At 37.3% G+C, this 281,689-nt stretch overlaps 1 protein-coding gene across 3 annotated transcripts; it reads left to right on the top strand.

Moving 5' to 3' along the window:
* Positions 1-38,285: 38,285 nt before the first annotated feature.
* On the top strand, positions 38,286-233,357 carry CFTR (CF transmembrane conductance regulator). 3 transcript variants are annotated; one of them, XM_036864462.1, is made up of 27 exons: positions 38,286-38,417; positions 66,261-66,371; positions 70,373-70,481; positions 86,263-86,478; positions 89,748-89,837; positions 90,699-90,862; positions 91,679-91,804; positions 101,276-101,522; positions 103,465-103,557; positions 109,727-109,909; positions 116,178-116,369; positions 150,214-150,308; positions 152,809-152,895; positions 154,409-155,135; positions 157,182-157,310; positions 164,939-164,976; positions 165,434-165,678; positions 168,932-169,011; positions 174,889-175,039; positions 176,125-176,352; positions 179,144-179,244; positions 193,014-193,265; positions 208,058-208,213; positions 218,012-218,101; positions 229,564-229,736; positions 230,373-230,478; positions 231,638-233,357. In XM_036864462.1, exons 1-27 carry the CDS (start codon positions 38,365-38,367, stop codon positions 231,836-231,838), a joined length of 4,443 nt encoding a protein of 1,480 aa, XP_036720357.1. In that variant the 5' UTR covers positions 38,286-38,364; the 3' UTR covers positions 231,839-233,357. The 3 variants fall into 3 exon arrangements, with proteins under 3 accessions (XP_036720357.1, XP_036720358.1, XP_036720359.1); XM_036864463.1 differs by lacking the exon at positions 91,679-91,804; XM_036864464.1 differs by lacking the exons at positions 174,889-175,039; positions 176,125-176,352; positions 179,144-179,244.
* The last annotated feature ends 48,332 nt before the right edge of the window (positions 233,358-281,689 follow it).

The raw sequence follows: 281,689 nt of genomic DNA, 5'->3' as shown, positions 1-281,689 counted from the left end.
TTTCTTTCCAGATTTTTAATGTATATCCATAAATCTACTGCATTTCAGATAGGCATGGTGGAAGAAAGTGCCTTAAGAGTAGTTAGCCCTTACTTCCAACAGAACATTATAGTTGTATACTGCTAGGAAATAGTAGAAGCTCATAAGTGCCTCAACATTTTTATGTTGAAAATGTTGCAAAAAAATAGAAGTTCTAAAACAATGGATAAAAGGTAGCAAATGATGAAATTCCAGAGCATCTTTTCCAAAACTTTTAAATTAGTGACATATTAATGAATAACAAGAAAAGCTCAACAGATATAATGGGCTCTTGAATTAAAGAAGATAGCAAAAAAATGGGCATTTAGACAGATTAATTGCTCCAAGAAATGACCACATTTATCATGTATTTAAACTACTGTGAATTTTAAATAATATTTAAATAATATTACAACTCTATGTTGAAACTATCAGACAAGATACATAAACCACAAAAATACATATCACACATTAATGAATATAAAATTGATGACATACAACACATGATCAACTAGAAAATAATACTTATAGCTAAAATTTATTAAGCATTAATCATGGCTAAGAACTATTCCAAGCATTCCACATGTATTAACTCTGAATCAGTTAGGAATAGTTATAGCTGCAAGTAAAAATATTCAGTATCAGTCAGTTAAAAAATTACAGTTCACTTTTTCATATTAAAAGGCTTCTGGCAAATGGCATTGGTTCAGTGACATAGTGGTTTCTGACAGCATCCCATTCCCTTGACCTTGTTCTCCTATTTGTAAGATGTCTCTCCCAACACCAAGCAGCATGTTTGTGTTGAAGGAAAAAAGAAGGAAGGAAAGGATGGTCTCAGCTACATCTCTCCCCTTTTATCCCAGCTAAATCTGTCTCCTTTTATCAGGGAAGGCAAAGCTTTCCTAGAAGCTCCAACAGTATTCTGCTTTTGTCTCCTTTGCTTGCACTGTCACCTAGCACCCCAATTTGCAAGGGAGATTGGGAAATCAAGTTTTACACTTTTTCAGACTTTATAGTGGAGCAGGAGAAGAGAAAAGAAGGTTGAGAATGGGTGTTGCATTAGACAGTCAAGAATGACTGCTGCAAATCCGTGTCATCCTTATGAAAACCCTACCAAATTGGTACTGTTGTTTATCCGCATTTTGCAAATAAGGAACTCAGACAGAGAAGTTACAAAACTTGACCAAGGTCAAACAACTAAAAGATAACAGAATCAGGAGTCAACTCAGGTGGTCAGTCCTCAGAGTTCACCCTCTTCTCAGCCACTCCACTACGATATGGAAACTAAGCCTTAGACGGGTTTCACATTCTGCCTTCTTGTAAGAGTGATCTTTCATATAACTTCCTAACATTCTCATGATGACACATTGTTTATCATAATAGGCAAAGTATTACCTAAAAATCAAATAAATGTTTGCTATTGATATTATATTTTCTTATTTAACTACTAATAATAAATAGTTAATTTGAATTTGTCAAGTCATTTCAAAGAATTCTAAGTGTTTTCATACCTGTGATTTGTTCATAAATCCTGTGCAAAATAGGCAAAGGTAAATGTGATCATTTGCATGACAGTTCGGAGTACTAGGTCCAGGTTGTGTCAAAGAGATCTGAGACCTAAACTCAGATTTACATGGTCTGTCCATTCTTACTCCTTTTTTTTTTTTTTAATTTTTATTACAGTATAGTTGATTTATAATGTTGTGTTAGTTTCAGGTACACAGCAAAGTCATTCTTACTTCTTTAGGCACCAGCAAATATAGATGTTTTTACTTAAGGATAAATTTTAATTAAATTTACAGAAGAATCAAAACCAGTATTACATTACAAATTTTCCCACCTAGGCAAAGGTTTAAAACTTTAAAACCGAACATTTTAATATATCTTAATTTATTTTCTTAACAATGGACTTGGAGGTACCATATTTTATGAAAGTTATTTCCATTGGTTACTTGAAATTTTGACACGTTTTTTGGCTCTATTTTATAAACTGTATTACCCTGAGTAATTGTATACTCTATGCAGGAAATAAATTGTACACTTTGTTATTATTTGAAAGAAACTAAAATCTCACTGTCATTTATATCAAGTATTTTTTCTATTGGAACTAATCTTTTATTTTGTTTCTTTTAATCAAATTAAATTGTTTTCTTCCTTACTAATTTTTTTCATGTTCTAATAGGCAACACGGATTTTTAAATTTCCACAATTTTTTTATTGAAGTATGGTTGATTTACAATACTTTATTCGTTTCAGGTGTATAACAGTGATTCAATATTTTAATAGATTATATTCCATTTAAAGTTATTACAAAATGTTGGCTCTATTTCCCTGTGCTGTGCAATGTATCCTTGTTGCTTATTTATTTTATGCTTAGTAGTTTGTACCTCTTAATCCCATACTCCTATCTCTCCCTTCCTGCCTCCCCTCTCCCCACTGGTAACCACTAGTTTGTTCTCTATACCTGTGAGTCTGTTTCTGTTTTGTTATATACATTCATTTGTTTTATTTTTTTAAATTTCACACATAAGTGATAATATAGAGCAGAGAGTATTTGTCTTTCTCTGTCTGACTTATTTCGCTAAGTATAATATTCTCTAGGTCCATCCATAATATTGCAAATGGCAGAATTTCATTCTTTTTATGTCTGAGTAATACTCCATTATATATATAATATATATATATATCACATTATATATGTGTGTGTGAGTGTGTGTGTGTATATATATATATATATATATCACTAATTCTTTATCCATTCATCAGTTGATGGGCATTTAGGTTGCTTCCTTATCTTGGCTATTATAAATAAAGCTGCTATGAACATTGGGGTGCATGTATCTTTTTGAATTCTTTTTGAATTTGGTTTTTATTTTCTTCAGATATATACCTAGAAGTGGAATTGCTGGATCATGTGGTAGTTCTGTGTTTAGTGTTTTGAGGCCCTTCCCTACTGTTTTCCATAGTGGCAACAACAATTTACATTCCCACCAGCAGTGTACTAGGGTTCCCTTTTTTCCCACATCCTCTCCACCATTTGTTATTTGTAGACTTTTTTTTTTTTTTTGACTTAAAAGTTTCTTTCTTTCTGGTCCTTGTTTCTTCCCCTCTGAGTAGGATACAGTGACATTTTATGTTTACAAAGAAAACTTTATACAACTACAAAATGTTAGGTGCTTTATTCTTTTTCAGATTTGAAAATCCATAGACTACTAAATAGGAAATGTGGATTACATGTATAATTTTTTTTTGAATTTTTGAATTTTATTTTATTTATTTTTTTATACAACAGGTTCTTATTAGTTATCCATTTTATACATATTACTGTATATATGTCAATCCCAATCTCCGAATTCATCCCACATACCGCCCCCCCACCACTTTCCCCCCTTGGTGTCCATACATTTGTTCTCTACATCTGTGTCTCAATTTCTGCCCTGAAAACGGGTTCATCTGTACCATTTTTCTAGGTTCCACATATATGCATTAATATATGATATTTGTTTTTCTCTTTCTGACTTACTTCACTCTGTATGACAGTCTCTAGATTCATCCATGTCTCTACAAATGACCCAATTTCATTCCTTTTTATGGCTGAGTAATATTCCATTGTATATATGTACCACATCTTTATCCATTCATGTGTTGATGGGCATTTAGGTTGCTTCCATGACCTGGCTATTGTAAATAGTGCTGCAATGAACATTGGGGTGCATGTATCTTTTTGAATTATGGTTTTCTCTGGGTATATGCCCAGTAGTGGGATTGCTGGGTCATGTGGTAATTCTATTTTTTGTTTTTTAAGGAACCTCCATACTGATCTCCATAGTGGCTGCATCAATTTACATTCCCACCAACAGTGCAAGAGGGTTCCCTTTTCTCCGCACCCTCTCCAGTATTTGTTGTTTGTACATTTTCTGATGATGCCCATTCTAACTGGGGTGAGGTGATACCTCATTGTAGTTTTGATTTGCATTTCTCTAATAATTAGTGATGTTGAGCAGCTTTTCATGTGCTTCTTGGCCATCTGTATGTCTTCTTTAGAGAAAGGTCTATTTAGGTCTTCGGCCCATTTTTGGATTAGGTTGTGTGTTTTTTTAATATTGAGCTGCATGAGCTGTTTATATATTTTGGAGATTAATCCTTTGTCCTTTGATTCGTTTGCAAATAATTTCTCCCATTTTGAGGGTTGTCTTTTCATCTTGTTTGTAGTTTCCTTTACTTTGCAAAAGATTTTAAGTTTCATTAGGTCCCGTGTGTTAATTTTTGTTTTTCTTTCCATTACTCTAGGAGGTGGATCAAAAAAGACCTTGCTGTGATTTATGTCAAAGAGTGTTCTCCCTATGTGTTCCTCTAAGAGTTTTATAGTGTCCAGTCTTACATTTAGGTCTCTAATCCATTTTGAGTTTATTTTTGTGTATGGTGTCAGGGAGTGTTCTAATTTCATTCTTTTACACGTAGGTGTCCAATTTTCCCAGCATCACTTATTGAAGAGAATGTCTTTTCTCCATTGTATATCCTTGCCTCCTTTGTCATAGATTAGTTGACCATAGGTGTGTGGGTTTATCTCTGGGCTTTCTATCCTGTTCCATTGAGCTATATTTCTGTTTTTGTGCCAGTACCATATTGTCTTGATTACTGTAGCTTTGTAGTATAGTCTGAAGTCAAGGAGTCTGATTCCTCCAGCTCCGTTTTTTTCCCTCAAGACTGCTTTGGCTATTTGGGGTCTTTTGTGTCTCCATACAAATTTTAAGATGTTTTGTTCTAGTTCTGTAAAAAATGCCATTGGTAATTTGATAGGGATTGCACTGAATCTGTAGATTGCTTTGGGTAGTATAGTCATTTTCACAATATTGATTCTTCCAATCTGAGAACATGGTATATCTCTCCATCTGTTGGTATCATCTTTAATTTCTTTCATCAGTGTCTTATAGTTTTCTGCATACAGGTCTTTTGTCTCCCGAGGTAGGTTTATTCCTGGGTGTTTCATTCTTTTTGTTGCAATGATAATGGGATTGTTTGCTTAATTTCTCTTTCACATTTTTCATCATTAGTGTATAGAAATGCAAGAGATTTCTGTGCATTAATTTTGTATCCTGCTATTTTACTGAATTCGTTGATTAGCTCTAGTAGTTTTCTGGTAGCGTCTTTAGGATTCTCTATGTATAGTATCATGTCATCTGCAAACAGTGACAGCTTTACTTCTTCTTTTCCGATTTGGATTCCTTTTATTTCTTTTTCTTTTCTGATTGCTGTGGCAAAAACTTCCAAAACTATGATGAATAATAGTGGTGAGTGTGGGCAACCTTGTCTTGTTCCTGATCTTAGTGGAAATGGTTTCAGTTTTTCACCATTGAGAATAATGTTGGCTATGGGTTTGTCATATATGGCCTTTATTATGTTGAGGTAAGTTCCCTCTATGCCTAGTTTCTGGAGGGTTTTTATCATAAATGGGTATTGAATTTTGTCAAAAGCTTTTTCTCCATCTATTGAGATGATCATATGGTTTTTATCCTTCAATTTGTTAATATGGTGTATCACATTGATTGTTTTGCGTATATTGAAGAATCCTTGCATTCCTGGGATAAATCCCACTTGATCATGGTCTATGATCCATTTAATGTGCTGTTGGATTCTGTTTGCTGGTATTCTGTTGAGGAGTTTTACATCTATGTTCATCAGTGATATAGGCCTGTAGTCTTCTTTCTTTGTGACATCTTTGTCTGGTTTTGGTATCAGGGTGATGGTGGCCTCATAGAATGAGTTTGGGAGTGTTCCTCCCTCTGCTATATTTTGGAACAGTTTGAGAAGGATAGGTGTTAGCTCTTCTCTAAATGTTTGATAAAATTCCCCTGTGAAGCCATCTGGTTCTAGGCTTTTGTTTGTTGGAAGATTTTTAATCACAGTCTCAATTTCAGTGCTTGTGATTGGTCTGTTTATATTTTCTATTTCTTCCTGGTTCAGTCTCTGAAAGTTGTGCATTTCTAAGAATTTGTCCATTTCTTCCAGGTTGTCCATTTTATTGGCATATAGTTGCTTGTAGTAATCTCTCATTATCCTTTGTATTTCTGCAGTGTCAGTTGTTACTTCTCCTTTTTCATTTCTAATTCCATTGATTTGAGTCTTCTCCCTTTTTCTCTTGATGAGTCTGGCTAATGGTTTATCAATTTTGTTTATCTTCTCAAAGAACCAGCTTTTAGTTTTATTGATCTTTGCTACTGTTTTCTCCATTTCTTTTTCATTTATTTCTGATCTGATCTTTATGATTTCTTTCCTTCTGCTAACTTTGGGGGTTTTTTGTTCTTCTTTCTCTGATTACTTTAGGTGTTAGGTTAGGTTGTTTATTTGAGATGTTTCTGTTTTCTTGAGGTAGGATTGTATTGCTATAAACTTCCCTCTTAGAACTCCTTTTGCTGGATCCCATAGGTTTTGGGTTATCGTGTTTTCATTGTCATTTGTTTCTAGGTATTTTTTGAGTTCCTGTTTGATTTCTTCAGTGATCTCTTGGTTATTAAGTAGTGTATTGTTTAGCCTCCACGTGTTTGTATTTTTTACAGATTTTTTCCTGTAATTGATATCTAGTCTCATAGGGTTGTGGTTGGAAAAGATACTTGATACGATTTCAGTTTTCTTAAAATTACCAAGGCTTGATTTGTGACCTAAGGTATGATCTATCCTGGAGAATGTTCCATGAGCACTTGAGAAGAAAGTGTATTCTGTTGTTTTTGGATGGAATGTCCTATAAATATCAATTAAGTCCATCTTGTCTAATGTGTCATTTAAAACTTGTGTTTCCTTATTTATTTTCATTTTGGATGATCTGTCCATTGTTGAAAGTGGGGTAATGAAGTCCCCTACTATGGTTGTGCTACTGTTGATTTCCCTTTTTATGGCTGTTAGCATTTGCCTTATGTATTGAGTTGCTCCTATGTTGGGTGCATAAATATTTATAATTGTTGTATCTTCTTCTTGGATTGATCCCTTGATCATTATGTAGTGTCCTTCTTTGTCTCTTGTAATAGTCTTTGTTTTAAAGTCTATTTTGTCTGATATGAGAATTGCTACTCCAGCTTTCTTTTGATTTCCATTTGCATGGAATATCTTTTTCCATCCCCTCACTTTCAGTCTGTATGTGTCCCTAGGTCTGAAGTGGGTCTCTTGTAGACAGCATATATATGGGTCTTGCTTTTATATCCATTCAGCCAGTCTATGTCTTTTGATTGGAGCATTTAATCCATTTGCATTTAAGGTAATTATTGATATCGATATTCCTATTACCATTTACTTGTTTTGGGTTTGTTATTGTAGATCTTATCCTTGTCTTGTGTTTCCTGCCTAGAGAAGTTCCTTTAGCATTTGTTGTAAAGCTGGTTTGATGGTGCTGAATTCTCTTAGCTTTTGCTTGTCTGTAAACCTTTAAATTTCTCCGTCGAATCTGAATGAGATCCTTGCTGGGTAGAGTAATCTTGGTTGTAGGTTTTTCCCTTTCATCACTTTAAATATGTCCTGCCACTGCCTTCTGGCTTGCAGAGTTTCTGCTGAAAGATCAGCTGTTAACCTTATGGGGATTCCCTTGTATGTTATTTGTTGCTTTTCCCTTGCTGGTTTTAATATTTTTTCTTTGTATTTAATTTTTGATAGTTTGATTAATATGTGTCTCGGTGTTTTTCTCCTTGATTTTATCCTGTATGGGACTCTCTGCACTTCCTGGACTTGATTAACTATTTCCTTTCCCATGTTAGGGAAGTTTTCAACTATAATCTCTTCAAATATTTTCTCAGTCCCTTTCTTTTTCTCTTCTTCTTCTGGGATCCCTGTAATTCAAATGTTGGTGCATTTAATGTTGTCCCAGAGGTCTCTGAGACTGTCTGCAATTATTTTCATTCTTTTTTCTTTATTCTCCTCTGTGGTAGTTATTTCCACTATTTTACCTTCCAAGTCACTTATCCGTTCTTCTGCCTCTATTATTCTGCTATTGATTCCTTCTAGAGAATTTTTAATTTCATTTATTGTGTTGTTCATGATTGTTTGTTTGCTCTTTAGTTCTTCTCGGTCCTTGTTAAACGTTTCTTGTATTTTCTCCATTCTATCTCCAAGATTTTGGATCATGTTTACTATTATTACTCTGAATTCTTTTTCAGGTAGACTTCCTATTTCCTAGATTTGTTTGGTCTGGTGGGTTTTTACCTTGCTCATTCATCTGCTCTGTGTTTCTCTGTCTTCTCATTTTGCTTAACTTACTGTGTTTGGGGTCTCCTTTTCACAGGGTGCAGGTTCTTAGTTCCCGTTGTTTTTGGTGTGTGCCCCCAGTGGCTAAGGTTGGTTCAATGGGTTGTGTAGGCTTCTTGCTGGAGGGGACTAGTGCCTGTGTTCTGGTGGATGAGGCTGGATCTTGTCTTTGTGGTGGGCAGTACCACGTCTGGTGGTGTGTTTTGGGGTGTCTGTGACCTTATTATTATTTTAGGCATCCTCTCTGCTAATGGGTGGGGTTGTGTTCCTGTCTTGCTAGTTGTTTGCCATAGGGTGTCCAGCACTGTAGCTTGCTGGTCTTTGAGTGGAGCTGGGTCTTAGCGTTGTAATGGAGGTCTCTGGTTAGCTTTCACCGTTTGATATTACGTGGAGCTGGGAGGTCTCTGGTGGCCGAATGTCCTGAACTCGGCTCGTCCACCTTAGAGGCACAGGCCTGACACCTGGCCACTGTACCAAGACTGTGTCAGCCACATGGCTCAGAAGAAAAGGGAAGAAAACAGAAAGAAAGAAAGAAAAAAAGAAAATAAAGTTATTAAAATAAAAAATAAAATATAATTATTAAAAATAAAAATATTACAAAGTAATTTAAAAACAAGAAAAAAAATAGAAAGAAAGAAAGAAGTGAGCAACCAAACCAAGAAACAAATCCACCAATTATAACAAGCACTAAAAACTATACTAAAAAACAAAACAGACAAAAAAAAAAAAAAAAACAAAAACGGACAGTCAGAACCCTAGGACAAATGGTAAAAGCAAAGCTATACAGAAAAAAATCACACAAAAAACTATACACATACACACTCACAAAAAGAGAAAAAGGAAAAATATATATATATCATTGCTCCCAAAGTCCACTGCCTCAATTTTGGTATGACCTGTTTTCTATTCAGGTATTCCACAGATGCAGGGTACATCAAGTTGATTTTGGACGTTTAATCCACTGCTCCTGAGGCTGCTGGGAGAGATTTCCCTTTCTCTTCTTTGTTCACACAGCTCCTGGGGTTCAGCTTTGGATTTGGCCCCGCTTCTGAGTGTACGTTGCCTGAGGGCATCTGTTTTTTGCTCAGGATGGGGTTAAAGGAACAGCTGATTAGGGGGCTCTGGCTCACTCAAGCCCACGGGAGGGAGTGGTACGGAATGCGGGGTGAGCCTGCAGCGGCAGAGCCCGGCATGATGTTGCACCAGCCTGCAGCGCACCGTGTGTTCTCTTGGGGAAGTTGTCCCTGGATCACCGGACCCTGGCAGTGGTGGGCTGCACAGAGTCCCAGGAGGGGAGCTGTGGATAGTGACCTGTGCTTGCACACAGGCTTCTTGGTGGCTGCAGCAGCAGCCTTAGCATCTCATGCCTGCCTCTGGTGTCCACGCTGGTAGCTGCGTCTTGTGCATATCTCTGGAGCTCATTTGGGCCGTGCTCTGAATCCCCTTTCCTCGTGCACCCCAAAACAATGGTCTCTTGCCTCTTAGGCAGCTCCAGACTTTTTCCCAGACCTCTTCCCAGCTAGCTGTGGTGCACTAGCCCCCCTCAGGCTGTGTTCACGCAGCCAACCCCAGTCCTCTCCCTGGGATCTGACCTCCGAAGCCCCCAAGCCTCAGCTCCCAGCCCCTGCCCGCCCCAGCGGGTCAGCAGACAAGCCTCTCGGGCTGGTGAGTGCTGGTCGGCACCGATCCTCTGTGCGGGAATCTCTTCACTTTGCCCTCCGCACCCCTGTTGCTGTGCTCTCCTCCATGGCTCTGAAGCTTCACCCTTCCGCCACCTGCCGTCTCCGCTCGCGAAGGGGCTTCCTAGTGTGTGGAAACCTTTCCTCCTTCACAGCTCCCTCCCAGAGGTGCAGGTCCCATCCCTATTCTTTTGTCTCTGTTTTTCCTTTTTTCTTTTGCCCTACCCAGGTACGTGGGGCAGTTTCTTGGCTTTTGGGAAGTCTGAGGTCTTCTGCCAGTGTTCAGTAGGTGTCCTGTAGGAGCTGTTCCACACGTAGATGTATTTCTGGTGTATTTGTGGGGAGGAAGGTGATCTCCACGTCTTACTCTTCCTCCATCTTGAAGGTTTCCCCCGATCTGTCCCTCCACTTTGAATCCCTTGCTGCACATGTTGCTTCTTCCTCTTACCCTTGTGACCTCATTTCATATCACTCTCCTCCTTGCTTATTCCTCTCGTGTTTTTCCGTAAACACACTAGTCTCTTCTGACTTAAAGTTCTTTGCTGCGGCTGTTTCTTCTGTCTGAAATGCTCTCCCAAGATATCTACTAAACTAATATTTTCACTTCCTTTATGTCTTTGCTCAAGTTTTACCGTCTCCCTAAGGCCTATTATGACCACCCTATATTTTTTAAATTGAGGTATAATTGACATATAACATTGAATTAGTTTTAGATGTATAACATATGACATATATATATTAAGAAATGATTACTGCAATAAGTTTTGTTCACATCCCTCACAACACATATGTAGTTACAATTTTTTTCTTGTGATGGGAAATTTTGATCTACTCTCTTAGCAACTTTCAAATATACAGTACAGTATTGTTAACTGTATTCCATGCTGTACATTACATGATCACTCTGTTCAGTACCCCAACCTGCTCCTTCACCCTCTGACATGCCTTGCCCTACTCCATGTTTTTTTTTTATTCCATAGCAGTTACCACCTTCTAACATACTACAGTATATATTATTTGCTTATTTATTATGTTTATTCCCTGCCAGAGTATAAGCTCCTATAGCAGGCATCTGTGTTTTATTCCCTGATGTATCTTAAGACCCTAGAATAGTGCTGAAGGCAAGCCTACTGAAGTTGTTGCCAATCACAGATGTTTTCGCTGACCTGGTAGCTGTAAGCTAGTCAACCATGTCCTACATCAATAAATATGACAGAGCAGTGCCCCCTAGGGACCTAGTGCTATTCTTCTTTGGTTGACTTTTACCATCATCACCCTTGCTACTGAGCCTTGTGCTAGGCATCCCCCTCCACCCTGTATCTCTTATGTCCTGACAAATTTGGTCAGCTATGGCATAGGTTCAACCATTTTTTCTTCCTATTCTATTTCCTTTCTGCTGGATGCTGCGACTTCAGCCTTTTGGGCAAGGCTGTTGCTCTCATGAGAATCACACCATTCACCGCACCACTTTGTCTCTTTCACTGCGTGCTACCGCTGAGTCACTGGAGACTTGGTGATTACACAGACATTTGTAAAAACAGGCAAGAATACTTTTATTGTGCAATGCTCTGTTGGAAGGGCACCCCAAAATATTTTCTTACTTGTAGAGCTTTGCCAAGCACCATATTCATTTGAAAGAAACCATGCTATTCTTTCAATCACTCTTGCCTTCTAGCTACTTAGCATTTTTAAAAGCATTTATTTATTGAGCACTTTGATCAGTACCAGCCCAAGTACTATATATACATTTTTTTTTTTATTTTTATTTTTTATTTTTTTTTATTTTTTGAACTTTTTTTTTTTTTATTCACACACACACACACTGTATTTTATTTTTACAAGACATAAATAGACTGACACCAAGCATTGTACATGGATGACCACAACAAAAGCAACAATGATTGCAATTACCAAACATGAAACACACTCATACTATGTCATAATATTGACATTCAGTCCAGTAATCCTCCACTGTAACAGCTCCTTTACTATATATACATTTTTAAAGTTTTCAAAACAACCTTGAGAGGTAAGTGTTATTCTCCCCAGTTTTATAGGTAAAGAGCCCAAGTTCAGAAAGCCTAAATAGTTTCCAAGTGTTGTATAGCTAATAGCTATGTGGTAAGCCTGATTATTTGGACCCTGCAGTAGATGTTGATGCTGCAACTGGATCCACTTTACCCTGCTGGCCATCCCATCCTCAGCTGATATGACTGTGGGTTGCTAACTCAGCAAGTTACTCTCTCCTGGAAGACTGATTCCTTCTATCCCTACCAGTAGCTCTTGACCAATGACTAGATTATAAGGGTTACAAAGGTCTGACCACTTGCCTCAAGGTAAGGATAATTCTGTGGTGCAATTTGTGCTCTGGAGCTTTCCTGTTGGGTCAAACTGAAACTAGTCTCTATCTGGGCCCCTCTCTTGCTTCTCCTGACCTATACTATCCTTCACTTTTGAGAGTACACCCTAATAAAACTCATCTCAGGCCCTTCTAGGGAACCTGACCTAAGACCACCACAATACACTGCCTTTTTTTTTTTTTTTTTTTGGTACCAAGAGAGTTTACTCAGTTCTCTCTTTCCTTAGTATAAATTCTCTCCCAGAAGGTTCCTTGATTGCTCATGTAAATAGATAGGACAATAGATTGAATCCCCGTGATGAACACATCTTGTGATAAGGCTCAGTAGCTCTTATACTGTGTTCTTTTTATTGAGAGTATTTTAAAGCTGAACATAGATAAATTTTTGTAATCACTGCTTGGGCTGCTGCCAGCCTAAGGATGTCCAGTAGAAATTTGAGAATGTAATCCTCTGGCTAAAATTAGATTTACTATTTTGCATTTTTTCTGTTAATGAAAGTTACATCAGTAAAAGCAAAGTTGGAACACTTTTTGATAACAGAAAACTAGGATTAGTGGAAGAGCATATTTTTTTTTTCTATTCCAGAGTATTACAAGTTTTTGCCTCTAGTTTTTCAGGTACCTATTAAGTATTAGTAGTAATATATAGTTTTTGTGGAGCAAATTCCATGTCCATCCAGGATTTTTAAATGTATATATAATAATAAGGATATATTATAAAATATCTGACTAGGAATAGGAAATAATACAAAGATTAAGAAATGAAATAATTTGGCTAGGTGGTGCTCATGAAGGACTTCATTTTTCCAAGCACATATTAATCTACTACTATTAGCTGACTAAGTGTATATCTTATCATTACAAATAACTTCTGTGTAATCGATCTACACAAAGCATTCCAGTGGAGGTCCTTTTTGATTACAGATTGCTTACTTTTACTTCAAGGGCAGGGAAGCTGGTAGAATTTGTAATGAATGGTATAATTGTTGAACATTTAAGCAAACACAGTCTGTTTGCAGATGAACTGTATGATTTACGTAATGGGAAATCATGCCACCCAATCAAGTTGAGTTGAGTGGAATGATTAAATATAGGAACAAATAGATATAACTTACTAACGTTAGAAAAAATACCTTTGACAAAGTCTTCCTTCTCCTTGCTGTGCTCCCCCCATTCCCCTCACACATTCCAACACACACACACACACACACACACACACACACACACACACACACATACACATACACAAACACCCCAGAAACTATTTCTTAAGACACACACTATAGGGTTGCTATAGGGTTGGAGGGAAAGATTTGCTTTGTTTAGGAACTGATTTAGAGACCAGTAACAAAGAGTCAGGGCAGTTACTTATTTAAAAAGTAAAGTTTGGTAGTTGGCTCTCCCCGTAAGAAGTGCTGATGTTAGTTTAAAAATTTTATAGATGAGGCACTTATATTAAGTGTCTAAGTTCACAATCACATAATAAATGCTTTATAGATGTGGAAAAACTTAAGAAAGAGATTTTTAAAGTCTGGAATTATGGGAGGGAGGACAGAAAGAAGAGAGTTAAACTTTGGTATGGCTAAGTATAAGATATAATCTAAGCCTAGAAAGAATCCAAATTATCATTGTAGGGACATGATCTTATAAGAGTCACTGTAGACCTTCCTTAGAGATTTTGGGAAGTTAAAAATGATGGCTCATTAAAAATTTTTATATTAATTAATTTGTTTTATTCTGGTAAAATATACATACCATAAAATGTACCATTTAAACCATTTTTAATGGTATAATTCAGTGGCACTAAGTACATTCACAATGTGCAACCATCCCCATCATCCATTTCCATAAATTTTTTATCATCCCAAATAGAAGTGCTGTATCCATTAAACAATAACTCCCTATTTCCTTCTCCCTCCAGACCCTGGTAACCTGTATTCTACTTTCTGTTTCTATGAATTTCCCTATTCCAGATATCTTGTATAAGTGGAATCATACAATACCTATGATTTTGTGTCTGACTTATTTCACTTAGCATAATGTTTTCAAGCTTCATCCAAGTTGTATCAGAATGTCATTCTTTTTATGGCTGAATAATATTCCATTGCATATACTTTTTTTAAAGGAAAGAGTATGCTGTCATTCACGCACTATGTTAAATTTTATGGGCAATATCTCATTTAATCCTCACAACAACCAATGGGTAGGTAATATTATTATCTCCAGTTTATGGATGATATATGGTTTAGAATATGTTAGGGATAGAATCTGAACTAGGTCTGTCTATCTCTAGGGTCCAATCACTTAAGCAAGACAGTACAGTGCTATCTTAGTAGTATGTTCTCTCTTGTAATATTTATATATTTTTGATACTGAACTTCAAGGAATACATAGAGCTATAGGAGAATGTATGGAGAATATGCTGGAGAATGCATTTTAGAATAAACAAAGAACTGAAGGACATTTACTGCCATGTTATCAGTTAACAGAAAATTTTTTTCTTCTGTATAGATGAAGGTAGAAAGGGAAAAGGACTGGAGTTAAATTCTGAAGCCTATGCTTAGGATAAATAGAATCTTATTTGACAAATCCTGGAATATTAGAGGTAGAGAGTTTCCCTTAAAAACTTTCAAAATGAAAATTTAAGGTGAAGGGAATTGCTATACTATTTTAAAAAGTGGAGGTCATAGAGACTGAAAATATAGTTGCAAGTAAGAATTTATAAAGATTTGTGAATTCTATTAGGAGTTAAATAAGGATATTATGGAAGTTCAACCCTAATTTCTTTAAGCTGGTGGCATATAGGGCAACTATTCTGTTCTACATCACATGCTATAACCACACTCTTAAAGTCACATGGATTGGCTTAAAGGTTATCTATTAGAATGTATGTTTCCAGAAAACTATGCATCAGCTTGTACTTCAACACGTCCAGTGACAGGGAGAAAATACAATCTGTTTTCATTACTGGGCTAGTCAGATAAACAATTTTATGTTGTTACTTTCCAACCTAAGTTCTTATTTCTTTCAGGGCACTATGCAGGGCAAACCTAATGTTTTCATCCCTATGATAGCTTTTCAAATATTTGAAGACAATATTGTGTATTTCCTACCCCTTCCCTTCCCTTCCCTGCTTAATATGATTAGCAGCCAGGACTTGAGAGGCCAAAATGCTTGGAGAAGTAAACCTGGATTTTGCCCAAAAGACACTTGTATATTTCTAGCAGAATACAAAAGTACTCAACTATAAAGGAAAAGATTAATGAAGGACTTCATTAAAATTAGGTACTTCTTGGGACTTCCCTGGTGGTGCAATGGTTAAGAATCTGCCTGCCAATGCAGGGGACACAGGTTCGATCCCTGGCCCGGGAAGATCCCACATGCCGCAGAGCAACTAAGCCCGTGTGCCACAACTACTGAAGCCCGTGAGCCTAGAGCCTCTGCTCCGTAACAAGAGAAGCCACCCTAATGAGAAGCCCGCGCACTGCAACGAAGTGTAGCCCCTGCTCGCTGCAACTAGAGAAAACCCACGCTCAGCAACGAAGACTCAATGTAGCCATAAATAAATAAATAAAATAAATAAATTTATTTAAAAAAAATTAGGTACTTCTTTCCTCAGATGATATCATTAAGAGAGTGAAAAGTAAACCCACCAAAGGGAAAAGGATATTTGCAATATGTTATATCAGATGAAGAACTTATATCTAGATATATGAAGAATTTCCAACAATCAATAACAGAAAGAGAACACATAATCTAGTGGAAAAATGAGCAGATGTGTTGAACAAGTGTTTCACAAGTGAACACATTCAGTTGGCCAATAAACATATAAAAATGGACTAAAAATTATTAATAATCAAAACCCACAATGAGATACCACTACTCACCAAAATGACTAAAATTAAAAAAGGAAAAAAACCCTGGTTATGCCAAGTGTTATCTTAGAGGTAGAACAACTAGATCTTCCAACAACTAGATCTGCTGTTGGTAGAGCGTAAATTATGAAATGATATAACATTTGGAAAACTATGGAGATTTCTACTAAAATTGAGCATATGTAAAACTCATGACACAGATTTTCTACTCCTAGATATCCTAAAAGAAGTGCAAAAACTGTAAAATCCAAACATTCATTAAGAATAGAATGGATAAACATATCAGGTATATACATATGATGGGATACTATATAGCAATGAAAATGAGTGCACTACTTTTACATACAACAGTATGAATGAATCCCACAAACATAATTTGAGAGAAAGAAGCCAGACTCTAAAGAGAACAGACTGTAGAGTTCCACTTAGGTGAAATTCAAAACAGGCAAAACAAATCTATGGTGACAGAAGTTAGAATAGTAGTTTCTTTGGGGAGGAGGTAAGATTGAGAGGTGACCAGAGGGGACGTTCTGTTTTGCTGGTATATTCTATTTCTTGATCTGGTAATAATTACTTGGGTTTATTCACTTTGTAAAAAATCATCAAACTGTACATATTGAATTATGCACTTTTCTGTATGTATATTAAATTTCAAAAAGTTAACTTTAAAGGGAAAAAATGGCCATAAACAGGTCTAAAAATTCCAGTTACCTAAAATGCAGGGCTGTCTTACTGTGCAATTAATGAGTCAGAATTTTCATAGTAAGCACAATAGTAAAGATGGAATTTTCTGCTGCACACAACAAACTTAATTTTGTGTTGAGAAAGTCTGAAAATATCGAGAGACTGTCATTTCCTGATCCTCCTCCCCCAGAAAAAGAATTCTAGCTCCTTTTTTTTTTTTTTTTTTTTTTTTGAGAATGAGAGCTGGGCAATAAATAAGCCAATCACAAACCCAAATTTGCATTATTACTCTGGGGTTTTATGAAATATGTGACAAGCTTAATGTAGTTCTGGCACACCGTAAGCACTCAGTGAAAACACATTGTTAACTTTTGGGGGAAAACTTGTATCACACTGTAGACTTATTTTAACTTTGCTAATATCTAAAATGCGCAAGTCTCTTTCACAAATGGTACCACTATGAACCTCATGCTTGTGCAACTTGTGGACAATGTAGTAATTCCTGTTTTATTTTACTGTGGTAGAATTGGTTCAATGTCCAGTTAGTTGAGATCTTTATAGATTGGGGTTCACTATTCTTCATTCTCAACATTAATGGGAATGCTACTTAGGGAGGACCGGAGAAAAAGCCCTGCAGGACCACCCTCTGTCCTGGCTCACAGTGATCCAGTAATCAGACCCTTTTGCATAAGTTCATTCAAACAGTTATGAGTGCTGCTAATGAAACTCACCTAGTCCAAGTTTAATTTGTCAGTAAGGATGTAAGGATGTAAATGACATAAAGTATCTCTCACTCTGACACGTTTTTATGCTTATATTCTTATTTTAACACGGTCATTTATCTGAACTATGTTAAATAGTGAAATATTTCCAAGTTCCAAACATTATTTTTTTATTCCAATATTAACTCACATATGAGTGGTGAGATAATATGATGGCAAATTAATCTTATGGAAAATTATATATATAACTCTATAGTACATTTCTTGTTTAAAAATAATACTTTTTCAGTATGTTGTGTGAGGCTTCTTTACTTTTCACTTTTCTCTTTTTTGCCAGCAGAGGGCAGGCGAGGAAGAGAGAAGAAAATATAGGTATCTCTTCCTGGTCTTGATTCAAACTATTTAAACATTTTCTGAAATGTTTACAAAGCAGGTTATTTTGCTTTCTCTTTGGTTATTCTATTTTGAAAGATATTTAAGTATAAATTTTACTCTTTATAGATATATTTGGCTTAATTAATGAATTTCAAATGAAATTATTTGAATTTTTAAGTTTATAAATCAGTGATTATATTGAAAAATAGGAATTAATTTGCATTTTGAGGTTATAGGTCTACAGTGCTCCTTATTTTGGCTAATGCTGATTAGTTAAACCTCTTTATTTTAATTTTCTAATTCAATTATGGATATGTTTATGTGTATATTTTACATATGTATCTTAATACAGTTATTTGGTCATTACTTCAATATGCAGAGTTGTTAAGCATAGTTTGCAGTTTTTTCAATCAACTAATGTGTCTTTTAAAACAAAATTGAAGAAAAAAATGGTTCTGAAGAACCTAGGGGCAGGACAGGAATAAAGACGCAGATGTAGAGAATGGGCTTGAGGACATGGGGAGGGGGAAGTGTAAGCTGGGACGAAGTGAGAGAGTGGCATGGACATATATACACTACCAAATGTAAAATAGATAGCTAGTGGGAAGCAGCCACATAGCACAGGGAGATCAGCTCAGTGCCTTGTGACCACCTAGATGGGTGGGATAGGGAGGGTGGGAGGGAGACGCAAGAGGGAGGAGATATGGGGATATATGTATAGCTATAGCTGATTCACTTTGTTATAAAGCAGAAACTAACACACCATTGTAAAGCAATTATACTCCAATAAAGACGTTTAAAAAATAAAATAAAATAAAACAAAATTGAAGGAAACTCAAGCACAATGCAGTAGAGGTTTCTTTTTTTCTCTTTCTTGTAGTAGAGTACCTCATGGGAATGTTTAAATATAGTTTTTGTAGGTATATTAAGATGTTTTCTCTTGCAACTTTAAATTTGTTTAATCAATAATAAAACATCCTTTTCAAAACATTAGATGGTATGATAAACTATGTAATTCAACAGCTCAGGACAGTTTCCATGTAACCTTTGTTAAATCAGAAGTCAAGTGGCAGCTTGGAGTTGGAGTTTTGCTTTCTCTGTTTGAATTATACCATTGTTCTGGAAGTACAGGAGCAGGAAGAAACTGAATAAGTTCTACCATTGGGAAGAGAAATCTCCATACTACTTATTCCAAGTGCTAGGAATTCCTTCTTTCCTCCTCTGTGAACCTCATCTGTAAGAATCTTTTTCCTTTTTTTTTTTTTTTTGAACTGTCAAGCGAAGTTATATATAGTGCTTAGAACACTACCGGCACATAGTGAGTGCTTTATAAGTGTTAGCGATAACTACAAAGTCATAGACTTATCCTAAGTTTAATCCATTTATTGAACTAGGCTAGGGGATCATGTACAGTTGAAAAAAGTTGATTCTTCAGTAAAAGGAAAAACTAGAAAAATAATCTCATTCTTGGAAAGGCCAGTTCTATTCTTCATTTATTCAATGGAAAAAAAAAAACAACTTTGACTTGAGTGACTCTTAACACTAACTTTATTGAGCAGTAATGTTTGTCACTTAGTTGTCTTGGACTAAATGCTTCCTGGTATTGTGAATTGGTATTGAATTTCCTGACTATGCACAATAAATATATAACAGGATAAGATCTACTCCTTTTAAAGGAACCAGGCTGGGTGAGGAAGGAAATCTTACCTTTTATGAGAAGTCCCCCTGGTCTTAATAAAGAGTGTCTCAAAACACTGAACAAAAGAGAACTTCTTCTGATCACCCCCTGTACGTAAGCTTATAGCTTAGGTGGAGGGAGAATATAAGAAAGGGTCTTCAAGACTGAGGAAAAAGGAAGTTCTTCGGGTTAGGCAAAGAGTGATGAATCTTCAGGCTGAGGGTTGCGTGCCAGCCTCCACACTGATTTCCCATACCATCTTTTCCTGATTCACTAGGCCACTGTGTGTATTTATTCCAGTTTTATCTTCCTAAAAGGCAGCATGATGATGTTACTTCCTTGTTGAAAACCCCATACTCACTTTCTTTTGCCAATGAGAGTAGGAGTGGGACTCCTTACCCTGCCATTTGTGACTCTGAACTACCTGGTCCCAATCTGATATTCCATGTTCACTTCCTCCTCTACTTTTTACACACCAACCAAACGGTGCTGTTCTAAAGATGTCCCTCTCCATTCATGTCTTTCTCACTCATCTGTGACTGTCAATAGCGCCTTGTTTTTCAAGATCCATCTTCAATGACACCTCCTCTTAAAGATATTCTAATTCTTTTTTTTTTTTTTTTTTTTTAGAAATTCACGTTCTTTTATTTATTTATTTATGACTGTGTTGAATCTTCGTTTCTGTGCGAGGGCTTTCTCTAGTTGCGGCAAGTGGGGACCACTCTTCATCGCAGTGCGCGGGCCTCTCACCATCGCCGCCTCTCTTGTTGCGGAGCACAGGCTCCAGACGCGCAGGCTCAGTAATTGTGGCTCACGGGCCCAGTTGCTCCGTGGCATGTGGGATCTTCCCAGACCAGGGCTCGAGCCCGTGTCCCCTGCATTGGCAGGCAGATTCTCAACCACTGCGCCACCAGGGAAGCCCGATATTCTAATTCTTAACTGGAAATGGACATTGGTGCCATTGAATCTCACGGCTGTTTGCATCTCTAGAACGGCCCTTATCTTATTCTATTAACTATAATAGGTATTTTTGTATTTGATTCTTTTTTTCTGCTGACAGTAAGCTTGTTGAGAGCAGGGACTATGTCTTCTTGTTCCCAGAGAACAGCATGGTGCCTTGCAGCTGGCAGAACCTGTCAGATATTCAGAGAGGCTAGGGCCATTTGCATTTTTGAGGCCATCAGTATATTAAAAATGCCAGGGTTACAAAATTGTGGTGTATTTAAAATGTTATATTGATAAATGGATGCAATTAAAACATATGAATGCCCACAATAATCCCCAAAGTAATTGTGATGTTCATGAGATAATCATAGGATTTTTAAAACATTTAACTCATAGTACACTTCAGCTGATGTGGTCTAGTAACTGGACTCAAGTTTAACCTTGTATAGCAACTATCTTCTTTCAGTCTTGCCAGGGTATCCCTGGGACTGTGCATCATCTGAGGCCTGCGCTAAAGGACCCTCCGGCTTTCTGTGTGAGGGGCCCTGATAAATATTCACTGAAATGAGTTAAATTTAATTATATGCCAAAAAAGGTGCTGTATATAAATATACTGCGTTAATTCCTATTTTTAATTTGATCAGAATATTATTCAGAAATAAAATTGAAAGTTAATATTAACTTCAAATTTAATGCCTATAATTTAACTTCTACTTGTTTTACACTTGTCAGATCAAAGAACTAGACACTGGGAAGCTTAAAAATTACTCATTCTTACTGATTGAGTGACTAAATGCATATTTCCCTGTACTATGAGGCACACAAAGAGAACTGTGTTCTCCGTGACTCTCCTTAGTATCAAAAATGAACACCTGATGAGAATTAGCATAATTTATTTCTTGAAACTAGGCTAGGGATGAAAAATAATGAGAATCTCTGTGATTTTCCTTCTAATACAGTGCATAGAAATCAGGCACAATTGGAAGCATGGACTCATTATTAGAATTACCATTGTTTATTTTTTGAAATGTATGCATTTAGGTATTCTTTTCTGATATAATCTCTCTTAGACTAATTAGTAGAATGATGTGTTTCAAGCCCTACTTTGCTAAATTAATATGAACCCAACCTTTTCTAGAAAATTATTTTATAATGAAAAGGAAAAGAAGAAATGAAGAGGACCCAGTTGCTTGTGATAATTCAGTAGTAAGAAAGAAAATTTGGTTATTTAAGCAATAGGTATAAACCTTTTATCCTACTCCTATATACCTGAGGGATTTGACATATGCCCATAAATATCAGGGGTTCAAGAAGTAGGAGTGGAGAAGGATTGGGAACCAAGGAGTGGTGAAGTTAGAATCAAATAAGTTTTATTAAATGCAAGTGGTTCTGATATGTCCACCACAAGAATCATTCCTAAGAGATAGATAATTAAATATATGAAAACTTGAAAGTTAAACTTGCCAAGTTTATTGATAAATTCATTTTAAATACATTAACTTACACTTATTTAAACTTTATTGTGCATTAAAAACATTTAAAAATCTATAAGAACACTAAAGGTTTTTTAATGACTCGAAGTAAATTGCAATATGAATAACCCATATCCATATATGTCTCATATTCTCATTTTTTACCTATAAATTTTTTAATTTACCAAAAGTTAAAAGCATTTTGCTAACCTACAATTTGTTTTTAAGTATAGCACATGAAGGCATTTAAGATAATTCCCAATATAACTTAAACTTAGGAAAACTATTAGTATGCAAATGCTATCAATGTAGAATTTTATGGAAAAAAGTGAAGATAGTTTTTTAACGACTAAGGACAAATATCAAGAGGACAGTTTGCACATACAAAAATATATCTGAAGGATAGCTCTCATGATGACCTAATGACCAGCACTTTCCAGTTGAGTAAGCATATATATGGCCAACAGGTATCTGAAAATAAACATTTATTTGTGTGCAAAACTCTGTTAATTATGTAGTTGTGAAACACTCAGTGTAGTCCCAACCATTTCAAAGGTTCCAACAAGAATTTAAAATTTGTCTCATCTTAAAAAACTGTAAGTTTAAATATTTCTGTGCAGTGTTACAAAACAAAACTCAGTATGTGTCTTTATTTACAGATAACCACATGGAATTCCATGTTCAAATGCAACAAAACTTATATTACTCTCCAGACACATAATTTAACCTTAACCTCTTCTGCCAACCACAGGCCCTGGACATTGGTTTGAGCTCTGGCTTGAACTGTTGAATGAGAGGTGTCCCATCAACTGACTTCTTCTGAGTGTGGGAAGGGTAAAAAGAGAGTATTGCTTTGTAATTCTCTCCTTCCTTGCCCTTTGCTCTGTAAAGTGGACCTCTTGAGACTCAAGGGAACAACCATAGTGTCCCCTCTTCCAAATGCCAAAAATCTGTGTGATGTTAAGATGCCAGATGAAGTTTCCAGAACAAATTATTTTGCTGATATTACACGGTAAAAACTTAAAATTTTTTTTTTTTTTTTAAACATCTTTATTGAAGTATAATTGCCTTACAATGGTGTGTTAGCTTCTGCTTTATAACAAAGTGAATCAGTTATACATATACAATATGTTCCCATATCTCTTCCCTCTTGCATCTCCCTCCCTCCCACCCTCCCCATCCCACCCCTCTAGGTGGTCACAAAGCACTGAGCTGATCTCCCTCTGCTATGCGGCTGCTTCCCACTAGCTATCTATTTTACATTTGGTAGTGTATATATGTCCATGACACTCTCTCACCCTGTCACATCTCACCCCACCCCCTCCCCATATCCTCAAGTCCATTCTCTAGTAGGTCTGTGTCTTTATTCCCGTCTTGCCACTAGGTTCTTCATGGCTTTTTTTTTTTTCCTTAGATTCCGTATATATGTGTTAGCATACTGTATTTGTTTTTCTCTTTCTGACTTACTTCACTCTGTATGACAGACTCTAACTCCATCCACCTCCTTACAAATACCTCCATTTCATTTCTTTTTATGGCTGAGTAATATTCCATTGTATATATGTGCCACATCTTCTTTATCCATTCATCTGTCGATGGACATTTAGGTTGCTTCCATGTCCTGGCTATTGTAAATAGAGCTGCAATGAACATTTTGGTACATGACTCTTTTTGAACTATGGTTTTCTCAGGGTATATGCCCAGTAGTGGGATTGCTGGATCGTATGGTAATTCTATTTGTAGTTTTTTAAGGAACCTCCATACTGTTCTCCATAGTGGCTGTATCAATTTACATTCCCACCAACAGTGCAAGAGAGTTCCCTTTCCTCCACACCCTCTCCAGCATTTATTGTTTCTAGATTTTTTGATGATGGCCATTCTGACCGGTGTGAGATGATATCTCATTGTAGTTTTGATTTGCATTTCTCTAATGATTAATGATGTTGAGCATTCTTTCATGTGTCTGTAGGCCATCTGTATATCTTCTTTGGAGAAATGACTATTTAGGTCTTCTGCCCATTTTTGGATTCGGTTGTTAGTTTTTTTGTTATTGAGCTGCATGAGCTGCTTGTAAATCTTGGAGATTAATCCTTTGTCAGTTGCTTCATTTGCAAATATTTTCTCCCATTCTGATGGTTGTCTTTTGGGATTAAAATTTTTATTCGTGAAGATCTCTTGTTAAAAACGTATTGGGCATTACTTCAACAATTTCCTATTCTCAATGATTTTAGTTCACTGAGTGACATTTTACCCCACAACAGTGTAGTCAGAGAGTGGTCTTGGGATATAATCCAGGGCTACCTCTACTAGATAGAAGGCTCTAGATACGTATGGTAAGGATTCTTTTGAATTGTATTTTCCTCACGAGTAAAACGGTATAATAGTAATCATCTCATAAGGATACTGAGAGAGTTAAATGGGGGGAAAACAAATGAAAGGCTTAGTACATTAGAAACTCAATACTAATTAATTTCCTGCATTTCATTTATCCTGGATACACAGTGGGTTTGATTCAGATTTGAAAATGAGACAGGATCAAGTGAGGAACAAAGATGCATATTTTATGCCACAATGTCTTAAAACATTAGTTGTTCCCCAAAGAAAAATATTTTATTTTCAAAGCATGTTTTACTACACATTTTCCAACAGAGATGTAAAAACTATGGCTGGACAACTTCAACTACTTCCAAAATACTTTTTCTTTTTTTTTTTCTTTTTGAGTGAAATGTGACAACTCTGTTAATTCATAGCAATGTCACATAAAATTTAAAGCTGAAAGTCAGTAATGTTAACTACAGAAGAGAGAACAGAGTGCGTGGACAGATGGAATCACACAGATACAATATAATTATTTCTGTGAAGTATTTTCCTAGAGAACATAAACAATAGCACCTTAAAGTTGAATCCAGTATTCTTCTAGAATCCAAATGTTTTTTACATAATACAATGTGAGTAGAAATTTGTCACCACTGTGGCCAAAGTCACCTTTATTTTTAAGTCATATGAACTTCATAGTGAGTAGTTAATATTACCTTGAAACTTTGGCATGAGAGATGACTTCCATTTTCTTAATAATTTCTTAAAAATAGCTACAGATTATGGAATAATTGCAGGTCAATTTGATGGTCCCGAGTTGATATTAGAACATGAAGACTTTATTTTTCTTGTGAGTTTTTTGGAATCAATAAATTTATTAGATTTTTAAAATTAGTTTTTAAGAAATACTCGTTGACTATTGTTTTTTACATGATTTATTTCCCACTGGGACTAGAAAGGCTTTTTTAAGGTCATTGAGTAACCCAATTTGAAGCCAATTTTCCAGACTTACGTGGTTCATGCTCTAAGTCCTAGATCCTATGCTCACCCTTGCAAGAGAAATAATTAATAAAAGTAAGTACAAAAGTATTAATTTTGAAAATGCTAAATATGAGATAAAAGGATCTGACTGGGCTTGAGATATTGTTATTAAATATCAAAGATTATTAAAAGTCTAAATTGTTAGTAATTTGTGGTTGCATGGAAATGTGCCAAAAATCAATAAAATTTTTTTCCTTAGTTTCTAAATAAAAATTTTATTTTAAAATAGTTTTAGATTTACAGAAATATTGTGAAGGTACTACAGAGAGGTCCCATACATCCCACACTCAGTTTCCCCTATTGATAACATCATAACATTAGTAGGGTACATTTGTCACAATTAATGAACCAATATTGATACATTATTAACTGAAGTCCATACCTTAGTCAGAATTCCCCAGAATTCTTCTTCTGTTCCGAGATCTCATCCAGGTTAACACATTATATTTAACCCTCGTGTTTTATTAGGCTCCTCTTGGCTGTGACAACGTCTCAGATTTTCCTTATTTTTGATGACCTTGACAGTTTGGGCTTTGTCTGATGTTTTTTCAAAGTAAGACTAGGGTTATGAGTTTTACGGAGAAGGACCACAGAGGTAAAGTGCCATCTTCATCACATAATATCAAGGGTACATACTGTCAACATGACCTGTCACTGTTGATGTTGACCTTGATCACCTGGCTGAAATAGTGTTTGTCAGGTTCCTTCTCTATAAAGTTACCCTTTTCTCCCCTTGATACTGTACTCTTTGGAAGGAAGTCATCATGCACAGCCCACACTGGAGTGGGGAGTTGAGCTCTACATCCTTGAGAGTGAAATATCTACATAATCTAAGTGAAATTCTTCTGTGCTGCAAATTTGTCTATTCTCTACCATTAATTTATTAAATCATTTATTTTTGCCACTATGGACTTGTAGATATTTATTTTAGACCTGGGTTATAATTGAACTGGGTTATGATTATTTTATTGCTCAAATTTTTCCAGCTTTGACCACTGGTGTGCTCTTTTCCCTTTAAAATACCCCAAATTTTATTTTTGTTTTGTTTTAGCACTTCTTTACTTTCTGGCACTGTAAGATTTTCTAGGCTCCTTTTGTATATTTTCTGCCCCAGTCCTAAAAGGAATCCTGGTTCTTTATATTGAGGAACAGTATTTAATACCAAGATCTGGGTGTTAGGGTGTATGGCTGCTATTGAGGTGTCATAGTTTCTAGGCTATCTCAGCTGACAGAGCAAGAAAATATACGTGTGTATGTAGTGTATACACGTCTATAAATAATTCAAAATATAACCATCTATATCTGTATTAAACTAATAGTGAGTTAATACTGGTGTCTCTAATTCTAATTCTTTACAGTATGGATCATTCTAATCTCTTCCTCTTCCTTATCTGTAGCTTCCCACTCGAATAGTGAGAAACCTGACTTCCAGTATCCACTATCTATTTACTTACTCGTTTGTTTCCAGTATACATGTATAGTGGTTTCGGAATTGTTAACCTGTTCCCCCGTGGGATAAAACTTTATAATCTAGAGGAGTGCTTATGTAGACTTTTACCTTTAGTTTTATAGACTCCACTATTTCCAAGTTACTTAGACCAGAAGCTTCTCCCACAACACTTCTCCCCCAATTCCTTTCAGTGAGGTTGTTTCATATATTTGTAATACAGTGAGATTCTTTTGTCATATTCTGTGTTCCAACCTGGAGATCCCCCCATTCCTGATCACCTAAATGATTTTTAAAAAATTCACAGACATTAAGGTTCACTCTTTGTGCTGTAAAGTTCTATGGGTTTTGAGAAATGCATAGTATCATGTATCCACCATTGCAGTATTATAATGAATAGTTTCACTGCCCTAAAAGTATTCCTTGTGCCCCATTAATGTAACCCTCTCCTTACCCCAAAGTCCTGGCAACCAGTGGTCCATGTAACATCTCTGAATAGTTGTACCTTTTCCAGAATGCATATAGTTGAAATCATACCATATGTAGACTTTCCCCACTGGCTTCTTTCACTAACAATACACAATTAAGATTCATCCATGTCTTTTCGTGGCTTGATAGTTCATTCCTTTTTATTACTGAGTAGTATTCCGCTGTTGAGATGGACCACAGTTTGTTTATACATTTGTCGACTGAAATATATCTTGTTTACTTCAGGTTTTGGCAATTATGAATAAAACGACTATAAACATTGGCATGCAGATTTCTGTGTGGATGTAAGTTTTCAAACCAGTTGGATAAATACCTAGAAGTGTGATTGCTAGATTGTCTAGTAAGACTATACTTAGCTTTGCAAGAAACTGCCAAATTGTATTCCAAAGTGGTTGTACTATTTTGCAATCCCACAATCAATCCTCATCAGGATATGGTATTGTCAGTTTTTTGGATTTTAGCCACTCTGAAGGGTGAGCAGTGGTGTCTCATTGTTGTTTTCATTTGCAATTCCCTAATGACAAATGATGATGAGCATCTTTTCATATGCTTATTTGCCATCTGTATATCTTTTTTGGTGCAGTGTCTGTTCAGATGTTTGGCTTGTTTTTTAAATAGGGTTGTTTGTTTTCTTATTGTTGAGTTTTATTTTCCCTTATTTTTGAAGGAAGTAAATGAACAAAAAGTAAAACTTGGTGAGAAGATGTGCATTAAAAGAACTATCCCATGCTCATTTCATTCTTCCGTGTAAAAAAAAAAAAAACGTGGAAGAACCACTTCAGCCTTCAGTGAATCACTAATGTAAGGATGTGAAATTTGAAACACACACACGCACACACACACACGCTATTTATTGAGTGCTTATCCTATGTCAGATAATCTGTTACATTTTTTACTTATATCAACTCATTTAATCCTCACAACAACCCCTATGTAATGAAAGCTCTTGTTTCGCCCGTTTTACAAATGAGGAAATCTCAGTTCCCAGTGAAGAAGCTCTGAACTTTAAAAGGAGATGATCTAAAGTTTATTTTATTACACAGCCAAATGAAAGTATATTTTAAATTTAATTATCAGTGAACATAGAAACAGATTCCAGAAGAAAGTCCATTTTTCTTGAATTATTCAGATTGTTACAAGCCTCAAATTTGTTTGGGTTGAGAACAAAAAGAATTCCTAAAGACAATTAGACTCATGACCAAATTGGGCCTTGAAAAACATAGCAGTGCAATCTCAGCTGGCGGCTGGCTCTGAGCTGGCCAGGAGCCCGCAGCGTGGGACTGAGTGTCCCACTCGGCCTGGCTCCCCTCCAGGGAGCTGTCAGTTGCTGGGTTCCCACAGTGCCAAGCGCTCGGCAGGTGCAGAAAGGTTCAAGGTTTCTGTTCCCCCTAGGGCCCTGAGGGGCATGGGGAGTGGAGCTTCTGCTGTGTCTCGGGGGAGAGCTCTGTGTTGACAGGGGTGTGAGAACTGCTGAGCCTTCAGTGCCTTCCTTAGCCTGGCCTCTGAGAGGAGTGGCGAGTTTGCAGGGTCCTCCGCAGAAACAGGACTGAGACACTTTCATTTTGGAGGCTTCTAGTGTTTTTTGGGGGTTTTTTTAAGAAAAAAATTGCCAAATTAGAGTTCTCAAAATTGTGTCTTATCTTGCATTTCTACATTAAAAAAAATATTGCTCTTAACCTGCACAAAATGAAATGCTGTATAACTGTGGCACTTACATAAGACACGTAACACTCATAGGATTTATTTAAGAATATTAACTTCTGATGAACTAGTAGAGGAAGCTGGTTATGGGTCATATGTTTAAAGTTACTCGATGGAAGTATTTTTCTGCTACTCTTGACAGGGCATCTTTGTAACTGTATCCTAAAACCAGGAATGGGGAAACAATGCAGCCCTGGGGTGGGGCAAAAGAAAGGTTGCTGAAGAAGACTTAGGGAGTTGCTGTAGATTTTGCGGAATCCAGAATGAATGAAAGAGACATGGACCCTGGTAATTTCCTTTGGGCTCAGGCAACTAATGCTTTGTTTTGTCAGTTTAAGTAACAAATTAGATCTATGAAGCCCTTTGAAGGTTGTAGCAGAATTCCATCTTTTCCCCCTTCCTGGCATAGAGCTGCAGCGCTATAGGCTTTCCAGAAACATTTGTGGAATGGAATCAGAAAGTCACTTTACTTCACAGGATGCATTTCTTCCTCCATCCCCCAGCTGTCCAGGAACCCCAGCGTTTTCATCATCCAAAGGGGTTATTTCTGTTTCCAAACACAGAGAGATGGAGAATATGGAGGACCTGACCAGGCTGCTGTCGCATGCCCCACCTCATTTTCTGCTGCAGGAGCCTCTGTCACCACAACATTGCGTTACTGGTGAAAAAAGGTCCTCCCACAGAGTCTGATGCACCCTGGCACACTGCTATGATCATCATCCTGTTGGAACAGATCTCTGCACAGGTCATAGCAGTTCCTAGAGGAAGATGAAGCTCACTCCCCCACCTTAGTCTCAGCCAGTAGTACATTATAATTGGACTTTTAACATTTCTCCAGTAGTTGGCAAGGCCCGCCCAGCATCCCATGATGGGTAGGAAAAGGCCACCTTCCAGTTTCAGCTGCAAAGTGGCCCATCTCCCACCAAACTGAAGACATTGACATTAAACTTTTCCTCTCATGGTATATCTGGCTCTCCATGGGGACCCTTGGTGTCCATATTTGAGCATTTCAGTTGGGGTCATCTCAATTCATCAAATAGATTCTATGTTGAACCTCAAAAGAAAAAGAAGGGCCTCCCTGGTGGCGCAGTGGTTAAGAATCTGCCTGCCAATGCAGGAGACATGGGTTTGAGCCCTGGCCTGGGAAGATCCCACATGCTGCGGAGCAACAAATAAGCAGGTGCGCCACAACTACTGAGCCTGTGCTCTAGAGCCCGCAAGCCACAACTACTGAGCCCACGTGCCACAACTGCTGAAGCCCACACGCCTAGAGCCCATGCTCCGCAACAAGAGAAGCCACCGCAATGAGAAGCCCACGCACCACAACAAAGAGTAGCCCCCGCTCGACACAACTAGAGAAAGCCCGTCTGCAGCAATGGAGAACTAATGCAGCCAAAAATAAATAAATAAATAGATAAATTTATTAAAAAAAAAAAGAAAAAGAAAAAAGATTTTGTTTCCCCCTTTCTCCCCTTGGATACCTACCTACTTTGTAATCCTATAATGAAGAGACCAGTCAGTGGATTCTGAAGAAATGAAGAAAAAGAAGAAAGAAACATCTCCTTTGTAATAAGCCCCTGTTTTCACCTAAACAGAGAAGCAAGTGGATAAATTGTAAAAAGCAGCTCCTTTTCGTTAAACAAACAAAACCATTCTATATGGTCCAGTTACACACAGGGCACCATGATTAAATGCTCAGCTCCAGAACCAAACCAATAGGTTTGTTCAAATTCTAGCTCTATTTCTTGAATTTGGACATGGTCTTTAACCTTCTGTACCTCAGTTTCTTCATTTGTAAAATGGAACAACGATGAAAATAAAATATACCAACTTTATAGGGTTTTTCTGAGGTGTGTAATATTATTTATGCAGCAAATAAATATATACAACATATAATTTTTTCCTTGTAAAACAGGATCATGCTAAACTTAATTTGTTATAAAAAATTTCAATTAGTTTTAGGTAAAACTTTATGACTGTCTAATTTGTTTAGATGAAAACTCTGATACGTATTTGTCAGTTTGATTTTCTTTAGTTAGCATGATTCACTTTATTCTAGAAAGGATTTAGACGATTTTCATACATATTGCTAAACATAATTCTTGCACAAGTAAATAAGAATTCCAAAGTGTTTTGCCATCCTTTCATCAGTGCTGCCTCTCAGCAGTCTTTGAAGTAAGGAGGTTTCAGTCACACTGGGAGACACTGGGATGCAGGCTGCGGAGGCCAATGAGCCAGAGTCCCTGAACCAGGAATTGGTTGTCCTTTTGACCATACAGATTAATCACCATAGTTTCACCAATCACATTGAACTTGTAGATCAGTAAGTAGCCAGCACAGTGTCTAAAACAACAAGATCTCATAGACTTTGTCTATATAGGGTAAGTTAAAGCAAAACAGAAAGGAAACTCTGAACCTGGGAATTCTTCTATTCTAGTTTCCCAGGCTGAACAGCCTTCCTTGAGTAACTGACTTCATGTTGTGTCCTTGGCTTTAATTATGAATTGGTATAAGAAATGACCATCAAATAGATGTTTCTGAAAAAATTATTGCTGAAAATAATGACCATGATGTCATTCAGTAATAATTCTATAAGTCTTTGAATGACAAACACTTCCAGGATTGGGGTGGAGGGAGGATTTTTTTTTTCCCCAGGTGAACTTGCATATCGACTTCTGTCAGGTATCAGACTATGAGAATAATACAACCTTTTGGACTTTGACAACCAAGATATTCAGAATTACTTTTAGTTCCCAGATACAATAACAATTTCCCACCTAGTCTCTCTTATTTTTTATTTCAAACATTCTCCTGATTTATAGGTTTTTATTATAAATTATCTATTTGGGGGGAAATAGTTACAAATAAGTAAATAACCTACTATTCTACTTACTGCACTCTACTTTCTTTTTTTTTTTTTTAAAGATTTATTTATTTAGGATGTTCCAGGTCTTAGTTGCAGCACGCAGGATCTTCGCTGTGGCATGTTGAATGTGGTATGCGGGATTTCTGTTTCTGCATGCATGCAGGATCTAGTTTCCCAATCAGGGATCAAATCCAGGTCCCCTGCGTTGGGAGCATGGAGTCCTACCCACTGGGCCACCAGGGAAATCTCTCTACTGCCTTTCTAAATGTAACTCTTCTATGAAGCACATAGATTAGTATAGAATTCACCTGAGGAAAATTTTTCTTAGGGTTTAAATATATTAAACCACAATTTTAATTCCATAGAGAACATCTGGCTTTCAAGATGATATCATCAATGAAAATTTAATCTGGTGTTATACATTCTCTTGTTTCTAAAAAAGCATCAGTAGGAAAAATGAAAAAGCACCAATGTAAACAATGAAACATTTTATAAAAAGGAGTTTTAGAAAATCCCAGATTTATTAGCTTTTACATTCATGAAAAAGTTGTATTTTATTTTTTTTACTTTTTATTTATTTTATTTTTGGCTGTGTTGGGTCTTCGTTGCTGCGCGCGGGCTTTCTCTAGTTGTGGAGAGTGGGGGCTACTCTTCATTGTGATGCACGGGCCTCTCATTGCGGTGGCTTCTCTTATTGCGGAGCACAGGCTCTAGGCGCACGGGCCTCAGTAGTTGTGGCACGTGGGCTCAGTAGTTGTGGCTCACGGACTTAGTTGCTCCGTGGCATGTGGGATTTTCCTGGACCAGGGCTCGAACCCGTGTCCCCTGCATTAGCAGGCGGATTCTTAACCACTGCGCCACCAGGGAAGCCCCAAAGTTGTATTTTAAATATTGTTCACAATCGTTCCAGTTCATTAGTAGCATTAATAAGCTCCTGTTTTGTACAGATTGAGGATCCTTAAGGCTTCCCTTACAAGGAAGTACTTTTAAGTTACAGAAGACCCTCAGGGTGCCAGATTCCATCTGGATACAGTTGTTAAGAATATACCACTGGTGATGAGCTGAAAATGAGAGGAACTGAAAAATAGAGCTTTCAAATGTCATTTCAATGCAAAAGTAGTAAGAATGTTTCCACAGTATAAAAACATAGTTCTGCCTCTAAATCAAAATTAGCTTACAGTTGGAAGGATACCTGAATTTCCGCCTTTTATCTAATCTGAATACAAGCAAATAACTTCAGAGGGGATGAGAGAACCCAGTGTTCCTGAGAATTCTGATAGCTGTTAGGGAGTTCCGTTTTCTGTAGCCATCCATTTTGCAATGCTACACTGATTTCTGATTTATCACTAGTGATACGTAACAATAAATTCTAAAGTTTGTGGAGTCCTTATTAGGTTCTAAGCCCTTTATGGCTGTTGTATGCATCACCTTTAAATAATTTCATCCAGTGATTCATAACGGGAGCAATTTTGCCACCCAGAGGGTATTTGCCAATCTCTGGAGACAGTTTTGGTTGTCACATCTAGGGGGAGGGGGTAGTTCTACTGGCATCCAAGGGGTAGAAGCTAGAGATGCCGCTAAACCTCCTACAAAGCACAGGACAGTCCGCCCACATCAAAGAGTTATTCAGCCCCAAACGTCAATAGTGCTGAGGTAGAAAGACCAGGACTAAATACATTCAACAACACTTGGAAGTGGCTATTATTAACCTCATTTTCAGAAAAGGGAACTGAGACACAGAAAGGTTAAGTAACTTACCCAAGACCACACAGCTAAGTAAGTAGTGGTACCAAGATTGAAAAACCAGCTCTTTATTGCCTCAAAGCCCAAGCTCTTTCCACTACACTCTGCTACCCTCTTCAGGGAATTTTGATGACCATGGGTAGATTCTGAGTTTTGGAGTGTGGAGATCCTCTTTTATTCCATACTCCTGCCTTAGCACTGAGCTCTTGCTTGCTGAGAGATTAATGGCAATGATTCATCTCTTGAGCATCTTCAGATTCCCCCTTTAGGATGACATTTCAACTGTTAGGTCAGTAAGCCCGAGAGAAAATTGTTTGATTGTACACAGTATTACTAAATAAGAGATGAGTTGAAAGGAAAACAGAAGACACAATTCTTGTCTCCAAGGAGGTTGTGGGGAAGAAAGGTTATGTATGTATATAAACAGAAGTATGTGTGCATGTGTGTTTATAAACAGAATTTTCAGACCAAACAGAATGTTGGAAGTGGTAAAAATAAATGATAATCTGGCTTAGTCATGTACCAGGACACCTCTCTCTGGGTCTGAAACATCTTTGTAAGACTATGATGTGTACTCGCATCCTTGGCCAACACTGTGGCACACTGTGGGAGAGCCTCAGCTGCTCTTACGCTTCTGGCTTAGATACATTTATATGCAGAGCCAGCCTATGCACATGAAGCTGACAAGAATTTGCCCTTCTCTTGTTTTGTGACTTTTTCCTTTTTCCTTCTGCTTTTCCAGGTTTTAGTGCACTCATGGTCATGGCCTACTTATCACTATTAAGGCCTGTTCTCAGGAGAGAATCTGAGGAACACAATCATATTAAATTGAACATAATGGATAAGTAAAGTATAGTGCAGTTGCACTCTGGTGATATGTAATGATGAAACTTCAGCCATCACCTGATGGCGGAGTGAGTAATGTATGACAGGAACATATGAGAGAAAGGTTATCTCAAGCTTTCATATATTGAGATCATTTGAGGAAGCACATGGCACATTGCTGAACACATAGTAGGTACTAAATAAACATTGACTTTCTTTCCTTCTCCTTCTCTTCTTCTTGCTTCTTTTTAATATACCTTTAAAATGATGCCACACCATTACACCCATGTTCACAGCAGCATTATTCACAATAGCTGAAACCCAAGTGCCCACCAAAAAATGAGTGGATAAGCCAAATGTGATATATATGTACAATGCAATATTATTCAGCCTTAAAAAGGAAAGAAATCCTGCACTATGCTACAACATGGATAAAACTTGAGGACATTATGCTAAGTGAAATAAGCCAGTCACAAAAAGACAAATACTGTGTGATTCCCCGTATGTGAGGTAGAGTCAAAATCATAAAAAACAAGAAAGAATTGATACAATGGTGGTTGCCAGGGGCTGGGGGGAAGGGAGAATGGGGAGTTATTGTGTAATGTGTATAGAGTTTCAGCTTTACAAGATAGAAGGGTTACTGTGATGGTGGTGATTGCACAACAATGTGAATGTGTTACTGGACTGTACACTCAAAAAAGGCGTAAGTTAGCAAATTTTATATGTATTCTACAATTTAAAAAACCCATACAAATGGCCATCTAATCTTCTATATTGAAGGTCAGTTCTGCTTAAAATGTTAGGAAATTCTGTGGGGGAAGTATGAGTAGTGGTTAAACGCTTGTGCTCAGGCAATAGACTGTTTAGGTTCAAATCTCAGTTTTCTCTGTTACTTTTTACTACGAAACTTGCTTGGGAAAATTACTAAACTTTTTATACCTCAGTTTCTTCACCTATAATATATAGACAATGAAGAAGGTAATATCTCATGAAGGTGTCATAAAGATTAAAAAAAGGCAAAGCATTCTGTGTATTTAGCATGGCATCTTACATACATGGTAAGTGCTTAACATATATAAGCTATTATTATAAAATTTTGTGAGCTGATATTTGAGCAGCTTGGAGAGAAGAGTTTCATTGTTTCTTACTACCACCTTTTATTTTCATCCTGGCCCTTTAATCTCTTTCCTATTCCTGACATCTCAAAGACACATTTAGGATTTCAGTCATGACCTTCAGCCATATTTGAACATTTTCCTGGTGCATAAATCTACATTCCCACATTACGTTTGTACCTAGATGCAAGCCTTGAATATCACGTCTCAATTAGTTCATTTGTTTATGTCAGCTAACCGTGTTAATGTTCTGAGTAATGGTGAAGTCTTACTTATGCCAAGAACAAATTTGGGATGTAACCTTTCATGATAAAAATCTAGGGTCTTCCTAGGTATGTGTGCGTGTACACACACTTAAAATGGAATATTATAGTTAGATGTCATCTTTTAAAAGTGTGAACTCCAGTAGCTACTTGGTTTGCAGATTTCTGCTTTCTTGCCTCATTCTTGAACAGGCCTAGCAGTTACAATTGCATGAAACTAATATGAGAAGAAAGACTGGTTATACCAGTGTAAGTGATAGTACATAAATGCATGAGGGATGATTTGATTAGAAGCAATATTACACACTGATAGGAGTGATGCTTTGAAATCAGACATGAGTTTAAATGTTAGCTCTATCATTACAGGCATTTACTTCTCTTTTCTGTTTCCTCTACTGAAAACTGGGGAGAATAACACCTATTTACATGGTTGTTGTTAGATTCCCATGAGATGGTGCCTGGCAAATAGCAAGAAATCAAGAACTAGTCACTATTTTATCTATTCTTTCCAGAGGAAAGAGATTGATTGACAAATATTTGGGGTCTCTGAGGCATATCACTTGGTCAGCTTCTGTGATCTTCTTTGGAACTCAATTCTTAATCTCTTTATTGTCACCTGCTCTTTGAGAACAAAGAGGAACTGATTACCGCTTCCTTTCGAAATGTGTGTATTACATTTGATGGGTTACATTAGCAGTTATAAAGCAAACAATAGAGTGGGGGGTGGGAAAGTGGATGAAGTGAGTTCAATCACATACCTGGGAAAAGTCAATAATGAAGGCAGAGCCTAGATTTGCATGCCATACGGGAGAGAGGAAAACACAGGTACAGGATTTGAAGCAAGAGATCATGAGTTAGAAATTAAGTTTTCTCCTGGTATCTAACTTTATGCAATTTGCCTATCTCTTTGGTGTTATTTTCTCTACTGTTAAAATTTAGGATAATAAAATTTAAATGTTTATAAAACCCACTTTAAGATTTAAAAAAAAGGTGGCATGGAAATGCAAAGGGGAGCTATAAAGACCTGATTTGAACTCATTTATTAATTTAAATACGTGTTCCTTTCTTTCTATTATTATGAAGTGCAGTTTCATTTGTACTATATCTGGGTGACCACAAATCAACAACAAGCAATTCACAAGTAAACGCCCTTCCTTTAGGTGTAGAGGCATTAACGTAATCAGACCAAACTTTTTACTTCCATTTGAATTTTTCAATTTAAACTCAATGTGCCCTTGCTTTTACACAACAGGATTCAGGAACGAAAGCTTTGGTTCTTTAAAAACCATCAAACAGGCACACAATACACGCAGCAAAAACTCGGGGAAGCTAGGGCGCCCACACCTGGGAAAGCTTAGATGCCCTTCAAGAGTTGAAGATGGCGTTTCTCTGAGGCAGGTCAGCGTTAGCATGCTACCTTCGCTTCAAAGATTGTTTGGATTCCTTTCAGTGTTATTAGTCAAGATGTTTTGCTGACCGAGACTAGGAACTATAGGATGGCGGGTGAGTCTACATACTGTCCGCTTGTCGTCATCGTAGTCGCTAACACACACAAAAGCCTTCTTGAAAAATGCAAGCCGGACTGAAAAACTTAGGACAGACAATGAACAAATCCTGGGCGGGTAATGGACAAAGCGGCAATTCCTCTTACGTCCTGATAGGGATTCCCTCCACCTGAAGTACATCTCCTAAGGGGCCACACTTGCAGCTCACCTAAGCCTGAAACAAACAAGCTTGGTTTTTCCCTCTGACACTCAAGGGAAGCGTTAAGGCGAACACATCAGACGCTGCCGCGGAACTTTGCAGCTCTCCGAGGCTGCAGTCTGATACAGGAGAGACATCTTTTCGTTTCCCTTTCAAAAGGCACCGTACAAACGTAACGCGAACCCGGCTAGGATCTCGGAAAAAGGGAGGAGGAAGAAGGCTCGGGGAAGTTGGCCGCGTCGTGCCCTGGGTCTCGCGGAGCCTGGCGCGCAGGAAGGTCCAGGAGGCTCCCGGCTGACTGACCGGCTCTGCTCGCGCTGGTGGCTCCTTCTGTCTTCGAGCGTCGGAGACTGGACCTGGAGAGCGGCCGCGACGGTCCCCCGCCTGCGGGCTGGGCTGGGGCCGGAAGGTAGGTAGGGACGCGCACCTGGAAGGAGCGCGCGCGAGGGAGGGAAGGCTGGGAGTCAGAACCGGGAAAGGGTGGCGCGGAGCAGCGAGGGAGGGAAGGAGGCGAGAACGAAGGAGCGGGCGCGGTGCGGGCGCTGGGGGCGGACGGGGTGGGGAAAGCCGCTAAAGCAAATTTGGGGCCGGACCAGGCAGCGTCCAGCTTTTAACCTGGGCAGTGGAGGCGGGGGAAGGAGCGAAAGGAGAGGGGAGGTGTGTGGGGCAGGGGTGGGTGGGGGGAGTTGGAAGCAAATGACATCACAGCAGGTCAGAGAAAAAGGGGCGAGCGGCAGTCACCGAGAAGAGTAGGGCATTTGGCACTAGGAGCTCGTGCCCGGTCTGCCCCAGCAGGGACCCCGGTGCTCCCAGAGACCATGCAGAGGTCGCCTCTGGAAAAGGCCAGCGTCGTCTCCAAACTTTTTTTCAGGTGAGAGGGTGTCCAGCTGAGCTTTGGAAGCACACGTGCCCAGGAAAGAGGAGGACGCGTGTATGGGCTGGATTTTGGGGAAAGTGGAAGAGTTTTTTTAAAAAGATGCGCTGTCATTCATTGTTATGGAGGAGAACGAGGATTTTGTGGAATAAGATAGAAAGCATTAGGAAGAGATAAAAGAATAAACTGAAGCCGATTGTGTGAATAAAGAGCCTTAGCTTAACCCTGAAATTTTAACTACTTGCAACTGAAAATCACTCTCAAGACCCAGATGTGCTACTGTGCAATTGTCTTCTTAGATTCTTCTAAGAAACTTGTGAATTATAAACTTGTTAATAACAAATACTTACGTTTGGCCCTTATTTTTCCCCCCTTCATGCCTTGGAAACTTAGAAGTCTTCTTGGCTCATGTACTACAAGTGCCATGCCTGCATGTAGTAGGTGCTCAGAAAACACTTGTTGACTGAATTTTGAACGTTTATAGGGGAGAAGTATAAAGTGGGTAATATGTGCTTAAAGTTTTTATTGTTATGATACTGAGTATATCTAACAAGTATTTGCCGCAATTCCATTATTCTTTCTTTTAAGAATGAAAGCAAATCCTTCGAAATATCCGTTTTAAAAAAAGCCAATTCTACAAGCTATACATTTTAAACGAGGGGTCAGAATTACCATGGAAATGTGAAACCATGGGAATAGATGCTGAAGTTAAACCAACTGACATTTAATAAATTGTACTCTTATCCTACTTTACGTGTGATGAGCCATAAAAGCTTGTGAACTTCATCTAATGAGATTTTAAAAAATAGAGTCTAAGTTCAGAGTCTTAGGCAAAGTGTAGTTAGATGTAGCATTTCATATTTGAAGTGTTCTTTGGATACTGTATCTACTTTATTTCTGTTATACTTGTATGAATGAATGAATAGGTTCAGCTCTCTCATGGGATATTACTTATCCCATTCATAATTATCTAATGAATCAGCATACTTAGGTATCAGAAAAGCCAAATACATTATAAATATGCTCATATGTGTGTGGGGGGAAGGAGCTTGGCTTTCACAGCTTTCTAATGTTTTATTCTCTGAATGTGCAGCAAACCTGGAACTCAGGTGCTAAGGAGAGGGCATAGGCCATAGAAGGAGAGCTCCTCCCTGTGGATGGGAGAGAAGGACTTTACTGTTTGGAATTGCCTCTTGGGTGGGTGTTTTCAGCACCTTTTGTTACTCCATCTGTACAAATGGGATTGTCTGTTGATCTGTTTTCCTGTTATTTACAAAATCAGAATGCTAATTGGCATAAATTGTAGCCTTTCTACTAGAGCACTTGGAGGAACCTAAATGCCATTCTGTCTAAAAATGCAGTTTTAAAAAAAATGCAGTTTTCAGAAGAATACATATCCCATGGCTACGTCTAAGTATAATACTGAGGAACTTTAAATGAGCTCATTGTTGATTTAAATTATATCATTGTTGGTCTATCAAAGTATTTTTTTCTTTTTTTAAAACAGATCACCTTATACATTTTAGTATAGTTTTAAAAATGCTCTCAGGTGGATTTGTTAAAAAATAAATATTATAATGGCTACTAAATGTGTGAAGAGCATACTCAGTCCTGCTCTTCAAACTACTTTATAATAAGTTGCTCTAAGAATAGGTATATTTTTAAAAGTTAAGTCCCTACTATTTATAGGAACTGACAATCACCTAAAGTACCAGTGATTATAAACTTCCTTCTGGGTTGTAATTCTGAAAGGGTAAGAAACGTATTTTCTGTCTTCGGATTAGACAGTAGTCCTGCTTAGTGGTCCAGGGTTTTAGGCTTTGGGTTCAGATTGTTTTGATTCAGATCCTGGATCTGCTACTTAGTAGCTCTGTGACCTGAGGCAAGTCCCTTAACATCTCTGTTTGTATGACTTCACCTTTAAAACTTGGACACTAGTAGGACCGATGTTTTAGGGGTTAATCTGTTGAGAAAATGCATGTAAAGTCGTTAACCTAGTAAATGTTAGCTGCCACTATTATTATTATTAATTACCATATTTTTACTTTCTTTACAATACCACATACCTTGTTTATATAAAATATTCAATTCATCTTTGTTGAATATAATTTTGTGACTATCCATCTGTATGTGCAATGGATGGGCCTAGATGAGAATTTAATTTAGGAAAAATCTTGTCCAACATGGCATTACCAGATATACAGGAAAAAAGTCATATGCTTGTATCATATGTTGTTAAATGCCTTAGAATTTAACTTTCTGAGTATGATCCATTCAGTTTCAGAGTCATAAAAGAGTAAAGTTGTTTGGTCTGGTTTATAGATTATATTAAATATCTCTTTTATTGTCTAGATTTTGTTACTGGGAAAACTGATAATGTTTAGGAAAAATTTAAGTACTTTCTTAATTTTGCATGAGTTTCACATCAAGTATGAAATTTGAAAGATATCTGAGGTGTCATAATGCATAAAATAATAATAATGTCAATATTATAAACATAACCTAAAAGAGAATTTCACCACAAAAATTCAAATAGTGTGCATCATGGAGACCAAGTTACATTAACTTAAAGCTTTTATGAAATACAAAGATGTTTTTAAACTAGAGGTGATATATTTGCATAGAATTTATAATTTATATACCAGTGCAATTGATTTACAAATGTTTACCAAGAGAGATTATGTTTTTCATTTTTGAGCAATTTGTCAAGTTTACATTTTCTAACTTTTCAAGGTGGTTATTCAGTTTGTTCTCTGTCTTCTCTCATGCCCTGAATTTCCCATATTCTCTTTAGATGTTAGATTGTGTACCAAACCATGTGTCAGATGACACAGCTTGAATTTTGGTCATGGTTTTCATACCAGAAGTCTAGATCTATACTTGAGGAATTGTCAGAGCCCCACAGAATCCATGTGTACAATGCCACAGGTTTCTTACAAGACTGGATATAGGGGCCCCCAATAAGTTCCACAGGTAAGTCTCAAGTAAGACCAAAAAGTAAACAAGGTTAGGCTCTAAAGTGGAAATTCAGCAAGGAGTCGCATATTGTAAGTCTCAGGTTAATAATAAGATAATTTAAGTTACTTTTGTAATCATTAAATACGAAGTAATGAGAGATTTTTAAATAAAGAGACTAGAATTTCTACATCAGGATGGGTGTGGTGGATCAAAGTAGCTACCAGTGAAATTCTGCCTCTGATCAGAATATTTTTGGATTCTTTTAATGGAATTAACTTTAAAACAGTATATAAATTTATTCTCATAAGTAGCTTCATTACCTTTTAGCCATTATTTTATAGTCATAGCTTGCTTTGGATTAAAAGTTATATTACTCAGACCGATCACTTGGACTTGCTTCTAAATGACTTTTGATTGTAGCTCAAGAAAGTATAAAGATTTTTCATCATAATTTGCTTTGTTAACAGCCAAGTGCTACTTAAGTTTAGGTATTATCATTCCAAAAATGTATTGCAAACTTTAAAGACATTTCTTAATGAAGAGAAACATAAGTGCTTTGAGCAACAGAAGATGATTACAACAAGTATGTAATGAAAGACCCATAAAGATGACAATTTTGAAGAGGACCACACTAATTTGGTTATATAAATTACAGTATATGTAAACAAAAAAATCCATCACAATGACTTTATATTTACATTTTATTTACTTTTGGCAAGGTGTGAGGAAATCTAAAGTTATGGCAGAGCCATAAGTATTTTTGCAGTTTGTCGGGGGTATTTATAGAAATGTTGCCAAGGGAGACCAGATGACCACTCAAACAAGGGCCTGTTCCTATCTTGATCAATACACATATTGTATCTCAGGTTCGTCTCTCAGACAAGGCTTAGACGATCCAAATCAAAAGAAATAGATGCATAAAACAAAATGCCAATGTGAGTTGCACAATTCGTTTTGAGATGTACAGCTGCCAAGGGTCCCTCAATAGCATGAGTTCATTTAGTCAGTCAGTGGGCAGATGCCATCCAGTGAGGACAGCCCAGGGTTCCCATACATTCCCTTGGCTTTGTCTCTTGTAGGAATTGGAGGAGGCCACTTTTGGGACAGGGGCCCCTCTGGAACAGTGTTGCCTGAACACTGACAAATGTTGACTCCCTACACCAGTCCCTTAAAATTCCTTTCTACCCATCTGTCTTTTGCTAATCATGATTTTTATGATACAGTTCAGATTTTCAACTTGGGATATGTGCCAATTTTGATTGATTTAACTCTCAGAGTTCTAAAAGTACCTCCTCTGCATGATATTACTAAAATTGTAATTATATATATTTTATTATATAAAATATATGTGTATATATAATTAAGTTTCTTTTAGTTCATTTTGCAAGTTTAAAAACTTCCTCCTTGGTTATGAAGTGTATTCCAATAGTTTTTATATGCTGGTTCAAATTATTACTCACTTAACTCTCTGGGAAGATTCTTATATACTTATAACACATACCATACAGTGTAACTGTAATATTCCATCCCTTGCTAAAGAGAGAAGTGGAATCAGTTTTCTTAACTGGTTCATTAATATTTTATGTTTGATGTGACAGTCAAAATACCCTCTAGAGCCAACTGATACACTAGGGAAATCATGGTTTTTCAGTTTTCCATTTATGTTTCATGGGAAGAAGTAGGAGTTAGTGTGATAATATTCAATGCATAAATGTTAAAACTTGTTTAAAAGGCCCTTGAATGATCCCCAGTATAAAATGTATTATTATTGTCAGTGTTGCTTCACAGGAACCTATAATTTCAGTGATAGAGCTACAATATAAGTATAGGATTGTAAAACCATCAGGGAAGGGTGTTAACCGTTTAGCGTGCAGCTATATGTTGTTTATCAAAACTTTAAAAACAGCTCTGACTCAGCAGCAATTTTGGCAATTTTGATTCCAGTGATTCCTGACGCATCTGTGTAGGGCTCTTCCCTGGAGCAAAATCCCTGTGATGCAATGATGTCAAGAGGAGAAAACAGATTATGATAGAGGTCTGATTGTTTGGGAACCCTGACTGAAGGCTTACTTTATAAATATGTTAACATTACTATTTCAGGTGCTTCTCTTCAGCTTCTAAGATTTTACCTTGTGGTCGTTTGAAAGTAAAATTAGCATTACAAAGTGGCTTTGCTATTGAGCCTAAGAGTTTAGGCTTCTTTTTGCAAGAAACCTGTAAAAATTCAATTAGGTTGCTTGATGTAGAGAACGAATATATTCTTACAGAGCTCTGAATGATCTGTTTTCACAGCTGTATCCAAGTCGCAAGACTTGTCAAGTTTGCTATTCTTTGTGCAGCTCTGTTAGCTTATTACTATCTTTTGACATCAATGACTCTTTCAAATTGTAAAGCCCTGGATGTCAGGGCCTTCTGTGACTTGTTTAGTATTCAGACCATTTCAAGACTCCTGCATGTAACAGTTTACTAAATATTTCTTTGTGATGATGATAATTCCATGGTGATCCATGGAGATTTATGGATATTGTAGATTGCTGACATTCAACAGTCCTGTAATACAGCATTATTCTGATAGAGAGAGGTCAAAGCGAGCAGGACCCTGGACAGATTTTCTAATACTTAGAGTAATTATTCCATGAAATATTTCTTATCTTCCTTTATAGCCAGGCCTTTGCCTTGCGGGAAGGCCTGCTTGCTAATTCCTTGCTCGTGGGGTCAAGAAGTGATTTGAAGATTTCTGCTAAGTCCTTATGGTTAGGATTCTTAGCTCTGAAACTGGACAACTGGGCTTTACTCTGATATAATCAGAGAATTCTCCCATAGGTTGCTTCAGAGAACTGAATCAGAGCAATACTGACTTTGTAGGTTATGATTCAGGGCAGCTTGGAGGATACCTTAATTCATTAATTTACCACCTTCTGTATTCTATGAAAGGCATTTTGAAGGTTGAGGTGGACAAGGAAGAAATTGGTGCTGCCTTCATGGAATGAGTTCTCTGAAACCCAGATTTTCAAGGGCTTATAGTAACCCTCCCTGGGCATCTAATCCAGTCTTAGACCGGTTAAGGAAGGCTTGCTGCAGGAGTGACTCTTGAGTTGGCACCTATCCAGACAAAAAGGGTAGGGCTGGGTTAGGAAAAATTTAAACACAGAAGCGGCAGACTGTGTGTAGGACTGACAGCAAAAGCGAGCATAGCACCTTCAAAAGAGTCAAAGAAGTTCCCTGTAACTGGAGCATAAGATGTGTGACAAAGATTTGTGGGAGCTGGGTCTGGAACTCTAGCGAGGACCAGATCATAAGGGGCTTGGTGAACTTTGTCTGGGCTTTATCATACTGGAAGTGAAAAGCCTTGGCTTTCTAGCAGGGGAGCAATGTGTCCAGTTCAAAGCTGTTGCAGTTTTGCAAAAAACGGATGAACTGAAAGAGTAGCAGTTGGGATAGAGAGAAAGATGGATTTGAAAGACATTAGGAGGTAAAATCAACAGGTTTGGTAATTGATTAGATGTGGAAAGTGAAGAAGAGAGAAGAATCAAGGATGCTGTCTAGATTTGCTGACATGGGTAACAGTGGGTGATGGTGACGCTTGCTGAGGGCAGAGGTTTCAGTTGGAGGAGGCATCTTGGGGGGGAGGTGGAGGCTTATGCAGACTCTCAACTTCTTTTTTTTTTTTTTAAGAAATTCACGTTATTTATTTATTTATTTATTTATGACTGTGTTGAGTCTTCGTTTCTGTGCGAGGGCTTTCCCCAGTCGCGGCAAGTGGGGACCACTCCTCATCGCGGTGCGCGGGCCTCTCACCATCGCGGCCTCTCTTGTTGCGGAGCACAGGCTCCAGACGCGCAGGCTCAGTAATTGTGGCTCACGGGCCCAGCTGCTCCGTGGCATGTGGGATCTTCCCAGACCAGGGCTCAAACCCATGTCCCCTGCATTGGCAGGCAGATTCTCAACCACTGCGCCACCAGGGAAGCCCTCAACTTCTTTTTAAAATGAAAACGGAAATGATGCATATGGCTCAAGGCCAGGTAATATGATTATTTGAAAACACATTGAAGTGATTTAGAGCTTTAGGTGAGAGAGATTTAGATGTCAGAGGTGACAGTCAGAATTGTAAATACATCCCTCACACTGTTCAGTAAAGTCCGGGGTGGTATCTAGGTGATAATTTAAAGTGCTGACTTTTTGGGCTTTATTGTGATATGGAGTCACCTGAGAGTGTGTCAGAAAAAAAGCAGCGGTATACTAGGGACAGCACTGGTTAAATTCTACCTAGAAATTCTACTTAGCACCCTCCCAATACCCTCCCCTGCAAACCCACCAACTGATATATGAAGGGTCCCCACCCCACCATAACTTCACACATTTAAACAGCAGTTTTTACACAGCTGATTTCTATGATCATAGACGTTTAAGAAGGACATATGAAAATTCACTGGGGCTTCAAGTATTGTCTGCAGTGATTGAAAAAAAAGATTTTCTGCAATACAATCTGAAAAAAATATAACTGAAAAAGGTAATGCATGATCATTAGCAAAAAGGTATTTCAAAGTTACAGAAATATATAATGTAGAATGTGTAAGCCCATGGGTAACACTGTGGTTTCAATATATATTTTAAACTCTAATTTAATACCTAATACCACTATTAAATTTTGTTAATCTGAAAAAAAAAAGATTCTCCTACTCTTGAAAAGATTACGTATCATTGTTTTATGTTAAAACCTTGAACCTGTTAAAACACACAGAGCTTTCTTAGCATTGCCTACATAGGTGCAGCTACCTTCTACCCAACTTCACACCCACCCCCAATACCTAGTGAAATTCTTAACTGAAGTTCTTAACTTCAAAAAGGGACCCAGGAGTTTCATCTGTTACCAGTCAGACCATTGTGTGAAAATTAAGCTTAATAGGCAGAATCCTAGAGGATTCACAGCTGACAGCTGTGTTTCGAGGAGATTCAAGGCCAGACCTTGGAGCCCAGTATTGGCTATGGGAGCAACAAGAAAATGAAGCCACTGCTGGCCAGGATTAGCAGTCCTCATAGAGGCGGCATACTGGAGAAACTTTATAAGAAGCTCTCTTTGCACATTTTATTTATTTTAAATATCTCTACGAACTCTGGAAAATAGAGCAACAACAACAAAGCTGTACTTTTTTCAGCCAAAATCCATTGCTATCCTTTAGATCAGGGGTCGGCAAACTTTTTCTGTAAAGGGCCAGATAGTAAATATTTTCAATGTGTGGGCCACGTAGTCTCTGGCATTGTAGGAAAGCAGCCATAGACAGGACGCAAACAAATGGGCATGGCTGTGTTCCAATAAAACTTTATTTATGGGCACTGAAAATTGAATTTCATATAATATTTTTTTTAAAAAGTCTATTGCAATAAGCTTCAGAATTTGCAGCTTTAAAATTACTTAGTTTTAAATAAAGATCTAGGAAAAATTTCAGGGCTCATTTGTAATTAACATTAGTGTATTCAATAATTGAGTAATTTTAAAAGTAACTGAAACACTTAGACATGCAAAGTGGACTTTTCAGAAGAGGGAACAGTAGTTTAACATTAGATTAGATATTAACTTCTCAGAATAGTTTTGTCTTATAGGAACCTACTGACCATTTCTTCTTTGCTTCTTTTTTGCATATACTTTTTTTTTTGATGCGTCCTTTAAGGTATAGGCTCTATCTTATCCATCTTTTGGTTCCAGCACCTGTCTGACTCCCTGGTGAATAGTAGGCCTTTAAAATATACTTGTTGAATGAATAAAACTTGACTAATTCAGTTTATGTTTATGCTTCTAAAATTTAATTTTTGATGGAAATGTAAAAATTTACTTATAAATATGAGATTTTAAAAACTTTCCATTTGACTTTTCTGAAGATAAAATATCAATTTTGAATAAAAATATTAGTTGCTTTACCAAATCCATGAATTCTAAAGTATAACAAAATAGGAAAATTGGTTTCTATGGTTTGCTTTCTTGTGTGGGTTACAGGACTTTCTAGGAAAATACCAGGTTAAGTTAGTACACTATTATTTTTCTTCAGAAGATCAATGCTTTGCTAAAGATGAGCTTTCCACCTGAAATGTTTTTTCTCTTCAAATATCATGTGAGTATTCTGGGTGCCTGACAGTTTAATTTTAAAACAGATTATTTAAATGATTATTTCCAGAATTTCTTCCTAAATGTATATACCACAATCTAGTCTTAAAAAAAAAAAAAGACCTTAAACTCATTTTTGTCTTGGACCTCTGAATACATTTTTCAAAATAATAAATAAGCTGATGAAATATTTATTACCAAAAGAACGTCTCCTTTCAATCAAAGATAGGGTTGGCTTCTGAAACTCACGTTAGCCTCTTTTCCACCGCTTTTCATCTGAGATCTATTAGAGTTAATCTCTCCTATCCATAAAAGTGAATGTATATCTTGTATATATGGACTGTGAACAAAAGTGCACAAATAAATCCCCTACAGATTAATTTGATTATGGAGCAAACTTGGCTCAACATCATTAATGTAATTAAACAATAGGTATTTTCATAAATCAGTTTCATAAATCAGAGCATAAAATATACAACGACAATGAGATCCAAAATTTTATTCACTATATTAAGAGTTTATAAGACTGATGAAACTAAAGCTCCAATTTAGCCATCCCAATAACATCAGAGCTAAGTTTTTTTTTAAATTAATTTATTTTTTATTTATTTATGGCTGTGTTGGGTCTTCGTTTCTGCGCGAGGGCTTTCTCTAGTTGCGGCAAGTGGGGGCCACTCTTCATCGCGGTGCGCGGGCCTCTCACTATCGCGGCCTCGCTTGTTGTGGAGCACAGGCTCCAGACGCGCAGGCTCAGTAGTTGTGGCTCACGGGCCCAGTTGCTCCGCGGCATGTGGGATCTTCCCGGACCAGGGCTCGAAACCGTGTCCCCTGCATTGGCAGGCAGATTCTCAACCTCTGCGCCACCAGGGAAGCCCCAGAGCTAAGTTTTTATGCAATTTTATTAGCTAGAAAGACAACCACTGTAAAATGAACTCATTAATGTAAAAGTAATTTTTGAAATACTAATGTGATTTTTATTCATTCATTTATTCATGCATGCATGCCTTTATTCAGTATAAATGTTGAATCTCTGATATATTCCAGGATATAGCAGTTTGAAGGCTTAGGCCACATATCAAAATGTATTATACATTCTAATTATTCTTTTACTGGAATTTTCAGATTGATATTTTTAATGAGGCAATGTTATATTCTCTTTGGAGCAAAGGCCATCGTATATATCTATAGATTTTCCCTTACTCCATTTAATGAAGGGGGCCTAAATTTTTTTATTGATTTACCAAATGACTGTATAAAGGTCATCTCACATAATAAACTTTTCTAAAGTCAACAGTATAATTCCTTGACAGCAAATATTGTTTGATGTATTTAAAATTTTTAAAAATACTTCCTATGAAATGTAAAGATAAGATCATTACATTTAGAAATGTATATTGGATTTAGTCCTTGAACACAGTCTTTGGATCCACTGAGGTGTTAACTTGTAACTTGGCAGCCTTTTTGAACTCTCATACAAGGTTTTGCTGATTCAATTGTTTCTGTTTCTGCCAAGGGTAGCCACACAACTCTTGTCTTTCTTGAGTCACGGTCTGTCACTCCAGCCACTATTACTGCAAAGTAGAGTCAGGTTCTGGGGTTAGTAGACATGTATGTTATTATTAAAAAACAATGAGTTGCCAAATTTCCTATCAATGAAAATTTGATCAAAGTTTAGTTATTCTGTTGGAAAAGAAATCTAGCTAGAAACAGGATTAAGAAATTCTTTTTTTTTTCTTTTGGCTGCTTTGGGTCTTTGTTACTGCGCGTGGGCTTTCTCTAGTTGCGGCTACTCTTCATTGCGGTGTGCAGGCTTCTCACTGCGTTGGCTTCTCTTGTTGTGGAGCACAGGCGTGCGGACTTCAGTAGTTGTGGCACACAGGCTCAGTAGTTGTGGCTCGCGGGCTCTAGAGCGCAGGCTCCGTAGTTGTGGCGCACCGGCTAAGTTGCTCTGCGTCATGTGGGATCTTCCCAGACCAGGGCTCGAACCCGTGTCCCCTGCACTGGGAGGCGGATTCTTAACCACTGCGCCACCAGGGAAGTCCCAAGAAATTCTTTAGGTAAATACTTATGCTCTTAAAATTAGAAGCCCTTCACAAATATCAGTATTTTCTATAGCTTTAGATAAGTGCTTCTCAAATTGCCAGTCACCTGCTCAAAAAATATATTAAGATAGATCTATCTATCTATAATATATCTTACGTTAAATATGCAGATTCCTAGGTCCCACTCCATATCAACTAAATCCAGAATCTCTGGGAGAGTGCAACTATAATCTTGATTTTTTGTTTTCTGTTTGTTTGTTTGTTTTTTACATTTCAGGTGTTTCTTTTTGCATACTGAAGTCTAAGAGCCATTAAGTTAATCTTAAGAAAGTGGGTTTAAATGGCCCAACTAGTGCTTTTCAACCTTAATGAAAGATTGGGAAACTGCAGATTTGAGGACAAAAAACAGGATTCTACCACATAATCATAAAATGTGGGATATGGAGGTGATTCCATCTTTTCCCAGCTCCACTAAACTTGTCTTTCCTAACATTCTTCTTTAAAAAAAAAAAAATTTTTTTTATTGCAGTATAGTTGATTTACAATGTTTTGCCAGTCTCTGCTGTACAGCAAAGTGACTCAGTTATACACATACAGACATTCTTTTTTTATATTCTTTTCCATTGTGGCTTATCACAGGATATTGAATACATTTCCCTGTGCTATACATTAGGACCTTGTTGTTTATCCATTCTAAACGTAATAGTTTGCATCTACTAACCCCAATCTCCCAGTGCATCCCTCTCCCTTGGCAACCATAAGTCTGTTCTCTATGTCTATGAGTCTGTTTCTGTTTTGTAGATAGGTTCATTTGTGCCATATTTTAGATTCCACGTATAAGTGATATTATATGGTATTTGTCCTTCTCTTTCTGACTTACTTCACTTAGTATGATAATCTCTAGTTGCATCCTAACATTCTTCTTTTTTAATCTTAGGATCCAAGGAAGAGAATTTTGAAAGTTCACATTTTTTTTTTTTTAGAAAATTAACAATAGAAATATAGATATTGTTCAACTTGCCACAGAATTCAAAATTTCCTCTTAAATAGTTCTTGACATCTGCAGTTTTGCCTCCAGTATCTCCTAACATTTACTAAGCACTTTCTATGTACCAGGGATTATACGTATTATCTCAGTGAATTCTTCAAATAATTTTAGATAGAGTCTACATGTAAGAAATATGTAGTTTAGAAAGATTAAAGAGCTTATGCAAGGCCACCCAGCTAATTACTGTGAAGTCAAGACATGAACTTACATTGATCTCTAGAACTCTTAACCAGTGTATCACACTATCCAACAATCTAGAATGGAATTGGTAAATTATATAATTTCACTTAATTTTGTATATAGGTTTTCTTAATTTTCTTGTCTCTGAAATTTATTTTTGATACATGTATTATCAATAATATTATTTAAATAAGGCATTAGACTCTGTTCTTCTTGCAAGTGCCAGGAGCATGCCCTCTTACAGTGTTTTGCATGGATCCATATGACAAACTACTTGAGGTGGAGAGAGGTGAAGAGGGAAGGATGGGGAGGGGAAGGGAAGGGTCTTGTCTTAGGTTAATGAGGTCTTTAAAATTCTAAATGTCCAGTTAAAGAGTGAGAGATGTGATCGGCCAAAGGCATGCCATTAGCCAACCATTGTTACATGGACACAGCTCAGTTTCACAAAACGTGACCCAGACGGCACTTCTTATCCTTATTTGTTCCATCCAGGTACTAATAATCTCCCTTCATCTTTTTCATTTTCTAAATCTAGCTTCCTGCCTTCTTCCACTTTGTCAAACCTACTGAGCTAGGCTTTCTGTTGCGTTTTTGTATCCATTCTTCTTACCTTACCAACTTAATCCCCTCCGTTGAGTTCCAGGTTCAGTCACTTCAGTGTTCCTCTCACCACCACCCACCCTCTTTGGTGTCCTGTTCTGATCACCAGTCCCTGGTTGTTCATCACTCATGTCATTTGTTTCTTTATGTTTACTCTTACTGTATTTCTTGGGGCTGAAGGAAGAGGCAGTCACCTCGCAGATGGTTCTTCAACTTGATGTTTGACACTTTGTATGTATAAATCTTGGATTTTCCTAGTGCAGTGGTTTTTACAATTTTTTAAAAACAATATTTTTATCAGTGAATCCAGAATCCAAAGGAAATCTTCCATGGAACTGCAACATATGCAAATAAAAGTGACAATAAAAGACAGTAAGTCCTCCGTAAATACAAAGATATAGGTAATCTCCTGCCCCCAGATAAGGGCTGAAATGACTATATAACATTTACGTGCTCTTTTCTTGGTCCTACATGCTTACATTTTTCACATTATGCTTCTGAAATTGAGATGACTCTTATAATTGATGTCAAAAGAAACCTGTCAGCCATCAGGCACAGGAATAACTTGAAATATGGGAGCTTAGCAGTTCATAGAAGGTATATCTTCCCGTAACTTCAGTTGAATTATTTGCATTGGTTGTACCCCACAAGGTTGACTTTTAACTTAAATTTAGTTTCTTGCTTGAAATTTCTTGAGAAAGATTATTCTGTGATCTAGTTTTGAAAGAACAGTAATTATTTAGTCTGAAGTTTGTCTGGCATACCAAGCACTGTAATTAAGGTAGAAGTTGCCCAAGCTCAGCACTTTGCTTTACTTTGAAATTATACTGCCTGTCCTACAGGTGAAGGTGGTGTGAATGCAACTTGTCACTTGTAACCCTATTCATAACTGTGAATACCAAGAATAATCCAAAAGTATATTTTTGACCTGAATGTTAAGAAGGCTTAGAAGAAAACTTTAATTATGGCACTGAAGGAGGAAGTGGTGTGTAATTGTGTGAATTAAGTATATAATACTGAAAAAAAATTTTTTTTAACTGTGTATATTTAATTTAGAGGGGCTTTTTAGGAAAGGCCATTATTACACTGATGATGCATCTTGTAATCAATGTCACCTTACTGTTGAGTAAGCATGGTAAAATATTGTAAAACCAAGATAATATCATATGCTTCTTGTTATCATTCCCTGGGGATTGCACAACTCTCTGTTAGGCTGGAATGAAACCTTGTATAAGCAGGTATGCCAGAGATATGATGGGCTGTTAATTGAGCTTGGTGCACGTCTATATATGCATGTCTTGGTGCATGTTCACTATAGACTGTGTTCACTTGGTTTATAGTGAATATGCTCATTTATGCAGTGTGGATATAACCAATGACAGATTGCAATATGTTTAAATAGGTTCAAAGAGATGTCAGGGGAAGCTTTCCTACACAGTGGACACTAAATGAGTTAGCCTTAAAGTCCAGGATAATGTTTAGATGGATCCAGTGTGTTAAAATTTTCATATAACAGTTTTGCGAATGTGTGATGTTTTTTATTCTTATTTTTAGAATAGCAAAACATACTTTAAAATATTGACATTTCAGATCAAAAGTTGTTGAACTCTAGGAAGTATCTCAGGGGAACACTAGGTGTTGGGGTCCATAGTTTGAAAGCCACTGAACTAGTTTTTCCCCCATATTCGTTGGTCTCGACCTTCCCTTGAGTCCTCATTTCATCCATCCTATACTCTTAGAAAATAATCTCACATTTGACTTTGTCTCTATCCTTATTGTCAACTCTTAAGTAGCAATATATAGGGGAAGAAACATGTACTTTGGAATCAGACAGACCTGGCTTGAATCCTTGCTCTGTGACTTAACAACAATATGATCTTGGGTAATTTACTTAACTTTGATGATGATGTCATGCTCATCAGTGCAGTGAGTTCTCCTCCTCTTAACACAGCTCAGCATTATTATGAGACCTAATATTGATTGAGTGTTTAATATGTGTATTAGTGTTCTCCAGAGAAATGAAACCAATAGGAGATATATATATATATATATATATATATATATATGTGTATATATATATATATATGTATATACATATATATGTATATAAAAGGATTTATTACAAGGAATTGGCTTACATGATTATGAAGGCTGGCAAGTCCCAAATCTGCAGCATAGGCTGGTAGGCTGGAGACCCAGGAGAGCTGATGTTCCAGTTTTATTCTGAAGGCAGTCTCCTGGAGAATTCTCTCTTGTTTGGTCAGGCCTGCATTTTTGTTCTATTCAGGCGTTCATTTGATTGGATGAGACCCACCCACGTTATGGAGGGCAATCTGTTTTGTCCAACGTCCACCAATTTAAATGTAAGTCTCATCCCAAAACACCCTCTTACCATCATGCTCTTATAAGACAGTGCATTAGTTTGCTAGGGCTGCTGTAACAAAGTACCAAAATCTGGGCGGCTTAGACAACAGAAATGTAATGTCTCACAGTTCTGAAGGCTAGATGTGTCTGAGACCAAGGTGTCAGCCGGTTTGGTTTCCGCTGAGGCTCTGAGAGACAATCTGTTCCATGTTCTCCTCCAGCTTCTGGTGATTTGCTGGCACTCTTTGACTTATAGACACCTCACTTTGGCCTCTGCCTTCATCTTCACGTGGGATTTTCCCTGTGTGCCTGTCTCTGTGTCCACATTTCCTTTTTTTTCTAAGGAGACCAGTCATATAGGTGTAGGGCCCACTCTAATGAACTCATTTTAACTTGGTCACCTCCATAAAGATCACGTTCTGAGGTACTTGGTGTTGGAATTAAAATATATCTTTTTTGAGAGGAGCACAATTCAACCGAGAATAGTAATAGTTTTCAGGAGCAGAATGAGCTATGGAAGCAATTTGAAACTCTAAAGTATAATACATACAGAGGGTTACACTAATTTATGAAATTTTTTAAAAAGCTGCGTTTACCTCATCTGTAATGGTACACAGGTAACATGGAGACAATGTCAAGTACGTCAGGTGACATGACATGGGAACGGTCAAGAAGGGTCAAAATAAAAGGGTCCAGTTGTTCTTGAGAAGACTGAAGAACAACTTTCCATTTATGAAATTTTGGTACATCTCCACTGAGAGTAAATAGCTTGAAGGCCAGACATTAGAATGTTTTGGTAATGAAGAGTGTTAAAAATGAAAACATTTTATTGAGGAGAATTAAATAATTTTGGCTGGAAGTTTTAGAATTATTGGCTTTAACTTATGACTCAGAAAAGGGGCATAACTGTTAATAAAGAGTGGTCCCTGGAAAAGTATAGGCACCCTCACATTTGCATTGCATTTACCATTGACTTGGACAATATTTTCACTTTTTTTTTTTTTTTTGCTTTTAATACATTTGATCAAGAGTAATGGCTGGGCAACACCTATTTGCCATCATATCAGTGTTCTCACATGGGCTATAAACATATCAGGTTTGAGTAATAAATTAGTTAACACTTTAATTCATTCAGCTTTTACACTGCCTCAGACACTGGACCAGACAATGGAGATATAAAGATATATATTACAACTACATTGTCCTCAGGAAGTTAATCTTATGAGGGAAATAAACTAGCAAAGTATAATGTGGTAACATATATTTAACCGTTTAAAAAATAATTGAGTGACAGTTATGTGCTATGCTCTGTGGTAGGCAGGGAATACAGCAGTAAAAAAAATCTCTAAGGTATTTGCCCTTGGGGAGTTTATAGTCTGGCATGTTTGGAAACACGGGGGTTTGGCAGACAAGCAAATAGACAGTAGTGACACCTCAGGTGGAGGAAGTACAGGAGAGAATGGAGCGCATGGGAGGAAAATTAAACCTAGATTGTAGAGAGACACACATAAGTCATATGAAACTATTTCAATGCATTTGAGATTTTTGGGAAATAGAGGTCAGGTTTTATTTTGAGGAAGTTATTACTTTTTCTTCAGTGTGACCTGGCATTTGGCTGGTGTTGGAACAAAACCAAAAAAATGCTGTATCAACTGATACGAATAGGAGAATCCTTTAAAAAATTAAGAGCCATCTTATTATCAATGGTTTCATCCAGTGAGAGCTCCTGCAGAGTTTAAAAGGAAGAGAATCTGGCTTGATGTTTCCTTTAAAGTTCTTTTTCCTAACGTGTATATGCAAGCAAGAGATTATGACATTCTGAAGTAAAAATAATTCTTAAATGCCTGTAAAAATGATTTGCACTAAACTATCATCATTTGTGTTAATGATTTCTGTTTTTAAGGACCTGATTGCAAAGGTGACTGTTCTGAACTTTTAAATTGCTTGTTAGGATCTAATGATTCAGTCATCCATTATTGCGTGTTTTGCTATTGGGGGAAAAAGTAACTTAGGTTATTTTGTGGATCTTTATTTACTTATATGTTGCCTATATGAAAAAAAGATGTAGAGATTAAGTGAAGAGGATTTAAAGTAAGGCTCTTGCAGTGAAGTCTTATTTCCATGATAAACCTTGAACCAATGGCTGTCTCCATTCTCTGCTTCTGTCAGGCACCTTTTTTTCCTGGGATTCACACTGGGGATGAGTGAGGGTTCAGCCACTACTGTTCTCCTCCCCTTACATCTCATAGGAGTTTTACTGTCAGTGTCCCTCTTAGTGATATCAAGGCTCCAAGAAAATGAAAAATAGCATTAACATTGCTCCAGAACCTCAGGAACAGGATCTGATACTTAAATCCTGAGTCATACAATGTGTCTACAAGCACTCCCCACCTTGCCAAAGCAGGGAGAAATAAAGAAGATGCTAAATTTACCTTTTAATGCTATAATTTGTGATGTGTTTTCTAGAGGGTGAACTAATAAAATGGAAGATAAAAATGGGTTAAAATGCAACCAATGACCAAATTCCATATATAGTTTGAAGATGGGGAATTATCTGCAGCTGAGAAGTCTGAATACAATGCCATAAGGCTCTTTGAATCCTGAGAAATTATCATGAGTAACAGCAGGATAACAGTATAACAGAACATACAGCATATACAAGTTAAAGAGAAAGTTAAGATAAATGAGAAAAATTCTAGAATTTGACTGATCGTTTATCTGGCTAGAGGATTCCAAGCAGAACCCTAGAGACTAGATTTATCATGCCTAAATTTAAAAAATCATCAGCTTTGTCTTCCTGATGCGTCGTGTTTGTATGTTACCCTTGGAAGATTCATTCTTAACCATCTTCATCTTAAAACATTTCTGAGGTTGTCTCCAACCTCCATTTTACCATTCCACCTATCAAGCAAAATAAACAAGTAAACATCCTCAAATAAACTATGTTAGGTGGACTTAGACTGCTTTTTTTTTTTTTTTTTTTTAATTTTGGGAAAAGTTGCTTTGAGGCAGTAACTGGAAAGCAGGTGTCACAGAGGATTTAATAAGTAGTGATTTTTTTTGTACACATGGTGAGGGGTCATTAAGTCATTTGGAGGTTGAAGGTCATGAGAGTCTAGCATGTGATTTGCCTATTACAGCTCATACAAAACAGATCACTGACTCCACAGCCCAGAGCTTCTCAGAGGATTTCTGTCCCCAAGAGGGGAGAGTTATCTCCATATTGCGAGAAAGACTTTAGCAGAGAAATATCAAGTGGCCTTGACTCCAGATGTTGAGTTAATTCTAGAACGGCAACCCTGACTCCGAAGGACATGGGGATTTCATTGCCGAAGGATGAAGAAGCCTGTTAGAGAGTGTTTACTTTGGGTCCTAGTGATGGTGTCTGAACAAACTAGGTGAACAAAGAGCTTCAATAAGGGATTCAGAGTTCTATAAAAAAGTGAGGGAATAAATGGGTTAATTATAAAACAAATACCAGTTAAATCAATATATCATGTGGGAGATATCCTTACATCACTCATGTGAAGTATGTTTTGTTCCTACCTTAAAAGATAACGTAGAACTTGTTTCCCTTCTTTTCCTTTCAGCTACCACTGGGCATGCTTGAAACTGCTTCTCTGCTCTGTTGCTAGTATGGAATTGTCTAAAATAATAGTAATAGTGGTGATTTTCTGATAGTCACACAAGTTTCTCTCTGTAAGCTTTTACAAATGCCAGCCAGTAACCCAGTGGCATTTCTACCATAAAATCAGAAGGCCAATCCATTTCCCCTCTTCCTTATTTTCTTGGTTTCAGATATATTTCTTATTGCTAATGGAAATAAAAATCAGAAGTTAGACAGCAATGTTATCACTTGTCTTTCTTGGTTAGTAAAGAGCTCCTAAAAGTGAACTCATACAAGATGCAGCAATTTTATTGGTAGTTAATCATCCTATCTTTCTAGCCAGTTGTTCCAGCTATAATCAATTTCGTGTCTCTTATTTGTGGCTTCATGCCCAGATAGAATAAAAATCAAACTAAAACCATGAAACAATGCTCTGAGGCTGCTTTTCTAAAGTACACGGACTTGGGCTATTTTTTGTAGCATTGCTTATTGTCTCTCAATTGCTTGAGTCCCTGAAATCCAATACATGTGAATGGCTTAAGTATAGCTGTTAGAAGTGGTCTTTTTATGCCAATGCTACTCCCTCACCATTCTTATTTTTTCTGTATTCATAGTAGTTCCAGCAATTAAGTGCTTTGCTTGTGGGGGCCAGGAATAAACGATTTATATGACTCATGTTTCATGTCCTCAACCCTTGGAGCCTTTCGTGGGCTTTGCACAGAGTCTTAATCACTTGTAGCAGCTACCCAGGCACTGACATATATGAAAGGGTTTAGAGTGTCAAAGTCACCATAATAAAAATGTGCATTTCACCAACTCTAGGAGGGAAAATCAAACATTTGGGAAAAGTTTCTAAAATCCATGCTAACAATTGATTTCTTTATGCTGTTTGTCGTAATACCAGCTTTTTTGAGATATAATTCACATACCAAAAAATTTACCTACTTAAAGTATACAAGAGGTGTGTAACTATCACTACAACCAATTTTAGAACACTTGCATCACCCCAAAAAGAAACTCCATACCCATAAGCAATCATTCCCCATTCCCTCCTTCACCTCCACCCTGGACAACTACTAATCCACTTTCTCCATAGGTGTGCCAGTTCTGGACATTTCATATAAATGAAACAATGTGGTCTTTTGCGACTAGCTTCTTTCACTTAGCATAATGTTTTCAAGATTCATCCAAGTGGTAGCATGTATCAGTATGTCATTCTTTTTTATCGCTAAATAATATTCAAGTTGTAGGATTATACATTTATCCATTCAGCAGTTGGTAGATATTTGGATTGTTTCTATTTTTTGCTTATTATAAAAAATGCTGTTATAAACACTTGTGTACAAGTTTTCATGTGGACATATATTTTCATTTCTCTTGGGCATACACCGAGGAGTGGAATTGCTAGGTCATATGGTGACTTTCTGTTTAATATTTTGAGTACCTTTCAGATTGTCTTCCAAAGTGGCTGCATCATTTTACATCCCCACCAGCAGGGTATAAGGACTCTAATATTATTTTCCACATCTATGTCAACACTTATCGTTACGTGTCTTTTTGATTATGGCCTTTCTAGTGGGTGTGTAGTAGAATCTCACTGTGGTTTTGATTTGCATTTCTCTAATGGCTAATGAGGTTGAACATCTTTTCATATGTTTTGGGGTGTTTGTATATCTTCTTTGGAGAAATGTCTGTTCAAATCCTTTGCCAATTTCTAAATTGGGTTGTCTTTTTATTACTGAGTTGTAAGAGTCCCTTGTATGTTCCAGATACAGGTCTCTTATCAGATATATGATTTGCAAAAATTTTCTCCCATTCTCTGGGTTATTTTTCTACTTTATTGATGGTCTGCTTTGAGGCATAAAAGTTTTATAATTTGATGATGTCTAATTTATCTATTTTTTCTATTGTTGCTTATGCTTTTCGTATTATACTTACCTGTGTGCTGTTTTTTTTTTTTCCTTCTAAAATTAGTCCTAATATGGCAAATTTGGTACAAGTGTAGGCTTTGGTATCACAGTCCTGTTTTGAAATTCTAACTCTATCTTGGATAAATTATTTAAGCTCCCTCAGCCTCAGTTACTCATCTGTAAGATGGAGATAATATTAGGGCTTATCTCTTGAATTGTAGTAGGGATCAGATGAAATAACGTATGTGAAATACTTAGAATTTTAGAGAGTTATAGGAATAGTCTATTAAGGTTAGCTAGTACTTTTGTTATAATCCCAATAATAATAAACTCTAGTGCTCTGAAAATTAAACTAAAGCAAAGTAGTTTCTATGAAGAAGCAATGCAATAATGTACAGCTGTAATATTTTATATACAACATTGAATTTGGCCCCCATGAAAACCAGGTAGTCATAGTAGTTATTATTTCCAGCAGGAGCCACAGCTGAGAGAGCTTAAGAAGAGCTATTTCCAAGGTCACATGACTGGAAAATGACAGAGACAGAGTTAAAACCTAGAGCTTTCTTAAAATCACTAATTCAGTTTTTTCAGTAACAGATTCGTAGTAGAAGTCAGGTAACTGGAGTTTTGTAGTCTTCATGATAAAGTTTTACCTCAGACAATCATATCAGGAAAGAAAAGAAAGCAATTTTATGGGAAATGAAAATTAATAGTGAGCATTATATGAAAATCATGGAGTTAAAACATATTTGACTAGAAAGTTTATGTGCATAGCTAGCCATAGCAAGTACTAATTATAATATGTAACTTCTTTTTTAATTAAAAAGAACTTCCTCCTTATTTCCAAAGTTATACATGCTCATAGTTAAACAGTAGTGAATATAGATAAGCAAAAAAAGAAAATATCTTTCCTGAAGTTTTCTTAATATGCTTACATTCCAAATACATTTATATTTGGGAGCATCTTTTAAAATGGGCAGATTGATTTCCTATTTAATGTTTAGGTTCATTAAGCATGAAGTTAATTTATGTTATGGTTTTAAATTCTGGGCCTCTGGAAGGTTTTTCAGAATTGGTTTGTAGTGTTTTGTTGAGCAGCAAATAATTATCTTTCCAAATCTTCTAAAATTCATTGACTACATTTACTGTTTACTCATGTACAGAAAGAAAAAGAACTTCTACAGTTCTCTTGGTAAACTAGGAGCCTCATGAGAAATTAACTCTCAAACACAAAAATAGCTCATCTTTAGCAAGCAAAAAGGTGATTGAGCTGACTAAAGTGGTTATTTATTATAAATTTACCATTTTATGGGTAAGCAGCAAACACTGTTTAATTACCTTGTGGGATGAGAGGACAGAGACTCACCGACTTGACCCTCACCCCAATGCTGTGACTTTGGGGTGCATTCTTGAAGCCTACAAGTTTTATACAGGACTTTTGAGAGCTAGATGCCACTACTTTCTCCAGTTTTATTTTTACTAAAATTCATTGAGAAAAAACATATCCAACTATAAGATAACACCAGATCTAAGTTGATAAAATAACTGTGACATTTGAAGTGTTATTTATATGAATTAGAAAAGAAACATCCTTTTAGAGATGAAATGACTTCTGGTCTCAACTCAATTCTTCCCATCATAGCCATTTATCAAAAAACCTAAAGCAAACTGGCAGAATATGCTGCAGGAATTTGAGATTTGTTGTCACAGTCTGTTCAAATGATTCCCCCTCTTTCCTCAGCCTGAACTTCAACATTTTCTTTAGTTAGGACTATCCAGCTTATTTGGGCTATTTCAAACTCATGGTAAACATATTGGATGATGAGAAAACCTCTAGCATATTTAAATTTTTCCATACTAAGCAGTTTAGAGTAATTTCTACTTAGTTCCTCAAGTATTATTTCATGCAAAAAGGAAAAAGACTTAGTCATTTGAGTGTATCAATTTGTCAGTATTTGGGAGATGTGTCATGCAACCATGGGTTTGAATTTGCTATTCCATTTCATTTTATCTGGCTAGTTAAATCAAAAGTAATGTTAAATAATGTGGAGGCATGATTGTTTTATACAAACAAAATCATCTGAAACTGAAAAGATCTGATACCTGACCTTTATCTTAAATTCTAGCAGATGAAAATGTCAGATGCCTCTGTTGGATTAATAAAAGCCAAATGTCAAATGGAAAAATGATTATAAGCTTTAATTATGTGGTTTTATGGGGATAGGTTTCATGAAAATCAAGGCTTTAATAGTGTCTATAATTGGAAAATTCTTTTCATCATGAGGAATTACAAGTCACTCTAAATTTATGTAAAAATCGGAAACTTTGTCCTAAGAAAAGAAACTAAATACAGTTTCGTTGTGTGTATGTGTGTGTATATATTAAAAAAAATCAAGTGATAGCATTTTTCCTTAATAAAACCTGAAGACTCTTATCGTTAAGTGCACAGTGTGTCTGGGTACTAGACTTTTTTAAAGTTTGTTGAAAACTTTAGGAAATATATATATATTTTAAATAAATTTATTTATTTATTATTATTATTATTATTTTTGGCTGCATTGGGTCTTCGTTGCTGCACACGGGCTTTCTCTAGTTGCTGTGAGCGGTGGCTTCTCTTGTTGCGGAGCATGGGCTCTAGGCACGTGGGCTTCAGTAGTTGTGGCTCACGGGCTCAGTAGTTGTGGCACACGGGCTTAGCTGCTCCGTGGCATGTGGGATCTTCCCGGACCAGGGCTCGAACCCGTGTCCCCTGCATTGGCAGGCGGATTCTTAACCACTGCGCTACCAGGGAAGTCCCAAAATTTTAGGTTATAAAGAACTATATATCTTAAGGATTTCTGTCTGCTACCTTGTAATTAATGATTAGCTAGTTTCTGTTAGAAATAACGAGAACTTTGGAAACTGTCACAGTTTCTAAGTAGATCAATTTATAAGTCCATTTTCAATATACACTGACAGGTTACGGATGAAGGAGAAGGGTAAGGTCAGTTAGAGGTTAGAGGAAGGGTGGGTGGGAGCAAATTTGAGGATAAGGAGGAAGAATAGTGTTTATTGCTTTTGGTTATCCCAGGTGTACCTGCCTTGCTAATGAAACACCTGGGTACTCATTAATATTTAATGGAAGAAATACTGAAGTACAAATCCTGAGTTGGCATTTCTAAATTCTATCCAAGTATGTTTAACATACTCAAGCTCATTCAAAAAAAGCGGTGGCTGGAGTTTTACAGTAACTAATATTTCATTGAATGTCTAAGTGTAGATACCTGGGGAGTCTTTTGTTTGTTTTGTTTTGTTTTTTGTATTTCTGCGACTGGCTTGAGGTAGTCATGGAGACCTCCTTGATGGGGCAGAAATTTCATTCAATTGTCTTTTTGGTTTAATCTCACAAAATAAATTCTTTCAGATAACTCTGGTGATTGCCAGGCAGCCTAAGGTTAATTGATTTTAGTTCTCAAAATTTACCTTAAGTTGTTTCTATTTCAGGTTACAAATATAGGTTTACTGTAGTGAATCTGTCAGAAACACTAAATTATATTAATAATTATAAATGGCTAACTTTTAATACTACTGAATATGTTTGATTTGATGATGCTGGGCTATGGAACTCTTGATAATAAAAACTAGATGTCTTGGTATAACATATATATTAAAATGGGCATGGATAACGCAGGAAGCTTTTTATAAATGTAGGTGTTACTTAAAGTATTTTAAAAATGAGCTAGAAACTCATTAATGGAAACGGTGATCAGGTCTTAGATATGGACCAAAAGATGTATGTTTATTTAGTTTTTAAAAGAAAGAAAAGATTTGCTTTTAAATTTCCTGCAAATGTCTTTTGTATTGTAATATTTACAGATAGTGAACTTCTCTTTATTTGTAAATTTAGTTTCATATTTTAACAATTTCAAACATATTGAAAATGAAAGGTTTATTAATAGATAGAGTATATTTTTCTCTTCTAAATTTTCCATAGGCCCCTTCCTTTCCATTCTCAATGCTATTACCCTTGTTCTGAGTCTTTCAACCATCTGGCAGTCAGTGATCTATTGCAGTTGGCCCTTTCTGGCTGAGCTGATTGTTAAATTTTCAGGAACTTTGTGAGCTGGTTGTTAAGAACAACTAGTATTAAAAATTAATTGATTTATACTTACAATTAAATAAATTATGTTAAAACAAAGATAGTAATTGAAAAGTTATCACTACATAATTATTATCTATGTATTGAGGTTATGTTGATTGTATCTGAATGGTAATCACACTATCTTATAATATGCAGCTGTGTATCTCTTCCCAACTCTGTGTTCAGTGACTTCACATTTGGTGACTTGAAACTGGTCATGGTGGGAGTATTTACACCACAGAAATTGGCAAATACCATAAGTCACTTTTTGTTTTTTGTTTTCCTGGAGAAGGCATGGTTAAAGATTTGTCAGTACACCACACCACACCACTGCCTGCAGTCTGCTAGCTTCTGGTCTCCCTGCTTCCAGACCCGCATTCCAGCACTATGTCTAGAATAACCCACCAAGCTTAATTTTCCTAAATATAAGAGCTGAACATGGTAAAGGAAGGCATGACATCAGAAGAATGTGGTAAAAATCTAGTTTTTGGCATTTAGTAACAGACAAATTTAGCATCTTTGAGCCTCCATTTCTTTATCCTTAAAGTAGGGCAATGATCTCTTCTTGTTCTACCTACCTATCAAGATTTTCAAATTAAAATCACAATATGCTAGTGTTTGTGAAAGTGCTATATACACATAATTTTTTTATTAGTAGTAAACACTTGCTTCACCTTTTCACTTCTTAAGTTTACAAAGGCTTATAACCAACAGAATGGAGTTTGTATCCTAAATTGCTGTCCCAGATTTTTCACACCCTTACTGCCCCCTATATTGGCAAATGTGCTTCCAAAGTGCTTATGTTGGCTAGTGGATTGTGAGTGCCAGGCGGGTGTGCCAGCACTCTCTCAGACGATGCCCAATGCAGATGCTGCATGATCACTGCACTTCTTTAACTGCTGTGTTCAGACTGTCCTTAACTATTTTCATTCTTGTTCTCCAGGAGAAATTGCCAATGGATCACACTGGGCAATAAAGATAAAACAATTATCACCCTTTGCTGAGGTTTGAAGGCTCTTGTTAAGATGCAAATATTGCAAGTTAATGGAAGAAACTGACATATTAAGCCATTGTCACTCGTTGATATCTTGGTCAGAAATGGTTGGTGAAACTACTGAGCCTTTGAGCAGGGTCTTTTTTTTTTTTTAAATATTTATTTATTTATTTATTTGGCTGTGCCGGGTCTTGGTTGTGGCACGCTGGATCTTTAGTTGCAGCATGTGGGGTCTTTAGTTGTGGCGTGTGGGGTCTAGTTCCCTGACCAGAGATCGAACCCGGGCCCCCTGCATTGGGAGCGTGGAGTCTTAACTGCTGGACCGCCAGCGAAGTCCTTGAGCTGGGTCTTAATTCAGTTAAATTTTAAGGAAGGACAAGTTGCAGAGACATCAGGAACACAGGGCAGTGGCTGACTGAAGAAGGTGGAGACAAGGGAAGTGAAACGAGAATCTGGACTCTTGGGGTGGGAGTGGTGAAGGTGGACATGAGAGCCTTCTCCAAAGTTTTGCCCTGAAACAATGTCAAAATGTTTGCATTTGGCATAGCATTTCCTCTTTTTATTCTGAATGGCTTTGCTAGAATACTTTTCCTAGTATAAGTTTATTTTGCTTCTCAGATATTGCTAAAACACTCCCTATTGATTTTTGGTGGGTAACATGAATTTTGATGTATTACCAAAGTCTCGATGACACCAAATTTTAGGACTCTCTGGAGAAAAGAAAGATGGTAAGGGTAAAAGCATATGTTGGGAATCACTGATTCCAAGTTCAATTCCTTTCTTTAATAAATATATGACACATAGCACAGGGAGATTAGCTCGGTGCTTTGTGACCACCTAGAGAGGTGGGGTAGGGAGGGTGGGAGGGAGACGCAAGAGGGAGGAGATATGGGGATATATGTATATGTATAGCTGATTCACTTTGTTATAAAGCAGAAACTAACACACCATTGTAAAGCAATTATACTCCAATAAAGATGTTAAAAAATAAATAAATATATGAAATTTCACAAGAGAAAGGTCTCATTTGCTCAAATTTCATTTAGAAGTTTCTCTTTGTACGTGATTTCTTTGTTTTACAATTCTCCTGCCCCTCCCTCCTTCCTCTTTGTTTTCCCTTGTCTTTGACTTCTTTTTAGATTTTCTTATCTCTGTGAAGATTATTTTGCCTTATTCACAGTAGTTACAAACAATGTATTTGAAAATAACTAGAGTATCCTGCATAAGTATTTACTATGCCAGCTTCCCTAGCTTCCATCATAAATTGTTATTTATTAGATGCGTAGTGGGCAGATGTGCATAACTGCTATGGGGTGAGGAGACAAAACATAAGAAAATAATGATCCCCACTCTCATTCAGGGGTGATGATTAAGTCAACAAATTGATACTCCAGCTACAGTCAGTTCATTCAACAAATAGCTCATTGCTGAGTACTGTGAGCTATGGTTAACAAAATTATATAAGGGTGTTGTTTGAGGGTCTGTCTTCTTATTCAGAGATCATTTTGTATTTGAAGTGGTAGAGACTGGACTTCAGCAAACTATAAACTCCTAGTATCTGGTTATTTTGGGGAATTTTCTTCTTTTTTTTTTTTTTCTTGAAGAATACTTTTAGTCTAGAATGTTTAACAGTTTGTTTTTTCCCTCTGGGAAAGATGATGATTCTACCGTCATCCCCGATCCTTTTAGACAAAGCTATAGTCACATCAGTTCAGAGGTGATGCTGTTTTATAGAGTTGTGTTCTGTAAGATATGACTCCCTGGCATTCCTATAAGTTGGCTTATTTTATTCTCGTATTTATGCACTACCACCATTTTCCACATGCTAGAAAATTTGAAACTGTATCTGATTCCAAGTCTACAATGGAGATCAAATCAAGTTAACATTTGTATCTGTCTCTCCTCTCTTTATTTTAGCTGGACCAGACCAATTTTGAGGAAAGGGTACAGACAGCGCCTGGAATTGTCAGACATATACCACATCTCTTCTTCTGATTCTGCTGACAATCTATCTGAAAAATTGGAAAGGTATGTTCATGCACATTGTTTACTGAAGAGAGAAATTAATATTATTATTTAGAGACTAGAGAACAGACATGAGAGGGTTTAATTCTTAAAATGGCGTATTTATAATAGGAACATCCTATTTTCTTGATGAAGTCTTGATTAGTCAAGAATTAAACAATGAAAGGATGAAAGAAAAAAAACCATTTTCCTGAGATAGGACCTTTTTTTGAAAAACACATATTTGAATTCTGAGAAGCTACCTGCCTTTAAAGACTATTACGTGGATTTTGTGAAGACTGCAATCACATCTTTATGAAGCAAGTTGTGTACATTTGCCTCCATAATCTTAATGTGTGAATACAAATGTACATACTTGGAAATTTTAGGGTAAAGGCTGTTGGATGTCAAAGAAATGTAAAAATTTCATATTTTTGAGTATACGTTGAATGCCAAGTGTAGTATCTCCTCTCAGCCACTCTGGAAGGAAAGCATCATTATCTCTGTCTTACAGAAGAGCAAACTGACGCTCAGAGAGATGATTTAATTTTCCAGCTAATAATTGATTGAGCTGTGGTTCAAACCCAGGTCTATACTCCTGGCCTCCCCAGGAACAGTGTTTCCCGTTGTAAAGAAGTCTCCCTTTCTAAGGGTATTGGTTATAATCCTTTTGGTTGCCAGTGAATTTATTTAAGAGGGAATTTATTGGCTCATGTAGTCAACCTGTGTGAAGGCCTAGGTAGAGAATTGGTCTTAGGGACTCAGTGGAACCAGGAACTGGTTTTATTCTCTCAGACCAGCTTCCTCCATTCAGTGGGTCCTCAGAACTCTTTGCTCATATTTTTATAGACCACAGAGGAAAGAGTCCTTTCTCTGTGGCCAAATGTGAAAAATCCCAGAAACTTTTGAGTCACAAGCTCACTCCTTGGACCAACAGCAATCTATGAATGAGCTAGACTGGGTCTTGTGCCAGCAGTACAGGGTCTGATACCAGATGAAGGGGAAAGGGGAGAGGGAGTTGACAGAAAAAAGAAAAAGAAAAAGAAGTAGCTACTTTTTACTGCACCAAGATAAAATAGTTGAGTAGATTTGTAATTTGTTTACCTTATTTTCATGAAATTCATTGAATTTCTTTTGAAATTTTAAGGCAAATAAGATATTCAACCTTACTTTTTCTTGATTTATTTAAAGAATTAGGCTAGTGGGAGTAGCAGGTTCACATTTCCAAGTTCAAGGTCCAGCTCCTAATATTGAGTACTTAGTGTGTGTACGTGCCATGAGGGCAGGGATATATTTTTTTGTTTTGTTTTGTTTTTGTTTGATATGTTCAGCTTATGATGTGCCTGGAATAGGGTCTAGAATAGGGTCTGGTATATACAGTTGTCCCTTGCTAGATTCCCCCTGGATATAATAAACTATGGATGCTCAAGTCCCTTATACAAAATGCATATAACCTACACATATCCTCTTGTATAGTTTAAATCATCTCTAGATTACTTATGGTACATAATACAATGTAAATGCTATGTAAATTGTTGCCGGCACATGACAAATCCAAGTTTTGCTGTTTGGAACTTTCTGGAATTTTTTTTGGTGAGTATTTTCCATCCCCAGTTGGTTGAATCTGAGGATGAGGAACCCGCAGACATGAAGGGCTGACTGTAGTAGGTGCTCAGTAAATATTTGTTGAATGAATGAATGATGATTGAATGTGAAATGGCTAGCATTATGTAAAAACCTGTAACACTTCTGCAGAGATAAAATATATAAACATAGTATATTGTAGGTATATCAGCAAGTTCAAAATAATATAGTAGATGATGAATATCTAAGTTCTAAATGGATGCTGAGGGAAAGATTAATCAGAGTAGGACTAGGTTAATCAAAACCTGCGTACTCCAGATTTATTTTTACTTATGGCCAAATAGAGGACATAACCTGAATTTGTAGGATTATCTGGCCTAACATTTTTTTCTCCTCAGTTTTCATTGTGTCTCCATATCAATTCAGTGTTTAAAATGTACCTATTTTGTTTCAATCCAACAACACTGTGCCAGCATAAGTCCATAGACTTTATTATTTTTGTCTTTTTTGGGGTATCTCTTCTTCACTCTGTTATTTCTTTTTTATAAAAATTGTTATTTAGAATTTACTGAAATATTTTGAAAGAGTGAAATACCACTTATAGTACTTTGTATCTCTGCACCCTTGGAAAGTGACCCTGGCCACAGATTTCAAAGATGACATGTGACAAAGGCCCTAGGTGGTTACCATGTGGTTGAGGTACCTTGGCCCATCTGGCTCAGTTTGTGGCCGTGGATTTGAACCCTGTGCATTACTCCTGTATGCAGACCGCACATCCATTCCATGATTGTAGCTAAGCTACAAACTTGATAAGTATAAAATTTCTTCCATTATGATTCAAGTCTTGGTGTTTGGAATGCTTACTGGGTCTGTCGTGGTGTTGCGGGAACCACCCCATCTACTCTCGCTGCTGATTCCTTCCCTCAGGGTCCAGTAGTTCAAGTCCCATCCACTGAAAAATTCCCCAGCTTTGCCTTCCCCTCAGATCGCTACCTCATTCATTTTTTTTTCCCCACAGCTAATATCTCTGTGCTCTCCTCGTCTCTCTACTTCTCCTTTCCTTTACATCTCAGCTCCCTGAAATATGGTTTCTGTGTCTACCATATTCCTAAAATGACACTGACTAGGGTCATCAGAGGTCTCTTAATGTCAAATATAATGACATCTTCCTACCATGACTTAAGAGTGGACCACTTCTTCCCAACTTGAAACCATTTCTTTGGTTTATGTACCACCTCTCTTCCTGGCTTTCTCATCTGACTCATTCTTCCTTTGAAAGAGAGGCAGAATCTGTCTCCATATTTAGCTTCTTACCCCGTTGTGAATCACCAAATGACATGGATGGGAGGCAAGTCTTGTGTGTGAGTGAAAGAGTGGGAAGAGTGTGAGCAGGTAGATGGATGGCATAGCGTAATTAGGCATGATAGATAGTAAGCTTTTCAGGGAAGCCAGTGTCCATGCACAATGCCCATGACTGCCAAACCTGCCCTCAAATCTCAGTTGTGTGGTCTTCCTTTGGAGTAACTTAGAACCACCTCTAATAATGGTAGATGGATAGTAATGAAAATAGCTGTTGATAAAATATAAAGTCTTTATATAGTTCTTTCCTGTGAAACTTTTCATCTCTGTACAGTTTAACAATGAAGATGAGGGTAACATTTAGGGATATATTTTATCCACTTGGGAAGAGAAAGAAGGTTTTTATGAACAGAAAGTAGTGGCAAAAATGTAAATATAATCGGCTGATGAATGTATAGTATTTAAAAGAAAACAAAAACATTTATTTGACACCAACCATTTTTCAGACTTATTTAATTTCTATTCCTGCCAGAAAATATAGAATTTGACTCTGTTCTAATTTTCCAAAGATTTTTATTGTAAAGAATGACTTTAGTATTTGAAAATCAAAGTTGATGATACTTGTTTCATACCCCTACATTTAAAAACAACAAGTTTTTCTAATGTTAAATCACAGAAAAATCCACCTGACTTTTAATCTTGTTTTCGGTTTGACAGTTAGATTTTGTAAAATCCACTACAATTCTAAACAGGTAAAGATCAAGAGGTGAAGGGAAAAAAATTAAATATTTATTTTTCACCTTGTTCTAAGCACGGCAATGTGTATTCATAAGAGTCATATTTTATTTGTCCACCTCTTGCATTCATTGCTTTTTAGAAGCCCAGAACCTTTCTTTAACACATATAGAGTGGCCTTTTCATGAAGTCAACTCCTCAAAAATTGATATATGGCGGAGCATTGAATTCTGCCAAACATCTGCCTTAGCGTTGGTGTTGGAAGGTCCCCCCAAGGTTTTGTCTCTTTAGTCACTTGGGTTAATCTCCTTGAATGTACTTGTGTGAATAAAACTATGTTAAGGGAAATAGAGAACTCAGATATTTGCACATGCAACTTACTGGTCCCATTTTGTGTTCTTTTGCAGAGAATGGGATAGAGAATTGGCCTCAAAGAAAAATCCCAAACTGATTAATGCCCTTCGGCGATGCTTTTTCTGGAGATTTATGTTCTATGGAATCATATTATATTTAGGGGTAAGGATCTCATTTGTAAATTCATTATGGATAAAATAATTATATTCATTTTTATTTATTTATTTATTTTTGGCTTTGTTGGGTCTTCATTGCTGCGTGTGGGCTTTCTCTAGTTGCGGTGAGCAGGGGCCACTCTTTGTTGCAGTGCATGGGCTCTAGGTGCACAGGCTTCAGTAGCTGTGGCACGTGGGCTCAATAGTTGTGGCTCGCGGGCTCTGGAGCGCAGGCTCAGTAGTTGTGGCACACGGGCTTAGTTGCTCCGCGGCATATGGGATCTTCCTGGACCAGGGCTCGAACCCGTGTCCCCTGCCTTGGGAGGCAGATTCTTAACCACTGTGTCACCAGGGAAGTCCCTATATTCATTTTTATGATTATAGGAGGACTAGGGTAATCTGGTACACAGGTAAAAGGCTAACTCTGAATACAAAGAAACCACTAAAACTCTAGTGGAGACAAGTAAAAAATGCATTGGAACTAGGATGTCCTGGAACACAGGTGGCCATTTATAATTTCAAATGGGTTCAGTAAAATAAATTTCTTTTAAAAAGTTATTTTCTCTTATGACCCCAAATCACATTATATTACTGTTATATGAGATTGCCGATGATTTTATTTTCCTGTATTCAACAGGAGAAAGTCAGGAGACAATGTCAGGAGGAGAATTAGGTAAAATTCAGCCAATTACATATATGAGTGTTTGTAATATTTTGAAATCATATCTGCATGCTGAATGGTTTCAAGAAAAAATAGCAAAAATTTAAAATATGGCAGTGAGGTACTCCTGCAGTATGTTTTCTCAGTCTCCTATGTCTTCCTCATTGTGGAGAGAGCTCAATGCGTGAAGATCCCAGGCTTTATGGTGTTTAAGTGCAGTCTGGGATGTTCCCCAGCTGTTGTCAAATATGACTCTGATCTATTATTTTTTACCTCACCAGAGCATCATTTGGAATCCTTGACTGTAACCTGTAAGACTGATGGCAAGTTGAAAACTTATTTAGTCTTCAAGTAAAGGCTGTGCACAGTATTTGCTTTGGGAGGTTAGGTACCGGTTGGATGGATTTGTGTTGTAATTATATTGGTCTTCATGCCTTTGGGAGTGAGGGTTGCCATAGTGTCTCTCGAAGAGATGCTATGCAAGTTGCATTGCTTTAGGAACTTGTACTTAATACACAGCAAATAAATACATTTACACATTTATTTTGACAAAGATGACCACATTTAGGTCCCCAATGTTTTGTAATGCTCTTGATTACCTCCTGGGAGAAATGCTCTGGCTTTTGAAGTTATCTGTCTATTGATGTCCGTCTATCTGTCTGTCTATCTATCTGTCTATCTATCTATCTATTTATCTATCTATCTCTATAGAAACCTGCAGCAGTTTGGGGGTGAAAATATTTTATCTGTAAATATGAATAAGGTAGCTGAAGAATTAACTACCTTTTAAGATATCTTTGAGGTGATTTTTCTTAATGAGAGCAGCCAGAGCTTTGGGAAACAATTTTTTTAAAAAATTTTATTTATTTATTTTTTAAATTTTATTTATTTTTTGGCTGCGTTGGGTCTTCGTTGCTGTGCACGGGCTTTCTCTAGCTGCGGTGAGCAGGGACTACTCTTCGTTGCAGTGCGTGGGCTTCTCATTGTGGTGGCTTCTCTTGTTGCAGAGCACGGGCTCTAGGCGCGCGGGCTTCAGTAGTTGTGGCACACGCGCTTAGTTGCTCCGTGGCATGTGGGATCTTCCCAGACCAGGGATTGAACCCGTGTCCCCTGCATTTGCAGGCGGATTCTTAACCACTGCACCAACCAGGTAAGTCCCAGTTTGGGGGAACAATTTTATCCATAGCTCTGGCTCCATTTGACTTAATGTTTTAAAATGTTTTGTTGTTTGCCTTAATGACTGTACTCTCTGCATTTGAATCAGTGTATAGAAGTACAGTTTACTCTGCTCATAGCATATAAGAATACAACATTCTTTTTTTTTAAATATATGTTCAGCACTGAGTTATTTTTCTAGTATTGTACTAATATAGCCACTAATCTATGTCACCCATTTTCTTTCTTTCTTTCTTTCTTTCTTTCTTTCTTTCTTTCTTTCTTTCTTTCTTTCTTTCTTTCTTTTCTTCCTTTCTTTCTCTTTCTCTCTTTCTCTCTTTCTTTCTTTCTCTCTTCCTTTCTTCCTTCCTTCCTTTCTTTCTTTCTTTCTTCCTTTTTTTCCTTCCTTTCTTTCTTTCTTTTCTTCCTTTCTTTCTCTCTTCCTTTCTTTCTCTTTCTCTCTTTCTTTCTTTCTTTCTTTCTTTCTTTCTTTCTTTCTTTCTTTCTTTATCTGGCTGTGTTGGGTCTTCGTTGCTGCACGTGGGCTTTCTCTAGTCGCGGTGAGTGGGGGCTACGCATCGTTGCGATGTGTGGGCTTCTCATTGCGGTGGCTTCTCTTGTTGCAGAGCATGGGCTCTAGGCACGCGGGCTTCAGTAGTTGTGGCTCACGGGCCGTAGAGCACAGGCTCAGTAGTTGTGGTGCATGGGCTTAGTTGCTCCCCGGCATGTGGGAAATTCCCGGTCCAGGGATAGAACCCGTGTCCCCTGCATTGGCAGGTGGATTCTTAACCACTGTGCCACCAGGGAAGTCCCAAGAATGCAACATTCTTAATAAGTCATCCTTGGATTGAAGTGAATGATATTTCAAATAATTGTTATGTCATAACTAAGATTGTATAGAAACTCAAAATTTTCTCTTCGTGTTCTCCATCACATGCTGCTTCCATCAATTAACATAAGCACAACTGAGTAGAAGCTGGGAGAGAGGCTGAATTATTAAGTCCCTTTTATGCTCTGCCTGACTTGTGAGATAATTTATTCCTCTAGATTCCACCAGCATAGAAGTTTCATGTGAACCAAAGCAGTCACCTAAACATGAAAATTTAGATGATACATGAACATATTTATAAAATTTATTTTTGGTGTGGTACACACAGATCAAAAAATAAACAAAATATAGTTTAATATTTATTGAGTACTTACTCTGTTCCAGGTTCAGCATTAAGCCCTTTATACAGATTATTTTAGGTAATTCTCCTAGCGACTCCATGGAGCAGACATTAGTATCTCAAATATATAGAAAAGGAAATTGAGATGCAGGAAACTAAGTAACTTTTCCAACGTTATGCATGTGGTAAATTTGAGTGATAGCCAGGTCTCTTTGGTTCCAAAACCTATGACCCTTGCATTAGGTCAGATTATAATTGCTATGTAACTATATTTGTAATGATTGTATGTAGGTACTCAATAGAATTGTGACTGTAGTAATCAGTCTTGGGTCTGCTGAGCTTCTTTGCATCTGCTCAGGAGACATAGGTTAAAAACTTGAATGTTGAGGATTCTTCCAGGGTCACCTCAGGGGCAAATCTGAAGAAAGTTCAGAGCAGGTGGCAGGATAGGAGAACCAACTGGAATCTTTCCACTTATACTTGGGAAGGAACTGTGTGAAATCCACCCAAGAGACAGCAGTGCTAAGAGTCAAACATATAGAAAAAATTAAGGGTAGAAGAATGGAGTGGATGTGGAGAAGGACTAACTTATTCTTAAACTTCTCGAGCTTAAAAATATCCCAGCAAAAGGAATCTTAAAGCCTTTCTTGGTGTATTAATTAATTACCCAGGGGTGGGATTGAGGGGAGTGAGTGGTGCCACTGATCTAAGCTGAGCCCAAGGCCACTGGTCTGGAACTGACAGCATGTTTAAAGGGCAAAGGTGATTTCCATCAGCTCAACTTCTACTGATAACCAGTAGAAAATGGGCGAGGAAAAGAACCGATGGGGAAAGCAGCTGAAATGTGTATGGTGAGAAGGCATGGGGAGGAAATTTACATTGGCAATGGCACAGGTGTGGTGAGGCTGTGGGTTTCTCACCCTTGTCACAGAGTAAAGGCTTCACGGCCTCACCGTGCAGTTTTAAGTAGTAAAAATGTTAAAAACTGTTAAGTCTTTAAGAACTTATGGTGGTCATTAAGATGAGTGTAGCTTTTCAGAGCATCTGATCTCTCTACTCCATCCTTTCTGTCTGTTACAGGAAGAAAAGAAGGCGAGAAAATTTCGCTGTTATTATAATAAGACCTCTATCCTTTTAAACAACTTATACCAATGCCTTAGTATTTATCGTATTCTTTCTGGGGATTCCTTCTTTCTTCTGTGTGTGTCATCTTGATAATGTTTTAATTTCCATTAAATGAGCAGGGATTCTTGAAGTTGCTTTACACTACTCTTGGTAAAAGGTGGACGTACTTTCAAGATATCCTGTGTGTTCTTAATCCCTCTAAACCAGGATAATTGTGGTATGAAGAATATTTGATTGGTTTCAGGACTGATAGAAAAAGTACTATAAAATTTGCTGTTGGGACTTTCCTGGCATTCCAGTGGTTAAAACTCCAAGCTTCCACTGCAGGGGGCACGGGTTTGATCCCTGGTCAGGGAACTAAGATCCCACATGCCATGCTGGTGTGGCCAAAAAAAAAAAAAAAAAAAAAAGCTGTTGACTGTGAAAGGTTAAAAAAAAAAGGAAATGCCATCATGAAAGAGTTTGTCTCTCTGCAATACTGATGTAATTTTAAATCATATTAGCTATGGCCTCTCATGATTAACTATGTACTTGTTTTTTCTCCATTTGACTCAGCAGCCAGATATAACATTGCCTTTAACATTTAAGACTCCCAGCATAAAGGAAAAACTGGCCATTGAAGAATTGAGTGTGCAAGTCAATTAAGGACAGTCAGAGGGAAGCCAAGGGAAGGGAGTCCTGTAAGCAGGTTACTGAGAGAATATGGTTATCACAATACCTTTATTATGATAAGAAATTTACAAGCATTCACTCAAATATATTCTTGACTCCTAGGCAGCTCTGGGCATATTTCCATCATCAAATTGAGACAAATGTCAGTACAACTTGAGTCAAACTACTTTTATTATTTACATTTCTTAAACCCCAAGAAGTTTAAGGTCATAAAGAAGTCTTAGGACTTAGGCTGTTAGAGTTTTCAAGTCCCACAGTCTACCTTGCAAAAGATCTTTGTCCCTTATGTTTTGACAGAGACATTGGGTAGGTGTTGAATTCAAGCAAACTGCTAACTAAGAGAGTGTTTTGGGGAATTCTGCACACAGGTAGTCTCTGGCTTAGGCACTTTGACTTACTTATGTACCTTTCACCTAAGGTCACCTACCTCCAGCAAATTTTCTAGATGCCTGTCATGGAGAACTCTTTTCTCAGCTTCCTCTCCCATCCCCCCATATCTAGCTGCTTCTCTAACCCCAGCAGGGACTTGAATGCTACATTGCCTACACTCACCCTACATCCTGAATATTTCTACCCTCTACTAGAACCCCCATCCGTAACACACATGCTGTACTTCCTGTGCTACCCACAGTGTACTACCCAGTTCCTGTGTCAAGGTTTGGAAAATCATGGGGTTTAGATTTCTTTGAAACAGAGAATTTTTACTTTAGAGTAACCAGCAGCCCAACCCCAGATAATGTGACTTAATTGGTTTGGGATGAGCTCGCGGCTAAAGTTCCCCAGGTGATTCTGATTGAGGTAGACAAGCAGGAACGTTATCACTGAAGGCATCTGACTTTCGCTAGAATCTAAGGTGAGGGTATTGGGGGGTGGTACACATGGAATTTTTTAGTTTGATTTTTTAAAAATGATAATATCAAAAAAATTTAGACAAAAAATAAATATTAAGTCCTTTAATGACAGAAGGACAGTGTTTCTCAAACTTTTATATGCATACCAACCACTGCCCCCTCCCATCTGGCTAAAATGCAGATATTGGGTGGAACCTGAGATTCTGCATTTCTAAAAGCTCCTAGGTGAAGATCCTGTTTGCCCTAGCACCATGCTTTGAGTAGCAAGGATTTACAGGGTCATGAAAGAAGAGAAAGCCTAGTTAGAAGTTACAGTTATTGTGAAAAGAGAAGTAGGTGGACTAATCATGGCCAAGGAGCCCCTGAATAGAAGTGACAAGAATCCCACTGAGATTAAATGTGGCTGAGGGTTTACTGCAGTATCCCAACGTTAACTGTTAACTTTCTGCATCTTCCTCCGGCACTCTCTCTCAGGACTCTGCTGGAGAGAAGTAGATGACTGTGTGCGTGGAGAGGGCAAAGGTATAGCTAGGAGGGACTATGTTTCTCTTCCAAGACTGCACGGAGGAGATGATCCATCTCTTTCTGTAAAAACATTGTTATGCAGGTTGGTTAGGCTTTTACAGTACTATTGAACTCAGAGGTGCTCCAAGAGCATTTACCATTATATGTGCTTTTGAAGGCGAACCTAGGAATCCAACACCATGTCTGGTAGGATATTGTATCTAGGGCAAAATGCGTCTGTTCTCACGTGTGAAATTTGAGAACAAAATCAATTTGTAAATTAGGAATTGTCTGTGATCTTGTACTTTCAACTTAAACTAGATATGAGGTGGCCCAGTTTCCTCATTCTTGGTGTGAACATGGTGCCTCTTTACTTCTTGTAGTTAACCAGTATCCTATGGTGACTAATGAGTGTGATGTGGTGAAAGTGTACAGTTTCTATGATCCCTTCTACCTTTTAAATTATGTGTCTATGATACGGGGCCTAGAGAAATGGCTTTATCTTAAATTACAGTGATATTAAGTTGTAACTTTATTTGGTAGGTTGATACTGAACTAGTCACAATGCTTGAATTGATCAACTGCCAGGTCATATTATAACATTGTCTTTTCTATTTAAGGTTATGAATAAGATGGGGGGCTCTGGAGTCAAACTATCTGGTTCAAATCCTAGTTCTACGACTTGCTAGCTGTCTGATACCTGGGAAAGTTATTTAAATTCTCTTTGTCTCGGTTTCTTTGATTGTAAGATGGAGACAATAATAGCACATATTTCATAGAATTATTGTGAGGATTAAACAAGTTAAGCATGTAGAATAGATCCTGGTACGTAGCAAGTGCTTTATAAATGTTACCTGTTACTGTATCGTTCAATACAATCTCTACCTACCTTCACAAATACTCCTATTATTTGCATTTACTTGTTTCTCTATATATGCTATAAGCAAGTCTTAAAATACCAATTTCATTTTTATAGGGCACAGGAAAATATTTTGCTAATGTTTAAAAATGATACCTAGATTCTAAGCATTACTTCAGAAATTAAAATTAATATTTTAACGTGTCTTCCATTATTGCATTTTCTGGATTAAACCTACTTTTGCTGCTATATCAGCAAGTCTAGGATTGTTTTCTTACAAAACATGAAGAACAGAGCTTAGATTTCTAGTGAAGACATTGCTGGTAATAGTTAATAAATCAATGAACACTCAAAGGAAAATACCAAAAGCAAAACATTTTAAATTAGGCACTGAACCTAAAAACATGATTCAGGGTAGACAGATACTATAATAATATTTTTGAGATTCTGTTCTTGGTATGGCAGCGGTCCCCAACCTTTTTGGGACCAGGGACCAGTTGCGTGGAAGACAACTTTTCCACGGACTCGGAGGAGGGGGGAAGGTTTCGGGATTATTCAAGCGCATTCCATTTATTGTGCATTTTATTTCTATTATTAATACATTGTAATATATAATGAAATAATTATACAACTCACCATAATGCGGGATCAGTGGGAGCCCTGAGCTTGTTTTCCTGCAACTGGATGGTCCCATCTGGGGGCGATGGGAGACAGTGACACCCGTGTGTTGCTCATGTCCAGTCTACTCCGTAAGATGCAGCTTAATTGTCACTTGCCACTCACTGATAGGGTTTTGATATGAGTCTGCAAGCAGTTGATTTATTATGGTCTCTGTGCAAACCTCTCTGCTAATGATCATCTGTATTTGCAGCCGCTCCCCAGCGCTAGCATCACTGCCTCAGCTCCACCTCAGATCACCAGGCATTAGATTCTCGTAAGGAGTGCACAACCTAGATCCCTCGCATGCACAGTTCACAGTAGGATTCTTGCTCCGATGAGAATCTAATGCCGCTGATGATCTGACAGGAGACGGAGCTCAAGAGGTAATGCGAGCGATGGGGGGGCAGCTGTAAATGCAGATGAAGCTTTGCTCACTCGCCTGCCACTCCCCTCCTGCTGTGTGGCCCGGTTCTGGGGGTTGGAGACCCCTGTGGTATGGTATACATACATTTTTGTTAAAACTACATACAGTTGGGGCATTGGATAGGTTTTATTTTCTATGCTGAATATGGAAAATTTTTTCATTTAGCAATTGTATAAAGCCAAAAATTTCCATAAGACTCTAGTGTATCAAGATAAACAAAAATTTGACACTCTTGTTTACCATGTCAAAGGCAGAATCTTAAGCCTTTGCTTTGGTATATAAGCCAGTACTCTTTGTATTTTATGATAAATTCTGGGTGTATGCCTGCATGTGTGTTCACTCTGTTCTATTTTTTTGTATGCGTGTTTTCTTTTTATCATTTATTTGTTGTCGTAAGTTATATACAATTTTCTATCCAATATTTTATTATTTATTTTATCTTTTAAATATTCTTTTATGATTCTGAAAATAATCAGATAATTATTGATAAATTTGATGTTTATCTTTCCAGTTTTTTCCCATGAGAATATACACTTAATGAAGGGAGGTGGATCATTACTTTACATATGTGTCATAAATCTACTTCTCCTCTTAATGTTTTGTGAATGCCTTTTCAATATCATTAGATAATTCTCTTCCTAATCATTTTAATGTTTAATGACTCATGTGGCTGTACCATAGTTTATTAGTTCCTCATTGTTGAATATTTAGATAGCCTCCTATTTTTCACTGTCATAAATAATTCTTCAATGCACATCTCTTTAAAAGCTAAATTTTAGTAGATATTCCAGTTGCCTTCCAGAAAAGATGTATTAATTTACTTTCCTGATACTAAAGTATGAAATTCAGCCCTCACTAACAATACTTATTATCATTTAAAAAATGTTTCCAAATTGCTAAGTGAAAAACAGTATATTATCTTTTGTATTTGCATTACTTTTGGTTCCTAGTGAGTTTAAACTGTTTTTATGTATTAATTATGCATATCTTTTGTGGGGTGCAAATTGCCTTTTCATATTCTTTGTCTATTTTTATTTTGGTGTGTTTGTCTCTTTCTTATTGATCTATGAGAGACTATTTTCCTCAGCCTGTCATTTGTTTCTTTTTTTTTTTTAATTAAAAAAAAATTTTTTTTTAACATCTTTATTGGAGTATAATTGCTTTACAATGTTGTGTTAGTTTCTGCTGTATAACAAAGTGAGTCAGCTATATGTATACATATATATCCCCATATCCCCTCCCTCTTGCGTCTCCCTCCCTCTCTCCCTCTCCCACCCCTCTAGGTGGTGACAAAGCACTGAACTGATCTCCCTGTGCCATGCAGCTACTTCCCACTAGCTATCTATTTTACATTTGGTAGTGTATATATGTCAATGCCACTCTCTCACTTTGTCCCAGCTTACACTTCCCCCTCCCTGTGTCCTCAAGTCCATTCTCTACCTCTGCATCTTTATTCCTATCCTGCACCTAAGTTCATAAGAGCCACTTTTTTTTTTAGACTCCATATATATGTGTTAGCATATGGTATTTGTTTTTCTCTTTCTGACTTACTTCACTCCATATGACAGACTCTAGGTTCATCCACCCCACTACAAATAACTCAATTTCATTTCTTTTTATGGCTGAGTAATATTCCATTGTATATATGTCACATTTTCTTTATCCATTCATCTGTCAATGGATACTTAGGTTGCTTCCATGTCCTGGCTATTGTAAATAGTGCCGCAATGAACATTGTGGTACATGACTCTTTTTGAATTACGGCTTTCTCAGGGTATACGCCCAGTAGTGGGATTGCTGGGTCGTATGGTAGTTCTATTTTTAGTTTTTTAAGGAACCTCTATACTGTTCTCCATAGTGGCTGTATCAATTTACATTCCCACCAACAGTGCAAGAAGGTTCCCTTTTCTCCACACCCTCTCCAGCATTTACTGTTTGTAGATTTTTTGATGATGGCCATTCTGACCGGTATGAGGTGACTGTCATTTGTTTCTAGTGAGTTTTGTTAATTTTTTATTTTCTTGACAATCAGAAGTTTCAGTTTTTAAAAATTTGTTGCCAGTATCTATAGTTTTTTTGTTTTGTTTTCTGTTTCTGGCATTTGACATTTTAAAAAGTCCTCTCTACCCAAGTATTGTGTAAACACATATCTATGTTTTTATTATTTCATCTTTTACATGTAACTACTGCATCCATTTGAATTTATTTGGATGTATGTATGAGATAGAAATCTAATTTTTAAAAAATGAGTTTCCAGTTTCTCCATTGCTTATTACACTTTCTCCACTGAATTAAAATGCCGTATTTTATTATATATAAAATGGCTACATGTACTTGGACCTGTTTTTGAACATTCCAGATAAGTTAGTCTATTTCTTTGTCATGCCACATACTATTCTGGCTGTATAATATAATTTAATATCCAGTAATGTAAACCTTCTCACACATTATTCTTATTCCTCACATGTTTTTGATTAGTCTCTCATTTTTTTTCCAAATGAAATTTAGAATCATTTTATCCATTGATTCAACAAGTATCTGCTGAGTGGATATTCTGTGCTAGGTGTTGTGCATGATGTTGAGATTGTTGCAAAAACTAAGGCAGTCCCTGCTCTTATGGTTCACATCCAAAAAATCCACTTGGAATTCTGATGAAGATTGTATTAATCTTATAAAATAACTTGGAGGAGAATGTAATCTTTGCAGTATTCAGATTTTTTTATGGAAAGTTTTAAAGTCTCTCCATTTATTTGACACTTAAAAAATATGTCTTAGTAATGTTTTTTAGAATATATTTTAAGATATGTATATATTAATTATTGGTATTTACAAAGTATCTTTTGTATCATTACTATAATTGGGATACTTATTTAATTGATTATTATGCTTGGTATCTAGGAATCTATTTTCTTATTTTCTATTATTTTTATTTTCTTATTTCTGTATTTCTGGGATTAAGATATATAAAATATATTTAAAGCAAGTTGAGATGATGATGATGATGATGATGATGGTTTTACTGACTACACACAATAGAAAACAATGTAACCTTAGAAGTTCTTCAGTATTGATTCTTCCCATATTAGAAACAACTATGCTTTGGATTTGGAATTGTAATTTTTAAAGTAAAGTTATTTGGGGATTAATTAATTTAATGTAATTGCAAGCGTGAACTAAGTTTTTTATTTTCACCTGAAATTTCTTTCTTGGTCTGAATATCCAGCGGACATCCCCATCTCTAGAAACATCTGACCCTGTCCTAGGTATGCAGGTAGAACAAAATGGTTAAAGGATTCAGACTCATCTACAGTGACTTTAAGTTCTGGTCTGGGGGATCCCATGAGAGACCAGATGTATTTCCCAGGAGGTATTTTCAGGCTTCCTAATTTTCCCCTGGGAGGCTGATCTAAATTGAGATTCATGATTATTCCTAGCAGGAATATAGTCACTTGTGTTGTTCTCTAACCTGATCCCCTCTACTCAGATGGCATTCTGAACTCATCCTATTCAGACCTGCATCCCTCTGAGTAGAAAATACCCATAGCGATGTCAGGATGTGTGCCAGGACCATTTGCCCAAGAATCATCAGCCTCTGCCACAGGACTCCCCAGACTCAGATCATATATTCCAAGATATTAGCTCTGGAGGGGAACTTTAAGATAAGCTTGCTCCACCACTCATTTTATCAGTGAGGAAACTGTCAAGAGAAGGGAAGTGACTAAGGTGACACAGAGAGTGTAGGTAACATGCTGGGATAAGAACTTGGGTTTCATGACTCTGAATTCAGTGTTCATTTCCCTGTCATGCTGACTTAAAGATTGGTATCAGGCTTCTTCCATTAGCTAAGTGAACCCTTAATTTCATCTTGATTTGTGTCTAATTAAAAATCAATAAAATATTTTATCAAATTTTCAAATTAATTTACATTCCGACTCATTACATTCAAGCCTCAGTCTGCTTACACTATTTTACATGGTGGCAGATTGGGAAATTTCTTGTGTAACTGAAACTATACTGGCAACAGGGTTCACACAGCTTTCACATATCAAGAATAGAGGACTGCGTTTCTCCCAGTCATTACAGGGATGATTTTTGTAAAGGACTGCACACCTAGATCAAGCTAGGTATCAGTTACCATTGTTTTCCCTCCCAAATTATAAAATCAGGTGATGTCTGTAAATGCTTTCCTTATAAATATTAGAGAACATGCTGCTTAAAACAGAGTAGGGGAAACTAAAGGAGGGAGGGGTCTGGAGTGCTGATTTTGTCCTTGAATGTTGACAGTTCCATGTTGTGGTGAGGTTTATGTTGTTTTGCTGCTGGCAGATGGTCCAATTATTGGAATTTTCTCTACCAGAAATAAACTGCATTTTTTTTCTATGAACAGGTACCCTCCCACAGTAATGCTACCAGTGTCATTGTGTAATAGCTGTTATTGTTCAGAGGATGAGTATGTCCTCTTTTGCTTGAGGCAAGAAGACAAGTAATTAATTCAGTTATGCAACCTGCAGAATAGGTGTCTGAATTGGATTGACACAGTTTTATTTATTTTGTTATAAATCAAAATAAATTCAGCAAATGGGTCTATTGTGATAGAGGTGACAGGTTCTGGAAAAAATATAATGGTGATACAATGGCAGGGACTTTAGTTCAGATTACTCGATAGGAGAAAACTTATGTAAGCCTGTACATTTCTAACTCTAAAAATTCTGTGTACAGCTCAATTACTAAAATATTTCTCTTTTTCCTCAGAATGCTCCTTTTAGCATTCCATAGATAGGAGTTACTCCTTAGAAATATGTATTGTGGTCTTTATCAGTGGTTCTATTATTATCTATTAGGAGATTATATATATATGAGTTCTGGAAAAAGGAGAAAGGTGATTATGTTAATTACGATATAAGCAGTTGGATTCATGAGAAGCAGTCACAGATCATAGTCTTCTGATTATTGTCTTATAGTGAACAAGAAATTATGTTTTATCTGGTATGCCTGGTAAACATCCAAGCTCCTTACTTACTCTCTGCTTTGTGGCCACACACAATATCTCCAGCATGGGTGGCACACATGAATCCAATGCCCTTGACTGCAACTTGAGAGCATTTTAGCCAAGTGCAAACCCACTATTAATGGAAAAGTAAATCAAAGTAGATGTGGCATTGACATTTGTCTAGGAAGAACAACATAATATTGAAAAATTCTAGGATAAAATATTGATCTAAAAATAATTTTGAGGATGAAATATTGCCACTATAAACATACTATGAAAAATTATATTTGTATTGCAGATATATTTATACATATAATTTAAAATCCAAGGTTTATCTTAACTGTACATTTTCCTAGTTTAAGGAGTTATTTTGAAATAAAATTATCTACTCTAGAGAAAGTTTGGCATGGATCTATAGAATTTAATGAAAACAGTGAGTGCAACACTTGCACAGATTGTAATAGTTTAAGAATGGAAACAACCCATCTTCTCCAACATAGGGCAGTGGGGCAAATAGCCTGATTTATTCACAGGATGTCATGTTAAACAGCACTCAGAATAAATGAGGTAGATATACAAGTATCAATTAGACTAAATGTCAGAAACACAACTTTTAAGTTAAAAAAAAGTTGCAAGAAGCACGATATGATACCATTTATATAAAATTTAAAACCTGAAAAACAATTCTATACATTCTAAAAACGGATACATGTGTAACAAAAGTACAAAGCATGCATAAAATGACACATGCCAACAAGCAGTAACTGTTCACTTATTTACATTTTAAAAAACAAGTGCTGGCTAACACATATATATGGAACCTAAAAAAAAAAAAAAAAAAGGTTCTGATGAACCTAGGGGCAGGACAGGAATAAAGACGCAGACATAGAGAATGGACCTGAGGACATGGAGAGGGGGAAGGGTAAGCTGGGACGAAGTGAGACAGTGGCATGGACATATATACACTACCAAATGTAAAATAGATAGCTAGTGGGAAGCAGCCGCATAGCACAGGGAGATCAGCTCTGTGCTCTGTGACCACCTAGAGGGGTGGGATACAGGGGGTGGGATTGAGAGGGTGGGAGGGAGACGCAAGAGGGAGGAGATATGAGCATGTATGTATATGTATAGCTGATTCACTTTGTTATAAAGCAGAAACTAACACACCATTGTAAAGCAATTATACCCCAATAAAGATGTTAAAAAAATAAAGATGATATGAAGTTCAAAAAAAAAAAGTGCTCTTCAGTTGATGTTGGCCAACTATTAACATGGTATATCTGGGTAGGTAGTTAGCGATTTTCTTTTCAGCACCTGTCTGTTTGCTGTAATTCAAACTTATATTAAAATATGGCTATGTGAGATGAGAGAACTCTAATATTCCATGTTTGTGATTAGTTTGGAAACTTTTTTTTAAAGGTTTGAATCTTTTCCTACATTCAGATCCTTGGTCTACACAGTTAATTTGAAATGAGGTACTGAATACCAACCAGGTATAGAGTGAGCAGCTACCCAAAGCTAGTGGTCAGTCAATGATGGTGCTATAGCTTAGGATTCCTTGTGGGGATGAAGTTGTTATAGGAAAGCATTTTCATTTATTGAGAATGAGAGGGCTGATGGGATTGGGCACTGAGGTTTAGAGAAGACATAGTAGAAAATAGAAAAGAAAAAAAAAGCAAATTATGGGCTGCCAGAAAGTAATGCTGAGCAATACTGGGGGGAAGGGCAGTCTGGCTTGAAAATATACATTTGAAATGGAATCAATTAGCATAATATTATTTCCCAGAAGGGTTTAGCCTCAGATCCCCATTTCACTAGGCCATCATAAAACAAAACAGGATTACATGTCTTTCTCTTTTGAAGGCAAATTAGCAAGATGGTTAAGACTTAGACCTTCTGGGTTCAAATCCATGTGTTCAGATTTATTCTTACATATTCAGGCAAAATGGTAATGAATTTGATGAACAATTTGATTTAGTGATCAATTGAAGATCTGATGAGGAAGATTTGGAAAACACAACTTTGGTCTTCCCTTGTTAACTCACAGGCCTTTGAGGGCTTGATGAATTGTTGGAAACTGGCCTGAGGCTGAAGTCTTCTGACACACTTTTTTCCTAAAATCCCCACCTACCCCAGACTGCGAAGGGTGTGGCACCGGACTTTAAATACCACCAGTGCCTTTACGCTCCTCCCTCCTGTTGCCAGTTCCCCTTTATGTGGTTGCCTCAAGAAACTGTTCATTCTGGTAATAATTCCATCACTCAAAGTGCTTTTGAAAGTTCTATTTTGAAATCACATCAAATCACCTGGTCTCTTTGGCCTCAGTTTCTTCACCTGCAATGTGAAAATATTAATGCTTACTCTGACTCCTAAAGTTGTCATAAAAATCAAACGAAAAATATTTTATAAATTGTTAAGTGCCATGTAGACGTTACCAATTAACACACTATTCCAGAAATTACACCTTTGCTTTATGGCCGCTATTCAGTTTTTAGTAAAAAATACCTCATACATAAACGTCTCCAAATGACCTTTGCTATAACCTAAAATAAAATCTTATTTCAAAGTGTAAAGATATTACAAAGGACATCCAGAGTTTCATGTATGGCATGGCCCTCTCTCATCTCCTGTAAAGATGAAACGTCTTGTGTTGAAATTGTGAGGGCATTTTATGAAAGAAAAATAAAATTTCATTTCTCTGTTTTCCCTCTTCTGCAGGAAGTCACCAAAGCAGTACAGCCTCTCTTACTGGGAAGAATCATAGCTTCCTATGATCCAGATAACAAGGTGGAACGCGCCATCGCGATCTACCTAGGCATAGGCTTGTGCCTTCTCTTTATCGTGAGGATGCTGCTCCTTCATCCGGCCATTTTTGGCCTCCACCACATTGGAATGCAGATGAGAATAGCTATGTTTAGTTTGATTTATAAGAAGGTAATACTTCCTTGCACAGTCTCCATGCTACGTGTTAGTGGCGTCATGTTTTAAATGCCATACTGATACAAATAAGGGGTAAATGCTGAAATCAGTTTTGTATACCTGTGAAATAAATGGCAGCAATAATGGATATTTCTAATTTTCCTTGATAATTCACCTCACTTCAACTAATAATTATTGAGTGCCTTCTATAAACTGCCTATATTTTAGATTTCATTTTTTTTTTCACTAGTCATATACCATTTTTTGGAATCCATGGCTCCCCATTGAAATGATTCTTACTATCTGCCTAAAAGTCATTGACAAAATATCATCTTATTGTAAACTGCCATGTATCTTTACGTTCAACAACAAGAAATTGTTAACAATAACCCAAGCAATAGAAATTTCTACCTTAACTAGTTGTGACACAGTGGTGGTATCCACTGCCTTATTTTGAGTTAGATTTTTGTCATCCTAAGTTCTGCAAGTTAAAAAATTTTCGAATAGCACATGCATGGCAACCATAAGAACCTTCTCTGCTTTTCTGTGTGCATTGTCCAGTTAAGAGTCCAAGTTGCTGATATGCGCTTTGGGTGAATTCAGATTAAGACTTCCTTACCTTACAAACACAATTTAAGGTCATCTCAATGACATGTGCTTTCACCAGCCTGATTCGTGTGTGACCGTTTGATCTACCAAGTGATTATAGAAACCTGTTTGGTTGAATCACTTGGATATTGCTTTATCCTTCTTCTCTTTTTTCTTACCCCAATGTAAAAACTTTATATACTTGGCTTATAAGGGACACGGACCTGAAATTCCCTCTAGCAAATAACCCGTAACACTTCCATAATATACATGCAAGATCAGTGGCGTTGTAAAACCTTGATAGCCATACTTTATTGTTCAAAAAAGCCTTCTGTGGAGGCACAAGGGAAAAACCAAGTCTACAGTTTAATCAAATCACCTCAGCCACAGTCTCATCAGTTCACAAGTACCAGGAAAGCATGGGTGATAAATCAATAAAAATTTTATCTTGATCCAGAAATTATATGTAAGTGATGAAATTATTAGGTATTATTTGGAGGGTAGAATTTACACAGAATGCATATCAAAGAAAGTTGAATCCAGTTTAAAAATATTTATAAAAGTGATTTTATCATAATGGTAACTAATAGCTAAGGATGTACATGACAAGCTTCTAAGTGATTTTTAGGTATATCATTTAATTTGACCAAAGCTCCATATGGTAGAAACTATTATCCCTATTTTATGGATAAAATATTTTGAGAAGCTAAGACCTAAAAGTTATAAAACATTGTACAAGAACTGCGTCAAAATTTCTAAAATGGGTAAGTCACAATCCTTAAAGTGGAGGGTTTTCCAACTATTAGAGAACATAAAATAAGTACTGAAATAATATAGCAATTCAAATTGTGTTATATAGGCAGAGAGAAACATGAAGTGCTCTGGGCTAAGGGGAGGGGAGATCAAAGAAGGAGCAGGTTAGTTTGTGAATAAGTTCATATAGAATGTTTAGCACAAATACAGCGATATATGTGCTTTCAGACCCAGAATGCATTAATAAAAAGTTAGAAGTTGTGCCTGTCCTTTTTCAACATTGATTATCTGTGTTCTTACATATTTTCTTTACCCCTCTAGCCACACCTATTGACCTGCATTGACATCATCACCAAAGAATACAATTTCATCTCCATGTGGCTGTGGTTTGGTCCCTAAAATAAACTGGTACCATATCTGACCAGTTTCATCCATGTGGCAGGCAGCCACTAATTCTTCCCACATTGTTCCAGATTTTGTAGTAGAGCATAGTTTTCTTTGTTCCAAAATCTGTAACCATGATACATTCAAATTATATTTTAAATAATGAATCTAAATACAAACTAGATTGAGCTTTGCCTGTGAATTTCAAGAAGATAAAGTTAACTAGAGTGAACAGATATTCACTGTTTATTGTGCACATAAACTCCATGTTAAGCCATGTAGAACCCATGTTAAGCCCAGTCTCAAGTTACCTGAGACTGAGCATGTTACCAGGTCATGTGTCATCCAGCTCAATGGACTCCCCCCCTCCCCTGCCCTGTATTGCTCTAATAGCATTTTGAAATTAACTGCTTTATTCCTTATTCATCTGTGCTTATCTAAATGCTATTCATTATTCCACACCCATCTTAAAATTCAACCTCAATAAAATATTTGCAGATTTTTATAACCAGATATGGGAACTTTCTCTTAATCACCCTATTTTAGTCTATCTACTCCCTTTAACTAATTTATCATATTTAGTTATGTATGTACTAGGTTATCCTGAGGCAAGAATTATGTTTAAGAAATCTTAACAATAATCCCTGAAGCCTTGAATATAGTGATTTGTATCTACTAAGTGCTCAATACATATATGAGGGATTCAGTTGAAGCAAATATTAGATAGGTACTCTTCAGTCAAAGCCATCTAATGGCAAATCAATTCTTATTAAAGTTTATAGGCAAAGTATGACTTATCTTTCATAATAATAATTTATCTACATAAAAATTCTATTTTGTATATATGGATATATTTTTCTTTGTAAAATTTAAGAATTTTTTATTAATGTAACTTTCACAAAATTATTAATGATTAAATTATTTGTAATATAATTTTATTGACTTTAACAGTAATTTTATTCAACAGAGTTACTATAAGATCGCATGAAAAATTTAAGGCCAAGATTTTATTAAAAAATTTTTTTTATTGACGTATAGTTGGTTTACAATATTGTGTTAGTTTCAAGTGTACAGCAAAGTGATATAGATATATATATCTATATATATATTTTTTCAATTCTTTTCCATTATAGGTTATTACAAGATATTGAATATAGTTCCCTGTAAGGCCGAGGTATTAATCTCAAATTTCACTGCCTTTGGTTCCATCTTTTATAAAAACAAACAAAAGCAAAAAAAAAAAAAAAAACCCTCTACAGTATATAAATGAATATTTAAGTACAATATTGTTCCCATTTTGGATTAGAAAAAATAGTTACTACTCACTAGATACTGTAAAATAAAATAAGAAGAGGCATGCCAGTGTAATATTTGTTGTAAAGAGAAATATTTATAAATCTGAGAAGATACTGAGTTAGATGAACATAAAATAATTTTCATTACCTTAACTTAAAAATGCGTGCATAGTTACCTAATTCCTCAGCTGTATTGTAACATTACTTATAAATATATTTGTCTACTGTTCATTGACAATATCTAACTTCCCATTTTCCTTTTAGACTTTGAAGCTGTCAAGCCGTGTTCTAGATAAAATAAGCATTGGACAACTTGTTAGTCTCCTTTCCAACAACCTGAACAAATTTGATGAAGTATGTACCTACTGATTTAATCTTTTATGCATCTTTATTATAACTCATACAACCCCAAAGGTTTTCTGGGTCAGATAACAGTAATAAGTGGTTAAGTCGTAAGCATCCCTACCTTACCTATTTCTGAAAACTGAGAAGGCTAAGTTGTGTAGCAGAGTGCCATTTTGGGGTCTCACGGGACCACCCAACTCAAGGGCACCTCAGCTTGCTTTGTATTTACAAGGTTTTTTTACAATTCAGTCCCTATCAGATCTTGTTTCCTTTTAAAACTTTAAATCAGTTATTTACTTTGGCTGAGTATGATACTCTGAGCAATTCTTGTTCAGTGCTGTCTTCTGTCACAATAAAATTCGAGGTCCTTGAGGACAGATTGTTTTATTTATCTTTGCATTTCTAGTATTTTACATGGTATCAAACCCTTAGCAGATGCTAAATAAATTACTGTTGAATTGAGCATACATGTGTTCTGAATATATTGTCAGGTGATAAGGTTGTACAGTTGTGTAGGTTGAACTTCTGAAGAGTCTTTTGTTCTCTCATGTTCTGTGTCATGGCTCTTGCTTTATCCACACAGAAGTAAGTTATTTAAAATAAATTCTTCAATCACCATGCAATTCCACTGGAAAAAGATCACAGTGACTTGAAGTTTGTTTTGGGGGAAATCCTATGCGTAGAATGTTTAAGCACATTGCTATGTGTTCCATGTAGTGAATACCTAGATTTTAGTGTGTTCAGAACCATGAAGTGTTTGATTGTATGAGCTCACTGTGCTTGATTTCTTTCTTCTTTGCTTGTTTTTTCCTTTGTTTTGGGGGTGGAGGATAAAATGTCAGTGGTGTTCACTGTGATTTTATTTTTCAGGGACTTGCACTGGCGCATTTCGTGTGGATTGCTCCTTTGCAAGTGACGCTGCTGATGGGGCTGCTCTGGCAGTTGTTACAGGCCTGCGCCTTCTGTGGACTTGCTTTCCTCATAGTCCTTGCCCTTCTTCAAGCCGGATTAGGGAAAATGATGATGAAGTACAGGTAGCACTCTTATTTACATAGTTTGAAAGGGTTTTAAATTAGGTTTTCCAAAAGCCCACTCTAATAAAACCAGAACTTCTCTATGCACTGAACCGTGATCTTGCTAGGTGTCACGTAAAAGGAATTATTTTCATGACGTAATACTTTCTATATCAAGGGGACATGTTTTTGCTTGTCAGTCTATAGAATTTCTTTATAAATATGTTACCATCCAGTTCACTTTTTGCACATCAGAGATTTAGGTACAATGGATAAAACATTTATGTGAATGGGAGGGAATGCATATATTTTGGGGAGAGTTTATAGGCTTTTTCTACCCTGGTTTGTGAATCATCACACCACAGGCTTAGTTGCTTTTTATTACAGAGTGAATCAGTGACACCAGTCACTGCTTATGAAAGAGGACTTCTAGTTTGCCAGCTAGAGTATGATAGAAAGTGTACACATTTTGGAGTCAAATAGCTCTTAGTTTGAATCCCGGATTGCATGCTTACTAGTTACATGACCTGTGTCAAGCTGCTTCAGCCACTGTGTTTCTGTTTTTTTTTCGTCTTTAAAATAGAGGTAATCACCTCTGTTAGGTTGTCAGAAGAATTAGGCATAACGTATGACATGCATCTAATACAGTGTCTGGCACATGGGAGGCATTTACTAAATGACAGTTACTATTTTTGTTACTATATATTTGATAATAAAATAAACCTCCATCTGTTTAATAAAAGAAATGTGGCTTTTCTTAAAAGCTTGGGCAGTTCTTAGTGGACATTTTGACTTGTTTTTACTAAGTATTTGATTGGTGGATGGATTAATTTACAGAGATCAGAGAGCTGGAAAGATTAATGAAAGACTGGTGATCACGTCAGAAATGATTGAAAATATCCAGTCGGTTAAGGCATACTGCTGGGAAGAAGCAATGGAAAAAATAATTGAAAACCTAAGACAGTAAGTCATTCTGATAATTTCAGTATCAATTGAATTAGCCAATTAAGGTTTAACATATTAAAAATGAGTATGTCAGAGTGGACTTCAGATCGTATTTGAAATTTCTGACAACCAAACAGTTGTATTAAGTTATATCAATATTCATGTGTTATGGCTTAATGCCATTTTCATGGGGCTATCGTTTTACATAGGTGTCAAGTGTGCTATTTTGCACTACAAGGATATGTATCCCTTATGAAAGAATTGCCTATATGTGCTTATAGCTGCTTAATATACTTATTGACTAAAATAATGATCATGATTCTAGAGACTGATGGAAACCTTAAGTGGAACTGCTAGAGTAATAAGGATATGATTCTGAACCAAATAAATGATTCTCTAGTATTATAGCTTCCTTAATTTATATGTTATGGCTCATGAAAAACAAACAAAAAACAAACCCTTCTGTTTGTTTAAAATATGTTTGTTCTTCCTTAACTTACGAGTAATGCAGGGTAATATCTGTAAATTGTGTTTCTATAAACCCTCCACTTGAGAAATCAGTTCAAGTAATGAAAGCCGCCACCTGAAGTAGAATCAGTACTTGGCAACCGTCTACATCTCCGGTCTTGTTTTACCTTAGATAACCTTTCTCTCACTGATTAGTAAAGATTATAGCCAGCAAAAAAGTACAGCACAGACTGAGATACTGTTACTGAGAAAAAAAAAAAACAAAACAAAAAAGACTCTCTGAGATTCAGTGGGCATAGATCTTCTGTTAAAGGGCAAATAATTTCAGGATGAATTAGCTCATGAGAGCTTCATGGGGAAAAAATGTACTAAAGGGAAGAGTCCCATTTTGGATGTTGTGAATATGGGTTACCAGGGATTCAGGCTGCTGATTCCAGTAGACAGTGGTAACTGAGCTGCAGGTGTGTGATTGGAACAACAAAAGAAATGCTGAAATGTTAAGTCCTTTGCAGTGTAAATAGAAAGAGTAAAAGCGTATTTATTGCCCAAACATAATTGGTCACCTGTTTTTATTATGCCTTTCAAGACAAATCCAGGAAAGAAATTATATTTTCTTTCCAGAAACATCCTTTAAGATCTTGTTTAGTTGGTTGAAGGTTTTTCTCATTAACAAGTGAGTTTTCCATCACACTTGCCCCTGGATCACTCTTAAATGCCTATAGGCACAGGCATAACCAGAATGATGAGGAGATTATCAGAGAATTTGGTTTTCTCAAGCTTCAGGGTAAACTCCTGGTCAGATCATTCTAGGTGCTGACTTTTCTTGACTTTGGGTTTTTTTTCCCCTCTTCCTCAAAAGATGAAATCCATCCTTCCTATTCTGTATTTCTGTTTAACCAATTCTAATAGCAAATGTTTGGTTTTAACTTGTATTATCTGGTTCCTTAATCTGGCATGAAATTGTTACCTGAAAAGGCTGCAAAGTGCTGACGTAAATATGGGAAAGCAAAAATTGCTTCTACTCAAAAGAGCAAATAGAATGTTCTGAAAGAGATTGGCAGGATGCGCTGCAAAGGGATGACCTCAGCCTGGGCCACTGCTGCACTGGGCAAAAGGCTGTGTAACACTCCCTGAAAATCTACTTCTTTATTGCTCTCTGGTAATAAAGTCACTTTGAATTTTTTTTATAAGATAAAATATTTTTATGACTCCTATAGTGCTAGTGATTTTATTATGGTGAGTACTACTTTCTAGGTGATTCTTATATATGTTCTTTTTTTTTTTTTTTTTTTTTTAAGAAACTCCAAGTCTTTTATTTCACTCAGGAGCAATTATTTATTTTTATTTGTAAATGTCCATATCAGGGTATACAATAAAGCATTCTAATGATGTATTCTAATTAGCAAGACTAAAGTCATAGGGAGATTGATTCAAGATGGCAGAGTAGAAGGACATGCTCTCACTCCCTCTTTTTTTTTTAATTTTTAAATTTTATTTATTTTTTTATACAGCAGGTTCTTATTAGTCATCCTTTTTATACACATCAGTGTATACATGTCAATCCCAATCTCCCAATTCATCACCACCACCACCACCCCCACCCTCTGCTGCTTTCCCCCCTTGGTGTCCATACGTTTGTTCTCTACATCTGTGTCTCAACTTCTGCCCTGCAAACTGGTTCATCTGTACCATTTTTCTACGTTCCACATATATGCGTTAATATACGATATTTGTTTTTCTCTTTCTGACTTACTTCACTCTGTATGACAGTCTCTAGATCCAACCACGCCTCAACAAATGACCCAATTTCGTTCCTTTTTATGGCTGAGTAATATTCCATTGTATATATGTACCACATCTTCTTTATCCATTCGTCTGTCGATGGGCATTTAGGTTGCTTCCATGACCTGGCTATTGTAAATAGTGCTGCAATGAACATTGGGGTGCATGTGTCTTTTTGAATTATGGTTTTCTCTGGGTATATGCCCAGTAGTGGGATTGCTGGATCATATGGTAATTCTTTTTTTTTTTTTTTTAATTTTATTTATTTATTTTTGGCTGTGTTGGGTCTTCGTTTCTGTGCGAGGGCTTTCTCCAGTTGCGGCGAGCGGGGGCCACTCTTCATCGCGGTGCGCGGGCCTCTCACTATCGCGGCCTCTCTTGTTGCGGAGCACAGGCTCCAGACGTGCAGGCTCAGTAGTTGTGGCTCACGGGCCCAGTTGCTCCGCGGCATGTGGGATCTTCCCAGACCAGGGCTCGAACCCGTGTCCCCTGCATTGGCAGGCAGATTCTCAACCACTGCGCTACCAGGGAAGCCCTCATATGGTAATTCTGTTTTTAGTTTTTAAGGAACCGCCATACTGTTCTCCATAGTGGCTGTATCAATTTACATTCCCACCAACAGTGCAAGAGGGTTCACTTTTCTCCACACCGTCTCCAGCATTTGTTGTTTGTAGATTTTCTAATGATGCCCATTCTTACTGGTGTGAGGTGATACCTCATTGTGGTTTTGATTTGCATTACTCTAATGATTAGTGATGTTGAGCAGTTTTTCATGTGCTTCTTGGCCATCTGTATGTCTTCTTTGGAGAAATGTCTATCTAGGTCTTCTGCCCATTTTTGGATTGGGTTGTTTGCTTTTTTAACACTGAGCTGCATGAGCTGTTTATATATTTTGGAGATTAATCCTTTGTCCATTGATTTGTTTGCAAATATTTTCTCCCATTCTGAGGGTTGTCTTTTCATCTTGTTTATGGTTTCCTTTGCTGTGCAAAAGCTTTGAAGTTTCATTAGGTCCCATTTGTTTATTTTTGTTTTTCTTTCCATTACTCTAGGAGGTGGATCAAAAAAGATCTTACTGTGATTTATGTCAAAGAGTGTTCTTCCTATGTTTTCCTCTAAGAGTTTTATAGTGTCCAGTCTTATATTTAGGTCTCTAATCCAGTTTGAGTTTATTTTTGTGTATGGTGTTAGGCAGTGTTCTAATTTCATTCCTTTACATGTAGCTGTCCAGTTTTCCCAGCACTACATGTAGCTGTCCAGTTTTCCCAGCACTACTTATTGGAGAGACTGTCTTTTCTCCATTATATATCCTTGCCTCCTTTGTCATAGATTAGTTGACCATAGGTGTGTGGGTTTATCTCTGGGCTTTCTATCCTGTTCTATTGATCTATGTTTCTGTTTTTGTGCCAGTACCATATTGTCTTGATTACTGAAGCTTTATAGTATAGTCTGAAGTCAGGGAGTCTGATTCCTCCAGTTCCGTTTTTTTTCCCTCAAGACTGCTTTGGCTATTCGAGGTCTTTTGTGTCTCCATACAAATTTTAAGATTTTTTTGTTCTAGTTCTGTAAAAAATGCCATTGGTAATTTGATAGGGATTGCATTGAATCTGTAGATTGCTTTGGATAGTATAGTCATTTTCACAATGTTGATTCTTCCAATCCAAGAACATGGTATATCTCTCCATCTGTTGGTATCATCTTTAATTTCTTTCATCAGTGTCTTATAGTTTTCTGCATACAGGTCTTTTGTCCCCCTACATAGGTTTATTCCTAGGTACTTTATTCTTTTTGTTGCAATGGTAAATGGGAATGTTTCCTTAATTTCTCTTTCAGGTTTTTCATCATTAATGTAGAGGAATGCAAGAGATTTCTGTGCATTAATTTTGTATCCTACAACTTTACCAAATTGATTGATTAGCTCTAGTAGTTTTCTGGTGGCATTTTTAGGATTCTATAGGTATAGTATCATGTCATCTGCAAAGAGTGACAGTTTTACTTCTTCTTTTCCAATTTGTATTTCTTTTTCTTCTCTGATTGCCATGGCTAGGACTTCCAAAACTATGTTGAATAATAGTGGTGAGAGTGGACCACCTTGTCTTGTTCCTGATCTTAGAGGAAATGCTTTCAGTTTTTCACCATTGAGAATGATGTTTGCTGTGGGTTTGTCGTATATGCCCTTTATTATGTTGAGGTAGGTTCCCTTTATGCCCACTTCCTGGAGAATTTTTATCATAAATGGGTGTTGAATTTTGTCAAAAGCTTTTTCTGCATCTATTGAGATGATCATATGGTTTTTATTCTTCAATTTGTTAATATGGTGTACCGCATTGATTGATTTGTGTATATTGAAGAATCCTTGCATCCCTGGGATAAATTCCGCTTGATCATGGTGTATGATCCTTTTAATGTGTTGTTGGATTCTGTTTGCTAGTATTTTGTTGAGGAGTTTTGCATCTATATTCATCAGTGATATTGGTCTGTAATTTTCTTTTTTTGTAGTATCTTTGTCTGGTTTTGGTATCAGGGTAATGGTGGCCTCATAGAATGAGTTTGGGAGTGTTTCTTCCTCTGCAATTTTTTGGAAGAGTTTGAGAAGGATGGGTGTTAGCTCTTCTCTAAATGTTTGATAGAATTCACCTGTGAAGCCATCTGGTCCTGGACTTTTGTTTGTTGGAAGATTTTTAATCAGTTTCAATTTCATTAGTTGTGATTGGTCTGTTCATATTTTCTATTTCTTCCTGGTTCAGTCTTAGAAGGTTATACCTTTCTAAGAATTTGTCCATTTCTTCCAGATTGTCCATTTTATTGGCATAGGGTTGCTTGTAGTAGTCTCTTAGGATGCTTTGTATTTGTGTGCTGTCTGTTGTAACTTCTCCTTTTTCATTTCTAATTGTTTTGACTTGAGTCCTCTCCCTCTTTTTCTTGATGAGTCTGGCTAATAGTTTATCAATTTTGTTTATCTTCTCAAGGAACCAGCTTTTAGTTTTATTGATCTTTGCTATTGTTTTCTTTGTTTCTGTTTCATTTATTTCTTCTCTGATCTTTAGATTTCCTTCCTTCTGCTAACTTTGGGTTTTGTTTGTTCTTCTTTCTCTAGTTCCTTTAGGTGTCAGGTTAGATTGTTTATTTGAGATTTTTCTTGTTTCTTGAGGTAGGCTTGTATAGCTATAAACTTCCCTCTTAGAACTGCTTTTGCTGCATCCCATAGGTTTTGGATCATCGTGTTTTCATTGTCTTCATTGTTTTCATTTGTCTCTAGGTATTTTTTATTTCCTCTTTGATTTCTTCAATGATCTCTTGGTTATTTAGTAACATATTGTTTAGCCTCCATGTGTTTGTGTTTTTTACATTTTTTTCCCTGTCATTCATTTCTAATCTCATAGCGTTCTGGTCAGAAAAGATGCTTGATATGATTTCAATTCTCTTAAATTTACGGAGGCTTGATTTGTGACCCAGGATGTGATCTATCCTGGAGAATGTTCCGTGCGCACTTGAGGAGAAAGTGTAATCTGTTTTTGCATGGAATGTCCTATAAATATCAATTAAATCTATCTGGTCTGTTGTGTCATTTAAAGCTTCTGTTTCCTTATTTATTTTCATTTTGGATGATCTGTCCATTGGTGTAAGTGAGGTGTTAAAATCCCCCACTATTATTGTGTTACTGTCAATTTCCTCTTTTATAGCTGTTAGTAGTTGCCTTATGTATTGAGGTGCTCCTATGTTGGGTGCATGTATATTTATAATTGTTATATCTTCTTCTTGGATTGATCCCTTGATCATTGTGTAGTGTCCTTCCTTGTCTCTTGTAATAGTCTTTATTTTAAAGTCTATTTTATCTGATATGAGGATTGCTACTGGAGCTTTCTTTTGATTTTCATTTGCATGGAATATCTTTTTCCATCCCCTCACTTTCAGTCTGTATGTGTCCCTAGGTCTAAAGTGGGTCTCTTATAGAGAGCATATATATGGGTCTTGTTTTTGTATGCATTCAGCGAGCCTGTGTCTTTTGGTTGGAGGATTTAATCCATTCACGTTTAAGGTAATTATCGATATGTATGTTCCTATGACCATTTTCTTAATTGTTTTGAGTTGTTTTTGTATGTCCTTTTCTTCTCTTGTGTTTCCCACTTAGAGAAGTTCCTTTAGCATTTGTTGTAGAGCTGGTTTGGTGGTGCTGAATTCTCTTAGCTTTTGCTTGTCTGTTATGCTTTTGATTTCTCCATCGAATCTGAATGAGATCCTTGCCGGATAGAGTAATCTTCGTTGTAGTTTCTTCCCTTTCATCACTTAAAGTATATCATGCTAGTCCCTTCTGGCTTGTAGAGTTTCTGCTGAGAAATCAGCTGTTAACCTTATCGGAGTTCCCTTGTATGTTATTTGTCGTTTTTCCCTTGCTGCTTTCAATAATTTTTCTTTGTCTTTAGTTTTTGCCAATTTGATTACTATGTGTCTCGGCGTGTTTCTCCTTGGGTTTATCCTGTATGGGACTCTCTGCTCTCTCTGGACTTGGGTGGCTACTTCCTTTCCCATGTTAGGGGAGTTTTCGACTATAGTCTCTTCAAATATTTTCTCTGGCCCTTTCTCTCTTCTCCTTTTGGGACCCCTATAATGTGAATGTTGTTGTCTTTAATGTTGTCCCAGAGGTCTCTTAGGCTGTTTTCATTTCTTTTCATTATTTCTTCTTTATTCTGTTCCACAGCAGTGAATTCCACCATTCTGTCTTCCAGGTCACTTCTCCGTTCTTCTGCCTCAGTTATTCTGATATTGATTCCTTCTAGTGTAGTTTTCATTTCAGTTATTGTATTGTTCATCTCTGTTTGTTTGGTCTTTAATTCTCCTAGGTGTTTGTTAAACATTTCTTGCATCTTCTCGATCTTTGCCTCCATTCTTTTTCTGAGGTCCTGGATCATCTTCACTATCTTTATTCTGAATTCTTTTTCTGGAAGGTTGCCTATTTCTACTTCATTTAGTTGTTTTTCTGGGGTTTTATCTTGTTCCTTCATCTGGTACATAGCCCTCTGCCTTTTCATCTTGTCTATCTTTCTATGAATGTGGTTTTTGTTCCACAGGCTGCAGGATTGTAGTTCTTCTTGCTTCTGCTGTCTGCCCTCTCAGTAAAAGTTTTAAATATCACAAAATTGATTTGATTGTCGGCAGCAGATTGCTTGCTGAGCTGCAGTTTCTGCTAGTGTTGGAGGGTCTCCTGCAGAGGTGGGGGGTGGCTGTGTCTCACCGTCAGGACAAGGACACTGACAGCAGAAGTTCTGGGAAGTACTCCTTCTCTTATAGATGTTCTTGAGTGCATTATTCTTACAGTACCACTTCTTTCATTTTCCTCACTTTCCTCCTTTCATTTTGACAAATTTATTAACATTTTTGTAAACAGTATTTTCTAGCATTAAAAACATATAAGCCTAGCCAATAGTATTCTTCTTTCTGTTGAAGATTAGAGACACACATGTAGATTCTAAGTGCAAGACCCTGTGCTGTGCTGTCATTTATCTTGGCAGCAACTCCACAAGGGAGATATTATGTTTCTCTTCTGTAGATGTGGATTCTGTAGGATCAGAGGGAAGAGAAACTTGTTTAAGATGGCATAGCTATAACCAGGAGAGCTGAGAGTCACACCCCAGTGAGATTCCCAAATCATAATCTGCCTTCAATACCAAATAATTAAAATAGGTAGGCTAGACCGCATTAGACTGGGAGTCACAATGTAGATTGGGAACATTGAACTTCGTTTTCTTCATCAGAGTGCTCAGGATTACATTTTTTTTCAGACTTAAAAAAAAAGGATTTCCTCTGAATTCTACAACTTGAGAATGAGAACTTTTCTGAGTTGTACAAGCATGTGGAACTAAATGCTGGGCACAGCTATTGCTCCTTCCCACCAGCACTCTCTACTTGTCTGTTTTATCTCTGCTCTTTCCCTTGCAAGAGCTGAATAGGAGGATCACAAGTGACTCTAGTTTTGATGGTCCTGGAAGAGTAGGACAGAGGTTGAAGGCAGCATTGTCCTCTCTTCTCGCCAGCCTCTGCACTCCCTGTTTTCTGCTTATTGGTGCATTTAAACCTCTTCTGTGTGTGTTAAAACAATAGTTCACATTTGTAGTTCAGACTATAGGATCAGAAGTGTGATTGCAAATAACTATACTGAAAGGAGAGAGACAGGGAGGATGCAGCATCTACTCACTTATAATTTTTCAAGAATTACCTGGGTTCTTTTTTTAAATTTATTTATTTATTTATTTATTTTTGTCTGTGTTGGACCTTTGTTGCTGAGCACGGGCTTTTCTCTGGTTGTGGCGAGCAGGGGCTACTCTCTTGCAGTGCGCAGGCTTCTCATTGCGGTGGCTTCTTTTGTTGAGTATGGGCTTTAGGCACATGGGCTTCAGTAGTTGTGGCACACGGGCTCAGTAGTTGTGGCTTGCGGGCTCTAGAGCACAGGCTCAGTAGTTGTGGTGCACAGGCTTAGTTTCTCCGTGGCATGTGGGATCTTCCCAGACCAGGGCTTGAACCCGTGTCCCCTGCATTGGCAGGCAGACTCTTAACTACTGTGCCATCAGGGAAGCCCCATTTGGGTTCCTTTTTAAAATGCAGATTCTGGAGGCCTACTGCAGACTCAGTCAGTATCTCTGAGTGGTGGGCCTGAAACTCTGCATTTTAACAGGTTTCTCAGGTGATTTTTACTCATGCTAAGGCTTGAGAACCACTCCTCTATGGCTTATATGTTATTTTCAAGGTTCCCCAAAGCCAAGCTAGAACTTCTGAAATGTTAACAATCCATTAGGGAATCCCAGAATTGTCTTTTTCCTTTATAAGTCTTTCAACATTATTCTCATATCCACACTTAATTACTTAAAACACCAACCAACCAACAAACAAAAAATTATCAGTGTCATTAATCTTAAAAATTAATAAAGAAGTGAATAAAGATATAAAAGCAATATAATAATTATAGTAATAATTATTAAGATTATTGTAATTTAAAAATAATATTTACAGGTATTATATGCAAGACACTGGTACATTCATTATGATCCATCTCCCTTTCAGATAAGGTAACTGAGGCCCAGAGAGGTTAAATAACTTGCACAAGGTCACACAGCTCATGCAGGGTAGAACGAGGATCAGAACACAGAGAGAAAGATTTGAGAGTCTATGTTCAGATTTTTAATTCCAAGATGCCTGATATTTGAAAAGTAAATAAGCATCCCAAATCCTATTTTTTTTTTATAGAACAGAACTGAAACTGACCCGGAAGACAGCCTATGTGAGATACCTCAGTAGCTCAGCCTTCTTCTTCTCAGGGTTCTTTGTAGTGTTTTTTTCTGTGCTTCCTTATACACTGCTTAAAGGAATCGGCCTTCGAAAAATATTCACAACCATCTCATTCTGCATCGTTCTGCGCATGGCAGTCACTCGGCAATTCCCCTGGGCTGTACAAACTTGGTATGATTCTCTTGGAGCAATAAACAAAATACAGGTAATGTACCAAAATTGGGCATCATCACAATGAATTTAGAACAGTTTAGAACTTTATTCATGAGCAAACTCTCTGGAGAGGTATTCTTGGCCTTGGGCCTGTTTGATGCACAGTATTTCCTGTCTTGATGTCTGTATGTGGTCTAATGAGCCCTTGTAATGAAAGCCTAGTGAAATAAAATGAAGGCCTGTGAAATTCTCTTAAGTCAGAGAAATTGAAGAAAATATTGTTTCTGTATTCCGGAGATTTTTATTCAAGTAATCAATCAATAGAGCAGTTCTAATGAACTTGGCAAATGTGCAAAATGATGGTGGCAGATTCATCCGGGAGTTATAAGATTTTCCAGCTAACACTAGGAATGTTCACCTTAAACTTTTCCAAGTGTTTTTCTGGACTGTATGATGGATGACAGTGGCATTTTATGACACATTAATTACCTTAAAATCTCAGCAAGCTGATGTAGCTGGTAATTTTGAAGAGAGGTTCTAAAGTCCTCAGGTAATGAGACTCAATTAATGCAAAGCTAACAGAATCAGCACCATAACCTTGGGTGTGGTTATTATTTTTATAATTAATATACAGTTCAAAATGTTTTATTATACTTGTTTGATATCCATTTAAATATTTAACCCAGAAAATAAATCATTGTGACATAAATTTAAAAAATGAGGGTGAAGGGTGAGCCACTTTTAGGTAGTTCTGCCATTATTTAGCCTAGGCCAGAGTTTGCAAATGGTGGCCCATGGACTTAATTTTGGCCCTTGACCTGTTTTATTTGACCTTTACATTAAAAAACAAAGCAAAACAAAAAAACCTAAAACAACGCATTTGAATTAGTTGGCAGCATTTAAAAATTGTGTGCTGTCACATATACAACAAATCATGTCTTCAGCCTCTTTTGAAAATTTGAAGTATACAGTAAACTGGGTCCTCTTCCCTCACAAGCTGTGGCAGCTCCCCCCTCAGAGAGGGTCTGCCCTCTCCAGTTCATCACAGTCTCTACTTAGCCACCTTCCTTAGTTTTATCATCTTGAAAATATGTGAGTTTGAGATCTGCAATTTAGACAGATTGGTGAATGTAGCTCAGAACCATGGCAGCTCTTGGACTAGTCTTATTTCTTCTGTTAGTCCATCACAGCCATGTGGGAGGTGGTGAGGAGATAGAGAAAGAGAGAGAGAGAGAAAAAGACATAGAGACCCAAAGAGAATGCATCAGAGAAACAGATTCACTAAACAGGAATACAGACAGAGAAACAGATCTTAAAAACAAAACTGGGAGAAAAAGGGGGAAACCAAAATAGAGATAGTGAGTGAATTGAAGAGGCGAGAAGGGAAAAAGTGAGCAAGCATCAGATTTTTAAAACTACCTCCTATGAAGAAGACTTCAGGATGCATAAACTTAATTCTTCCTCATGCTCCCACCATCTCTAGGAGCACTGTGATTCTGATTCGCTAATAGAGCCCTTCTTTTAGAATCAAGGTTTGATACCCTAAAATCAGTTAGATCAGATCTTCACACCTTTACTTAACCCAGAGAAGTGATGCTAATGATGCCTCTAATCAGGAGGGTGCTATAAAGATGAAGATAATAGTTTTCTCTCTCTTAATGTTGAATTGAGGCAATTGGTGGGTAATTCAGGTGTGCTTTATAAATTCATCACTAAGGGTAACATGTAATAGTACAAGGATGAATCAGTGGTATGTTAAAAATCTAATGTATAAAAACAGTTTTATAAAATATCACATTTCAAAATGATGAATTCTAGTACTTGGCAAATTAACTTTAGAACACTTATAAAATTATTTTATTAAGAAACAATTTCTAATATAATTCATAAAATCCAAGTACAGAATGCATCACTATTAGAGTGTAAAATAGATGTAATAATGTATTAATGGTATCCTGGTTCTGCAATACGTTTTTGCTCTCTTTTGCAAACAGGATTTCTTACAAAAGCAAGAATATAAGACACTGGAATATAACTTAACAACTACAGAAGTAGTGATGGAGAATGTAACAGCCTTCTGGGAGGAGGTCAGATATTTTTCGTTTTTGTTTGTTCTAAATATTTAAGCTTTGCTTGTTTGTGGTTCTGGTTTTCATCCGAATGGGCAATAAAGTTAGAATGATGATAGAACTTATTTTATAGATTAAGAGGTAGAGGCCCAGGAATATTAAATACGATAGACAAGCCTCGTCATTTTTTTCTAAGTCATGTAATTTGTTTCACATAACAAATTAGGAAGTAATACAAAGCTCATAGGTTTTGGAGCCAGATAGAGCTGGGTTTGAATCCTGGTTCTGCCATTTACTATCTGTGTAATCTAGACCAAGTTACTGAACTTTGTGGAGCCTCTCGTTCTTCATCTATAAAATGGGAATATTAATATATACCTTGCAAGTTTGTTGTGGGGATTGACTGAGATAACTTATGGAAAGTATTCAGCATAGTACCATGCACATAATAGTTCCTCAGTAAATGCTACCCTCTCTGATCTCAAGTTCCAATCCAATGCAATTTACATACACCAGTCACCATAAAGATGTATGAGAAATAGACCAATGTATTGTTTTCTACTATTTTTACTTGTTTTAATTCACTACTAAAAATTCTCTCATATTTCTCATGGTCAGAAAAAATATTATCAATGATTTTTTTCAGCTTCTAAAGAAGTAATATTTGATTATTGAGAATACCTGTTGAGTTCCTCTTTCCTTATCACTTTTTTATGTTGAGTAAACATAGGAGTTATGAAACCAATGTCCCATTTCTACCTATTTCACAATATCTTAAATTGGTTTTATTTATATAAGTAACCTGACCTCAAGGGCTTTACTATACTTCATATACTCATTCTTTATCTGCCCAGAAAAATTGTGGAGAGGTGTGTGGATCAGATTGATTTTACTTCTTTGATTTTAGGAATTTCAAATGCCCTTCTAGGCATGAAGAAAAATAAGAAGTTTGACAGTACTTACAGACAATTGTTTTTCTAATCTCCATTTCACTCTGCTTTCATCTAATAAAATAGGTAGCATGCTTGAGCCCTTACAATCTGCCAGGTACTAGATAAGCACTTTATATGTTTTGTCTTATTTCTCATAACATTCCTATGATGAAATCTTAATGTTTCCATTTTGCTGATAAGGGAATGGAGGCTTAGGAAGGTTACAGAACCTGGCTCAGCTCACAGAACAGGCAAGGGCTGAAGTCAGGTTTTGGACCCCAATGTCACAGTCTACAACTCTTTCAGTGAACCTTCTGTCTGGCTGTATCCTCATCCTCCAGACTCTGTCAGCTATCAAATTCTGGACACTCCTTGATGATATTTACCCAGGATAGTGGTGCTTGTTAAATCTCTGCCATCATGTCTGAGACTTCAGCACCCACATGAGCAATCCTTCCAGTACTGTCCTCAGAACTTACATTTTACAGTTAGTTCAGAAGCTTCCTTTCATGGTCACATGCTGAGCTTGGTGAGCACCTAGACTTACTCCACTTTGGAAGTGTCGCACTCTGGAATCTCTTTCTTAGTTCAGAATTTCCTGACCTTAGCTCTCTCAGTCTCTTCATCCCACCTTTACTGCCTTCCAATTTCATGAAAATTTCTAGGCTCCTTAGTTCTCCCTTTTGGACGACTCCTGGTTTAACCTCCACCAGTGACAACACCAGTCACTTGAGTTCTTCTCCCAGCAGCAACCTCAATTCCCTTTTCCTTTCACTGAATCTTTTGCTACAAAACATTCACTTGATATCTTTGACGAAGGAGGTGCTATCTGGGAAAATCATATACTCTAGTCAGTTACAAGTTTTATACAGTTATTGTTTCAACTTCAAATGGGCCTATAAACTTTCTTGGGAAATATTTTCATTTATATTTAGTTAATTTTCTTTACCATTTCTCTAAAAGCTTTTCCAGATTTTTACCACTTTCCTGAAACTCCCAATCTCTCCCAGGTTCTGCTCACCCCCAGCAGATGGCCTTGACTTCTGTAAGATATAGAGAAAATATATAGATGCTATAAAATATGCAGCATCATGTATGAATGCTTATAACTTCTTTCTTCACCCTTGGGATTATTTTTTTCTTCTCTTTCTTGTCTAAGTGAAAGATGTGTGCTTCCTCCTGCCTTTGACTAAACTGTTATCGTCTTGCTTCATCTTCTCAGGACATGGGGCCAGGAATTAGTCTCTCTCTACAAGTTTCAACATCTTTTTTTCAACTGACTCCTTTTCACATTTAAATATTTTCAAGTTAAAAAAATTTCTTCTCTGACTTTTGCGCACCCAGCCTCATCCTCCAAGCTTTATCATTCTGCTTTCTTTTGCCATCAAAGCTGTTCTTGCTTCGTCATCTTTTATGACTTTTCCCTGCTGCAATCTGGATTCTGCCCTTACCAATACATTAAAACTGTTCTTTTAAAACTACTTATTTAAATTAGCTTTAGTGAACCACTCTTTCCATGTCATCTTATATTCTGACCATGACTTCTAAGTCTTCCCTCTCTGCCTCTTCAATGGTGATGGGCCACTGCATCTGCACCTAGGCTTCCTTCAGGCATTTCATGCTCTCTGGGTGACTCAGGCTCAACTGACATCAATGTGCTGATGACTCTCAAAGGCAAATCTCTAGCCCCAGTTTCTTTCCTGAACTTCATACATCATTTCTAAATTCCCTGCAAGCTCCTCAGGCACCCACATTCATCACTCCCCAAGCTTCATAAACCTGCTCCTTCCAGTGTCTTCTCCACACGTTTGATGATGTCACCGTTCACCCAGTTACTCAAGAGGCAAGTCCCTGATGAGTTATATATGACTCCTCACTCACACCACACCTGTGAGTAGGTACAGTTTCTATTTATGTATTAGGAAGCTGAGCTTTAGGGAGTGTAAGTAACTCGAACAAGGTTATACAACTGGTTAGGAGAGAGCCAAAAGGTCAGCCTAGGTTTCTCTGCCTCTAATTTTAAAAAGTGGACTAATGCTTTACTGTATACAAAATACTTTCATATATATTATCTCATTTAAAACCCTCAACAACTCAGGAGACTGAAGTTCAGAATGTCATGATTTATTACCCAGCTAGTTGAGAAGATGAGACAGAGACTGAAGTAAAGACAAAGGGTATCATAATCCTTCCTCTGACAACCACAGGGGACTTGTAAACACGGAACATGTTCAACTTTACTAGGGATCAAATAAAAATAAGATCAATAGTGAGATTCCATTTTCACCTATAAAACACAAAAAACAGAACAAAACAATACAAAATAAATCCCAAACCAGAAAGCAACAGTGTTGATAATGGTTCCTCAAATCTAGCACTCTCATACCTTAATGGAGGAAAATTTGGAACTGCTTTTCAAAAGACTTAGAATTTTTGCTATACCTTTTGCCCTGGAAATCCCACGTGCGGGAATTTATACTTAAAAAAAAAAAAAGAGATTTGCTCCAAGATTTATAGCAAAATACATGCATCACAGAATTCTTAAGTTAAAAAGAAAACCATATAATGTCAAAAATAGAGAACTATTTATAGTTTATCCATACTCTTGGATACTATCCTGCAACTTAAAATTATATTTAAAAGAATGTTTAATGGTATGTGAAAATGTTTATGATTTATTGTAAGTCAGAAAAAGCAGGTCACAAACCTTATGTATAATTTTTCCTTAATGTTGTAAAATATCATATGTATGATTTTATATATATATGTGAAGGAGTGGAGGGGTATCATTAAAATGTTAAACATGGTTTCTTTTCAGTGGTAGGATTACAGGTGATTATTTTTTTCTTCTTGCTGCTTTCCTCTGTTTACCAAATTTCCTGAAATAAGTGTTTTACTTCTGTAATCAGAAATTAAAGTTATTAGTAAAAACAACCTTCCATTGGTCCAAGGGCTTATTGGATAAAAGTCCTATTTCTAAGCATGGCACATGAGCCCCTTAATAGCCTGCACTGCCCACCTTACCAAGGATACCCTTTGTCATCTTACCACATACATCTCACCTAGCCACTCACCATTCCTGAGATCTATTTTGTTCTTTTAAGCCTAAAATGTTGTGCATCCAGATCCTTCTTCCTGGAACACCTAGACTATTTCTTGTTCTTGTGAAATAACCACTTACATCCTTCATAGCCTAGTACTGTGTCATTTACTTGGTCAAATTCCAGACTGAGTCAGTTGCTTTCTCTAATGCGCTCCTATAGGACTTGGTGTGAATTTTCAGTTGTAGCACTAAACACATTGCAGTATTAATATCTATCCATACGTTATTTTCCTATGTGGGATTTTTGAAGTGGTCTTTTTAAAAAATATTTATTTGTTTATTTGGTGTGCCGGGTCTTAGCTGCGGCACGTGGGATCTTCGGGGATCTTTAGTTGCAGCATGCGGACTCTTAGTTGCGGCAAGTGGGATCCCTGACCAGGGATTGAACCCAGACCCCCTGCATTGGGAGCATGGAGTGTTAACCACTGGACCACCAGGGAAGCCCCTGAAGTGGTCTTTAATACAGAGGTGATGCTCAATAAATGTCTATTAGATAAATAAGTGAATAAAGGAATAACAGATGACTTCGTCTCATTTAAAGACTTTTCATTGCCTACTTCTTAAAAGCTTTGCTTTTAGTTATCTGTTGACTGAAAGGGATATTAGCCATTCATATCATAAGAATTCAAGCAGTGGTCTTCAAGCTTAATTGCTTATGTATGCCCTAAAATAGTTCTGAAAAACTATGTATATCTGATACATTTTAAGTTGACTTTTCAACTTAAAAACTAATTTTTCAACATAGGTTTAAGTGGTGGCAAAGAATGTAATTCTTGTCTATTGTACATTGTCTTCATATGTTAAATAATTTTTTTCAAAACTTGGGAGCTGCAGTTTCAGTGCAATTTCATGGGAAATAAATGAATTTATGAAGTCAGGTCTCATTGTCAAGCCAATCAGCTAAATGTGACTTGCTTTATGTCAGGAAAGTGTGACTTGACTTTAAAATGCAGATAATAATTTGTATTAATTTATTAACTCATTAAAATTAAATAATTAATTAAATAATAAGTTAATTAAAATATCTTATTTCTCAATTCATTTCTGAAATATGATTCTGAGATGATAAGACACATAGATTGCCATCAGTTTGAAACTTGGGTGAAATAAGATGTTACCTCCTTCAGTATTTCTGGCTTTGCTTTTATGGGATCACCTTTCAGGAGAAAATCATTCTCTTACGGTCCCATTGTTTGTATTACTGAACTTTTTGCACTCCAGAAAGTGCAACGTAGCTAAACTTAGGGCTGGTGAGAAATCTGCCTCTTCTGTGTAAAGTGAGGGAAGGACAATTGTGAGCAGGAAGTGGGAAAGAGAAATGACAAACAGCAGGCAAATTCTCAGGCAGATTAACTTTAGGAAGGAGTACTTTTGCATGTTGAGGATGTGGGAATACATTCCGTTAAAACTGTGTGCACTACCTTCCTCCTGATAATCTGTAGTGCTGTTTACTTTGGTTTGAAGACCACTACCCTAAAGCTTCCCGTGGGGCAGTATAGAAGCAGGGCACTTTCAAAAGAGAATTCCTTCTCCCAGCTACCCTTACGAAAATGGAATTCATTCAAATCATATGGCAGTATCATCACATTTATACTTAATAGTAGCTAATTAAAGAAATGCTTTGAGCTTCTCAGAGGAAGGTACTACCAGCATGATAGAGCAGAAGATTTGGGTTGTAATTCTACTCAGGCCTACTACTTACGTGACTTTAGTTGCTTAACCTCTTTGAGTCACAGTCTACAGCTTTGAAAGAGAACGATTATAAAATCTACCTCATATATTGTTGTTCTGCTGAAGATTAAATAATTATGTTTATGTACCCAGCCTATAGGAGAGGATACATATTTATGTGTGTGTATATATTTACATACACACATATATATATATACATGCACACATATATATAGATAGATACCTTTATATATGTAGATAGATATCTTTAATTAAATTTGGTGGTGAGCAACAATCTGAGAAATTGAAATTATTATTATAATTTTCAGATGTTTTGGATCATGTGCTCTAGAAATCATGTGCTATCAATTGTGTGCTGTAAAGTATGGGTCATGTGCCATGTGCTTTTCAAACTAATCATACATAATGCGAGTAGCTATTGAAAATATCTGAAAAACATGTTTGTTTGTTTGTTTTACAGGGATTTGGGAAATTATTTGAGAAAGCAAAACAAAATAATAACAATAGAAAAATTTCCAATGGTGATAACAGCCTCTTCTTCAGTAACTTCTCACTTCTCGGTGCTCCTGTCCTGAAAGATATCAGTTTCAAGATAGAAAGAGGACAGTTGTTGGCTGTCGCTGGATCTACTGGAGCAGGCAAGGTAGTCTCATTTATACCTCATTATGAAGATCTTAACTTGACATGATTTTCTCCTTTCTTTTTCTAGTTTGTCTGTAATGTAATAAGGTGTTTTGGAGAAATTCTTACATTGGTATTAGGAGAATACTTGGATGTAGAGTTCCTTATAATATAAGTTATTCCACTGATAGCATCCTCTAGCCTTTTATTTCTTCCTATTATTTTCAGTGACTTTTTCTTTTATATCTTTATATTTTGGACACCACTCAGCACAGCGTCATGAACATACAGGATGAGCATTCAATAACTTTAGTGAACAAATGAGGCATCCATTTTTACCAGTCTGTGGCACAGACATTTTCTCAGAGCTGGTCCAGGAAAATCATGGCTTAGATTTTACTTCAATAACTGCATGTAAAAGGTCCCCATTTTGTTGACATTAGAATTTTGGAGAATGGACTCAGACTTGCTTATGATTTATTATGAGGAAAAATTATTGAGTTGGGACAGTTTTTTGAAGGCAATACATAGGAATGTTAATTTATTCAGTGCTGGTCAGCCTCAACACCCCCCCCCCACCCCAACTAATTATAAACCATGGATATTTGGAGATATATCTGACAAAAATTAATAGGTTAGAAAGCTAAAGGGTCAAACTTTATGGTCAGAAGAAGACTTTATAGTGATCTTCAAAGATCTGAGTTATTGTTCAGATAATTATAAACACTTGTTGTCTTTATCTAGGAAATAAATTTAAAGGGCATGAAGGAATAAAATCAGAGATAAGAAAGGGCCTCCTGGCTTTGGAATGGGCTACTAAGGATAATAGGTATTTGCTTTGAAAGTCTGTTAAAAATAGGTTCTTCATCCCATTTGACTATAATTTTAGCTTTGATGAAAGAAAAGGAAGGAAGGAAGAAAGGGAGGGAGGGAAGAAGGGAGGGAGGGTGGAAGGGAGGGAGGAAGGAAGGAAGGAACAATGCTGCTATAAGATAAAAATGTAAATAAAAATAGAAATACTTCTGAAAGACAGTTATTTATTAATGTCTAATATAGGAAGAACCATATTTTGAAGAATTTAGTCTGAGACGTGGGAAACAAAATGCCACAGAAAATTTCTAGTCATTGAATTTAGTGTTCATAGTGCTAGTGATATACAGTTTGCTTATTTCTCTCTCCAGGTACGTTTTCCCACATGAGAAACAGGGCTTTCAATAAAGTAGCTGTAGCTGTGCATTTTCTTCTTAGAAAAATGTGTTTCTTCTTCAAGTGCTACTTTTTCCTTCTATTTCTTGTATAATATTACTAGCAATTATCACTATTAAAAGAAAATGATACCATAGGAGGAGTTGCTAATAAACAAGTCACAGATGATCTAAACAAGAATGATTGCTTGTGGGCAGACAGTAATAGTATTTCACAGAATTTTTAAAATTAATTTTGTTTAGGTGTTTAAAATTACTTCTTTAAAGGTGTAAACAAATAGCTTTGGGATTACAGATTACAAGACTTAACCAGCAATTAAATTTCAGGCAACTCTATTAAGAACTGATGAGCAGATAATTGCTGGCTGGAGTTACAGTTGCATCTTCTGGGAAGTAGATATGAAGATGGAGTCAGATGGAGGCAGTGGCCCCTTAGGAATAATTAAACCCCTCTGAGAAACAACTTGGCAACTCAGTCTAGGAGGATGTCCTTTCATAGTATAGGAATGGAGCATTTTATAATCTTATTAGATAAAAGATCTAGCTAAAATATATGATAGAATAATTGAAAATATTCACATTTCAAGATAAATCCTGCACCACTCAATTTGGTAATTTGTATATCCAAAGCCTTAAAAATAACCAAATAACTTGTCAATTTCTATGACTTATCCTAGTATGTTTGCAGAGATTTTATATATTCATCACAACATTGTTTCAGTAGCCCAAAATTGGGGGAAGCCCTAAATATCTAACAATAGGGGATTGATTAGATAAATTTTGGTGTAGTTATATAATGGCATGTTATTCAGTCAGGCTAAGGGATGTTAAAAAATGACTCTGAAGATACTCTTAAGTGAAGAAAGACAACAGGTTATAAAATAATATGTACATTATGATCTGCATTTTATAAAAGCATATATATGTGTATACTTGTGTCCAGAAGGACATTATGGATCAAGTAGCTATCTCTGAGATTTTGGTTGTATTTTATATCTCTGGAAATCCAGAGATATAAAATACAATAAGGTCAGGTATAAGGATTAGATAAGCAAATGTACAGAAAGCCCTTGATGCAGTACTTGGAACAAAGTACATGCTTAATAAATGGTAGTTGTTTATACTGTGGTTAAAACTTTGTAGAAAAGCAAGAAAATGCAGATAGAACAAAAAATATCGGGAAAAAATGCACATTATTCCTAATTTCACCTCTTAGGGATAATCAGGTAAATATTTTGAAATATTTTTCTTCCAGACATTTTCCTATATATATGTGTTTATAAAAACCAAAATAGGATTATTCTCTAATACTGTATTGTAACCAATTTCACTCAGATAGAAATCAAACACATCACAAAGATTTATCTGCAGAGCACTGTCATTCCCAATGGCTGCATAGCATTACATGTTTTTGTTGAATATTCAGATTATTGCCAAGTTATTTTTGCATAAATGATGTTGTGATGGCATTCTCTATTATTTGTAAATCTATTGCTCTGTATCTTTGTGCATTTCATAATTTTCTAATGATCAGTTTCTAAGACTAGGATTGCAGAGTCAAAGAGTTTACAGATTTTAAAACCTAATTTTTATTGGACTGTTTAATTTTTGAATAAAACACACGTCTTAGTCTCTTTAAAAAAACCAGTAAGGTCAGGTTTAATTTTATCACTCTCCCTTGTTATTAATGTCTAGACTGTAGGGGAACCATGTCTTCTTTGTTTTTATATTCCAAGGACTATCATAGTACCTAGCATGTAATAGGTGCTTGATATAAATTTATTTAATTGAATGTCTTTGGGAAAATGAATTTTGGGGGGGGGTTCTAATCTACATTCAATATCTTTCATTTATGAAACTTCCTTGAATTATTTTAATTAAGCAGTATTGGAGTAAGAGTCTACACTCCTGGGTATCCCCAACTAAAGGCTGGCTTATGGCATCGCCCCCAGGGTGTGGGAATTTTTAGTTCTTCTGTTATCTACACAAATGAAGCAGGTCTGTGGCCTTGCTGACAACCCCTGACACCACATAGTCTCTGTCTTCTGCCCTGGCTGGCCTTGCTCTGGAACTCTTAGCTTGCTCTGCTAATAACTGAGCATCAGATGTGTGGAATGGCTGTTGGCTTCTGTTTTTGCTTACTTTTTAAATAAAATACGAAGTCTGCCAAGTTTTATCAATATTTGGTATTTTATATATATATTATATTCAATGATGTTTACATTTAACTTCACATCTCTCAAAATACCAAACTATTGATAAATGTTTATATTGATAAATATTATATATTTATCTATATAAGTTTATATAGATAAATATTGTTAAATATATATTTAACCTTTTTATTTAATATATACAAACCTATATTTAACCTGTATATTGTGTGCGTATATATGTATACATATATATGTATATATACACATATAATATTATATGCCTACACATATATATATCTATATATTATATATATAGATATGTAATCCATATATAATCAGATCCATTCCATTGTTGGGATTTATAAAGCTGTTCTATATGAAAATAACACTTCTAGTTTTAATTTTTATATAGAAGAATTTTATGTAGAAATAAGGAATTTTGGATTTTTTTTCCCTATACAATAAGAATTTTAAAATTTACTGAACTAGATATCACAAAGATGTCGTCTCTTGTCCCTCCTTTCTTCCTAATATATTTTAGGTGATATTATTATTTATTAAAATGTAATCAAAAATTAAAAATTCTGGAAAATTAAAATGTATAAAAAGTTGAAAATTTTCCCTCTCACTTCTGTTTCTCCTCTGCTTATTTGCCACTTTCCACCATTCTTTCTCCCAACCCAGGCAGCTACTCTTGTTAATTTTTTGAATGTATATATATTATATATATCGCTACATAGTATTTTATTGTTTGGATAGAGGTCTGTAATGTAATGAGTCACCTATCGATTGACAATTTGGGTTATTTCCAGTGCTTAGCTAACACAAAGAATGATGCTATGACTAATCTTGCATATATGCCATTCAGCACGTCTACAAGTATTTCTGCAATGTAGCTTCCTAGAAATGGTAAAGCATTTGTATATCTGTCAAACTTCCTGAAGGTTGCATCGATTTATTCACAGGCCATACAGTCCACATAAGATTGCACATTTATTCCCCCACAGAATCCCCAGCAGACGGCATCTTATTTTTGAATTATTTCCAGTCTCATTGGGTGAAGCCATATGTCAGTGTGTTTTTCAATTTGCACTTCTCTTATTATGAATAAAGTACAATATCTTGTCATATGTTTAAAGGCCACTTCTATTTTAATTTTTGGTAAAATATCTGTTTGTATACTTTGCACAATTTTCTAATGGGATGTTGGTATTTTTCCTTTTGATTTTAAGATCACTTAAGAGGGAAATTATTCCTTTGAGTGATATAACTTGCAAATATTTACTTCAGTTTGACATTTTTTCCTTTCGTTTTCTGTGCACAAGATTTTTTTTAACGTGATTTAATTTATCTTTTATTTTATGGCTTCTGGATTTTGAGTCATAGAAAGGCTTTCTTACTCCATTTTTTTTCTTTCTTTCTTTTTTAATTTAGGCATCCTTCAATGTTTTCTTCAAGTATTTTATGGTCTTATTTTTATACTTATTCTTTGGCCTGTTTGGAGTTCATCATGCATATGGTGTGATATATGCCTACAGTTTTTTTGTTTGACCTCCAGTTGGCTGTTCAGTTGTTCAGCACCATATACTGAATAGTCTATTTTTCTCCACTGATTTTAGATGCCATCTTTATCAAACACTAGTTCTTTTATGCATTTGGATCTGTTTGTGTAGTTTTAATTCTCTTCCATTGGTTTCTATATTTATGTACCAGTAATTCACTGTTTAAAGTTATTGAGCCCTTCTAATTTAATATAATGTATCATATCATTAAATTATTGAGTAAAATACAATATCATTTAGTGATTATATTGAGTAGCTACTTTGTGTCAGGTACCATTCTAGGCCCTGAGGATATAGTAGTGAAAAAAACCCACAACATACCCTCTTCCTCAACCCAAAAGGCTCACATTCTAGTGGGAGATATACATATATATATATATATGTGTGTGTGTATGTCATATGATAGTGAATGCTATGAAGATAAAACAGAAAGGAAGATTGTTGATAGGGGTATGATTTTAAGCAGTGGAGATAGGGAAGGCCTCATTGAAAGGTAACATTTGAGCAAAAACTTGAAGGAGGTGAGAGATTAGGTCATGTGGCTCTCTGGGGAAATCTTCCAGGTAGGGGGTGGAGCAAACCTGTGAAATGGGACTGTGTCTGTCTAGTTCACACAACAGCAAGGAGGTCGGTGGGGTTGGCACAGTGAGCCATGGAGAGTAGAGCTGTCAGAGAAGTAATGGGAGCCACACCATTACTTGGGACCTTGTAAAAAGGCTGTGAGGGACTTACAAAGGGCCTTGTGAGGAGTTAGGCTTTTGTTCTGAAGACATTAGAAACCTTTGGAGGGTTTTCACTAGAAAAGTAACATGATCAGACTTACATTTTGACAGGGCCACTTTGAGAATAGATTATAGGAAGACAAGGGCAGAGCAAGGAGATAAGTTAGAAGGCTATTGTATTTATTCTGGCAAGAGATGATATTAGCTTAATCCAGGTAGTAGTGGAAGAAGCCCCCAGGTTCTGAACATGTTTCCAAGAAAGGTACAACGGCATTAGATAGACTGAATAAGGCATGTGAGAAAATAAATGAGCTGTCAATAAATGCCAGCTGTTACTAATCTTTCCCTGACCTCTTCCAAACCCATCCCAACAATCTGAATTAGGTGCCCCATCTCTGTGAGCCTCTATTGTAGCACTTATCACACACCATTGTAATTGTCTCTTTTATTCCTCTTTGTATCTTTTGTGCATAGCAGTATATCTAGAACAGGAAGTGCTTACAATTTTTTGAATTGAATACATTAATATAGAATCTTTAAAAATTAGAATAGATACTTCTGCTTAGGATGACAGTTGGAGGCACGTGCATCCTGAGAGTGATTTGATCAAGTGATTTAACTTAATAACAATGGGTTTATTTCCAGACTTCACTTCTAATGATGATTATGGGAGAACTGGAGCCTTCAGAGGGTAAAATTAAGCACAGTGGAAGAATTTCATTCTGCTCTCAGTTTTCCTGGATCATGCCTGGCACCATTAAAGATAACATCATCTTTGGTGTTTCCTATGATGAGTATAGATACAGGAGTGTCATCAAAGCATGCCAACTAGAAGAGGTATGTAATTATGTGAAAAATATCTGATTATGCACATGAAACCTTCAAACTATATATTTAACTTTTTACTTAATCTGTATATATTTATTTATTTATTTATTTATTTATTTAATTTATTTATTTATGGCTGTGTTGGGTCTTCGTTTCTGTGCGAGGGCTTTCTCTAGTTGCGGCAAGTGGGGGCCACTCTTCATCGCAATGCGCGGGCCTCTCATTATCGCGGCCTCTCTTGTTGCGGAGCACAGGCTCCAGACGCGCAGGCTCAGTAATTGTGGCTCATGGGCCCAGCCGCTCTACGGCATGTGGGATCTTCCCAGACCAGGGCTCGAACCCGTGTGCCCTGCATTGGCAGGCAGATTCTCAACCACTGCGCCACCAGGGAAGCCCTCAATCTGTATATATTAATCACATTTCCACAATGGGTAAGCTGTGAGTGAATTAATTAATAAAATATATGACCCCTGCTGTAAGAAGCTTGCAGAAACATAAAGAAGTTACAATTTATTTTTTAAATGGTGATCTGGTTTGTTTACAGTAAAAACTTTATGAATGGTAAGAATTTTATACACTTATTAGTGAGACAGATGTCCTCCATGGACATTTATATAGCATATATTTTTTAAAAGGTACTTCAAAATTACATAAGAGGATTTTAATTATTTTAATAACACCATAGCCTAATGAAACAAACATTGACCTCCGGTAGGGAATCAGCGATTAAATTGTGATTATATCTCATCCTTTGGCCTTGAACATGTAACCATACAACCTTTAGTGACTAATTCTCTGAAACAGAGGCAAAATTATGACGAATCACTTCGTAACAATATCGAGGAATGAGCTAATCATCTGTAAATACAGAAAGCATTCCAAGTGAAGTCAGTACATGGATCTTGTACTATTCAATACATAAATTGCATGATAAAGGGTTCAATAATTATCGATGTTAATGGTAGGGAATATATCATTATTAGGTTTATCAGCAGGGAAAATATCACATCATGAGGTTTATTAGTAGTATTGCCTGAATAATGATCTTGATTCAAAACCACTATCCTTGGTAAATGGCATTTGACATTAGTAGATTCCTTTAAATCAACTTTTATGAAAAAAATTGCAGTGGAATAAAATGAAGCTTAAAATGCAGTGCAAGAAAAATAGAAAAAAAGGCTAATTGTGGATTAGATAGAAACTGCAGTCCTTACAAAAGAGGGCTACATCCTTGAACAAATGGCTTTTTATGTATATACTGACTTATTCAACAGTAGTTTTTAAAAGCTCCATTTTCTTATTTTTCATACATCCTGAAAGCATAATGAAAATGAAAGCTATCCTGAAAAATACTGGATTTACCTTGAAGAAATATTCTTCATTCCTCAAAAGCTCTTCTTCCAGGGATAGTATTTCACAACCTAGAGGTTGGAACACTCATTAAATTTGTTATGAAGAATCTGCGTGTTTCTAGAGAATACAGATATTTGTCTAGGAGGGGGCTAGGATGTAGGACTGATAGTGAGTGCCCTGCAAGATAAATCATGGGCTCTCTTTGTTTATTAGTGGCTAGGTGTTGGCAGGTTTCTGGTAGGTTTTATTTTTTGCTTTGAATATATCTTTTCCCATAGAAATGGTTTTATAAATGGTGTCTTGATTCCCCCAAGTAAACCTATGAAAGTATATTTAACCCAAATATGGCATAGCTATATTAGTAGTAGTAAATTCAGAGGTATAGGTACCTAATTCATAGAATGAGCATTTACTATCTTCTGAATACTGTGCTAGGTCCTGAGAATGCCAAGTTGAATAAGACGTAGTTTATTTTCTAAAGAGTGCATAGTAAAGTGACCTGTATTTTAATGAATGGTTGTATGGTATGTGAATTATATCTTGATAAAACTGTTAAAATAATGAAGGAAAGAGGATAAGAGTAAAAACATATTATTCCTTTTTTTTCTGATTCCATGGCCAGCTTTAAAATTATTTTTAAAGTGTATAATACTTTTTTTTTTTTTTAGTATATTCTCAAGGTTGTACAACCATCACCACATTTTCAACTCCTCTAAAAGAAATCCCGGTTAGCAATCAATTTACATTCTCTCATACCTAACTCGTCCACCCAGCCCTAAGCAAACTTTTGTCTGTAAAATATTCCTATTCTAGATATTTCACATAATTAGAATCATACAATATATGGTTTTCTGTGCCTAAGTGAACTTTTAAACTATAAGAAAATAGGGAGTCTTAATTTTGAAAACATTTATTGAGACTTGCTCTATTTTATGAAAATATGAATAGAGCAAGATCTATATACTGTGGAAGTTCATGGGCCAGTAGGAAAAAAAAAAATCAATAAAGAATGTAATGGCTGCTCTAATAGGAAGAAAAGAGACATTTCTATAGGAGTAAAAGGATGAAGCTGAGTCTGCTAATGTAAGGAATAATCTCCAGAGGAGGCACAAGGCTGATGTCCTCTGATGGAATGATTCCCTGTGGAATTCTAATGGTGACAAGAGTGAAACTTACGGCGTTGGAGCAATTTTTTTGATTAAGAACATTAGAGCTGCCAATAAAGTAGAGAAGATTAGGTTGATATGAAGAAGTGAAGATTGATGAGTGATGTTCCCTGGATTGTTGAGAAAATTAAATGCGATAAATAGAAGGTGCCTAACACAACATCTGGTACAAATTAGCCATTCAGTAAACAGTAGCTCGTTTCTATTTCCTTTGGAGGTGGAGAATACTGCTAGAGAGCATGACGTAAGATAAACGTGTCTGAGAGCCTGTTGTTGTTAGTGAGTACTGTGGAAACAAGGTGGGGTTTGGCGTAATTGAAGAGAACCATGAAAAATCATCAGTATCAATTTTGATGCTGACAAAAGCAGTTTTAAGAGAAAATTATAAAAGTGGTCATCTATAGCTGGTCTACATGACCCAATCAACAAAAGTTGGAGTGTTCTGTGGAAGAAAACAGTTGGCATACGATCCTGAAGGTCTGGCGTGTAGGCATATTGGTTCCATGCTCCAGAAATGGCCACAGGGTTGGGAGGTGGTTCTAGTTTCTCTGTCCCTTTCAAACCCCGCAACATGACTTCTGTGATTACCAGACACCATTCACTGCGGTGGAGGCAGGGTGGGTACCAAATGAAAACCTTATTATTCCTTTACTCAAAGAAAACATATGCAAAGAGACTATTTCAGTATAATATAGGAAGCGTTGGACTAGAAGTGCTCTCAGGCACTACAAAAGCCCAGCTGAGGGAGCTTCTCAGGGAGGCTTTCTCTAAAAACAGACACCTTGAAGGATAAGTAAAAATGGAAAATATATTCTGGACAGAGGAAACTGCATGAGCAGAAAAACCAGACATGAAACCACTTGGTTTGCTCAGGGAACCACAAGCATCTTGATAGAACGAGAGTGTTATTGGGGGACAGTGAGTGGGGAGGAATTAAGCCGGAGGGCCATGTCTTGGGAGCCTTGAAAACCAGTCTCAGGAATTTGGTCTTGGAGAGCTTTAATCAGGGAAGTGATGTAATCAGCTTTGCAATTTAGATATATCTCTTTGGCTGTGATATGAGAAGCAGAATTAAGGTGGACGTGATTCGAACCTTTGTGGATTACCAGAAGGAACAGAGATTTTGAAACCTAATAGAGCTGGGCTACTGAAGAAAGTTATTTAACCTTGCTGTAAACTGAGTTTTATCCTCTGCAATATAAGGATAATATTACCTATTTTATAGGGTTTTGTGGATTCTTCTGGCACATAGAGAGTTAATAAATAAAACAGCGATTATTATTAGTAGTAGTAGTAGTACTTTTTGCTATTCTGATTAGAAGGAGGAAGACTAATAGGAAGCTATTTCAGTAATCCAGATAATGTCAATGATGGACAAGAAGAGACAAAAGTATCAGAGTAATTATGAGAAGATAAGGAATCCCTTATTTGTATACTGTTCAATATTTGCATCCTTAGGAAAGAGCATCAGGAAAAATGAGCCTTTGGGAAAAAGTGAATATTTCTTTCCTCTAGATATTAGAAGAGAAGAGAAATTGGTTTAGGATTAAGGATTCCTTGCATAACAGGAACTGGAAAGAGGTACAGGTAGAGATGCTATGGGTTTAGCAAAGAAGGATGTGGAGGTCAGTTACATAGAACTAAGATGTCTGATCAAGCAGAGGGATCACAGGTCTTGCTAACAAAGTACCAGTGGAGGACACCACTAGATGGGTTTTAATAATGACGATGTTTTTTGTTTTTTTATTGTACAATTCACTCTTCATCCTCTTTGCCTTAAAATAGCAAATAAAACACTTAGCTTTTTATTTTTAATAGTCCCTGAGTCCCTGCTCCTTTCTGTCCTGCTGACTTTTGCAACTGACTTAGGTCTTCCTAGTCATCTTATGATAGGCGAAACCATCCAGCATCTCCTAAATTCCTGTACTTTAAACTGGCAAATGTAGTAAGTACAATGAGTACATTAGTATATGATTTTCTCTTCTCTTTACTGATGTTTCCTGTATGCTGTTATCCATCCAACTACATGGTAAATTCCTTGAGAATAGTGATTCTAAAAACTTTATTTTGGGATACTCCACCAAGCACATTGATAGGGAGAAGGATAAATTCTTGCTGGATGACTGTTTCAGAAATATTTCGAAGTAGGCATGTCAGTTGCAAGAATTTTGCTCAGAAAATGTTCTCTTCTGAGCCTCACAGTCTCAGAGTTTGAGGAGACAATTATACAACAGAAAGTTTTTGCTGGGAGTGACAAACATAATTAAAAGTGCTAGACTATCCTGGCAGTCAAAATCAAGTTTCCCCTATTTTCAGTGGCTTTAGAGTTTCCGATTTTTGTTGTTGTTAAACAACTGTTCCCGCCTTTGAAAGAGGCCAGTGAGAACCTTCCAAAATGAAGGTTTTATTTTTTTAAGCATTTGGTGGAGGAGTTTTGAGCACAGGAACACAAAATACCTACAGAATCCTTGAGGGTTAACACCTGGTGTCAGCCCAGCACTCCCTCAGCGTGTTCTCTCTGTGGCCCCTATCACCAAATACAAACATTCATGATTCAATAGGTTTTCATTTTGACTGCCAAAACTGATCTGTTTCTTAATGTACTACATCTAGACTTGCAACTGTAGATGAGGCGGAATATTTTCTTCATCATTTTTGTGTTTTTATTCAACTTTGATATCTACAAAGCACTTGAGTGTGTAATGATGCCTGGTGTCATAGGAGTAGGCAGGTAGGTGCAAATTCGCTTGGATAGGAAAAAGCATGCACAACATAGTTCACATAGTTTTCTGATTTCAGTCTGTGGTTGAAAACTATTCAGCCAGTGGGATTGAGTGAAGACTTTATCACAGGGAAGGGCATGGAGACAGTGCTATGCTGATAGAATAAATTGTAACAAGCAGACACGAGAAAGCAAGTCCTGTTCAGACTCTTCACCTTTAGGTCTCCTCTTTCAGGAACTTCTCCATGTCTTGCTTATATGTCCTACTTTGGATCTAGATTATAGTAGAATGGATTTCTAGACAAATTAATAGTTAATTCTTAAAAATACCATTTTGTATCCTTGTGCCCATTAACTTATCCTCCAATGTTTTCTTTCCACGTTCCCAAACTACCCTTAGAATCCTCCTAAATATTTGTGACTTTTGTAACCAGCACTGAAGATTTTGCTAGCTCAAAAAGAGGAATTAATATAATTGGGCCCCCGTTAATTTACTTATCCCATAAGGAGATTATAATCATATTTTGTCATTGAAAGAGTGACAGGTTTCACTGTCCTCTTGCCTTGTAAAACTTTCCAGAATACCGCTCCTTTGCCATTCTCCAATATCTTATCCTATGACACTGCCTCACAACTGACAGCAACGGATCCCAGGCAGGCTAGTGTATGGGTACCAAGTAATTGGACTGTCTTTCTTCAGTGACTCACTCTCTTGTAAAAGGACCTGGTTTGGAGCAGTAATTGGCTTTTGTAATAGTGCATGGTGGGAGGTGGGGTGGGGGATGTGAGAATAGGTCCGAGGCTAAGGATATGTAATTGGTTTTCACAAAGCTGTTGCAGTCCTTCTGTAACCACAAAATGGTCGTCATTAGGTAAATATTTGTCACGGCCATTCATTACATACACATTGTAATAAAAATATTTACTGTGTAAGTTGAAGAAGTAAAATCTGTTTGTGTTTTCTATTCCACTAGACAGTTTTCATATTTAGTCACTAGAAGAAAAAAAAATTGGGAGGGAACTTGGCAAGAAATTACTAAGAGAAAGAAATCTTGGGAGGGAAACTGGCAAGAAGTATGAAAAACTTGGGAGGGAAGTAAGCAAAGAAATGAGTTAACAGCTGTGCTGGAAAATAAATTCCATCATGCAGATACCACAAGACTAATTAAATTTGAATTTGACCCCTGGATCTTCAGATCTGGCCAAAACTATCCTGCATTGAACAGACTTAACCTTTGGGTGGTCAATCCACCATTGTAGGAGAATTCAGGAATGTTCAGTTGTGAGATCTGTAAATAAAATGGTGCCACACAAATTAACATTTGCATTCAGTAGTAGCCAAGATATAATAGACATCCAAAGCAGATATTCGAAACACACTGAACTATGTCCCCTAAACCAGAATAAACCACACTAAGTGACTGTACCTTGAACCACCTGTCATTTTCTACTGATTGATAGGTAATTAAGTTTGAAAGCACTCCCATTTATTTATTATAATATGAAGCAAGTACATTTATTTAATAAAATTGTGGAACCAAACAGGAACACCATAGCGTTTCCTGAACTAGACTATTATTTCACTTCATTTGAACCCTGGAACTTAAAAATAAATACTAGCTAACATCCATTGGGAGGGCATAAGTCAGCATTGCTCTGCTAAGCATTTTTGCACACCTTGGTCCATTGAATTTTCACTTTCTAGTTATCTAGTGACCACTTTCCCTAGAGTTTACAATCAAAATGAAAATGTGCTGAATTCTAAAAGTGTGAACTAGGGTTTAGCAATTAAGATTACAATTCTGGAACTAATTATTAGCTTAAACAAATGGGAGTTCTTGCATCTCTAAAACCTGAATAACCCTAAGACTGCCCCTCTTCCTAAGATGTGGGCAGGTCAACAGAACAGTAGTATAAAAGTTGAATTATAACTGTCTGGGACCAAGCTATCTCATGAATAGATAATGAAATTAAGATATTTAGGCCAGGCCTTCATATTAAAAAACAAAAAATCATTAAGTTTTCCAAAGGTCAAAGCCATGCTGTATCATTATATATAGGCCTGATGTTTCATCCCTTTTGAAGAACTGGGATACTGGACCCTACACTTTTGGAATTTTCCATTTTGTAGTGATGGCTAATTAAACGAGATCAAGAGAAGATTTTACACTTATATTTTAATAGAACTTTAGACTTTAATAGAACCTTAGAACTTGGTAATGTTCATAAATTCCTTTCCAGGAAGGGAAACTTGGGTTTTCTAAAAATTGAGTATAAGTATTCTCTAGACAAAAATAGCCCTTGAAATAGCAATTATATTACCATGAATATATTTCAGAACCAAGTCTATAATACCTAATTTTTATTTAGAAGGTTTAATTATCCTTGATTCAAATTTCATAAATTAAAAAATTGATTTCAGGGCTTCCCTGGTGGCGCAGTGGTTGAGAGTCTGCCTGCCAATGCGGGGGACACGGGTTCGAGCCCTGGTCTGGGAGGATCCCACGTGCCGCGGAGCAGCTGGGCCCGTGAGCCACAGCTGCTGGGCCTGCGCGTCTGGAGCTTGTGCTCCGCAACGGGAGAGGCCGCGATGGTGGGAGGCCCGCGCACCGCGATGAGGGGTGGCCCCCGCTTGCCGCAACTGGAGAGGGCCCTCACGCAGAGACGAGGACCCAACACGGCCAAAAATAAATAAATAAATAATTAATTTAAAAAAAAAAAATTGATTTCAATAAGCATTTGTTGAGTTTCTGCTATGGACACAGTATATGTTAGGTACTCTGAATGCTGCCTGCAAGTATAACAAGGGTCCTGTCTGTAATGAGTTTTTGACTTATAGATTTTTTTGGGGGGGAAATATATATATATATATATATATATATATATACACACACACACACATATGTATGAATATATATATTCACTCATGTAGTAAATATTTGTGAGTGCAAACATTAAACTAGGGACTGCGTCAAACTCTGGGAATTACTGGTGAAAAAGGCACAATCCCTGTCCTCAAAGGTCTTTCATTCTGGTGGAAATGAACAAGTAAAACCAGTGCAGTTTGTTAAGTTCTATGATATTGGTTAATACCGGGTACTTATATGGTATAGAAAAACAGCACTTAATCTGGTCTTAGAAGGTCAGGTGAGGTTTCCCTGGAGGAAGTGACATCTAAGGTGAGAGTTGATGGATGAGTAGGAATCATTTGAATGAAGAACAGGGAGAACATTCCAGAAAGAGAACACAATGTACAAAGCCGGGAGCCAACAGAGAACATTGTACCTTCGAGGAGCTGTGGCCAGTTGTGTGTGGCTGGGGTGTAGGATGAAATGGGCTGGAGTCAAGTGAGAGCACTGCACTTTCAGGGAAGCTCTAGGTAGTGCAGCGAAGCTGGGACCTGGAAAGGAAGGGGTATATGATGAGAGCTGAACTGGGAGAGAACAATCAGATCGTGGTTTCTGTCTCCCCACTTGCCAGCAATTAAACCAAATAGCCACAAGAGGCAGAAAGGGAGAGTCATCCACACTTCACTTTCATGTTTCATATACCTGGGGAAATCCAGTTCTCATGCAGCGGTTTAGCTGCAAGAGGAGTCGGCAAAACGTGGTGCTTAGTGGGAGCACAGGCCCCTTGGGAGGGGAGCAGGTGGGTCCTCCATGGTTGCTTTTCTTCACTGGAGGGAGTGCCATAATAAAAACAGTATTTTAGGAAGATTTATCCAGTGTAACATGCAAACTGGAGGGGGATAATGGAGATGTGGATAGACATTTATGAAATATTGTTATGCACATTTTAAAGTGTAAGAAGTGAAAGTTTGAGAGACTTGTTGAAGATCACGTCTCATAATTGATGGGACCAGCAAGAGAATCCAAACCTTCTGACTTCTTCTCTTTTTTGCTATACTCGATTAGGGTTGTTGCCTATTAGAAACTCCTACGACTTATGCATTGAACATTGCAGACTTTGAGTTAGGACTTCAGGCTGGTTAATGTCACTATGATTGTAACAGTATTATTAAACCATTGGGATTATAAGTCTGCCATTTGTGAAAGAGAAGGTTATGATAACAAAGACTTGTGAACTAACGGCACTGAAAATTTCATGACATAGTTTTGAAAAGTCTTTGGAGGATATTTATTTTCATATAATTGACATATCAAGCTACCATACTCCTAAATTCCGTACTCCTGGATCTTGGGAAGACCACCTATACTAACACACTTGAAATTTAAATGTCAGAACATTTCTTCCCGTATCTTCTCCCAAATTATCTTCTTTTCTTCTCACCTTGGGGCAGAATCTCTTCTTCATGCCTCATGACCTCAAATTTAAAACATGGAGGTCCAAGTAGGTGGGCAGTCAGCTCAGGGAAGGAAGCCTTCTCAGGGCAAGTTGAGCAGCTGGTTTTCTAAAATGAGCTCTTGAGAGAATAAGGATCTTGGTAGGATTACTTCAGAGGTGATGGGTGAGGACGTATTGAAGCCCATCTCCTGAGGAACCCTGGTTACTAGGGACCTGGGAGACCTGCGAGGAACTCCAGAGCAGGATCAAGTGCAAGATAACACAGTAATGTGCCAGTGAAACTCTGAGAAAGGAGTACTTTCTGGATGCTGGATTTGTCCCAGCATCTTGGGTGGGTAGACCTAGAAAAGATAGTTAAGGAATGAGTAGGTTCTTAACTGCCAATTCTTAGACCAACTGAATTAAAATCATCTAGAGAGCTTTTAAAAAATAGATTGTTAAGAATCATTTCAGAGAATCTGAAATCTGGAGTCCAGAAATCTGTCGTTAAATGAGTCTAATGTAGAGCTAGAACACAATAAATAAGATTCTTTGTCTCAAGTATCTTTTCTAACTTCCTTGGGGACACTTATCCCAAGATACATTAAAGCACTGAATTTTACAGCTCTTCGAGCTATGAATAGAATTACATATATACTCACAAGTTCATACATAAAACCATGTGTGTATATATATGTATATGAATGTTAAACAGTAGTTTAATATTGACGACAAAAGATCGTAATATCTATTATAATAGTGCTTTTTGTACTTTTGTTGGGTCCAGTAACAAATATATTGGAATTCGAGTTTTCTGCTATGAAAACTTTTGGTCAGTACCAAAACCCAGTGAAAGAAGAGTTTTTATTTTTCAAGTTGATAGAACGTTCTCACTTCTTAAGCTTTCTAGCAAGGATTAATCTTTAGCCAATATTTGTAGGTACAGCTATTTGTAATCAAGTTTGACTTAGGCCAACAAACTATCTTCCCTAATGAACAGAACTCCAGTTTTTAATTTATAGAATTCATTCATGTATATTCCCTGCTTTAGAAGTTAACCTCCCTCTGTGGATGCATATCATACAGAGCTACATCCACAGTTACAACAGCTGTGTGCAGACATGGTTAACTCATTTTTTCTCTCTATACAGTACCTCTTGGCGTTCTCACATTCTCTTCTTCCTCTCTTCTCCCTTCCCCTTCCCTCTGTTCCCCCAGCACTTCTTGTCTCCTTCCTCCTTCTTGCCTAGTTTCCATGTGCATAAAGCATAATACACGTGCTTAGTAATTATTAAACATTAACAACAGTGGCATTAACTGTCTAATGATTCACTGTTAAAGACATGCCTTATTGAATGGCATTACTTCTGAAGTTCATGTTCCCTCAACCCAGGCTGCTCACCGTCCTCCCTTACCACAAGCAGCTGTATTGTCAAGGTTGTTCTGAAGAGGGATAAGACGGCCATAAAACAAGGTTTATGGTATTTTCCTATCTACAAAGTCGCAGGAAGCTCAAATGTACTCAGCAAATATTGCATAATTACATAGGACCATTAAATGTAACACTCCACCCTTTCTTTAAAGTTCTCTCTCTCTCAATATAGTAATACCCTATACCATTCCTCTATGTTCAAGTCAGAGTTGCTGAGCTTTGTATTAGCAGTTCCTCTTTAACAGCTTCTGGTTTGTCTGGCTCAGTTGAATAATATCAGGGTGAAGAAATTTAGGTGCATTTTAAAAAAGTAAAGTGATACACATTTGTGTGAAAAGTGTGTTCATAACATTGAGTATATTATATACTTTTTAATAATAAAATAAGTTAATCTTTATTGAACATTTATTATAATATTACTTTGACCCTCTCTGGTACTCTTTATCTAAGTATTTTCAAGTGCTTTACAATCTTAAACAGACTTAATGTATTTTGTGCGCAGAATCATTTGAAGTTGATATTTGCCTTTCTGACCAGCAGGTTGTAAAGGAAGTTAGCCAAAAGAACAGGTATCTATTCAAACAGGCATAAAAATCACAGGTTAAAAATCACAGATTCCTGCACTCTGCCCTAATTCTTCTGAGTAAGAATAGGTGCAGCATTTTTAAACAAGCTCCCCAGGTGATTCTGAAATAATTGGTCCAGGGATCACACTTTGAAAACCAATGATCCAGATATTTGATTTTATCTGTAAATAAACTGTGATGAGAAAATTATTAAAAACTGAAATGGCAGTGTAGGGTGGTTACAAAGAAAGATTTTTCAGGGTCTCCTTCAACAGGAAAATTAACTGATCACAATTTTTAAAAGTTTATATTTGATTTATTTTAAGATTTAGGTTTAGAAAAATCTCAGTAGTTAATTTCTATATTAGAAATCAAATCATGCCCCGTATCTTAATTCCAGTAAATGATTTCCTCCAATAATTTTTATGGGTAACTCCAAGAGAACTCAGGAGAAGTTGCAGTGCAAGTAAAGAGAAATAGAATTTGTCTCTGGGTGCAAAGCTTCTCTGAGCAGCACATGCTCTTACGCTGCTTTTTAAACTCATGATAGCACCAAGGCTGAAAACCAACACCCTTAAGATAAATATAGCACCAGATTGGAGTGCCCTTAGTAATCAGCAAAGATAAATGTTTAACAGTGTATACAAAACAAAGTGTTTTATGTTAAATCAAATAGAAGCTAAATACTAATAAAGAAATCTCCAAATGAACAATACAGTAATCAGAACAAGTACTCACATTAGCAGCAGGATATTGGTGTTATTAATGCATCTGATCTTAAAATAATGGGCTTATTCACAATTCTCTTCAGCCTACCCCTACTATTTTGTTTCACTTCAATCTCGGCAGCTTTCTAGTAATTATGATCTTTGAGATACTTGTTAAATTATCCATATTGACACATTTCTCTTCATAAATGGTTTCAGTCCAGAAAAGGAGGCCAAGTGCATTGGTTCAGAACATCAAATCTTTTTCAGATGCAGGAATCTCTTATTTTCGTGCTTTTTCAAGGTAATCTGCATCACTAGCATCTATTCCAGATAGGAAACATTCATATGATGACATCCCTGTTTTCTTAACTCTATTGTTAGAGCCCTAGACGAATTGTAAGAACATTTCACCAAATCCTCAAGTCCATTCTCTAGTAGGTCTGCGTCTTTATTCCCATCCTGCCTGGGGAGGGGGAAGGGTAAGCTGGGACAAAGTGAGAGAGTGGCATGGACATATATACACTACCAAATGTAAAACCAATAGCTAGTGGGAAGCAGCCGCATAGCACAGGGAGATGAGCTCTGTGCTTTGTGACCACCTAGAGGGGTGGGATAGGGAGGGTGGGAGGGAGAGAGACGCAAGAGGGAGGAGATATGCGGATATATGTATATGTATAGCTGATTCACATTGTTATAAAGCAGAAACTAACACACCATTGTAAAGCAATTATACTCCAATAAAGATGTTAAAAAAACAAACAAACATTTCACCAAATCCTCACCATGATTCTTCCATAAACCCCAAACTTCAGGCAATCACTGTTACAGATGTGATATGTACTTTTCCAATCCATTTAAATGAATTTACACCATATATATTTATCTATAAACAATACTTAATAGTTTTGTGTGGCTTTAAAATTTACATAAATGGTATAATTTGTACACATAATTCTTCAACTTGCTTTCTTTGCCCCAATTACCTTTTTGAGGTATAGCTATGCTACTTAGATGTAGAAATTTATTTCATTCTTTTAAACTGCTGTATGGTGCTTATGTGTAACATTTTATTTACTCTGCTATTGATGAGTATTTAGATTGTTCTAAGATTTTACTTAGCACTGCAATGACAATCTTTGAATATTTCTCTTTGCACATGTGTAAGAGTTTCTCCGGTGTAAACAGATGAATTGTGGTGTCCTAGGATATGTATGTACATTTCCAGTATCACTAGATGCTGCCAAATTGTATTTTAAAGTAGCTGTACCGATTTACACTACCACCAGTCATTTATGAGCGTTCCCATTTCCTCAATCTTTGAAAACTCTTGTTATTGACAGAGAGTTTAATTTTTGCCATTCTAAGTTGTAAGAAGTCCTATCTCTTTACTGTTCTAATTTGCAGTTCCCTGATTGCTTGTGAGATTATATTTGTTAGCCATTTGACTACATATCCTTTGCCAATTTTTTTGGTAAGATTGTGGTAGCTGTGAGATGTGCCTTATACACCTCTGTCTTAGGGAATGTAATTGAATGAGGGCCCACTGCTATGAGTTAAAATCCTTCACTTTCAGAGTTTGTCTTGAGACTACACCTTCCCACAAATGATTGAGTGTGGCAGGGATACTGAAGCAGATTTGTGTCTGAAAGACATGGGACTTATTTATTAACGGATTTTGGCTCAGAGACTCCCAGGTGGCTCTGTCAAACCTTGCTTAGATTGCAAAGTGTTCTAATGTCTTTCCATCTAACCTTCTGTCCTTCTCTCCTTCACTTGGGTTGGAACTGCATTGAGGTCTGACAGCTCTCCCAGCCTTCCTTGCCTCCTTTCCTGTTTTCTTTTATACAAGTATTTCCCATAATAAGATAATTTCATGTTCAGTACTTTCTTGGTATCTGCAGCTTGGAGGGACTGGACTAAAACAGTTATATACATTGCATTACTGTCCTTTAGGGATGGGAGGTAATGCAATGTATGTTTTGTTCTAGAATCTTTTGTTATAGAGAGTTTTTTGATTTTCATATAATGAATTACATCCATATTGTCTTTTATGGTTTGTTCTTTATCTTTAAGACAATCCTTTCTAATACAAATCATAAAAATATATTCTTGTGTATTCTCAATATTCTTAAAGTTTCATTTTTTCCATTCAGGACTACAAACCATTGGAATTAATTTTTGTATTTGGTATGAGCTAGGGGTCTAATTTTATCTTCCAAATGGGGATCCATATATCATGAGATAATTTTTTGAGCAGTTTCTCCTTTCCCTATAAACTGTCATTCTAACACTTTTATGCTAGGTTCTGATCTATGTGTGGGTTTGTTTGTTTGTTTGTGGAATATTCTGTTCCGTTCATCTGTCTGTTTATTCTCCATCAGAATCTACTTTTCTTTTTTTTTTTTAAAGATTGATTGATTGATTGATTGATTGCTATGTTGGGTCTTCGTTTCTGTGCTAGGGCTTTCTCTAGTTACGGCAAGTGGAGGCCACTCTTCATCGTGGTGCGCGGGCCTCTCTTGTTGCGGAGCACAGGCTCCAGACGCGCAGGCTCAGTAGTTGTGGCTCACGGGCCTAGTTGCTCCACAGCATGTGGGATCTTCCCGGACCAGGGCTCGAACCCGTGTCCCCTGCATTAGCAGGCAGATTCTCAACCACTGAGCCACCAGGGAAGCCCCCAGAATCTACTTTTCAAATGACGGTAGCTTTACCATTTAACTTTATTTATTATTTTGGGTTAACGAGTGTGCTCTGGTGACATATCCCAGTATCTCAAGCTGGCCAGAGAGATAAGTTGGGGGCAGACTTGGTTAGGTTCGATGAGGAAGACACAAAGGTTCTCCCAGGCATGAAGCCACATCTCAGCTCAAAATCCAGCTCTTTCATTAAGTTGTCCTTGATAGATTATAGATTGTAAGCTCCCGAATGCAGGGGATTAATCTTAACCATCTCTAAGTTGCCTAAAATACTTGCTCACTGTTTGGAACATATGCCTATAATAATTTAAACCTGTCCTGGTTCCCAAAGCATAGAGCAAATTATAACCCTGCCCTTGCCCTTGAGAAGCTCACAGTCTTTGAGGGTAAACAGACAATAAGAAAAGAGATGAAAGCTCTTATAACACATAGGAACAGAAAAGTCATGACTAGTTGTCAAAAAAGTCATGGAAGACTTTATGGAGGATATTAAATTTTTATTGATTTTAAAGGAATTTGCCAGATAAAGAAGTAGAGGAAAGCCATTCTAGATAGAGGGACTGGCAGGTGCAAATAGTGAAAGATATGGTAAATTTGGAGAACAATAAAACTTTTGTGTGGCTAAGGGTCAAGACGTATTTGGAGGAGTGCTGGGAGGTGAGTCTGAAGAAGTGAGCTGGGAAAAGTTTTGTATGCCATCTTTCTATTTTTATTTTTTTAATTAATTAATTTATTTTTTGGCTGCGTGGGGTCTTCGTTGCTGCGCACGGGCTTTCCCTCTAGTTGCCGTGAGCAGGGGCTACTCATTGCGGTGCACAGGCTTCTTATTGCGGTGGCTTCTGCTGCAGAGCACGGGCTCTAGGCACGCAGGCTCAGTAGTTGTGGCTCATGGGCTCCAGAGCGCAGGCTCAGCAGTTGTGGCACAGGGGCTTAGTTGCTCCGTGGCATGTAGGATCTTCCTGGACCAGGGCTCAAACCCATGTCCTCTGCATTGGCAGGTGGATTCTTAACCACTGCGCCACCAAGGAAGTCCCTGTATGCCATCTTTTAAAGTTTGGATTTTATTCTGGAGTTCACAAGGATCCAATATATTTTTGGTCGTCTGTTTTATGATGTTTTGTTTCAAGCAGGGGTGTGACATGATCAGTTTGATTGAATGAATTTGAATTGTTTAAAGTAATGTGGATCATACGTTCTTTGGCCAAGCTATCTGCTACCAGCTGAGAAAAAATATGACTTCTCCTATATTTTAGGGTCATGGGATATCATCGTATCCCATGAATCAGCTCTCATTATGTTATGTTAACAGGATTGAAGAGGATAAACCTTTGGAAAGTGAGACAACTTGATACTTAAGAACTCCATATCTTCCACATATGTTTTATTTTTTTTTGATAAGAGAACTAGTAACCTAGTTCAGAAGGAAAATATCAATAAACATCCCCTTTTACTTATGCAGAATTCACTTGCTTAGCACCATAATAGTGGATGATAGAGATCAAGCTGAATAAACACATGCATATATGTATGTATACCATACATATACGTGTAAATAATATACGTATACACACATCTATGTACATCTATACAGATGTATAAAAATGCAATCTATATGTGTGTATATATGTATGTATATTCAAATGTATGTGTGTCTATACCCCAGTCACTATAATGAGTATTTTGGATATCAGTTGTGATAACCTCTGGTTAGATATACTATAGTTACCAAAGAAAATATTTTATACACCATTAAAATATTATTGAGGAAAGTACTACTACCGGATAAAGTCTTTTTAAAATTTTTATTATTTATTTATTTAATTTTTAAAAACATTTTTATTGGAGTATAATTGCTTTACAATGGTGTGTTAGTTTCTCCTTTATAAAAAAGTGAATCAGTTATACATATTCATATATCCCCATATCTCCTCCCTCTTGTGTCTCCCTCCCTCCCACCCTCCCTATCCCACCCTTCTAGCTGGTCACAAAGCACCGAACTGATTTCCCTGTGTTACGCGATTGCTTCCCACTAGCTATCTATTTTACATTTGGTAGTGTATATACGTCCATACATACGCTACCACTCTCTCACTTTGTCCCAGTTTACGCGTCCCCCTCCCCTTGTCCTCAAGTCCATTCTCTAGTAGGTCTGCGTCTTTATTCCCGTCTTGCCCCTAGGTTCTTCATGACCATACTTTTTTCTTTTTTAGATGCCATATATATGTGTTAGCATACGGTATTTGTTTTTCTCTTTCTGACTTACTTCACTCTGTACGACAGACTCTAGGTCCATCCACCTCACTACAAATAACTCAATTTCGTTTCTTTTTATGGCTGAGTAATATTCCATTGTATATATGTGCCACATCTTCTTTATCCATTCATCTGTCGATGGACACTTAGGTTGCTTCCATGTCCTGGCTATTGTAAATAGAGCTACAGTGAACATTGTGGTACATGACTCTTTTTGAATTATGGTTTTCTCAGGGTATATGCCCAGAGGTGGGATTGCTGGGTCGTATGGTAGTTCTATTTTTAGTTTTTTAAGGAACCTCCATACTGTTCTCCATAGTGGCTGTATCAATTTACATTCCCACCAACAGTGTATGAGGGTTCCCTTTTCTCCACACCCTCTCCAGCATATATTGTTTGTAGATTTTTAGATGATGGCCATTCCGACTGGTGTGAGATGATATTGCATTGTAGTTTTGATTTGCATTCCTCTGATGATTAATGATGTTGAGCATTCTTTCATGTGTTTGTTGGCAATCTGTATATCTTCTTTGGAGAAATGTCTGTTTAGGTCTTCTGCCCATTTTTGGATTGGGTTGTTTGTTCTTTTGATATTGAGCTGCATGAGCTGCTTGTAAATTTTGGAGATTAATCCTTTGTCAGTTGCTTCATTTACAAATATTTTCTCCCTTTCTGAGGGTTGTCTTTTGGTCTTGTTTATGGTTTCCTTTGCTGTGCAAAAGCTTTTAAGTTTCATTAGGTCCCATCTGTTTATTTTTGTTTTTATTTCCATTTCTCTAGGAGGTGAGTCCAAAAGGATCTTGCTGTGATTTATGTCATAGGGTGTTCTGCCTATGTTTTCCTCTAAGAGATTGATAGTGTCTGGCCTTACATTTACATCTCTAATCCATTTTGAGTTTACTTTTGTGTATGGTGTTAGGGAGTGTTCTAATTTCATTCTTTTACATGTAGCTATCCAGTTTTCCCGGAACCACTTATTGAAGAGGCTGTCTCTTCTCCATTGTGTATTCTTGCCTCCTTTATCAAAGATAAGGTGACCATATGTGCGTGGGTTTATCTCTGGGCTTTGTATCCTATTCCATTGATCTATATTTCTGTTTTTGTGCCAGTACCATACTGTCTTGATTACTGTAGCTTTGTAGTATAGTCTGAAGTCTGGGAGCCTGATTCCTCCAGCTCCGTTTTTCTTTCTCAAGATTGCTTTGGCTATTCGAGGTCTTTTATGTTTCCACACAAATTGTGAAATTTTTTGTTCTAGTTCTGTGAAAAATGCCATTGGTAGTTTGATAGGGATTGCATTGAACCTGTAGATTGCTTTGGGTAGTATAGTCATTTTCACAATGTTGATTCTTCCAATCCAAGAACATGGTATATCTCTCCATCTGTTTGTATCATCTTTAATTTTGTTCATCAGTGTCTTATAATTTTCTGCATACAGGTCTTTTGTCTCCTTAGGTAGGTTTATTCCTAGGTATTTTATTCTTTTTGTTGCAATGGTAAATGGGAGTGTTTTCTTAATTTCACTTTCAGATTTTTCATCATTAATGTATAGGAATGCAAGAGATTTCTGTGCATTAATTTTGTATCCTGCTACTTTACCAAATTCATTGATTAGCTCTAGTAGTTTTCTGGTGGCATCTTTAGGATTCTCTATGTATAGTATCATGTCATCTGCAAACAGTGACAGTTTTACCTCTTCTCTTCCAATTTGTATTCCTATTATTTCTTTTTCTTCTCTGATTGCTGTGACTAAAACTTCCAAAACTATTGTGAGTAATAGTGGTGAGAGTGGGAACCTTGTCTTGTTCCTGATCTTAGTGGAAATGGTTTCAGTTTTTCACCATTGAGGACGATGTTGGCTGTGGGTTTGTCATATATGGCCTTTATTATGTTGAGGTAAGTTCCCTGTAGGCCTACTTTCCGGAGGGTTTTTATCATAAGTGAGTGTTGAATTTTGTCGAAATCTATTTCTGCATCTGTTGAGATGATCATATGGTTTTTCTCCTTCAATGTTAATATGGTGTATCACATTGATTGATTTGCGTATATTGAAGAATCCTTGCATTCCTGGGATAAACCCTACTTGATCATGGTGTATGATCCTTTTAATGTGCTGTTTGATTCTGTTTGATAGTATTTTGTTGAGGATTTTTGCATCCATGTTCATCAGTGATATTGGTCTGTAGTTTTCTTTTTCTGTGCCATCTTTGTCTGGTTTTGGTATCAGGGTGATGGTGGCCTCGTAGAATGAGTTTGGGAGTGTTCCTCTCTCTGCTGTATTTTGGAAGAGTTTGAGAAGGATAGGGGTTAGCTCTTCTCTAAATGTTTGGTAGAATTCACCTCTGAAGCTTTCTGGTCCTGGCCTTTTGTTTGTTGGAAGATTTTTAATCACAGTTTCAGTTTCAGTGCTTGTAATTGGTCTGTTCATACTTTCTATTTCTTCCTGGTTCAGTCTCAGAAGGTTGTGCTTTTCTAAGAACTTGTCCATTTCATCCAGGTTGTCCATTTTATTGACGTATAGTTGCTTGTACTAATCTCTCATGATCCTTTGTATTTCTGCAGTGTCAGTTGTTACTTCTCCTTTTTCATTTCTAATTCTATTGATTTGAGACTTCTCCCCTTTTTTTTTTTTGATGAGTCTGGCTAATGGTTTATCAATTTTGTTTATCTTCTCAAAGAACCGGCTTTTAGTTTTATTGATCTTTGCTACTGTTTTCTTCATTTATTTTTCATTTATTTCTGATCTGATCTTTATGATTTCTTTTCTTCTGCTAACTTTGGGGGTTTTTTTGTTCTTCTTTCTCTAATTGCTTTAGGTGTAAGGTTAGGTTGTTTATTTGAGACGTTTCCTGTTTCTTAAGGTAGGATGATATTGCTATAAACTTCCCTCTTAGAACTGCTTTTGCTGCATCCCATAGGTTTTGGGTCGTCGTGTTTTCATTGTCATTTTTTTCTAGGTATTTTTTGATTTCCTCTTTGATTTCTTCAGTGACCTCTTGGTTATTAACTAGTGTATTGTTTAGCCTTCATGTGTTTGTATTTTTTACAGATCTTTTCCTGTAATTGATATCTAGTCTCATAGCGTTGTGGTCAGAAAAGATACTTGATACAATTTCAATTTTCTTAAATTTACCAGGGCTTGATTTGTGACCCAAGATATGATCTATCCTGGAGAATGTTCTATGAGCACTTGAGAAGAAAGTGTGTTCTGCTGTTTTTGGATGGAATGTCCTATAAATATCAATTAAGTCCATCTTGTTTAATGTATCATTTAAAGCTTGTGTTTCCTTATTTATTTTCATTTTGGATGATCTGTCCATTGGTGAATGTGGGGTGTTAAAGTCCCCTACTATGATTGTGCTACTGTCGATTTCCCCTTTTATGGCTGTTAGTATTTACCTTATGTATTGAGGTGCTCCTATGTTGGATGCATAAATATTTACAATTGTTATATCTTCGTCTTGGATTGATCCCTTGATCATTATGTAGTGTCCTTCTTTGTCTCTTGTAATAGTCTGTATTTTAAAGTCTATTTTGTCTGATATGAGAATTGCTACTCCAGCTTTCTTTTGATTTCCATTTGCATGGTATATCTTTTTCCATCCTCTCACTTTCAGTCTGTATGTGTCCCTAGGTCTGAAGTGGGTCTCTTGTAGACAGCATATATATGGGTCTTGTTTTTGTATCCATTCAGCCAGTCTCTGTCTTTTGGTTGGAGCATTTAATCCATTTACATTTAAGGTAATTATCAAAATGTGTGTTCCTATTACCATTTTCTTAATTGTTTTGGGTTTGTTATTGTAGGTCTTTTCCTTCTCTTGTGTTTCCTGCCTAGAGAAGTTCCTTTAGCATTTGTTGTAAAGCTGGTTTGGTGGTGATGAATTCTCTTAACTTTTGCTTGTCTGTAAAGGTTTTAATTTCTCCGTCAAATCTGAATGAGATCCTTGCTGGGTAGAGTAATCTTGGTTGTAGGTTTTTCCCTTTCATCACTTTAAATATGTGCTGCCACTCCCTTCTGGCTTGCAGAGTTTCTGCTGAAAGATCAGCTGTTAGCCTTATGGGGATTCCCTTGTATGTTATTTGTTGTTTTTCCCTTGCTGCTTTTAATAGTTTTTCTTTGTATTTAGTTTTTGATAGTTTGATTAATTTGTGTCTTGGTGTGTTTCTCCTTGGATGTATCCTGTATGGGACTCTCTGTGCTTCCTGGACTTGATTAACTATTTCCTTTCCCATATTAGGGAAGTTTTCAACTATAACCTCTTCAAATATTTTCTCAGTCCCTTTCTTTTTCTCTTCTTCTTCTGGGACCCCTATAATTCGAATGTTGGTGCATTTAATATTGTCCCAGAGGTCTCTGAGACTCTCCTCAATTCTTTTCTTTTCTTTTTCTTTATTCTGCTCTGCAGTAGTTATTTCCATTATTTTATCTTCCAGGTCACTTATCCTTCTTCTGCCTTAGTTATTCTGCTATTGATCCCTTCTAGAGAATTTTTAATTTCGTTTATTGTGTTGTTCATGATTGTTTGTTTGCTCTTTAGTTCTTCTAGACCCTTGTTAAGCGTTTCTTGTATTTTCACCATTCTCCTCTTCATCTAGTAGGTCTGGTGGGTTTTTACCTTGCTCCTTCATCTGCTGTGTGTTTCTTTGTCTTCTCATTTTGCTCAACTTACTGTGTTTGGGGTCTCCTTTATGCAAGCTGCAGGTTCGTCATTCCCGTTGTTTTTGGTGTGTGCCTCCAGTGGCTAAGGTTGGTTCAGTGGGTTGTGTAGGCTTCCTGGTGAAGGGGACTAGTGCCTGTGTTCTGGTGGATGAGGCTGGATCTTGTCTTTGTGGTGGGCAGGACTATGTCCGGTGGTGTGTTTTGGGGTGTCTGTGACCTTATTATGATTTTAGGCAGCCTCTCTGCTAATGGGTGGGGTTGTGTTCCTGTCTTGCTAGTTGTTTAGCATAGGGTGTCCAGCACTGGAGCTTGCTGGTCGTTGAGTGGAGCTGGGTCTTGGCGTTGAGATGGAGATCTGTTGGAGATTTTTGCCGTTTGATATAATGTGGAGCTGGGAGGTCTCTGGTGGACCTATGTCCTGAACTTGGCTCTCCCACCTCAGAGGCACAGCCCTGACGCCTGGCTGGAGCACCAAAAGCCTGTCATCCACACAGCTCAGAATAAAAGGGAGAAAAAAAGAAAGAAAGATAAAGATAAAATAAATTAAGATAAAATTTAAAAGTTATTAAAATAAAAAACAAAAAATAGTTATTAAAATTTTTTTAAGTAATTTAATAAAAAGAAAGAAAGAAGAAAACAACCAAACCAAAAAACACATCCACCAATGATAACAAGTGCTGAAAACTGTACTAAAAAAAAAAAACCATAAAAAAGGACAGACAGAACCCTAGGGCAAATGGTAAAAGCATAGCTATACAGACAAAATCACACACAGAAGCATACACATACACACTCACAAAAAGAGAAAAAGGGAAAAAATATATATATATCATTGCTCCCAAAGTCCACCTCCTCAATTTGGGATGATTCGTTGTCTATTCAGGTATTCCACAGATGCAGGGTACATCAAGTTGACTGTGGAGATTTAATCCGCTGCTCCTGAGGCTGCTGGGAGAGATTTCCCTTTCTCTGCTTTGTTCACACAGCTCCTGGGGTTCAGCCTTGGATTTGGACCTGCCTCTGCGTGTAGGTCACCTGAGGGCGTCTGTTCTTCGCTCAGACAGGACGGGGTTAAAGGAGCAGCTGATTCGGGGGCTCTGGCTCACTCAGGCTGGGGGAGGGAGAGGTACGGATGCGGGACGAGCCTGCGGCGGCAGAGGCTGGAGTGACGTTGCACCAGCCTGAGGCGCACCGTGTGTTCTCCCAGGGAAGTTGTCCCTGGATCACGGGACCCTGGCAGTGGCGGGCTGCACAGGCTCCCGGGAGGGGAGGTGTGGAGAGTGACCTGTGCTCGCACACAGGCTTCTTGGTGGCAGCAGCAGCAACCTTAGCGTCTCATGCCCGTCTCTGGGGTCCGCGCTGATAGCCGCGGCTCGCGCCCGTCTCTGGAGCTCGTTTACGCGGCGCTCTGAATCCCCTCTCCTCGCGCACCAGCAAACAGAGAGGCAAGAAAACGTCTCTTGTCTCTTCGGCAGCTCCAGACATTTTCCCGGACTCCCTCCCGGCTAGCTGTGGCCCACTAACCCCTTCAGGCTGTGTTCATGCAGCCAACCCCAGTCCTCTCCCTGCAATCCAATCGAAGCCCGAGCCTCAGCTCCCAGCCCCTGCCCACCCCGGCGGGTGAGCACACAAGCCTCTAGGGCTGGTGAGTGCTGGTTGGCACTGATCCTCTGTGCGGGAATCTCTCCGCTTTGCCCTCTGCACCCCTGTTGCTGAGCTCTCTTCTGTGGCTACGAGTCTCCTCCCCTCCGCCCCCCTGCCAGCCCCCATCTCCACCAGTGAAGGGGCTTCCTAGTGTGTGGAAACCTTTCCTCCTTCACAGCTCCCTCGCAGAGGTGCAGGTCCCATCCCTATTCTTTTGTCTCTGTTTTTTCTTTTTTCTTTTGCCCTACCCAGGTACGTGGGGAGTTTCTTGCCTTTTGGGAGGTCTGAGGTCTTCTGCCAGCGTTCAGTGGGTGTTCTGTAGGAGCTGTGCCACATGTGGATGTATTTCTGATGTATTTGTGGGGAGGAAGGTGATCTCCGTGTCTTACTCCTCCGTCATCTTGAATCTCCTCTGCTAGCGGATAAAGTCTTATCTAACACTTAAAACATCTTCTATTCCCTAAAAAGGAAACAAACGATCAAAACCCTTAAATTTCATACCTGTTTAGATCTTTTGCAAGTAATTTTGAAGATCTCTTCTCTTAAGCTAAATTTAGCGCAAACCCCAGTTTTTTAAGTTTGGCTAATGAATGTCTGTAAAAATCCATTCAAATTTTAGGAAATACATGTAAGCCCTTCTAATAGCACTCTTCTTCCACTCAAACTTTTTCCTTTCCTTTTCTTTCTTTTTTAAAAAATCGTTTCTTAGCTTCTTCTTAAGTCATAGTTTGGAGTTTCTCTTTTTTTTTTTTTTTTTTTTAAACCCAGATTTATAGAATTGCCATTACATGATGCTATCTTTTATTTTTAATTCAATTTAATTTTATTTATTTATTTTTGTCTGTGCTGGGTCCTCGCCTCTGTGCGAGGGCCTTCCCCAGTTGCGGCAAGCGGGGGCCACTCTCCATCGCGGTGCATGGGCCCTACACTATCGCGGCCTCTCTTGTTGCGGAGAACAGGCTCCAGACGTGCAGGGTCGGCAATTGTGGCTCATGGGCCCAGTTGTTCCGCGGCATGTGGGATCCTCCCAGACCAGAGCTCAAACCCGTGTCCCCTGCACTAGCAGGCAGACTCTCAACCACTGCACCACCAGGGAAGCCCTGGAGTTTCTAATGAAAATGTCTGACTAAACATGTTGCCTATGCTTGGTAAAAGATAACATTTGTTTACATATGATTAAGCTAGTTAAGTTGAAAAACACATACTTTGAGAGGTAAAATCTCCTGACTGAGTGTTAATTGTTTAAAATCTAGAATACATTGAAAGAGTGAACACTTCATATAAAAATCTACAGAACATGGCTGTACTCAGAGGGAAATTTATAGCTTTAAATGCCTTTATTGTTAAGAAGCAAGTCTAGGGCTTCCCTGGTGGCGCAGTGGTTGAGAATCTGCCTGCTAATGCAGGGGACACGGGTTCGAGCCCTGGTCTGGGAAGATCCCACATGCCACGGAGCAGCTGGGCCCGTGAGCCACAATTACTGAGCCTGCGCGTCTGGAGCCTGTGCCCCGCAACGGGAGGGGCCGCGATAGTGAGAGGCCCGCGCACCGTGATGAAGAGCGGTCCCCGCACCGCGATGAACAGTGGCCCCCGCTTGCCGCAACTAGAGAAAGCCCTCGCACGAACTGATGACCCAACACAGCCAAAAATAAATAAATAAATAAATAAATAAATAAAGTAGCTATAAAATTAAAAAAAAAAAAAAAAAGAAGCAAGCCTAAAAATACACAAAATTCATATTTTTCTTGACAATTTTTAAAAAGCAACCAAATAATAAAAAGTTAAAAGAGGGAGTAAGGAAGGATAAAAATTTAATGAAGTAGGAAACAAACAGATAAACGAAAGATATAATAATTCTTCAAAGCCAGTTCTTTGAAAAGACCAGTAAAATAGTTGAATCTATCCTTATCTTTAGTAAGGAAAAGACTTAAAATATTAGGAATGACAAAGAAGCTTAAGCAAAAATATGGACAAGATTAAAATTATTATTAAAAATTAATGCAAATCTGTTGAAAAAGTTAAAAACCTAGAGGAACTGGATGATTTACTAGCAAAATACAACTGATCAAAATTGAAGAAAGAAGCATAAGGAAACTTGAATAGACAGATTACCATTGTAAAGATGGTTCAATGTCGATTAATAAAAATTAAAAGGTACTATCACTAGATAATTGCATAGCTGGATTCTATTTTACCTTTAATAATATAACTTCCAATATTATTTAAACTATACCAAATCATAGAAAAAAATGAAAAACTCTTCATTTTCTAAAGCCAGAATAGTCTTTGTACCAAAATATGTAAAATTATATAAAAAAGAAAACTGTAATAAATGATACTTATGAATATAGATATTTAAATAAAATACTACTAAATAGAATTCAGTATGGTATAAAAAATAAAATATCAGGCAAGATTCATGAATAGGAATACAAGGGTGCTTCAATATAAACAATCTATAAATACAATATAATTTGTTACATTGACAAGGAATAAGACCATATAATAGGGTCAGTACATGCTAAAAGGGTCTTACATAAAATTCAGCAGTTATTTCTAATAAAAATTCAAAGTAAGAATAGTAGAAGAAAACTTCATTAAAGAGCTTCGTACCTTTTTTAAACCAAACAATCCAAAGTAAGCATTATTTTAATTTTATTTATTTATTTATTTAAAATTTATTTATTTATTTATTTATGGCTGCGTTGGGTCTTCATTGCTGCACGTGGGCTTTCTCTAGTTGCCGTGAGCGGGGGCTACTCTTCGTTGTGGTGCGCGGGCTTCTCATTGCGGTGGCTTCTCTTGTTGTGGAGCACGGGCTCTAGGCACATGGGCTTCAGTAGTTGTGGCTCACAGGCTCTAGAGTACAGGCTTAGTAGTTGTGGCGCACGGGCTTAGTTGCTCTGTGGCATGTGGGGTCTTCCCGGACCAGGGCTTGAACCCGTGTCCCCTGCATTGGCAGGCAGATTCTTAACCACTGCATCACCAGGGAAGTCCTAACATTATTTTAAATGGTGAAAGGTTAATGCCATTTGTCTTAAAATAAGAATAATATTACATGTTGGTGAAAAAATTGTTCACCTAAGAAAACCCTAAGTGATTCTAGCAAAAGCAAACGGAGAGCAAAACCCTGCCAGAATTAATAAGGGACTATGATAAGATGGCTGAATAGTAGATGAGCATACAAAAATAATCAGCTTTTCTTTACACTGGCAATAGCAATCTAGAAGTGGAAATAAAAAGCTATTCAATTCACAATAGTAGAAAACCATAAAATACTTAAGGATAAATCTAACAGGAAATTTACAGGATATATATGAAGAAGATTGCAAAGTCTTATCGAAAGATCTAAAACAACTGAATTAATGGAAAGATATGATTTTAAATAAGATTTAGTATCCTAAGGTGTGAATCACATCCAAACTTATGTATACATTTAATAAAATCACAATACATCTGAATGAGATTGCTTTTGGAATTTTATTAAACCGAACTTAAATTTCATGTGGGAGGAAATATAAAAAGTAGTTAAGAGTACACACATTGTAGACAAACTGCCTTGGTTTGAATTCTTGCTCTATTGTTTATTGGCTGTGTTATCTTTGGAATGATATTAACCTTTTCTAACTTTCAATTTTCTCATATTTATAATGGGGATAGTGTTGTGATGAGTATTAAAGAAGTTGATACTTGTAAAATGCTTAAAATAGTGCCTGGTGCATAGTAAGCACTCAATATCCATTAGCTATTATTAGTATTATTTATATTATTGTTGTTGTTAATATTGTTATTATATAGAAGACTAAGTAAGCAAAAAGAGACAAAAATTTATGAAGAAGAATCGTGCTTTGTCAGGTATTAAGTCATACTTAAAGCCATTAAAAAACCTAAACACCAAAAACTCAGCAGAATATTAGTGTAGGAATAGAGAATGGATCAGAGGAACCAAACAGAGAGCCCAGAAATAGATCTTTGGAAATATGAGACTATGATAGATGATATATAAATTGAGTGGAAACATCATTTAATAAATTATGTCTACTATCCAACTAAAAGAAAATAAGACTACGTTCTTATCTCACACCATGTATAAACATAAATCACACCTTGAATAAATTCTTTAATTTAAAAAGAGTAATAAACATTTTAAAAGAAAATTTAGGATACTATCTGTATAACCTGAAAGCGCAGTAGTATTTTTTAACCAGTATACTAATTGCAGGTAGATATATTAACTACATGAAAAATTTAAATTTTGCATATGACAGATGGTACATACATAGTAAAAATAGAAACAGGGAAAATGTTTTAAAAATATTAAAGAAAAAGTTGTTAATACCTATACCTTAAAATGAAAAATGAATTGATAAGAAAAGGACAAAAATCGGGTAAAAACAGGCATTTCACAGAAGACAAACCCCACGTTACCAATAAATATTTAAAATTTCACCATTATTAAGGAAAATGCAAATTAAAATGACAAGTTAGCAAAAATTAAAATGTGATGATACCTATTGTTGGTGATGATGTGAAGAAAAGTAACAGTTCCATCAAATCTTGCTGATGGAACTGTTACTTTTTTAAAAAAATAAATTTATTTATTTATTTTTGGCTGCGTTGGGTTTTCGTTGCTGCGCGTGGGCTTTCTCTAGTTGCGGTAAGTGGGGACTACTCTTTGTTGCGGTGCGCGGGCTTCTCACTGCAGTGGCTTCTCATTGCGGAGCACGAGCTCTAGGCGCGTGGGCTGTAATAGTTGTGGCTCGCAGTCTATAGAGTGCCAGCTCAGTAGTTGTGGTGGACAGGCTTAGTTGCTCCGAGGCATGTGGGATCCTCCTGGACCAGGGCCTGAACCTGTGTCCCCTGCATTGGCAGATGGATTCTCAACCACTGCACCACCAGGGAAGCCCTGGAACTGTTACTTTTAAAAGTTGTTTTGTAAAGAATTCTGGCAGCAGTATCTTTTAAAAAGAAAGAAGACACATACCTGTGACCATGCTGTCTCATTCATGAGAATATATCTCACAGAAATAAAATCACAAAAGCTCAATGATTTATGTACAATGGTGTTATCAGTAGACTTTTTTTTTTTTTTTTTTTGGTAGCAAATGCCAGGGAAGATCACAGAGCATCTGACAGAGCTATGTTTTTTTTTTTTTTTAATTTATTTATTTTTTATTTTTGGCTGCACTGGGTCTCTGTTGCTGCACCCGGGCTTCTCTCTAGTTGAGGCGAGCGGGAGCTACTCTTTGCTGCGGTGCACTGGCTTCTCATTGCGGTGGCTTCCCTTGTTGCAGAGCACCGGCTCTAGAGCGCAGGCTCAGTAGTTGTGGCGCACGGACTTAGTTGTTCCATGGCATGTGCGATCTTCCCGGACCAGGGCTCGAACCCGTGTCCCCTGCATTGGCAGGCAGATTCTTAACCACTGCGCCACCAGGGAAGCCCGGAGCTATGCATTTTGAAATACAAAATCTTACACTTCCAGTCCAGTCTAGTCCAGACTGCAAATAAATGTGGACCAGTGAATTCAAGCACAGAGCTTCCTGAAAGGAGCTTGCATCAAGCTGCTTTCTTATTATAGAATTCTGATGTTGACTCATCAAGAAGGTTACTGTGGTGTTGATTGCTAAAATATTTATTTGTCTAACTAGGTGTTCTTCATTCAGTAGTACCGCAGTCAATTAGCAGAATGTGGGGATTTAAAAATAGTCTTCTTATTTGTTTGTACTGCTGAAACATATTCTGGTGGAAATTTCAAATCAAATACTACAGAATCATCCCAAAAACATGAAAAAGTTTCTCAGAAAAAAGAAGGTAGAGAACTGGCATTCCCTACCCTCCTTGCTTCTTTTATAATGAGAAGATAATAAGATGAATAAAAATATCATAGCACAATTTACCATGGCTAAAATGTTAAATAAAATTAACTAACCATCTCTAGAGAGGTAGCATTTGGAAGGTATCTAGATCTTGTCTGGGAATATGGTGTCACCCTTAAGAACCTTGACTTTTAGTTTCAAAACATGTGACTACATACATAGCAACCTCAACAGAAGTACATCTGGTAAAGGCACGCGAACTTGGGACTTGAATGCACGGCTTCCAATTCTAAGTCTGATTCTTTTCCGATACATTATCCCTTGTACGTTTCTTACAATCATATGCTAATAAAGGCTATATTTTCAGGCCTTAATAAGAATCTGCCTTTCCTTTAATAGGAGAATGGGCAGAGTATTACATCAGGTAAGCATTCTACTTAAGGCCAAATGGAAATGAATGATGTACACAGATTGTTGGTAAATATATCATTCTAAAATTGCAAATCACCAAAGTTTGAGTGCGCATTATGGACCAAGCTCTTTATATGAAGTTACTTCAAATTTTTGCAACTGTTAAAGGAAGGTACTATTACCCCCATTTACAGAGGGAGAACTGAAGGCCAGAATAGACTTGCCCAAAGCTACTTATCCAGTTATTAGCGGAAACAGAGCTAGAAAATAAGTCATTGTGCTCTCTGGTCAATGTTGCCATTCATGTTCTCTATTTTGTTTTAAACTTTATTTTAGAATTAAAAATATTCTACTTGGATTGGCACATTTCATTTCATTGATTTATATTTATTGAATTGCTTTGTATATGACATATTCTTAATTCTTATACTGAGCACCCTTTATAAAAGACGGACTATAATTACACCTAGCTTATGGTTAGGAGAATTAAGTTACAAAGCTGTTAAGCAACTGAGATTTCACAATAAGCCTGCAGAGCAGGGTTCAAATCCTGGGCCCCACGCTACGCAGTTCAGTATTCCAGCTTTGTTACTTATTGAACCATCACCATTAGCATAGTTTACATGACATCCCAACAGCTCTCTAAATGGGCACCGCAAACATAATTCAGATTCCAGCTCACCAGTGACTTGGGAGCAGAGACGCTTAGATTCAGTTCGTCGTGGCATTTTCCCAGGGTGCACCCAACCTGGAAATTCTCCCAAGTATGAGGGGAAATTTCACACTGAGAAATCCCATTCTGTCTAAGGCAGGCCAAAGAAGATGACCAGTCACTTACTAGGCATCATGCCAGGCAGGCCTGGGGCACCCCAGGGATGCAGGCGTGGCTTCTGACTAAACGTGCTGAACAGACCAGGCACGGGGCAGATTACATTATCATAGGAGCTCAAAATTAATAGCGTTCTGAAAATAAAAATGAAGCAGAGTAGCTTGTGGTTATAATTGAAATAGATTAACTTGGTACCAAGAAACCATCTAAGCAATTCCTTCCTTGAATCCCTCATTTTCTTAATGTATTTTTCTCCTTTCCCCGGACCAGTTCCAGGTCAGGATTTGAGGAGTGATACTCAAAGGAATGGCTATTTCCAGTCGTTTTTGGAGGAAATTGATGGTTTTCCATTCGATCTGAACATGTAAAGCCTAAGCTCACTTGAGGATCTTCCAATTTCTTTCTCTAATATTATGTTTCAGCCTACTCATATAGGAAAGAAGCAAGAGAATGTTTCTTTTCCTTCTCCCTCCTATTTCCTTGGCTTGTTTAAAGGATGAATATTACAGGCTCCTGTGAGAGAAATTTGGCTGAAACAGCCTCTTATTTATTCTGTCTTAAGAAAAGAAAATTATTGAAATAAATTGCATTTGTATTCTTTGGACATTTACATTCACTAGGGATATTTGCTAAAGTGTCAATTATAGTTCCTTATCTTCTATCATTTCCAATCTTTCCCTTCACTTTTCTTGTCTCTTTATGCTGACAGTATCTTCCTGCTTTTTCCTACAGATGTCTACTTCTTCTGACAATTATTCCTTTTCCCATTTTCTTTCTTTTCTATGCTGTACACCTTTCTTATTTTCTTATATGCACCTGTTTCTTTGTCACTTAATGTTTGTTTACCTTTCCTTCATCCATTCTCTCCTTTTTTCTTCCTTCATTCCACAAATCTTTGTTAAACTCTTGCACTGGGCTAGGATTCTACACCCTCCAAATCTATAATCCCCTAAGTGTAACAGTGTTATAAGCGTACCATCAAAATAACCACTGATATTTCTAAATTAAAAAAAAAATAGAAATTTTAACTGATTTAACTGATACTGTATTGAATTCAAATTTGAAAAAAAAAAACCTCCAATAATTCCAGCAACCTCTGGTTTTTTAAGATCATGTCAGAGGGTTTCCCTGGTGGCACAGTGATTAAGAATCCGCCTGCCAGTGCCGGGGACATGGGTTCAAGCCCTGGTCCGGGAAGATCCCACATACCGAGGAGCAACTAAGCCCGTGTGCCACAACTACTGAGCCTGTGCTCTAGATCCCACAAGCCACTACTACTGAGCCCGCGAGCCACAACTACTGAAGCCCGCACACCTAGACACCTAGAGCCCGTGCTCCACAACAAGAGAAGCCACTGCAATGAGAAGCCCGTGCACCCCAACAAGCTGTTAGAAAATGTGCCTCCTTTACAAAAGCCTGCACTCAGTCTATTCATATAAGATAAATTATTCTTTCTTTTCCTCTAAAAGATTTAATTTCTTTAAAAGGGAATGGGATATGGGGAAGGAAAATATGGTGCAGCAGAGAAGAAATACACATGTGAGCCATTTTACTAATTGCTCTAAATTGAGTACAGAGGTTGTGCTGCATAGAACTGCTCACTAAAGGCTTAAAGGCTGAGGTGCTCCTGGACATGCTCCCTTAGCAAGACTGAGATTTAAGACCTTGGGTGTGGAATTTAGCTGTAGTCCTTGTTATTTGGATGGAATCCTGGTTATGTGGCCTGGTTCATGAGTTGAACAAAAAAATTCAGTCCAGTGGAAAGAAATGAAGCACTTCGTTTCACGTGTCTCATAACTACAGAAAGTCCTCCGCATCACAGTGCTATATGGGTCTCAATGACCTCTCTGTGTTGCATTTCTCCAGTGCCTGAGTAGCTACCTCCACTGGGTCCTGCTGTATCTCCTCCAACATGTCAGCATTTTTTAAGTCACATTTTTGATCCTTTTTGGTCCTCTTAGCTCAGGAGTATTGACAGCAGCCATTCCTTGGGGGCAGTGGCTGGCATGGTTCTAAGCCTACAGGAGCTGCCAACTAGCTCTTAATATGAATGATCATGTACTAATTTACCAGCTTTGTGAGTTTACAGTTTTGTGTATGAAGTTCTATTTGACTTTCATATGGTGGATAACAGAAACAAATGGACAATATAAGTACCCATTTTGACAATTTAAATACAGGTAATGTTCATGTCAGGTCAAGGAGAGCTGATGTGCTGCTTCTAGATTGTGAAAGAAAAAGGAGGAATAGAGTGGAAGAGTATTTTTAATAGAGGGAGAGAGAAGAAGGTGGCAACAAAAGAAAAGAGAAGATGTATGGGGATGAGAAAAGAAAAGGCAAAGAACTTGTTTTGAATTAAAGAGAGAATCCTATCCATCTAACTCGTCACATTCTCAAGTCTCAGGGCAAACCTCACCTATTCCAGAAAGCCTTACAGCATTTTCTATCTACTTTACAATACTTCTATATTCTGAACAATTAATTTGCCAATTAATTGCATATTGTTTTATTCTCTTAAAATGGTTAATTGATTCTTTGGGATGTTTTTTAGCTTTCTCCAGGATTATGGCTTATTTTCCAAGTTAGCCTTACAATGACTGCAATTTGAAGATTATTTCTTACAAATTCTAATCTTTTACAATGTCTAGCATGGTTGTTGCCACAGAGTTCATTAACTGGAGAAGGGATGACAGGACACGTGTGGCAGGGAGGTGACAGGAGAGACAGAGTGGATGGGGAGAAGACATAAGAATGAGGTGGGAGGATGGATGAGGGAGAAGGCTGTGTTGTTTGGGTGGGTAGGTGAGAGAAGTGTGGAAAAGAGGTGCCTTGTACCCCTGGTCACTGAATATGCTTAGATACTGCAGGGAGCTGTAAATGGTATTCTTTTAGTTTCTCTTATTAGGAGGTTTATTCATCTTTGGGGATTTCCTTTTAAAGGAGTGAATTTAAATTGAAAGGAAGTGCACTTTAGCACATTAATAGCACTTGGGTTTGTAAAATGGTCAATGGATGATATACACACGTCTTTACGTATCATAAATATGCATATGCTTTACTTTCTGATATTTTCCAATTCTTATTTAATTATCATAAATAACATTTGAAAAATTAAAGAAAGTTTTCTTTATAAAATTTCAACAATGTTTTGAGCAATTGAAATGCATTTAAAATAACTGAGATGCGGTGTTTACAATTTCTGCTGTGGTTAAAGCAGAAGTCTGATACACGATTGCATTTGAAGGAAAATGTACCTTTCAAATTCAGATCCAACATGCTGACAATTCCTCTCTGTCTATTTTTGATAACAGGACATCTCCAAATTTGCAGAGAAAGACAACATAGTTCTTGGAGATGGTGGAATCACATTGAGTGGAGGTCAGCAAGCAAGAATTTCTTTAGCAAGGTGAATATCTGATTATTGGTCCAGCGAGCATTTGTTGTAAATATCATGCATGTAAAAATTATAGTTGATTCTCTATTTCTTTATATTCTGTTTCCGGAATTGAAAAATGCCCGGGATCTTATAGGTAACAGGTTAAGAATAACCTTTAAGAACTATAGTTAATGATATAGTATTCATGTCTGATAAAGCTGATGGCTTTTTAAAAATGCATACCCTTATGTTGGTGTGTGTGTTTGTTTGCCTCATGACATGATTTACTACAAATGGAAAACCCTGGCACTCTGCCTAGCAGAGTGAAAGAGAAGATGTAAATTTTTATTTAGTCCTTCATACAGTTCCTTGCTTGCCCCATCCCAAAACGTACACACCTGCTCTAGGCTTCTGTTTATGCTTCTTGGTTTAGATAAACATAAATTTTCAAAATTTTCAACATAACTAATTAATCTCATGACAGAAATAGCAGGGCAAATGATGTCACTTAGCTAAAAGTCTGTAATCTTTAAAGAAAAATAAATAGGACAAGCACATCTAATATAGTGGGGGCTATGGTGGTCCCTTGGTGGAGACATTCTTGGTCTAAGCATTTTGAAGTGTCAAAGGGAAGTGTATATATATGTATAGTTAATTTGTGTCAAGAAGAAACCTTTGTGGTTAAATTGTAACTGTCAGTTTAAAAAATTATTGGTGATGTGGTATGGCAAATGTTACTCCAGTTTTATTTGAACTAAATTCTTCTTACTGTGTTGCCGAAGTTGTTAGCAAGAAATCACCTTGACCTATTGATATTCTGGCTTCTTTCCCTTACTTTCTTGTGCTTTCAAAAGCTGGGGCAGGAAACTAACTCACTGAGCACCTACAGTTGCCTAGTACTATTCTGGGTTGGGTGTGCATGAGTACATGTGTAATTTTACTTAATCCCCATATCACTCTGCCAAAAAAGGATTGTTCTCCCCAGTTTATAGAAGAGATAATGAGATAAATGAGAAGGTTAGATCTTAACTTGCCAAAATCCACACTGGGAAATTCTAGGGTTACAGTTTGAACCAGGTCGTCTTGACTCTACATTAAACCACGCCTTGATCTTGGGATTACAATGTCAAGTAATAAATCAATAGATATGGATAATTCACAGACAAAATAATAGTTTCTAAATAACTGAAAGTTGATTAATCTGTGAGCCAAAGTAAGACTTGTCTTAAACATCTCATTTCAAATTTAGGTAAGATATGCTCTATGGCTTCAGGCATTCAGTGTAGAATTGAGTTTGTATTTACCAGTTGAAGATTCAGTTTTATTATAAAATGCACACAGTTTGAGGCATTAAAGAAAATAATTGTTTATTGCTATTCTGATCTGAATGTGTCATATATTGTCCATTTGGGGATGATGAATATGTTATTTCTGATCTCTTGAGAAACTGTGGTCATAGATGCGTAGGAGAGAGAGAAGAGCTGAGTAAGAGAAGGAAGCCCTCGAGGGTACATTTCGATGGGGGACTTTTATCTAGTTCTTACGTGTTATCTTCAAAAATAATTTACACTGCAAAGGTTCTTCTAGATTTTACTTTGACTTTTTGTCATTTCTGTTTTTTAATTATTATTTTTGTTATTACTTCTCTTAGTTACCTGCTGACTAAACACAGTTTCCTTTTTTACAGAATTATACGTAAACACTGAATGCTATGTGACTGGCACAGGTATAGGGTACTAACAACCACAGCTGAAAAAAGTTTAAATGTTATGAAGAAATTGCCTCACTTCCGTTCATATGGGACCATATCTTCATCTTATTACTGTCCTAAGATCAAGTTAATGAAGATTTTACTTGCTCATAAAATTTTATTTTTTTACTTAGAAAATAGTAAAATTTTCTAAAATTTTATAATATAAAACAATATGGGTATACATTTTCATTGCAAATTTTTCCTCCTTCACTTGTGTGGAATTTTTAAGAGTATGGTCCAGAAACTAAGACTGTAAGGACCAAAGAGCAATATCAATCATACAGCTGTAACAACACTGCTATCAATTTGTCGGTAACAGTCAACACTGGAAAAATATTAAAAAAATAATTTCACATAAATGCTGCAATTTAGGTGCTGTCTCTGCCATTTTACAGGTTTGAAACAGTCTATTCTTCTTTGTTTCCCACCAAAATGCAGGACCTTTGAGGGCAGAGCTTGTGTAATTTTTACCATTGTATTCCCAGCGTGTGGCATAGTGCTTGGCTGTAAATAGATACTATTGTTAAAAGGTTTTCTTTTTCTTTTTTAAGGTAATATTTAAAATTGTATGTATGGTGTGATTCAGTTTGTAACTTTTGTAACTTTAAGTGTATGTCACTTATATTTAGCAAAACCACTTCAGCAGTTTTTGGAGTATTGCGAAAAGCCATAAAAATCACATATGACTTATCTTTTTGTTCTTCACTTAAAATCATCTATACCAGAAGACATGGGAAATATTGAAGGAATATAATTTCATTTCCATTTTCTTTTTAGAGCAGTATACAGAGATGCTGATTTGTACCTATTAGACTCTCCTTTTGGATACCTAGATGTGTTAACAGAGAAAGAAATATTTGAAAGGTATGTTCTTTGAATAACTTATTCATGCTAAAAGACAAGAAAGAACAACTATACCACCATAGGCTGCATATTATTCCTTGAGAAATATGTCCACCATTGTGACTCAGAATGACAAAATGTAATGTAGCCACTTATTCAAATCTGATCTTCCCTCCACGGTCAAGATTAAAGATCACGTCCACTTTTCTGTCCACCTTATGCTGAACCAATTTTTCCCATTATTACTTTAACAGTCACTATTTATGTATTTTTATAGTATTATTGTCTTGTGACATAGCTTATATTATTTTAATTGATTATTATACTTAAATTTTTCATTCACTTTTTTTGTGTTAGTATTTTATTTTATCTCCTCCTTAGGTAGTAAACTTCTTAAGGAGCCAGAGAAACTGAATGTTTTAATGTTTTAATATAGGTGAATGCTCAGACTATTCATCTACCTCAATACCTCCTTCAGAACCTTCTCCTCAGTCACACAAAGCTCGGGGTATACATTTTATTGGAGCTCCCATTAGGGCTCAACGTATGTGAAGTTCCTAACAGGAACAGTTAGTTATATAACTTGATTTTAAGGTTTCAAAATGATTTCATAGACTATAAAGTACTTTATTCAGAGAATTATCATGATTCATTTTAATCAATAAGGATGTAGATTGTGTGTGTATAAAATGGCCATATTATTTCTAGAAGCACCTTTCCTAGAATTTAGCGAAATTTAATGCCTATGATACTATTTTTATAGTCCTGTAACTATAAGTACCTTCTTACCAATATAAACTTTGCTAGTTATGTTAGTATGTTAGAGTATAGACTAGAATGATACCTCTTTCTATCAATATATAATATAAAATGTTTTAATGCCAAAAAGAAATTGGTCTCCCTTAGGTGGTTCTAGAAAGGATTTACTTCTAGACTTAGAGGGAAGTTTTGTTGGAGGAGGGTCAAATTTATTATCCAATTCTCATGTTTGTTATTGTTGTTGTGTTTTTAACAAATCAAATTAGTCTTAATATAAGCTCTTGAGGACAAAATTTGTGGTCAACTTAAAATATAAAAGGAAATGAGTGGAAAATTTAAAGAACAAGAACAAGAAAGCTCTGACATTTTAGAAGACACGTAGAAATATAAACCCTGAGGAATCTTAAAGGTCATCTAACGATTCCCTCATTTTCTAGATGAATCAGCCATGACCCAGAGGGTAACCAGTTCGTTCAAAGTCAAATGTTTATTTAATATCAGATATTTAATTTCATTCTAGGTCTGTTAACACTCAGCTTTATAATGTCGCATACTATAATAATTCAATAATACAGTATTTCATGCCGTAATAATTCAAGAAGTGCAAATTAGTTACTATTGCATATTTACTTTTAAAATTATTTTAAGTATAATAACATTGTATGATAGAGGTTTTATACAAGAATAGGTTAATAAAATGTTAATATGCAATATATATACTATTGTAATAAATTGTTTATAAAATTAATATTTATATATTTTTATATTCTTCAAGCTGTGTCTGTAAATTGATGGCTAACAAAACTAGGATTTTGGTCACTTCTAAAATGGAACATTTAAAGAAAGCTGACAAAATACTAATTTTACATGAAGGTAGCAGCTATTTTTATGGGACATTTTCTGAGTTACAAAATCAACGGCCCGACTTCAGCTCAAAGCTCATGGGATATGACACTTTTGACCAGTTTACTGCAGAACGAAGAAATTCAATCATAACTGAGACTCTACAGCGTTTCTCACTAGAAGGAGATACTTCTGTGTCCTGGAATGAAACAAAAAAGCAATCTTTTAAACAGACTGGAGAGTGTGGTGAAAAAAGGAAGAACTCCATTCTCAATTCAATCAGCTCTATGAGGAAATTTTCAATTGTACAGAAGGCTCCATTACAAATGAATGGCATCGAAGAAGATTCTGTTGAGCCTTTAGAGAGAAGACTATCCTTAGTTCCCGGTTCTGAACCGAGAGCGGCGATCCTGCCTCAGAGCAACATGGTCAGTGCTGGTCCCACATTTCAGGGACGAAGGAGGCAGTCAGTCCTGAACCTTATGACCCGCTCCTCAGTGAACCAAGGTCAAAGCATTCACCGAAAGACAGCAACATCCACACGAAAAATGTCATTGGCCCCTCAGGCGAGCTTAACTGAAATGGATATATATTCAAGACGGTTATCTCAAGATACTGACTTGGAAATAAGTGAAGAAATTAATGAAGAAGATTTAAGGGTGTGTATAAGTAATCAGTGTGGTGTTTCCGTTTTTTCCTTTCTTTTTTTTCTTTTGGCCACAAAGAGTGGGATGTAATACATACTATGTAGCAAAACTTACTCAAATTTGAGTGTAGGATGAGGTTTATTTTTAAGATTCCCGAAATCCAAAGTATGTAAATTATGTAAGCAACTTCGAAATGTGAAAGAATCAACTATTTCCTTTTGTGATGTCTCTTACTGTAAGATGTAAGTCAAAGCAAGGACTAATATTGAGTCCTTTACGAAGCAGTGATAATCATTATTATTAATGAGAAAAATTATGAATTATTATAAATCTGTTTCATTACCCTCCTAAAACCTCTGTGGGAAGAGGTGGAGTGAAAACAAATATATAAACAAGTAATAGCTTCAGTTATTGAGAGACAAAGAAATGTTGCTGTATGCAGGTAGCCTCTATAAGGTATATAAACATCTAGTCTCTCAACAGGACTAACATTCTGGCTTATACATCGGTCTTGCCTGAATTTAGTTAATGTGAGCTTTTTTATCGTTTAAATTTGCATTATACATAGGATTTCTGGGCAGGTTTCTTTCTTTCTTTTTTTTTTTTTGAGTAGGAACTCTCTTTTTTTAAAAAATTTTATTTATTTATTTTATTTATTTATGGCTGTGTTGGGTCTTCGTTTCTGTGCGAGGGCTTCTTACTATCGCGGCCTCTCTTGTTGCGGAGCACAGGCTCCAGATGCGCAGGCTCAGTAATTGTGGCTCACGGGCCCAGTTGCTCCATGGCATGTGGGATCTTCCCAGACCAGGGCTCGAACCCGTGTCCCCTGCATTGGCAGGCAGATTCTCAACCACTGCGCCACCAGGGAAGCCCTTTGCAGGTTTCTTTTAAAGAAGGTATGTGAAATTCAACATATACTAGTGCCAACGTTCAGGTAGAAAGTCTTTTATATTAAGTTCTAAAGAATAAAATGCTTTTATTCTTAAAATAGGAGGCAATAGAAAAGAGGAGGGTTTTTTTTTTAAACTAGAAAAATTCCTTAAGTGCCTTGGATGAAACAATGTTGTAATAAATTGATACGTTTAATAGCATAGATCAATTAAGAGTAGTGTGACCTTTGGCAAGTCACATGTCATTTAATGTCTCTGGGCCAAAGTTTCTTTGTAAAATGAGGGAACAGAATAGATGATCTCTAAAATACATACTTTCAGTGTTTCTATAATCTTAAAAAAGGTTTCCTAAAAGATAATTTATCTGTATGGTTTTAATACCAATCCGAATGAATTTCTCAAACCTGATTCTATAAGTTTAATTGTAAAGAATGATCACTTTGACTGATAATAGTATTTATTGATTGCTTCTAGTGTCATGAGCATATTCTTAGAAGGTACCTCTCATTATTCTCATTTATAGATAAGGAAACTAAATTTTAGAGAAGTTCAGCTGCCTGAATTCAAGCAGCTCCTAGGAAGTCAATGATAGAGTCCAGATTCAAATGCAGGTTTACTTGACTTCAAAAATTTTTACATCTAACCAGTGTGTCATATTCCAATTTCCTAGGACCCTTTCTTTGATGTTCTAGTGCTTCTTCTGTGAATTTTGTTGACTTTATAAGAAACAAAACTATCCTTTCCCTTTGAAATATCTGGATTTTCTCTCTTTCAAATTATTGAACTGTAGCTCTCAAAGTTAAGTCAAGGACGGTTCTGGGAAGCTTCAGTTTGCTGGTACCATTTATTTGATAAAATGTGTGACACTGTTAAGCATTAAAATGGTAAAATTGTTCAAAAATAATACAGTTGTTTTATCAGCAATATTACATTCAGAGTTTGAAGAATCGCAGTGTTTCTCATTTTTCAAAAAGCTATGTTGCTCCAGTGGACATTATATTGGCTGTGGAGTGACATCACCTGTGTCATTCATAATGGTTTATATTTGTTGAAATTCACTTAGTTTCAAATAGTAATATTCCTTTATTTCCACACATTCAAAATAAAACCACAGTGCTGGTGTGAACCTGTATTGTCTCATTGTAATAACCATGATTCTTTTTTTCAGGAGTGCTTTTTTGATGATGTGGAGAACATACCAGCAGTGACTACATGGAACACATACCTTCGATATATTACTGTCCACAAGAGCTTACTTTTTGTGCTAATTTGGTGCTTAGTCATTTTTCTAGCTGAGGTAAGAATTTTCTGTTATTAAATATAAATGTGATTTAAAGTTAAATTAAGAATAGTTTGGAAGGATATCTATATATATACACACACATGTATAAATGTATATATATACATAAATATAAGTGTATATGTATATATGAAATTTTATATCATTATAATGATATGTATAGTTCTTCTATTGATATTTTATTACTTCATACATAGCATATAAAATATACTTAAGCACATATCTTCTATATGAAGAGTTTTTAATTGAGACATTCAAAACCTCAAAGTAGAATGTCTTTATATGAACTGAATTTAAACAATGAAAATTATTCTGTACTAAATATTAAATTCATTTGGCTCTAGATATTGCGTTATTAAATATGCCAGTGATGAATCACCACCTTTAAAAGACTATCTCCTCACAAAATAAAATAAATATATATTAGTGGCTTAGAAATCATTTTAAACAAGCCTTTCAGAGATTCAAATCACCCATTTGCCTACAGAATTCTTTTGTCTTCAATGCCACCATCATGGTCTCTTTACCATGCTGCTGCTGTCCTTCACATCACCAGGTTAAAATAAAAGAGGGGGGCAGTAGGTCACAAGTTCAGTTCTGCATTAAGGTAAGAGGTTTCTGAAGCTGGTTGGTGAATGAGGTTTTTCTCTAGATCAGGAGCAGCCACTTAAATGCGAAAAGAGGCTTGGCAGAGGATGTCTAGGGGTGAAGTGGCTTTGAGGCTCGATGGAGAATATTTGCCCTCCAATTGTCGAACGGGGGCAGTCGTAACTCAACACCAGTCAAGGACTTCCCATGAGGGGTTTTGGGATCAGTTTCTCTAAACCTTCTTATTTTTCAACAGAAGATGAAGATACAGATTTTTTCTGTAAAAATTTCCCATTTTTAAGTGTGGGTAGTTGGTTAAAGTAAAACAAAGAAATGAACACTACGTGGGTACAAAAAAACACATCTGTGGATTGGATTCAGCCTGTGAATGACTACTCTAGATATTTATCTCGGAGGATACTGCTGGATGTGTCCTAATATATAGCCTGAATCCAACATAAAGGCCCAGGCTGCCTTCAGGGGAGAAATGACCCAGGTGAAGTACTGCCTCTCCTGAGGGCAATTATATACATACCTGAAACCCAAACTTAAAACTACTTCATTGTCTTATTAGGCTGTTTCTAACCTCAGTTAAGAAGTCTACATAAAATATTATCACTCCTCCTTGACCAAGTAAAGTAGTGTAAAATATTAAAGGTATGTACCAAAAGTTGTACATACCACTTCACCTATAAAGTGTTGGTTTCCATTTGATCTTTGAGTTTTGATGATATCTCTTCTTTTGCTCTACTACTATTTTAAATTAATGAAACAAATGGAGGCTAAATGTGAGATGCAGTATTGCGTAGTGCCACCTCTGGACTCAGACTGATCTGGCTGTGAATTCTAATTCTGTGTTATTAACACTATGACACTGAACAAGTTAGTTAACCTCTCTGAGCCTCAGTTTCCTCACCTATAAAATGGAGGTTGTAATAGTACCAATTTCAAAGGTCATTTTTGTGGGTTAAGAGATATCATGATTATAAAGCACTTACTGTAGGGCTTGGCATATAATGAGCAATGCTAATTGCTATTCTTACTAATATCCTTAATGTCTATCATCATTATAAAGCTCAAGCTAGTTTGAGGTGGACAAGTCCATGACAGAGATATAGTGAAAATTTCAATAATTCCTTTTACAGTGTAACAAAACTATGGGGTTGAGTAACTTGAGACTCTCACATGAGATAATGAAAATTGCATTGAAATGTATTTTTAATTTACCTCATTAATCTCTGCCAATCATGCCAAATGACCAACATTAATGTGAATGAAACTCAGTCCTGTGCCACAGTTAATCTCAAACCAGCCCTTTGTCACTGTTAATGATTTGAACCTCTTCATTGAAAGATCAACATTACTTGACTGTCTTCAGTTTAGTTTTATGAGAAAAAATGGTCCTATCTGAATGTGGTGGTGATTTATGTTCACTTACAGGACCCTTGTCCCATGTAGAGCTGTAGAGCTGAACTTACGTGACTTTCAACACAGTGTATAGTTAATTAATTAGAGACTGAGCATTGAGCCACTGAACATGTGTACAATATTATTAGCTCACTTACTCAAGAAGACAGTGGTCCTTTGTCTTTAGGCTAGAAACCAAACTACAACAGAGGATGTAAATGTTGTATAACTTCCCATTATTAGTTGAGCTCTCACAATTATAGCAAAAACTTTTCTTTTTAATGGACAAAAAAAAACAGTAATGTCATTTTTTCTAGGCAAGAAATAATATAAAAAATTATGAGCCTTTTTTGGCCCAATATCCTGAAGGCATTGCCAATTGCCTGGTTCTCAAAATTTTGAATAACAAAAACTTGGTGATAGTAGAAAAACAGTAATTGTTTTCATCATGTGCACAGTTATGCAGCTAAACAAATCATTCAGATGTTCACAATTCTGTCACATCTTTGAATCAAAATTTCCGTAATTTTACTTTTAGACTAAGCTCCTTTCTTAATACCAATGTGCCTCTTCTCATTACCATTGAAATATCTCATATGTGCTTTGCATCATGGTACAAGTGCTAATCCAGGAAGATAGTTTAGGTCTTTTAAACTTTATTTAGAGCCTCATACTCAACATGATCAGAGAACCCAAAGAAAAGTTAAGATACATTTCTTCCTTTGTGGAAGTGATGTACCCATTTTTAGTTTTCATAGGGGCCATACTTCAATCTAGATTTTATAATTTTATAGAGTACGTTCAATAAACTTCCCTTTTAGAGTATGAAAGTAATAACTTTTTTTATTTCTTCAAAGTGCTAAACTGAAAAAATTAGTTTGGTCTACTCAGTTTGTTACCAATTATCATTAGAGTGTCATTTTGATAAAGGAGTCAGTCTACCTTATATTTTTGTACTGTTTTCTTTACCATAGAACAATATCTTCTGTTAAGTTCTTAGATATTAGCACCAGGGATATAGGCTTTTAAATTTCTATTATGTTGGTCTCTCTAGTGCTCTAACTTGGCAGTACAGCATTGACTAGATAGAGAAGAAACACAAATTATACAGTAGGAAGCAGTTTCCTCCTTCCTTTTACAACAACCAGAGGGTATTATTGTTGCCTGGAGTATCTAAAGATCCAGTTTAGTCCTTTTATTCCTGAGAGTTTTAAGAAAAGTGTCAGAGAATTGCTATATACTATTCCCTTATGATTTCCCTTCTGTTTGCTAATGAGGAATCACTAGGTGGCTTTACATTATTAGTATACGCAATATATGCTCCCATAATACCTTAATGATAGTTATACCTTTATTGATAGTAGTACTTTTCAGGCAGCATTACTTAGCAAGTGTCTATGTTTTAGGGCGTGATTTAACCTGCAAAGCATTGAAATCTACGATTAAGTCATAACAAGGTGTCACTTTACTATTACTGCCTGTCATTCATTCAGCCACTTACTCATTCAACACGTATTTTTTTAGTTCTTTCAGTGTGTCAGGCATAATTCTATATGCTGTGTATACCATGAAGAACAGAATGTACAGATAGAATACACTAATGTACTTATGTTAACAGAACATTCATAATGCTGTGCTCCTTTGGTGAAAACTCAAAATGCCAATACTATTTTAATGGTAGTCATTTACACACAGATCTCCTTGTGTGACTTGGGAAGAGCTCTGAATTCTGCATTTGTACAGAACTTATAGAATGAATTGGTTCCGGTTCTTTATCTTTATCCTACATAACATATCATGATATGTTATGCTTTTTAAAATGTTTTCTATGTGATTAGTATATAATTTCTCTCTGTTGACATTGGTATTTTTTATTTTTTTAAAAAAACATTTATTTATTATTTATTTGGTTGCACTGGGTCTTAGTTGTGGCAGGCGAACTCTTAGATGTGGCATGCATGTGGGATCTAGTTCCCTGACCAGGGATTGAACCCAGGCCCCCCGCATTGGGAGTGCAGAGTCCCAACCACCGTGCCACCAGGGAAGTCCCTGTATTTTTTATTTAAGTATACTCTTATTTATCCCTTCCTTTATTTATTAAGTACAGATTTACCAAATGCCTACTGTTTACCGGGTGTTGTTTTAGACACTAAGGCTACAATAGGAAAGAGGACAGAGGATAAATACATTTTGATGGAAATAATCACAGAGTGTAATAAGTGCCAGAAGGAAATAAACAGTGAACTAATATAAAGCTGGGCAAAGGAGGGTAGACAGGGAAGGCTTCCTGACGAAATGACATTTAATTGACACCCAAAAGATAAGAAGGACTCAGACATGCAGAAACTGGGGAAATGCAGAGGTCTTGGAAAAGTTTGGTAAATTATGGAAACTGAGAGGAGGCCAGCACAATTGGAACAGTGGGAGAGAGAAGTGAGTGGCGTGTCATGTGGTGACATTGGAAAAGTAGGCCAGAAACAGGTTTGCAGAACCATTGGCTGAAGTAAAGAATTTGGGTTTTATTTTAAATGCAACAGGAAGCCTTTGAAAGGCTTCATTCAGGGTATGATATGACTTTTTTATGCTTTAAAAAAGATCACTCTGTCTGCTATATGGAAAATGGATTGGATGGGGACACGAAGGGAGGCCGGAACATCTGTTATGACAGGAAGGGATTGCTGTTATTAACTAGGCTCAGCATCCAGAGTGTTTAGAACCTTTAAGTCATATTTAAAGGCCTCTGAAGATATTCCACAGTGAAGTATTTAAGAGTGTCTTTTTTGTAGTTCATTAAAGTTCTTCATGATAGAATATTGGACCGTTATACCTCATTTGGTTGTATTCACGTTTTTGAACCTTTTCTATACCTGGTCTTGGCAGTTTTCTTCTCTTTTCATGCCTATTTTCTTTCGTTGTGAGTATCAAACTTGTACCTAGCCAGGTTATGTCATGGTAGGTTTCCTCCTAAGTCTTGAATATATTCTTGCTCTAGTTCTCCATCACGTCTTATTTTCGAAATCATACTGTTGGTGTTTTACTATGTAGATGATCAACCTTCATCTATCACGTCTCCAAAGATGTTTACTAGTTCATTTAGCAAATAAGTCTTTCAGAAAGAGGCACTTAATTTCTCTTTCCGTATGTATATGCTGTATATTCTATCCCCGACATGCCATTATTTTTAAATCATAGAGACAAATTATCTATATAATTTAAATTGTGACCTAGCTTCTAAATACTGGCTACTTCTTTTTCATTTGGGGTCATTTGCAAAGTTCGTGAATCATCATGTTGACTGTTCGTGGATCTATCCTTAGAGAACACCATCATCAGACTCCTGATACCTAGCATGGGTATATAATAAATACTCTGGCTACACCCCTATCTAACTAACAGTTTTAGTCTATTCATGTGCTGTCCGGTACAGTAGCCACCCACCAGCCATGTATGACCATATAAATTAAATGAAATTATTTAAAATGAAACACAATGTAAAATTCAGTTCCTCAGTCACCCACACTGGTCACATTTCAAGTGATCAAGTGCCATGTGTATTAAGTGGCAATGATACTGAACAGTGCAGATATTGAACATTTCTATTTTTGTAGAAATTTCTCTTGGACAGTGCTGATCTAGACGGGACCATTTTCTATGTGATATGGAATGATGTTTAAAACCCTGAAAGAGCTGAAAATAATGACCTTTTTGCTTTTCCTCGAATCTTTCAGGACTGTCACTCTATCACAAACTGTATGAACTTTATAACCTCAGACATTTTGGAAATTAAATGTTAGAACTTGCTTGCTTAATTGTTTCTATATGCCCCAGACATTTTCATTAAAATCATTATGTCAAGTCCTTGGAAATGTTTTTGTTCCAGTCAATAAAAGTAGTTTGGGTTGGTGGTTCCACAAGTGGTCTCTTCCGCAAGTGGTCTCTATTCACAAGAGCCAAGAAATAACTTTATATTACACTGATTAGATCAGTGTCTTTGAACAACTGCTTTGGTTATTGTAAATATTATAAAATATTTATTTCTGGGATTTACTCACATTCAGAGAAGGTTAGAATGCCAACATTATTGACACTTCTTTCACTGGAACAAAGAGGGACTATAATAACCAAAGAGTCACTCAGAAATATACCCTTATCTAGGTTCTTGAGTAATTTGATTAGTCTTAGGAAATCGGAAAACATTTGCACTGGAACAAAGACTTTTGAAATAGCTAGATTATTGCTGTGTTTCTTGTCATTTTGAATTCACTTGAATTTCAAGGAAACAAAGGTGGGTTTTTTTTTTTATTAATATGGTTCATATAGGCTATGTGTATAATGAAAAAAAGTAGGAAAGTGAGAATGATGCTATTAGATTTTTCATTATTATACTCCTATCTGATATGCAAATTTACCTAAAATTATATACTATTTAAAGTATAGAACTTCATAATGTAATTTCTTAATTAATGTTAATTATTCTCCATAATTTTTATATGGTACTGTTAAATACTTAAGATAAATTGATTATGAAATAAGAGATAGATTTCTTATACCAAGCGTATTTGTTTCTCCCCTATTTATTTTTATTCTGTGTTCATTTTCAAATTATTTTACTTACAATTTCTCCTTTTTTTTCTATTTGATTCTTTGTTAAAGTTATCGGGCTAATTGTATAATTTGTCTTATAATTGTGTAAATATTTCTGGTGTTATAATTGTGTTGGTATCATCACAAGATGGTTTTCCCACAGCATTTAGGAGACTGGAATGCCAAATTGAAATAGAGCAGAGTACAGATCATTTAAATAACACAGAAACTAAAAAGAAAAATCATGGTTGTTAAACATTTTTTTATTTTGGTTTAGTTATGGTATAGAACATTTGTTCTTCAACCAAAAGTTTCCACCTTGAGAAAGCCCAAATAGTGCCAATAGTGTATGTTTTAACCTGAATGCACCTTATCTTTATTCAAAAACCATGAATTTATTTATTTATTTATTTATTTTGAATTTTATTTTATTTATTTATTTTTTATACAGCAGGTTCTTATTAGTTATCTGTTTTATACATATTAGTGTATATCTGTCAATCCCAATCTCCCAGTCCATCCCACTACCACCCCCCCCAAAAAACCATGAATTTTTACACTTTTGAGATTTTAACTGGTTTTCATAAATATATATCTCATCTTTTCCAGTAATTAATTGGTCTTGTAGTTATGTCCCTCATAATCATTGTATGACAAATGAAATTATTTATAGCCACCAACCAGATAAATTATCTGCCAGCAGGCTGAGAGTAATCTCTTCATAAGAAACAAACTTAATTATTTAAAATGTTTAACTGCAATATTAGCTCTGCTGTGAGGTTCTATGAACAGTTCCTGTTGAATGAAGGAGAGAAATGGAAAAGTATTTTATTCAGTGAAATTTGAATTCCATTAACTTAACATGTTCTCACCTCAAATAGTGGTTCTTAGAACAATTATTGCAGCTGCTGGACCCAGGAAAGTAAAGCAAAGGAAAATGAAATTGTATATATTTCAATGTTAGTCATGGTGGAATTAGAAGTGGGTGTGGGAAAAATAGGAGAAGATGCTGGGAAAAAAATCAAGTGTGTATTGTTCCATTCCAGGTGGCTGTTTCTTTGGCTGTGTTGTGGCTGCTTCCAAAGTGAGTATTCCATGTCCTATTGTGGATTGTATTTTGTTTCTATTGATTATTTGGGTCTTATTAATTATTGTAATATCCACTCTGCTTCATTTCCCCACAGTACTGTAGTGGAAAATTGAGTTCTTTTGTTTAAAATTGTGAGCATGTGCAGTTCCTGCAGCTCTTTACCAATTTTTAAAGGATTTAGTTGTGCTTAGTTTCCATACAATGCAATAACAATATTTAAAACAACCTTGCACACTTAGTATTTTCTCTGAGTATTTGAAATTTTATCTATTTCAATGGTTAAAAACTTAATCTACTTTCTTGCAATAGTAAGTCCTTCAGGTTAAAGGCATAAGCTCTGCTAATGAAATATGTTGTGTTTCTTTAGACTCAAATTCAGCATCATTTACATGTATTGGAAATTCAATGGGAAAGTTTGGTTGCCTGATAACAATTTCCTTTTGCTTTACAGACCATCTCCTCAAGACAAAGGGAATAGTACAGCAAATAACAGTTATACAGTGATCATCACCAGCACCAGCTCGTATTATGTTTTCTACATTTATGTGGGAGTAGCTGACACTTTGCTTGCTCTGGGACTCTTCAGAGGTTTACCACTGGTGCATACTCTAATCACAGCGTCAAAAATACTACACCACAAAATGTTACAGTCTGTTCTTCAAGCCCCTATGTCAACCCTCAACACGTTGAAAGCAGGTACTTGACTAAGTGTACAAAATGAAGCTGCTGCTCCTCCACAAACAGGGCCTGTGAGTTGGTTGGTTTTCTAGTAGTAGCACTGGCTTTTGCATGCAGGCATCTACCCTTTGTTGAGCTTCCTTATGACTGGCATGTACCTGTCTCAGGTATTATAGGCTCTCAGATACCATCACTCCTCATATTTCTGTATCAGTTAATTAGAGTAGCTCAGTTTGTTAGGACATGATGCTGATGGGACTGTAGCAGCAGAAGCAGGCCCTTCTGAATCAGCTGTCCTTCTCTATTCAGATATTTGATCTAGCCCCCTTCTAGGCATCTTGCTGCCAATGTATATTGTTGTTTAAAAGAGAAGATTTGAAGTGATCAAAACAATTCTAAGATTCTTTTACTAATAAAGTGTTTTGATGAGGTAGAGTAATCTAGTTTCATGTAACTGTTCAAAGATGATCCCATAAATTCATTCAGGGTTGTTTTAAATGGGTTGGGCGGATCCCAAATGTATTTTAAAAGTATTTTTGACACTATCATAGAGGTTAATAAAAGAGTACAAGCTGTCCGTTATAAGATGAGTAAGGTCTGAAGATCTAATGTATAACGTGGTGACTATAATTGATAACACTGTCCTGTATAATTGAAATTTGCTAAGAGAATAAAACTTAAATGTTCTCTCACACACGCACAAAGGTAACTATGAAAGGGGGTGAATGTGTTAATGAACTCAGTGAGAGGAATCCTTTCACAATGTATACATATATTAAATCATCACGTTGTATACTTTAAATATCTTACAATTTTTTTGTCAATTACACCTCAACAAAAATAAGGCCACAGAAAGTAAGAGTAGTGAAATAAAGGGACCAAAGATTTTAAAAACTAAGGACAATAAGGTACTTTGAAAGTAATCAATTTTATTGATTCCCCTTTAGACAAATTCACATTTAAAGAATCTGAGGTTAATAAGGAATCTCCCAAGTTTTATTCTTACAGAAATCTGTTGAGCACTTACTTTCTATGGCACTAAGCCAGGGACTGGTATGAAAGGATGAATAAGGCACAGTTCTTGCCCTGGAAGAATCCAGACAAGGGAGAGGAGGTAGACACAGGAACATTTGATTATAAAGGAAAGAATAAATTCCAAGACCGAGATTTTTAGAGTGATTTGTATCTAAAAATCTCAAGATAAGAATTATCCATCATTTTTTTCTGGGTAAAACATTTCAGTGTTAGTATTCAAGAAGATCTTCCTTATATTTATTCTTTTAAGTCCTTGTGTATCACTAAAGCCTTGCCTCATTTGGATACACTCATCACCACGCTTCTGTTTTAGAGCTAAGAAATTTTAGACCTAAAAGAGAATGCCCAATTACCTTGATCCAATGATTTCATTTTTTTAAATGGGAAAACTGAGATCCAGAGAAGGTAGGGGATTTGCCCAGGATTCTAGCAGTGAGAAATGGGCAATGAGAATTAATGAAAGGATCATGGGAATTGTTTGAGGTCTGGCTTGTCCTCATGAGAGTGATGATCATGGGCAAGTTACTCTTCTGAGACTTTGCATCCGCATCTGTAAAATAGAGAAAGGAATAATTATCTCAGAGGATCATTGTGAGAATGAAAAAAAGTCATCATCTACTAGCCTGTTACATAGCCAACATGAAATAAATGCCAGTTCCCCACTGTTGTTCACTTCCCATTGTTTCCCATTTGAAATATACTAAGCACTAGAATGATATATATATATATATTTTTTTACCAAAGCAACTTTCATTTTCTACACAGAATAAATACCATACGCTACTTTTTTTTTCAATTTTTGATTCATTTATGAAAAGATATACAAATATATTTAATTAAATATGCTAAATAAAATATCATTAGTAAGGGCAAGGAGATAGTGACAAACAAAAAAATAAGCATTGAATTCTTCCTACATAAGGCTTTTTGCCGAGGGCTCAGAGTGATACAAAATAAATGTGGCATGGTCCAATGACCTCTAGAAATTTACAATATAGAAAAAAGAGGTAAGACATGTATACAAGGGACTGTACAACATGGATATAATTATTACAACACAGAAGTGCTGTAAAGATGTATTAAAGGTATTAAATGTGTCCAGAGGAAGAAGGGATTAATTTGAGGTGGTGCAAAAATTGACACTTCCTTGCAGGAAAGGCATTTGAGTTGGGCCAGGAAGGAGACATAGATTTTAACATGTAGACATGAGAGGAAAGGGTTTTCAGGCAGAGGAGCTACGTGGAAAAGGCAAGGAGGTAGGAGAGTATAAGGTGTATTTAAACAATAAGCCAGTTTGAAACAATGTTTGAGAAGAGGAAGCTTGTACCTAGGGTAGTTTAAGGCCAAATCATGGAAGATATTAAATATTAAACTAAGAATTTTAGACTTTATCCTGCAATAAATGGCAGGGGGTAAATGATAAGATTCAATATCACTTTGTACAGTATTGTGTTGTATTTTATCTAATTATAGGTTTAACTCACCCCTAGACAATGTATTCCTCAAGGGCAAGGAGCAAGGCTTATTCACCTCTGTTATCTCAGTGCCTAGCATTGTGCCTGACACCTAGTAGACACTCCATGTGTAACTTTTCTTCATTGAAGGAAAAAATGATCAGACATACAAATGTGAGTCTGTTAATTTAGAAGACAGACTGAAGCTTAGATTGCCAGTGAAGAGGGTAGAAAAGGAGGACAGGGCAAAGGAGGTCCACATGGTGGGCAGGAAGGGGTTGAGAGCAGCCACGGGTTCTGCTGAGGTATGTTTTAGAAAGGTGTGGAAGTTGAAGGATAGGGAGGCTCTATATTACAAAATACGATATAAGGGAATGATGAGAGCATATCCAGAAAATTATTACTAAACTCAGGCTTGTAAATGGGAGACTTTAGTAGTAGGATGGGTGCCTATTCCTGACATAATTTGTGATAGGGCTCTATTAAAGACCTTGGTTTTTGCCTGAATCTTATAGCAATCTGTATTTTATAAAAGTTTAAAAGTAGTAGACAATAACTTGAACACAGAGTTATTTAGAATCTTTGTACAAGTTACTTAGAATCCTTGTACTAAAGTTGTCTACGTCATTATATATATATATATGTACATATATATGATTATGTACTCATTTGTATTTGAGTTCTGAATGCTTCTGCTGTGATCCAAATTTATCAAATTCATCAAATATTGATACATATTTTTAAGATTACTAGTTTTTGAAGAATTTTTCTTCACATTATAGGTGGGATTCTCAATAGATTCTCCAAAGATACAGCAGTTTTGGATGATCTTCTGCCTCTTACCATATTTGACTTCATTCAGGTTTGTAAAAATAAGTACTATTAAGTGACTTTGCTTTGTTGCACTTTTTAAAACTAATTAGAAAATGTAGTAAATTAGTTCTTGCTTACTTTTCATTCGATTAAGAGTTGAAGCCTGTATATTGTATAAATCTTTTCAATATTAAAAAAAATCTTCAAGGGGCTTCCCTGGTGGCGCATTGGTTGAGAATCTGCCTGCTAATTCAGGGGACACGGGTTCGAGCCCTGGTCTTGGAAGATCCCACATGCCGCGGAGCGACTAAGCCCGTGAGCCACAATTACTGAGCCTGCGCGTCTGGAGCCTGTGCTCCGCAACAAGAGAGGCCGCGATAGTGACAGGCCCGCGCACCGCGATGAAGAGTGGCCCCCACTCGCCGCAACTAGAGAAAGCCCTCGCACAGAAACGAAGACCCAACACAGCCAAAAATAAATAAATAAATAAACTTAAAGACAAAAAAAAAAAAAAAAAAAAATCTTCAAAATAGTCATAAATTTAGTAAATTCAGTAGTAAGTCAGAACTGTTTACCTGACCAAAACCTAAGGCAATTCCTCATTTAGATATAATAGCTGTCTACTTGGGAGTGATTTAAGATGCATGGCAGACCGTTTTCCCCCAAATCACTGTCCGTGAAGTGTGACATTTTTGACATTGGCATCACTATTTGATAGAAGTCACCTACCTCCAGAGGGTCCATATTAAAATGAAGATCAGTCAGTTTCCTGGTGGACTACAGTTTCAACCAGTCTCATCCATGAACACTTTGGCAAAGATTAGCTAGTTAGCAATCTCACAGTAAGGACCATAATGCAGGGACAGAAGTACAGGTAAGTTTTCAAGCAGGTGAGAGAGGAAGGAAAAATTCAGGACTAGTCAGGACTATCCCTGGGTGACAGATCTGAAGACACCTGCAGGGCAGCCTGACTCTGAGCATGTGTCCTTAGGGTGGGGTGATTGATGGTGAAAGTGGAGAAGGGAAGAAGGGGTTGGAGATGAAGGTGACCTAGGGGATACCGCATCAAGACTTCCTAAGTGACAGAACTTGAGTGTTGTGAGTTAATAACTTTGGCTGTTGAATGAGGTTTGAAAACAGCTTACTGTCTGGCTTAGGTTGAGCTTCAGAGAGTAAATGACGCAGTCTCAAATAACCTCCTTGGAGAGACACTTGGAACAGGATGCTGCGCATCTCAGGATGAGTTGTTCGTCACCCCCGCCACTGAGAACCTATGAAATAAAATAAAATAAGGGCTATCACATTTGTGTGTATACACAACTGACATTGGCAGGTGCACAAAAACCAGATTGCCAGTTTGCCTCATCTGCAATGATTGGCACAGTCAAACACATTAACTGTTCCAGGTGAACTTTAGTATTTTGAGTTTCCTTCAGTTACTCTGTTTAGGGATATAACTTAGCAGCCGCTGCTGGAATTCTTTAACCGATGCTTTGAGTTTATGCATGTGAAGGAATGTTTCCCATGTCTTTCTTTAATTTCTGGACATTTCTTCCTTGTTCTAGGATTGTAAATGACTGGTCTCAACTGTAGTATTATTAAATCAGGTACAAACTGGAACATGGACATCTTGACATGATTGCAAAAGAATTCGCAAATGTTAGCCCTTGATAATTTTTTTTAAAAAAACTTTTGTAGTCTGCTGAGTATTTTCTGAATCAGTGTAAGGCTCACTTCAGAAATCCTTTGGGAGAGTGCAGTTTTGAACACTTATTTTATGAATTAACACTTCTTGACACACGTGATTGTTCTCATCCTTTCTCTTATGGCAATTTCAGTAGTTTCTGCTCAACTTCTAATGTTGTTGCAGCTCACTAGTTGTTTCATAAGTGATTGGGCAGGGCTTTTTTATTTTGATTTCCCTATTTTATTTACAAGGAGGTCTCACATTAAGGAAGCATGATACATGACAATCAAATACAGTAAAAATCCGATTAATTTTGATTTTATTAAAAAATGCATCAGAGGGGTCCTTTAAATTGTGAAACCCTTTGGTTATACTTAGGTTCAGATTAGTTAAATTTCTTTTTAGTCACATTTCAGAAACAGATTTTTTCACAGAATGAGGCACACCTGTAAATTTCCTTTTTTTAAAAAAATGTTATTTCTATTAACTCTAGTTCTTAACATTTGATAATATTCTGGGCAATTTACTTTCTGGATTGGAACATTGTATAGAGAAAATGAAAGATCCAGATTCTATTCTGCAGATACCACTATTTATTTTACCTTGAGCTAGATACTTTATCTCTAAGAGTCTCAGGTTTCTCAAATGAGGAAGATAAGTCTGATGATGGTCACTTTCAATATTAAACTCGTATGCTTCAGATTGGCATACTGGAAGTGGACCATACATGACAAATTTGAACTTGAAGCCACACAGAAAAAAAACTATCCTGGTGTCCTACTTACCTCTATGCTTCAGTGACTGATTTTTTTCACGAAACAGAAGCCTCCGTGTTTTAAAATATGCAAATCTTCTCTTGTCAGCCTCAAAACCTTTAGGTTTTTTTGATTCTTTCTGTCTTACCCTAATATATGAATACAGAGTGAGTCCCGCCACTTTGATCTTTACTATGTCTTTTACATCTTTTTTCCTCCCTTATTCATTCTATTAATCCCATTAATCCCTGGCTTAAAAATTCTCAAGGACTAACTATCAATTATGAATTAAATTCCAGATCTGGTGTTCATTGCCTGGTTTTAAATAGGTATTTATTATCTATTTATTGATCAATCAATTAATTAATTAACCTTCTAAATGATTTCAAAGTGATCCTTCATTCTTATCATCTGGTGCCTTGCAGGTTTTATAGTCTGTTGATTTTTTTCCCCTAGAATTTTAGGATTTGGGTAGGGATGAACGGGAATTAGAATCTGTACTCACATTTCCATCTTGTATTGAAGTCCCTCTATTTATTTATTTTGTTGTCCTCTCACTAATATACCTGGTCTGAAATGACTTGTTTCTTATTCACTGTGAATTAAAAACTAGGACAGAATTTAAAGTTTCTTTGTATAATTAGAATATCAAACATATTAAACCAGTGCCTTTAGTTTTGCACAAGTGCTAAATTATTAGCTTCTGACCTCAATGCCTAAGGATGGCTCCTTATAAAGCAAATAGAGTTATTTTCCTCAAAGCTTAGATTTACTGTTCACTTCTTAGTTTGGGCTGTATTCTGGATAATTTTAATCGCTGGAAATCTACCTTGTGAATATTTCACCATTTCCAGTTTTACCCACCTTCTCCATTCTTCTCAAACCCTATGTGATATCTTGGTAGGGTTGGCTGCACAACTCTTCCTGTTCTATTGTAACATAGTTACATTGTCATTCCTAAGAATCTCCACCATATCAGCAATAATTAAGTTAGAAAGAGAAAAACAAATACCGTATGCTAACACATATATATGGAACCTAAAAAAAAAAAAAAAATGGTCATGAAGAACCTAGGGGCAAGACAGGAATAAAGACACAGACCTACTAGAGAATGGACTTGAGGATACGGGGAGGGGGAAGGGTAAGCTGGGACAAAGTGAGACAGTGGCATGGACATATATACACTACCAAACGTAAAATAGATAGCTAGTGGGAAGCAGCCGCATAGCACAGGGAGATCAGCTCGGTGCTTTGTGACCACCTAGAGGGGTGGGATAGGGAGGGTGGGAAGGAGAGAGATGCAAGAGGGAAGAGATATGGGGACATATGTATATGTATAACTGATTCATTTTGCTATAAAGCAGAAACTAACACACCATTGTAAAGCAATTATACTCCAATAAAGATGTTAAAAAAACAAGAAAACAAAAACAGAAAAAAAAAAAAAAAAGAAAAAACAATGATCACTTTCCCCACCCATTGTTATAATCCAACAGCTGCAGATTGGAATTACATGGTAAAAATAGCACAAGACAAATGAACACAGTACTGTTTACAACTGTCAACAGCAAACAAAAAAAAAAACCCTGATTCTAATGGAATAGCTGAACGTTTCCATGTTGCCAATGCAATAGCATTTGTCTTTCAGACATACTGGTATTTAATATAGTGGCCCATTTAAATTCAATTGTATTTCCTAGTAAATAATGCTTGGAAGTTAATTTTTCTCTTTTTTTCAAAAGATCCTATTTCTGAGAAATAAATACCCTCAGTTAAAAAACTGAGTCATGGGCTTCCCAGGTGGCGCAGTGGTTGAGAATCTGCCTGCCAATGCAGGGGACATGGGTTCGAGCCCTGGTCTGGGAAGATCCCACATGCCGCGGAGCGGCTAGGCCCATGAGCCACAACTACTGAGCCTGCGCATCTGGAGCCTGTGCTCCGCAGCCAGAGAGGCCACGGTAGTGAGAGGCCCGCGCACCGCGATGAAGAGTGGCCCCCACTTGCCGCAACTAGAGAAAGCCCTCGCACAGCAACGAAGACCCAACACAGCAAAAATAAATTAAAAAAAAAAAAAAAAAAAACTGAGTCATTTGCCATTGATGAAGTCTTGTCATGTAGTAACTAGGGCGTTTGAGGCTTTCTCATTGCACTGGTGGAACTTGTAGGGCAAGAACAGAATAGAGAAGACTTTCTTTAGATTATTGAGTCATCATATGTACTTAGTCCAGTGTTTGGCACTGTATTTATCTGAGTATTTGTTGAACGAGAATGAGTGAAGGGCTTATTGTAGAATTTGATGATGGACACCTTAGAGGCATTTTCCCTAGAAAAGTATCATTGAGATATGATCATCCGAAGCTTTAGATGAACATAACAACCCATTCAAAGAAGATTTATGCAGATCTTAGTTACACGCTTATTCATGTTTTCATCTACCAAAATGTTCTGTATTTCTGTATTGGTTTTAAAGTACATGTGTCACCCATGGCAGTTGGTAGACAACTGGCTCAGTGATTATCAGATAGATGTTATGATAGGTTTATTTTTCAACCCTTGTTGTGACAGTTACTTTATTTATACTTTATTCACATGGGGTATTGTGGAACAAATGTTAGCAGATTTTTTTTTAATATGTATGGATTTAGTGTCCTTTGGAAATATAGAATTTAAGCCTTGAACTTGATCTGAAGAACACCAATATGGTTAACTTATTTCTGAGACTGCCCACAAGGATCCAGTTTTGGGGGTGGATAATGTGAAGATATGTCTCTAATGAATGGGCTTGACTGAAACACAAAATTCATTTGACAGTATATGAGAGAAAAGTGGTCTAATTTCAAATTAAATCAGCCATACCCCCAAAATCTTCTTTTTGCTTTTTTTTGAGCCTCTAGGTCATCTTCGATTGTTTTAAGGAACAGGAACAAAAACAGGAAGGGGAGTGAAATTTATTAAGTATACTTTTTTTTTTTCAATCTTAAATGTTAATCAACTAGGTTTGGAGAAATTAAGTAGCTTGCCTAGATGACCAAGTCTACCAGATTTTTCTGACTCAGAAGGCTCCAAGGTGAATGCCCAATTTTCAGAAATTGTCTGAACAAAATAAATCCTAAAATTTCACATTCATACTAAAATTATTTTAAAATAGGAAGTTTCTTTTAAAAGAAGCCCAGGCTAGAAAAAAATTATGTTCATTTAAAATTTATTTATCATACAGCACTTTAAAGTGTATAGGAAGTGAGTATACACTAAGATGCAAGAATACCGTGTTTTCTAAACTGCAAAATATTATTATGAGCAACCTAAACAATTTTTGGAATTTTGATAGAACTTATGAAAAATGTACTTTGAGGTGGCTGCCTTCCCAGTAGGAAGAATGGAACAGAGTGTGAAGACCCTATTTAGAAAGATGTTGCTAACATACCTTGTCCACTTTGCAACATGGAACTGTTTACTTACCAGTGTATTTTCTTTGATCCCACAGTTGTTATTAATTGTGATTGGGGCTGTGGCGGTAGTCTCAGTTTTACTACCCTACATCTTCCTAGCTACAGTGCCAGTGATAGTGGCTTTTATTCTGTTGAGAGCCTACTTCCTCTGCACCTCACAGCAACTCAAACAGCTGGAATCTGAAGGTATGATGCAGCCTGTGCAACGCTCACCTGGGAAAATATCACAAGAGCTATTCGTGGATATTTATCTGTGATTTATGTACCTTTCCAAAATTTTTTTCCCATTTTTAATCTCTGGCATTATATGACAATGACTTTTAAAAACATCTATTTCAACTGTGATCCAGGCCGTCTCTGTACATTCTTATCATATATAACTCTCTTGGGTCTCATACATTTGTTATTCATTAGATCTTAAGTATTATTATTGAGAATTTGACCTTTGTCTTCTTTCAGATTTAAAATATAATGTTAAACCACAAACTATCCCCCCCCCAAAGAAAGTATAAGTAGGAAAAGGAAACAGTAAATTATAAAGCACACATAGATTGTTTTTATTAATGAATGACCATGTGACTTCGTTTTGATTTTAAAACAAGTATATAGAGTCTTAGGAGGCTTGATGTATATGATATCCATTCATAATCATATAAACTAAAATCTGAAAACATAGTGCTACTATTACTAAATGTTTGTCTGTGTTCCCAAATGATACTGGACAAAATTCTTCCCTCTGGCTTGTTTTCAGACACCTTTCCTTTCTCTCCTGGGGGGTCTGCCTTTTTGTGTGCCCCCAAACACTGCTTGGAGCTCTTTGGGAAGCACATTGTTCAGTAACAGCCTTTGTTTGGGTGCATTTTCAGGGGATATATTTCCAGTGTGTTTCTGCATTGAAGGTTATTTGCTAAATTAAGTCACATAAACTTTCTTAATTGAGGCCTTGAATAAATTGCCTCAAAAGAAAAATATTTTCTCTGATTAATTTAGGATTAGTCAGATAAACAATGCCCAGTGGTAGCCAAGGAATATGAATAAATAATGGCAGTGATTTTATAATAAGTTCCCGTCCATGGTAACGAAGTAAAAAAGAGGGTAACTCATTAAAAAAATAACAGATTGCATCTATTCAAAGTACGGCACCAGAATGAAAAGCCTTTTTAACCAATGACATTTGTTGTTTGGTTATTCTTTAAGCCACTCTTTTTAAAGTAAGAATTTGCATTATGTGTTTACATGACTTGCATTGTTTTCTATGGAATATTTCACAGGCAGAAGTCCAATTTTCACTCATCTTGTTACGAGCTTAAAGGGACTATGGACACTTCGTGCCTTTGGACGGCAGCCTTACTTTGAAACTTTGTTCCACAAAGCTCTGAATTTACATACTGCCAACTGGTTCTTGTATCTGTCAGCACTGCGCTGGTTCCAAATGAGAGTAGAAATGATTTTTGTCCTCTTCTTCATTGCTGTTACCTTCATTTCCATTTTAACAACAGGTACTGTGAACTCCTTAACTATTTAGCTAAGCATTTAATTTAAAGCTTTGCCAACCAATAAAATGCTACATTCTTATAGGTTAAAAATTTTAGATATCTTTAAATCAATTTTTTGAGAGTTTATTGATCAAAAAATTTGTTTATTGTTGAATGAATGATTTCTTTGAATTAGAGATGTATGCAGTTGAAAAACTGAGATACAAGGAGTGTCAGATAACAAATCTGTGATTCAAAGAAAAAAACCATCTCATGACTCTCATTTTGATAAAGGATCTTGGCTTCAAAAGTAATAGATCTCTTTATTAAAGAACTCTCTGAATAGGGGAAAAGAAACATCCAAATTTATATACAGATACACACAAAATCCCCCTCCCTGGTAAGTTTTGTTCTTTTAACCACCAGTTGGTGCAATTTGTCATCCTAATGTGAACTTTGCATGGTGAAAAACTGCCATAGAAGTGAAGTAACTTAGGTGAAAGTGCCATATTTTTCAAATACAAATGTTCTGAGTTTTAGGATCTTTGGGTGAAAAACGTAAAATATTTCATCGTAAGTAAAATGAAAACCTATATAGACAAGTGAGCTCTTCTAATTAAAAAAGGTGAATTACTGAGCTATAAGAAAGGTTGAAATATATAGACAAGTGAGCTCTTCTAATTAATAAAGGTGAATTATTGAGCTATAAGAAAGGTTGAAATATCTTATATATGTGACTGTGGACAGAGATTCAGAGTGACTGCCAAATCTGAGGGGACGTTTGGTTCTAAGATTAGAATCCGGATCAAACAAAATGAAGCGCGTGTTGGAGAATTATAGGAGGACCTCGTGGAGCACAGGGCGGTAGGCACACGGAGCCTCCAGGGAAGATGGGACAGGCGTGGAGAGTCAGACTCAGAGCTTCCCGTCTCTGGAGACCGGATGCCGGCCGTGCCCATTCCTTCCTCTGGCTACTTCATTCATTTCTCTTTCTCTGAAGACTGGTTTCCCTGATGTCCCAGAGCTGTGCTACAGTGACCTTATATGGCCTCTCCATTCAGGCCCTTTGAATGAACAGCTGACTTCCCTCTGTCCAGTTACCAAGTATGGGCAAGAACTGAAAACAGGCTCATTTTGGCTGAAGGGTCCACCTCCTGTCCACATAGGTGCCGCGAGACTAGTGGATTCCCCGCCTTCACTGTTCTCTCAGCCTAGGGCGATGGGAAATGACTCTATGAAAGGAATATAAGGCGCCAGGCAAATGAACTAAATCCTTAGCAGTACAGTAATTTGGGGCAACTTTAAAACAAAATAAAATTTCTTTTGTGGTTCAGGATTTTTAAAAAATTTTGCCTTTAATTAAGTTATTTGAAATGGGATCCAAGAGGGCTGAGTGAACAAGGATTTGTTAACAGTGAATTCAAACCAGTATATCATGTGCTATAACATAATGGTTAAGGATCTGATTGAGTCCCGATTTACCAGGCATGATAGTCAAAGCATTTCGCAATCAGCATAGCTCAGGACCTATCCATTCAATCAGATGCCCACCCAGAGTGAATGTTAGCCACACAGCTAATAACAACCCTGCCTCTGCTGGTCTTCAGCTGTGGTAACTTGTACACTTTAATTAACTTCTCTAAAGCCCTCATTTTCCTCATGTGTAAATAAACATAATAATAGTACCTATCCCATAAGTTTGTGGTGAGTATTAAATGTGATAATTTGTACAAAACACTTAGTGTAGTGCCTGGTCCATAGTAAGCACCTGAAAATCTTATATTACTTATTATTGTTATTATTTTAAAAACTTTATCTTACTCTTCAGAATGAGTAATATATTGGGGCCCTGGATAAATCTCACCTATTTAGAATAAATGATTTAGTATTAAAAGCACATACCTGCTGTCTATGGTTTGTCTTCTGTTAGAGGAATTGTAGAAGCAAAAATTTCAATTCATAATAATGGGATGAATTATTTCTCCCAATTTTAGAACCCTATGGCAGTTTTATCATGCATTACAGATGCAAGGACTGACTCTCAATTGAGACTTGATAACCTAAATTTATAATAATTTAAGAACATTCTTATTAGAAAAATTTTAGGGCCATGAATAGAGAGTATTTATGAACTTTAATTAGTGGTCCCCTCTAGCCCTTAAAAACTATTTACTCTAATTAGACTTTTAAGTATTGTTCTTCCTGGGTGAATGAGTCAATTTTATTTTAACATAAAGAGCAGTCTTCTCTTTTTCCAAATGGCACACCCATGAGTTCTGACTTCCCCATGAACCTCGAAGTTCTTTCTTCCCAACAGCATCTGATTGGCAGAGAAAGTCCGCCTCACAAAGGCATGAAGCACATCTAAACATCTTCCGGACGCTGCTCACACACATATCTCTCCTACTTTTGACTTCTTTGTAGAGGAGCTTATTCAGACAGACACAGGACTTTTTTCCCATTGTCCATTGTAGTCTTTGAAGGTATTATTACTTACAGAGTGATATTAGAAGGGATAAAAGTGATATTTACCCAACACCAACATCCCCTTCAATATCTGAAGCATTTAAAAAAGGGCAACTCTTTCCTAATAGTCAATCACTCTTTGATTTAAAATGTTGGTTGAATACTTATTATATACAGGGCATATTATTACTAGTGATACATGCTGTGGGGATCTGAGACGAAAAATGGTTAAAACTGGCACAGAATCAAAATGTAACTTTAATATGTGCCCTCTTCTAGGAATACATAAAGTGGTTCACAGAAGAGAGAAATAGCATAAAGTTTGTTTATATCTTTTTTCCACCTATAGGTGAAGGAGAGGGAAAAGCTGGGATTATTCTAACTTTAGCCATGAATATCATGAGTACACTACAGTGGGCCGTAAACTCTAGCATAGATGTGGATAGCTTGGTAAGTATTATTTTTTTTATATTTTATGAAAAAAAATTCAGATGAACCAAAAAGTATAGGTAGTAACATAAGGGATGACTATATACCCAGACCCAGCTTAAGAAATAAAACACTGCGGATAAATTGAAGGTCACTATCTATCTCTCATTAAACCCATAACTCTTCTTTCCTCCACATAAATAGCCACAATCAAGATCTGGTGCTACGGTGAACATTCTTGCAGTCTTCTTGCCCAGGATTTTTCTAGGATAGCCATCCAGGAGTGGTATTGGTAGGCCATAGAATTCACCCACGTTCAACTTTACTAGATGGTGCCAAATTATTCTAAGATCTGTTGTACCAGTTTAACCTCCCATCAAGAGAGTATACGAATTCTCAGAGGTCCATAGCTATGACATGCAACACTTGATATTGTTGGACTTTGGTTTAATTGAAGTATAGTTGATTTACAACATTGTGTTAGTTTCAAGTGTACAGCGAAGTGATTCAGTTATATATATATTTTTCAGATTATTTTCCATTATAGGTTATTACAAGATATTGAATATAGTTCCCTGTGGATACAGTAAATCCTTGTTGCTTATCTATTTTATATATAGTAGTTTGTATCTGCTAATCCTATACTCCTAATTTATCCCTCCGCCCCTCCCTTTCCCCTTTGGTAACCATAAGTTTGTTTTCTATGTCTGTGAGTCTGTTTCTGTTTTGTATGTAGATTCATTTGTATTACTTTTTAGATTCCACATATAAGTGATAATGTATAGCATCTGTATTTCTCTGACTTACTCACTTAGTATGATATTCTCTAGGTCCATCCATGTTGCTGCAAATGGCATTATTTCATTCTTTTTTATGGCTGAGTAGTATTCCATTGTATATATGTACCACATCTTCTTTATCCATTCATCTGTCGATGGACACTTAGGTTGCTTCCATTTCTTGGCTATTGTAAACAGTGCTGCTGTGAACATTGGGGTACATGTATCTTTTTGAATTAGTTTTTAACTTTTCCAGACGTATGCCCAGGAATGGGATTGCTGGATCAAATGGTAGCTCTATTTTTAATTTTTTTAAGGAACCTCCCCATACTGTTTTCCATAGTGGCTGCACAAATTTACATTCCCACCAGTAGTGTAAGAGGGTTCTCTTTTCTCCACAATCTCTCCAGCATTTATTATTTGTAGACTTTCTGATGATAGCCATTCTTGTCAGACTTTTTAATTTTGGAAATCTGATGGGTGTGAAGTGAATGCTGAGGAGATAGGGCAGCTTAATACATATTTATTGGCCATTTGAGATTCCTTGTCTGTTAATTGCTTGTTCATTTCGATTGCTCATTTTTCAAGTAGATTGGTTTTTTTCTTAATTCATTTGTTGGAGCTTATGAATTCTGAATCAGTTGTCACTTGTATACATTTCAAACATGGTCCTCCAGTCAGTGACTTGGCTTATAGTATCTTTTGATGGAAAGAAACTTTTAAGTTTAATGAAGTTAAATTTTTCAATATTTTCCTTTATGTTTTGTGCTTTTGGTATCTTTTTAAGAAATCCTCCCCTATCTTGGGTTTTCAAATTTATCAGCATTACATTTTTCGTAATATTTTTCATATTTAAAATTTCCACAGTCTTTTTTTTTTTTTTTTTTTTTGGTGGTAGCTCCTTTCTCATTCTTAAGTGTTTATCATTGCCTTCTCTTTTTGCTTGGTCAATATTGTCACATATTTATGTAATTTATTAGTGTGTACAAAGACCATATTTTGGTTTTGTGATTTATCTTGTTTTGGTTCCTTGGAGTACAGAGCCTGCAGTAATGTATGTGAGGTAACACTGTGTCCAGGGCACAAATCCCATGGCAGCAAGAGTGAGAGATAAATGGAATCAAGGCATCTTTCCTCTTTTCATTTAAAAAACAAATGCATAATTTTCATCAGATGGTATAGTTGGTCTGGATAGCTTCATCATCAACTTCTATTAGTCTAGTTGGAGTACTGTATTCAAAATCAGACATCCAGTACTGTATTTGTGGACGGTCTAGAAACCCATGTTGGGAATGACTATATAACACTTGTTATTACCCTTTTGGCTTAGGTTCTTTTTCTTATTCTCTGAGACAGTTGGCATGTTCTCAAAATGCACACATTCGTTCAGCTGTGAAATTTGTATAATCAGTTCCTGTCAGAACAAGTATCGTTATAAAAAATACTTCTATAGGGAAAAACCAAACCTTTTCATTCCCTCTTCTTGTCTATGTGACTTAATATTTTATTTAACCAAAGCATTGTAGTAATTCATTGAAATGTAATTTAACCTTAACCTGATTTATAGCAGGGTTTTTTTCTTTTCCTTCAACATCATTTTTTTTGTGAGTCTGACCAGCTCTTTTTAGTGACGCCATTCATCTCCTCACTTAGCTCTTATGCCTTTGGGGTTGAGTCTTGTAAATGTACTTTAAAATGTTTCTGTTGGAAGATAGCAGGAAGATAGTAAGTAAATATTGTGCTGGCATCTATTTAATTCTTTGTTCAAACTTTCTACAACTTTGACTTTACGATTAAAATCCTCATGCACTTCGCTTCGTTTTCTTTATCTGAAAGCATCTCTTTAGCTCGTATATGCACAATTCCTTTCTCTTTGTCACATTAATTTGCTTGGTTTATGTAACAGCCTCTACAGCCTCTCTTTGTTTGGTGTCTGTTTTGCATGTCTAATCTCCATTAAAACTTCTTTCAGGCATTTTTATTTCTCTAGTTTTTCACATGGTCATCCTGGGCTTTGTGACCTGTGCTTTGACATTGTTTCACCTCCTGGCATAAAAGGATCTTTGCAAAAAACTATTATGTTCTAATACAGTCTATGGAAAGTATCAATATTTGCATTTCATCATATTTTTTAAAGTCATTTTCTTTTCTTTGAATATCAAAGTGATCATGTTAGTTTTCATTTCCCTGCCAAACAGCACAACTGGTCTTTCCTGGGCCTTTATCTAGTTATTAATTCCCATCTTGCTGCTTCCACCCCTGCAACTGCTAAAGTTGTCCAGTAATCTGTTGGTTTTCACCTAGCATATGTTGAAAGTAGAAGGGGAGAGAGCTCTGCCCTCAAACTTCATGTTTACATATATGTTAACACTAAAGGTCCTTGTGACCTCTGAAGTGAAAACTCACTTTACTTTACTGAGTTCTGAAATGAATTTAGACCTGAGTTTAAAATGCAGTAAACAGGGTGTTTTGTTTGACACACACTTTTAGTTCTTCAGTACAAAGGTACTCAGAAAAAAATGTCTTTAGACTTGGAAAGAATATTTCATTTACGCATCTGGCTGGGTTTAGGCATGAACAAAGAGTCAACCGTCAACAGAAATATGAAGTTATAAAAATGGCAATATGACTTTTCTTCTACTGCTCATCCATTGCTTAACCCAGGTGCCTAGCTTTCATTAGCTTTCAAACGGTAGAGGTAATATTTGGAGGATAACACTTCCTCATCACAACCTCAGGTATCTTTGCATTTATGACTGACTGCACATCTCAGATGTTGGCACTCAGAACTGGTCAACAACCCTTTTATTACATTTTCCTAATAAATTCTCTATTTTATTCCCTAAGATGGTTCTTTCCCACCTTCTTGTCTCTTCTCAGGTGCTCCAATAATTCCACCCCCTGCATTCTCAGCCAATGACCTTGCTACATACTATATAGAAAAAAACATGCAACCAGAAAGAATTCCCTCCTTTCTCTCCACCACCCTTCTGCACCACTACTCATATGCTCCAGTGCCCTCTGTGTCTTCGCTCCTGTATAAAGGCCAGTGATATGCGATCAACCCCTCTTTGTGGGACCTTTCTCCCTAGCATAAAACTACCATCCTGGGAAGCTGCTGCATAGCACAGGGAGATCAGCTTAATGCTTTGTGACGATCTAGAGGGGTGGGATAAGGAGGGTGGGAGGGAGGCTCAAGAGGGAGGGGACATGGGGATACAGGTATACATATAGCTGATTCAGTTTGTTGTACAGCAGAAACTAACACAACACTGTAAAGCATTTATACTCCAATAAAGATATATATATTAAAAAAAAAAAACTGTCATCCCTTGATCTCCAGCTAGCACTCCATTTCTTTGACCAGTTTTCAGCAAAAATTCTTAAAAGAGTGCCTGACTCCATTCCTCCCCGCCCCCCTTTCTTTACATAACCTGCTTCATTTCATTTCCATCATCCCCAGCACTCATGACCAACATCTTTCCGGAGCCAGCATCTTTGTTTCTCTCAACCTCTCAGCAGTTACTTATGCCATGGACCATCCTTCTTGTGATCCTTTCTTCTCTCAATAGGGTGATGCTACTCCCACCTCGTTTTCCGCTGCCTCTCTGGTTCCTCCTTAGTTCTCTTTGCTGGCCTCTCATCTTCTTGCAGAGCTCTAAACATCAGCTGTATTCCAGCCCTCCTCTATCTACACTTTCTCTAACTGTTATCTAACTCCATGCTTCAGAAATCATCTCTCAATGCATTGCACATTCATATCTCTAATTTAGACCACTCCCCTGCCCTCTAAATATATATCCAACTACTAACTTGACACGTCCCAGTGTTTATAAAACACAGTGATAGAATGTCTTCCAGTAGACTTGACATTTTAGGGCATAGTTCTTGTTTGGAATCTCCTCAAAATATGCTTGCAGTATCAAGAGACCATTAAAAGTGAACGAAACTTCTACCTGCTAGTTTGTCTAGTTTTATATAGCAGTCTGGGAAAAAAATCATCTGAACATTGTCACCTTATGAACTGCATAGTGTAATAGGTTGTGAATAACCACAGAAATTTGTAAAATAGTAAAATTATCAGAGTCCAACTTAATAATTCCCACTAGAAACCTCCATGTTAAGGGATTTCCAATTATTTCAATTGATATCACAGTGTTTTAAAAACTATTATTTCTAATTCACTCTTCATTTTAACATGAATAGCATGTATGTCTCTATTCATTTCAATTGTGTGTCTCATACTATTCTGTAGATAGGATGAAAAGAGAAGTGTTAATTCTTTTTAGCTCCATTCCTCACGTACTACATGGATTATAGGTGTTATTGCTAGAGCTATTATCTTAAAATTTTTGTGTTCTTAATTAACAAAGCTGTATGCTTATTTATTTTATTTGGATTCACAAGATGCCTGCCATTTTTAGTACCATAAAGCTTCTCTGTCTCCTATTGTTAGCTACTTAAACATTATATATCTTAAATAGGCTGTGCATACCTAGATTTTTGCCTCCATGAATGAGTGAAAATTAAATAAATAAATAAGAGGTAGAAAGGATGAAAGGTGATGAGGTGACCTTTCAGACTTAGTGCTTATCAAGCCGTTTGGTGACTAGTGAATTGCCCACACTCATAGTCTCATTGTTTGAATGAGGCAGTTGACAATTCATCTGTTTTCAGGGCTGTTTACATCCTAGTGGGCACAGCTGAAAGATCTGAGCATATGAATAGTATCCACTGCCTTAATTCACCAATTGCAGCAGCAGATAAGCCATCCCTGTTATAGAGTGTGTTCCTAATAACACAGGAGTATGGGAGCCGCCGGGATGAGCAGGGAAGACTGTGCCTCTGTACGGTTCACAGTTAGATTCCAGTTAATGAGTTTCCAGAAAGTTCTTGCAAGATTGATGTAATCTGAGAAGAGTTTTCTGTCAATAGAAACTCCCTCTGTTTCTCCTTTGTCCTTTTATTGACCGTGTTTATTTTGGGTTCCAGTAAAGATCAAGTGACTGATTGTACAATGACCAACAAGAAACCTGATGGGAGGAGAAGTGGGGAACCTGCCTTTTCTTCAGTGCTCCTGATGCCTAATTCTATTGCATTGACAGTAGTTTCTGCCATGAGAATCTGAGGGGAGGATTCACTCCTCCTATTTTTTTTTAACCTCCTTTTAATGTCCTCTTGATAACACCTTTCTTTGTTTTTCTGTTCTCATGAGTCTTTGTGGTGTAGTTTCCACTTATGACCTCTGTCCCAAGACTTCTTTCCACCCAGCCTTTCTATTTCCATCCTGCAAAGTGACTTTCTATTCTGTGGTCCACTCTGGCCCTACCACCAAGAAGTTGTGTGGCCTTAGGCAAGTCATAACCCACTTGAGGGCTTCACTTTTCTCTTTTGTAAATGAAACAGTTTGGTTAGAAATTTTGTAAGCTTCTGTTAGCTCTGACATTCTCTTCTGAACCTATGAAAGATTTCAAGTCTTGATTGGCATGTATGCAGGCACAATTCCAGGTGCTCTCAGGAATCACACGTATCTGCCACTGTCCCCGAATGCTCATGTCCAATGATTAGGTCATTCACCACTGCAGTTGTCAGAGCTGATAAAGAACTCTGAACCAGTGTGTTACTAGAACCAACAAAGACAAAGAAAGCACCATTAAGATGTTCTTGGGTCTTGAATTAGTAGGAGAGGCTTATGAGAACCTGAAGGGATTGCGGGAGTGTGGAAAAGTTTGGAAAATTTGTTGAGCTTTGTGCCTGTCACTTTAACTTACTGGGTTTAGAATTTTTCATTTGTACCAAGAAGGAGTGGATTAGAACAGAGGTTCTCAACCTGACAGCGCATGTGGAAACTTTATAAAGATAGAGATTACTTAGGGTCCTCTAAGATTAGTTAAAGCAGTTCTCTTGGTTGGGGGCAAGGTGACCAGGCATGATGTCTGTCTTTTAAAAAGTGTTCCAGGTGATTCTGGTAAATCTAGACTTGAGAATCACTGGATTAGATGGTCTCTAAGATTCATTTTCACTCCAGTTTTCTGTGAGTCATAGCACGGAGTCAGAAAACTTTGTCTATAAAGGGTTAGATAGTCCTTTTTTAAGCCTTGTGAGCTATGTGGTCTCTATGACAATTATTCAACTCAGCCTTTGTAGGGCAAAGCTAATGTAAACAAATGGATGTGGCTGGATCTGGCCATTGGGCCATAGTTTTGCTGACCTCTGGTCTATGGGATAGAATTTACTTTGGAACTGATAGACCATCAGCAAATTATTTTTGTCCTGTATATCAGCCAATGACACATATAATTCTGTATAAGACATATAAAGGATGGTGCTTAATGATAGAGAACTTGGGGAAGTTGCACTATCTCAAAATTAAGATGCTTAGAGAAAATCAAAACCTTGGGAAAATATTTTGATTTGTTGTTCTGGATTTTGTTTTTTAGTAAATCTTCTCTTCTTGAGATTTCCTTTGAAGTATGTTTAATGGATACCACATAGACCCAATTGCATTCACCAAGCACTTACTGATGGCCTATCATGTGCTTTTAAAAAACGTAACACCAGAAAGAGTTCAAGTTTGAGTAGTAGATTCAATAAGTGATATCAGACCTTTTCAGACAGGTAAATTTGAGAGTCTTTCTTTGCCTATTGGCACTTAGTACCTTGATTATTGAAGCTCTTACTTATTGAAATAGGCACAACATATTTGATACCTCTACGTTTATTTAGGATATGTCTTTTGTCATTCGTTGTAATGTGTTTTCTTTCTCTTTCTCACTTCTTGCAGTCAGAAAAAGTGACATTGACTTGCCATGTGATTTGCCACAAGTTAGATAGCAAGCTATAATAATTTCCAAAGGGTTAGAATTTATAGTATACTATAAGTAACTCATTTATGCTGTTAATGATTTATAACCATACAGTTCTGATTGACTTTTTAAGAGCTCTAGGAGCGTAAGTAATAGGTGCAGAACGATAGACCAGAGTTTCAAGAATACGTTTTGGGCAGTGTCTGTTTCCATGATAACCATTATCTCTTAAGTCTATATGCATGGCTTAAAGGTTATGCCAATGACTCTAACGTGGTCTTGGGCCTCAGGTCTCTAGTTAGTTGATTCTGAAAAGCATTTAGTTTGGGCCTACCAGGAAGAATCTATGATTTAAAACACTTTAATCCTCCCTTTCACGTACTTCACGTTTTGAAAATTTCTCTTGCAAAATGTGTGGTTTTTCACATGTCACTCTTCTAGATGATTCTCTTCACATTTACTTCTTATAATCTTCCTATAACAACCAGTTGTGAAAACTCTTTACAGTGTTGCCAGCCAGATCTCAGGCTTATGAAATATATTTTCTGTCATCATGGCTTTTGGGGTATTACAGCATGTAGTTTAGGTGTTAATGCACAATTTTGATGTACTGGTTTCCAAATAGCCAAAAGGATGAAAGGAAAAAGAGCAATATTTTGTGAGGGAGAGGAGTCTGGCTTCCTGACTTCCCCTAGAATAGATCTTTAAGCCTTTTCTTCCCTCTTTGTTAACAAAAGGTGGAAAGGAAAATCAGGAATCATTTTCTTTTTCACTAAATATATCTGTTATAAAGTTGAGATGAGGCTGTGGAGCTGTCTTTTCCCAAAAGACTCTGTTCTCCTGATGCCTAGATTAGTAATTTAGGCCAGCGGTCCCCAACCTTTTTGACACCAGGGACTGGTTTCGTGGAAAACAATTTTTCCACAGACGGGGGGTTGGGGGGGTTGGTTCAGGCGGTACTGTGAGCGATGGGGAGCATCAGATGAAGCTTTGCTCACTGGCCCACCACTCACCTCCTGTTGTGTGGCCCTGTTCTGTAGAGGGGCCGCAGAACTGTAGAGGTCCGCAGACTGGGGGTTGGGGACCCCTGATTTAGATGCTATCATAAAGATAATGAGATTCAGTTTTAAAGATTGACTTAGGAGAATTTTTTGAGCATAATAAATTTGAATAATAAAGCCAAAAATTTAAAGCAGATGCTACTCAAGCAAAAATCCCACTTCATTTTAGTTAAACTCCAATTTTATAGAAGTCTGTGCAAAGTATATCAAGTTTTCCTCTTCATGTGAGGAAAGGTTTGATGTTTCAGTGCCTGAGTCTCATTTTGGCTTCATCATTTACTTCTTAAAATCTAAGACACATTCTCCCACCTAAGCTGGTAATGGCCACGTTGAGACTTTGCTGTCAGTGGGCTAGACAGAGCCTCCCCCTCATTCCTCTTCGGGAAACACTTTTCTATGCACAGAAGCAGCAGCTTAAGGTTAAGGAGTTTGCCTGACTCCGTCTACAGAACTCTGAAAATTGCCAAATCTGAATTTCCATCCAGCTCCATCTACATAGCTGGACAATGGCGTAGCAGTTTTTACGTATCACCTGAAAATGTTTAGACATTCCAAATTAGAGACAGGATTAAGTTAGTTTAAAAAGCTCAATGAAGACAAAAATATGAGACTAAAAATAGTTTGGTATGTTGCAACTTCCTTCTAATCCAAATAGCAATGTATATTTTCAGGCTGAGAGGCCGAGGCTACAACCGCAGCCTGGATTTCCTGCTAAGGTCCCCACAGCACTGTCATTCTCCCTGCTCAGAAACTGCTTTCTGCATATGAGGTAGAACAATGCATTAATTCATTACGAACAAAGATTTATTAAGGGACTGCATGATGGTAAACACTAGATGGGGAAGATACAACAAACAATGCTTGAATAAGTTTACTGTAATAGCCACAGTGGATTTAACTGAAGCCCATGGGATGTAAGCTTCATGTTCTCTCACTTGCCTGGAACCCTTTGAAGGCCCTATACTTAATTTTCTATGCAGAATTTTAATTCTTTTTCTTTCTTCCCTCTTTTTGAATATTGTTCCCTGTAAATCCTTGTTGCTTATCTATTTTATTTATAGTAGTGTGCATCTGTTAATCCCATGCTCCTAATTTATTCCCCCTTAGTAACCATAAATTTGTTTTCTGTATCTGTGAGTCTGTTTCTGTTTTGTAGATAGATTCATTAGTATTATTTTTTAGATTTCACATATAAGTGATATCATATATTTATCTTTCTCTGTCTGACTTGCTTCACTTAGTATGATATTCTCTAGATCCATCAATATTGCTGCAAATGGCAATATTTCATCCTTTTTATGGCTAGGATTTCATTGTATATATATTCTTTTTCTTAAGAAGAGTCCCCTAAATTACTTAAGTTTCAGGTTCCACCAAACCTGGATCCATCCCTGATTTCAGGTATGAATCTTTGGCTGTGAAATCAAGTGTACGAGAAATATGACTACTTGTGCTATAGTCAAATTTATTTTCTATTTGAACATGCCTTCCGCCGAGTGGAAGAAACAACCTCAGCAAATACAGAGATCTTCCTAGAAGTGAATCTATAATAAATTGTGAGTGGAGTTTACAGGATACCAAGACACTGAGGGAGGGGGCGTCTGGCCCTAGGTTGTCCCTTGTTGTGCTTGCTGTCTCTGAGACTGTCCCTGACCTAGAGGTGTACAGTCCAGGTATATTGGGTCTTTGTCCTTCTGGTCCTGATTATGAGCTCTCCCTAGGTGAGCTCTCTCTCTCTCTCAGCTTCTTCCATGTCTCTGAGGAAGGGAAGACCCTGAGGGATCAAAGCGTTGGGATTCTTTGGCTTCCCTTCAGCACCATTCTGGAAATACAAGAAAATCTGAAGCTATGTCATGTTATCTATGTCTAGACATGCCAAGCATCCGTGTCCACTCTATTGCTCCTGTGCCATGCCGGGCACTGGAAGCTTCTCTAAGGCCCTCCTCATTCCTGACTCCACCTTAGAAATGAGGCATAGGCTTCCTATGTTCTAAAATCCCTCAGATCTACTTGAGGAGAGAACCAGAGTTTGGTTGCAAGGCACTGCTTCTTTTAAGAGGAACTGGTGTCTCAGCCCATTCATGAGTTGGATTGTGCAGTGAGGAGAGAGGCTATTTCTCATCCATCAGAATTTCATCCATGACTACTGTTTTTTACATAAACACTGTGCTTTGTGTCCTTCAGGGTTTGGTTTTTGAAGCTTAAAAGGCAATATTCATGTGCCTCAAAATTTTCAAACTGTCAGTCTCTGACTACAAAGGCAATTTTTTGCAACTTGCAAGACCAGAAATGATTTTCTGTGCTCTGGTTCTCCTTGAGAGGCAGTGAAACTAGAATGCGCAAATTGGAGAGCCCGCGAGGCACAAGGAATTAGTTAGCAATTCATAACATTATCTGGCCACATCATCTATTCAGTAATGGCATTTCAGTGGCTGAGAAACTGACCATAATGCAGGTGTCTGCACTAGCCACCTTTTCTTCCCATCAGAAAATATTCTAACCCATTGAGTTGAGTGAATGTTCATGTGCTGTGGATGAGTGCCCATTGTTAAGGTGAACTAGTTCTTGGTCAGGGATATTTGACCATGCTCTGGGTAACTATAATAGCCTGTCTGGGGTCATTTTATGCAATTAGACTACATGAAAGGTGACGAGTTGAAAATTGTTTTCTAAATTTGATAGGTACTTTCCATCTATCATAGCTGGCATTAGAAGTTCTGCATTCAAAAAACAAACAAAAAAACAAACAAGCAAACAGAGAAGTTCTGGATTCACCCTTGCTAATGGAGAATGTAATTTGCTGTACTCAAACACAAATCCTGACACAGAAAGCTTATCCACTACATTTTAGTGCTACCAAAATAGTAGTTTTGAATGTCATTTTCTAATAACACCACATATAATTTTGAGTAGTTTAGATAGCAGTATTTACATGTTTTTTGATTGCTTGGAAGTATGAAAATATGAGGGATTTTTGTTTTACAGTACCTTTCTTGACATACTAAAGCACCTAACAAAGACTAATTTAGAATTCTTCACAGCACTGACATGCAGAAATGTCAACAGTTTACTTTAATTCAAAATTAATAAAAAATAACTGAATCAGGATTTAACAAACTCTGAAAATCACCCATAATTTGGAATTTAAAATACTATGTCAGAGGACTAGTTATAATATGCCTTTCATTTCCTCTAGAGTTATTTATGATGGATGTGGGCTTTGGATACTTTTCACTTCCATTTACAGTGGGTTTGGCTTAAAAAGATTCCCTTTTTGAATTTCAAATAATTATTGAAGATAATTCGAAGGTATTTTCAAGGTGAAGGAAATTGAAGCACACAATTACTAGATAGAAGAAAGCTCTTTATAAACAGCAGGCTTGATCAGTGCATGTGAAAACAGGCAACGCTATTAGATTTGCTAAGATGGAACTTTTAATGTTCAGTTAAGGATCAATATCTAAACTTCTCTGATTCATCTACCAGTCATTTCATACTAAAGGTGAAGAATTCTTCCCATTTCACCTTTTGATAATGAAAAATAGAAATAATAGAGACAAATGCCCAAAGGCATTTCTTCCCACCATTTTTTTTGCAAAAAGAATCATTTCTAATAATCTAAACCTTAACTATAAATACGATGATAAGAAATTAACATTGTAAAGGAGAAGGTTAAATTCTTGACTGGGTAAAGCCAGAATCAACAATTACTTTTAAGACAAAAAAATTTCTGTCTAGTAAGCTGTTAACACCTGTGAAGGACTAAGCCATAGAATCAAGGATGATATCTTTTAAAAATAGAAATTGAGTGAATTCAAAGTCTCCAACTCTTTCTTCTTATTCATTTATTTATTTATATATTTAATCATTCACATATTTATCCCTTTATTCACTTAAAATTTTTTCAAATATTTATTGGATGCTTATTATATGCCAGGCTATTTTAAAAATCACATTCCAAATTCCAATAAATTATAATTGTTCAGAGAAATATGTTCTCGTTAAAGAATTTAAGCACCTTTGAAAATAGTTGAATTTCATAATGCCATTTGCAGCAACATGGATGCAACTAGAGATCATCATACTAAGTGAAGTAAGTCAGAAGGAGAAAGACAAATACTATATGATACCACTTATATGTAGAATCTAAAATATGACACAAATGAACTTATTTACAAAACAGAAACAGACTCACAGACAAAGAGAATGGACTTGTGGTTGCCAAGGCGGGTAGGCAGTGGTGGGGGAATGGATTGGGAGTTTGAGGTTAGCAGATGCAAACTATTATATATAGAATGGATAAACAACAAGGTCCTACTGTTGCAAGGGAACTATATTCAATATCCTGTGATAAACCATAAGGGAAAAGAATATGAAAAAGAATTTATATACATATGCATAACTGAATCACTTTGCAGTACACCAGAAACTAACACAACATTGTAAATCAACTATACTTCAATAAAATAAATTTTAAAAAATAAATTAATTTAAAAAATGGTTGAATTTTAAATACAGCCCTTATACACAGTCACATTTTGCTCAGAAATGGAAATTGATCTTTAAGTAATTCAGATTAAAAATGTAATATTTAACTACAGATATATGCCAGTGACTTAAATTTGTTTGAAGATTATTGTGAAGTTATTCAAAATTTACTAAACTTCAAGAGTCCACTTACCACCCAGCTGACATAGAATTGTCGATAGTTATTAATGTACTGTGAGAGTAAGGCAAGACTCTTATGTAGTGGTTTAGAGGTGTGAAACATTTTACTATAATATACCAGTTGTAAAACATTGTGTAGTACTACTCATGGTAGAAAAAAGTTTTCCCCTTGACATCATCTATTCCCTTGAGTAGAGTTTGGCTATTTATGTGTGGCTTGCATAACTGAGAATTAACTGATCACAAAAATAAGCAGTTATATACAGAGCGCATTTATAGAAATCCTAGTTAATTCTCTTGGTTAAGCTTTTAATTACATCCAATTATTTCCTGTTAGTTCATTGAAAAACCTAACAAATAACCAAGTGACGACTAGCTAGCATCACATCTTACAAGTTATTTTTTAGGAAACACCAAACTAATTATGACTTTGCCTGCAGCTCTTAAACAAAAATTAAAAATTATTTTTATTTCAGATGCGATCTGTGAGCCGAGTCTTTAAGTTTATTGATATGCCAGCAGAAGACGGTAGACCTAACAAGTCATTGAAACCATCCAAGGATGACCAGCTCTCGAAAGTTATGATTATTAAGAATCAACACGTGAAGAAAGATGACATCTGGCCCTCAGGGGGCCGAATGACCGTCAAAGACCTCACAGTGAAGTATACAGATGGTGGGAATGCCGTATTAGAGAACATTTCCTTCTCAATAAGTCCTGGCCAGAGGGTGAGATTTAAACATTGCTTGCTTTGTTAAACCTGTGTTCAGTAAGTGAATCTCAGTAGCCTAAAGCAATGTGTTAGTAGAATCCATTTGTAACATTGTTATTGTAGACTAGGACCAATATTGAACACAAATATTTTCAAGTTATTATATGAAGTCATTGTTTCATGTGAAATATACTTTGCAAAGTCCTGAATCTATATAATGGAACCATTTTATTCCATTTTATTTTATTTTTGTATTAATTTTTATTGGAGTATAGCTACTTTACAATGTTGTGTTAGTTTCTGCTGTACATCAAAGTGAATCAGTTATATATATACATATATGCACTCTTTTTTAGATTCCATTCCTATTTAGGTCACCACAGAGCACTGAGTAGCGCTCCCTCTGCTATACAGTAGGTGCTCATTAGTTATCTATTTTATACATAGTAGTGTATATATGTCAGTCCTAATCCCCCAATTCATCCCACCCACCTCTTTCCCCCTTGGTAACCATGAGTTTGTTTTCTACATCTGTGATTCTGTTTCTGCTTTGCAAGTAAGTTCATCTGTACCATTTTTCTAGGTTCCACATATAAGCAATATTATGATATTTGTCTTTCTCCTTCTAACTTACTTCACTCTGTATGACAATCTCTGGGTCCATCCATGTTGCTGGAAATGACATTATTTTGTTCCTTTTATGGCTGAGTAATATTCCATTATACATATATATATGCCACATCTTCTTTATCCATTCCTCTGTCGATGGACATTTAGGTTGCTTATACAAACGGCTCATGCGGCTCAATATCAAAAAACTAACAACCCAATCAAAAAATGGGTAGAAGATCTAAATAGACATTTCTCCGAAGAAGACATACACATGGCCAAAAAACACATGAAAAGATGCTAGACATCACTAATTATTAGAGAAATGCAAATCAGAACTACAGTGAGATATCACCTCACACTGGTCAGAATGACCATCATCAAAAACTCTACAAATAATAAGTGCTGGAGATGGTGTGGAGCAAAAGGAACCTTCCTACACTGTTGGTGGGAATGTAAATTGGTGTAGTCACTATGGAGAACAGTATGGAGGTTCCTTAAAAAACTAAAAATAGAGCTACCATATGATCCAGCAATCCCACTCCTGGGCATATAATGGGACCTTTTTTTTTTTTTCAGTTTATTTATTTATTTTTGGCTGAGTTGGGTCTTTGTTGCTGTGTGCATGCTTTCTCTAGTTGCGGTGAGTGGGGGCTACTCTTTGTTGCGGTGCGCAGGCTTCTCATTGCGGTGGCTTCTCTTGTGGAGCACGGGCTCTAGGCACGTGGGCTTCAGTGGTTGCGGCATGCAGGCTCAATAGTTGTGGCTCATGCGCTCTAGAGCACAGGCTCTGTAGTTGTGGCGCACAGGCTTAGTTGCTCTGTGGCATGTGGGATCTTCCTGGACCAGGAATCGAACTGCATTGGCAGGCGGATTCTCAACCACTGCGCCACCAGGGAAGCCCTGGGACCATTTTAAATGTGATTCTACTTGCAGAATATCTAATTGATTGCTACCTTACCAACTAAAGAAGCTGTTAAATAAACAAAAATTATAACATGTTTTAGATTTTGCATCTTGAAACTATCTTCCATTTCAGGTGAGGGAAATATTTTGTTGCTGATTCCATCTAAAGTTTTCTTAAATTTTACCTAATTGACACTCTTTCAAACAAGTGGTACTTTTTTTCTTAGCTTTTTTCAATTTGCTTGTTTAGTTGGAGTTTTCATCAAGGTATGGATTGTTAAATTTTTTTCCCAATAATGCACTAAGCTATAATTATTTATGAAGCAATAATTTTTTATTATTTAATAAGCAAAAATAACCTTGTACTATTTTGAAGTGTTTTTTATGGATCCCAGCACTGGGCTGAATTCACAGAAGTTACTCAAATATACGGATTCTGGAATTGATTCTTAGAGAAGGGGATGGTCATTCTCCCTACATTTTATGCTCTGTAAATGTGATTTTATATTCTCTCCAGATTCCTTATTCTGGGCCACTCTGTAAATCTAGCAGGAGTATTATATTGTTTGGATTGCTTTCTTTTCCATTTAAATTGAGATAGAATACAATAGGGCTACTTCTTATGAAAACTGAATTTTATTTTATTTTATTTATTTTTAAAAATATTTATTGGGTTGCGCCAGTTTTAGTTGCGGCTCACCAGCTCCTTAGTTGTGGCATGCATTTGGGATCTAGTTCCCTGACCAGGGATCGAACCCGGGCCCCCGGCATTGGGAGCACGAAGTCTTAACCACTGTGCCACCAACGAATTCCCTGAAAACTGAATTTTAAAACTTCATCTCTCTGTGGTTTAATTTCAAACAGAGATTTTTTTTTTTTTAACTGGGGAGATAATGGTCAGTAAGGTTTGTTAGGCCATCATCACTGTCACCAACACAGAAACAGACTGTTTTCACTTGCTTTTGCCCATGGGTTTAGGAATGCTTGATAATTGGATGTATTAGGCAAAGTTCTGATAAGAAAAAAGTATAGAGTGAGCAAAAATTTTCTACATCTTATGCTAAATGGCTTGAAATTGCACACTGGAAAATTTGACTTACCTTTTCGTCTAGTTAGGAAAAATATATTCACATACTACTAAAATTAGCTCTTTATTATATTTATGCTCATCAAGAATGAGATTTGTTTTTTCCTGAGAGAAAAGTATAAATGGGCATAAATGGAAAGACTAGGTTCTAGACTGAATTTTCCCCTAATATTAGAATGAGGTTGTCTAAAGTTATGCTTTGGAACTAAGTAAAATTAATGGTTTGCCTTCATTCTTCCCTTCCATTGAGAAAAGCATAATTAATTACTCTTTCTTGCTTCATACATCAATGAATGACATAGGCAGCTGAAGGTCACCAGGCTGGATGCCAAAAGCGCTGTGAAGTTATAACAACAGCAACAGATAGGTTGATCCACAGGAGGAATAGATTTGGTAAATTATTTGCTTTCCCTCCTCCTGACATTCTCCCATCCATTTGCTTTTCCAATGCTCACTTGCCCACTAAATTAAATACAAACAAGTCCTAGTAGAGTGACAGAGTTTCAGAGTCCTCATTTTTGTAGGTAGTTTCCTTGATGTGAGAGTAGTAATCAGAGATGCTGTAAAATGAGAAGAAGCAATATGCCCAGGCATTCCATCTTCTCTGAACCTTTATACAGGAAGCAGGCGATGTGTCTTTGCAAGACACTCCCTAGGTGCTTTGGGAGAATTGAAAATTACTCACATAAGGCTATAGATGTTTATAGAGCACTTATCATGTCCTAAGCACTGTTTAAAGACCTTTATTTGCTATCACATTTGATCTTATTATAACTCCAAAGGTAGATGTTATTACCCTTTTTGCACATAGTGGAAGAAACTAACGATCAGTTAAGTGAGTGAAGTAGCAGGGATCTCAAACTCAGATCTCTCTGACCTCAAAGTCCTTTTTTACCTGCTTCTCTTAAAAGAAGAAAAAGAAGGAGCAGAAGAAAGAAGACAGAAAGAGAGAGAGAGATCTGTCACAGAAGATGTCAATCTAAAAGGGGAAATGTGAAATCCAGTAACAGCTAAAGCAGAATTACTCTGAAGCTAACAAGGCTGAGGTTTCAAAGAACTTCACTTGCCTGAGCCCCTTTCAAGGGCCTGTACATAATTTTGTGTTTATAGTTTTGAAATCTTTATTCTTGAAAAGAGCTCCCCTCCCCACCCCAAAAAATTATACCCTTGAATAAGAGATATATAGATAAAATGCTAAGGTAATTCAGAAGAGGAAGCAGTTATTATCATTTGGCTGGGAGTTGGCCTGTTCAGGGAAGGTTTACCACAGGAAGTAGCATTTAGAATGAGGCTTCAAGACTTAAACTGTGATTTGAGTAATTAAGGTGGGTGAAGAAGGGTGCTGTAGGCAGAGGGAAAAACATGAGGCATGGAGCATGTACGGAAAACAATGACTGGTTCAGTCATTCGATGACTGGAGGATGCATAAAGGATGTAATTGGATCCAAGATTGGTGCAAGTTGGTGCAGATTATGGATCTTGAGAGCCAAAGCAATAAAGGGAGGTTATAACTCAGAAAATCCTAATTGATTTTGCTACCACATGGTCTTTGAGAGCAGTGGTTCTCAAAGTGTGGTTCCTGCACCAGCATCATCTGCGTCACTTGAAAACTTGCGAGAAATGCATATTTTTGAGCCTCACTGAGCCCTACCGCCCAAGGGGTGGGGACAGTGGTCTGTGTTTTATCACACCTTCCAGGTGGTGCTGATACATGCCCATCTACTTGTGAGAACCCATATTTAAGAGAGTCGTTAGGTGTAGAGGAGTGATGTAGAAGAGTGAGGGTAGAATTCCAACTGTAAAGGCTTAGGGAATGGGTGAGTCCTAAGTTGAGGGGTTATATAGAACACCAGTGTTGGTGGTGGGAGAGAGAAAGCAAGAACATCTGTCTAAGATGATGGGTATATAGAGGGATTTGCCTTTGTTCTGTAGGAGTAGTTGGGAGTTTTTTTGTTTGTTTGTTTTGTTTTGTTTTGTTTCTTGAGACAGGAGGAAAGGAGATAAGTGGAGTTAAAGAGAAGTGGAGTTAAAGAGAATCATTGAGCAAAAAGCTGGAAAACTGAAGGTGTTCTTATTAGGCTGCCTTAATATTTTAAGTCAACTTCCACAATCATCGAAGTTGAGTAGTGTCAGTCCTCTGATTTTGTTCTTCTCCTTTAATAATGTGTTGACTGTTCTTTTGCATCTCCATATAAACTTTAGAATCAGTTTGCCATATACACAAAATAACTTGCTGGGATTTTGACTGGGATTGCACTGAATCTATAGATCAAGTTGAGAAGAACCAACATCTTGACAATATTGAGTCTTCCTATCCATGAACATGGAATATCTCTCTATTTGTTTAATTTTTCTTTGATTTAATTCATCACTTTTGTAATTTTTCTCATCCCGATCTTGTGTATATTTTCTTAGATTTATACCTAAGTATTTCATTTTGGGGAGTGCTAATGTAAATTGTATTTTGTTTTTAATTTAAAATTCCACTTGTTCATTGATGGTATGTAGGAAAGCAGTTGACTTCTGTATATTAACCTTGTATCCTGCAGTCTTGCTATAGTCACTTATTAGTTCCAGGAGTTTTAGTGTTGATTCTTTTGTACTTTCTACATAGATGATAACGTCATCTGTGAACAAAAACAGTTTTACTTTGTTCTTCTCAATCTGTATGCCTTTTATTTCCTTTTCTTGTCTTGTTGCATTAGCTAAGATTAGGATGCTGAAAGCAGTTGTAAGAGGGGAACATTCTTGCCTTGATGTTGATCTTAGTGGGAAAGCTTCACATTTTTCATCATTCAGTAATAATAGCTGTAGGGTTTTTGTAGAGGTTCTTTATCAAGTTGATGACCTTCCCCTCTATTCCTACTTTGCTAAGAGCTTTTATCAGGCATTGGTGGTGGATTTTGTCAAAGGCTTTTTCTGCATCTGTTGATATGGCCGTATTATTTTTCTTGCCTGTTGATATGATGGATTGTATTAATTGAGTTTCAAATGTTGAACCAACCCTGCATATCTGGGATAAATCCCACTTGGTCATGGTGTATAATTCTCTTTATACGTTGTTGGGTTTCATTTGTTAATTTTTTAAAGCATTTTGCATCTATGTTCATGAGAAATATTGATCTGTAATATCTTTAGTTTTGGTATTATGGCAATGCTGGTCTCATAGAATGATTTAGGATGTATCTCTTTTGCTTCTATCTTCTGAATGAGATTGTAGAAAATTGGTAGAATTTCTACTTTAGGTGACTTGTAGAATTCACCAGTGAATCTATCTGGGATTGGTGCTTTCTGATTTGGAAGGTTATTAATTATCAATTCAATTTCTTTAAAAAGTATATGCCTATTTAGATTGTCTATTTCTTCTTATGAGTTTTGGCAGATTGTATCTTTTAAGGAATTTGTTCATTTCATCTAAGTTATCAAACTAGTGGGCATAGAGTTTTTCATAGTATTTCTTTACTATTAATAATATGTATTAAGAGATGTAGTGAGTTTCCCTCTTTCATTTCTTTAAAAAATTTTTAATTGAAATATAGTTGACATACTATTATGTAAGGCTCAGGTGTACTACATAGTGATTTGACATCTGCATACATTATGAAATGGTCACCACAGTAAGTCTAGTAACCATCCATCCCCATACAAAGTTATTACAATATTAACCACATTCCTTATGCTAAATAAGGTAAATATTCTTTCATTTTTGATGTTAGTAATTTGTGTCATCTCTCTTATTTTCTTAGTTAGCCTGGCTAGAAACTTATAAAATTTAATGATCTTTTCAGAGAACCAGTTTTTAGTTTCATTGATTTTCCCTACCAATTTCCTGTTTTCAGTTGGTTGATTCTACTGTAATTGTTATTTATTTATTTTTCTTCTGCCTAATTTTGATTTAATTTACTCTTCTTTTTCTGGTTTCCTAAGATGGAAGCTTAGATTATTGATTTTAGTTATTTCTTCTTTTTTGTATTACATATTCTTTTCTATACAAGATATTTATATTATACTACAGATATATATTTATTTTGTATGAGATATATTAGATATTTCTATATTAGATATTTCTTCTTTTCTATAGCATTTAATATTATAAATTTCCCTCTGTACTGCTTTTGCTGCGTACCACAAAATCTGATAAATTTCTTTCTTATTTTCATTTATTTGAAATCTTTTTTTCCCTTGAGATTTCTTTTTTACCCTATGTGTTGTTTAATGTCCAAGTATTTGGGGATTTTCCAGCTGTCTTTCTGTTATTGATTTCTGGTTTAATTCCATCGTGGTCTGAGAGCATACATTGTATGAGTTGCATTCTCTTGAATTCGTTAAATTGTGTTTTATGACCCATAATGTGATTTATCTTGGTGAATGTTCCCTGTGAGCTTGAGAAGAATGTTATTTTGCTGTTGTTGGATGAAGTAGTCTATAGGTGTTAATTATATCCAATTGACTGATGATTGTGTAGAGTTCAATTATATCCTTACTGATTTTCTAACTTCTGTGTCTGTCCATTTTTGATAGAGGAATATTGAAGTCTCCAACTGTATTTTGACACAATGTTGTTAGGCATATACACATTAAAAATTATGTCTTTCTGGAGTATTGGCCCCTTTATCATTATATGGTACCCCTTATCTGATAATTTCTCTTGCTCTGATATCTGCTCTGTGTAAAATTAGTTACTACAACTTTCTTTAATTAGTGTTAACATGGTATATCTTTTTCTGTACTTTTAATCTATTTCTATATGCCTTTACATTTAAAGTGGGTTTATTTCTTTAAAGTGAAATTAGTCAGGGAAAGACAAATACCATCTGGCTTCACTTATACACGAACTCTAAAAACAAAAAAAATGAACAAATATAACAAAACAGAGAGTCATAGATACAGAGAACAAGTGGTTGCCAGAGGGGTGGGCACTGGGAGGATGAGAGAAATAGGTGAGAGAGATTAAAACTTTTTGTAGTTGCCCTAAAATTTGCAATATATGTTTTCAACTAATCCAGGTCACCTTTAAACAACACTATAGTGCCTCACAGGTCGTGGAAGTATGTTATTATAACAAAATACAGTTGACTCCTGAACAGGGTGGAGGTAGGGGGTGCCCACCCTCTGCACAGTCGAAAATATCTTCTCTGTTTATCTGAGATTGCTCTGTACACATGGTCCCTCTTTATCCGCAGCTCTGCATCATCTAATTCAACCAACTCTGGATATTGTAGCACTGTAGTGTTTACTATTGAAAATAATCTGCGTGTAAGTGGACTTGCACAGTTCAAACCTGTGTTGTTCAACGGTCAACTGTATTCCCACTTCCTCCCTCTTTGTCCCTTGTATTGTTGCTGCCATTCATTTCACTTATACAGAAGCATATATATAAACATACATAATTGAATACATTGTTGCTATTATTATTTTGAACACACTACTACCTGTCAGATCAATTAAGAATAAGAAAAATAATATTTCTTATTTTACCTTCACTTATTCATTCTCTGATGCTCTTCCTTTCTTTACGTAGATCAGAATTTCTGACTTAATTTTCCTGAAGAACTTTTTAAAACATTTATTGCAAAGCTGATCTACTGGCATCAAATTCCCTTGATTTTTGTTTGAGAAAGTCTTTATTTCTCCCTTATCTTTTGAAGGATAATTTCACAAGGTACAGAATTCTAGCTTGGTGGTCCTTTTCTCTCAACACTTTAAATATTTCACTCCATTCTTTTTTTGCTTGCATGTTTTCTGAAGAAAAGTTGAATTTAGTTCTTTTCTTTGTTCCTCTATAAATAAGGTGTTTTTTTCCCCTCTGGCTTCTTTCAAGATTTTTTCTTTATCTCTGATTTTCTGTAGTTTGAATATGATATACCTACATGTAGTTTTTTGGCATTTATCCTGCTTGGTGTTCTGTGAACTTCCTGGACCTGTGGTTTAGTTTTTGACATTAATTTGGGGAAGTTCTGAGTCATTATTGTTTCAAATATTTTTGTTCCTTTCTCTCTTTCTTCTCCTTCTGGTATTTCCATTAGTGGTATACTATACCTTTTGTAATTGTCCCACAGTTCTTGGATATTCTGGGGGGTTTTTTTGTTTAGTCTTTTTCTCTTTGTTTTTTGGTTTGGAGGTTTCTGTTGTCATAGCCTCAAGCTCACAGGTTTTTTTCCTAGCCATGTTCAGTCTGCTGTGCCCATCATAGCCATTCTTCATTTCTGTTAAAGTGTTGTTGTTGTTTTTTATCTCTTGCATTTCTTTTTTAATTTTATTAAAATTTCATTCTCTCTGCTTACACTATCTGTTCTTGCATGTTTTCTACTTTTTCCATTAGAGCTCTTAGCATATTATTCATAGTTGTTTTAAATTCCTAGACTGATAATCCCAACATTTCTGGCATATCTGACTCTGGTTCTGATGCTTGCTTAATCTCTTCATACTGTGTTTTGTGCCTTTTAGTGTACCTTGTAATTTTTTTTTAAAGATTTTTTTTTTTTGACATGGACCATTTTTAAAGTCTTTATTGAATTTGTTACAATATTGCTTCTGTTTTATGTTTTGGTTTTTTGGCCACGAGGCATATGGGATCTTAGCTCCCTCACCAGGGATCGAACCTTTACCCCCTGCATTGGAAGGCGAAGTCTTAACCACTGGACCACCAGGGAATTCCCTACTTTGTGATTTTTTGTTGAAAGGTGGGCATGATATACTGGATAAAAGAAACTGATAATTAGGCCTTTAGTGGTGTAAGCTCTGGGGAAAAGGGAAGTGTTCTACTGTTCTATAATTAAGTCTCAGTCTTTTATTGAGACTGTGCCCTTGAGCAGTGAACTTCACAAGTGCTTCTCAGATTCTTCTCCCCCTTAGGTGCAACAGTACACTTGTGTGGGCTGGAGTTGAGTATTCTCCTTTCTTTGAGCAGTTAGGTTCTAATAAAAAACCCAGTAGGTTAGGTTCTGGTAAAATAGTTTCTCTTGAAGGAGGCCTTGTTAAGAAAAACAGAATGTTCTGTAATATTATGAAATTGTGGTTTCCCACATCTTCCTGCTGGATGCACCAGAGGGTATTTCTGTGTACTTCACTGTGAGATGAACTGTAATTGAGCTCCTGGAGGTAATACTTACAAAAGTGTGGGGACCTCTCTATGAATGACCTCACTGGGAGGTTTTTACTCTCAGACTTGACCACACTGAGCCTCCAGCAATTTGTTGGTTACAGTTTCGATTTCCCTACCCTCGCTCAAGTTGCTATGGAAGTTTCTGATCATGTGTTTCTGCTCCAATAAGTTGTGATTCTGTCTCTCTCTCCACTTGTGGTGGCAATGATTTGCCTGTGACTTCATTTTCTGAAGGATCTAAGAAGAGTTTTGATTTTCAGTTTGCTCAGCTTTTCACTTGTTGTTAAGATAGAGTGATGACACCCAAATTCCTTATATGCTGGACCAGAAACTAGAAGTCTTGTTTTTCAATTTTTTGGTCCCTTTGCCTGGCACATTGCCTAGCTTACTATATGTTAAATGCATGAATGAATGAATGGATTATACCTACTTCTAGGTCATATGATTGATTACAGTAGGAATTGATTCTTAAAATGTTATTCTGAGCAACTCTCTTAAGGATGTAATTTCTACTGCTTTGCCCTTAGAACCTTTAACAACATCTTGCAAACTGTAACAAGATGCCCCCCAAAAAACTTCTTGCATGGTGATTAAGAAGTAGGCTCAAGTTTAGTATGGATCTTCCTTGACTTATGATGGGGTTATGTCCTGTTGAACCCATCATAAGTTGAAAATATTAAGTCAAAAATGCATTTAATACACTTAATCTACTAAACATCATAGCTTAGCCTGGCCTACCTTAAACAAGCTCAGAACACTTACGTTAGCCTACAGTTGGGCAAAGTTGTCTTACACAAAGCCTATTTTATAATAAAGTGTTGAATATCTCATGTAATTTATTGAATATTATACTGAGTGAAAACAGAATGGTTGTATGGTTATGGAAAGGTTGTGAGTGTATCAGTTGTTTACCCTCATAATCGCATGGCTGACTGGGAGCTGCAGCTCACTGCTGCTATCCAGCATCATGAAAGAGTATCGTACCACATATCACTAGCCCAGGAAAAGATCAAAATTCAAAATTCAAAGTACAGTTTCTACTGAATGCATATTGCTTTCGCATCATTGTAAAGTCAGAAAATTGTAAGTCAAACCATCTTAACTCAGGGACCATCTGTATATTATTTCTATTATCCAAAAATCCTGCAAGCTTAACTGTGGTCTAATTCATCTTCTTAAAAGAGAGAGAGAAAACATTGGAAAAGGACTTAAATGGGCGTTTCTTGTTTAATTTTTAATGAATTTCGGTGTTCTTGGTTCTATGGTGTGTCTGAGTCCATTCAGGCTGCTATAACAAAATATCATAGGCTTTGTGACTTATAAACAACAGAAATTTATTTCTTACAATTCTAGAGTCTGGGAAGTCCAAGATCATGGCACCACAGGTTCAGTGTCTGATGAGAGCCCACTTCATCATAGGTGTCTGTCTTCTCACTGTAACCTCACATGGCGGAAGGGACAAGGAATTTCTCTGGGGCCTCTTTTATAAGGGCACTAATCCCATTCATGAAGGCTCCACCCTCATGACCAAATCACCTCCCAATGGCCCTACCTCCTAATACTGTCACAGTGAGGGTTAGGATTTCAACATATGAATTTAGGAGAGACACAAATATTCAGCCTATAGCATGGTGAGAAGATGAAAAAATCAATATTTTGTGCAGAAAAATGATTCAATCTTCATATTAAAACACTTTGTTCATAGAAATTACTTTAGTGAAGAGATGTCCTATTACTTTCTGGGCTCTTAATTTAGGCCTTTACTTCACAAAACCTGTGCTTTAAAATTTTATTTTCAATGCATGAGAAATGTAGCAAGTATTTCATAACTTTAACTTAAAAACAGTAACTTAAAAAAAAACTTATTTTTCTTTTCAGTCTCAAATAGTTTTTTCTTAAAAGCTTTTGATTTTTGCCTAAATTTTTAACATCACCTTCCCCTAACTAGAATATCTCTTCCTTTTTTTCGTTTTCTCTTTCCTCTCAAAATACAGGCTGTGATTTTAATTTGGAGCTAAGTCTTTCATGATAAACCTAGATTTAACAAAATGCCTCAGATGATATATTGTATATATTACAGTACTGGACAGTCCTCTGATTAAATAGATATTGCATCAGACTTCAAGGTCTGTTCTTTTGGGTGAGCTTATCTGCTTTCTCCATTTGTAGTCTCTTTAAAATACTAAGATGCCACAAACAATTTCACACAATATCAGGGGCTCAGATCATAGCAGCATAAGTGCCTAGTATCTATTTGATTTGTTAAACACATATGGAATTCTGTCTTATACTGGTTTTATAAGGAGCATAGTCTCAAGAACTTATTATGTTAGGAATTATGTTTTATTAATAATAAACAGATTAATAATCAACATATAAAAGTTACAATTATAACTCTGGGGATCCAAATTTCATTTGATTTGGCATCTTGATTTCTGGAGACTAAAGGAGGTGAAAAATAATTACAACAGGTTTCAATCTGTTGCAGTATTAAAATGGCGAATAAGACACTCTGAAAAGAATGTACTGAGACTGTTCTAGTCATGGTACAATGCAATTACAGCTAGCACCAAACTCAACACTGTTTAACTTTCCACATAACATTGTGATTTATCTTGATCCAAAGTTCTCAAAGAGGAGGTACACTGAAGTTACTAGAAAACATTGACTTGGAATTAAGATCTATCTTAAAAGCTTATTTGCGGGAAGTACTCTGGCCTTATTCAACAGATCACTGAGAAGCCTGGAAAAACAAATCCTGGAAAAGAATTATTATGTGCCAATTATATAAACAACAGAAGACTTTGTTATGTATGAACCAATTAGATTCCGCGCTGTTGAAAACCGTGTATGACATAATGCAATGCCAGCAGTTCAACAATATAAGGAAACCAGAGTGATAGCTAAAAACTTGAAAGCTAAAGATTTACAAATTGCGTCTTAATCCAGTTTTATCCCAACATAAAACCTGTGTTCTCTAAACATTCAATGTTTGCTTCTTAAGGAAAAGGAATGTAGTCATTTATCCTAATCATTAGAATCCTGGCTAATGATTTAAGAGTCTGAAACTCAAGGAACTTTTCATCAAAAGTGCTTGATATGACTTTAGAGCAGATCACTTTCTGCTCTTGAATTTGCCTTCGCTTCTCTTTCCTCATGCCTCATCTACACAGGGCATACTCAGATTGCTTATACAAAGCCTTACTGTTGTGTTTGGAAAATCATGATGTATGGTGAATGTGTTTGTACAACATGGGCTCATTCAGAAATAGAAGTGTGCATATGAAATTCCACAAGATTTTTAAATTAAGAGTTGATCTGGTAATTGACCAAAATTGACTATATCAATTTATTTATTAGATCTACTAAATAAGTTTATTCATTCATCTGCCCTCCCTCCCTTCCTTCCTTCCTTCTTTCCTTCCTTCCTTACTTCCTTCCATCTATCTACCCACCTGCTCACCCACCTATCTGTCTGTCCATCCATCTATTCATCCTTCCATCTGACTGTCTCTCAGTCAATCCAAATAAGTTTTTATTGAGTATTTATGTGAGCCAACCACTATGCCAGGTGCTGAGAATTCAGTGGAAAACAAGATAGATTACCCTGACCTTTTTGAACTTATATTCTTTGGGTGAATACAAGCAATAATCAAGGAAAGAATAAATAAAATAATTACCAATTGTGATTAGTAGTATGAAGAACCTCAACAGAGTGTTATGTATAACATGTTGTTTATCTGATTTTCTCAGTTGTCTCAGAAAACAAACGTGTGAAAGTCCCATTATAGGGCTCTTATGATAGACAGAAAGACAATTGTGTCACTTTTGTTTATCAGCTTACCTAAAGGCCTAGTTTACTACCAGGTTCCTAATCAGTATTCAATAAGTTATTATTATTGTGGGTTTCTGTACGCTCTCAAGCATTTATTGTGGTCTGTAACTAGTTCCGGTTTAGAAACTGTTACTAGTCTGTAATAAGTATAGAAATTGAGAGTAAGCATTTCAAAATTCATTTTTATTTTCTACTTTTTAAAGTACTGGTGGTGGATTGGAAACTAAAACACAAAGCAAAACTGTCCTTTACCACAAATAGTGTAAAAAGCACGATTTACAAGACCATTTGTTCAGCTCTCTTGTAAAAAGGCCAAATGATAAAAAAGAAATAGCAATAATGTAAGGGGAAAGAAAGAAACATTCAGTGCCACTAAAGGTTGAGCAGTTTATTCAGGGTTTAGTTAATGACTGCAGAAATGTTCTGTCCCACTCACAGCATCTTCCTCTAAGAGCTGGGTCTGAGCTGGCATCAGAACACAGAGTCAGCTCCCTGTGGGGCACATGAGGCACCTGTCCTCTCCTTGCAGTACACAGCCTTCTCACTTCCATGCTGTGTTCTTATGGTCTTTAAGGAACAAGAATAGTTTTTTCTTTTCCTTAATATCCCTTTTGCTTCCTAAAATTCTCTTCTTGCCAGTCAGAATGGATATAAGAAGTTGATTTGACAACTGTCCACGTGCTTATCCACTGAGGAGTGGCAAGGCCCAACCTGCCTTCCGTGAGAATGTGAACTTATTCTTTATTTTAGGCCTAAACTTGATGCTCGCTTATTTTATTATGGCAGTATCTAAATATTAGAACTGTTGCAGATTTATTAATTTTCAAACTCATATTCATGTTTGGAACTAGATCAAGCTATAGGTCTCTGCTTCTGGCTTGAGCCCATTCTCAAAAATTATGTGCATTAAGACACTCTATCTTTGTTTTCTTCGATGCAAAATGGGCATTTTCAACCTTTTTGCCGTTCGTAAAGGTCAGTGATAAATGAACCCAGCATCAGGGGTCCAATCCGTTATGGCCAGTTTCTATATTGTCTTCCAGGGTTGCTCTGTTCCAGATCAATTTTGGTCAGAATTTGAAGTGTGCAAAAAGGTTTGAATGAATAAGTGAAACTTCCCCTGGTGATGATTTAAAAAACAAACAAAACAACAACAGCAACAAGAAAACGGTTCCACTGGGGTTTTTTATTAACGTTTAATACCAGATTACATTTATGGTATTGTATCTATCTGTCACACGAGTAATTCCATCACTTATGTTCTAGGTGGGCCTCTTGGGAAGAACTGGATCAGGGAAGAGCACTTTGTTATTGGCTTTTTTGAGACTGCTGAACACCAAAGGAGAAATCCAAATAGATGGTGTGTCTTGGGATTCAGTAACTTTGCAACAGTGGAGGAAAGCCTTTGGAGTCGTACCACAGGTAAGCCAGAAAGACTTAGCTAGTAAAAAAAATGACTAAGTACATTTTTCCCTTTATTTGACACTTGCACTCAAATTCACATTTCCCTGCAAAATATATTCCCTATGTATCGCTGTCTTTTTTTTTCTGCAATGCAGCCTTTTCATACGGAGAAAAACTACTTCTAGAAGTTTGGAATTCTCTGACATACAGTTATTGAACTATTAATAGTTTTGATAGCTTTTTCCAGAAGACATAAACCACAGCAGGAGCATGGGGCTTTTGTTTTTATCAATTTTTTTTTTTCTGCTTCACTGGTCTGAGCTCCAAGTTAGCAATCACAGCAGGTTGAGAAATGCTTTGCAAGATATAAAAGATGCTGCTGAAATAACAAACACTTGGAAGCATGAAGTAGTGGAATTGAAAATAAAAAGTGTAATGATTGGTTTTTTTTGTTCTTTGAATAGAATGAACCATGTCAGAGTAATCTGTAGCTTTTTTTTTTTTTTAATGTCACTCTTTTATTTGCGTCACGAAGGATCTTCAGCCTCACTGGCTTAGTATATTCTATCTGTGTTATTGGGCAAGAGGACTTTTAAATTATGAGAGAAATAGCAACAGTTCCATTTTTAAATGATCTTAATGGAAACCAAGGAATGTCTTTACTGGGACCAAATCTGAAAGGCATGGGCTGTATATCTACTGGTGTTTGTTCTCATCTCTATGGATATAGTTGCTGTTTTAATATCTTTGTTCCCCTTGTACTAATGGGCACTGAATCCTTTCTACTACCATGGTCCTAACAATTCTCTACTTTTAACACAAAATTAAAATGCCAGGAGCATCTCCAGGTAGATGCTACAGGCTGCAAATCTAGCCTGAGAAAACAGCTTGTATTTCTTGATAGATTACCTCTGTGGAACATTTGCTCCTTTCATCTAATGGGGCACTAAATATTGTAACTGCTAGACTGATGCTTTTAATTCATTTATCTAAACTTTGTCATGTTGCCAGAAGCTTCATCAAAAGCTTTTTCAAAAGTTCAGCTTTGGTAGAACTTTTGAAAAACAGTATTGTTTCTTCAGAAAGAAAAAAGGGATTGTCAGAGGGTCTGAAGATAAAGAAACACTGGGAATACAAGTATCCCAAGGTGACAGCATTAGGCAAGATAACAATATTGAAGAGCATGGGATAGAATTTGGTTTTCTGAGAAGCATTGCCTTCAGTTGACTCTGTTTTCTGATCCCATTTTAAACTACAGTAGTGAAACTTTTGTTCTTTTTTGTTGTTTTTGTTTATACAAATTTGCCCATTAGAATAAGCAAAGCTCTAAGAAATAATTTCAGTTTCATTGAGAATCCTTTAGTTTATCTGCCATGTGATGAATAGATTTTTGTTTTATTGTATGTTCTATTTAGGAACCCAAATATGCAAAACGTAGAGGAAAACCAAGTGGGCTAGAATTATGAAAATTCTTTATCTTGTCTCTCTGCCAACATGAATCTTCCAAACTTGCCTTTTCCCTCTTCTATGGCATCAAGTTTTTTATAAACTAAACAAGAAATACTTTGAGCTACGCCTTTAAAACTGTGTAATCATGCTAACAAAAATGCTTCTCATTGTACATGTTTATGACCCTGGTTTCTGGGACTGTCTTCCGGTATCACAAGGATGTCTGTAGACAGAAGGTACTATTTCTTGTACAGTGACATCTTGAGAACGTTAAGTGAATGCCCAAGAAAGAGAGAAAGAGGGTAAACTCCTCAGACCTTTATAACATCCAAACCAAGAGTTGCTTTTATTTTCCCAACTTTCCTTTGAAAGTTCAAATTAAGTAATTTTTTTCCTTTCCTGGAGTTTGATCTTTAAAAAGCAGAAAGAAGAAATTAAAAATCCAGGAACTATTTTTGTTTGCTTTTCCATCTTTTTTTTTCCCTTCCATCTTTCTGACCTTACAAGAGGTTCCCCCAAGACCTCTGACATTGAGATAACAGAGATCTCTAGGTCAATTAGTCACTTGTTTTCAGACACATGAAACAGGCACTTTGAACAAGAAACTTCCCTCTCCCTCATAGTGATCCCGAGACGTCAGCTGTGGAATCACAAGATGTCATTAGTTTCGGCAAATTCTTGCAGTGTGTGTGTGTGTGTGTGTGTGTGTGTGTTTGTGTGTTCTTCCCTCCTGCAGCTAGAAAGCAATCTTAGAGAAGGTACCAGCGTGGAAAACAGGTCATTGTGTACATTTCAAGGTGGAGCCTTCTTTAATTTGATCTACTTTACCTCTAAGCTCTGAGAGCGTGGAGAAGACAGCGAGGCCTATAGTCAGCGTCCCATTGGCTTAGGCAGTTGAACACCAAGACTTAAAATTGTTCATTCGCCTTGAATCTTGTTAATCACTTAATTCATGAAAAACAGAAAAATAAGTTTAAATTTATTTTAAAGCCTCAATCACAAATGTGAAAGGCTGCAAACTATAATTGGGGAATGACTAGGCCTATTCCTGTAATAAGACTTTATGATCTGAAAATAATCCACACCTGCATACGACTTCCACCAGAGCTGGAGCGTCTTTTGCTATCAGGGATATCAGATAAGGCCAAATCATGTATCTGTAGAGCTGAACAACGAAACTGTGAGTGCAGCAGTTCACATTCAACTTCACAATAATTAACAATTTAATAATTAGTTATTAAACTACTTCCATATGCTTTAAATGATAATAAGTACCATAGGTTCCATACTTATGTAAAAGATACTGAGGTCCCAATCCCACCCATGAGCTTTCGGTGGGAACTCATTGCCTTAAGTCAGAGATCAGAGGAAGAAGCCAAGATGATAAATTAAGCATAGGTAATTAAGTATAGTGATGGAGTGCCGTGGGTAATGATGAGCAAGAATCCAGCTCCAAGCTCTGTCATTGCTACCTTCACCACAGAACTGTAGCCTTCCTTCTTTTACTCCCACTGCTGTGCTTTTCTCACCTTATTCTTTGGAATTCTCTATTACATGTTGCACACAGATTAAACTTTTTACAGTAGCATTCCAGCTCTGTGATTTGCCAAGTCAAAAACCTTCTAGGACACCCCTTTCTTCACTGAATAACATCCAGATTCTTCCATTTGTGGTTTAGGTCCCTGATAATCTGGTCCCAACCCAACCTGCCCAGTCAGATCCACCACTCTTCATACCTGGGCACCTTTAAGTTTCAGTCAAGCTGGACTTACTGTGCCGTGAGATATACCTCACTTTTCTCGCTCATTTCCTCTGTCCGCGCACTTCCTCTGTCTGAGATGATCTTCCTTCACTGGAGTCACTTTGGCATCTCCGATGTTAAACTCTGCCAGATGGCCTTTTCTGACTCCCTCCCTTTCCCTGTTAACCCTGACTCTAACCCCAGCTCTCCACTCCCACATCCCAATCCCAGATGGGATCTAGAACTTTGTTTACAAATTTCTCCTGGTACTTCTCTGTGTCTTGTATTGGAATTATCTGTGTATTTGTTTAATTTCCACTCAGTATTATAAACACTTTGTAGACATTACTAGTTAAGGAAGCAAGACGTAAAGACAAAATCATCAACAATCAAAGAAATCTAGCAAGAAGAATAGAGTAGCAATGCTAAATTAAACATAGATTTTTTTCCCCTTACTGATTTTTCTATCTCTTATATAGCACATACAGTAAGTTACATGGTAGGAATTCAAGATGTATATTTTTCTGCTGAGTCACTAAATGCTTGCTCTCTTTTACAAGAGGCTGTGGTTCTACGAGTGTCTGGGTTTTCTTGCCGTATAACCTTATGCAATTTATTTAATTTCTCTGAGCCTCAATTTCCTTGTCCGTAAAACATGTATAATGGTAGTAACTACTTCATTGGGGTTTTATGAGGATTAAATGAGTAAAGGAATAAATAACTCGAAGTACTTAAACTACTCCCTGGCCTGTAGCAATTACAACACACTGTGTTATGCTGGTTGTTACTATTTTTTAGAGTTCCTTGAGGATAGAGAAGCATGTCTCTTTCATCTTTGTATTGGATTGGAAATGAACAAATGAGTATTGACAGTTTCACAAAGAAGATGATGATGAAGGTGGGCCTTAAAGGGTCGTAAAATGTGTAGGTTTTAGAAGGGTTGGGGGCAGGGAGTTGTGGAGAGGATATTCCAGGATCCTAGACACGGATATTGTAAACAGCTACAGAGGTGGAACTAGAAAGAGCTGTGGGGGCAAAATGGGCAGAGGAGGCCGCCTGTTAGGGAGCGTTAGGAGAAAGAGGGAAAGACTTCACTAGTACTAAAGTGGTCAAGGAGTGGGTTGAGTCTTCTTGAGCTGGGAGGAGGGTGGTAAAAGGGCAGCCGAAGAACATACTGCGGCTGGCTGTGTGTGGACAGTGGAGCAGGCAGGATGGGAAGCAGGGAGATGGGCTCAGACACTCTCTAGCTGTGATGTGGTAAAAGCCTGGACTAAAGTGCAGAGGACAGTGGGCATTGGGTGTGGAGTGCCGAATTCAAGGGAGAAAAGAAAAATAACTAGTATGGACATTAGTGCAACACAATTGTACTATTTCTGAGCCTAACCATTTGAAATTTGTGATAATTTGGCCAGATCTGAAAATCATTTTTTAATGCTATTTCTGAAAAAGTGTGTATTAAAACGTAGTGTAAAAGGTTGTGAAACATTAAATGACTTTACAGAAACAATAATCTGAACACGTTACATGCAGTCATTTACATACAAATAAATGATATGTACATCAAAATTTTAAAGTTATTCTCAAGTTGTTATCAACCTTAAACATTTTTGACTAATAAAATTCACCTTGTTTTTGTTCCTAGATGTTCCTAAAAGCAAAGCAGCATTTATTTTTAGACATTCTGTAATCCAACCTTAGGATCTCGATTTGTTCATATTGGATGAATTTTTATTGTACAAATTCAATGTATAATACAGTTTTGCAAACATTGCCAAAAGGCAAGATCACAGACACTTTGATGCTTATAAACATTTGAGCCACATTTTAATAAAACTGTACATTGTATGTGTATATATATACATATTGTGTATATATGTGTGTATATATATTTTTTTCCCCCCTTCTGAGCCAAAACAAAACAACACTATATACTTAAGGAGTCATTCCTCCCACTTGTTTAATTTATACTACACTCAATAACCACAGAAGACAGATGCTTTTTTGTTTTTCATCTGACCTCCAGGGCTAAAGCATAATGCCTGTTGCTGTGATGCGTGGCCAGCCCTGAACGCCCCACACAGGCTCAGCCATCGCCACTGAGCTGAGCGGTTGAGGAGTCAGCTTCAGGGAAGAGATGAGTCAGGTGGCGAACAATGGTGCTCTCTTTGTTCTTCCTTGAGCCCCAAGAACTGTTCTTTGTAGCGTACATACATGATGACATTACATAAATATCAAATATTTGCACATCCTAATTTTCCTACCGGTGAACAGTTTCTTGAAAGAGAGGTAGAAGATCATTGTGATATATAATTTCCAGTGTATTTTTTGTTGCACAATCGGACTGTGCCTCCTTGGCCAAACCATATAACTTCTTAGGACCCTGGCTGTTTCATCCGTACACCAGGAAAAGGACATAGGTGACCTCCAAGGACCTCTCAGCTTTAGAGATGAGTTTGTAGAAACACTGTTTCCAATAGTATAGAAAACAATGGGACACCCACTGGCACCCCTCAAAGCAAATGAGTGCCAGGTACTATTTGTCAGACAAGAATGGAATGTTTGATTAATTGTATGAAACTGAATTTTAACTGAACCAGTTTGTTCACTTAATTTTTCTTTAAAGTTAAAATTAAAGTATTATTTTAATGCTAGACAATAAACTGTAAACAAAAGACCTATAGAATTTCTGAATGGTATCAAATCCACTACATCTAAAACTTTTGGATGTCTAGTTTCAACAAAAACTTTCTTCCTTTGTAATTTTGAATATATATCTATTTTAAATAAGAGTAATATATAGTATATTGCCATACATTTATTATGTATAAATTATCAGGCTACTGTGAAAAAAGTTAGGCATACCATTTCTCAAGCAATTATAAACATCAAAGTTTTAATGCGCTGTTAGTACTATTCATTTAAACACTCTGGGTTGTGGTAGCTATTCTTTCAAAAGGAAGAAAAATAGTATGTGCTGAACTGTGGCTATGATGTTTCATAGTTTTTACTTCTTATGTTCACATCAGCCCATTTATTTATTCAGGCAGTGTTTACTGAGCATATACTATGTAAAGCCTGTGTGCTAATGACAGGGTACACAGCAAAGTTATGGTCTAGGAGAGGAGATAGACATTAAAAACAAAATGCTCATAAATGCATATGTAATTTTAATATTCACTATAAGCCGTATCCTACTGGACGACCTTATTCCGTGTTAAGAGTCAAGAGAGATTCTCTGAGGAAGTGACATTGAACTTGAGACCTGAAGGATGTAGTTGGCCATAGGAAGAAGGTAGGGGATGAGATTCCCAGGCAGGGAGGATAGAATGTGTGAAGTGAACTGAGGAAGTAAAAGAAACCCAGGTGGCTGGAGGCTGGAGTAAAAAAGGGAGTGGAGTAGCCAAGGGCACTAAATGAGACGGGCGAAGTGGAAGCAGCTGCATCGTGCAGGGTCTGTAGGCCATCTTAAGGGTTTTACATTTTGCTCTGAATGTAATGGAAGGCCACTGTCAGTTTTTTTAAAGGTTAATGACATGATGCAACTTACACTTGTGGTGATTGCTTTGGTTGCTAAATGAGAGTGGGCTGGGAGGGAGGCAAGAGTGAAAGGAAGGAAACCAATGAGGAGGTTCTTAGAGTGTTCAGAGAAAGATACTGGTGGCTTGAACTATGTCGTGGCCGTAGAGATAGAGAAACAAATGGATTTGAGATATATTGGGGAAAACAATCCACAGGACTGATGATTGGTTCCTTTTAGGAGGATCAGGAAGAAAGATAAGTCATGGATGACTCCAAAGTTTGTGGATTGATAAAACGAAGGTGCCATCTATCAAAATGGGAAAGCCCAAAGTTAGAGCAGATTTGAGAAGAAAGGTAGCATCTCCCCATTTTACAATAACACTAAGGCTCAAAGAGATTGGGTTCCTGTTCACAGGTATACCTACCAGGCCAGAGCTGCATTGCCACAGCACCTTAACAAGGCACCTTGCCTTTATAACTTCTGTGTCTGCTTTGATGTTATGACACCTTTGGCCTCTACACAGTCCTCCAGAATAATGGCCTTTTCCATTTGGCCAAAGTAAAATTTCCTATTGTGCTCTTCCATTGGCTGTGTTAAGTCTCTTTGAAAGTTACAAGGTCACTGTAACCCATATAAAAGCCTTCAAGTCAGGTCCTGAATAGGAACAGGAAGCTAAAATCTCCACTCCCAGTGCAGGAACTGAGCCTGTGACCAGAGGGCTGGATAGCAGTGCTTGGATTATGACCATGCTGCCGAGCACTGATGGGCTCTTTATGGACCCAGTGGGCGGCACCTGCTCAACCTTTCATCTTTCTTGCGCTCCAGATAGGAATAAAAACTGGTCTGCCCAGGACTTGAGGCATTTTGCTATGGTTATGAGGAGCACAGGTTTGGAGACAAACACTCTTAGGTTTGAATTCCAGCTCTATAACTACTAGCTAAGTAACCCTGGGCAAGTCACTTAACTTCTCCCAGCTGTGATTTCTTCACGTACAATAAGATCTATTTCATTAGGCTGATATGAAGATAAAAAGAGATAACACATGTAAAGAGCCTTACCTGGCACATGGTAAGCCTGCCATAGACCGGAGCTCTGTGTTCTGGCCTCTGAGTTCCCGGTGGAGATAACTTTAGTGACTGAGGTAGTACATTGGCTTATACTTGGTAAACCCTCACAGTTGTTATTTCCTATGTTTCTCAATAATGCTAGAAGCTTTTATATAAAGAAACATAATATTAAAAGAAAACGTGAAAAACAGTAAATGGCAAAATTCCATTGGCAAGCCTTTGAACTTTAGATACTAAATAAACCTAATTGCTTCAATAATACATTGGCATTCTCGGAGCCACTTCTTATTTAATTCTCTTTATCAGAATCTCCTGATAGCACACTTTGTCTGCTCTCTTTAGCTTATTTGGACATTACTTTCATTTACTTGGAAGCTTGGAGGAGGATGTCCAAATATATCCATCATCTCTTATGAGTCATATATTTGTCTCTTATATTCACTTTTTAAAAAAATTTTTATTTATTTATTTATTTTTGGCTGTGTTGGGCCTTCGTTTCTGTGCGAGGGCTTTCTCCGGTTGCGGCAAGCGGGGGCCACTCTTCATCGCACTGCGCGGGCCTCTCACTATCGCGGCCTCTCTTGTTGCGGAGCACAGGCTCCAGACACGCAGGCTCAGTAATTGTGGCTCACGGGCCTAGTTGCTCCGCGGCATGTGGGATCCTCCCAGACCAGGGCTCGAACCTGTGTCCCCTGCATTAGCAGGCAGATTCTCAACCACTGCGCCACCAGGGAAGCCCTTATATTCACTTCTGTAAAGCAATGGAAGCATCCCTTAGGAATGTGATTTGATGCAGATTAAGAAATACCAGCATAAGTCTTGTTGCCTTCTCCAGAGGGTTCCTGTGATATCTGGCCACAACTTTGTTCTTTAAGCCATAAATTATGCCCCGGGGAATGAGGTTTCTAATGTGACTCTCCTTGAACTTGGCTGCCATGGTGAGGATACTCTCCTTCTGCCTGAGAGGCACAGACACCATTCATCTGGGGCTGACTTACCTTGTGCAGTTCCTCACAGACCAGTTGGGCACTGAGCATTCTCTCTTAGTCTAAGGCAATTAGTGAAAACTAAAGCTTCAAAGAATTTAGTTCTCAATTCTCCTGACTGGATGTTATTAACCAAAGGCAAAAGAAAAATGGTAAAGAAAAAAATGTTCTGAATGTTACGTCAAAAGTATTTTTCAGTTCACCCATGTGTACAGAGAGAGAGAGAGAACTAAATATTATTTTTATTGTTGCATCAGCATTTCCCAGTGAGACAGTGATTTTCTTTAAAAAAATTTTTTTATTCATATAGGCAGACCTAAGTAGACAGTGATGTAGCAAGTAGGGGTGATAGTTGTGCAATGCTCCTTACAGGAAATTTGATTGTCATTTTGCCACCTCAGCAGGATCCAGCTCGTCTGCCTCCCTTCCCTTCTGTGACATGCACTCAGTTAAACAAATATTTGATTTTCGTTCTTTCACTGATTTCTAAGTCGTGACACTCTCCTGTGTCTGTCTGGTTGTATAAGTAGAAGTGTGCCTTGGTTTATAGACCATATGAACATATGTGTTTGAGTGTCTGTAAATTCATAGAGTTTCAGAATCCCTGAGGAAGCTAGGATCATAAAAGAAATCCAAGGAAAATACATGAACAAAATAGGAATTTCTTCTAACAAGTTAATTATAACTCATAAACTTATAATTTTTAACTTTAATTTTATATTATATTTGTTCATAGTAAGGAATATTACTAGGAATAAAAAAAATTTAATTTCCCACAACTTATAGTGATCTCAATTTCTTTATTCTAAGGACATTGTGATTAGATAAGTGTTAACAAGAGACTTCAAATGTAGCTGTAATATTTTATTTCTTAAAAAAGATACAAAGCAAATATGATAAAAATTTAAGAAAACTGGATGGTAAGTGCATGGATGTTTGTTGTGCTATTTTTTAAAATATTTTTTTCTGTGTGGAATATTTCACAATAAAATGAGGGAAATATACAAAGTTGTTTAGGTTATTCATGCTTTCCTCTTTTTTTATTGCTATAGAAAGTATTCATCTTTAATGGAACATTTAGAAAAAACTTGGATCCTTATGGGCAGTGGAGTGATCAAGAAATATGGAAAGTTGCTGATGAGGTAAGTATGCTCACTGAATTAATTTTGAAAAAGGTTGCTCATAACACACGAGTGGTTATCACAGCTGAGAGAATTTTATACACTTTGTGCATGTATGTGCATGTGTGTGTGGATAACTTTAAAATGGAAAATTCTGATATACCTCAAGCACCAAGTTTTCTGGATTAGACCTAGCCCTTTCCTCAGTAGTAAGTCTCCAACTATCAGCCCCCAGAGATAGTATACTTCGGCCTTCTTCCCAAATGCGCATCACTGAGACATGAACTAGGAGAGACCCAGACACCTACAGCACACCAGGATCATTCCCGACACAGAGGCACATCTGTCCACACCTTCTCATCTACTCCCTGTCTGGGTTCTGAAACTTTCCCAGCACAAGAAGGAGGCTTTGGTTTGACATGATATACTTCTCTGGGAAGTATAGGTTTAGCACAAAAGGTTAATGATCATCCTAGAACACCTGCAGATGGCTACAATCTTCTCTGGAAGTCACCAGAAATCAACTGCCTTCAGAGGCTTTGGCTATGAGCACCTCCAGCCAAAATACCACATGACCTAGATGTGGCAGACTCTATTCCTTGAGGTCATTAGGACACCATAGGAAATACATGGATTAAAATGGATCTAAATTCCTAAATAATACCCTGTATTTACCCACCAGGTGGTTCATTATAACTGAAGGCATTATATGGAGGAATTTAGGGTTGGGGGAGAACTAGAGTGGGATTCTTCGTTCCCTTAACAGACACCCTAGGTGTTAACTGATAATTCTTGAAATACAGGCATTATATTTAAGAAAAGGAGAACATAAATTGTTCCAGTTTACTAAACTTGAGGTTTATGTCCAAAGCTCTGGATGGTGGCAGAGTACAATTATGGGACCTAAGAACGTTGAGATGCAAAGGTCTTCTCAGGGAACAGCTTTATTCCATTATCTCTGACATATTTGGTCCTTGTTGTAAAGCCCAATTCTGTTTATCCCAAATGTTCTTTCCTTTGCTTCCTCCCTTCAGAGTGGATCTTGCCAGAAGCTTTGAAATGCCTGTGAGTGTTAAACACTTACCCATTGAGTGTCTAACCTTAACATGCCCCTAATAAAATGCACTTAGATTAACCGTCTTCATTATCAAAGTTTCCTTATTACCGAACAAACAGGGGTTTTAAAGAAAACATTAACTAAATTGCAAGTGACACATTTTAAGGTCTTTGATGTGACTTCAGAGAATGAACTATAGGAACACAATGTGGTGGGAGAGAAACTTTGAAAGGAAGACATTAGACTTTATAAAATCTGCAAGTATTGCCAAGTCACAATAAAGTTTACAGGAAATCAGGATCATAAAAATAATCTAAAATTTTAGAAGACATGGTTAAGATTTTAAATGCCAATATATGCAGAAATTTTACCTGTTTAGATTTTTATTTGATCAACTCATACTTAGGTGTATCTTTTTACTGATCCTTTTAAAAATAATTTGCTGTTCAAAAACAGAGATGGGCTGCTGTCCTTACAGTAATGTCATGTGTTTGAGTAGTAGTGATAAATTTTTGTTGAGGAGGCCTGAGAATGGAGTACAGACAAAAAAGCAACATCCCAGAGAAGCAGAAAAGGCATTGGTTTACAAGTTGTGGGGTCTGGACTTTAGTCCTATATGATTGATCATATACTTTGCCCAAACAGGACCATTTGGGGAGGGGTCAATTTCTCACCTGGACAGGATAATGGGACAAAAGGTGTAAACCAGGATTGGCCAGGGCCAACTGGGATTGAATTTCATTTCGTCTAGTCCTCTCTGTGACCTTGGTATGACTTGTTTCTCTAGAGGGAAATGAATTGAATAACAGCAGAGAGCCAAACACTTGAATCTTATCCCAATTCTTTGTAACTCCCCTTTCCCTGAAACGGAAATCAAAAGTGTGCACGATGACAATGTCAGGCCAAGAAACACTCTATTCCTACCTTGCATTGGGCCCTGCACTCCAGTGTGAAACCTTATCTTTGCAGATCTGGACTGAACTGTGTGAAGCCATGAGGAACATGCTTAGTTACAAGCTCTAAGACTTGGAAGCAAAACTGGCCAAAGCAGCTTCCTTACCCTCTGTGCCCTAGGCCCATACCTTCATCTTGGCACTGTATGCCTTATAATTCTATGGATGAATTTAAAACAAGTCCAAGGGAGGGAAAGAGTTTCTAAGACCCAGAACTACAAAGATCTCATTTTCCCCTTCCCAAACCACTCAGGACCAGATAGCTTCTCCACAGGAGCACTGACTTTACCAGCTGTGTAGACCAAAGAGAATTTCAAAGGAGGCTGAATCTTGAGGAAACAAAAAGTTGACCCTAACATTGTGGTCTAATAAATTGGTAGCATTGCTGTACATTTTCAGGCTAATATGTATAATGGGCCCAGCCTAAGGCCTGGCGCATAATAGGTAGTAAGTAAATGTTAGCTATTGTAATCATGTTTTCATGAGGTCTTTACCTGGCCGTCTCTTAAATGTTGTTGCTTGCCAGAATCCTAATTGTTGTCTTACTTTACTTACTCTTCCTGGGAAATATCATGCATCCTCTTAGCTCTAACTAATACTTCTGTGCTGATGACTCCCAAACCTGCCTGTCTCCAGAGCTCCCTACCTGACATCTCAGCATGGACAGGCATCTTATGTCCATAAGTGAGTCTCTTAGCTGCCCCACCCGCACAAGTGTCCTGCGTTTCCAATTCCAGTGGATGGCATCACCAGCTTCTCGTTGCCCAAAGCCAAGACCTGGGTCTCATCCTTGACTCCCAATTTCTCCACCTGTCTTCACATATCAAGCCCTGTCAAGACTGTCTCCTGTAAAAATCTAGAATGTACTCACTTTTCTCCATCCCCATCTCACACCACTACTAATTCTCATGTGGATTTCAGAAACAGGCTCCTGTCTGGTGTCTCTCTTACTGGCTGCCTACAGTTCATTCTGTTCTTTGCAACCTTGCATCTGAGCACTTGTTTCTCCCCTTCTTAAGGCTCCTTATTGCCCATTGGACAAAGTCCACACTGCTCAAGGTGGCTTGTAACGTCCTTCATGATTTCATCTTTGCTTGCCTCTCTAAACTCCCTCCCCAACTGCCTCTGCTTACCAGGATCCAGCTACACTGAATTCCTTTGGTTCCTCTAAGGCACCATGTGCTCTCTGTTCTGCAGAGGTTTTTTCGCACGCTCTGTGCCTGGGGCACCCCCCAGTCCTTCACTGCCTGCTCCTCCTCCTCATTCAGGCCTCTCCTTACACATCACTTCTTCCCAGAAACCTGCCCTGATGCTCCAGGTGTGAGGGAGGAGCCCCTCCTACGTGTCTCCTATACCTACACCCCTTTCACAGCTTTCTTCGCACGGGAGAGAGATTTACCTCTTAACTTGTCCATGTCCGCCACCGGCTTGTAAGTTCCTTGAGGGCAGAGATATTCACTGTGGTATTTCTTTGCTTAGAGTAGTGTTGGGCATGTGGTTGGTGTTCAGTAAACATTGATTGGATGAATGAATGAATGAATGATCTGATTCATTTATTTAAATGAATAAATTAATGGTTCATGTGTAATGTATCATGCAGGTAGCCTTGTGATTGACACACAACGGGTATCACCATTAGCAATGAGGACACTGAGCCCTGAGACATCTGAGGGACTTGGCTGAGATGGGTGGTGGGCGCAGAAACAGCTGTCTCCCTTGATTTCTGGTTCACAGACTCTTTCGCCACAGTGAGCTTTCCCAGTGTTGTCCATAATCTCAGGCTCCTTCACCACAGTCTGTGTTACCCAGTGTCATCCAAGCAGCACATCTGTTGGTTCTAGAATGGTTTAGAATGCTTTTAGAAGGAAGACTTTTTGGTAATTGTTTGCTTTTTAGATTACTTAGAAAATAGTTTCCTTCCTTACACATCGATAGTCAGGTAAGCTATTTTAGAGGGCAAACAAAATAACAGAAATAGTGGCCTTTTAAGCTGAAAATTTGCCCTGGAAAACCTGTAGAATAGCAAAAGGAGTGTCTAAAGGAGTTGACAGAGTCTATTTTTATTACTGCCCAGTCCAACCACAGTTCACTTTTATGATTTTTTTTTCATGTTTCCTTATCACAAGAGCAAACTCTTGCTCTATAATAACATTCCAGAGTGCAGCAATAGCAAAAGTCAACACTTTGAAGAAAATGCCTGGTCCTTTACAGACTGTAATACATTTTTTTAGTTTGATATGTCACAAAATAAAATTTCTTCTTTGTAAATAGCAGTTTGGAAATACATATGATTTATTAGCTCAACCACATAGAGCTGGCAAATTCTTTCTTCCCAAAGTTCTTTATATCCACAAACTTTTGATGCTTTGATTTATTTGTAATGCTAAGTTGGAACAAAAATACTTAGAAATGTTTAGATTCCAGTAATTAAAATTCACCTTAGTTTGGACAGAGCTAATCTAAAGTTTGTATTTTTTTTTTAATCTGTTGAAAAGTGGTTTGTGACAATAGTGTAAATAACATTATATTGGGAATATATATGTATATGTGTGTATATACATGTATATATTTAATTTTAAAGAATTCTGCTGTTAAAGATCACTAAATTAGATGATCTTTGTAGCAAGTTCCCTTAAAGTCTTTCCCCCCACCCCCATAGCTCTTTTCTCTTTTAACAGTAATTTCCCACTTATTATTTTTCTCCCTGTCTGAGCCATGAGTTCCTTCAAGGCAGAGCCTTGTGTTATTCATCTTTGAATTCCCAGGTCTGCCATAGTGCCTAGAATTTAATAAACTCTCATTAAGAGTCTGTTAAGGAATACATGACTAAGCACCCAAACAATCATGAGGTTAATTTAAGCCATTCTTATCGGCACATGGAGTTGGTAACAAGAACTTTATATCTTTTAAAAACCAATTAGTAGTCTATCTTCCTTCCCATTTTCTCTCCAAAGCCTATCACAATATCTCGCAGAAAATAGGTAATTAATACATTTGTTAAATATTCACTGACTTCAAATTTAAAGTTTTACTAACTTATGTTGACCTTTCTCTAGTGAATATGATTTTAAAAGATTTTTACTATACTTGATAGTGAGTAAAACAGTTGAGATAGGAATGTGGCAAAATGCACCCTAGATTGGTCTGTGTCTCTGTCACTCATTTTATACAGTTTTCTTCTCTAAATATTGACAGTGCTATATATTTAGGTACTTATTTACTTGTGTTAAGAAATAGTTTCATTTGGGTAAGAACCACACACTTTGCTCAGCTCTCTATCACAAGAAAGTACAAAGTGTAACACACTAAAGTAGCTTTCCCCGTATGGCCTTAGGAAACTAGGGTATGATTGGTGTGAATCTAAAGGGAGACTACATGCTGCAACGTTCTTACCAAAGTCTCAGTCTTGTTACTAAGCATGATGTAAATTACTAGTATTGTGACACTTCCTGCTAACTTGCATTCCAAGGTAACTTGTAAAGGGAAAATCTTACAAATCATACTGTCATACCAGGGAAGTGTTTCAGTGGCCAGGCCCATGTCTTGGGATTTCCCAGGCTCTAACAATACTAATAGTTAGGGTGGATTAGGTGCTTACCACAAGCTACACTCTGTGGCAAGCTCCTTCCACAAATTATCCCATTTAATCCCCATTACAAGCCTTTGAAGTCTATCCTAGCATTTTCTCCATTTTTTTCCAGTGAGCTAAGTGAGACTTCCAGTAACACATCTGACAGCATCAGCCAACGAGTGGTGGAGTGCAGACTGAAAGCCACTTCTGTGTGACTTCATAGCTCCAGTCTTTCATCAGTACTTTTCTTGATGCTTAATTTGACTTAAGAAAAATTCTGAAGTATTTCTGATTGATCTGAAAGGAAATACTGACCTATCAGTGTTAAAGAACTTCTTATTTTATAATTTGTTTATAAGGGGTTTTATAGAGTCTTAAAGATGAGAAAATGGAGGCACACCAACAGGTGAAGTGACTGGTTTTAGATCACACTCCATATTGGGGGAGCTAAAACCAGCACTCATTCATTTACCATGTGTCATTCTTCCTTAAATTGGATTTATTTGTCATTCATCAAAACTGTGTTTGTTTTGTTTGGCCAGCATTCCAGGGGCTCAGTACACAATTGTTGAACAAATGAATGGATGTGTTGAGGCTGACAATGTGTCTGGCATTGGTACTGAGCTAAAGAGCACATGTCTTTACCCTCAGGAAGCCAACAGTCTAACAGGGCAACTTGCACCCATGCTTCTGTGACTATGTGCCTGACTGCCCTAGAGGATGATCAGGAGTATTTGGAATGGTGCTCCCGGCTAAGCAATGGCACCAACCTGAGAAGGTCAAGGTGTATAGGGAACTGCAAGCTGAGTGTTTAGTGCTGCTGGAAGTAAAAGTGGAGGGGGCTCGATTCTGGATGCCTTATCTGCCATGTGAGAGAGTTCAGTTATTCTGTCAGCAGGAGAGCCACCATAGGATTTAAAACAGAGAAATGATGGAGTCAAACCTATATTTTAGAAGGATCCCTGTGAGGTTGTCAGGTGACAAATCAACTTGAGATTACAGTATGAAGCTTAAGAGATAATAATGGCCTGGCCTAGGGTTGTTGTAATAGGGCTAGCACGGAGATGGAAGATTAAGAAGTATTTGGAAGAGGTCCAGGGCTGGAGATAAAGATGAAAAATCATTCGCTTATCGGTGGTAGTCGATACTCTGAGCATGAATGAGATCTCAGAAGGAGCATTTGGAGAGTTGGCAATGAGGAAAACTAATATTCAAGGGACAGGAAGAGGGAGAATTACCTACATGTGATAATAAGAAGAAATGTCCATAGAGGGTGTGGTTTCTCATAAGGCAAGGAATAGATGTTTGAAGAAGGGAAAAAAATGTTCTATGGTCTCAGGCAGTAGAGAAAACAGATACACACTCATTATTTAAGATTTCTAGATGAGAAAAGGGGGAGACATTAAATAATAGCTAGGGCTTCCCTGGTGGCACAGTGGTTAAGAATGCGTGTGCCAATGCAGGGGACACGGGTTTGAGCCCTGGTCTGGGAAGATCCCACACGCCGTGGAGCGGCTAAGCCCGTGAGCCACAACTACTGAGCCTGCACGCCACAGCTACTGAAGCCAGCGCACCTAGAGCCCATGCTCTGCAACAAGAGAAGCCACTGCAATGAGAAGCCCGTGCACTGAAATAAAGAGTAGCCCCCACTGGCTGAGACTAGAAAAAGCCCGTGCGCAGAAGTAATGAAATTGAAACTGTAATTTAAAATCTTCCAACAAACAAAAGTCCAGGACCAGATGGCTTCACAGGTGAATTCTATCAAACATTTAGAGAAGAGCTAACACCGATCCTTCTCAAACTCTTCCAAAAAACTGCAGAGGAAGGAACACTCCCAAGTTCATTCTATGAAGCCACCATCACCCTGATACCAAAACCATAAAAAGATATCACAAAGAAAGAAAATTATAGACCAGTATCACTGATGAACATAGATGCAAAAATCCTGAACAAAATACTAGCAAACAGAATCCAACAACATACTAAAATGATCATACACCATGACCAAGTGGAATTGATCCCAGGGATGCAAGGATTCTTCAATATATGCAAATCAATCAATGTGATACACCGTATTAATGAATTAAGGAATAAAAACCATATGATCATCTCAATAGATGCAGAAAAAGCTTTTGACAAAATTCGACACCCATTTACAATAAAAACTCTCCAGAAAATGGGCATAGAGGGAATCTACCTCAACATAATAAAGACCATATATGACAAACCCACAGCAAACATCATACTCAATGGTGAAAAACTGAAAGCATTTCCACTAAGATCGGGAACAAGACAAGGATGTCCACTCACACCACTCTTATTCAACATAGTTTTGGAAGTCCTGGCCACGGCAATCAGAGAAGAAAAAGAAATAAAAGGAATACAAATTGGTAAAGAAGAAGTAAAACTGTCACTGTTTGCAGATGACATGACACTATACATAGAAAATCCTAACGATGCCACCAGATAACTACTAGAACTAATCAATGAATTTGGTAAGGTGGCAGGATACAAAATTAATGCACAGAAATCTCTGGCATTCCTATACACTAACAATGAAAAATCAAAAAGAAAAATTAAGGAAACAATCCCATTTACCATCAGAGCAAAAAGAATAAAATACCCAGGAATAAACCTGCCTAAGGAGGCAAAAGACCTGTACTCAGAGAACTATGAAACACTGATGAAAGAAATCAAAGATGACATAAACAGATGGAGAAATATACCATGTTCTTGGATTGGAAGAATCAATATTGTGAAAATGACTATACTACCCAAAGCAATCTACAGATTCAATGCAATCCCTATCAAACTACCAATGTCATTCTTCACAGAATTATAACAAAAAATTTTACAGTTCGTATGGAAATACAAAAGACCCCGAATAGCCAAAGCAATCTTGAGAAAGAAAAATGGGGCTAGAGGAATCAGGCTCCCTGACTTCAGACTATACTACAAAGCTACAGTAATCAAGACAATATGGTAGTGGCACAAAAACAGAAATATAGATCAATGGTACAGGATAGAAAACCCAGAGATAAACCCACACACATATGGTCACCTAATTTATGACAAAGGAGGCAAGAACATACAATGGAGAAAAGGCAGCCTCTTCAATAAGTGGTGCTGGAAAAACTGGGCAGCTACATGTAAAAGAATGAAATTAGAACACTCCCTAACACCATACACAAAAATAAACTCAAAATGGATTAGAGACCTAAATATAAGACCAAACACTATAAAACTCTCAGGGAAAAACACTCTTTGATGTAAACCACAGCAAGATCTTTTTTGACCCACCTCCTAGAGTAATGAAAATAAAAACAAAAATAAACAAATGGGACCTAATTAAACTTAAAAGCTTTTGCACAGCAAAGGAAACCATAAACAAGACAAAAAGACAACCCTCAGAATGGGAGAATATATTTGCAAATGAAGCAACGGACAAAGGATTAATCTCCAAAATATACAAAGAGCTCATGGAGCTCAATATCAAAAAGACAAACAATCCAATTTAAAAAATGGGCAGAAGACCTAAATAGACATTTCACCAAAGAAGACATACAGATGGCCAAGAAGCACATGAAAGGATGCTCAACATCACTAATTATTAGAGAAATGCAAATCAAAACTACAATGAGGTATCACCTCACACCAGTCAGAATGGCCATCATCAAAAAATCTACAAACAATAAATGCTGGAGACGGTGTGGAGAAAAGGGAACCCTCTTGCACTGTTGGTGGGAATGTAAATTGATACAGCCACTATGGAGAACAGTATGGAGGTTCCTTAAAAAACTAAAAGTAGAACTACCTTACAACCCAGCAATCCCACTACTGGGCATATACCCTGAGAAAACCATAATTCAAAAAGCGACATATACCACAATGTTCATTGCAGCACTATTTACAATAGCCAGGACATGGAAGCAACCTAAGTGTCCATCAACAGATGAATGGATAAAGAAGTTGTGGCACATATATACAATGGAATATTACTCAGCCATAAAAAGAAATGAAATTGAGTTATTTGTAGTGAGGTAGATGAACCTAGAGTCTGTCATACAGAGTGAAATAAGTCAGAAAGAGAAAATACTGTATGCTAACGCATATATATGGACTCTTAAAAAAAAAATGGTACTGACGAACCTACTGGCAGGGCAGGAATAAAGATGTAGACATAGAGAATGGACTTGGGGACACGGGAGGGGAGGGGGAAGCTGGGGCGACGTGAGAGTAGCATCGACATATATGCACTACCAAATTTAAAATGGTTAGCTAGTGGGAAGCAGCAGCATAGCACAGGGAGATCAGCTCAGTGCTTTGCAATGACCTAGAGGGGTGGGATAGGGAGGGTGGGAGGGAGGCTCAAGAGGGAGGGGATATGGGGACATATGTACGCATATGGCTGATTCACTTTGGTGTACAACAGAAACTAACACAGTATTGTGAAGCAATTATACTCCAATAAAGATCCGTTAAATAAATAAATAATAGCTAAAGGAGAACCTGGAGGCAAGTGAGGGGTTTTTGTTTTAAGAGGGGAGAGATGTAGCAGGTTCACAGGCTGAAGCCAATAAAAAGCGAAAGTTGAAGAGAGAAAGAACACAAGTCCTCCAGTTCCTCACCCAAGAGCCCTTATTCACATTCTCAGCTGGTTAGATCCAAAATTAGTTTTATGTTTGAGTCTTCCAGGATACATGAGAATAGTCCCCCTTGTCTAATTAATATGTTTACTTTCCCTACCATCTCAGAAACTCTTTTCAAACATGATGAATTCCCACAAAGTGAGGTTGCTTTAATGAGAAATCCACTCAAGGAAAGGAGTATTGGCTGCAATACATATCCTGGGCACAGTTAATATTTATTGAACAAACACAGTGATGTAGGCCATCTCCAAATTCATCACTGAACTCATGAGAGTCTGTCTTAAGGCCATTATCTCATTCTGCCTGTATTACAGGTAGGTGGGAACACATCTTACCTCACAGTACTAAATCCCAGACTTCCCAGGGGCAGGATATAATCATCTGTGTATCTCTTTAGGTCTCAAACACTCAGCAACGCTTGGCAAAAATATATATGTCAATGCACATTTATTTGAATAAGTGATATGAGGCAAGGTTTCATTTTTTATCTTATTTCAAAAGAATGGGTTTCTCTATCTCATTTGCTTTTTCAACCTATTTATTTTTCCTATCTAGCTTAAAAAAATAAGCCATTGACCCTAACACAACTCTCATATTCCACCCCAATATTTAAGCACCTTTAAATCTCCAGTAATACACCACTATTTTAACTCCAGTTATCTTTATTTCATAGTTTCATGACTTTCTTAAAGTCAGTTTTTATGAATTAAAGAGATGAGTAGTGCATTGCCATATGTGTTTTTAAATGGCTCCTCAGTTGATTTTTATTGCTGCCTTTCATGCTCTATTATTACAGAGTAGAGAATGGAAGGTAGCATAAAAGAATCTGTCATGATAGAGTAAGTAACTGCATTCTATACATATTATCTTTTCTAGCATGTATTCAATTTTGTTATAATTATCTGTGTATGTCTTTATAAACCCTGAGCTTTGCAGGGCCCATGGGCCATTTATCATCTCTTTAATCCCTATTGGAGGACACCTGGCATAGAATAGGCACTCACTGAAAACCTCATGAAAGGAAAAGTACAGAGCTGAAACAGTCTGTAAACTGATGCTTTAGAGCTGCCAAGATTATACATAGTCTTTTGTTCAGTGAAAGCCAAATAGCAGGAATGGTGGGGGGTTGTTATGAAATTTAAACTTTTGGAACTCCTGTCTTTTCAGATTATCAGCCTCTTAAGTGTTTTTAACCCTGCAGTATGTGAACTACCCCTCCTAAGCCCAGTGTTTTCCCTCTTTCTTTTCTGCAGGTTGGACTCAGATCTGTGATAGAGCAGTTTCCTGGGAAGCTTGATTTTGTCCTTGTGGATGGGGGTTGTGTCCTAAGCCACGGCCACAAGCAGCTGATGTGCTTGGCCAGATCCGTTCTCAGTAAAGCAAAGATCCTGCTGCTTGATGAACCCAGCGCTCATTTGGATCCAATGTGAGTTTCAGAATTCCTGCTATTTAATAACACAGGGGGAAAAGAATCATTGAGACATACTTCATATTGACACAAATCTCCATCAGGCTGTCCTGTCTGCAAGCAGAAGACTACCTTCTAGATATGAAATAATTGCCCAGTTACTATTTGACATGAGCACAAGTGCTTATTTCCTAGTATAAGAGCTGTGTGCTCTCTTCTCAGTGTAATTTTGCAATTTCATACAAACTCTTCCCCCTTATTGACGTGTGATAAAATATTTAGTTACATAGGCATACTTGGGTCCTTAGGGTTTTCCTTACTATCCCATTTATAACATAGGAACTACTTATAGCACAAAATAAAGAACTACTATTGATGCTACATAATGAAAAATATACTTATTTGGGAAACTTTTTTCAAACTGTGAAAGTTTTTCCCAAATATTTGTCCTATTTATTTATGAAAACTTAGAATCTGCCCTGTGGTTGGAAAGCTGATTGTGACTGACTCTATTGCAACATTCTGTTAAAAGGATTCAAGGAAAGATAAGTAATTTAAGGAATTAAATTGACAGAAGAATAGGTATGTTATCAAGGATAGAGACAGATTATTAATGTTCTGTGATGTTATATGTGGTATTTTTTTCTTTGCTAGAACATACCAAATCATTCGAAGAACCCTAAAACAAGCATTTGCTGATTGCACAGTAATCCTCTCTGAACACAGGATAGAGGCAATGTTGGAATGTCAACGACTTTTGGTGAGTGTTTCTAATTTACCTAAGATCTCATCTCTCCTTTGATTCTTGATAACAATCTGATATGTGCTGGTTCCTGCAAGTCACAGCAATGTACAAGCTCACAGCTATCCAGCTTTACTCAAAATACCTGCCCAAGTTTCTCACTTTGATGTGTGCAACGAGTTGAGGTTGGATTTCAGCAAATCTAAAATAGCAGCTTATTACTAAATTACATTAATAAATTGGAACATCTATACTTTTTGCTTCTTTTATTTGGGGATCAAGTCATGGAAAAGACTAAGTCCTGATGCTTTCAGTAACTAAATCTCCCATGGATGGGGTCCAGGACAGGCCTGGATTGTCCTGCAACCTGATGTATGGTTTTAATGCAGTAGTTGAAAGGTTTATTTCATTTTTCTAGCTATTATTTGGAACTCAGCTTAGTGCGTCTCCCAACCACCTTCTCACTGCGGTTTCAAAACTGTCACAGATTCTCTCAAGTGATGTTTACAAATTCCTTTGAGTTCAGCCACAAGGAAATCCTGAGGATGATGTATCACATCATTTCTGTTAAGGCTTTTCAGGCTCCTGGAGGTAAATGCTTTCCTTACTGAAGGATTGTTATTACCATTATTATTACTAAGCTTCGAGTGACAAGTTAGGGGCCGACTCACAACCTCTTGCCCAGCTACGGTCAGGCTCAGCTTGAACATGTGAAGGAGGCACAGTAACTCAGGCACATCCTGACCAATTTGAAATTGTTAAGCTTCAAATCCACTGTTGACGCGGTTCAACTCTTTATGGTGCTGTGGACTTACACTCATTTGTAAGGTTAATGCATAAGGGATCTAACATGAATAATTCTTGTTTTCAAAGCCCCCTTAGTTCCTCTAAAGTTCTCTGAAGAAGCACATTGTTCAGTACTATACCAATTAAAAAAAACAATCTCCCAGCTTCTAAGTAAAAAATTACAGCTAATTTCACAAATGGTAGAAGCTCTATAAAGCACGAGGACTCAGCAGTGAAACGAGCTCTCCCTGACTGTTCATACTGCAAGCCTCTGGACGGACGCTGTGTGTTCTTTCTGGCTTTCCTCATCCTCTGAGCCTGTGCCCTTCTTGCCTTGCTTTGGTCCGCCCTGCCTCCTTGTCCGAGATCTCACTAACGGCCACTTCCCTAGGTCATAGAGGAGAATAGAGTGCGGCAGTACGACTCCATCCAGAGGCTGCTGAGCGAGAAGAGCCTCTTCCGGCAGGCGATCAGCCCCGCCGTCCGCTTGAAGCTCTTCCCCCACCGGAACTCGAGCAAGCAGAGGTCTCGGTCCAAAATCGCTGCCCTGAAGGAGGAGACGGAAGAAGAGGTGCAAGAAACAAGGCTTTAGAGAGCAGAACAAAGGTTTGCCTGGGACATTCACGCATGGAGTTGAAGAAAAAAAAAAAAGAGTTTCTGCCTCAGAAAACAAGGATGAATGATGTTTTTTAAAAAAAGGAAAACTTCGGGTAAGAGGAATTAAGGATGTTCCGGTGGATGAATGGCTTCCTGGCAATGGTCAAACCGTGTGACAGGTACTTCAAATCCTTGAAGGTTTATACCGCTTGTAATCGCAAGCCAGCTTTTCCTGAAAACTTTTTCCTTTGGTCGTCATTGGAAAGGTGGCTGTAAACGTCAGCCAGCTTAATTCTTCAACTTATTGTTTAGTGAAACTTACTCATTTGTATTATTGAAGAAGAACTGTAATCATACTACTTAGAGATACAATTAAGTAATGATAACTGGAAACTTTAGTAGCTTATATATGTTTATATACCTTTTTCTCCACTTTCTCCACGATATTTAAAAACACAGCTATATTGTCTGTTAAGGATTCAGACCGCCCCGTTTCCAAGCAAGTAATGGAATGCTGTGAGAGTCACAAGACAGCCCATCAAAATGTGCACCACATAACACCTAAGTATCAGTCAGGAGACAGAACTTCCCGATCTTGGAAATCAGGGTTAGTACCATTCAGCAATACCCAAATGCAAATAAATCAGAAAACATCCCTTATCTGGGAAACGGGCTGTTACAGTCCCATGTAGGGAACAAGGATGTAGCTCCCTTGATTTGGAAGTGAAGATGTCTGCTTCCAGAAAGTAACAAGCTCATAAGACTTCTAAACTGAAGGATGGCTGGAAAAACGCTTTAATGCAAATTGGTGCAGGAAAACCCTTCATCACACAGAAGCTCCAGGTAGAGAGTGTGTAGGTAGATAGGCTGTGGGCGCTACAGGTAGATGTACATGAAATTCAAAGATCTAGATATAGAGAGGGTGATGTGGTGTGTTTTCAGGCTACCTATGTGCACTTCATACTGTATATACTGAGCAGGAGAGATAATGGACACACTGAAGTAGAGTCAATCTTGAATTAGTTTTATATGCTTGTGTTTTATAATTTTGTGATGCAAATGAAATTTTCTCTAGGAAATATTTATTTTAATAATGTTTCAAACTCATATAAATGGCTGTATTTTAAGAATGATTATATTATGAATTATATTTGTATAAAAGAATTTTTATATTTGAAATGTTGACTTTTTATGGCACTAGCTATTTTTATGATATGTTAAAACTGGGAGGGGGGGAAACCTTGGGGGATATTAGCCAGGGTCTATGAATTATGTTGTTGGTGTGGAGAGAAATATTAGGGCCCACACAGATGTTGCATACACCTGTGTGATTCCCGGCCAGTACACTCGTTCCCTCTTAGATGCAATCCTAAAGAAAATGGTACCCCAAAATCTGACCACCCCTATCAAGGATACACTGCCTTCTCAACTCCAAACTAACCCTTAAGATTGCATTCTATTTATTACTGTAGGAAAATATCGTGTGTCAATAAAATCCATATATTTGTGTGAAACTTAGCTGTTTTCAGATGTGTTCATTAATCGTGTCTCATTGATCTCTTACTTCAGTCTCTAAGGATCATGGTACACAAAACATGAATCTTTCCTTTAGATATAGCTTCTTGAGAATCCCATGTGAATTAAGGCACTCTAAAAATTATTTCTTTTTTTAAATTGTGGTAAAATATACATAACCTAAAATTTACTATTTTAACCATTTCTAAATGTACAGTTCAGTGGCTTTAAGTACGTTCACATTGTTGTACAATCATCATCACAATCCATCCACAGAAATTTTTTCATCTTGCAAAACCGAAACTCTGAAACCATTAAATAAAACTTCCTATTTATCCTTTCCCCCAGCTCCTGGCAACTACCATTCTATCTTCTGTCTCTATGAATTTAACTACTCTGCGTACCTCATATAAGTGGAATCATATAGTATTTGTCCTTTTGTGACCGGCTTATTTCACTTAATAATGTCTCAGGGTTCATCATATTGTAGCATATGTCAGAATTTTCTTTTTAAGGCTGAATGATATTCCATTGCAGGTACATATATATGACATTTTGATTCTCCTTTCATTTGTCAATGGACAACTTAGGTTGCTTCCACCTTTTGACTATGTTGGATGATGCTTTTATGAACATGGTTGTACAAATAACTATTTGTGTCCCCACTTTCCCGAATGAGGACACTTTTGAGCTTATTTCTGTTTTTAAATGGGGACTTATAGAATAAAAAAGATATATATTCCACAAGGGTTCATTTATTTATTTGAAAGCTTATTCAAAGAGCAGTAGCTATTTTTATCACTATCTTGACAAGTGAGCAGATCTCATCAAGGGAAACAGGATTTCTACACTAGAACCTGGGTGGATTTCTTTGTCCAAATCCCTGTTTTTAATTGATGAGGCTTCTTGGGACCCCTTTTCTTCCTTGCAGAGTTTCTTCATGAAAGATGCAGGTGCCATTGTGTGGTAGATGGACAGTAGATCCCAACTGAGTGCCAAGGCCTCCCACTCCCATTTCTTATTGGGAGAAAAAATTTTTTATTTTCACATGTGACCCTGAGAGGGCAGTCTCAGAGCATGCTCTATTCTAGTTATCCCAGTTCAAGTTTTTAAATTAATAAACTTTATTTTTTAGGGCAGTTTTAAGTTCACAGCAAAACTGAGCAGAAAGTAAGAGAGTTCCTGTAACCCACCCCCCATCCCAGCCCTCCCTAACCTCCCCCACTCTCAACATCCCGCACGAGAGTGGTACATTTGTTACGATCAACACATCATTATCACCCAAAATCCAATGTTTACATTAAGTTTCATTTTTGGTGAACCCTTATTCATACCTTCCTCCTTCCTAAGCCCCGGTAACCACAGATCTTTTTACTGTTTCCATAGTTTTGCCTTTTCTGGAATGTCACGTAGTTGGAATCATACAGTATGTAGTAGCCTTTTCAGATTGACTTCTCTTACTTAGTATTGATAATTTGCATTTGTTTCCTCCTTCAGATAGGAAAGCCCTGTCTTTTCATGGCTTGCTATCTCATTTCGTTTTGGTATAGAATAATATTCCATTGTCTGGATGTACCACTGTTTATTTATCCATTCACCTACTGAAGGACATTTTGGTTGTGTCCAACTTCTGGCAATTATGAATAAACATTCCTGTGCAGCTTTTTGTGTGGACATAAGTTTTCAAATCCTTTGGGTAAATACCAAGGATCTTGTGGTAAGAATATATTTAATTTTGTAAGAAACCTTCAATCTGTTTTCCAAAGTGACTGTACCATTTTTCATTCCTGCCAGCAATGAATGAGAATTCCTGTTTGAATCCTCACCAGCATTTGGTGGTGTCAGTGCCTGGGAATTTGGCCATTCTAATAGGTGTATACTCTTATCTCATTGTTGTTTTCATTTGCATTTCCCTGATGACGTGATGTTGAACACTTTTCATATGCTTATTTGCCATCTGTATATCTTCTTTGATGGGATGTCTGTTCAGGTCTTTTGCACATTTTTTAATTGGGTTGTTCACTTTCTAATTGGTGAGTTTTAAGAGTTCTTTGTATATTGTGGGTAACAGTCCTTTATCAAATGTGTCTTTTGCAAGTGTGGCTTGTCTTATGCTCCTGACAATGCCTTAGGCAGAGCAGAGGTTTTTAATTTTAATGAAGTCCAACTTATCAATTTTTCTTTCGTTAATCGTGCCTTTGGTGTTGTATATAAAAAGTCATCGCCATACCCAAGGTCATGTAGGTTTTCTATGTTATCTTCTATAAGTTTTATAGTTCTGTATTTTATATTTAGGTCTGTGATCCATTTTGAGTTAGGTTTTGTGAAAAGTGTACGGTCTGTGTCTAGAGTCATTTCTGGTGTGAGGATGTTCAGGTGTTCTAGCACCATTTGTTGAAAAGACTCTCTTTTCTCCATTGTATTGCCTTTCCTCATTGTCACAGTTAAGTTGACTATATTTTTGTGGGTCTGTTTCTGGGCTCTCTACTCTGCTTCATTGAACTATTTGTGTATTCTTTTGCCAATACTATAGTCTCTTGAAGCTTTGTAGAAAAACTTGAAGTTGGGTAGTGTCAGTTCTTGGACTTTGTTCTTCTCTTTCATTATTGAGTTGGATATTTTGGGTCTTTATTCTCTCCATATAAACTTAAGAATCAGTTTGTTGATATCTATAAAATAACTTGTTGGGATTCTGATAGGGATTGTGTTGAATCTGTAGATAAGTTGGGAAGAACCAATATCTTGACAATATTGAGTCTTCCTACCCATGAATATGGAATATCTATTTAGTTCCTTTTTTATTTCATTCATCAGAGTTTTATAGTTTTCCTCACATAGAGGAAATATTTATACCTAAGTATTTCATTTTGGGGAGGATGCTAATGTAAATGGTAATGTGTTTTTAATTTCAAATTTTACTTGTTCATTACTAGAAATAGGAAAGTAATTGTATTTTGTATATTTACTTTGTACCTTGCATCCTTGCAATAATCACTTATGAGCTTCAAGTGGATTTTTTTTTTTTTTGTCTGTTCTTTTGGATTTTCTATGTATGTGATTATGAGCAAAGACAGTTTTATTTTTTCCTTCACAATTTGTATGATTTTATTTTCTCTCCTTTTTGAATTAGCTAGAACTTCCGGTAAGATGCTGAAAGCAGTGGTGAGAGGGTACATCCTTGCCGGGTTCTTGATCTTAGTGGGAAAGCTTCAGATTTCTCACCATTAAGTAGGGGTTAGCTGGAGGGTTTCTGTAGATGTTCTTTATCAAGTTGAGAATGTTCCCCTCTAATCCTACTTTGCTGAGAGTTTTTATCAGGAATTGGTGTTGGATTTTGTCAAATGCTTTTTCTGCATATATTGTTATGATCATGTGATTTTTCTTATTTATCCTGTCATTGTGATGAATTATGTGAACTGATTTCAAATGCTGAACCAGCCTGGTGTACCAAGGAATAATCCCACTTGGTAATCGTGTATAATTCTTTTTACACATTGCTGAATTTGACTTGCTAATATTTTATTCAGCATTTTGCATCTATGTTCCTGAGAGATATTGGTCTTTTATTTTCTTGTAAAGCCTTTGTCAGATTTATTATTAGGGTAATGCTGGCTTCAAAGAATGAGTTAGAAAGTATCTCTCTGTGTCTATCTTCTGAAAGAGATTGCAGAGAATTGGTAGAATTTCTTCCTTAAATGTTTGATAGAATTCACCAGTGAACCCATCTGGGCCTGGTGCTTTGTTTCAGAAAGTTATTAATTATTGTTTCAATTTCTTTAAAAGGTCTATTCAAATTGCCTATTTCTTCTTGTCTGAGGTTTAGCAGATTGTGTCTTTTGGGAATGGTTCCATCTCCTCTAGGTTATCAAATTTATGGGCATAGAGTTTTACACATTATTCTTTTATTGTCTTTTTAATGCCTATAGGATCAGTAGTGATTTTCCCTCTTTCATTTCTGATATTAGTAATTTATGTCCTCTCTTTCATTTTCTTAGCTAGCCTGGCTAGAGATTTGTCTATTTTGTTGATCTTTTCAAAGAACCAAGTTTTTGTTTTGTTTATTTTCTCAAATGACCTCCTGTTTTAAATTTCATTGATTACTGCTTTAATTCTTTATTATTTCTTTTCTTTGCCTAATTTGGATTTAATATGCTTTTCTTTATTGGTTTCTAAGGTGGAAGCTTAGATGATTGAATTTAGGTCTTCTTTTGTAATATATACATTCAATGCTATAAGTTTTTGTCTAAGCACGATTTTTGCTGCATGCCACAAATTTTGATAAGTTGCTTTTTTATGTTCAATTAGTTCAAAATATTTTTATCTGTGTTGAGATTGCTTCCTTGACTTGTGTTCTTTAGAAATGTAATGTTTAATCTCCAAGTATTCTGGAATTTTCCAGCTATCCTTCTGTTATTGATTTCTAGTTTAATTCCACTGTGGTCTGAGAGCAGACATCATGCGATTTCTATTCTTTTAAATTTGTTAAGGGTTTTTATGGCCCACAGTGTGATTTTCCATGCAAGGTTGAAAAGAGTGGGTATTTTTCTGTTGTTGGATGAAGTCTGTAGATGTCAGTTATATCCAGGTGATTAATGGTGCTGTTGAGTTCGACTATGTCCACACTGATTTTCTGCCTGCTGAATCTGTCATTCATAGAGTCTCTCAACCGTAATAGTGGATTCATCTATTGCAATTTCTCCTTGCAGTTCTGTCAGTTTTTGCTTCATGTATTTTGTGTGTACACACACCTCAGTTGTTAGGCACATACACATTAAGGATTGTTAAGGCTTCTTGTAGTATTGACCTCTTTATAATTATGTAATGCCCCTCTCTATCCCTAATAACTTTCTTTGCTGTGAAGTCAGCTCTGTCTGGAATTAATATAGGTACTCCCACTTTCTTTTGATTAATGTTAGCATGGTATAACTTTTTCCATACTTTTCATTTTTAAAGTTGGGTCTAATTTTTTTGATTCACTCTGACAGTCTCTCTCTTTTAACTAGTGTTTAGACCATTAAAATTTAAAGTGATTATTGATATAGTTCAATTAATATCTACCATACTTGTTATTATTTTCTATTTATTGCCCTTGTTCTTTGTTCCTATTTTTGTCCTCGTCACTTTTTCTCCCTTTTATGACTTTAATTGAGCATTTTATGATGCCATTTTTTCTCCTTTCTTAGCACATCAATTAAACTTTTTTTTCAAACTTTTTAATGGTTGCCATAGAGTTGGCAATATATATTTACAACTAATCTAAGTAACCTTTAAATAACACCATGGCACTGCAGGAGTAGTACAGGTACCTCATAATAACAAAATATTCCTAATACCTCTCTCCTGTTTTTTATATCATTGCTGGCATTCATTTTATTTATTATGTAAGCATATTTATATGCATGCTATATGTAACCAAATATGTTTCTATTATTTATTGAACAAGCTATAATATTTTAGATCATTTAAGAATAATAAAAATAAAAGATTTATTTTACCTTTACTTATTCATTCTTTGATGCTCTTCCTTTTTTCATGGAAAGCTGAGTTTCTGACCTATATAATTTTCCTTCTCTCTGAAGAACTTCTTTTAATGTTTCTTTCAAGGTAGGTCTACTGGCAACAAATTCCCTCAATTTTTGTTTGTTTCGCACTGTCTTTATTTCTCCTTTACTTTTGTATGATAATTTTACAGGGTACTGAATTCTAGGTTTTGGGTTTTTTCTGTCAACACTTTAAATATTTCACCCCACTCTTCTTGCCTACATGGTTTTTGAGCAGTAGTCAAATGTAATTCTTGTCTTTTCTCCTCATAAGTATAGTGTATTTTTTCTTCTTCTTTCAAGATTTTTTCTCTATGTTTGATTTTCTGCAGTTTGAATATAATGCCTAGGTGTGGGGCTTTGGGGGGCCATTAATCTTGCTTGGTGTTCACTGAGCTTCCTGGATCTGCAGTTTGGTGTCTGACACTACTTTGGGGGAAGTTCTCAGTCATTATTGCTTCAAATATTTCTTTTGTTTATTTCTTTTTCTTCTGGTATTCCTATTACAGATATATTATACCTTATGTAGTTGTCCCATAGTTCTTGAATATTCAGGTTTTTTTCTCTATGTTTTTCAGTCTGGGAGGTTTCTATTGTCATATCGTCAAGCTCAGAGATTCTTTCCTCAGCCATGTTCAGTCTACTAATGAGCTCATCAAAGGTATTCTTCATTTCTATTACAGTGTTTTTGATCTCTATATTTCTTTTTGATTCTTTCTTAGAATTTCTATCTTTTTGTTTACATTATCTATCTGTTCTTGTATCTTGTCTATTTTTTCTTTTAGATCCCTTAGGATATTAATAGTTTTTATGCATTCCTGGTCTGATAATTCCTGGCATATCTGACTCTAGTTCTGATACTTGTTCAATCTCTTTAAACTGGGTTTTTTACCTTTTTGTATGCCCCTTGTAAATTTTTTGTGAAAAATTTCCTTTTGGGGAAAAGGAGCTGTGGCAAATAGGCTGTTAGTTATATAGTAGTAATACGAAGGGGGAAACAAGAATTCTGTACTCCTATGACTAGGTCTCAGTCTTCTGGTGATCCTGTGCCCCTGGACTGTGAACTTCACCAATGCTTCTCAGCTTTTTTCGCCCCTCTTAAGTGGAGCCGGACTGCTAGAGTGGGTTGGAATTGGGTACTTCCCTTCCCCAGATAGGTTAGGATCTGGTAAAATAGTTTTTTCTGAGTTCAAGCCTTGATAAGAAAACAGAATTCTCTGGTATTTTTCAAAATGATTACCTTTCTGCTCCCCCTGCTGGAAGCAAAAGGGAATTTTCATCCATCTTTCTTGTGAGACCCTGTTAGAGCTTTGGGAGGTAAAACTCATGAAGGTGTGGGTCCCTCTCCCCTGATGACTGCATCCCCTCGGAGTTTTCATCTCTCAGGCTTGCCTACACTGAGCCTCTAGAAACTCATCAGTTACAGTTCAGGTTGTCCTATCCCAGCACTGGTTCCTACGGAGATTTCTCCTTTGTAGTTTCTACTCAGGTAAGTTGTGATTCTCTGTATACACCTGTCTGTCTCCAATTTTTTAAAGCTGTTTATACGGGTTTAATCTATGTCAAATGTAGTTTACAAAGGTAAAGGACAAGTACCTTTGTATAGAATACACAGACACAGCATCACACCATGGGGCCCATTAGAGGGGCAAGGGAGACAACACTTTTCCCTGGCAACAGCAGCTCTGATCCCAGGAAAGGTTCTCGACAGAAGGCTGGGCAACCAGGAGCACCCTCATCTAGCCCCAGTCTCAGCCCCTGCTTCAGCAGCAGTTTGTCCTGTGACTTTACTTCTCTAACAGATGTAAGAAGAGTTGCTGATCTTTCAGTTTGTTCAACTTTTTATTTATTGTTAGGTTGGCGTGGCAACTTCTAAGTTCCTTACATACCAGATCTGAAACCAGAAGCCTTTCTAGTTCTTTTTGAGTAAAAAACAAACAAACAAAACTTTGCAAAGGGAGAAGGAGTCAAATGCAAACTAAATGTGACAAAAGAAGCCCTAATTCTAAAAGCTCACTTTAAGAAGGAAAACGCTGAAACAAGAAGGGAAAGTCAACGTTGTTCACCCAAGCTCCACTGCTCATCATACCACCTGGCTTTTCTTCGCATCAGATTTTCTTCACTCTTTTTTTTTCATTTTCAAAATACATTATTCTGGCCACAGGCCTTCTACTTTTATCTGTTTATTTTCTATATGTAAGTCTGGAGTTTTGGGTTCTTCTTGTCTCAGTCTACACCCACTCTCATCTGACTCATACTTTTTTCATTTATTTCTCAGACCTTTCACTTTATTCTTCCTCGTTACGAGAAAAAAGCTAAGGCTTGAAACAAGTACATTTCCTTCCAGTAACTGAGAACCTTCCAGGGTTGGGAAATTGCAGTGTATCAGTGAAAGGTTAATAAAACCCCCAATGTAAATATTTTAGTAGTTTGCTAAAGAAAGAACCCTCAAATATTATGTGGAAGACAATTTAGAATGAAGTTTAAAAAGCTCAATGTAAAAACCTGTTTGACCTGTTAAAACAGGTGCAGACAATCACAATTCCCTATTAAAAGATACAATGAGAAAAACCCATAAATTCAAGACAAATGCCTTGGGCATGAGAACTCCAAATCAATAGATGGTGAATTATTAGCTGCTCCCAGTGTGTAGAGCCAAACAGACCCCAGTCACTTTCTGTCTGTTGACAGGAAACTGGGGAATCAGTATCTATGTACATTCTCAGAGAAGGGAGACTTCTTGGCAGAAGTTTAGACTTTATCCTTAATTCATTATAGTGGGACCACTCAGTTGCTTTTTTAATAACTCAGTTTCTCTAACTGTAAAATGATATAGCGCATTGGGAAATGTGGTCAAAATTTTTGTCTAAGCAAATATGCTAATGCTGGCCTTTAATTTCATGTAGCAAAATGAATTAATGCAGCAGTAATGATAGTTACTTGGATCAAAAGTTGACACAATTTACATCTTCCATTCATCAAAGTACAAAATCGGTACAGAAAGTACAGATTGACCTTCAAATAGTGCTCCCTTGTAGAGATTTGGTTCTATTGTTAGGATAAGTGCTTTTCCCCAAAAAAATGCATATGTCAATTACTGAAGTGAACTCAGACTCACACGCTAATTTAAATGAATCTCTAATACATTTTCTCCTGAAGCCATTGTAAATATTGGAATTTAAGCCTAAGTAATTTTCGTGTATAAACAACTCTTTAAATATGTTCTTCCCCATTCACCTTTGACACTGATGGAATAATAGAAGGAATGATCTTCAACAGCAATGACAGATGTGCTGATAAATGGAACTAAAGCTGAATTGTATTTTGATTGACAAGTATTGACACAAATGCTAAAAATAATACAGAAATCCATCTTGCAATTAACTCCTAAGAAATTAAAGTTGTAATTTACCTAAAATTATAACGTAAAGAATAGGCTTTCTCTGTTTTATTTTTTAAAAAAATAGAGTAAAATGGTGGTTGCCAGGGGCCAAGGGAAATAGGGAGATGTCAAAGGATACAAACTTCAGTCAAAGGATACAAACTTCCAGTCATTAAGATGAATAAGTCTGGGGATGTAATGTGCAGCATGTTGATTATAGTTAACAATCTGTGTTATATGCTTGAAAGTTGCCAAGAGAGTACATCTTATGTATTCTCACCAGAAAAAGTGGTGATTATGTGATGTGTTGGAGGTGTTAGCTAACACTATGGTGGTCATCATTTTGTAATACATAGGTATATCAAATCAACACATTAAATTTACACAGTGCTATATGTAAATTATATCTCAATAAAGCTGGAAATTAAATTCAGAGGTAAAAAAAATAGTTGGCCACAGTTGATTGCCTGACCATCATTTTTGTCCGAGTTCTATAAGCTAACAAAAACAAGACAATTTTCTAAACAACCATCTCTCTTCCCCTCTGCCTCTTCACTGGCAACAGGTACCAGGGGCTTACTAATATTCTACGGAAATGTATAAACAAACATGATCATAGGCAATCCTCTTGTGAGGAAGAAATCTTTATTTTTATTTTCTCTTGTCACCCATTTAGGTTGGATGCTCCGGTGCCCTTGAGGAGGCAAAGCAGGCACTAGAGTGTCCTTGCACAGACTAAGCTTCCTTCCTACTTGGGAGCCCACACCAGGATTTGCACTTGAACTTTGCAATGTTGCCTGGCTATTCTGTGGCCAGGGATCCACAAAGTAAAATTAAACATTGGATGATGATCTTTTTACATTATCTGGTCAATTAGCATATTTAGAAAATTTTGGAAATTTCAAATATATATAAAAGTAGGCATATAATATAATAAACTTCACATCCCTGTTGCTGAGCTTCAATAGGTATCAACACATAGCCAATCTTATTTCATCTGTTCTCCCTTGAATTTCCGTCCTACATAATTTTCAGCAAATCCCAGACATCATACAACTTTAGCTGTGTGTACCTCTAAAAGGCAAGGACTTTCTCTCTTATCCTTTTGTTTTTTTAAAAAAAAAACCATATCCACAATGCCACTGCAACAACTAAAAAGAAAGAAGTCCCTAATATCCTGAAATATCCATTCAATGTACAAGTGCCATTGTCTCATTTTTTTCCAAACATAGGTAGTCCTCCCTTTGCACAATAGTGTGGGAATGTTAAAGTACCATACAAAAATAATTTAAATAATTAATGGGAAAAATATGATTGTTCCATGACCTTTAAAAATATTAAACAATTGGACATTTAAAACCTCTCAAACTGCTGGTTATAAATAAGGAAATGAAATATCTGGTGAAACTAATATTTAGTACACTCTAAAACATTTAGAATTAAAGTGTTTTATTTCTTTATAAATACTTGTCAAGAATAGTTTGAGCAATGGTTTTCTTCTGGGCATGTAACTCACGATGTGAAGAGAGCATGTCTTGGCAAGTTGTCATACTTCTTTCTGTTTGGATCAGCTTCCAACATTTTATCCTTAGTGCCTCCAATGTTGTGAAATATCTCTAAAAGTCTGTTTAATGTAAAGACTTTGGCTGATGTCACTTCCTCTGGGACATCTTTGTCTTTTTGTCACAACCGCTTTCCTCATTTATGTCACTAAGTTTGCCTTCATCAGGTCCCTCTGGCTGCATATCTAGAATCTCCTAAATAGCTGCTTAACATTCCCATGGTCAGCTGTTTCTTTTCCGTAACTCTTCTTCTTCCATATCCATTTACGTACTATTTGAATTTCACTTCCAGCATTATCACTTTTTGTCGCTGCTGCATTTTCATCTTTGTTGGCCAATTCCCTCTTGGTTTTCCATTTTTGTAAACTAGTATGTGGGTTTATCACTGTGAGACCAGGAGGCACGCCACCACACACTCCACACACTGTACTGTTTTTTTTTTAACATCTTTATTGGAGTATAATTGCTTTACAATGGTGTGTTCGTTTCTGCTGTATAACAAAGTGAATCAGCTATACATATACATATATCCCCATATCTCCTCCCTCTTGCGTCTCCCTCCCACCCCGCCTTACTGTTTTTGAGTGTACTGAGTAACGGTTGCACAGAGACCAGTCACCAACAGACTTTGAAAGAAGTGACATGATTGGTCACTGAGCCTGATGCAAAACCTGCAGACATGGAGGGTCGACTATATTCATTGTACTACGCCATTTTATATAAGGGACTTGAGCATCCACGGATTTTGGTATCCACGGGGGCGCCTGGAACCAGTCCCTGTGGATACTGAGGGATGATGCAGAGTCACGGACAGAAGGGCTAGTAGTGAGGTTTGTATTTTATGCAATTATTCACAATCAGTATACTGTGTCAACTGAAATTTGAACCATGTTGCCGAGGGACTGGTATCATTTAACTAAACTGTTGTAACAGATATTTATTCATATCTGAATGGTATAAAATAGGCCTGCCTAGTTTGTTTGAATCAAGATCCAATTAAGGTTTACATATTGTAATTGGTTTATATATCTCTTAAGTTCCTTTATAGATTTTCCCTCCATTTTCTTTTCTTTCTTTTTTTCATGCAATTTACTGGTTGGAGAAACTGGGTTTTTTATCCTTTGCAGTTTTCCACAGTCTGGATTTTGCTATTTTCTTCTCCCTAGAGGTGTTTAACAAGTTTCTGTACTCCCTATTTCCTGTTAATTAGTGGTTAGATCCAAAGGTTTCTAGCTGAGCCCTTTTGAAACACCCTAGTAGGTTTTGATAGTTTCTTTGCATCTTGGTATCTCAGCTTACTTGTAGATATTCTAAGCTTACTTGCAGACATGGAACTCACCACTTCTCTAAGGAGCCCAGGTTCCTCTCAGTGGGAAATGGTATTTGAAGACCAAAATTTGGTCACTAGAGTTGCTCCTTGCTATTGAATTGGTCATTGCATTGGTCTTTTCAGTGGATCGAGCTAAGAACTAGATATAGATAAAATATATAATGGATTTGAACTGAGCAAAGAAGTACATCTCTATATATGTCTATTTCTATGTTTATGTCTATGTCTATGTCTCTACCTATTTCTATACTATAGTGAAAATATGTCATAAGGTCATACCATCACTTTCAATCCAAATTCAGGACTATAGGGTTTTTACTTACCTTTCTTCTACTATCTGCATTTTCTCTCTCCCTTGCCAAGCATTCCAGTCCTCAAAACACTAACAGTGATAAAAATTAGGGTATTATGTAATTACTCTCTGGCTCACAGTTTCAAAATAATAGTACAATACTATACCAACACTACAATTACTGAAAAATGTTTAATTTCCTTTTCCTCTGTTTCCCTTGCATTTTTTCTTTTTTTAATCTTTAGGGTATATTCCACCAGAGATGCAGGCAAATTTCCGTGCTTTAAAGTCATTTGGAATAATTCCTTTCTGTGTGATTAAGCTGCCTGCTTGAGACACATTTAGGTTCCTTTGTTTTATTTTATTTTTTCTTAGCTGTCTTTTTTCCTGGTTCTCTCTGGTAAACTAGCCGGCCTACTGGTTTAGCTCGTTGTTCTTTTCTTTTTTTTTTTTTAACATCTTTATTGGCGTATAATTGCTTTACAGTGGTGTGTTAGTTTCTGCTTTACAACAAAGTGAATCAGCTATACATATACATATGTCCCCATATCTCCTCCCTCTTGCAGTGTCCCTCCCACCCTCCCTCTCCCACCCCTCTAGGTGGTCACAAAGCACTGTAGCTACCTTGTTCTTCTGGAGCTACCAGCCTGCTCTCAATTGCTTCCCACCTAAATCTCGATTGTTTCTGAAAGTGCCTTCAGGCTTGAGCTTCCCCCACACTCTGTTCCCAATAAAATCCTTTCCTTTGGGGAGAGTTCTCTGTCCCGATCATGTGCCTCTCCACCTGGGCAAAATCTCTGAGCCACTGTTCCAGAACTGGGGGCAAGCAGTTTCCCACTGCCCTTGGAGGACACCCCAGTTTTATAGCAAGGTATTGAGTTGGGGTGGTAGAGTCTGGTCTTCTAAGCTTGCATCTCCTGACATAAAACTTCTGCCCTTTGAATGAGCTAGTGTGAGAGCAATCAGGGCCCAAGGGTTCTCAGCTGCCACACCTGGGATGAGCCTCTGCCCTACAGTGGGGACTGGGGGGAGGCGGGGGGGCCCCTGACCTCTCCATTGCACTCGTCTGGAATTTAGCCTCTGTGACACAGAGCTGCAGGCCAGGGGATGTGAATGCAGCTGGCCTGCACCCTAGGGCGATCCGTAGTCCCAGACTGTGAACGGGGGGCAAAAGGAACCCCATCTCTTCTTGGCTACACGTCCAGAGTAGAGCTTCTTTCATACCAAGCTAGGGAAGGGATATGGGAGCAGGTTATGGCTGAACTGCTATGGACTTTCTGCTGTTCTTAATAGATTTACTATATTTTCTTGAATAAATGTTTTCTTCATTTACTGTATGCCTTTAGTCCAGAGACTTTAAATGGTTGTTGATGATTTTTACCAGTAACCATTGTTTCACTGGGGAGCAGGTCCACGAGTTCCTCACCTGCTGGTTCTGGAAGGTGTCTCCAGCTAATACTAATTCCTGTGGTTTTCCAGTTTTTCTGATCTTTCACCCCCTGGTTAACTCTTTTTTTTTCCACTGAGTTTGTGCCAGGTGCTTTGTATATATGGTTCTCATTTTGTTCCTCACACAGTCCCTGTTGAAGGATGTTCAGAGAGCTGTGAGCTGTGATTTCAGAGGTCACAGGTCTTTCCAGAAATCACATCTGACTCCTGGATTTGGAGCCACTGGAAGTTTAGACTCATTTCTAATCAGAGGCAAGTTACCTGACTATTTACCACACAAAGGAGAGAGCACTTTCTAGTTATGCTTTCCTCTGTAGAGAGCCTACCAGCCTGCTCTACCCTCCCACTGGGTCTCAAACTGCAGAAAATCTCTTCAGAAAAGCAGAATGCTCACAGCTGGAGAAAGCTCATGTTTTCCAGCACTGCCGAGATTCAGGTTTGTGGCTTTGTCGTTGATTTGTAACAGGCTTTACTAATGCTGAAGTGATTCTATCTAATATAGCCCAAAGTCTGTAAAGGTATACTAACAAGGGGCTTGGAGGGACCTCTGTCAGTAGTTTCTCAGTCTGTTTAGGGGGATGTTGTATGTTACTGAAGGACTTTTCAGAGCCTTTAACTTGCAAAGGTGCATTTTCAACTCTCTAAGAGTGGAATATCATGTGCAATGTTTCCTATCTTATTTGGCTGTGCAACTCTATTTCCTTGTGCTACTTACACTCTATGTGGAGGATGGTTGTCCTAAAACACTTATTCAGCAAGGAAAGGGCATGGGAAATCCTTACCAATGGCTGGAAAATATTTGCGTATTAACAATGTTTCCATCAGCCATCCTTTAGGGTTAGTTTTTGGATGAGAGTACCTACTTTTTGTCTCTTAAAGGGAGAGCACATGTGCAAACTGTTCAGTTGCTGCAAGGGTCTGTGAGGGCACATCCAACTCCCTATTGAAGCCTAATCTGCATTTCTGTCTGGAGAACTCTGGAATAACCTCCCAGGCTACCTGTTGATCCTTGGAAGAAATGCAGAAAAACACTTTGGGGCCAGTGGTTAACTTTGCTATGGCGAGAACACCCTGCTGTATCCTCCAGTGCCAAGCATGGTGTATTGTGCATAATAGGAGTTTAATAAATTATTTTCTTTTTAATTTTGTTTTCTTTATTTTTTTGGCTGCGTCAGGTCTTAGTTGCAGCACACGGGATCTTCGTCGAGGCGTGTGGGATATTTCATGCGGCACGTGGCTCTTCCTTATGGCATGCGGGTTTTTTCTCTCTAGTGTGGCGCGTGGGCTCCAGGGCGCGCGGGCACTCTCATTGAGGTGCGCGAGCTCAGTAGTGTGGCGTACGGGCTTAGTTGCCCCACGGCATGTGGGATCTCAGTTCCCTGACCAGGGATTGAACCCGTGTCCCCTGCATTGAAAGGCAGATTTTTTTTACCACTGGACCACCAGGGAAGTCCCAATAAATACTTTAATAAATACCAAGTCAATGCACAATTAAAGTCAAGCTTCCCACAAAAAGGAAAATTAGTTCTGTCCTCACTGTTGGGGAGGGAACTCACTCTGAGAGAGAGAATGAAAGAGACTTTGCTGCTGGATTCCCAGGTGTGGGTGCCTAGAGGGTATGACCAGGATTGCAGAAAGTGCTATCCTGCTGAGAGCTCCTAAACCCAGTCCCTGCAAGGCTACTGGAACTTTCTCCACAGAGATAGTAACCTGAAAGAACTAGACCAGTGGTTCTCAGAGTGTGGTCCTGAGGCCTGTAGCATCATGCATTACCTATAAACTTATTAGATATAGAAACGCATGTACCCCTCCCCGAACCTGCTGGATGAGAATCACTGGCGGTTTGCCCAGGAAACTGTTTTAACAAACCCTCCAGGTGACTCTTATTCACATTAAAGTTTTTAAAACACACTATTCTTCCAAGGTCAAAATGATTGCTATGGTCTGAACGTTTGTATCCCCCCAAAATTCATATGTTGAAACCCTAATCTCAGTGTGATGGTATTAGGAGGTGGAGCCTTTGGGAGGTGATGAGGTCATGAGGGTGGAGCCTTCATGAAGAGAATTAGTACCCTTATAAAAGAGATCCCAGGATGCTCTCTGGTCCTTTTCCGGTGAGGACGCAGTGAGAGGGCGGCTGATGTATGAACGAGGAGCTCGCTCTCACCAGACCCCGGATCTGCCGGCACCTTGATCTTAGACTTCCCAGCCTCCAGAAATGTAAGAAATAAATTGCTGTTGTGGTGATATTTTTTTGTAGAGCCTGAACTAAGAGTGATAATTATCAGAGCAGTGGTTGTGAAACCTGGATGAACATTAGGAAAATCTGGAGAACTTGAGGAAACATGGAGACAAAGCCCCATTTCAAACCAATTAAAGAAGAATCTTGGGAGAATGGAGTTAGGTTATTGATAGCTCAAAGGCTCCACAAGTGATTCTAATGTGCAGCCAGCTGAGAACCATTGACCTTGTAGCTTGGGCAATCAAGCGGGCTGAAAGAGCTGGGATGCTTAGGAGACCAGTGGAACACAACAGCGGTGACTGGGGGGACCGAAGCTTGTCAACTGACGACAAGAACAGTAACGTGATGCCTGGCACCTGAGGGTACTGCAGAAGCATTTATGAAAAAGTGACAGCAAATGAGAATTCTTAACCAGATGTTCAACAAATTATCAAGTGTCAGCTCTGTGTTCTAGGTGACAGTGATATAGCAGCAACGAAAAAGGCAAAGTCTTCAGTCTCATGCAGCTTACATTCTATTGGGTGGGGACAGAAATAAACAATTGGTTAAACTATGTAATATAGTAGCTTAAGGAGAAAAACTAACGAGATTTAAAGGGAAGTAAGCCATGTGGGTGTCTTGAAGAGTCATTGAGGCAAATGGAAGAGCAAAAGCAAAGGCAAAATGATGCTCATTAAGTTGGAGGAACAACAATGAGGTGTTTTATTAAGATTAGAGAGAGAAATAGAATCATAGGGATAAGGGTGGTAGGAGGGGAGATGATATGGTCTTCCATAAGAACACTGGCTTTTACCCCAAGTGATAAGGGAAACCATTGGAGTGAGAAGTGAAGTGATTGGAGTTATATTCTAGCAGCGTCACTCTGCTGCTGTGTTGAGACTAGACTGAAAGAGGTAAGAACATAAAGGCAGAGACACCAGTTAGGAGTCTGTTGACATGGTCCCAGTGAAAGACCACAATAGCTTGGACCGAGGTGGCAACAATGGTGTAGCTGAGAGGTGGTTGGACTCTGCATGTATCTTGAAGAAAGAAACAACAGAATTTGATGATAAACTGGATATAGGTGGGAAAGAAGGATAGTACTCAAGGATGATGCTAAAGTTTTTGGTCTGAGAAGTTTTAAGGATGAAATTGTCAGTTACTGAGATTGGGAAGACTGAAGGAGAAGCTGGTTGAGGGACAGCAGGATTCAGGGCTTGTTTTAGATATATTAAGTTTGAGACATCCAAGTGGAATGGCAAGTGAGCAGTTGAATATGAGTCTGAAGTTCAGGAGAGAAGTCCAGATTAGAGACAGAAATATGAAAGTCATCAAAATGTAGATTGTCTTTCATGCCATGAGAGTGAACTAGATCATTGCTCCTTGCAGCATTAACATTACCTAGGAGCTTGTTAGGAATGCAGAGTCTCAGACCCTACCCCAGAACTATTGAAAGGATATTGGCATTTTACCATGATCCCCAGGTGATTTTAAGGCACTTTAAAGTTTGAGGATGCTTTAGGACTAGATGACCTGGGGTCTGAATCAATATAGAAAAGAAGGGCTGAGGGTTCAAGAGACTGGGGAGAGAGCAATTAGAGACAGTAAGTATAGACTTTGAGTTTTGCTTAAAAGGAAAGGAGAGAGATGGGTTGTAAGTGGATGGGAAAGTGAGGTCAAGTTTTTTGTTTGTTTTTAAGATAAGAGAAATAACATCCTATCGGTATATTGGATGTGGGAATAAGCAGCTAAGGGGAGGGGGGAGTTGTCCCAGATACCTTGAGTAGGAGAGAGTGAAGGGTCCTAGGACACAAGAGGAGGGATCACCTTTAGTGAAGAGGATGGACGTTATTTACAGGAATGGAGAAAAAGCAGGTTGATAAATGTGGGGGTGGAAATTACAAAAGTTTTCTCTTGATTGACTCAATTTTGTCAATTAAATAGGGAGAAAGCCGTAAGTTGAGCATGAGAATTGGGAAGGAAATATTGGGGATTCAAGGAGAAGGAAGTATGAACTATTATCTAAAATACTTTCCCTAATCTTTTAAAGTCATGGCACACATAAAACTGTGAGAATATTTGGGTGGCACACTTGGGTATTTATGAGGGCATTTGGAGCTCTGGACAAGTTTATTGGGGTAGGAGCCAACTGGCTCAGGTCTTCTGCTTGCCATAGGTCCTGCTTAGATGTTCACATGGGTAACAAAAGTAATATCTCCTGGCATCCTGGTTCTGTTTGCTGTATGGCTTTGGAGTAAGATATGGGAATGAATGGACCAGAGTAAAGAGATAGCAAGGTATCGTGAAAGGATCCATGTGCCGTAGAGTTCATGAATTTGAAGAGAGACTGGTCAGGATGTTTGTATGTTTTTTAACCATCTTCAGCTACACAGGTATAGTCAGTCATACAGTAGGTGGAGAACTGGATTTAAGTAGGTTTGGAGTTATGCCAAGCAAATACAACAGGAAGAGAGAGGGGATGAGGGAGTTGAGGAGAATGCAAAGGAATGACTTAAGTTTGGAGCAGCAGGTAATATAAACGAGGTGAGGAGGGAGACCAGGACACTGAATGGGTGAGGAATATTGAAAAGGTGAATGGTTGACTGGACTGTGAATTATGTGGGGTCTCAAGGTTTTTGGAATTGGGATACCAAAGGGAAGGAGATGATCAAAGAATGGAATGCTTGATCATGGATGGGATGCAGATATTGGTAATGATGAAGCCAAGGTACTGCATAAGAGTGGCAGCTGAAGAAAGGTGGAGGAGAAGAGATTGATGAGCTGAGAGGTCAGGGTATCAGAGGAATAATTTACATTGATGTTAAAATCACCAAAAGTGATACCAGCTGATGGTAACAGAGCACCTGGAGATAAAATCTTCAACAAGTGAGGGAGAATAACTCTAAAGAAAGATATGTGACCATAAAAAAAAGAGCCACTATTGTCTGCTGATAGAGTCTGATGTCAGAACTTCAAAGAAGGGCATTTGTGGAGGAGGGAGGTACAATGTGTTGGTGGGAGAAGGAGGTCGGGGAGGCCGTCATCCTCCACTTCTGGGTCTGGTGGTACAAGATGTGTGGAAAGGAGAGCAATCCACTTGAGGGCACCAGGAAAAGCGGTGTGCTCAGAGAGAGCCAGATTTTCATTAAAACCATTTGGAAAAAGAAACAGTTGGCCATGTTTGAAGATGCAGGTGATTTTGCTGAGAGGGCTGTAATTCCAGAGGGTACAATGGGACGATTTGAGGAGTTGGGAGTTTGGGAAATCTGAGAGATGAGGTCAGATTGGGGGTATGTAGAGTGATGGGGTTGAGAGTTCAGGTGATGAAGTGATGGGTATTGCTATTACTGCTACTGTTATGATTATTGGTGAGCAACAACAATTCTGAAAATTCGTTCAGAATTTTCTACCTAAGCAGCTGCAGGTTATCTAATGTCACTTTTCACTTTTTTCCTAAGACAAATTATTTTCTCATAATCTAGCTGAGAAAGCTGCTTGGCCTTCCCTTAACCCTTTCTTTTTTTTTTTTTTTTAACACACACACACACACACACACTATTTTATTTTTACAAGAGATAAATAGACTGACACCAAGCATTGTACATGGATGACCACAACAAAAGCAACACTGATTGCAATTACCAAACATGAAACACACTCATACTATGTCATAATATTGACATTCAGTCCAGTAATCCTCCACTGTAACAGCTCCTTTACTTTGCAGTGAAAATTGATTTGTATGTTCTTTGCCTCTGAGTCCTTGTGGGATTTTTTTTTTTAATTCAGACAAAGTCACAAAAATTATATTCATCATCATCAGTTCACTCAGTCCCATGTAATTAATTTTTTTTTCATCTTGATCTTTTGTTAACACTTTTATGAGTTCATCAGTTTTTCATTAGAGTTCTGAAAATGCTTATTCATTCAGTTCAGCAGTACAGTCAGTTACCAGAAACCTGTACTTGTCAGAGTCTTTTCCATGAATTTCTTAAAGATGAAACCCTTTTATAGGAACATATTTGCAAAAGTATCAGAGTACACCCAGAACTGTCTGTAAATGACAAAAGACTTAAAAATGACCACAGTTAAAGATTTGATGAAAGTTCATAATAATGCAGTTGACAAGAAAATTAGTTATTTCTGAGATATACATTTTAAAGTAATAACTAGGATTATGTCTTATAACACTATACCAGAACATATAAGATTTTTAGAAATTTCATGTAATGTCTGAAACATTTATATTAACATATTTCCATACAAATAACCCAATGAAAGTTTAGTATTAGTTGTTTTGTTTGTTTGTTTTTTTTATACTGCATGTTCTTATTAGGCATCAATTTTATACACATCAGTGTATACATGTCAATCCCAATCGCCCAATTCAGCACACCACCATCCCCAGCTCACCGCAGTTTTCCCCCCTTGGTGTCCATATGACCATTCTCTACATCTGTGTCTCAACTTCTGCCCTGCAAACCGGCTCATCTGTACCATTTTTCTAGGTTCCACATACATGTGTTAATATACGATATTTGTTTTTCTCTTTCTGACTTACTTCACTCTGTATGACAGTCTCTAGATCCATCCACGTCTCAACAAATGACTCAACTTCGTTCCTTTTTATGGCTGAGTAATATTCCATTGTATATATGTCCCACAACTTCTTTATCCATTCGTCTGTTGATGGGCATTTAGGTTGCTTCCATGACCTGGCTATTGTAAATAGTGCTGCAATGAACATTGGGGTGCATGTGTCTTTTTGAATTATGGTTTTCTCAGGGTATATGCCCAGTAGTGGGATTGCTGGGTCGTATGGTAATTCTATTTTTAGTTTTTTAAGGAACCTCCATATTGTTCTCCATAGTGGCTGTATCAATTTACATTCTCACTAACAGTGCATGAGGGTTCCCTTTTCTCCACACCCTCTCCAGCATTTGTAGTTTGTAGATTTTCTGATGATGCCCATTCTAACTGGTGTGAGGTGATACCTCGTTGTAGTTTTGATTTGCATTTCTCTAATAATTAGTGATGTTGAGCATCTTTTCATGTGCTTCGTGGCCGTCTGTATGTCTTCTTTGGAGAAATGTCTATTTAGGTCTTCTGCCCATTTTTGGATTGGGGTGTTTGTTTCTTTAATATTGAGCTGCATGACCTGTTTATATATTTTGGAGATTAATCCTTTGTCCATTGATTCGTTTGCAAATATTTTCTCCCATTCTGAGGGTTGTCTTTTCGTCTTGTTTATGGTTTCCTTTGCTGTGCAAAAGCTTTGAAGTTTCATTAGGTCCCATTTGTTTATTTTTGTTTTTCTTTCCATTACTCTAGGAGGTGGATCAAAAAAGATCTTGCTGTGATTTATGTCAAAGAGTGTTCTTCCTATGTTTTCCTCTAAGAGTTTTATAGTGTCCAGTCTTACATTTAGGTCTCTAATCCATTTTGAGTTTATTTTTGTGTACGGTGTTAGGGAGTATTCTAATTTCATTCTTTTACATGTAGCTGTCCAGTTTCCCCAGCACAACTTATTGAAGAGGCTGTCTTTTCTCCATTGTATATCTTTGCCTCCTTTGTCATAGATTAGTTGACCATAGGTGCGTGGGTTTATCTCTGGGCTTTCTATCTTGTTCCATTGATCTATATTTCTGTTTTTGTGCCAGTACCATATTGTCTTGATGACCATAGCTTTGTAGTATAGTCTGAAGTCAGGGAGTCTGATTCCTCCAGCTCCGTTTTTTTTTCCCTCAAGACTGCTTTGGCTATTCGGGGTCTTTTGTGTCTCCATACAAATTTTAAGATGATTTGTTCTAGCTCCATAAAAAATGCCATTGATAATTTGGTAGGGATTGCATTGAATCTGTAGATTGCTTTGGGTAGTATAGTCATTTTCACAATGTTGATTCTTCCAATCCAAGAACATGGTATATCTCTCCATCTGTTGGTATCACCTTTAATTTCTTTCATCAGTGTCTTATAGTTTTCTGCATACAGGTCTTTTGTCTCCCTAGGTAGGTGTATTCCTAGGTACTTTATTCTTTTTGTTGCAATGGTAAATGGGAGTGTTTCCATAATTTCTCTTTCAGATTTTTCATCATTAGTGTATAGGAATGCAAGAGATTTCTGTGCATTAATTTTGTATCCTGCAACTTTACCATATTCATTAATTAGCTCTAGCAGTTTTCTGGTGGCAGTTTTAGGATTCGCTATGTATAATATCATGTCATCTGCAAATAGTGACAGTTTTACTTCTTCTTTTCCAATTTGTATTACTTTTATTTCTTTTTCTTCTCTGATTGCCATGGCTAGGACTTCCAAAACTATGTTCAATAATAGTGGTGAGAGTGGACATCCTTGTCTTGTTCCTGATCTTAGAGGAAATGGTTTCAGTTTTTCACCATTGAGAATGATGTTTGCTGTGGGTTTGTTTTATATGGCCTTTATTATGTTGAGGTAGGTTCGCTCTATGCCCACTTTCTGGAGAGTTTTTCTCATAAATGGGTGTTGAATTTTGTTAAAAGCTTTTTCTGCATCTATTGAGATGATCATATGGTTTTTATTCTTCAATTTGTTAATATGGTGTATCACATTGACTGATTTGCATATATTGAAGAATCCTTGCATCCCTGGGATAAATCCCACTTGATCGTGGTGTATGATCCTTTTAATGTGTTGTTGGATTCTGTTTGCTAGTATTTTGTTGAGGATTTTTGCATCTATATTCATCAGTGATATTGGTCTGTAATTTTCTTTTTTTTTGTAGTGTCTTTGTCTGGTTTTGGTATCAGGGTGATGGTGGCCTCATAGAATGAGTTTGGGAGTGTTCCTTCCTCTGCAGTTTTTTGGAAGAGTTTGAGAAGGATAGGTGTTAGCTCTTCTCTAAATGTTTGATAGAATTCACCTGTGAAGCCATCTGGTCCTGGACTTTTGTTTGTTGGAAGATTTTTAATCACAGTTTCAATTTCATTACTTGTGATTGATCTGTTCATATTTTCTGTTTCTTCCTGGTTCAGTCTTGGAAGGTTATGCCTTTCTAAGAATTTGTCCATTTCTTCCAGGTTGTCCATTTTATTGGCATAAAGTTGCTTGTAGTAGTCTCTTAGGATGCCTTGTATTTCTGTGGTGTCTGTTGTAACTTCTCCTTTTTCATTTCTGATTTTATTGATTTGAGTCCTCTCCCTCTTTTTCTTGATGAGTCTGGCTAATGGCTTATCAATTTTGTTTATCTTCTCAAAGAACCAGCTTTTAGTTTTGTTGAGCTTTGCTATTGTTTTCTTTGTTTCTATTTCATTTATTTCCGCTCTGATCTTTATGATTTCTTTCCTTCTGCTAACTTTGGGTTTTGTTTGTTCTTCTTTCTGTAGTTCCTTTAGGTGTAAGGTTTAGATTGTTTACTTGAGATTTTTCTTGTTCTTGAGGTAGGCTTGCTATAGCTAATAAACTTCCCTCTTAGAACTGCTTTTGCTGCATCCCATAGGTTTTGGGTCGTCGTGTTTTCATTGTCATTTGTCTCTAGGTATTTTTTTATTTCCTCTTGATTTCTTCAGTGATCTCTTGGTTATTTAGTAACGTATTGTTAGCCTCCATGTGTTTGTCTTTTTTACGTTTTTTTCCCTGTAATTCATTTCTAATCTCATAGCATTGTGGTCAGAAAAGATGCTTGATATGATATCAGTTTTCTTAAATTTACTGAGGCTTGATTTGTGACCCAAGATGTGATCTATCCTGGAGAATGTTCCGTGCACACTTGAGAAGAACGTGTACTCTGCTGTTTTTGGATGGAATGTCCTATAAATATCAATTAAATCTATCTGGTCTATTGTGTCATTTACAGCTTCTGTTTCCTTATTTATTTTCATTTTGGATGATCTGTCCATTGGTGTAAGTGAGGTGTTAAAGTCCCCCACTGTTATTTTGTTACTGTCAATTTCCTCTTTTAGAGCTGTTAGCAGTTGCCTTATGTATTGAGGTGCTCCTATGTTGGGTGCATATATATTTATAATTGTTATATCTTTTTCTTGGATTGATCCCTTGATCATTATGTAGTGTCCTTTCTTGTCTCTTGTAACATTCTTTATTTTAAAGTCTATTTTATCTGATATGAGTATGGCTACTCCAGCTTTCTTTTGATTTCCATTTGCATGGAATATCTTTTTCCATCCCCTCACTTTCAGTCTGTATGTGTCCCTAGGTCTAAAGTGGGTCTCTTGTAGACAGCATATATATGGGTCTTGTTTTTGTATCCATTCAGCAAGCCTGTGTCTTTTGGTTGGAGCATTTAATCCATTCACGTTTAAGGTAATTATCGATATGTATGTTCCTATGAGCATTTTCTCAATTGTTTTGGGTTTGTTTTTGTAGGTCCTTTTCTTCTCTTGTGTTTCCCACTTAGAGAAGTTCCTTTAGCATTTGTCGTAGAGCTGGTTTGGTGGTGCTGAATTCTCTTAGCTTTTGCTTGTCTGTAAAGCTTTTGATTTCTTCATCAAATCTAAATGAGATCCTTGCTGTGTAGAGTAATCTTGGTTGTAGGTTCTTCCCTTTCATCACTTTAAGTATATCATGCCACTCCCTTCTGGCTTGTAGAGTTTCTGCTGAGAAATCAGCTGTTAACCTTATGGGAGTTCCCTTGTATGTTATTTGTTGTTTTTCCCTTGCTGCTTTTAATAATTTTTCTGTGTCTTTAATTTTTGCCAATTTGGTTACTATGTGTCTTGGCGTTTTTCTTCTTGGGTTTATCCTGTATGGGACTCTCTGCGCTTCCTGGACTTGGGTGGCTATTTCCTTTCCCATGTTAGGGAGGTTTTCGACTATAATCTCTTCAAATATTTTCTCTGGTCCTTTCTCTCTCTCTTCTCCTTCTGGGACCCCTATAATGCGAATGTTGTTGCGTTTAATGTTGTCCCAGAGGTCTCTTAGGCTGTCTTCATTTCTTTTCATTCTTTTTTCTTTAGTCTGTTCTGCAGCAGTGAATTTCACCATTCTGTCTTCCAGGTCACTTATCCGTTCTTCTGCCTCAGTTATTCTGCTATTGATTCCTTCTAGTGTAGTTTTCATTTCAGTTATTGTATTGGTCATCTCTGTTTGTTTGTTCTTTAATTCTTCTAGGTCTTTGTTAATCATTTCTTGCATCTTCTCCATCTTTGCCTCCATTCTTATTCCGAGGTCCTGGATCATCTTCACTATCATTATTCTGAATTCTTTTTCTGGAAGGTTGCCTATCTCCACTTCATTTATTTGTTTTTCTGGGGTTTTTTCTTGTTCCTTCATCTGATATATAGCCCTCTGCCTTTTCATCTTGTCTATCTTTCTGTAACTGTGGTTTTTGGTCCACAGGCTGCAGGATTGTAGTTTTTCTTGCTTCTGCTGTCGCCCTCTGGTGGTTGAGGTTATCTAAGAGGTTTGATGGGAGGCTCTGGTGGTGGGTAGAGCTGACTGTTGCTGTGGCGGTCAGAGCTCTGTAAAACTTTAATCCACTTGACTGTTGATGGGTGGGGCTGGGTTCCCTCCCTGTTGATTGTTTTGCCTGAGGCAACCCAACACTGGAGCCTACCTGGGCTCTTTGGTGGGGTTAATGGCAGACTCTGGGAGGGCTCACGCCAAGGAGAACTTCCCAGAACCTCTGCTGCCAGTGTCCTTGTCCCCACGGTGAAACAGAGCCACCCCCTGCCTCTGCAGGAGACCCCCCAACACCAGCAGGTAGGTCTGGTTCAGTCTCCCCCAGGGTCACTGCTCCTTCCCCTGGGTCCTGATGCGCACACTACTTTGTGTGTGCCCTCCAAGAGTGGGGTCTCTGTTTCCCCCAGTCCTGTCGAAGTCCTGCAATCAATTCCCACTAGGCTTCAAAGTCTGATTCTCTAGGAATTCCTCCTCCCGTTGCCGGACCCCCAGGTTGGGAAGCCTGACGTGGGGCTCAGAACCTTCACTCCAGTGGGTGGACTTCTGTGGTATAAGTGTTCGCCAGTCTGTGAGTCACCCACCCAGCAGTTATGGGATTTGATTTTACTCTGATTGCGCCCCTCCTACCGTCTCACTGTGGCTTCTCCTCTGTCCTTGGACGTGGGGTATCCTCCTTGGTGAAGTCCAGGGTCTTCCTGTCGATGATTGTCCAGCAGCCAGTTGTGCTTCTGGTGCTCTCGCAAGAGGGAGTGAGAGCACGTCTTTCTACTCCGCCATCTTGGTTAATCCCTCTTAACCCTTTCTTGAAAATTTCCTCAATTATCAATTCCAGAAATGAGAAATGAATCTCGTCTAATTCCCTGCCTTAAGATAATTCATTCTAGAAAAGTGATGATCCATTTTCTTCAAGACTCTTTTTAAAGCCTCTTTATTGAGTCTCCCTTCTGATTTGAACATTGATCCAAATCTTTAGCAGCCCTTATTCCATCTTAGTGTTCCGTATGAGGACGTGAGCCTTTGCTCTGGAGGTGAGGGCGGGTGTATACCAGTGTATGTGAATGTGTGTGTTTGTGTGTGTTGCCAGGTTGGGAGTGGTGGTTTCCTGAATGCTCTTTAGACCTGATCTCTGTGGACTTCCATGGTATTTCCAATTCCTGTGACCTGGTGACATTGGGTGTAACTCACCTTGACTAATGTTCTTCTCAAAAACACTGTGCACTGAAGGACAGCTAGGAAATTCTAGGAGTCTGTCCAAATTCTAATGTGGAGCAATTCTCCTCCCTCACAGCATTTTATTGGGCAACTTTTGTTAGCACTTGTTTTCCAAGTTACCAGATTCTCATTTCAGAGTTCAACTACCCAGAAACTTTCTTCTAAGCCTACAATAAGAGACAAACAATAAAGACAATCAGTATCTAGGATAAGGGCTGGCATGTGGGGTGGTCCCATCTTGGCTGTGATGCTACAGGGAAGTAGTGGGGAAGAGAGAAGCCAGGCTTCCAGCAGGCAATTGAGTAATCCTACTGCAACATCCCACCTCACATCTTGGTAGGTGTATTAGTTGGGCTTTTCAAGGTCACAAGAAGGAATCTTCTACATAACATATCACCTTCTTTGATGGGATTTTATTGTCAGAATATGTGAGAACTTAGGGTAGGATGGGAAATTTCCTCATCGGCTACACAATTCCTCCTGGTCCAAGAGCCTCAGAGCTGGGATGAGGAAGCACAACAGATTTCTCACCTGTAATCAGAGGGAAGAGAGGTACTGTCTTCTCTTTGTTCCCCTCCCAACACAGGGTCTGAGTCAGCTTTCAGCTTTTCAGTGTGAGGCCCCCCAACTAGAAATGGTTCCCCAAAGTTCACCTCTTTGATGGTCAGCTTCTCTAGCATTGGGGAGTTTTGACCTGAGGCTTTGGGGATCCACAACCCCCCCTGGAATTATATGCCTGAATGAGAGTCTGTTCCTATGTACATTTTCTTGGGAGTTGATCACCCATTGCCAAAGGGGCCTTAATCCTTGCTTCAGTTAACCATGGCTCAGGTAACAGCTTTGGGCTTTACTCATGGCCCACGACAACGCAGGCGGGAATGAGTTCATTTGAGTCATCACCCTCAACAGGGGTCCATGACCTGATGGCAGCTGGAGGCTTCAGAGCCTCCTCCTGCAGCTGGTCACAGAACAAAATGTGCAAGGTAATCCTCTCACCTCCCCACACTGGATTCTGATATCTCCTTCTGGTCTTAACATTAATCACAGAAATTCCACCATCTGTCTCCATGTGCTCATACCCACCCCCTGACTCAGTGACAGATGTAGAATGGTTTTCTTGTGTGGTTCTATGGCCAAATAAGTTTCTTTTACGCTGCTCAAATAGACTCCGTATAATGACCTTAACAGTGGTTGCCATAGTTGCTGCACTCAGTTCTCATTTCCTCCTGAGTGATCAAGGTTGAATAAGTGAAAGCCATTCCAGGATTTTCACTTTTTAGAAAGCAGACAGTTTAGATACCAATCTCCCACACTTTAGTGGTAAAGATTCTCCGACTGTATATACGGGAATTCCAGGCAATCCTAAAGGTTTCTCTGGCCCATGCCTCTGTGCAGAGGTAAATTTTTAACTACCTGCAGCAGGGTTTTCAGTATATCCGGCATTGACTCAGACCCAATCAACAGCATTATCAAAATAAATGGATAGCAAGTCTAAGAAGAAAGTCCAAATGCTGTTCTTCAACCCCAAAGATGACATGGATGACGTGAACTCATGTTGCTTGTGTAGTCAGCTATTCCAAGTCGAATGCACTTATCTCTTGATGTAAACAATCACTTTCATAGCCAGGGCTCTGCCTGGGCTTCAGGGCCCTGAGTTAGAGGAGATGGAAGGAAGGTTTGGGTGTTGTTTGTCTTCGGAGTGAAGCAACACGTGGTTCAAGTTCAACCTGATGTCATTAACTCTGTAAGTGAATTAACCAGCGCAGTTACCAAAGCTAACCAAAGCCAGGAAACAAAATTTATTTCACCGAAGTTTTCAGTTCACTGACATTGAAAGGGTTTAGGACTTGATAATGTGAATATATTGTAAGGGTCTTTACAAATTTTTAAGACAAATCTGTTGAGAAAAGGGATGATCACTACTCAGTTCCCTGGGCATCAAGGATCATTGCTAATTTTTGCAGAAAGTTTCTCATGCAAAGACCAATGTAACTGTAAGAAATACTCTTATTTTTCATCCTTTGAGAAATCTGAACTCTTTTTAAAAAGTGAATGAAAATTCATTTCTGTTGAAAAGGCATTTAGGACTTGCATTTTTATTTTCTGCATTTGTTTTGGAGGATTTTTTTTAACGTTTATCAATACCAAGTCTTTTATTATAATCTATTCTATTAAGGTAAAGAAAAAAACCAATATTTCAATAACATGCTCTACACAAATCTTGAATACAGCTCCAGGAAAGACACATAAAACATGATGATTACATTTTACTTTTCTCTTTGGATTTGGAAAGGGTTAGAACAATGCTTACATTGAATCAAGAAGAGAGAAAACCCTTATGAAGGAAGACAGATCAACACAACCAGCTGGCATTATGTTTATCTTCTCAGCATTTTTTAAAAACTTTTTTTTGGCTCTGCTTCTGACCTTACCTTTTATATTGTTGTTCATGTAGTTTTCAGAGGGCTTGGTTCTTTTCCTTCTATTTGAACACACATATTATTTGTTGGAAAAACTTCCATTAAATTATCTTGTCAGCTCCCACCACACTTTCTTTTCATGGCTCTTGCTGTCTAGGTTATAAGAACCCATGGCAAACACGAGAGGCCCCGAAGGAATGTGTGACGGATCTTCTTGAAACATTATTGCCTGGATCCAGTGAGATCTTTGCCTCTGGGAAGCAGCGGGGAAAAGGTAGGTTGGCCTGTGCACAGTCTCTCATAGTGGATGGGTTTTTCTTTAGAGTAACCATGTCAAGTAGTACCTCAGGGACTAACTGATACCAAGCTGAGGGGTTGGCAGAATGTTCTTAATAAATGTGAAATAAGCAACTCTCCTGCAGGTACTTCTTGGTTGGTATTTACCTTATGATTTCCATCTGGCGCTGTTCAGTGAATCCTCTCAGAGCCTAGGAGGTTGTCTTCTACCTCTCCCTCAGGACAAATGGGTTACTGTTTTCAAGCCTTTTTGCTATAAAAACAGCCTTATTTCAGTGACCAGTTTTATTTCCTCTAATGAACAATGATGGCCAGTGTGACTGTGCATCACTACATTAGGTTAGCATGGCCAACAGCACATATGAGACCATCAGCTGACCCTAGGCAGGCTGTCTCTCTGAAGTGCAGCCCCAGGTAGACTGTGACACCTCTTCAGACTTGGCTTTAGTTGGAGAAGAGCTCAGAGACAATAGAGTCTATTTTCATGTACTTTTAAAACCCAAACAGTTGTTTTAATTAAAATACTACCATGCACTGGCAATGTATGTTAAAAAAAAAAAATGATACACAAGTTAGAGGAAAAAAATATAAAGAAATGCCATCTTCTAGGTTTGACTTAAGCATCCTTTTTCCTGAAATTAAGGCTTATTGAGCTTTGCTAATGTGGCATAGAATGGTGAAAGAGTTAAACACCCAGGCTCTGCATCAGGGGACTTGTTTAATAGTGTGATGCACCCTGGGAAAATCCTCACTTTTCAATGTGGAAGTTAATCCTCCCACCCAAAGGATCAGAGAAGAAAGGCACCTCCCCCCCCCCCCACAAATCCAGGTGGAATGCATTAAGTTGAACCATATGATATTGCTGATATTGACCATTTTTGCCCGACAAAAAGAGCAATTTCGTATTATTTAACACAAGAGAATCAGAAACTTCTATAAGAGGTACTGTGACCATTTCCACTTTTTCCTTTCTCACATGCTTGAGCAGAAATTCCCAGTAAGGAGTAAAACTTGCTTTGTTCCCAGGAGAGACAAGGAATTGTTTTTTCCTTCCTCATTCTCTGCAGTGTCACAAAATATCTTGAAGTATCCCATGAGACCTCAATATTATGCCTGCTCTCTCCTGGGATCCAGACTTCTCCATCCAGATTGGCCTTAACTTTCTCTCCTAATTAAGCCTCATATGTTTGCTGGGGCAGAGGGAGTGTGGGGACAGACATGGGGGTGTTTTTCTCTACATATATAAAGTTATTTTTCCATAGGATAGGTTTAATTTTCTCAAGGTTTTTTAATGACTTGGGTGAAGGAACTCCTTCAGGTATTGTTAGTGATATATATCTATAACCTCAACTGATGATTTCAGTTAAGATTGTTTTACCCAATGAGTGTAGGCCAAGTAAGCATCATTCCTTACATACTGCTGCTGTTTAATGAGTGTGTAGCTGTCTAGGTGTGTTACATGTTACATAAATCTTGGCTTTCCTAGAGGCTGCCTCAGGACATATTCATATGACTCAACTACTTCAATGTTCTTGACTTTCTGTCAGTAAAGCTAATAGCAATGTGTGTTTGCTCACCTCACCAGCTGTTACACTGAGCACTGATTTCCCTGGAAATAGCTTCTCATTTCTTCAGGCAAATGTTTAACAAGCCAAGCCAGTTTGTCATTAGTTTCTCACCTTGAACAATCTTGTCTTTTATAGAATCTCCAACATTCAAAATGGAGGAACTTCTAAACCACTATCAAACTCTTAACTGGTTTTTGATATTGACACCATTATATCTTTTGATTAATAACATTTTTTTAAAAAAGAGAGATGGTGTATTATAAGTTTCCTAGGGATGCTAAAACAAAGTAACACAAACTGGGTGGATTAAAACAACAGAAACTTACTCTCACAGTTCTAGAAGTTCTAGAAGTCCAAGATCAAGGTGTTGGCAGGGCCATGTTCTCTGAAGGCTCTAGGGGAGGAGCCTTCCTTGCTTCTTCCTAGCTTCTGGTAGGTGCCAGCAATCCTTGGTGTTCTCAGCTTGTAAATGCATCACTCTAGCCTCTGTCTCCTTCATCACATGCCGTTCTCCCTTCGTATCTTTGTGTATCGGCATTTCCCTCTTATAAGGGCACTGGGCACTGGATTAAGTGCCACCACCTTCATCCTCAACTTAATGTGATCACTTCTGCCAAGACCCTATTTCCAAATAAGGTCACACTCGCAAGTTCAAGTGAATTTTGGGCAGACACTATTCAACTCAGTACAAGTAGTCTTGAAGATATTCTTCTAAATATGCTAAATCCTTTTAAACTAAATGTGGTTCAAACAAATACCTAGACAGAAATAATCACCATCACATTCCCAAGTGCCACACTTCCATTCATTTAACAAATACTTATTGAGAGTCTGTCAGATGCCACGGACAGTGGTGGGCACTAGGGAGACAGTGAAGAACCAGAGACACGAGGTCCCTGCTTTCAAGGAGCTTACATTCTAGTTGGGGGAGAGATATACAAGTATAATTTCACTGGGCTCACATACAAGTATAATTTCACTGGGCTCACAGGCAATATATATTGAGAACTGACTATGTGCTGGTCACTGAGGATGAAGAAGGGGAAGAAAGAGCAAAAGTCCATGCCCTCATAGAACTTACTTTCCATTGGTAGAAAAACAATTCATAAATTAAGGAAGCAAAATAATTTTAGCTAGTGATAAATGCCATGAAGAAATAAAAGGCAGGGCCAAGTGGTGCAGGGCGTTCTTTTGTTCTGAGCCTGAAGCAAGCCAGGATATGAGTCTCCTGAATGTCTAAGTTCAGTGTTCTAGTGGGAGGGACTGGAGGTAAAGGAAGTTCCTGGTACATTTAGAAACAGAAGGAGGCCACTGTGGAGTCAACCAGGAAGGAATGGAAAGAAAGGGATTGAGCAGTAGTAGCCTGGGGCTCAGATAGAGCCTAGTAAACCACCGAAAGATACTATGGCTCTAAACCTCTGGAAAGCATTCTGAGGGTTTTGAGCAGGAGAGTAATTTGAATTTACTTGGATTTGATAGGGAGCCCCCTAGGCTATTTTTTTTAATTTTATTTATTTTTTATTTATTTGTTTTTATTTTTGGCTCTGTTGGGTCTTTGTTGCTGTGCGCAGGCTTTCTCTAGTTGGGGCGAGCGGGGGCTACTTTTTGTTGCAGTGCGCGGACTTCTTATTGTCGTGGCTTCTCTTGTTGCGGAGATTGGGCTCTAGGTGTGTGGGCTTCAGTAGTTGTGGCACATAGGCTCAGTAGTTGTGGCTCGCGGGCTCTAGAGCGCAGGCTCAGTAGTTGTGGTGCACAGGCTTAGTTGCTCTGCGGCATGTGGGATTTTCCCGGGCCAGGGATTGAACCCATGTCCCCTGCATTGGCAGGCGGATTCTTTACTACTGCGCCACCAGGGAAGTCCCCCCTCCCTTGGCTATTGTGTGAGTAATGGGTGGAAAGGGGCTCAGGTTTGGGAGGGATTTTGACTACAGAGCCAATGGGATTCAGATAGTGAAAAGTGCTGTGAGGTAAACTTGGCATGAAGGAGAGGATGGGTGTGCAGGAAGGTAATTCTGTTAGGCTGCTAGTAACCAGGCAAGGTCTCCCTGAGGAGGTGACGTCTTAGCTCATACATGAATGACCAGAATTGGCCAGCCTTCTAAAAACCTTGAGGGAACAGAAATTGGAAAGCCTTAAGTCCAGTGTGTTGAAGGAAAGAAAGGACAGCTAGAACCTTGATGATTCCAGCCTGGGAAGCCATCAGATGCACCGTAGCAATCAAAGGGAAAGAGGCGGGGCAGCATCAGGTGGGCCCCTGTGGGTCCTGTCTTCATTTCCTGAGCTTCTTCAGAGTACCAGAGGGGACACGAGGCTCTGTGGCTGCCTTCCAGGAACAGGATACTGTCCCTGGCCCCTGAAGTCGCTGTTTGTGGCACGTGGGCTCCCACTGCCATTGTAAGGCACAGCATTCCTCAATGTAAGAGGAAGGAGTGACCACTTTGTGAGATATGATCATTTAGAGGACGTCCCTCTGCAAAGCATTACAACTAACTCTAAAACATCTATGCCTTTCACACAGCAAGACCATTTCCAGGAATCTGTCCTATAGAAACAAAATTAGTAATATTTAAATACAGAGTATAAAGATTTTACTGTGCTGTTGATTATAAGAGAAACAACATTCAAAAAACTGAAACAATCTCCTTCACTGTTTTCTCAATTATTGATTTTTTTAATTAAAAAAAAAATTGGGGCTGACTGTGCATTCTAACTTCATTCTTCTAATTCTCCTGATTAATATTTTCATATACTTAGTTTTGTCAAAATCAAATTGAAATATAGCAAAATTTGGATCAAACTTACACCTGATAACAAAAAAGCTTTATTAAAGCACAAATGAAAAGAATTGAAGCTGCATAGTGGCTTCTCACTGTGGTTCAATGTATAATGACCCACTTTGACAGATAAATGGCTAATGTTTCACAAAATTGTCTATTTTCTCAGTGAAGCGAGATCTCTCTTCTTTGCTCATGAATTACAAATCTGTTCTGATTGCTGGTAATATTGTGGATTAGATGATTAAACGAACAATTGAATGATAATGCTTTCCTTGTATGCAACCTAAGAAAGTAAGTGGGGGGAAATACACCCATGACTCAAACCCCAAGTTTCTTTTAAAGAAAAAGAAGTCACATCTTGGACTTCCCTGGTGGCCCAGTGGTTAGGAATCCGCCTGCCAATGCAGGAGACACGGATTTGATCCCTGGTCCGGGAAGATCCCACATGCCGCGGAGCAACTAAGCCCGTGTGCCACAACTACTGAGCCTGCGCTCTAGAGCCCGCGGGCCGCAACTACTGAAGCCCGCATGCCTAGAGCCCGCACTCCACACCAAGAGAAGCCACCGAAATGAGAAGCCCGTGCACAGCAATGAAGACCCAATGCAGCCAAAAAAAAAAAAAAAAAGTAACATCTTACCAGTGATTTTAGTACAAACAGCAGGAGATAAAATACAGGATTTAATATGAGGGGGAAAAAGAAACCCTGAAACAATCTGAATAAAGCCCATCAACAGGGAAATGGATGAATAAATTATGGTACATATATAAGATGGACTTCTATGCAGCTATTAAAAAGAATGTGTTGGGCTTCCCTGGTGGCGCAGTGGTTGAGAATCTGCCTGCCAATGCAGGGGACACGGGTTTGAGCCCTGGTCTGGGAAGATCCCACATGCCGCGGAGCAACTAGGCCCGTGAGCCACAACGATTGAGCCTGCGCGTCTGGAGCCTGTGCTCCGCAACAAGAGAGGCCGCGATAGTGAGAGGCCCGCGCACCGCGATGAAGAGTGGCCCCCGCTTGCCACAACTAGAGAAAGTCCTCGCACAGAAACGAAGACCCAACACAGCCATAAATAAATAAATAAATAAATAAATAAATAAAATTAAAAAAAAAAAAAAATCTTGTGGAATTCCTAGAAAATTAAAAAAAAAATTGGTTAAAAAGAATGTGTTGGATCTGTATTTGACTTAGAAAAATGTCCACAATACATTATTTTGAGTAGTAGACTAGCCTACAGAAATAATATGTAAGTAGAAAGTGTAATACTATATAACAATCTAAAATGATTTTTAAAAACCCATGTGTGGTGATGGAAATGTTTTGTGTCTTAATTGTAGTGATGGTTTCATGGGTATATACAACGGTTAAAACTCATGGAATTATACTTTGAATGTAGTTCATTTTACATAAGTCATTTCTCAATAAAGTTGAAAAATTACACCCCTAAAAAACCTGTCTACATTTGAGTAGGTTTGTGTAAGCAAATGAAGAAAATAAAGATACAGTGTTTACATAGGGATGAATTTGGAGAGGACTGTATCTAACCTAGAATCCTATAGTAGCCTTAGCCTCAAGCTGCTATCTAGCCAAAATGTCTTAATGTGACAATACAAATTTGTCAACAGAGCTGAGCTAGGTAAATATTTGGGCTGGCTAAGTGAGGAAAGTAGCTCCCATGTCACTTCTGCACTTTGTGTGCATGTGTAAGGAGGTGAGAGATGAAGAGGATATGGTTGTGGTCAGCTATAATTAAACGTAAGCCTCGGATTGGATCATTGACCAAAGGATCATTCTTTTATAGCCAGTCTTGGAACACAGTGGAAGAGCAAGATGTTTGAGGTTAGAAATGCCCGAATTATAATTCCAGGCTTTCTTTTCTTCAAATGCAAAAAAGTAATAACCCTCATAGGATTGTAGAAGATTAATTCAGGTGAAATGTTCACAGGGCCTCCTGTGTTGAATGTCAGTACACAATATTATTACCCATGTGTAAAAGTTCTTTTTCTAAGGATTGGTGAATTTAGTGTACTTATTTGCATGGCTGGGCAAAATGTTCATTAAAAAGTCCTAATTCTACATTCTGCTGTGAGCCCACTCTACAGTATTGTGATTTGGTACACTTTTAAAAATTGAATTTGTAATAACTTCAGCATGTTCTCCAACATCTCAATGAAGTCAATGATCATGTTTGGTCAGATAGTGTGTAATTCTCTGAAATTTGTTTTGTCAGGTTTAGGGCAGCCAGAACTCCCTCCACCATGATTTTCTTGCAGCCAGTGAAATTGCTCTGATGAAATGATGTTCCCAGATGTCCATGGATTTTAGGAGACTGACTTGCCCAAGTGGCTTCTCAAACTTGGTGGTAGTGGGGTGGGTTATCATCAGGAGACAACACTGATTTCTTTTTCAGGTAACAAGTAGAGGAGATGAAGTTGCCTTTTGATCTGTTTCTACAGATGCTATATTGTCTGCCAGAAAGTGTTTGAGATTAAGCTCTGTGTTCAGAGATGCATGGAGTGAGGAGAGCGAGCTTTCTCTGAAAGATGTCTGTGTCCCATTGTTGTAGGGCAGCCTCGGCTGAAAGACCTGGCCTCCAGTACATTTATTCCCTGTCACCCTTCAGCCGCCTTCTTGTAGCATGAGGTGCACTGCACTAATACACCAGAATCCTAGGTCTTAGTTTCCCTTTTACAACAGGCTTGCTGGGTGACCTTGGGTTAATCACTCAGGGTCTAAGCTATACATCGGTAAATTGGGGATAAGATTATTTCCCTATTTGTCTAAAGGCAGAGAAGTGAACACGTAGCCCTTCCAATTTTAATTTTTATTGTGTTCAACTTTATTTTTCTGCTTTGCTCTTGTCATCTTCTTTCTGGGTTTCCTATCTTTTATATACAGGACACTCTAGCTATCCTGCTCAGCATTTTATGCTAGAAACTATCATCCATGTTGTTTCTAACTGGAGGGAAAAAGTAAGGGTGACTTGCAGGTTTGTGTCTTTATGCTCCTGACACCTGAGATAAGGAACAAGAATAAAAGCATGTGAAGGTAAAGAAGGAGTAGGTTCAGATGTGGCCATGTCAACTTCAAGGCAATTGTCATCGTTTCACAAACAGATCTAAGTATTTACAACCCACAGTACAGATATGAATTTTTGGTAATCATTAGCACATAGGTTGTTAACACCGTGGGAGTGGATAAGATTCTTCAGGAAAAGTTTAGTGAGCAGAAAAACAAGTGCAAAGGGAGGTTGTGCTTGAACTTTTGAGTTGAACAGATAGAGGTTCCAGTGAGGGAAGTTGAGAAGCAGCCACTGGAGTAGAAAGAAGACTGAAAGAGCTTGGTGTTCTGGGGGGACCATGGAAGGAGAAAGCCTTTGTCGTGGTGGTGGAGGCAGAAGGGGAAGGAGAGGCATGATCAATAGTACCAAATACAGCATGGAAATATAGTAACTCAAGGCTTAAAAACTGCCCATTGGTTCTGGAAGTTAGAAGGTCATGGGTGATTTTAGGGATAGCAGTTCCACTAATAGAATGAGCACAGAGCCCATTTTAGTTATTAAAGAATAAAGGAGGGGAGGGAAAGGCTGGTTGAGAAGACGTGGGAAGAGATGTCAGTTGCTAGAGGTGGTCCTTTTCATTTTTTAATGAGGGCTTTTTGAGCTTACATGTGGGCTTAAGGGAAAGAACTACAATGAGGGAAGATAAAGGAGACCAAACAGGTCACTGAAGGAGCTAGGTCCTGGGCAGTTGTGCAGGTGAAAGGGAAAACCTCATTTTGTGATAAGAAGTATGTTAGTTTGGGTTCTCCAAGAAGCAGACAACAAGATGTGACTGGATGTGTAAGAGTCACTGGGGAAAACACTTGTGAAGGATAAGAGGGAGCAAGTGAAAGTAGGGAGAGTTTTCAGACTTTGGTGGAGATCTAATACCTGTGAAAGAAAGGGGAAGAAAGGAGGATTAGGCAGGAAGTATCTCATCTCTAACACAGTTCCAAGGAAGTTTTGGCCAGGCCTATGGAGTGCCTATGGAGTGTCAAAATCTCTAAAGAAGTTCTATGTCTCATAGGAATGGGCCGGTCAGTATCCTTTCCATGCTCACTCCCTGGCTGAGGGGCAGCATATGGGCAGTGGTGTGGCCTCAAACCAATGAAGGGGTGGACCCCTAGGGGCAGCAGCTGGAGTCCTCAGGGATTCTGCTTGCTGCAGCGGGAAATCTGGGTAGTGCATTTTCATGGTAAAATGTTGATAACAACTGTGGCTGTATTTGGATGTCAAGAAATGAGAACAGGAAGATAAGGGAAGTCTCAGCTGGTAGCCTCATTTTTCTTTGAAGTATGGAGCTTTACGTTTTAATCTGGCTAAAATGAAAAAAAAGGAGAGAACAGGATTGGGGAAGGGACTTGTGTGATGAAGGTTTGGAACAGCAGAAACTGAGATGATAAATGATTTTGTGTCACACAAGGTATCACTGAGAATGGAAACTTAATGGACCGTGATGTGTAGTGGTACTAACAAGGCACAAATGTGCTTTCCTCCCGAGGGATGTAGTAAGAATAGAGAAAGACGATCTTGTGACTGATCCCTTTACTGTTAATGCCATCCCTGGTTCCAAGGCAGACTCACATTGAGACTTTTTAAGTTATTAGTAAGTTACCGCTCATTTAAATGCAACTATATACATATACATATATATATATCACTTGCTATGTATACAGCACAGAGGGAGATATAAACATGGTTTTCTGCCCTCAAGGAATGTGTAACTTTGAACAAGGGAGGCTATGATAGGTGGCGTAAGAGAGGTACAAATAAAGTCTACGGGATTTCAGAAGAGGTATAGAGCCACCTGGACAGCAGATAGTAGGGAGGGTAGGTAGGTCAAAAAAGCCTTTGTGGAGGTGGCTTTGGGTTGGGACTCATAGAGTGGATAGAGTTGTGGCAGGGTTATTATCTTCAATGTCTAAAAATAGCACCAGGTGCCGACCCTTCTCCCCATTTGTAATCTTCTAATTCAGGACCTTGATCCGGGCCAAGTGGTGACCACCTCATGTCTAGATTGCTAATCAACTGCTCAGTCACTCTTTAAATCTAGTGTCTCATATGCCCAATTTCAAACACAGTTGGGTAAATCTGTTGTTCATATACTCCACAAGCTTTTGGGGATCTCTCCCCTATTTCCCAAGCTTAACAGATGCTACTGCATTTTGTACTTCCTGCACATTTTCAAATTTTGCACATTTGCACCATGCCATATTGCACCAAGGTATTTCCCTCTACTAGGCAGTGATAACTTTGTGGGCAGGAAACTACATATACTTGGTACGTAGTAGTCTTGGTGCAGGGTCTTAGTTATTCACTTAGTTATCTTACCTGCCAATGAGTCTGTAAATCAGTCAAGGTCTGGGTTTGGAGAGGAAAGGAGGGAGGTAGCCCCGCTATATTATCTAATTCACCTTAACCAGTATATAAGCTAACCCTGAATGTTGATTATTAGTCTGTTTGGGCTGCTAAAACAAAAATACCGTAGAGTGGGTGGTTTATAAACAACAGAAATTTATTTCTCACAGTTCTGGAGCCTGCTGAGTCCAAGATCAAGTCACTGGCAGAATCATGTCTGGTGAGGGCCTGGTTCATAGACAACTGTTTTTTCCCCTGTGTCTTCACATGGCAGAAGGGGCAAAGGAGCACTCTGTGGTCTCTTTTATATGGGCACTAATCCCATTCAGGAGAAACCTACCTTCATGACCTAATCACCTCCTTAAGTCCCTACCTCCTAAAACCATCACATTGGGGATTAGGTTTCAACGTAAGAATTTGAGAAGACACAAATTCAGTCTACAGCATTTCTTCACTTGGGCCCTTTTGTTCATTTCCAAACGTTTGAGACTCCAGCTAGTCATAATATGTGGAACTATTTAAAAAATTTCCCCCTCAGTAATAAGCCTCTTCTGTCTTCTCAGTAACTTGGGATAAAAACTACTGGAGGATACAAGTATAATATTATATAGTCAGGGCCTCTACCTTATAAGGTAAAAATGAATTGCTGTACAGAATGTACTTACTCTACAGAATGGAGGGAAATGTACTTACTGTACAGAATGGAGGTTATTCAGTGCTATTGCTAAGTTCTTCAGATGAAGCTTAATACAGTCCATCAACTAGCTATGCCCAGCCTCATTATCTTCACTGTTAATGCTACACAGTAGACTCCAGTCAAGAAAACATGTTTAAGACTCTTCACACTTGATTAATTCACGCCAGACTTCACAATGTCATACAGAAATATCAGTAAACAGTTATGAATGAAATTAAAGTCATAGAGCCCTTGCCAATGTGATAAGCCCCTCCAAGAGACTTTTCTGGTGGTTTACTCAGATAACCAGTACTTAGATGTTTCATAATTAGTGATTTTTCATCTTTTCTGAAGGTTAATATTTTGCTCTCTATTTAGAGGTAAACTCTGAGGACTGAGATTTCAGCTCCAATTTCTGCTTGTTATGTAGCTACCATTGGTCTCTCAGGGTTCTGTTCCTTCAGAGGAAAAGACATCTTCTTTGAGGAAACTTTGACAAGGTCAACAGAACAGAGTGGATTTATTTGAATAATCCTTTTGTATTAACAGTATCTACTTTTAAGGTTATTAAGATCTATTTTCCTCCCACGTAGCAAGCTGGGCTGTTGCTACTTCAGAAAAAAGTGGAGTTTGTTAGTGTTGGCGAAAAGGCTGGAAACTTAATGTCATAAAGGAAAGGAAGATGCAGTTGGATAGGACCTTAGAGTAGCTGAGAAAAGGACTCTGAGGGAGGCTTGCTCTTCTATCTTAGATGTGGTAGAACCTTCCATGTGAGAGTCTCCTCCAACACATATGAAAACTCTTTTTTTAATTCTCCATAGGTCTAACTCTAAGTATTTTCTTTGCACTTTATTCTTTGAGGGTTGGGGAGGTGAGCTGCCCCTCCTTGGATTTAAGGTTCTCACTTTTTTAGCTTTCAATCTGCAGAGTCTCTGGCTGTCTGGGTCTGCACACAAAGGCCATTCAGAGCTCCATTTCAACAAGTGATTGCATCTTTGATCCAATAATCCTCTAGAACCAGAATTTGACAATCCTTCTCAAAATATTTTCCAAACAGCTTACAACCATCCTTTTCATTGTGTTAAGTGCCAGGTAGATAAGCATGGAAAGGCCAAACACTTTCCATGCTGCCTTGACAAACATCTAAGACATGGATAATTGACCCATGGTTGTAGGAAGTTCACATAATATTCAACCACCTCTCAAGTTTGCTTGTGACTGCTCGGTTACTTGTGACATTGGGCTGACATCCTACCTTCAGACAACCTTATTCTCACCTATAATGTGTGATAAAAGGATTACTTGGTCAATGTCTCAAAATGACCAATTTATAGACTACTGAAGCCCATTGGTGGATTATGTCCAAGTTGGTCCCTGAACTTCATCATAACATAAACCTTGGTAGCTGGGTCCTCTTCCTTTCCCCTTCCTCTGACTCACTCTTAGAGACTTTTATAATTTAGGTAAATGGCTAGTTCCAGGCTTAGGGTTAGAAATATGCCAAAGGAATTTACCATGAAGCTTAAGTTCACGGATGTTCTCTTATACTGACCCATTCCAAACCTCCAAATATTCTCCTCAGTGGTTGCAGGATAATACAATAGCCACAGCATGTGATAAGAGATATAGTGTTGTTATCCAGAAGCTTTGATGACCCCAGACCAGTAGACCTCATCCAGGATCAAATCCTGTTTTTGTCCCAAGGAGAAGAATCTGAATGAGTCACTGCTTTGCTCTCTGAGCCAGACCACCGTGACTTAGCCTATATGACCATCTGGCCCATCCTGCCCACAGCCAGAAGCACCAATAATTAAAATAAAGTTTGAAAAAACTCTGCTAGAGTCAAGACTGAATTATCTTTCTATTTTTTTCTATAGAAAATTTTACAATATCATTGCCACATTAAAAGGAAAACAATTCCGTGTGGTCCCTGAAAGAGTACAATCCTTAGACTGCAACTTTTTATTTTATTTTATTTTGGTAACAACTTTACTGAGATATAATTCATATATAGGTAGGATATCGTACAATTCTTCCATTTGAAACCACTACAACTCAATGATTTTTAGTGTATTCAGAATTATGCAACCATAACAAAAATCAATTTGAGATATTTTTATCACCTCAAAAAGAAACCCTGAACCTTTAGCTATCACCTCCCTCAACCCCTCTATCTCCCCTAGGCCTAAGCAACTGCTAATCTACTCTCTGTCTCTTCACAGTTATTGTTTTTTTGGTTTTTTAAAATACATAGCGTTCTGTAAGAAGATTTAAAAAATGGTTTTTTAATATATTCTCTGGCTTGGATTTCCTTGTTTCAGTCCCTTGGTGTGGAGAAACAGACACTGGGTTCTGTTCTCTGCACTCCAGTTGGATTAGCACCCATGACTAAACGTACCATTTACTTCAAAATTAAGGCAGAACAAAATATATTTTTTAGCATTCTACATAATATCAAAGCATAACATTGAGAAGGAAAAGAGATCTGTGCTATGATTAGAGAATGTCTGATTAGTTTTAGATAGGCTTTCTTTCCTTTTTTACAAAATGTGGTCATGTATGGCATGGTATAGTTGGAAGTTATATTATTTAGAATTTCCAATCACAAGAGACAGAAGTTTGACTCACACTGGCTTAAGCAAAATGGGAATTTATTGGCTCATGTGAACCCAGGGTTCTTAGGTACTGCCAGATTAGATGCTCAAACACTATCACCAAGGTTGTCTTGTGCCCTCTGCTTTTCTTGGTTGACTCCATTCTAAGGCAAGCTTGCTCCTTAAGGTGGCAAGGTGGCTGCCAGCAGCTCCAGACGTACAATCTATCCTCTCAACAACCTTAGTGGTGGGGAGAATACCTCTATGTGAACCAGAAACGTAGTCCTAGACTTGAGTGTCTTTGGCTCTGATTGGCTTGAACTGGGTCACATGCCAACTCTTGGCACTGGAGAGGGAGTCAGCTCTGTCTGGTCCACTTGACAGAAAAGGGGAGGAATTGTTTCCCAAGGAAAATTGGGTGCGTTACCAGACGAAGCGGTCAAAGGGATGGCTTTGGGGCTGGTAAAAAGAAAGGATCATGATTAAAGACTGCTGCAGTATGAGTCATAAAATCTGTGTTTTAGTCTTATTTGCCACTAAGTAGTTTTATTACCTGAGACAAATCACTTACTCTGTAGACATTCGTTCCAAATTTTGTAAAATTACAGACTTGCATAAGGAGTTCTTAAAGATCTCTGTTTAAAATTCTATTTCAGTGATGAATTGGCTAGATATTTTGGTATTAAATAGGCATGACTAGCCCCGAGTTTCTTTGATAAAAATCAGTACAATGACTTTCATGGAATATATCCTATAGCAAGCGCGGTTCTGCCTGGAGTCATGAGGTTGTGTGCTGTCTTTGATACTGAATATTAACTAGAAGAATGCAAGGTTTCTAACTCATTGTTGAACTCTCCAGTCTGTTTAAAGAAGTTTAATCCCTTATGATTTAGAAGAAATCATACTGGATATCAAGTTGCTTCCAGTACTTTCTGTATGTTTACATCAAGCCTTGTGGTGTTGCTTAGAGAATGAATGAATTCTTGGAAGTAGCAGGGATCAGTTAGACAAAACAAGGTAGAGTCAGGTTGCTAGCATAAATGAACCTTCTGATATGCTTTTTTTTTAAAATGGAGCTATCATCACAAGTTAGGAACTACAGAATTGAGCTGGAGAAAAGAGTAAGCTCAAAAGAAAGGTCTTAAGATGTTTGATGAGAGCCAAGACCAATAGTCAACTTGGCAGCTAGGCTAGCTCAGGGTGTGATTGAGAGCAGCTGGGAAAGACCTTGGTGTGGGGAAGACAAATTCTTCATGCTTGGGTGTAGCACACAAATTAATTTTCTCAACTAGAGGTTCTAGCTTTGGGTGATAAAGGACTTTTTAAAATAAGTTTTCAATAAAAATGCAAATACTTGAGTGCCCCACAGATGACTGAGACTCAGATATCAATTAAAAGTCAGGAATTATGACTCTTTTAGAAATTCCAACAAAACTCATACGTTTCATCTGTCTGTTATATTGGCAACATACATCTTGGCTTTTGCTTTGGTATAGATGAGTCACTCATGTGGGGTTTCAAAGCAACACATCTTTAATTTAGGATAGGCTTTTTCTCAGCTTGGACATGAATGGCAGATACGCTGGGCAGGTGGACATCCAAAGGAGGCACCGTTCGCATGGAATTCAATGTAAATTGTGTCCCCTGAAGCATAAGTCTGTTGATGTCTCTTTAAAGACACTATACTAGTCAGATTCTGCAATTTACAGGTTGACTATTCCCAGGGGGAAATGTAGCTCGATTTGAAATTAAAAAGCAGGTATTCAATCTCAGGTCTACCCCAAAGTATACGCTTCCATGAATCTGGGCCACGTTTTTGAAAAGTCTGAAGTGGTTATGAAGTACATCTGTCAAGGAAGGTGTGAGAAGGAGCAAAATAATGATCCATCTTGGCAATGCAAATGCTCCAGTGAATGGGGAAGTTGGCAGATGTTGGGCTTATACTGAAATACGTACATACACATGTACCACAAGATTTCCGTGACTGGCATGAGTGCCCAGTCATGAACCTTGTATGAAGGATTAGTTGGTACAGTAATGCTCTTCAAGTACTTTGGGTAAGTATTAGGTTTAAAGGTGAAGTACTTTATAAGTATTTACAGGATTAAGTGAGGTATAAATTAATATTAGCACCTCAAAGGGAGGGAAAGAAGATGATGTTGTGGTCACCCCACAGAGGGAGTAGGAACCCTCCACCCGATATTTGGTTCAGATATCAAAACTGATGAGCACACACACCCCACCAAGAAGGTATGAAAGCTTTATTACTTATACAATGAGGTCTTCTAGACAAAGCAGGGTGGGCTCCCACGCAAGTCCAAAAGTGGACTTCAGTCAGGGAGGACTTGGGATTATATGGTGGTTAGGCGGTAGGGCTAGGGTAATGATTCCTTTGTAAGGGTGAGGCTTATATGATTTGAACTTCTCACCAGTGCTGAAGGAAGGAGAATCCAAGTTTTCTTATCAGCTTGCCCAGATGTGGGTAAGGGGAAAGGGGAGTGGTGGAGTTTGAAATTAGCCAACAGTCAAATTCAATGGTTAGTGCTTTTTACATCCTGAGAAATCTGTGCCTAATCTGAAGTTAAGGGTTTTTGCGTATGGTTTCTTTTAGAAGTTGCATACTTTTAGCTCTTATATTTAGGTCTATACCCCCATTTGAGTTGATTTTTATATATGATGTAAAGTAAGGATTGAGGGGTTTTTTTTTTTCTTTTTGTTTTTTACATATTGATATAAAATTGTGTCAGTACCATTTATTGTAAAGATTATCCTTTCCCCATGGAATTTCTTTTCAAAATTGGTTTGGCTATTTTTTGTCTTTTCTATTTCCATATAAATTTTAGATTCAGCTTGTAAATTTCTTAAAAAAAGTGCAGGGAGTTTAATGGGGATTGCTTTGAATCTATGGGTCATTTTGGGAAGAATGGATATCTAAAAAATACTAGCTCTCTTCATCCACTGGCACAGTATATCTCTCCATTTTTCTGAGTCTTTTTTTTTCCCACATTGTTTTACAGTTTTCAGTGTACATGTCTTACATACTTATTTTACTGAAGGTATTTCTAACTTTTTCTTAATTTTGCTGATATTATAAATAAGGTATCTTTTAAAATTTCCATTTGCTACTGTATGAAATTCCTAGTGATTTTTTCTCTTTTCTTTTTTTCAAAATTGAAATATAATTGACATATTGTGTTAGTTTTTTACATGTACAACATAATGATTCCATACATGTATATGTATATTGTGAAATGATCACCACAAATTTAGGTAACACCCATCACCACATGTAATTACCATTTTTCTTTTGATGAGAACTTTTAAGAACTATTGTATTAGTAACTTATAAATATATAATAGAGTATTATTAATTATAGTCACCATGCTCTACATTACATTCCCTGGGCTTGCTTAACTTATAACTGGAATTTTCCACCTTTTGACCACCTTCACCCATTTTACTCCCCTACCCTGCTTCTGACAACCACCAATCTGTTTGCTGTATTGATGGGAGGTTTTTTGTTTTGGGGTTTTTTTACGATCCTACATATACCTGAGATCATACGGTATTTGTCTTTCTTTATGACTTACTTCATTTAGCATAATCCCCTCAAGGTCCATCCGTGTTGTCACAAATGGCAGATTTCCTTCTTTTTTATGGCTGAATAATATGCCATTGTGTATCTATGCCACATTTTCTTTATCCATTTATTCACTGATGGTCACTTAGGTTGTTTCCCTATCTTGGCTATTGTAAATAATAATTCAATGAACATGGGGGTGCAGATAACTTTTTGAGATGGTGATTTCTTTTCCTTCTGTGAGAAGTTTTAAGAACTATTCTATTAGTAAATTTCAGACATATAGTGAAGTATTATTAATTATAGTAACTGTGCTGTAGATTACATCCCCAGGACTGACTTATTTTGTAACTGGAAATCTGTACCTCTTGACCACCTTCACCCATTTCACCCACCCATGCCCTACCCATACCTCTGGCAACCACCAATCTGTTTGCTGTATCTATGAATTTTATTTGTTTTTTTAAGATTCCCAAAGTGGAATTGCTGGATCATATGATAATTCTATTTTTAATTTTTTGAGGAACCTTCATACTGTTTTCCATAGTGGCTGCACCAATTTACATTCCCACCAGCAGAGCACAAGGGTTCCCTTTTCTCCACACCCTCTCCAACATTTGTTTTTACTTGACTTTTTGATAATATAGCCATTCTAACAGATGTGAGGTGATATCTCATTGTGGTTTTTATTTTCTTCCTCTGTGCTGGGGTCAGGGTGTATAGCTGGGGTAAGGTGAACCAGTAAAAACTTAAGTTTTTGTTTCCTACAGTCCTGTGGGACTCCTGAATGGAAACCCCGTTGGTGATCAGAGCTAAGGTAATCTGGGCACCCACCTCTTAGGTGGCAGCTGCAAAAGTGGGGTATAGATGTGTGTCCCAGCTCCCTCCAGGGAAATACTGGCTACTTAGGGGCACGCAGGGAGGAGATGGTGGGTGAGGTGTCTGCGGGCTTCTCTCATCTCTGGGAAGGATTGCAGTCAGCCCCTAGGTGTATGCTAAATTACAATTTTGACCCTGAGGCAGTAGCTTTTAAAGGATGCAAATAGATTTTATTCGGGGGAAGACTGGGAAATGGGCATTTTTGCCTGCTCTCTCTGAGTCGAACCCTGGTGATAGCGTCCGTGAATGTTTGTGCCGTTAGAGTCTTGTGGGTCTCGTGGACCCAAGCTTTGTTAGGTTTCAGAGGTAGGTGAGGCCCATCCCTCATGTGGGATTCTTAAAAGTTGGAGTGCTAGACTGGGGTCCAAACCCTTTGCTCCTCACGGAGAAGCTGGGAGTTGAGGGTTCCCTCCCAATTGCATGGCACTGTGCTGAGGTGGGGTTAATGGCAGGAGTGTGGCTCCTCCTCTACCCACTTCCATGTGGGTTTTCTTCTTGTTTGCCCTATGTATAGGAATCGCTCAGCCAATTTCTGGATTTCTTTCGGAGGAAATTGTTCCATGTGTAGTTGTTCATTCAGTGCATCCATGGGAAGAGGGGGGAGTTCAGGAGCCTCCTGTGTCACCATTTTAGAAGGCTTCCATGTTGTTTTGTTTTTGTTTTTTGTAGATGCCCTTTTTCAGGTGAACTCTCTTCTCTTCCTGGTCAGCTGAGAGTTCTTATCATGAATGGGTGTTGAATTTTGTCTAATGTGTTTTTCTGCCTGTATTGAAATGGTTATATATCAATATTTTTTCTCCTGTATTTTAACCCTCAGAAGATATTTTTCACTGGATATAGAAACCATAGGTTGATAGTGTTACTTTTTTTAGCGCTTTAGAAATATCATTTGATTTTCTTCTGGCTTTTATAGTTTCTGGTAAGTCTGCGGAAGTTCTTATCTTTGTCTGTAATAAGTCTGTCTTTCTCTGACTGTTTTTAAGATTTTCTCTTTATCACTTTAGTTCAGGCTGTTTTCCTAACCAGAAATCCATACCCCAGGGGTGGTTGGCCAGCATTCTAAAGAGGAAGCTCAGGCAACAGAAGCAGATACTACAAGCACTTTTCTAACTTCACCATCGATCAACATTAGATCATTGGCTAGTTAGTGTAATACATGTCTGAAATAAGTTTTCACTGATGAAATTAGTGACTTGTCAATTAGCTAAATGAATGTTAGAAATATCTTGTTGGGTAAATGAGTGTTCAAGTTTTATGACCTGGCTAGAATATTTTGGAGACATTCTTTACAGAGAATAAATTATAGGCAGCTTGGAAATTCTAGCACCTCGAAGACGGTGCTTGATTTCTTAAGTGCTCCCAGATCCAGTCATAGGTTAAGGGTTTTTCTGGTTGACCAATTCTGACTATAACATAAATCAATCTGCCTTAAGAATATGTCTGCCTCAAGCAAACTTTTTTTTAAATTGAAGTGTAGTTGATTTACAATGCTGTGTTAATTTCTCCTGTGCAGCCAAGTGACTCGGTTATACATATATATTGATATGTTCTTTTTCATATTTTTTCCATTATGGTTTGTCACAGGATATTGAATATAGTTCCCTGTGCTATATAGTAGGACCTTGTGTTTACTCATCCTATATATACTAGTTTGCATATGCTAATCCCAGACTCCCAATCCTTCCCTCCCCTACCTCCACTCCTGCTTGGCAGCCCAACAAGTCTGTTCTCTATGTCTGTGAGTCTGTTTCTGTTTCATAA

The sequence above is a fragment of the Balaenoptera musculus genome, chromosome 9 (assembly GCF_009873245.2).
Source record: "Balaenoptera musculus isolate JJ_BM4_2016_0621 chromosome 9, mBalMus1.pri.v3, whole genome shotgun sequence".
Lineage (NCBI taxonomy): Eukaryota > Metazoa > Chordata > Mammalia > Artiodactyla > Balaenopteridae > Balaenoptera > Balaenoptera musculus.
This window is presented reverse-complemented; position numbering and strand designations above follow the sequence as displayed.

Coding starts and splice junctions, on each gene's coding strand:
- CFTR (XM_036864462.1), top strand. CDS start 38,365: ATGCAGAGGTCGCCTCTGGAAAAGGCCAGCGTCGTCTCCAAACTTTTT. Junction 91,805..101,275: donor ATAATTGAAAACCTAAGACA/GTAAGTCATTCT, acceptor TTTTTTTTATAG/AACAGAACTGAAACTGACCC. Junction 169,012..174,888: donor CCATATTTGACTTCATTCAG/GTTTGTAAAAAT, acceptor TTGATCCCACAG/TTGTTATTAATTGTGATTGG.